This window comes from Misgurnus anguillicaudatus, unplaced genomic scaffold, assembly GCF_027580225.2.
Source record: "Misgurnus anguillicaudatus unplaced genomic scaffold, ASM2758022v2 HiC_scaffold_33, whole genome shotgun sequence".
NCBI lineage: Eukaryota > Metazoa > Chordata > Actinopteri > Cypriniformes > Cobitidae > Misgurnus > Misgurnus anguillicaudatus.
The window spans coordinates 2,924,470-3,198,971 of record NW_027395283.1 but is presented as its reverse complement, the minus strand read 5'-3'; the positions used below and the strand labels follow the sequence as shown (position 1 = coordinate 3,198,971).

Below are 274,502 nucleotides of genomic sequence, written 5' to 3'. Positions count from 1 at the left end.
CACTGTAGTTTTACAAGCACCTAAACCTGTTAACCTGCACAAGGTTGCTGGCATCCTGAAGAGTTCTTTATTTGCATTAAATCAATGTTACTGTTAGTTTAAATGTACTTACCTAAAAAAACCCTATACATCATTAAAAAGGGTTAAGACATAAGTTTCAGTTTTGAGCTTTATTTTTTACAGAAAATTCTATTGTGACAGTAATGTCTTCATTTTTGTTAGGCGTTATGAATTTGTATTTAATTTGAGTATTTAATTTGAAATATATGTCATGGTTTACAGAGAGATGGGACCCAAGTGCAGGTAATGTGAAACTCAATGGGGTTTATTTAACCAAAAAGCCCACGAGGGGGCAAAAGACAAATTTTAACAGCAACTTGACAAAACAGAAGACACAACACGAGACTTAACTTGACTTGATTCTTTGACAAACGGTCATCAGAACAAGGGTTCATGATACACAGGACAATACAAAACGATTCAGCACAGGACAAGACACACTGGGGCCTTAAATAGGGAAAACTGAACAAGATAACAATGGAAGCTCAGGTGCAGGGAGTTAACTAATAATGAATATACTAACAAGGAAACAAGGGGGCGGGGTCAGAGACAAGACACTGCAGCACACTACACAAAAGGCCATGTGCTACAACACAAAACATGGGTACTGCCACAATCCTGCCACATGACCATGAATTACTATGAATAACTATAACAGACTGGCAGGACCATGACAGTAGCCCCCCTATAAGGGGACGCCACCTGGCGTTCCCCAAGGGGTACACAAGACAATGGACAAGACAAGACAAGACTGACCAAACATGACCACAGATACGATGAATATAAACTAGAATAAACAGAGTCCAAGGTGACAAACTTAACTAATAATGAAACAAAAGTTCATAAAGGTGAGCATAACAGAGTCCATAAGAAAGTCCAAGGAGGCTTGGGCAAAGGCCTACACAGAAGCTGTGGCTTCGGTGCAGACGGCTGAAGTGGCTGCGGTGCAGACGGCTGAAATGGCTGTGGTTGGGCAGACTGCAGGAGCTCTGGCTGTGGCTGGGTAGACTGCAGGAGCTCTGGCTGTGGCTGGGCAGACTGCAGGAGCTCTGGCTGTGGCTGGGCAGACTGCAGGAGCTCTGGCTGTGGCTGGGCAGACTGCAGGAGCTCTGGCTGTGGCTGGGCAGACTGCAGGAGCTCTGGCTGTGGCTGGGCAGACTGCAGGAGCTCTGGCTGTGGCTGGGCAGACTGCAGGAGCTCTGGCTGTGGCTGGGCAGACTGCAGGAGCTCTGGCTGTGGCTGGGCAGACTGCAGGAGCTCTGGCTGTGGCTGGGCAGACTGCAGGAGCTCTGGCTGTGGCTGGGCAGACTGCAGGAGCTCTGGCTGTGGCTGGGCAGACTGCAGGAGCTCTGGCTGTGGCTGGGCAGACTGCTTTGGCTGAAGGAGGCAGATCTCCAAAAGCAGCCTGTCAATAAATGTCCATGACGAGTCCACCAATACCTGCTGGGTCCCTGTCTGGCTGAATCGTTCTGTCATGGTTTACAGAGAGATGGGACCCAAGTGCAGGTAATGTGAAACTCAATGGGGTTTATTTAACCAAAAAGCCCACGAGGGGGCAAAAGACAAATTTTAACAGCAACTTGACAAAACAGAAGACACAACACGAGACTTAACTTGACTTGATTCTTTGACAAACGGTCATCAGAACAAGGGTTCATGATACACAGGACAATACAAAACGATTCAGCACAGGACAAGACACACTGGGGCCTTAAATAGGGAAAACTGAACAAGATAACAATGGAAGCTCAGGTGCAGGGAGTTAACTAATAATGAATATACTAACAAGGAAACAAGGGGGCGGGGTCAGAGACAAGACACTGCAGCACACTACACAAACAAAAGGCCATGTGCTACAACACAAAACATGGGTACTGCCACAATCCTGCCACATGACCATGAATTACTATGAATAACTATAACAGACTGGCAGGACCATGACAACTACTTTATAGTCCACTCGTTTTATGTCTGACAACAGAACAGATAATTAAAAAAACAGGATTATTCTCTCCAACAAATGCATCATTTAAAATTTGTTTATCATATAAATTTATTAACTAACATTGATGAACAATGAATGAGCAATAATATATATATATATATATATATATATATTATACCTTCCCAACCAACCCCCCCCCCCCCCAAAGCTGTAAACCTAGGGGAAACACTGTATATATATATATATATACACTCTAAAAAATTTGCTGTAGTTTTGCAGCTGGTTGCCAGTAACTTACTGTAGAGGATAAAGTCAAAAAAAATTTCATGTTCATTTAACTTTGAACAAAATGTTGCCAGTAAATAACATAAATGTAAAATCTACAGTAAGTTACTGGCAGCTAGTTGCCAGTAATACCCATTAATACTGTAATTTCTACAGACATTTTTTACAGTGTATTATACCTTCCCAACCAACCCCCCCCCCCCCCCCCCCAAAGCTGTAAACCTAGGGGAAACACTGAAAATGGATTAAATATTACCCTTCCCTGAAGAAATTTGACGTAAACATATAAAATGAAAGCAATATTTATCCAAATATGCACATTTTGAATTAAAAGCCCCAAATGAATGTTTTGTTGAGTACTTTCATGACAACCATGCAGGAGTATTTTTCTCAATGACTGCGACTGAGGGTTATATTGTCAGGATTAGCAGAACAGATGAACCCAAATGCAGACGATGTCGGGGAAAACAGAATACACTTTATTTTTACAAACAAGAAACAAAAACCCACGAGGGGGTACACAAAATGAAACACCAAACAGATATACTAAACTTGACAAGATATTACTTCCACACGAAACACGGGAACAGAAACAAAATGAACCAGCACAGGACCAAGGATACAAAGGGATTAAATAGAGACTAAACAAGATAACAAGGGGAGAACAGGTGATTGGAATAAACTAATGATTAACCGTTAACAGGGAGAACAAGAGGGCGGGGTAATGAGACGAGACACCGAAGGCACAAGATCATGAGCCTTCACATTAGACATGGGACTGTCAGAATCCAGCCATCATGACAAGACATAATATTAAACATGATACCATGGCCGGACCCCGACAGTACCCCTCTCTTAAGGGATGCCACCTGGCGTCCCCAAGGGAACACACAAGACCAAAAACATGACAGATAAATGACAGGACTAAACAATGAACACATCAAAATGTAAAATAACCAAGTCAAGTGCTAGAAAAACAATGCAAAATCAAAATCTGACAAACAAGAGTCCACTGGATAAACAAGACAAAACAGTCCAAGGGGGTGCAGGACGAGGGCGAAGATGTGGTCGCGTGGAGTGCACAGGCATCAGCCGCGTGAACTGGGTCAACGGCGCGGATTGCTCGGACTGGGTCGATGGCGCGGGATGCGCGGGCTCCGGCTCTGGCTGCGCGGGCTCCGGCTCTGGCTGCGCGGGCTCCGGCTCTGGCTGCGCGGGCTCCGGCTCTGGCTGCGCGGGCTCCGGCTCTGGCTGCGCGGGCTCCGGCTGCGCGGGCTCCGGCTCTGGCTGCGCGGGCTCCGGCTCTGGCTGCGCGGGCTCCGGCTCTGGCTGCGCGGGCTCCGGCTCTGGCTGCGCGGGCTCCGGCTCTGGCTGCGCGGGCTCCGGCTCTGGCTGCGCGGGCTCCGGCTCTGGCTGCGCGGACTGCGCGGGCTCCGGCTCTGGCTGCGCGGACTGCGCGGGCTCCGGCTCTGGCTGCGCGGACTGCGGCTCTGGCTGCGCGGACTGCGCGGGCTCTGTCGGCTGCACTGGTGGCTCCGGCTGGGCTGCCTGGGTCGACGACAATCTCCTCAACTCAGCAAGCAGCCTATCGATCAGGGCACTCGATTCCCTAACCTCCTGGCTCGTGAACACATTCTGTGTGTTGCTCGGTGGCTGAGGTAACCTCTGATGCGGGTCAGACCCAGCTGACCCCGACACCGTTGCTGGGTTCAGTTCTGGCTGGTTCATTCTGTCAGGATTAGCAGAACAGATGAACCCAAATGCAGACGATGTCGGGGAAAACAGAAAACACTTTATTTTTACAAACAAGAAACAAAAACCCACGAGGGGGTACACAAAATGAAACACCAAACAGATATACTAAACTTGACAAGATATTACTTCCACACGAAACACGGGAACAGAAACAAAATGAACCAGCACAGGACCAAGGATACAAAGGGATTAAATAGAGACTAAACAAGATAACAAGGGGAGAACAGGTGATTGGAATAAACTAATGATTAACCGTTAACAGGGAGAACAAGAGGGCGGGGTAATGAGACGAGACACCGAAGGCACAAGATCATGAGCCTTCACATTAGACATGGGACTGTCAGAATCCAGCCATCATGACAAGACATAATATTAAACATGATACCATGGCCGGACCCCGACAGTAGTGAGTAAACACGATGCAGTCACACCTAAATCTGCTGAAATCCTGATATATAAACTCGATTTATAATTGTCTGACAAAATAATCATACATTTACATTGAAGCCTTACTACTGTTTTCTCATGTCTTTTTGTGTTATGAGCTTTTTTATTTCAAATGTGAGTTTTATTGTTGCGTACAGGGCTTGACAATAACTTTTTTGCTCACCAGCCAAAGTGGCTAGTTGTTTTCCAAAGTTACTACAAACTCAGCATTTTCACCGGCCACAATTTTATACATTTTATATGATTAAACTTGACTATGGCATCCTAAAATGACTTTGAGTAATTGTACTCGATTAGATTAGATGCAGATTGACTTTCAAATGCAGACTGACCACCCAAGTTAAGACTACATTATTTAGCTGTTAATATCAGTATAGATCATATCATATATTTAGGTGCATGAAAAACATGCTAGAAAGGCATAAATAGATTTACTTTAAATTAATATATTAACAGTGGAGCGCGGTGTAGATTAACTAAAAAGATAAACACAAAAACCCTAGACAAACTTTAAATATTTATTAACAACAGCAGTGTAATTTATATGCTTGATCATGGTTTCTGTTAAAAGTTATTTAAGACTTTAAATGGCAAATGTCGAGAGGGTATTATCTTTGCCCAAAGTAGCCTACATTAAAATGATGCGCGACCCTCTCCACCTGTGGGTTTCCTTTGATTTCGGACAAAACTGGGACGTGTGCATTCAGGTATGCGCTATGAATTTCTCTCCGCTCTTGCCCAGAGAGTGTGCACGCACTTTTAATCTCTCCAATCACTTTCATGCGTTTGTTTTATCCTTCCCCAAAGTGTGCGTGCATGCGCTCAGACTGCGTCCCGTGCATACGCAAATCCATCAGCTTTTGCACTCTCTCTGGTAAAAAGTTGGCGCTTGGTCCGCATCCGCAACGCGAGCCTCCGCTGCATCGTGCGCGCGTCTCAGTACGTTGCGCTGGGTACAGGGAGTGCTCATGGGAGTTGTAGTTTCCCAGTGTCATTGCGCATTGTTTATAATTTCGCATAACTTTTAAGAAAACTACAATAAAAAATATTCAACCAGCCAAAGTGGCTAGTGGGATTGGCTGTCTTACCCGCCACAGCCGAAATCTACGTGCATTTGGCGGGTGTAATGTCAAGCCCTGGTCGCGTAGCCTAATAGCGCAGACAAATTGATGCAAATTCAGAAATATGACAGCATACACTGTTACTGTTACACAGACTTATAGCATATAGCTACTGTACAGCATAATAGAGAGGGAGAGAATGCGCGCGTGTGTGTGGGAAAACACCGTCACCTTTTCAGTTATGAGGCGTGCGCTGCACGCAACATGACAGAGCGCGCATTCAGTGAATTAAGCCAGTAAATGTGCGCACTCAATTGGATAATTTTAAACGCGCAGACACAGACAAAAAGACATGCCATTATAGAAATAAGATAAATATTACTTGAGGGCTATTTAGTTTGTTTAATAAAATAACAAATTGTTATCTGGCGCTATAAAGAAAATCAAATAAAATATACTTGACCTTCAAGGGGGGCGGGAGGAGCCGTTAGGAGGGCGGGGCGCCCCCCTTATATAATGGTAGGGGAAACACTGATTATTATTCCAAACAAGACAATGGCTGAATCCGAAATCGCATACTTACTGTGTAGGTACTGAATTTCATTGGGTACCTACTTAACGTGCGCTAAGGCAGTATGTACGTTCGCGTTAAGTATGTACAGCATTCGCCATGTTGACGTTATCATGTGACATATGACGTAGTAGAGTTGTTCGAGTTCATGCGGAACCACAAGAACCGACAGGAGGTTGACATCATAGATATGTATATAAAGGCTAGATGGCTCAAGGCGGAGTCCCTAACGGCATCACCTGGCGGCCATCTTACGACAGGGCGCTCGCTCACTCGTAGCATTGAGTTTAATGGTGCAGGTACTTTTAAATGACCATAACTTGCTCAATTTTCTACCGATTTTCAAACGGTTTGGGTTTTTACAAACGTTATTAATGTGGCTATAATTCTGGATGCTTTAACATGTTTCATGAATTTATTTTTTATTTTTAGTATAGGTATGCAGTGTCATAGGTACATCTTTGACGTTTATAACAAACCAAACCGTTTGAAAATCGGTAAAAAATTAAGCAAGTTATGGTCATTTAAAAGTACCTGCATCATTTAAACTCAATGCTACGAGTGAGCGAGCGCCCTGTCGTAAGATGGCCGCCAAAATGCGGACGTTGCACTCAATTGGCCAGCAGCGCGGACGAGCCATCTAGCCTTTATATACATATCTATGGTTGACATCACAATACCGCGAGAGCAACTCGAAATCAGAGTTCTCCGTGTGATTTCTGGAATCGCTCTCACGGTACTTTGATGTCATCCAGCTGTTGGTTATTACAGCGGTGCATAAACTCGAACAAACCTAATAACAGACATGAAAACGTATGCGTGTGTATGAGGGACAGGTGCACTAACACCTGATTGCATCAGTAACTTGATCTGTAACAGTGTTACAGATATATTACACATTATTTTGTAGGGGACAAAATAAGTAAAACAAGCAGATTGTAATTTAATATCTATTGTCAGATGACAGCTGTGCTTCAATACAAACTAGACAATGCAGCCAATGTGATTATATACATTTTAGTGAAGCAATCTCTTGTATTTACTTAAAACGACAGGAAACATGAATAAAAAATGAATGAATAAACCCATCACAATAAACTTTCCCATATGAAACAAAACTTTATTCAAATGTATTTTTCTAACAAACCATCACATATTTACTGTCAGCTCAACACAGCTGTGACAATTCTACAGCTTTATTTTCATGAATCAGCTGAGCACTTTAATTGTGGTATATCCAGGATCTGTGCGTGAAGTCAGGGTGCTGAGGAACAGTCCTGTGTAACGTATCAAAATCACCCGATTGGTTGGTCTCCGGTCGATTGCTTTGCTTTCCCGTGGCATCATGGGAAAGCTGGGATAGAAGTGTCCATCCGATGCACGCTTCAGAATAGGGGCGAACTCAGTAGGGCATCCGGGGATTTCTCGCCTACTGATTTTATGGATACTGAGGATTCGGACGTACTACTCTGTTCACGTGCTGTTTCCCCTACTACATTTTCAGTAAGTAAGCGGTTTCGGACAATACTTAAGTACACGTGCCTCTGAATCTCGCGAGAAATAGTCCAAAATCCCGCTAATTCTCGCCTACCCTTTTACGTATACTGAGGTTTCGGACATACTATTCGTTCGCCTACTGCTTTTTGCCTACTATATAGTATGGCAGTATGCGATTTCGGATTCAGCCAATATGAGCAGTACTGGAGGCTACAGCCATTTACACTCTGTTCATTTCATTCATACCTGAAGCCAGAGGGCGCTCTTGTGCCACACAGTCTCATATGACACTCATAATTCAGTGAAGACGTAGTGTCAAAGATTAGGGTTGTTTCTCAATATGCGTTCTTGTCTGTACTTGTGTTCTTGTGGACTTGTAAAACGTCATCAGTCGCGGCCCAAGTACTGTTCCAAATCAAAGTTCGCATCAAGCCAAGTTCACATAACATCCTCGGATGTGTTCTTGATCCACCCATTTTATGGAGGATGCATCAGGAGGTGACTTGTGCGGACTTCTGACAGACAAGTTTCCCAGAATGCATTTCGCGTCAATGGCAATGAATTCAAAATATAATATTACTTGTTCTGTGTCATAAAATGTAGTTTTAAGAGCTGTTTAGTCTAGAACATAGATGAATAAACTTTAAATATGTGGTCACGATTGAGATTATACAGCGGGGAAAATAAGTATTTGACAAATCAGCATTTTTGTCAGTAAGAGGATTTCTAAGTGGCATTGACACAAAGTTTTTTACCAGATGTAGCCATCAAGCCAAATATTGAATTCATACAAAGAAATCAGAACCTTTAAGCATACAAGTTAAGTCATAATAAATAAAGTAAAATGAGACAGAGAATAAGTATTGAACACACTTTATTTAATACTTTGTAGAAAAGCCTTTGTTGGTGATTACAGCTTCTGGTAGGGCTGCACGATTAATCATAATTTTATCATTATAACAATATTTGTGCCCTGCGATTAATTAATGACAATCATTATGATTAATGTGTAAAGACCATTGTTATGGGCGGAGTCAGTGTATATGGAATGGGTTATTTGAAAGCGCAGTCTGTGTTATGGTAGAAGTACGTTAGCATCACAAGATTTACAGTCATTCACCTTGAACGAACATTGACTACTTCATTGTTTGTATATTTCGGATTTGAGGAAAGTGATGTTGATCAGGTAAGTTACGAGTCTTGTGCAAACGTGCTCCTGTTCCGTCCAAACGTGCAATATCAAGAGTTTCAAAACCTGAAGACACAAACCGCAGCCATAAAAAATCTCGGACCATCCACGACACAGACAACAATAACGGATCGCCTATTATGTAAGTAAGCCAAGGATATGTGTCCAATAAGCACCGTGAGCAGCAAGGGTTTAAAAATGATTGCCACATAAAATGCATATCATAGGCTAGCAAAAAAGAATTAACTTTTTATTCCAAAAATGTTTTGTTTTTATTTCAGTTTAATTCTAATTTGATATAAATATATATTAGAGCGCTGCATTTCACCCTTTACGCCCCTCGGGTCGGGTTTCGGGACAATTTTAACTTCACAGTTGATACGTTGGCCAGGCCTCTGGATTTTTTAGGCATCTCCATCTTTGTTTATTTTAATTTAATTTAGTGCTGGGCAAAGATTAATCGCGATTAATCGCATACAAAATAAAAGTGATTTTTGGCATAATATATGTGCGTGTACTGTGTCTAATAATTGTGTATATTTAACCACACACACATTCATATATTCATTTCAGAATTGTTTTACTTATATATAATTTTTTTTAATTTATTTTTAATATAGAATATATAAAAATATAAATAAATATATATAAACATGTAAATGTTTCTTAAATACATACATGAATGTGTGTGTATTTATTTATACATAATAATTACACACAGCACATACTCATATATTATGCCAAAAATCACTTTTATTTTGTATGTGATTAATCGCGATTAATCTTTGCCCAGCACTAAAAAAACATTGGTAATTGTAAAAGAAAGATATTTAACCTATTGCACGAGTCCGCAATGCACATTCACAATGCACCTGTTGCAATGATGTTTATCGTCTCCGCCAGCAGCAGGACCTTCAGCGCATCAGGAAAAATGGAGAACTAGATTAAAACCTTAAATACTGCGAATAATCTTTAAAAGACTTCTTCCTGTAACGTTAACGGTTGAGAATAGACTTTTTTTCTTAGTTTAACTGTTTGATACACGAATAGCCATGTTCTATGGTAAAGCTTTAAATTGTATTTGATGCATAGCGAATGTTTAAGATAAGGCAACCTGCATGTTTATTTTGTTTTGTCGCTAAAGGGGTCTGCCAAGTTGGCAACACTGACAAGAATATCTGGACCATGGCCAATCAACGGGAGGGGTCCACCCTTCACTATCTCTGATTGGTTTATACCAGGACATGGACCTAATGTGTGTCTGTTGTTAAACCACAGGAAAACTTTAAGTCATGGAGACTCATGCGCTGTAGTCTGCTCATGAATGTGCTCTGAACAACCAAGGAAGAAACAAATTGTTGAATAAAACCATTCGTTTTGTTTTCATTGCGCACAAAAGTGTTCTCGTCGCTTCATAATATTATTATTGAATGACTGATGGACGTTTTTGGCAATGTCTTTCATTGGGGAAAGGAATTGTGAAATTAACTAAAGTCAATGGGACAAACTGAAGCCTTCCTGCTAGCAATTTTTGGTTTCAAGAAGAGATACCCTAATGTTCCCAGCTGGTTCCCCTGGAAAGTTTTCTTAACGTCAATAGAATGTTCCTTCTAAGTTTAGGGAACGTCCACATAACCTTGTGCGAACATTGTGCTAACTATCTGCTAACGTTGCCTCAACGTTCTGATAACATTCCCTTAAACTCTATATCATGATATTCCTGAATGTAAATAATCACTGCAGTTAGGCACCAAAACAAATATATTTATATATATATATATATATATATATATATATATATATATATATATATATATATATATATATATATATATATATATATATATATATTTGTTCTCTCATATTTAAGTTACTAAATAACAAAAGAGAGAAAAGAAATCGGTAAAATAACGTTTGTTTATAACGTTTTATCAATTATCAAAAATCAGGGGTGGTGGTGGCGCAGTGGATAAGACACTTGCCTTTGGTGTGAGAGACCCGGGTTCGAATCCACTGTACACCATTGTGTCCCTGAGCAAGACACTTAACCCCTAGTTGCCCCAGAGGCGTGCGACCTCTGACATAGTAATAGGGCTTGGGCGTCGCGTTGAAACCTGGTGACCTCCATGTTAGTGACCTCGCGAATGTAAACATACAGCAAGTCGAACGAGGAGAAGCGGCAGAGTTGGGAGAATTAAAAGAAAGAAAAAATATGTTAAAATCCGGAAAAGGATGTGGAATTTACTGGGATACGTTAAACAGGGAAGCAGGGACCGGTATGTGGACAAAATCCGAACAATTAACGGTTTGGACCCATATGAAAAAAGAGTGAATAAAGAGCCTTTTAAGACAACAGCGTGGTTGTTGTGAGAGCACGATTTCACGCCAATCTGTAAGCAAAGTCACGTACGAGTTGTGAAGCTTCACAACTAGCTTAGTTAATGCAGCAGTTTTTGCTGCCAGCAGACGGATAGCAAAAGAAAGATGAATGTTGAAATTTTCCCGTATTTTGGGCGAGTAAACCGGGACCCTTATGTTCAATGTTGACTTGAGCTATATAAATTAATATTCAGATGTTATACTTCATGTATTATAATCTATGTGCTTTCTTAATAAACACGCAGTACACCGTCATGTCCAACTCACATGGTGAACAACTGTTTATTCTTCCGCTCCCTCCCACATACATCATCACACAGCGCTCTCCTGTGCATTATGGGTAATGCAGTCCCTATTGTTACACCTCCCCCTTTAAGCTAAGCAATGCAATTCTTTTATCAGCCACACATAATAACATATGAACATTTCTCTTTTAAACATATTATAACATTTTCCATTTCAACACATTTTTATAACATTTTCCTTCTTTATATTAAATCCTCATAAACATTTCCATCTTATCCTTTTTTTTTTTTTTTTTTTTTTTTTTTTTCCAGTCCACAGACTTAATGGATTGAACTATAGATTAAGTCTTTCTGGGGGCCTGTAAACCCTGCCTACTCTAGAAATGCCTCCAATGGGTCGAAGATGTTTTCTGTTTCTCCGCAACACCCCTTTGTCAGTTTCTACAATGTATGATCTTGGGGTCTGGGCTGGTCTGCGCACTAATCCATGAATCCTCTCCGTGACCAGCCACACCTTTTGATCCGTCTGCAAAGGAGGCACGTGACGTGACTTATGACGACAATTGTAGTACATAGCCTGACGTTGTCTTGTTTCCTCATCCTTTCTTCTGTATTCCTGTAGATCTGGCCACTCAGGATGTAGTTTTCTTGAAATTTGTGGTAGGGTGGTGCGGAGACATCTGCCCATGAGAAGTTGAGAAGGGGAGAACCCGTGCTCCAGAGGTGTTGCTCTGTATGTAAGCAAGGCTTTGTTGAAATCATTTTGTTTAGCCCACAGTCCTTTAATTGTGCGTACAGCTCGTTCAGCCTCTCCATTTGCTTGGGGATAATGAGGGCTGCTTGTGGTGTGTTTGAAATTGTATTCCTGTGCGAACTCTTGGAATGTATGTGATACAAACTGTGGTCCGTTGTCAGAGATTACCTCCTCTGGAATACCATGCCTAGCAAAGACCTCTTTAACAGCTTTGACTGTGACCTCAGCTGATGTGACATTAAGATGTGCAACTTCGATGTATCTGGAAAAATAGTCCACAATGAGTAAGTATGTTTTCTTCTTCCATTCGAACAGATCCATTCCGATTCTCTGCCATGGACGTGCTGGGAGTGAGGAAGGTAAGAGTGGTTCGCAATGAACTATTTTGTGGCGACTGCATGTGTGGCACTGTTCCACCAATTGACGAATGTGTGATGAAATACCTGGCCACCAGACGGAGTGTTTTGCTCTAGCACGGCACTTTGTTATCCCCTGGTGTCCCTCATGTATTCTTGTCAAGATGTCGCCCTGCAGTGTCTCTGGAATGACAAGTCTGTCACCTTTAAGCAAAATGTCATCAGGTACAGTCAATTCTGCTCTAACATGCCAGTACGGCATCAGCTCTTTATCCACTTGATGTTTCTCTGGCCATCCTGCAAGACAGTGTGCTTTTACCTTTTTGCAGGTGACGTCCTCTGCTTGAGCTAGTTTAATCATTTGCAGTTTGTTGTCCGTTACAGGGAAGGAAGACACAACTGTATCCACAAAGACATTTACATCCCTTTCTAGCTGCAAGTCAGTCTGTGATGGACCCACTTCTAGTGGTGCCCGTGAGAGTGTGTCTGCTGTGATTAGGTTCTTTCCTGGAACATGCCGGATATCAAAACTGAAGCGCAGCAAGCGAAGGCGGAATCTGAGAATTCTAGGTGGGAGTTCATCTAGTCCTCTGCTTCCCAGCAGTGGTATGAGAGGTTTATGGTCTGTAAGCATTGTGAAGTGCAGACCTTGTAGAAATGAAACCAGTCTCTCACATGCCCATGTCACTGCTAACGCTTCTTTTTCGATTTGCGCATAGCGCTTCTCTGTGTCGGTTAGACTCCTGGATATGTATGTGACTGGCTTCCATGTTCCATCATTTTGTTTCTGCGACAACACAGCGCCTATGCCGTAAGATGATGCATCTGCAGCAACCTTTGTCTCTCTGTCTGGGGAATAAGCGGCCAGCACTTTTGGTGAACTCAATTCCTGTCTTAATCTGCAAAATGCTTGTCTCTGTGGCTCATCCCAGAGCCATTCATTTCTCTCCTTAAGCAGTTCTTTTAGCGGGACGGTGAATGAAGCAAGTTGAGGTAGGAATTTAGCAAGGTAATTTGCCATTCCAAGGACTCGGCGCACATCTGCCACACACCTAGGCTCTGGCATATGCAGAATAGCATTGACTTTGTTTGGGTCTGCCTCCAACCCTTTTGTTGTGATTTTGTGTCCGACGAAAAGCATTTCAGTCTTTGCAAACTCACATTTTTCATTTAGGGTAAGTCCCACTGATTGTAGTTTTGTCAAGACTTTGATCAGACGCTGGTCATGTTCAAGTTTGTCTCGGCCGAAGACAAGAATGTCATCTGCATGACATATGACACCACTGAAATCCTCCAGCAGCTGTGACATTCGCCTTTGAAAATGTTCCGGCGCCGATGCAATGCCAAATGGAAGTCTATTGAAAAAATATCTGCCAAATGGAGTAATGAATGTGGTGAGAGGTCTTGATTCTTCTGTGAGGGGGATCTGCCAGAAGCCTGATCTGGCATCCAGTTTTGTAAATACTGTAGCCTCTGACAACATGGCTAAAGACTGATCAACCGCTGGAAGAATGTGGCGCTCTCTCTTGACCCATTTGTTTAGATTTGTCAAGTCCACACATATACGTATTTTACCATTTGCTTTAGGAACCACAACCATTCCTGCGCACCATTCTGTGGGGCTGCTCACCTTTGAGATTACACCCATTGACTCCATTCTGTCAATCTCTTCTTTCACTTTCGTTCGGAGGGGTATGGGAACTCTGCGGGGTGTTGACAAAGCGTATGGTATTGCCTCTTGCTGCAGCTCTATGTGATATGGGTCTTTCAGCAATCCTAGGCCATTAAACACTGATGGAAATGCTTTAATGTAGTCGCAGTCCTGTTGCGTGACTGTTTCCATTCTGTGAATGAGATTTAAGGCCTCAATAGCGGGAAGACCGAGAAGAGATTTTGTGAGTTTGTTTACAACATACACTTCCTGAATGCTGTTTTGCCCTTTAGCACTCAGCACACACTGGAAGCATCCTTTAACATCTAGAATGTTGTGTCCTGGGCCATACAGTATTTTTGGGGGTGTTTTCAGCTCACCAAAATTATTAGCTTTGAAGATGTCCTCTGGGATCGCAGACACAGCTGCTCCTGTGTCGAGTTTAAAATGGACAGGAGTTCCATTCACAGTGACAGTCTCGGTCCATTCTGTAACAGTCCCTGTTGACAGTTCTCCGAGAAAAGCATAATCCTCTCTCCCTGAAGATTCTCTATCCTGTTGTGAAACAGAGTCCAATTTGTACGTCCGACACACAACCGCGTAATGACCCTTTTTCTTACATTTTCGGCACTCAGCATCTTTTGCCGGGCAGTCTTTCCATGAATGTTTCTTTCCCAGTCCACATCTACCACAGTCTTTTTGTATTGACTTTTGTTTCTTTTTATCATCCTGATATCTGTCCTGTCTCTTATACTGGACCATTTTATTGCTTGAAGCATTATGTCTGATTGCATCCATATTCAAACTGTGAGTGACTGGTGTGTCTGTTCCGTGTAGCACTGCTTGTTGTTTCTTGACTGTTTCATTTTGGCGCACTGTTTGGATAGCTTTGGCTAACGTTAGCTCCGCGTCCAGCTGTAAACGTTCTGACAGTCTTCTGTCACTGATGCCTACAACTATCCTGTCTCGGATTAACTCCTCTTTTAATGCCCCGAAATTACAGTGTTCTGCCAGCTTGTGTACTGCTGTTATGAAAGCCTCTACATTTTCACCGTTGTTTTGGCATCGCCGATTAAACTGAGCCCGTTCAAATATGACGTTGTGTTTACCGACACAGTGTTGTCTAAATGCTTCCACCACAGAATCATATTTCTTTCGGTCTGACTCACCCAACGGTAATAGAGCGAAGATATCATCTGCTTCGTCTCCCATGGCATATAACAAGGAGTTTATCTGGTATTCCTCTGTCTTTTCATTTAATCCAGACGCTAGACGAAAGCGCTCGAACCGTCTGATCCATCTCGGGTACTCCGCCGAATTTGAGAAATCAAACGGTTCTGGATGCGATATCTGCACTGCTGCAACAGCCATCATGCAGTTTGCTTTATGCCCGCGGTTCTCTGTAACCTAGTCTTTAGGTTCACTTCTGACACCATGTATTATAATCTATGTGCTTTCTTAATAAACACGCAGTACACCGTCATGTCCAACTCACATGGTGAACAACTGTTTATTCTTCCGCTCCCTCCCACATACATCATCACACAGCGCTCTCCTGTGCATTATGGGTAATGCAGTCCCTATTGTTACACTTCACTGTCGATATTTAAATGTCATTTATATGTCATGTATACACATTACTGATGGGTTGAGGTTAATGTTTGGTTTCCGATATTGAATAAAACATAATGAAGTTTTGTCCTTATCTGTCATTTTTAATGTAAATTACTTTTAAGGTGTTACTTGATTATTAATACAGCAACGGTTTACCGTGGTTGACAAAATAACGACAAATTAATCAAATTAAGACACACGAATAAGAGAAAGTATGTCTATAAACAGAGCGCAGCATGGAGCGCAGCAGTAAAGGAGGCTATCAACATGGCCGCCACGACAAGTAATGACGTCACGACGCCCAAGCCCTATAGAGTGCCGAAGTAATGGCGTCACTTTGTAGGCTAAAACGCGTAAGTGAGTTAGCATTTTAGCACTACGGGTTCCTTCGCCCTGAAGTCTATGGGTTTTTTGAATGGGTTTTTGCTAAATCGCCTGAAATAAGGTCTGTGGTTAACAAAACCTCTAAATATTTTAACGTTTTGTTCTATGACATAAAATACACCAGTTATAATCTGCTTGTGATTTTTTTAAACTTTATTGTGCCTTAAAAACGGTGGTTGCTAACAAGTTGCTAATAGGGACTACATCCTTGGCGGGGAGTTTAGACGTCATCATGACAGGAAATCTGTCACTAGCCTTTCAGCCTCACGTTCTCAGAAGTTTACCTTTCAGTTAATATACATAACGTTATATATTAAGTCTTTTCAAATTGTAGTTTTTCCAAATATTGTTGTACTGTGGAGAGACTGTAGTTTGACATGTTTTGTTTTGTCCGGAGATGCAACCACAAGTCGTCGATGAAAGATGCTCGTTTACCGTCCGATGTTCCCCAGCGGAGACTGTTCGTGCCGTAAGGTAAGCTAACACAACGATGATTTCCATGTTGAACACCGTATTTACTGCCTTAATGTGGCCATGCACGACCAAACTTTAATGGTGCATATTGCTTAACACGCGAATGATATGATTCTTTGACGGTCAGCTGGAATTAAAAAGGCTAAGTTAGCAAGAATAAACGTTTTTTTATAACAAAATCAACAGCTAAAATAACTTACCTGTGTCTTTCTCTTAAAATATCTTAAAGCTTGTTTACTTTGCTGTTTAATAGATTAGATCCGCTGCAGTTTTATTAAAGGCTAACATTACTTCGAGAAATGTGTTTAATTAAAATATTCAAAATAATACCTGGTTTATTGACTTTTATTCAACTTTGCTTTACCCACTAATAATAATGATTGTAGTTATTTGTAAACAGCACTAGTTAGGCATTAGATAACAATGATATTAATCTTTGTTATTTTAGTAGTAAAGTGTGATTTTTGTAATTTTAATTTGTAAAGGTGTAACTTCCATAAAACTAACACTGCTTATTTTGAATTTATCCTTAGACGAGCTGACCGGATGCCCAGTGTCCATTCTCGCATCTGCAGCTGTCATTTTCCTGCAGGGGATAAAATGTCCCCGTTTTGTTTATATCCACAAATGATGTTCCCACTGGACAAATTTTGGAAGATCATTCATACTCCCTGAGACAGGATAGGGCTGATGTGCCTAAAAATGTTCCACCACCCATTTATAAAGAGGAGGAAATTGCTGCAATTTATGGCTGACAAAGATGATGAACCATCTCCGGCTGATCAAACCCTCACTATCAATTCTGAGGAACAACCAAATAAAAGCACAACTAAAGAAGAGCTGCAGTCTGGACGAAGAAGAAGAATCCAGCTTATGATTGAGTTAGAGCATTCCATAACAGAGATTCAGCTTCTCAAAGACTAACTCCAAAGGCAAACGAGTAACTGTCATGACAGGTATTCAGCCTTTCAGATGAGTGAAAGTGTGATTCGAATGGGGACAGGATTGCCAGATAGGGATACTTTCAGTGCTGTGTGTGAATATGTTGCTCATTTTGAGGATTCCATTACGTACTTTGCTGGATGGAGGAGACCCAAAGAAATCATCCTTGAGGACCTTGATTAAAATTCGCCACAACTATACACACTTGCACTTGCATTTTCCATGTGGGCATTCACATTGTGTTGCAAAAATACCTTCTTTGCCTGTAGAGACTTGTCATGTGAATTATATAGTATATAGTTTGTTTTCAGTTTACTTATTTTATGAAAATAAAGATGTTTACTACAAAACTTGCTGCAATGTTTCTGTGGATCAGTGATTGGAGCATTTTGTTAACTTTTGTTTAATTCCCAGAGAACACGCTGATATCTATAGCTTGAATGCATTGTAAGTCACTTGTCTAACAAATAGCAAAAATTAAATGTTAAACTATTGTATACTATTGTAACTATACACCAGTCAGCTCACAGTAATGTGAGATAAAATTTACTACACAGGCTCTCACATTGGGGCTTGTGGATTACCAGGTAAAAATATATAGAAAATGTGAACAAAATTAGTATATATGGTTTATTTAGGGAACATATATGGTTTAATTATAATATATTGTATTTAAGCATTGATGCTATTGGACAATTCTCTTTAAATTCAACATATATAATTATATATAACTATTATATTAAATGTTTGGAATTTAACTGTGTTCTGTTTGTTCAGAGATTGTATAGTTATCTTATAAATACATAGAACACTTTATTTTACTCCTCTATCTCTCCATAGTTTTACTTAATGAGACTTGATAAACCTTGTCCCTCATGCTGGCCCTTACAATACCGGTAAGTAAACCAGCATCTAAGCTGCACTGTTATGTGCAGATTTATAGTGGTTCTCTCTCCTCGTTCTATTGTTTTAAAGTACATAAGATTGGAAATTGATACGGCAACAGCTAGGGCTTCTGAGATGTTTTTTTTCTGGCGAATTAGCAAATGGTATGCAAACATACAATTAAACATAATACAGTGAAAGATAATCTTTAAAGTTTATTTGGGGCACAATGATCATGCATAATAACCTTAATCACAAAGAAAATAATATTAAGGTTTATTATATAAACTAACGAAATAATAAACTAATAAATAAATAAAACATTAACAAAAAATCTCAAAGAGGCACGCGTAAACAAAATTTCTAACATTTTTGGAAATAACGAATGGGCAATATTTCTCATGAAAAAGTGGATAAGTGTCCATAAACAGCGCAGATCATAATGAGCGAGCGTGTTTTTTAAATAAAGTTTGAGGAAGCTTGATGATGACGTTGATCCGCGACCGGTGCGCTGTAGTCCGTTTATAGCATACCGTTAGCATTTTATATCTGACGGCTTTATTTAGGCTTCAAAATGTATACATTTTCGATTAACTTATAAAGATTATCTTGATAGACAAAACGTGTAAGGTTCATAACTCTTTGTTGAACACAGATCTTATTTTTTGCGATTTTCCAAAAGTCTATGGGAAAAATGAATGGCTTTTCGATCGAGGGAACCCATGCGCCGCTAACTTCCGGGTTGGCCAACAAAGTGACGTCATGACTTCGGCACTCTATACAAGCAGGACTTGAAAATACAAATTGATTATCTGCCAGACGCTTTCTAAACGGCAAAGTCAAACTGCGCCATCTAGTGGACAAACACAAACATTATAATAAATGACTCTTACATACAGTGGATATAAGTTTAGTTCAACTCAAAGTGTTTTGTGCTCTTTCATGAAGGAGAAAACTTTACACAATACTGAAAGGTAACTAAACTACTATATCGTCCTAACACAGCAGTTAAGGTATGCTGTCATAATGGGTAAAACAGGTCAATCGTGTTTCGTTGATGCCTCTAAAGCCTTTGATCAGGTAAATCATGAGATGTTATTTTACAAATTGTACAACAGAGGGGCTCCCAAATATTTAGTGAGAATCTTGGCCTTTTGGTATGCCCATCAGTCAATGTATGTGAAATGGGGTAACTCTATGTCTGCCTCATTCAATGTAAGTAATGGAGTTAGGCAGGGGAGCATCTTATCTCCCTTTCTTTTTAATATTTATATGGATGATCTATCAAAATTGTTAAACAACTGTGGAACAGGCTGTATGGTTTGGGGCATCATTATCAACCATCTCATGTACGCAGATGACTTGGTCATTCTGTGTCCATATAGTGCTGGCCTTCAACAGTTACTAAGGGTATGTTCTCAATATGGTTCAGCCTTTAATATTTACGTTTAAAGAGTAATATAATGATTGCTAGAAGCAGGGAGGACAATAAACTCTCATTTCCTGCTTTTTATTTGTCTGGTACTTTACTTAAAGTGTGTGATGAAGTTAAATACTTGGGACATTATATAACTGATGACCTGTCTGATGATAGGGACATTCATAGACAGTATTGTATGTTGTATGCCCAAGCTAATATGCTGAATCGTAAGTTCAGTATGTGTTCACTATGTGTGAAGGCCACACTTTTTAAAGCTTTTTGTACTCCGATGTACACAGCCCACTTGTGGCGGCGTTATACAAAAAGCAGTATGCAGAAACTCAATGTGGCATACAATGATTGTAACAGATGGCTAGATAGATTCACAACACGTTGGCTGAATCCGAAATCGCATACTGCCATACTATATAGTAGGCAAAAAGCAGTAGGCGAACGAATAGTATGTCCGAAACCTCAGTATACATAAAAGGGTAGGCGAGAATTAGCGGGATTTTGGACTATTTCTCGCGAGATTCAGAGGCACGTGTACTTAAGTATTGTCCGAAACCGCCTACTTACTGAAAATGTAGTAGGGGAAACAGCACGTGAACAGAGTAGTACGTCCGAATCCTCAGTATCCATAAAATCAGTAGGCGAGAAATCCCCGGATGCCCTACTGAGTCCGCCCCTATTCTGAAGCGTGCATCGGATGGACACTTCTATCCCAGCTTTCCCATGATGCCACGGGAAAACAAAGCAATCGACCGGAGACCAACCAATCGGGTGATTTTGATACGTTACACAGGGCTGTCCCTCAGCACCCTGACTTCACGCACAGACCGGCCAGGATACACTACAAAGTGCTCAGCTGATTCATGAAAATAAAGCTGTAGAATTGTCACAGCTGTGTTGAGCTGACAGTAAATATGTGATGGTTTGTTAGAAAAATACATTTGAATAAACTTTTGTTTCATATGGGAAAGTTTATTGTGATGGTTTTATTCATTCATTTTTTATTCATGTTTCCTGTCGTTTTAAGTAAATACAAGAGATTGCTTCACTAAAATGTATATAATCACATTGGCTGCATTGTCTAGTTTGTATTCAAGCACAGCTGTCATCTGACAATAGATATTAAATTACAATCTGCTTGTTTTACTTATTTTGTCCCCTACAAAATAATGTGTAATATATCTGTAACACTGTTACAGATCAAGTTACTGATGCAATCAGGTGTTAGTGCACCTGTCCCTCATACACACGCATACGTTTTCATTAGGTTTTCATCTGTTATTAGGTTTGTTCGAGTTCATGCACCGCTGTAAGAACCAACAGCTGGATGTCATCAAAGTACCGTGAGAGCGATTCCAAAAATCACACGGAGAACTCTGATTTCGAGTTGCTCTCGCGGTATTGTGATGTCAACCTCCTGTCGGTTCTTCACTGCATGAAAAGAGCTGTATACGGACAAATACGGGATGGGAAATCCCTGCTAAACTTTAGGTTTGCCAGATTTTTGAGGCAGAGTGCTTGGAAAGGTAATACACCAAAGTAAACTTGTGAAACATCCAGAAACTTTACGTTTGTGGATGTATATAGGAACTGGTGGAAGTTTCCAGGAATCCTTACAGCTGGTTGTGAGGAGAGGTGGGTGTGAGGTGTGAAGGGCTTTTTATATGTTAATGACCCACAGGTAGAGGTGTCTTCTTTGTTTTCAGAGCTGAGTGGGGTGGGGTGGGGGGTTAACCATGTCTCTTTAAGACAGCACATACAGTATTGTGGTACATAAAAACTGTTTTCTAAATACTTTTATTATTAATATAATTTAATTAGTCTATTTAAGAAACTTAGCATCCTTCAAAATAACTAAAATTCAATGGACACAATTAAAATTTTAATGTGTGAAAATTATGTCTCTGACTCAAGAGAAATGCAACAAATGTTATTTCAGAATATTTATTTCCAACACTTTGAAAACATGTCTTGAACTGCCCTAGGTCAGAATATTGTGCACGTTTCTCTCAATGCTGCATACATCGTTTAAAAGAAGCCGTTCAAATGACATCATGTAACACATTTTTGCTAGCTAGGATGTTGATAAATTAGTCAGTGAAATGTAAAGCTGCTTGATTTTGCTGATGTCTCATGATTTGAAGTTCACTGTTTCTATTGTTATTATAATTCTACCCTAACATTTCATTAAATCTTTTAAAATAGAAACAAAAATATCAATAGACAGGTCCATAATCTAAAAGACAGTCTTTCACATGTGAATGCAAAACATGTTCGGTGATACTGACTGACAAACTTGGGTAAACATATCTGCAGATACCTGTCTGCTACTGTACTTCTAATCCAGAGGTGCCCAAAGTTGGCCCACAATAGATCTTTAATTTGGCCCATCATGCCACGTGAGATAAGAAAAAAGAAAACAAAAGTCTTGACGCAGATGTTCATATTTTTAATTAAACATTTTCTAAAATGTATCATTTTTTGTTGTATTTTTACATTACAAAAATGTAAATTAATATTAAATGCAAGGGATTAAAGTGAATTTTTTATGTTTCATGCATACTTGAAGGTGTATAAAATGCACCACAAAACTTAATGAACTCTGGTACTACAGGCTAAAAATGAAGAGGTTTTGGCAGTGGCACACAGAGAAAAGGATATTTAAAATTTATTGGCAAAATGATTTCTTTTTTTTTACAAAAAGCCTTGGAAAATAAAACTGCATTAGTTATGCATAAACAAAGTAATGTTTGCTTATTTATTTTTTAAATATTAGAAAATTATAAATTAGGGGTTATCAGAGCAACTTTAATTTTAATATAACACAACACCATTTACTTTTGGCCCACGGCCCTCAGTCAGGTTTGGCCCTTGTAAGGAAAATGTTCGGGCACCAATCAATGTATAGTCTATCTAAGGAGGTAACTGTTAGCATATGATAATGCATGCTTGTACAAAGTCAGACCACATATTATCATGTTTGTCTTCAATCAATCAATTTAAATAAAAGAGATGGGGACTTTATAATATAATAAGGTTCCATATATCACAGTGATAAAAGACATACATGTATTTTTACTTTAACATGAACTAATGCCGAGTTAAGGCATATACTATCATAAACTAATGAAGAGTCATCATTAACATGACATGTTTTTCATTGTTAGTTAATGCATTCATTTACAATAAATTAATTTGAGTTCATGTTGTAATTAAGTAAGTTCAGTAAGTTACATGTCTTAACTCAGCATTAGTTTATATTTACTTATATTTAAGTAAGAATTCATTTAGGTATACGTTCAATGTTTCCAATGATGAGCAGGTAATCCACTAAACCCACAGATAATTCCTGAGGCATGTTTAAAGAGTTTTGTATTTCATCAAGAAAGTGCTGATTCACAAAGATTTTATATTTAAGAAAATCTGAGCATCATTCAAAATAACTGTTAACATGTTTGTCAACTAAACATGTTTTGTCAACGTTGTAAACTTTATAGAAATATTCTTTATTTTTTATTAATGACCAAGTATAAAGAACAATGCATAGTGTGAAAACGCGGATTATATAAAAGTATATAATAAAGTGCGAGCAGAGGATCAATCAAACTTGGGCTGGAATGATTGTAGTGCATCTTGGAAATCGTAGTTTACATCTACAGCAGCATATGCTACAGCAGTGACAACGCCAGAGAAAAGGACTACATTTCCCAGAATGCACCTGCACCCACTCATCTGCCCCCACCCTTCAGGTGCGACTGCTTGACCTATGGGCTTGACGGGAAAATTCAAAATCGCGAACCGTTACAGCCTGGACGGTGTCTTTGTTTGTTTGCTTATCAACAGTAAGGTAAGTTTGATTTAATTAGTTTGTCTGCATCGCGCTGATCGGATGCCTATTTGTTCATATTATGTTATTTACTATGATTCGTTTTTGTCTTTATACTAGAACTGTTTGAATTTAAAGCACAAACAGTAAAACATTAAGGGTATACATGGTACACAGCTGTAAACATGAGGTTAAAAATACGCGAAGTAACATTCAAACCGGGCTGTTAAAAGAATCAATTCGATGTTTAAGTTTTTAAAAACAATAAAAGAAGCCAAGATGAAACGTTCTTTGCTTAAAACAAACAGGACAACAGTAACTTGTGTGTTGGAAATGTTAGCAGCTAGCAAGTGTCTCTCTGCTATTTTAAATGATACACAGACGATCTTTTGTTGTTTAAAAGCTCATTGCTTTAGTGCTGGTAGATGCTGCTTATTTTTCAAGACGGTTTTAATACATTTATATTGATTTGTAACAATACCAGCTTCACTTTGAGAGAACCTAGATGCTAATTGTAAAGAAGCTTGGAGTCATAATATATTTTAACGTAATATGTTTGCTGTTCTTCATCTTTTTAAATATGAAGTCTATCCATGTTTGTGTTTACAGAGGTCATGTACACTGTGGTCAACTTTGTGGACGCTGAAGAGGTTTCTGGGTAAAGATGATGTAAGTTTATTCATTCAATTTTTAAAATCAAACAGGTTAAATAGTAAACAGATGTGTTATGATGTATGTGATTTTGATTTTTAATTCTGTGTTTGACAGAGAAATATAATGAAGTAACAGTGGAAGCTAAAACATCAGACTGATCCAGACACTGAAGAAATTGATGTCACTGCAATCTGGCCAAAATGATGTAAGTTTAATAATGAAATTATTAAATCAAATAGGTTAAATAGTAAATAGAGGTGTTATGATGTATGTGACTCTATTTTTATTCTGTGTTTGATAGACAACTATGTTGAAGTAGCCTACTGTAATGAAGCTGCGGAACGTCACAGAGACTCTGAGGACATCAACACAGAAAATCTAGTAAGAAGATGTACATTATGAAGTTATTTGATCATATATTGTTGTATCTTTGTACAGTTTAATGTAAATTTTCTAAAATGTACAACTTTATGTCATTTGATTTGTCGTGTGTGTGTGTGTGTGTGTATCTGTATATGTATGTGTATTAGTATTATGCCAAATACTTATATGTACTTTTATATTTCCAAAGGGCTCCAAAGAGATGTCTGTCTAGATGAGGGTGCATCAACGTTACCTTTGCTGACAAGTATATGCTTTTAGCAGTTAACTTAACTCAAACCATTTAAGGAAATCGGTTGCCTTAAACCATTAAGTTTTTAAAAACATACATTTGAGTACTGTGAACTTAAGTCTTGTGCAATTATGCACTTATATTTAGGTAGTGTGAACTTAAATATAAGTGCTTAACTGCATGTGACTCAATTTGTTTAAGTTCACAGTACTCAAATCTATGTGTTTTAAAACTTGAATGGTTTAATGCAACCGGTTTTCTTAAATGTGAGAAATTACAGTGTTACAGTGAGAAATGTTTGAATAATTCCAAGACAGAGCTCTGTGATTGATTCTACACTGCAAAACATCACTTTCTAACACTTCTTATCTTGTTTTCAGTAGAAAAACTAAAAATTCTTAAATCAAGATGTATTTTCTTGATGAGCAAAATTACCTTAGAAAATATGTCTAGTTTTTAGACAAAAATATACAATTTAAGATAATTTGTGCCTAAACAAGAAAAAATATCTAACAATGGGGTGAGAAAATTGTGTTTTAATTAAGTTTTTAAGAAAAAAGAAAACTTAAGATTTTTTCTCACACTATTGGCAGATATTTTTGCTTGTTTTAAGCACAAATTCACTTAATGTGTGTGTATTTTATTTATTTATTTTGTCTAAAACTAGACTTATTTTCTTGGGTCATTTTGTTCCTCAAGAAAAAGCATTTTAATTTAAATAATATTTCTACTGAAAACAAGACAAAAATACTATGTAAGAAAGTAATTTTTTGCAGTGTAGGACTGATTTCTTAAAAGCAAGATCAATATAGTTGTTGTTCATTTTATTTAGATATTTACTACATTACAGTGGCAGCTGGTGACTTCTTTTTTTGTTAGCACTCGATGCGAAGTTTGTCACAACATGTATATAGCCCGTCATTTGTGTGGTTCCCAATTTCAAAATATGTGTTTTGCGTGTCGAGTGCGTGTATGTGCATCACGTGTTTTGACTAAACACGTGATGCACGTGGTTTACATGAAGCAACAAACACATATTTTAAAAACACAAGCAACACACATGACACTCCGAACACTTATTTTGAATTTGCAACCCTCGGATGAGCAGTCACGAGCCGCCCCTGCTACATTACATTGTACTACTTTGAATGTAGTTTTCATTGTTGCTTTTATTTTGTTTTATTTTACTCTAATATTGCTTTCTCTGTCTGTATATTTATGAGTTTAAATTGTATTGTTTATGTATGCAACTTTTAATATTTGTGTATTATATTATTTTGTGATTGTGACAATTGTGGATTGTTCAGTTTTTTATTAAATAAACGTTTCAAACTCAATTCAAGTTTTTATTTTTTTAAGGGTTTTGGGGATGTATAGTAGTATATAGTGGGGGGGGGGTTGTAGTCTATCTGCATAGCAGGCAAATAACCAATCAAGTCACTAAGCTATGAGGGCTTGGGTTGGGCTTAAAACAAAGTGTAACCAATCAAATCATCTCAACTGGAAAGTTTCAAAGTTGTGTCCCAATAGTTGTCAGAGTTTTGGGAGGGGGTTTTAAAAGCAACCAATCAGTGTTGAGATTAAACACCAATGGGGACACTAGAATTGTGCAAAGGTGTGAAATTCCAGTACCTCTGTAGGTGTGAAAGTGGCCCCTGCCAAAATCTTCAATGGGATTACTTGCCATGGCAACAAATGGCTGCATATTCCACGGGGATATCCCCTCAGCAAGATACATCCGAATTGGTATCATTACGGGAGTTTCCTAACTTGGTGGAATTAGTAGTTTACCCTCAGTGGAACTAGTAGATACTTCCGAAAATCAGTGGTGTTTACAGGAGTTTCCTAGTACGGATACACCTCTTTTCATGCAGTGCTTGTGGTTCCGCATGAACTCGAACAAGTCTACTACGTCATATGTCACATGATAACGTCAACATGGCGAATGCTGTACATACTTAACGCGAACGTACATACTGCCTTAGCGCACGTTAAGTAGGTACCCAATGAAATTCAGTACCTACACAGTAAGTATGCGATTTCGGATTCAGCCAGTCACAGCTCAGTCACTGAACATCCATTTTATTTCTTATTCACTTACTTTCGATACATTCACTCTATAGATCTTACTGAACTGGTGTGCCCTCTAGTGTCATGGAGGTTCCACTACATCCCCTCCTTTTAGTCTAAACATCTCTTTATATTAATCTGCATACTTATATACATATAGTTGCATTATTTCTTTAGCTAGAACACAATTTCACACATATAACATTGAACTTTCTTTTCCTAAGCTGGAAGCCAGGGTAGACTGCCTGGACATTCCTGACACCGCTGAAGGGATTATTCTGCCCTTTTCATGACCGCAGGTCTTTCCTATTCTAATTTTTAATTATAAGTCCAGTCTTTCTGGTGGACGGGAAATCCTCCCGACCTTGTAACTGTTCCCAGGACATCTTAATAATAATAATAATAATAATACATTTTATTTGGCCGACGCCTTTCTAGACACTCAAGGACATCTTACATATTACAGAGGACATTAAAAAAGGTAAAACATAAAAATGCATTAAATTCATGGTAATACATCTTGATGAGTTGGTCCTGGAAGAACTGTAAGATGAGCTCTGTTTCTTCTTAAAGTTCCCATCTCAGTTTCTACCTGATATGATCTGGGTGTTGATGCTTCACCCTGAACTGTTCCGGTTGTCTTTGAAGTTCTGATCCAGACTTTCTGTCCAGGTATGATGACTGGTAGATATTTCGCTCTGTGTCTAGACTTGAATGTTTCCTGTTGTTTCTCTTTTAACATCCCGTCTTTTCTTCCGAACACTTTCAGATCTGGCCATTTTGGTGTGAGAGATTTAGGTGGAACTGGGACTGTTGACCTTATTCTCCTCCCCATCAGAAGTTCAGCTGGCGAGATTCCATGAGCTAATGGAGTCGATCTGTAGGCCAAAAGAGCTCTCTGAGGGTCTTGGTTCTTTTTCAGCAGCTGTTTCACAGTTCGCACCCTCTCTGCCTCACCATTACTTTGAGGGTAACGTGGACTACTTGTGACATGTTCAAAATCGTAGTCTTGAGCAAACTCTGCAAACTCAGATGATGCAAACTGTGGACCATTATCCGTCACCAGTGTTTTGGGAATTCCAAACCGGGCAAAAATGACTTTCAGCATTTCCATTGTTGTTGCTGTTATGAGTTTTGGTAAGTTTGCAACCTCAATGTATCTCGAGAAGTAATCAATCACAACCAGATAATGGCCTCCTTCCAATTGAAAGATATCTGCAGCCACTCGTTGCCAGGGTCTCGCTGGTAACAGTGTCGGCATCAACTGCTCTGTTTTCTGCAGCGAATGCTGACAGCAGATGTCACATTTCTCCACCAACTCCCTTACGTCTCTTATTACACCAGGCCACCATATAGATTGCTGTGCTCTCGCAATGCATTTTGTCATACCTTGGTGACCGTGATGAATTCTCTCTAGCATCTCAGCCCGCATGGGTTTCGGAATCACAAGCCGTTCACCTTTTAGTAGAATCCCATCGGCAACATGGATATCTGCTCTATGAGACCAATATGGCATGAGATGCTCCGACACTGACTTGCGATGTGCTGGCCAGCCTTTTAATGTATAATGTCTCAATTGATGGCATATTAAATCTTCGTCCTGCTTTTCCTGAATCTGTTTTAGTTTTGTTTTTGTCGTAGGGATTTGTTGAACTATGAGATCCACAAAAACATTGCACTCATCCTCCAGTGTGTCGCTTTCTGTTGATTTTTCCAGCCCAGCTGGTGCTCATGACAACGTGTCTGCAGCGACCAGTTGTTTTCCAGGGACATGCATGATGTTGTACCTGAATCTGAGCAGCCTCAGTCTGAACCGCAGAATTCTTGGAGGTAAGTCATCAATTGGTCTGTTTCCTAACAGAGATATTAGAGGTTTGTGGTCAGTCTCTATCATAAATTCCAATCCCAGCAGGTATGCACTGAGCTGCTCACATGCCCATGTTACCGCCAGAGCCTCTTTTTCAATTTGTGCATATCGTGTCTCTGTGGTTGTCAGACTTCGAGAGATATACACAACAGGCCTCCACTCACCGCTTTTCTGTTTCTGCATGAGCACCCCACCAAGACCGTATGATGAAGCATCGGCTGAAACCACAGTCTCGTTGTTCGGACTATACTGTGCCAGTATAGCTGGTGAGCTGAGTTCTGTCTTTACCTTCGCAAATGCTTCTTTCTGCTGCGCATCCCATATCCAGGTGCTGTCATTCTTAAAACAGGTCTCTCAGTGGTTTTGTGAGAGTCGGCAGATGAGGTGAAAACTTCCCGACATAATTAACCATCACAATGAAACGTCTGACTCTTTCCACATTCTGGGGTTCAGGCATGTTGACGATGGCTTTAATCTTGTCCTGGTCCGCTTCGATGCCTTGGGCGCTTACAGTGTGTCCTAGGAACTTTACTCTGTCAACTGCGAACACACACTTGTTGTTCAGCGTCAGTCCTGCTTTTTCAAACTTTCTCAGCACCTCACACAGTCTCTTATTGTGTTCGTTGTCATCTTTTCCAAACACTAGGATATCGTCTGCATGGCAAAGAGTTCCAGTCATCCCTGCGACGATCTGTGCGATCCTGAGCTGGAAGTGCTCCGGGGCCGAAGATATCCTGAAAGGAAGACGCCGGAAACAATATCTCCCTAAGGGTGTAATAAATGTTGTTAACGGCTCTGAGTCTTCGTTTAAGGGTATCTGCCAGAACCCAGATGTGGCATCTAATTTTGAAAACACAGCTGCTCCCTCTAGCTGCGCTAAAGTCTCATCCACAGCTGGCAGTATCTGTCTTTCTCTGCAAACGTATTTGTTCAGCCTTGTGAAATCCACGCAAATCCTGATATTGCCGTTCGGTTTTGGTACGACTACCATTCATGCGCACCATGGGGTAGGCTCTTCGATTCGTCGAATTACTCCCATCTCTTCCATTCTATGGAGTTCCATTTTCACTCGCTCCATAAGCGGCAGTGGTACTCGTCGTGGGGCTGATAGTGCATATGGAACAGCTCCATCTGACAGTTTGATCTTGCAGCTGCCCTCTTACTTCCCGAGACCCAAGAAGACTTTAGGGAACATTGCTTTGTACTGCTCTCCAGGTTCGTGGATGTTGGCTACCTGCTGTAGTAACTGTAAACCTTGAATTGGAGGTAATCCCAATAATGGCATCACTAAATCCATTACAACGTAAATATCCTGCTGAATCTTCTTTTTGTCCTTTTGCAGACATGCGCTGAATTTACCCATCACCTTCAAAGGAGTATTGTTAGGGCCCAAGATCATCTTTTTAGAATCTTTGAGTTTCCCTTGCTTTTCAGCTGAATACATAGACGCTGGAATCGCTGTGACTGCAGCGCCTGTATCGATTTTGAAGGTGATTTGTTCTTTATTCACCAGGATTTCCTGTTGCCACATATTTTCTTGTTTTTGGGTCTGAATTGCTCCTAAAAAGCAGACTCTTAAGAATTGTCAACTATCGTTTCAAGTCTTGGAGCTGATCGGCAAACTGCAGCAAAATGTCCTTTTTTCCTGCATTTTCTGCATTCTGCTTCTCTGGCTGGACACATTTTCCACGAGTGCTGTGGACTTTTCCCACATCTTTTGCAGGCATCCATCTGTTTAATTTTCTGAGCTGCATCATATGAACTTTGTGTTCTTTGTGCTGTCTCCTCTGCTCTCATTGTTTTCATTCTTGTTTTAGATGTTCTCTTTGTCATGACTGCATCAACGTTTACTTCTTTCACATCAGACTTTTTACTGGCTGCTGGCGTTTTATTTCTTCATTTTGTCTGAATTGGGTTATCGTTTTGTCCAATGTCAAATTTGGATCAAGTTGCAGTTTTTCTGAGAGCTTTGCATCTCTTATGCCCACTACAATACGGTCTCTGATCATTTCCTCATGTAAATCACCATATTTGCAGTGTTCCGCAAGTTTATACACGTCCGTGATAAAACTCTCTACTGCTTCGCCAGGCTGTTGAAATCTGCTATTGAATTTCGCTCTCTCGTAGATTACGTTATGTCTGCCAACAAAGTGCTCACTTAAAGCCTTCTTGACCTCTTCATAACTCTTTTTCTCTTCCTCACTTAGGGGCAACGTATTCAAAATATTGTCACTCTTCTCCCCCATAATGTAAAGAAGCGAGTTTACCTGGTAGTCAGAGGGTTTATGTAACGATAGCAGGTTTGACAATTTAAACTTCAATTGCCAGATCAAAAACAGTTTAAATTTTGTTGTTTGTATTTTGTCGTTTTACTATTGACCCTTGAGGTACCCAAACAACAGACAGAACTCGTTATTAAAACTCGGTTTTATTAACAATAAAAACAACAAAGCAGCACACAATGCAAAACATTAGCATCTATACACAGCTAGACAGGAAAGTTAAAAATTGGCCATATCAATGGTTGCAATCACAGCATTACAAAAATGGACGTTCTAATGCCCCCTAGAGGGTGTAAATGTTCTGAAGTCACAGTTACTTTAACCGGTAAATTTGTTGCTAATAATTTCACACTGTAAAATCACATCGCACCATCACACTAGTATAAGAAAGAGAAGCTAATATTCATAAAATGGGTGGTAACAAGGACACTAGGTCAGCCACATCACACAATAAACCAAACTAAAGTGACACACACAATCACAATCTACCACGTTAAGTCACTGATCATCATTTATCACACCAAATAGTAATAAACTGTGGCGAGCAGCCGGGCACTATAATCAAACCTGTCCAATAAGCATACAGTTGCTGGGCAGACAACAATGAATTTATAGTTCAGCCACCACTCACGGCCCGGCCCGCAGTTTGTAATTGATTACGCAGCACCAGGTAGTCCCTGCAGTCTCTCCCTCTCAGTGTCAGCAGGGTCGTACGCCAACAGCGCTCGCTCACGGCAATCCGAAGCGAAGACTTCACTCGGAAGTGCAAGGAGGGGAAAGCGAATCAGTAACGAATCGCGGTAAAAACCCATTCACTCACCAGGCGATAGCAAAGTTACTTTCCTCTATTACAAGGAGTAGAGTGCGTTGAATAACCCTTTACTGTCTCCGCCGCATCTAGACAGATGGGCGCTGGCTCGCCGTCACTGAGTTCTCACGGACAGCGTAATCCAAACGCTTCCAGTCTCGTCTGTCTCAATAGGGTCGCTCGCGTCTCCTGTCGACGGTGCTCACTCACGGCAATCCGACGGCGAAAACTTCACCCGAACTGCGAGAAGGGGAAAGTGAATCAATACGAATCACAGATTGAAATTCTTCCACTCACCAGGCAATAGCAAAGCTGCTTTCCTTTAGTACAAAGAGTAGAGTGCGTTGAGTAACTTTTTACTGTCTCCGCCGAGTCTGGACAGATGGCAGCTGGCTCGCCTTTACCAAGGTACCGGGGACAGCGTAATCCAACGTTTCGTGTCTCGTTAGTTGCGGTGCATCAAACTTTCGTCGGGCGCCGGTCGAAGGAGAACAAAAGACCCCGTGTAGAGGAACCCATCTGTGTTCTATCCTCTCCCGCCACCAAAGCCACTGATTATTCATCAGTCACACCTGCGAAAACAAGTCTCACTCACAAGCACACAAACATGTATACAGCCCCGCCCACCCAACAGTTCATTCAAATGTCCCAGTGCACAAAAGATCGTTCAACATTTCATAACATGTGTACAACCCTGACTATTCTTTCATAATTTCACTGCATGTTGCCCCGCTACATTTATCTGCGAGTCCTGATGCTACGCGGAATCGTTCAAAACGGCGCATCCACTGTGGCCATGCACTGGGCTCGTCAAAATTGAAGCTTCCCGGAGGCGTCAGCGAAAATATCTGATCCATATTTTTACTGTTGACTCACGCTTAATCCCAGGCGCGTGCTTCTTGTTCCGTCTTTTCAGGATTTGAAAAACACTTCTGACACCATGTAACAGATGGCTAGATAGATTCACAATACATACACAGCTCAGTCACTGAACATCCATTTTATTTCTTATTCACTTACTTTCGATACATTCACTCTATAGATCTTACTGAACTGGTGTGCCCTCCAGTGTCATGGAGGTTCCACTACAATGATGGTTTGAGGCTGCTCTTTAAAATGCCACGATGGGGCAGTTCAAGTCATATGTGTGTAAGTGTAAATGTTTTTACATGTCCTGCTGTACTTAGGAATCTCATGTACAGGTGTATGTGTAGATTAGCAGAGTCAGATAACAGCATCATTGCAACACTAGTGAACCCTGCATTGAGTGCAGTTAGGTTCACTTCGAGATTGTGGAACCATTGGCGTTTTAGTCTATATGTGAATATTTGAACACCTTTTTCCATGTTTGTTTGTTTGTTGTTGTTGTTTTTTGTGTATTTTGGAATTTTGACTGCTGTAGTCATTATTCTTTATTGCATGTGTTGTATCTTGTATTTTTGTGTGTTTGTATAGTGCTATGGACCATTTATTTTAATGTTGTCCTGAATAAAGAATATGATGATGATGATGAATCTGATAAAATAAGTAAAAATAGGTCAAACACATCCAAAATAGGTGAAATTTGTCTCGTTCAGAATATAACAAACTCGTTATTTGTCATATATTGTGTTTCTCTTACTCAAGTATAAAATACTGTTTGTGTTTTGTGATGGTTGTGAGTTTGTGATGTGACTCTGTACAGTTATTTTATCTTGTGAAACATTTTTCTGTTCTGTCACAAACCTTCATTAGACAGTAAACACATCTTAAAGAACTCTATATAATTAATCACTAAATGTGTCTCTATCAGCTCAACTGAAGAAGTGTTTTCATGCAGTTTAATGAGAACTTCCTCACACTATGATAAATACATGAATGTTAATGTAAAAAAAATAATGAAAAATCACTTACATTACACCAAACCCATATGACTTTACTCCTTTAGTGGAAGAAAAGAGGAGAAATTTAGATTTCAGTTTAATCATTGTTGATGTTGATGTGTTTTGTTTCATGAATGAAAGTAAACACACAAATGTTAAAGCAATACATTAATGATTTCTCCTCGTTTAGAAGTTAAATCTGTTAAATTAGTTGTAATAATGTGTGTATAATGTAACGCTGTAATGCTCGTTTGCTACCAGCAGAGGGAGAAAAACATCACGCGATTGGTCGTCTTGTCGGTGACGTCACAGGCTTAAAGAGAAAGTAAAAAGTTTAGCGTTTAACTTTTCCATTCGCCATTTTATAGAGATGGGATGAGTTGATCCTCCCCACACCGATCATCAAACTGGTGAATATAAGGTTTATAAAAACACATTCATGTATTGTCGCGTGTATAGTTGATGTTAAAGCTTGATGATTTTAAGGATGTGAATTCAGTCAGATTCTAAGTTCAGTTGTCGCGAGGACAGTTTCCTAAAACATCTTCATTTTAGCGTTATTATACTCTTAACTTAATTTGTGTTAATATTGTATTAATGTGATGTAAGTTGTGTTGATGACGCAATTGTTTCTTCAACACTCAGGATTTATTTATATGAATTAATGTCTGTCACTTTGATTTTAAGTTTATTTTGTGTCTGAATATTATTTTCATTCAGTATCAGTTGTGGAGATCAGATTGATCAGATTCACCTCTGCAGCTCCATCATGGATCAAACACAAACATCAACACATGAAGATTTTTCTCCAGGATGCAGGTACAAACACTTTATTAAATACCATTTATATCATAGGAAAATACTTAAATGTTATTTTTAATTATGATTATCTTCAAAGGATAACAGTAATGTAATTTTAAAGTATTAAATATGTTGTGTGTTGTAGTTCAGTTTATCAGAAGAGATCAGATTCAGAGTTCAGTTGTGTGTCTATGAAGAGTGATGCGTCTATGAATCCACCAATCCACTTTAAGAATGAATCAACATCTCCTCCTGTCAGGTATAAAACACTCTGAAACATGTGATTATAGCTTTTATTTGATGATGTGTTTTGTTAAAGAGATGATTGCTGAGTCCCAATTCGCATACTATCCGTCCTAAATAGTATTCGAAACTAGAATTAGTACGTCCCAAAACGTAGTATGTTGAAATGAGTATCCCAAAGATACCCGGATGGTCTACTATTTCCGGTTAGATTTCGAAGTGCAGATCGATCCACACTCTAACGGCTAATATTGCCCACAACCCATTGCGTGCGGGAGGGAGGAGCTTTGTGGTGATGTAAATATGGCAGCCAGACGCAGCAGCCGAGATGCGCCCTCAGCTTTTAAGTGTAAGAATTCAAATGTTTAACCGTAATTAAAGTTATCTTTCATTGTGTCGTAATATTCGGTTGATGTTGTGAAAATAAAGTACCATGGCTGTAGTACTGTGTCATGCATGTGTCTTTTTATGTATTTCTTTTTATGTTTCTGTCTTAGATTTATACCTTACTATAAACCCTTATGAAAATAAACACCTTTTACTACACTAATCATAGTTTAACCACACTGACTTATTTGAAGTAATACTGTGGCTGTACAAATGTTAACTTTATTAAGAAATATGGTTACAAAACTTTTACTATAGTAAAAGCATGGTTCATTTTCATCGCGGTATTTTTGATTTGCATACATAAGTATAAAATAAGCATAAAATACGTTAAACAATAGTTATACTATAAACTTTAACTATTTTGACTTTAAAATAAGTAGCTTTCGTTACACACATTGTTGCACATGAACATCATAACCAGCCGCCTCACAAACGACCTGCGTTTGGTGTGCGTACCGTAACTAGGCAACCACGTTGTCGTTCACGTTGCATGACGTCATCGAAGTACGTCCCAGAATGTGCATACTCTTTTGCTACACACTCAAAAGTACGTACATTTTCCTCACAAAAACAGTACATACTTTTAGGTCGTAGTATAAGTAGGCGAATTGGGACTCAGCAGATAAATTATTCTTGTGATTGTGTTTAGTAAATGTTATCTTCATTATTATACAGCACATGTTCACACAGAGACAGTGGCGGAACTAGAATTTTTTTTATGGGGTGGCCAAAGCTACTTTAGGGCAGGGCTGGACTGGGACAAAAAAATTGGCCCTGTCATTTTGGCCCAGACCGGCCCACAACATAGGATCACAAATCTTTGTGCAACCTTGACTATAACTCCATATAATGATTAAGTAGAAAACTATAAGAGCTGAAACGTGACATTACAAAAATGTAAGCGCTGTAAAAGGCTTTGCAGGTTTTAAAAATAATAGTATTAGCCAGTGAGTGCACAATGCACCTTATGATAACACTGAGACCTGATAAATGTTACAATGAAGTCACAGTCTCACGGCTGAACCACAAGTCCCATTACAGTGTGTGCTGAATATTTTTTCTGAACACCTTTACCAATTCCAAACCACAGTAATTTTAATAACCAACATTAATTTTGTATATCTATTTTCCTTTCATCCTATTTTATGCCCTTGCTACCCAAATCAGGATTTCTTGTCTAATGGTCATACCTCAATTTTGCAATTTCCATGCATGGCATCTTTCTTATGGACATCAAATAATGAATGTCCAAGCGTGTGTGTTAAACATTTTTGGCCCATTTTAAATGTAAAAGAAAATGTGACTAATAATTGTGCACACTTGAATATAAGGTGTTTTTTTCTCCAGTCAGCCATCATTAACAATAATGTATTACTTATAAATGCTTTATTTACAACATTAATGGTAATTATTAAGATTAATTTGGTTTGGAATTAGTAAAATATGTTTAGTAAAAACTGTGATCAAAAGTTTGATCATTTTGCAAAAAGCCATTGATCTATCACTTGTGTTTTTGACTGCATTTTATCAAGAGGATATTTAACAACAGTGTTTTAAAAGCAGTTCTGCTTACCGCACGTCAACTCTGTTCTCAGTAGTCTCTGTTTCCATCTGACACAAGAAACAAAAGGGGAGGGGTGGAGCTTGTTAAAAGATGATTGGGCCAGCCAAGTGTCAGTATGGAAAATGAACCAATGGGCCGCATGAGGCCGGTCGTTGGCCAATAAAAAAAAAAAAAAAATATATATATATATATATATATATATATATATATATATATATATATATATATATATATATATATATATATATATATATATATATATATATATATATATATATATAAATCATATTATATTCACCGGCCCCCCAAGGACGTCGGCCCACTGGGCATTTCCCCGGTATGCCAGATTACCAGTCCAGCCCTGCTTTAGGGGGTCCATAGTCCATAAAAGAAAATGACGTGTAACCATGTATCAAGAAAGCATGAATGAATCTTTTGATCGCATTAAATGTAAACATAATAAGGGTGAATTTAAATCTTTCTACTGTATTTCTTACATCTGATTTACTGTCTGTTAAAGGGATTCACCCAAAAATTAAAATTCTGTCATCATTTACTCACCCTTATGTTGTTCTAAACCTGTATTTTATTTTAATAAACACAAAAGATGATATTTTGATAAATGATGGTAAGCACACAATTAATGGTATATATATTTAATTATGATCATCTTCAAAAGATAACAGGAATGTAATTTTAAAGTATTAAATATGTTGTGTGTTGTAGTTCAGTTTATCAGAAGAGATCAGATCCAGAGTTCAGTTGTGTGTCTATGAAGAGTGATGTGTCTATGAATCATCCAATGCACTTTAAGAATGAATCAACATCTCCTCCTGTCAGGTATAAAACACTCTGAAACATGTGATTATAGCTTTTATTTGATGATGTGTTTTGTTAAAGAGATGATAAACGATTCTTGTGATTGTGTTTAGTAAATGTTATCTTCATTATTATACAGCACATGTTCACACAGAGACAGTGGGGGAACTAGAATTTTTTGGGGTGGCCAAAGCTACTTTAGGGGGTCCATAGTCCAAAAAAAAAAAACGTGTAACCATGTATCAAGAAAGCATGAATGAATCTTTTGATCGCATTAGATGTAAACACAATAAGGGTGAATTTTAAATCTTTCTACTGTATTTCTTAAATCTGATTTACTGTCTGTTAAAGGGATTCACCCAAAAATTAAAATTCTGTCATCATTTACTCACCCTTATGTTGTTCTAAACCTGTATTTTATTTTAATAAACACAAAAGAAGTTATTTTGATAAATGATGATAAGCACACAATTAATGGTATATCCATTGAATTCCATTATGTTGTTTTTATTCCTACTATGGTAGTCGATGGTTACAGCTATGTGTGCATACCATCATTTATCAAAATATCTTCTTTTGTGTTTATCATAAGGATGTAAAAATGATGACAGAATTTTCATTTTGTGAACTATCCCTTTAATGAAGCAAAATATCAGGAAATCTAAACTCCATGATAAACCTTAAACTTACTTCAAATAGCAGAGCTCAACACAAAGGATGTTTGGATTAATCTTTATTTACGAAGATACAGAAGATGCTTCTTTTTTCTTTTGATATTTAATAAACTTTAATGACAGAGAGACTTCAACATGTTAGGCTAAGACCGAATGCAATAAAATGTTTATTCGTTTAAGACGTACAGTAACCAAATGTTTAGTATGAAAATCACCAAGACAGCTATTTTGACATATGAGCATTTGTCCGTTTAAGCAAAAAAGACACGAACATGAAGCTCTGGCTGTGCATGCGCACTATCGGATATGCGCGTCGTGCTTTCAAGTTCAATGTGACAATCCAGTCGAAATCATGTCAAGAATGAAAGCATGGTCCTGTCCCAAATGGCACACTCCGGACTTGTGGTCCTCCTCAGAGTCCACACTTTGATGACATCACGTAGTCCAGACTTTAGGGACCCTTAATACGAGTCCACGTGGGTGCAACGGAGTCGTATTTTGGGACAGACTCGAGCGTCACACCGGAAATAGGTAGAGAAGTTGCCCCTCAGTGTGAGCTCCTCCCTTCCGTCGTCTGATTGGTCTGATTGCTCTTTCGCAAGGACTTCTGGGTTGGTAAAGTGCGCGAAGCCTGCTGCAGTGCGGGCTTCACTGAAGACCACATCAAGGGGGCAAAGGAGGCGCTGATGAGCACACTTCAAAGCGTAAAAATGACAGATGGGACACCCTACGGACTCGTGGACTAACTGTGCATTCAGACCGCCACCGGCGAGAGCGTCAATAAAAGCTCTGGCTGCCCTGCCAACGACGCTAAAGAAAAGGCGTAGTGGACGCTCTGACGCTCGAATGCATTCTCTGAACTCCTCTCAGGCGGAGGTTTCCGCCTTCCGATTGGTTGCCGCCGAACATTTCCGCCTTCCGATTGGTTGCCGCCGAACCGCGTCATATCTCATTACCATAAAGTTGAGCTGATTTCAACTCTCCTCGACGCTCACGCTGTACATGACGCGCCGCGCCCCTGCTCGCCGGAGCTCGCCGCCGGCTCTCATTGAAAATGAATGACTTCCGGCCACTTTGACGCTCTCGCCGGTGGCGGTCTGAATGCACAGTAAGCGAGCACGCGCAATTTAAGGCCACGAGACCGAAAGTCCACATGAAGTGCGCCATTTGGGACAGGGCCCATGGTGCTGGGTTTTGTTGTAAAAAGAATTGGCAATCTTATGCCTGGCTCACACTACAGGATTTTTAAAATCCTGGCAGATTATGAAATCTGGTTGCAGCACACACATTAGGAGAATCTTGTCAGATATTCTTTGCTCAAATCTTAAACATGCTCACACTACAGGATTTAAAAATCCCAGTGCATCACACACTACAGGATATTATTAAGATTATCTTGCCAGAGCAAGCACTTCACGTCACCTCAGGAGAAGAGTATATAAAGGAATGAAGATTATGACACATTTATTATGATTTCTTTTTAAATATTTACATTTGCTAGCAGCTTTCTATTTGAAACCAAGGCGATTTCTCCTCCTCAGCTCTTGTTTATGGCAACGATCGTGATATGTTTTAAGGATGTGTTATGCAGGCAGTGTTTGAATGCATACTGTAGCTGTGGGCACAATCTAGCACCAACTCAAGTCTAATCCTCCTGCAAGATTTATTTAAATTTAAATACATTTAAAAACATTTTTGTAAATATTATTGGCTAGCCTATATATCACTATTTGTTTGCACATTTAGGAGTTACTATTAAGTGACGTAGGCTATTTCTATTAATGCTCTGTTTATGTTTCTTCCTAACAGGAATATTATTGTAGGTTTATAAGCGTTGCTGCTAAATGACTGATGCTTGGTTAAACTTGATTTTGCACTGTTGTTTGCATTATTTAATTCCACTGTATATATACTGCTCTGCAGTGATATTATTTTGTAACTATATACTATGTAAATTCTATTTTTGTTGTTTATTCTTCTAAGGCTGCTGGTCTTTAAGAGCTTCTAAACAAATTTCATTATATTTTTTATAATGACAGTAAAGTTTCTATTCTATTCTTGCAGTGTAGTGTCTAGTGTTAAATTCAGTATGTACATTATCAATGGTTTTGAACAAATATGTAATTTAATGTGAAACGTTGTAAGTGTGGATATGAGGCGCATCAGATTCACAAGTGTGTGGTGTTTCAGCAATCAGTTTCTGTGCGTTTGTGGAGCACGTCACAAAAAAAGAACTGAAAATTGTCATATCATTTTAAATTCGTTTTGTTAATATGTTAATTATTTAAGTGCAACATATTTCGTCTATGCCTATTTATTTTATTACATTTCCTCTATACACAGAATCATGGCCGCGGGAAGTGGGGGTGCTGCAGGTGCAGCAGCACCCCCTGTTGGCGAGAAGGAGAATTTTTTTAAGTAAAAATATTTTGCACAATTTATATATTACTTATGAATATTTTAGGAAATTATTTTTGACACACGTAGGTTATTACGTGTATTTTGGATTTTAATTTCATTACTGTCTGTGCCTACCCATTTCCATTGCCCTTATCTGAGCGCACTTTCTCCGCCTTGCGTCTTTTGAGGACATGGGTCAACCCTATATCACGCAATTACATGACTATGGGTACGCAGCACCATGACCCAGAAAAGACTCACACACCTTTCGCTGATGAATTGCCACACATAAATTCTGAACTCCCTGGGCATTCGTCCCCTAGCTCACGAGAGATTTTGACTCTATTATACAACGCGAGTGTCTTTTGTAAAGAGCGCGTTGATAAAATGCGCATACAATATTAACAGGATGACAACCTGGGTTTGCTTATTATCACATACATTGAGGCGCAGCAGCACAAAAACGCCTTTTAATATAAAAAAATTAAAGGATTAAAATGTAAAAGATTATTATTGAGTCATTGGACATAAATGATGACCGATTAGAAGGAGTAAAGAGCTGCTTCATCTGTAGCTAAGTAAATAAATGTTTTGCTTTAAACAAATGCATCTATTTTTAAATGTTTTTTAAATGCTACCCCACGGATTTATTGTATATAATGACTCTGTACCTGTGGATATGGTGATATGAGAACGTTTGTAAATTTTTTATCTCTTGTTTGTAACAAATAAAGTATTTTTAGAGTACAAACCTTATATAAAGCCTAATATATTCTAAAAATGTAATTATACACCATATATTTCTTTATAAAATAGTCTACAATATCAGAACTTAACCCATTATTATTTTTGTTCAATTTATGAATTATTTATAAGTTTAAAAAAGACAGTAATAGTACTATTTAGTAAAAAAATGATATATGTAAAAATATACTGTATGTTACTGTGAGAATATTTTACCACTGTTAATCGACGTGTGATCCTTAAAAACGAAAGTAAAATGTTCGTCCGCATGGCAGGCGCGGAGCTACAGCTGGCCCGCCAATCAGAAATTAAAAAAAAATACTACTCTGTATAGTTAGACATGGATACTACTTTATGTGGTGTATTTTATCTATAGCATGTTATGTTAAAAACAGTAAAATTATAAGTAAGCCTGATAACTATTTAAAAACTATTATAAAGCAGTTGAATGTTGTGTTACAGTATGGTTCTAATGAGAAAAATATTCCCAAGCAGCTTTCAGCCATGATCACTTTGAGAACTTTTCTTGCAAGCAAGTGGAAAACGTATTTTGAATAACAAAACGTTATAAATATGTGCTGCGCGCTTTCCTCTCAATAGCATAAACACACAACAAATATGACAGCGGGGTAAAAAATAGAAAGAAAGCATCTCTGATCACAGTGATGTTGTTTGATATAGCAGCCTACCAGCTCTGTAATTCAGCACTATAAGTCACGCCACGTTTATTGATACACTTTATACAATATAGCCTATTGCTTTAAAGCAATAAATAGCCTATCATAACTTTCTATAAGCCTACTGTGTAATTGAGACATTAATTTAAGAAATGCATTAAAAGCAGAAAGACGTAGGCTGCGGAAATAGTTGGTTCACTTCAATCCACACCACAGCCGAAGTTCTTGGTTTGCTTCTTATTTATTAAAGGAACACGCCCACATTTTGGGAATTTAGCTTATTCACCGTATCCCCCAGAGTTAGATAAGTCCATACATACCTCTCTCATCTCCGTGCGTGCTGTAACTCTGTCTGACGCAGCCACCGCTAGCTTAGCTTAGCACAAAGACTGGAAGTGGGTGGCTATAGCTAGCATACTGCTCCCAATAAGTGACAAAATAACGCGATCATTTTCCTATTTATGTGTTGTGATTTGTATAGTCAAACCGTGTACAAATAACAAGGTGATATGAGACACAGCGATCTTTTAACAGTATACATACTGAGAACTATATTCTCTGAAGACGAAGCACTGCCGCATGGGTGGAGTGATTTGCACAATTCTGACCGAACTCTCTGCTCCTCACCAGGGGCTTCTCGTGTGCTGCGAGCAGATCACTCCGCCCATGCGGCAGTGCTTCGTCTTCAGAGAATATAGTTCTCAGTATGTATACTGTTAAAAGATCGCTGTGTCTCATATCACCTTGTTATTTGTACACGGTTTGACTATACAAATCACAACACATAAATAGGAAAATGATCGCGTTATTTTGTCACTTATTGGGAGCAGTATGCTAGCTATAGCCACCCACTTCCAGTCTTTGTGCTAAGCTAAGCTAGCGGGGGCTGCGTCAGACAGAGTTACAGCACGCACGGAGATGAGAGAGGTATGTATGGACTTATCTAACTCTGGGGGATACGGTGAATAAGCTAAATTCCCAAAATGTGGGCGTGTTCCTTTAAATCGAGGCAATTGTTTGATTAAACATTGATTAATATTAAGATACAATTTATACAAAACAAAATTCACTTTAAAGAAAGTCTTTCTAAAAAAACAAACCTATGCAGGACTCGCAAAATCGCTAGCCCGACGTCCCCGGGAGGCTATGGCGAATTCCTGTCGGGCTACAAAAATGTATCTGCGCCCTGTCCGTCGGGCGGAGGAAAAATATTGTAATGTGTTTGCATTCTCTCAGATTTAGTTAGGTAATAATATTGTATGTAATTCGGCGTCATCTTGTCATTACTATCCTCACTAACAAGTGAAACTGCCAGGAAATGAAGTGAAAGCATAATTAAACCCACTATTCATTTCGTGTTCACGTCTGATATGCGCGCTCCTCAGCTCCGCTCTTCACGAGTAGGCTACCCGCATGCTCTTGTGCTCATCAAAAAGTGAATTAAATGTTTATTTATTTGTCATTTCGTTTAACCCCAGAGTCTAACATTATTCTAGCAATTCCCTTTTTCTTTCTTTCTTTCTTTAGTAAGTTAAAGGTAGGGTAACAGATTTGATCCTGAAACATTTTTTGTTATGCTGGTTAAAAGTCTCCTCACATCCTGATAGCAATTACTGTGTTAAGTTGTTTAAATGTATTTGTAGAAATTTATGTTATCTGTGAAAGGCGTAGGACCAAAAAATGTTCAACAAATCATAGATTTCGGTCCGAACGGACGTTTCCATTTTTGTCCCTCATACGTAAGCGTAATTTGAATACCCACCGCGCAGCGAGTCCACGCAGACACCATACGTCATCGGCGCGTTCACGTGCGCTCACCTCCTGCCTGTAAACGGTGAGAACAGCAAACTTTTCTGCTAAATTGACATCCTACACAGGAGGCACAAAACTAAAGGCATCTTTTATAACAACAACAGCAAAAACTGCCTGGATCAGCAAGAGCAAAAACCCAAATGAACATCGCTAACTTTACTGCTTTACCACGAGATGCAAACAGCTACAGGAGGCAAAGAGTCTGAAAGGGTCGTTTCACTGTTTATTTTGGTAAGGTAGGTACGCGATATGTTTGTATTGAGATGGATTCAGATATTCTACTTTGATGAAACATTGTGTTGCTTATGAAATTTGTGTTCGTTTACGGATTAGCGTAACGATATAGTTACTACGTCTACACAACCGAACATGTGCTTAAACTAATTCTGATGTAAACCAGTTGTTTGGTTATTTTGGAAGTGTTATTCGACTTTGTACTGCAAAGTTTTCTCACTGGTGAATGAGACATGAGATGTGACCATCTGATCTGTGCGTGTTCATGTGTTTTGAAAGAGGCGTGACTTTGGATGGCGATTTGACTTGAGGGTGGGATCGGGATTTCATTGCTAGGCGGCTACCGTTAGCATTTTTCAAAATGTGTTACCCTACCTTAAATTTAAATATGTGAGATCGAAAATATATTTTTAGTTATTTGCATGAAGAGAATATGATGTTAGAAGCTTAATTTTAAGCATTTAGTAGCCTAATTTATTTGTAATAAACACTTTAAGTATGACATCCTAACCCAACCCCCAACTCTAACCATGGCTTAAATATGGACAAAAACATGGAGAAACCTGTATATTAAATAACCTCATTAAGCAAATCTAAAATCTAACCCTAAACCCAAGCGAAAATGGTTTAAAAAAACAGAAAAAAATGAGAAACCAATAAATAAAACGACAAAAAAAGATGCACCTTTAAGTGAATGGGAAGGACTTGCGTATCATACACTCTAAAAAAACAAACGGTGCTATATAGCACCAAAACTGTTGATTTGAATCGTAACCATAGAAGAACCGTTTTTAGTGCCATATAGCACCGGTGAAGCACCTGTGAAGCACCTGTGTAGAACCATATAGGTGCCATATAGCACCACTATAGCACCACATTTGGTTCTACATAGCACTATATGGTTCTACACAGGTGCTTCACCGGTGCTATATGGCACTAAAAACGGTTCTTCTATGGGGCTGTTTACACTTGGTATTAAGATGTGTTTTCATCGATCGGATCACAAGTGGACGAGAGAGACACATTACGTTTACACCTGGTATTTAAATCCGTCTCTTTTGTCCACTTTCGACCGCTTCTGTGCTGAATACTATGAGGGGGTGGTCTGTGAGACGGTGGGTGAGTCTCTCTGCTGTCATTCAAACCCGAGCGGGAGTAATTATGAGTTTATATGGACGCAAACTAATATTTATTCGGAGTTCGCTGCTTGTTTAGCAAGTAAACATGCTGCACAGTGTTTTGTACATGTATATGTTAGAGCTTTCTTTGAATTTTCAGCGCAATTGATGAAATAGGATCGCGCAACTTTCACACGCTTTCAAAACGAAACTACGGAGATCAGCCGCTTAGTTTTATCAATGAAAGGCTAAAAATAGCGCTGTTCACCGAATGTTCACGCCAGAAGTCAAAAAAGACGTAAAACTTGTGTTTAATACCTCAGATTAGATAAATGGGCGGAGAGAAGGCGGTCGCGTGTGGCTGTTCGAACGCATTCAACCACATGTGCGTTCCGCAACTCCAAAGCGATCCGATCGAAAGTGGTTTCGACCACCTCTGGATGTGGTTGAAAGTGGTCGAAAGTGGACGAGCTCAAAACGTTTTGAACACCGTTTACACCTGGCATTAACGTCGTCCACTTGTGATCCGATCGACGAAAACACATGTTAATGCCAAGTGTAAACAGCCTCTATGATTACGAGCAAAGAACCACTTTTGGTGCTATATAGCACCGTTTGTTTTTAGAGTGTATGCACGCCAAAGTGGAATTTGGCGTATGTATTGCACGAGTTTTACACTTCGTGCTATTTATACGCATTTTCAGTATGTTAATATATGTATGAATATAAGAAGTTGTAACGAAAGTAATTCCCCCTGGGATTATTAAAAGTATTTCTACTTCTGATTAATAGCGCATATATTCATCTGAGAACTGATGATGTCTGTGTGTTTCAGACCCTGGCTGTGTGCACTGAAGTGTATATGACAATAAAGTAGTGAAACTCAATGTTTTTTTTTTAAATGTATTTTAAATAGGCCTAGGCTCATAGGTTTTTTGTTAAAAAAAATTCACAGCACCCCCTGTTCAAAATGACTTCCAGCGGCCCTGCACAGAATAGCTGCAGGTGCGTGATGTGACTGACCATCATCATGTTCTGTTGTTTTTAAGATGTTTTAGATAATGTTTATAAAAGAGTGAACAACGTGAATCAAGCAAGGAATTCATTTCGATATTTTAAATCGCCTGTCTGTCCCAACGAGCTGCAGTTGTGGCGGAATGAAAGTAGAATGAAACATTAACTTCCACAAACTATTTCTCCAGCTGCGCTGTCTACCCGTACAGCAGCTTGATTCGCGGTCCCGAAAGCTGTCAATCATCTCCGTCTCTCAATGATTATTGTGAACGTATGACGTAATTATGCGGATTTAAAATCCTAAATATCAGACATGTTTGATAAGATCAGGGCGGCCCCGATTTGCTTGAGAGCATATCGGAAGGTGTAAGTTTAGATTTTTAAACGTCTCACATTACAGGATAATCTGGGCCGAACTTCGGAGCCGATCAAGGTCCATTGCCCGATTTTCCCTCGGATTCTCGGGAGGGGAAAATCGGGGTAAATTCGGCCCGATTATCCTGTGGTGTGAGCCAGGCATAAGTGTGTATCTATACTACACATAAAACTCATTTAGACTTAGTTGTTTTGTACAGCAGTTCAGAGGATTAACTGGAATCTGTTTTGTGTTATAGTTCAGTTCATCAGAAGAGATTAGATTCAGAGTTCAGTTGTGTGTCTATGAAGAGTGATCGGTCTATGAATCCACCATTGAAATTTAAGAATGGATCAACATCTCCTGCTGTCAGGTATAAAACACTCTGAAACACATGATTATAGCTTTTATATGATGATATGTTTTGTTAAAGAGATGATAAATTATTCTTGTGATTGTGTTTAGTAAATGTTATCTTCATTATTATACAGCACATGTTCACACAGAGAGACACATCTGTGCAAACAGTCAGTTAGAGTCTTTGTATTAAAATAGTGTAAATTAAAAGTCATATGAAAGTTTTATTAGTAGGATACATTCACAGTAGAGATGGGCATTTTACAGTAATATTGTTGCAAATTCTTTATGGTTTATCTATTATTGTACACAATTTATCTCGTTAATGTGTTGGGTTACGGGAAATGCGCAGTGCATAGTTTAAAGGAGATACATTTCTAGCGTAAGTGAGGTATTCTCTGTTACGAAAGCATACTAGCTGGAGTTTTCGTAGAGTTCACAGACTTTCCACTCGTGTGCAACATCCTTGAGTGCAAGTTATAGTTTAAGACAAGTAAGTTCATATCATTATACTATGTTTTACGCCAGTTTTGCCGCTTTTTCGTGATCTGTATAATTATCAGTGTAATCGCGCTAACACTCGCGCTAGCATGGGTGCTTATAACACTAATACCTGTGTAACCCATACGTTGGATTCACTTTAAAGAAAATGAGGAAAAATATCTACTAGGTCTGAGATCACCAAACACCTAAATTAACAGATAATCTTAATGTTTGGAGTCCCGGGTTCGGGGTCTCACACAACAAAAAATAGTTTAAGAATAGTGTGTCTGCACTTATATGAAATCAGATCTTATTTAATTTATATATATAACTGCTTGAATAAAGGCACGAACACAAGAATTAACATGAGTGAATAGTAGTGTATTTACTACCCTTTTTCTTCTTTATACCTTTGAACTGTATTGCAAGTTTATGCAACTTTATCTTTCTTTCTTTTCACAATTGACCAATTGAACAATAAAAGATATCATTCAACAATTGAAATAACAAAAAAATATATATACATATCCCAAACAGTATGAATCCAAATATTGTAAAGTACCAAAGTTCTCAATTTGAGGTAGAAATGTGTTTAGCTCAGTTCAGTCTGTGTGTGTGTGTATAAAGGAGAGAAAGCCTACAGATTTCCCAACGAATCCAAACGAATCCAAACGCTGAAGAAAAACGAACTTTAGTAGTCGAGTCCTGTGAGTGTGCAGTCCATCTGTAGCAAATTCCACCGTATCGCGTCCGTATCGACCCGAATCCCAAAACAATCACAGCGTGATGAAACAGTCCAAGTTCATCAAACACATGCTGCAATCCTTACCTAACGCAATGAAACAGTTTTAGCATGTATTTAGATAGAGATTTGCAAGGATGGATTAAGTTGAGCAGCTGCCAAAATGCAGCGCACATCTCTCACCACAAGCTGGCGCACAAGTGACGTCAGCGTCACTCCACTACATTCACATAACGTTGATTACTTTCAACTTAAAACATTATGTAAACATATATTGTTTAAATACAATCTCAAAACTATTTAAACAACAATGACAATAATATGAAGAAAAGGAAAGAAAAGAAAAAAAAAAAAACTCAGTTTGCAAACTTTATGCCCGATTCACAGATGGCATCACTCATCATCATCTTACATCAAAAATTAAAATACACAGAAATTATTCAGAAAATATGAATGATTAAACCTTACCTAACGCAATGAAACAGTTTTAGCATGTATTTAGATAGAGATTTGCAAGGATGGATTAAGTTGAGCAGCTGCCAAAATGCAGCGCACATCTCTCACCACAAGCTGGCGCACAAGTGACGTCAGCATCACTCGACTCAACTTCTCTAATAATCCATTGCAATTCACACAAAAAAAATAATACACACATATATATAAATGTATTTTACATGACTAAACATGTTATATGCATCAGGTAAAAAAATATACAAATAAAAAAAAACAATGATAATAAAAAAACACTTAAGTCTCAGGAATGAGTGACAGAAATATTCAATCCATCAATTCAATTATTTGAGTGGGTTACATCCTCCCCTGCTCAAATTCTGATGTCCTCATCAGGCACTTTATAGATTGCATAACTCTTAAGGATCAAAAACATTCCACTCTGAGTTGTGATACTTAATTTGATACATGACCCATAAGGTTAAACAACAAATCACTTTGAGTTTGTTGCACTCTCATTTGCTGTTGCATCATCTCAATTACTTGACTAACATAATTTGGTATGACACCTGTATTTGCATTTTGCATTCCACACTGTGCTTCCCATACAAAATCTTTCAAGTTACTTGGAGGTCTCTTGTCCCTTTGTGACCTTCTCAAGGCAACAGGAATGTCAGAGCTCACTTCAGCAGGTAACTCTCCAGAATGTTCTAACTGCTCATTGTCATTGTCCACACCTGACAATACTTCCTGCTGAGTTCTCCCTTCACAGCCCTCATTCAATTGGTTCCCCAAATCAACATCATTATTACTTTGGGACAGCTCAATTTCTGCCTGTACATTCAGCAAACTATCAGACGCCAAAGCATCAGAACTCTCTTGTGATGTTACCCCCAACTGAAACTCTGGGGCACAAGGGTTCAGTATCACTTTGGTGCTTTCAGTCTCTGTTACTTCATCACAACTTTCAGCTTTTGAGTTCTTTCCCAACTCACGTTTACTCCTCCTGTGAGTAACTGCACCTTCCACAACTGCAGACTCTTCACTGATCTCATCAGTGCAGGGTGGGAGAAACCCACAGGGGAGTAAAAGCTCTCTGTGCAAGACACGCTCATGACCTTCTCCACTTTCAGGCTGAACAACATACACAGGGATGTCTGCATTAGGCTGCTTTACCACCACATATACCACAGATTCCCAACGATCGGAAATTTTATGCTTTCTTCGGATGTTGACGTTCTTTACAAGAACCCGATCGCCAACTTCTACTGCAGCCGCTGTCACCTTACTATCCCACCTAGCTTTATTCATCAATTGTCGCTTTTCAGCATTTTGAACAGCCAACTGGTAAGCATATTTCAACCGTCGTTTCAGCTCTGTCACATAATGAGTATGAGTTGTGGGGTTATGCCCCTTTGGGTTAATACCAAAACAAAGGTCAATCGGCAAGCGAGCTTGACGACCAAACATCAAGAAGAAAGGAGACTCTCCGGTCGCATCACTCCTAGTGCAATTATACGCATGGACTAGGGGACGAACATATTTCCTCCATTGCTCTTTCTTTTTATCACTCAAGGTTCCCAGGAGATCAAGGAGAGTCCGATTGAACCTCTCTACTGGGTTACCCCTAGGGTGATAGGGTGTAGTGCGTGATTTAACCCCAGCTATTGTGCACAATTCTTTCACCAACTCAGACTCAAAATTGGCACCCTGATCACTGTGAATTCTCTTAGGAAAACCGAAATTGCAAATAAGATTTTCCCACAACACTGAAGCCACCGTTTTGGCTGTTTGATCTTTTGTGGGAAATGCCCACGAGAACTTTGTGAAATGGTCCGTAATGACCAAAATGTTACGGGTGTCACTCGAATCTGGCTCTAAGGACAGATAGTCAATACAGACTAACTCTAAAGGAGCATATGCTTTGATGTTTACTAGCTCTGCAGCTCTTTGTGCCCGAGCTTTTCTCTTCACACACCTCTCACATGTTTTGCATTTTCTTTCCACATATTCTGCCATTTTAGGCCAATAAAATCGAGCTCTTGCTAGTTCCAAAGTCCTTTCATACCCCATGTGCCCAGTTTCATCATGAACTCCCTCAAGAGCCCTTTCCCTGAAACTATGGGGAACTACCAACTGTCCATATTTTTGGCCATACTGATCAGATACCATACGATATAGCACACCTTCAACTAAACTCATTTTGTGTATCTCTCTCAGCATTAGATTCACATCTTTTGATTCTTTGAGCTTTTCTGCTCGAGATAAATTCTCAGCAGACTCGACCAGGTTGATTACTCTCCTGATAGAGACATCCTCTCTTTGTAACTTGTACCAATCTGCCGGAGTCATACTGGGTAAAGCAGTTTGTCCAGGCCAGTGGCAAGGCTCAATCAGGCTATCTGGGACAACATCATCATCGCAAAGAAGCATTTCTACAGCCGGAGACGGACTGATGTTGCCTTCCTGCAGGTCTCCTTCCATACCTGACTGTACCGTATGTGTCTCGCAATAAGCCAAATGCTGTAACTGCACAGTCTTAATAGCTTCCTGATCAAACTTCTCAAACTCAGCCTCTGCACATTCTGCTCTATTAATCAAATTAGCTACTCGCTCATCCATACTGATGGTCTCTGCATCATCAATTAATGGCTCTTGAGGACGCCGGGAGAGCCCATCGGCGTCAGCATTAGTTTTGCCGGCTCTGTATTTGATATCAAAATCATACATTGACAGGGCTGAGAGCCACCTATGACCAGCTGCATCTAATTTTGCTGTAGTGAGCACATACACTAATGGGTTGTTGTCCGTTAATATGGTAAATTTTGTACCATACAGAAAATCGTGAAATTTCTCACACACAGCCCATTTTAGTGCTAAGTATTCCAACTTATGCACAGGGTAGTTTTTCTCGCTCTTTGAAAGGCCACGGCTGGCATAGGCAATTACTCTGGTCTTCCCATTCTGAACTTGATATAAAGCAGCACCTATGCCACTGACGCTGGCATCAGTGTGGAGGATATAAGGTAACCTCCAATCTGCAAAACCCAAAATGGGTGCTGTTGTAAGCTTCAGTATGATAGAGTCAAAAGCAGCTTGGCAATTATCATCCCATCTTCCAGCTAGAGATTGTACTTTACCCTTACCACGGTAAGATGAAGTTGAATGTCTGGTAGAGAACTCACCCTGCAATAAAGCATTGAGGGGCTTAACTATCTGAGAATAACCCTCAACAAAACGACGATAGTACCCTGTGAATCCTAGAAATGACCTCAATTCTCTGACAGTTTTTGGGACTGGCCATTCAGTTATGGCTGAAATTTTGTCCGGGTCAGGGTGTATACCTTGAGCAGAAATAACATGCCCTAGATACTTTACAGAGGTTTGAAAAAATTTGCACTTGGAAGGTGCCAACTTCAGCCCAAAAGCTGAAATCCGTTGGAGTACCTTCATGAGCCTATCCTCATGCTGTTCAAGGGTGTCAGAAAAAATAATCAAGTCATCAAGAAAAGCTATAACCTCCTGCAAATTCAGACCAGCCATGACCTTTTCCATGGTCCTTTGAAAAGTTGCAGGAGAGTTTGTCAGCCCTTGTGGTAAACGTTTGAATTGCCAGTTCCCGAACGGTGTAGTGAATGCCGTTTTATGGCGGTCACTCTCTTCCACTTCCAGCTGATAATACCCACTCTTTAAGTCTAGGACTGAAAACCATTTAGAGCCTGACAACAAGGCAAATGTCTCCTCAATCCTAGGGAGAGGGTATGCATCTTTCTTGGTCAACTTGTTAAGCTTACGGTAGTCTACCACCATTCTCAAGTCACCATTTTTCTTCCTCACCAGTACTACTGGGGAAGCATATGGGCTGTTAGACTCCTCTATAATCTCACTAGCAAGCAGATCTAATAAGTGTTTCCTCAAATCCTCAAAATCAGCTGGAGAGACACGCCGAGTACGCTCTTTAAAGGGGACATGTTCAACTAACTCTATGCGATGTGCCACTCCTGACACCCGCCCCACATCTAAGTCATGCTTTGAAAATGCGCTTGATGTTTCACAATTTATTCTTTCAGTGATGTGGGTTTTAAGCCCTTCAGAAATAGGAGAGTCACCAAAATCCAAAATCACAGGGTCTTCTGACTTGGCTGAAAGCGGTGCCATCAGAGACGTGATCACTTGGGAGGTGCTAGAGTTTTCATGAATGGGGACAGGCTTAATCCAGTCCACCGCTGAACACTCTGCAAGCACTCCCTTTGGCTGCAATGTCACATTGTGGTTCGAAACGTTTCGAATGACTACTTTGACTTTATTTCGAGCTCTCGGCTCTGCTTGTATCAATTTACATTCCACTACTAAACCTCCTGGAACATGTTGCATCAGCGGTTCATCAAGTATCATTGTCCTGCTCTTACCACAATCCTTAGCTCGATAGACTCCAGTTACTTCACACTTTTCTCCTTTGGCTATAGTTACTGCCTTTCTGCCTGACAGTCTAACTGGAGCAGTGTGCTGTGTCCTATTACAATGTGTCAAAATCTTATCACACTCCTGATATGCAGCTATCCAATGGGTGCCGATGGGGAGCTGTTGTAGATATTCACTTCCCCGCAGCATCTTACAATCACTCATTAGCTGGCGGAGGACATTCGTGCCTACCAACAAGGGCAGATGAGCACTGTAGGTTTGATCTGGGCAGACAAGTGCTAATGCACCTACAACTGCATCCGTCCCACAAACAACCTTAGGGAACTGTACTTCTATCTCAATGAACCCCAAATAGGGAACGATTTGCCCTGCAGCTCCTTCTACTCTGAGTAAATTTCTCATGGGAGTTATGGCCCTACTTTGTAAGTATTGGTTGTAGAAAGATTCTGATACACATGTTACCTGTGACCCAGTGTCGATTAGACACTGACATTCAACACCATCTAGCCAAGCTCTGCTTTCCCAAGGTTCTCCGATTAACCCCTTAGGGACCTGGTTGGTATTTTCAATGGAACTTTTTACAATCCCAGCCTCTGTTCGTTCCACAACAGAGGCTACTCTGTGTTTAAATGTGTATTGGGCATTCTATTTAGAGGACTTCTTTGCTCATGCCTCTGAACTAACTTTTGCTGGACCAAAGCTGCGTTCACTGGATTAGGACATTGTTGCAAATAGTGAGAGTCTTCGCCACAACGGTAACAAAACCCACTAATAGGCAGTGACCTAGTTTGTATTTGCGGCACAGGGCGTGATAGTTTTGCTTCTTTGCCTCTTTTCTTCTTAGGCATATTTGCAGGAAGGTGATCAGCTGTACACGTCTCAGCTGAGGTTGGCTTCTGTGCCTTTGCTTTAACCACCTCAGCTTCAAGCTCTTTTATACGGTTTGTCAATGTCAGATGGTCTTTCTCTTTTGCATTACTTGCTCCAAATCCTGGGTCTACAGTTAACTGCACTTGGCTTTGTGCTCTAACCTTAGGCGTACATAAATGGAGATTCATACGGTTCTCTTTGAGCTGCTTCTCATGCTCATAAGACCTCAATTTGAATAGCAAGCTAGAATAGCTCAAGTCAGGTTTTGGCAAATCTGTTAGTAAATCTTTAAGACGCAACTGAGTTATCAGAACTTCATCCCAGCACCCTCTGATGAACTGCTTAAGAAGCAGTGTATCCGAATTTTTGTCAATCACTCCTTTCTTTTCAACTACCTCCTGCATCAGAGAATGGAGCCGCCTCAAATAATCAGAAGACCTCTCACCCTGGTTTTGGTGCGTCTCAATAAACTGTATGTAGAGTTCATCTCCACCAGTTACACTACCATAAGCTTTATCTAGCTCCAGCGCATACACTTCTGGTTTTACATTCATGCCTACGCTTAAAGCGACATTAAGAGCAGGGGGGAGTAGGCTATCCAAGATAAGTCTTGATTTATGTCTTTCCATCACAGCAGTATCTGCTAGTAGCTGCTTCACATACAATTGCCATGTGGTGAAGTCTACTTCACCATTAGGCTTGGGAAAATTCCCTGAGAACATTCTCAATTTATGTGGTGAGGATACTTGTCCTAGATAGTCTTGGTTATGTTTAACTACATGTTCCACCACTACGCGCTTCACCTCCTGTGGTATGGTAAATGTGACAGGAGTCTCATTCATTACATTAGCCTCTATTAGAGGTGGATCGGCTTGCTTTGCAAAGGACACTTTTGATGCAGACTGTAGTCGTGAATTTACCATAACTGCAGGGCGGTCACAGATTTTTCTCGGAGCGGGAGTTGATGTGCTAGGGCCTCTGTCATCTCCGTCAGATTTGCGTGCAAGTTTAGATGCAACCTGTATACTTAAATCGCCTGCATCTACATGGTGTAGTTGGGCTAAACTTTCTATTTGTGCCAACAGCTGATCAGCCATATCATCCAAGGTTTGGCATGTATACGTAGTCTGTGATGCTGTCAGACTGTTAGAGGAATGCTTTTTCTCTTTGATCTGTCCAGCATCTAAGGGTACAATTTTCCATATACTTTTGCCATCAGCACTCAGATACTCTTCTTCTGCTATTAATGGGGTAGCAACCTCCTGAAATTCACAAATCATCTCCCCTGAAAATCTGTCACCTACCCATTCTGTCTTCACTACCTCATCTAGGTGATCGAAAAATCTTCTCACATCCGTGAGAGAAGTATTTGGGTCTACATTGGTAAGTAACACAGACCTTTCAGGATCACAGTTATACTGCTTACACAAGTCCATGTTGAAAGGAAAAAGAAAAAAATATTCAAGACAGTTAGTAGAAAAAAAAATTAGAAAATAACAGAATTAATAAAGATTAATTTTATCACACAAGCGCAGCCCCACGTTGGGCGCCAAATTTTTCTCTCTCTATTCTGTAACCCATACGTTGGATTCACTTTAAAGAAAATGAGGAAAAATATCTACTAGGTCTGAGATCACCAAACACCTAAATTAACAGATAATCTTAATGTTTGGAGTCCCGGGTTCGGGGTCTCACACAACAAAAAATAGTTTAAGAATAGTGTGTCTGCACTTATATGAAATCAGATCTTATTTAATTTATATATATAACTGCTTGAATAAAGGCACGAACACAAGAATTAACATGAGTGAATAGTAGTGTATTTACTACCCTTTTTCTTCTTTATACCTTTGAACTGTATTGCAAGTTTATGCAACTTTATCTTTCTTTCTTTTCACAATTGACCAATTGAACAATAAAAGATATCATTCAACAATTGAAATAACAAAAAAATATATATACATATCCCAAACAGTATGAATCCAAATATTGTAAAGTACCAAAGTTCTCAATTTGAGGTAGAAATGTGTTTAGCTCAGTTCAGTCTGTGTGTGTGTGTATAAAGGAGAGAAAGCCTACAGATTTCCCAACGAATCCAAACGAATCCAAACGCTGAAGAAAAACGAACTTTAGTAGTCGAGTCCTGTGAGTGTGCAGTCCATCTGTAGCAAATTCCACCGTATCGCGTCCGTATCGACCCGAATCCCAAAACAATCACAGCGTGATGAAACAGTCCAAGTTCATCAAACACATGCTGCAATCCTTACCTAACGCAATGAAACAGTTTTAGCATGTATTTAGATAGAGATTTGCAAGGATGGATTAAGTTGAGCAGCTGCCAAAATGCAGCGCACATCTCTCACCACAAGCTGGCGCACAAGTGACGTCAGCGTCACTCCACTACATTCACATAACGTTGATTACTTTCAACTTAAAACATTATGTAAACATATATTGTTTAAATACAATCTCAAAACTATTTAAACAACAATGACAATAATATGAAGAAAAGGAAAGAAAAGAAAAAAAAAAAACTCAGTTTGCAAACTTTATGCCCGATTCACAGATGGCATCACTCATCATCATCTTACATCAAAAATTAAAATACACAGAAATTATTCAGAAAATATGAATGATTAAACCTTACCTAACGCAATGAAACAGTTTTAGCATGTATTTAGATAGAGATTTGCAAGGATGGATTAAGTTGAGCAGCTGCCAAAATGCAGCGCACATCTCTCACCACAAGCTGGCGCACAAGTGACGTCAGCATCACTCGACTCAACTTCTCTAATAATCCATTGCAATTCACACAAAAAAAATAATACACACATATATATAAATGTATTTTACATGACTAAACATGTTATATGCATCAGGTAAAAAAATATACAAATAAAAAAAAACAATGATAATAAAAAAACACTTAAGTCTCAGGAATGAGTGACAGAAATATTCAATCCATCAATTCAATTATTTGAGTGGGTTACACCTGCAATATATGTTTAGTTATTCTCCTTATGGGCATAATCCTGTATTCTACAGTTTGTTATCTGTTGCTATAATAATGCTGCATAACGTGATTTATGCTATTATATTTCTTTCCGTAGTTTATATCCTTGCTTAGAGTATATATGAGAAGTCATGATGTTTCATTCGTAATACTGTTGAATCAGTATGTAGACAGGTTATTTATTCTGTCTTATTTGTTTATTACAGAAACTACCTCAGTTGTATACTGCCAAGTGTACAAGGTTGATACTTGCATAAATAAAAGTGGAAACAAAATCTGATGACTCCCTGATCAGAGTACTGTAATGGTTAACAGCCTTAAAAACTAGCATTCAGTGGGGCAATTCCCAACAAATAATTAAAGCTGCAAGCAGCGATGGAAGGGCCCTCGCACGTATGAGCACCGCCACCCGATGGCCTTAGGAAAAACTGTGAACAGTGGGAATGTGAATTTTAGTGTGCAAATATATCTGGATATTTTAATTAGACCGACCAAATATGATGTTGATATTTTTAAAAACTCTTAGAGCAGTGAAACAGTGTTTCCTGCTGCATCTAGGTGGCGCTATGACTGTATCTGTATTTTGCTATGTTGATGGTTTCAGGCCGGGCCCCTTATTAACCATGTAAAGTATTGGGCAGGTCGGACATTGTATGCCTGAATTAGAACAACTTCCAGTTTCATGCTGAAACATCAAACTTTTCCAGGCCGCCACGGACACGCCTTTCAACGACAAGTCAAGATCTTTACAATTTATAATCGCAAAGTCCTTAAGATCTGTCTGACCAAATAAGATGATCATCTAATTAAATTCCTATGAGCAGTAAATCACATTGTACAACCTGACATTTCCTGCTGCCAGCAGGTGGCGTTATGACTGTATGTGAATAATTCCATGTTGATGTGTTCAGGCCAGGGCACTTATCAATCATGTGAAGTGTGGGTCAGATTAGACATTGTAAGCCTGAGTTAGAACAACATCTTGTTTCATGGCGAAAACGCTGAAATTTGTCAGGCCGCCACGGACACACCCTCCAACGAAAAGTCAAAAGCTCCGCAATTTAACATCGCAAAGGCCTTTAGATGATACTGACCAAATATGATGATGATCAGATTAAATCTCTAGGAGGAGTTTGTTAAAGTACGAAGCCTGGAAATGGCAAAATTTGCACAGAAATCACAGCGAAAATTCAAAATGGCCGACTTCCTGTGGGTTTTAGAGCCTGGTTCCAAGGGACTTTTTTGTAAATCTTGAGGTGATAGATGACCCTACCAAATTTCGTATCTGTACCTTTTTCGTAGCGGGACGGTTGTTCTTTTGAAATTTTGCAGGTGGCGCTATCGAGCCATTTCTACACGGCCACTTCTGTCACCTATACCACATGTACATTTTCGTCACTTCTGACGCATGTGCAAAGTTTCATGAGTTTTTGAGCATGTTTAGGCCCTCAAAAATGCGATTCATTTCGGAGAAGAAAAAGCACAAGAAACTGAGCAAAAACAATAGGGCTTTGCACCTAATAATTAGGGCCCGAGCACCGAGCAGCAGGCCAGAATGTCCTGCACCGTGGGTGCAAAGCCCTATTGTTTTTGCTCCGTTTCTTATTAGGGCCCGAGCACACCGGGGTGTGAGGACCCTATTGTTTTTGCTCCGTTTATTATTATTTTTCTTCTTCTTCTTCTTCTTCTTCTCCGAAATGGATCGCATTTTTGAGGGCCTAAACATACCCGAAAACTCATGAAAATTTGCACACGCATCAGAAGTGGCGAAAATTTACATGTAGTATAGGTGTCAGAAGTGGGCGTGTAAAAATGGCTCGATAGCGCCACCTGTAAAATTTCAAGAGAACAGCCCCCCCACTACGAAAAACGTACAGACACGAAATTTGGTAGGGTCATCTATGACCCTAAGACCTTCAAAATAGTCTCTTGGAGCTAAGCTCTAAACCCCACAGGAAGTCGGCCATTTGCGAACGGGCAAAGGCTGGAACACGGGCGTGGCACTGGGGCTCTGTAGCGCCCCCTGTAATGCAAAAAAAAACATTGACGCACAGATTGTGCAAACATGTACGCACATGTACGAGAGTTGGTACGCATATAGAGCTCATCGACCCGAACAACTTTCGCCCTCTAACATTTAAGCTCCGCCCAACAGGAAGTCGGCCATTTTGGATTGTTTAAAAAATGCATGCGTTGAACTTTTAAATACTCCTCCTAGAGGATACATGCGATTGACACCAAAAGTGGTGAACATGATGTCGAGACATTGGACTTGCTTAATTGCAAAGGGATTTTTGATATCTCGAACGGTTCTGCCATGGCGAGCCGACAAAGTTGTGGCGAAATCAGAGAAACAGGAAGTGTCTAATATCTAAGGCAAAAAATGTCTTATTGTGATGCCATGCGGGGTGTTTGTTCGTCTGAAGATTCCGATCGCATCGATGTGCCTATTGTGAGGCTCGGCTATAGCGCCACCACCAGGCGCCAGGAAGTGTGTCAGTCATGAACTTTTAAATAATTCTCCTAGAAAATTCATACGATTGACACCAAACGTGGTGAACATGATGCTGAGACATTGGACTTGCTAAATTGCGAAGGGATTTTTGATATCTCGAACGGTGTTGCCATGGCGAGCCGTCAAATTTATGGCGAATTCAGAGAAACAGGAAGTGTCTAATATCTAGAGCAAAAAATGTCTTATTGGGATGAAACGCAGTGTGTATGTTCGGCCAAGGATTCCGATCGCATCGATGTGCCTATTGTGAGTCTCCGGTATAACGCCACCAACAGGCACCAGGAAGTGTTGCAGTCACAAAAGGTGGATTTTTTAACAGTTGCATGTGGTGAACTTTTAAATACTCCTCCTAGGATTTTCATGCGATTGACACCAAAAGTGGTCAACATGATGCTGAGACATTGTAGATGATAAATTGCGAAGGGATTTTTGATATCTTAAACGCTGTTCCCATTGCAATACGTCAAACTTTACTTTCATTTTCAGGCATATTTAAGCTCTTGGCATGCACTTTGGGTGCCTTAACATGCTCGGAAACAACAGACATTTGGCACAGACGTCAAAGTCGCGTGCCACTAGGCTCATGCAAAGGCTGGAATATGGGCGTGGCAAGGGAGCTCTGTAGCGCCCCCTTTAATGCTAAAACAAACGTTGGGGCACAGATCGGGCAAACATGTACGCACATGTATGAGAGTTGGTACACATATAGATCTCATCGACCCGAACAACTTTCGCACTCAAACATTTTAGCTCCGCCCAACAGAAAGTCGGTTATTTTGGATTGTTTCAAAAATGCATGGGGTGAACATTTAAATACTCCTCCTAGGGGTTTCATGCGATTGACACCTAACGTGGTGAACATGATGCCGAGACCTTGTAGATGATATATTGCGAAGGGATTTTTGATATATCGAACGGTTCTGGCATGGCGAGGTGACCAATTCATGGCGAATTCGGAGAAACAGGAAGTGTCTAATATCTAAGGCACAAAATGTCTTATTGTGATGACACGTGGGGTGTTTGTTTATCTGAAGATTCCGATCGTATTGATGTGCCGATTGTGACTCCCGGGTATAGCGCCACCACCAGGCGCCAAGAAGTGTGTTGGTCACAAAGGTGGATTCTTTTGTCAGTTCCAAGCGATGTTCTTTTAAGGATCCATTCGTTCTATCATTAACAGCGCGGAGAAATGAGGACGCATTTTGACACAGCTCTCATCAACGCCGGCGAAGGAGGTACGTGACAAACTAAAAAAAAAATATAGCTGCAAGCAGCAATGGCGGGCCCTCGCACGTTTTTTTACCGCTACACGGTGCGTCCGAGAAAACGATGCACGGTGGGCAAGGGCCTCAAGTGAGTAAATATCAATGGGCTATTTAATGTTGTAACTGACCCATTTGGGGACTGTATTTGAAAGAAACGCCACATTTTAGACAAACGGGGGGGCTAGTCAGCCACTAAATAGACAAGCCTTTATCTGACGTTTTTGTCAACACTTAACAGCCGACAACTCTGATGTGTGTTCCAAATTTAAAGTTACTCCAAGCACGCCAAGAGCCTTAAAAAGCCTTTAAAGTAAAGTTTGGCGCGCTGCCATGGAAACAGCTATCGAGATGTCAAAAATTCCTTCGCAATTTAGCATCTATAATGTCTCGGCATCATGTTGACAACTTCTGGAGTCAATCGCATGATTATTCTAGAAGGAGTACTTAAAAGTTAACTGTATGCATCTGAAAGGCTTAAAAATGCCTTTAAAATGAAAGTAAAGTTTGACGTGTTGCAATGGGAACAGCGTTCGAGATATCAAAAATCCCTTCGCAATTTATCATCTACAATGCCTCAGCATCATGTTGACCACTTTTGGTGTCAATCGCATGAAAATCCTAGGAGGAGTATCTAAAAGTTCACCACATGCAACTGTCAAAAATCCACCTTTTGTGACTGCCACACTTCCTGGTGCCTGTTGGTGGCGCTATACCGGAGACTCACAATAGGCACATCGATGCGATCGGAATCCTTGGCCGAACATACAAACAGCGTTTCATCCCAAATAAGACAGTTTTTGCTCTAGATATTAGACACTTCCTGTTTCTCTGAATTTGCCATAAATTTGACGGCTCGCCATGGCAACACCGTTCGAGATATCAAAAATCCCTTCGCAATTTAGCAAGTCCAATGTCTCAGCATCATGTTCACCACGTTTGGTGTCAATCGTATGAATTTTCTAGAAGTATTTAAAAGTTCATGACTGACACACTTCCTGGCACCTGGTGGTGGCGCTATACCCGGGAGTCACAATAGGCACATCGATGCGATTGGAATCTTCAGACGAACAAACATCCCGCATGGCATCACAATAAGACATTTTTTGCCTTAGATATTAGACACTTCCTGTTTCTCTGATTTCGCCACAACTTTGTCGGCTCGCCATGGCAGAACCGTTCGAGATATCAAAAATCCCTTCGCAATTTAGCAAGTCCAATGTCTCGACATCATGTTCACCACTTTTGGTGTCAATCGCATGCATCCTCTAGGAGGAGTATTTAAAAGTTCAACGCATGCATTTTTTAAACAATCCAAAATAGCCGACTTCCTGTTGGGCGGAGCTTAAATGTTAGAGGGCGAAAGTTGTTCGGGTCGATGAGCTCTATATGCGTACCAACTCTCGTACATGTGCGTACATGTTTGCACGATCTGTGCGTCAATGTTTTTTTTTTTGCATTACAGGGGGCGCTACAGAGCCCCCGTGCCATGCCTGTGTTCCAGCCTTTGCCCGTTCGCAATGACGGACGACTCTGACGTCTGTGCCAAATTTCAAGAGTTTTCGAGTATGTTAAGGCACCCAAAATGCCCAAAAGTGTTAAAAAAAAATAAATAAATAAAAAATAAAAAATAATAAATTCGAGCAAAAACAATAGGGCTTCGCACCTTTCGGTGCAGCCCATTCTGGCCTGCTCCTCGGTGCTCGGGCCCTAATTAGAATTAAAAACAAAGGAAAATATAGCTGCAAGCAGCGATGGCGGGCCCTCGCACGTTATTTTACAGCTATACGATGCCTCCGAGAAAACGATGCACGGTGAGCAAGTGCATCAAGTGGGTAAATATCAGTGGGCTATTTCATGTTGTTATTGACCCATTTGGGGACTGTAGGTAAAAGAAACCCCACATTTTAGACAAACGGGGGCGCTGGTGAGCCACTTAAGAGACACGCCTTTATCTGACCTTTTTGTCAACACTTAACAGTCGACAACTCTGATGTGTGTGCCAAATTTTAGGTTAATCTAAGCACGCCAAGAGCCTTAAACATGCCTGAAATTAAAGTAAAATTTGATGCGTTGCCATGGGAACAACGTTCGAGATATTAAAAATCCCTTCGCAATTTATCATCTACAATGTCCCTGCATCATGGTGACCACTTTTGGTGTCAATCGCATGAAAATCCTAGGAGGAGTATTTAAAAGAACATCGCATGGAACTGTCAAAAAAATCCACCTTTGTGACTGACACACTTCCTGGCGCCTGGTGGTGGAGCTATACCCGAGACTCACAATAGGCACATCGATGCGTTCGGAATCTTCAGACGAACAAACGTCCTCCGTATCATTACAATAAGACATTTTTTGCCTTAGATATTAGACACTTCCTGTTTCTCTGATTTCGCCATGACTTTGTCGCTTCGCCTTGGCAGAACCGTTCGAGATATCAAAAATCCCTTCACAATTTAGCAAGTACAATGTCTCGACATCATGTTCACCGCGTTTGGTGTCAATCGCATAAATCCCCTAGGAGGAGTATTTAAAAGTTCATCACATGCGTTTTTGAAACAATCAAAAATGGCCGACTTCCTGTTGGGCGGAGCTTAAATGTTAGAGTGCGAAAGTTGTTCAGGTTGATGAGATCTATATGCGTACCAACTCTCGTACATGTGCGAACATGTTTGCACGATCTGTGCATCAATGTTTTTTTTTGCATTACAGGGGGCGCTACAGAGCCCCTGTGCCACACCCGTGTTCCAGCCTTTGCCCGTTCGCAATGACGGACGACTCTGACGTCTGTGCCAAATTTCAAGAGTTTTCGAGTATGTTAAGGCACCCAAAATGCCCAAAAGTGTTAAAAAAAAAATAATAATAAAAAAATATATAGCTGCAAGCAGCGATGGCGGGCCCTCGCACGTTTTTTTACCGCTACACGGTGCGTCCGAGAAAACGATGCACGGTGGGCAAGGGCATCAAGTGGGTAAAATATCAGTGGGCTATTTAATGTTGTTTCTGAGCCATTTGGGGACTGTAGGTTAAAGAAGCCCCACATTTTAGACAAACAGGGGCACTAGTGAGCCACTTAAGAGACACGCCTATGTCTGACCTTTTTGTCAACACTTAACAACCGAAAACTCTGATGTGTGTGCCAAATTTAAAGTTCAACTAAGCACGCCAAGAGCCTTAAACATGCCTGAAATTAAAGTAAAGTTTGATGCATTGCCATGGGAACAGCGTTCCAGATGTCAAAAATTCCTTCGCAATTTATCATCTACAATGTCTCGGCATCATGTCGACCACTTCTGGTGTCAATCGCATGAATCCCATACGAGAACTATTTAAAGGTTCTCAGCATGTAACTGTCAGCCTTAAATATGTGTAAAAATGAAAGTAAAGTTTGATGCATTGCCATGGCAACAGCGTTCGAGATATCAAAAATCCCTTCGCAATTTATCATCTACAATGTCTCGGCATCATGTTGACCACTTCTTGTGTAAATCGCATGAAAATCCTAGAAGGAGTATTTAAAAGTTAACTGTATGCAACTGAAGACTTAAATATGCCTTTAAAATGAAAGTAAAGTTTGACAGGTTGCCATGGCAACAGCGTTCGAGATATCAAGTCACAATAGGCACATCGATGCGATCGGAATCTTCAGACGAACAAACACCCCGCATGTCATCACAATAAGACATTTTTTGCCTTAGATGTTAGACACTTCCTGTTTCTCTGATTTCGCCATGACTTTGTCGGCTCGCCATGGCAGAACCGTTTGAGATATCAAAAATCCCTTCGCAATTTAGCAAGTCCAATGTCTCGACATCATGTTCACCACTTTTGGTGTCAATCGCATGCATCCTCTAGGAGGAGTATTCAAAAGTTCAACGCATGCATTTTTTAAACAATCCAAAATAGCTGACTTCCTGTTGGGCGGAGCTTAAATGTTAGAGGGCGAAAGTTGTTCGGGTCGATGAGATCTATATGCGTACCAACTCTCGTACATGTGCGTACATGCTTGCCCAATCTGTGTACCAATGTTTGTTTTTGCATTACAGGGGGCGCTACAGAGCCCCAGTGCCACGCCCGTGTTTCAGCCTTTGCATGAACCTAGTGGTACGGGACTCTGACATGTGTGCCAAGTTTCAAGAGTTTTCGAGTATGTTAAGGGACCCAAATTAGGTCAAGTGTTGAAAAAAAAAAAAAAATAATAATAATCCTAAGGAAAACAATAGGGCTTCGCACCTTTCGGTGCAGGCCATTCTGGCCTGCTCCTCGGTGCTCGGGCCCTAATAATAAATTCGAGCAAAACCAATAGGGCTTCGCACCTTTCGGGGCAGGCCATTCTGGCCTGCTCCTCGGTGCTCGGGCCCTAATAAAAGGTCAGAAAAGGGTTGCCTGGAATAAGTTTTACAAAGTGGTAAATCAGGATAACACCAGTGCAGACTATGTAATTTGTGCGTTTAATTTAGGCTATTTATTTTTGTCCCATGTCATGTGCGCCGATCGGAGACTGGTCTTTATGATTTAAAAAGAAAGCATTCAAGTGAACAGTACTAAACGAACTTGAAGCAAAAATAAAATTCAGCAAATGCAAACTTCAATCAAACATAGTAAGAGGTGAAGTATAGCTTTAGCCAACAGAAATGCGTATTGCATTAATTTTTAAATGTGTGCGAGGTCCGTGCACGTCCTCCGCTAGCAACACAGAAATTGCTGAAATTGCTAAAAGCGCAAGCGGCTAAACGAGCATTAAATATTAATGGCGTTGAGTTTATTGTTTTTATTAATTTATATTCACAAAACTTATCAACAAAACATCGATTAAAATTAAGAGACAAATTATCTGAAACGAAGTTCATTTTAAAGTAGAAAACAAAACTTAAATTAAACTCGGAAATAATGTCTGACCCATTACAATTCTCCCTTCATATTGGCCTTTACAACGCCCTATATGGCGTTTAAAATTACAGTCTATCTTTTGTAATAAGTAGAGATGTTCCGATCCCATTTTTCTCTTCCCGATACCGATTCCGATACCTGGGTTCAGGGTATCGGCCGATACCGAGTACCGATCCGATACCTGGGTGTATATCTGTAAAATATACAGCTATACATACTACTAGTCCTGTGTGAATGGATATAACGGTTTTATGGTGTGCTTCAGACTTATTCCTGTATAAAACATGAACAAATACATACAGTGAACTAGGGTATTTTTATTATCTGAAAGACATTTGACAGTAATATTTATTTTTCCTAAGAGAAAACGAGCCACAAATCTAACACTGTACACTGAAAGGGTATTTTAGTTTTAGAATAATTTGAAAAATCTGTGGAATTCTGTGGGATGATTTTAAATGTTTTAGAAGAAATTAGAGAATTTAAGCTATTAAATATTACAAAATTGCATCTAAAATAATTACTTTTTAAAAGGCTTACAATTAAAATGAATACACCAAACCAATGAGTCCTCTGAATTAAACTGGACCAACATGAACCAGATAATGTGCATGTCAAGATAGAATTATAGCTTGTAGCCTATATAAAATGACATATATTATTGTTAATATATATTATAGCAGAATAAAAAAGTTTGTGTAAACGTTCTCATTATGAATTAAGCACGTATGAAGATAATTTCATCATTTTTACAACGCAATGTAAACTTTATATTAAACATAACAAGAGCATTCGTCTTATAAACGGATTTGAAATTATGGATGTGCTGTGCTGACTGTCGCGTCACATAGACGACAGAAACAAGTAAGATCTGCGGTAAAACTCAGTTTTATTTCATCTCAAATATCAAACGGTTCATGCTCTTATCATTAAAAACAATCACAGCAAACAGCACACGCAGGGTTTATGTACTTATCAATGCTGCTCACAAACGCGCGAGGCTATGTATGTGTACTCGTTGTCAATGACAGTACTGGTCACTCACAAACGCGCTCAAGCGCGGGGTATGTGTGCTTGTCAATCACGGGCATTAAATCTGCGGAGTTCTCCGTGGAAATCTGCGGGCGCGGATTCCGTTGAGACATGTCGATGTTTTGTTTTATAAGTCTGAAATACTAACAAACAGCGGACATACGGCTGCATGCTTTCATTTCTTTGCCGCTCTAAGTAAACAGTGGTTGCGTCACGCATGAGGTAACTTCCTGGTGTTTGCATTCAGAGCAGCGAAGAAGAAATGAGTTTCGCTTTGCAGCGTTAGCTATAACGGGCATAACTAGGTTTAGTAAGAAAATGGTATCGGATCGGTACATGGGTTCAAGTACTCGCCGATTCCGATGCCAGAATTTTGTGTGGTATCGGCCGCATTTCCGATACTGGTATCGGAATCGGAACAACTCTAGTAATAAGCTAACTAAATTTAAACAAAACATAAACACATTACAACAATATTCAAACCAAACAATACTCAAACATAACTATAAAATAGACATTATCTATGATGATACAAGTTAAAACAATCCGATATAGCGTGTATAATATAGCTGGTTGGTAGATGTTTACTATTTTTGTCAAAACCTCCGTTGCAAACCTCCATTTACCTGAATAAAATAATTTTTACTTTGAAAATGATGCGCTGTCATGTTAACATCAGCTGTTCGTTTACATTAGACTCTATCTACATTTACACTCAGCGCAACGTCTGAGTTCTCAAACTAAAACAGGGTCTGCAGCGTTGACGAACGAATCCGTTTATGAGGGTCGAAAACGGTGATGTAGTGTAAATGAAAGGCTTAAACGTAGCAAAAGTAACGCGTTTTAAAGGATAAACGCATTAACCCTCTGGGGTCGGACCCTTTTTGGACACTGTCAGAGGTTCTGACATGCTCTCACATTTGGTCTTTTTTCAGTTGCTTTAAAACACATTAATGGCTAATATCACATAACACTGTATTCAGCACAAACTGTGCTATAATAATATGTAAGTTAAATGTATGTACATGTTTGTATTTTTAAGTTAATGATGTTTATGCGTGGTTAGTAAAAAAATCAAAACAAAAAGTTGCTGAAATAAGGCCAAGGAACACATCCTAAACATTTGTGAACAAGCAAAAAAGTTATCTACTCTTGTAGAGTAGAGAATTTGCTACAAAAAGATGTAAAAACCATTTTACCCACTCATTCACATGAAACATTACATTGATTTAACTTTTGTAAGACACTTTTTGCTGTGTAAAGGCAATATGCAAGGGAGGGTCAATGGTCATGAATATTGATGTGTTTCACACCTGAGGAGACCCAACCCCCTAATGGCTCAGTGAGGAATGTTGTGACAAAAGAATGAATGTGGGGAGACTTAAATAGAAAATCTTTTGCTTGTAGTTTAAAAAAAACAGGTTACAATAAAATACAAAAAACTTGAAGACTTTATTTTTATCTGAAATTAGTAATAAAAGAGTCTTATAGGGTTGCAAAAAAATGCTAAAAACATGAACAATACAATAGAGTTAAGAAGCTTTATTGTAATTATAAATAAAAGAAGCTTCATTGTAATTATAAACAATAAAGTAACAATATGTATACATGTAACAATATTTTATATGACCAGTACAATATGGCTCTAATTAAAAGAAAATTATTCTAAATGTCAGCTGTGAATGTACAGTTTGGTGTGCTTCTAAAAATACTTATATAAAAATACAATATAACAATATAAAAAATAAGATATACATTTGTAAACCATCTGTAAATCTTTGAGAATGGAGTTAAATGTTGTCGTGCCATTGTTCAAAACAGTTCCTATTTAACTGAACACACAATGGAACATTACATGTTTTGCATTTCCAAGGTGTGTCCTATCTTTTACCATGCACTGTCTTGCAGCGCACACAGTTCCGGCGACCAACAGTGGCAGTATTGCTTACATCTGAGGTCAGCTGAGCTACTGGAACTGGCACATGGGTACTCATTGTCTGTTTTGGTTCTGCTCTATGTGTTATGCCACAGAGCTCTACAACGAGCTGTTCCATGAACTGTTTGTGGGTCATGTTACCACATAGCTCCTTGTGCACAATGAAGGCATTGGTGGCAGCAATGTCCAAGAAGTGTAAAAAGATCTTTCTGTACCACTTCATTGTCTTGTGCTGTGCAGTGTAGTACTGTATCATCTGATCTGAAAGGTCAACACCCCCCATGTGTTGATTGTAGGCAGTCACAGGTGCAGGACATGGAAATGTCTTTGTGCTCCATGCATCTTGTGATTTTACCCTCCTCTGCACTGTCTCTTCTGTATAAGCAGGGTGTATTGTTGAACAGACAGACACCTCTCGTGTGTCCATCCACTTAACAAACAGTAGAGGTCCATTCCGAATCCATTTGATTGAGCCCCTGGGAGATTGCTTTGAGAGTGCATTTGTTGCATCCCGTGGGCATTCCTTTCTAAAGTCTCTGTAAGTCCCACAAGCACCAAACTTCATGGCAAACATGTCTGTCAGGAGTTTTGGGCTTGTGTAAAAATTGTCCATGTACACATGGTACCCAGAGCCTAGAGTTTTACAGTCCAAAAGAGACGTCACAGCATCATATGAAAGTCCATGGCCTGTGGGAAAGTTATTTTTCCCGGTGTACACTGAAAAGTCCACAGTATATCCATTTGAAGAATCTGCAAGTACAAACAACTTGAAGCCCCACTTGGTTGGTTTAGCTTTCATGTACTGTGTCATTCCTGTGTTTGCTTTGCATGCCACCATTCTTTCATCCACAGCCAAGTTTCTTTTAGGATGATAGAGGTTTATACAAGCTTGACGAATAGTGTCCATAAGAGGCTTGACCCTGAAAAGACGGTCATGTTCGGCTGTGCCCCTTTTCCTGTCATTTACTTTGTCGTCCTGTCTCCAGTAGTCCCTGATGGAGATCAACTTTACCATGGCCATATAAAATAGTAGTCCAATGTAGCGGTACATCTCAGTGACGCTGACATCTTTCCATTTATACTTGGAACCCTTTGCTTTTGCCCTGGCAGCCTGAGCGTTGGTGTTATGGCAAAGAGTTGAAACTGCATCCTCAGGAAAAAACATTTTGAAGAGACTCAGGGGTGTGTGTGCGTCTGCAGGACTCAGCTGTGGTCCAGGTTCCCGTGCAGGAAAGAAACGCAAAGTGTGTGGAACCACATCAATATCAGTCTCTGTTTTCCATGACAGAACGGACCTGCTGCTGCTTGCCTGGATGTTGGTCTTGACTCTCTTTGCAACAGGGGCCTTATCACTGTCAGTGGTAGATCTGTAAATAAATAAATAAATGGTTTGGGTTAGAAAATTTAAAATTTAAAACAAAATATAAAATAAAAATATTACTCAGTATTTTACTGTAGTAGTGACACTTTAATAAACTGTACACATTAGTCTCAGTTGCTTTGAGAACTGAAGCAGACCTATGGCGTTTATGAGTACCGGGTAAAAGTGAAAGTGATGCAGCAACATTCCTAACAAAAAAAAAAAAAAATCATCATCATGTATTTTCATGTAAGCACTAAAGCAACACATTACTAATACTAATATAGTGCACGCATAACAGAAACATTGGTAAATGTTGCTTACATTGGATGAATATCGGTCGCGTTGCTGTGTGATCTCGTGCGAGGAAATGAAAGCGAAAGTGTTGCAGCCATATTCCTAAAAAAAAATCATCATAATTAGTATCATCGTGTATTTTCCAAAGTACTAAACAACAAATCAGTAATACTAATATAGTGCAGGCATAACCAAAAAATGGGTACATGTTGACGTACTCTTTATTGTTCCCAGTTGCGCAGCTGCGTGCCCTCGTGCGAGTACCAGACGAAGTTGGTGTTGCAGACACATTCCTGAAAACATATCTTAATTAATATAATGTATTTTCAAAGTACAAAGCAACACATCAGTATTACTAATATTGAGAACTTTTTTTAATAATGTATTCTGCACAGTAACAAAAGCAATAACTAAGGCAGTAAAGAGCTGAGATAAGATTGGGTACAGAGATGCGCTGTATATGTTTGTTAACGGGCCATTACCGGACATATTTATGGCTAAACATTAACACATTACATATCTCCGGGCACATTCACAGCACATCAATACTAGGCATCGAAACATTTACACCTGAACAGATACATGAATATTTGCGCATGATGAACATTTACTGTTATCATATAAGCAACATGTCAGTAATACAAATATTGTGAATGCATAAAAGAAAAAAAAATGGTTACATATGGACGTACCCTTTCTTGTTCTCAATTGCGCTTCTGTGTGCCCTCCAGAGCATGTGAGCGGTGCGGAGCGGGAGCGGAGCGTTGAGCGGTGCGGTAATATTTCCATCAGAGCGCAGAGCGCATTTCCGAAAATTCCGCTCCGCTCGCTCAATACGCTCAGCACCGCTCGCTCATCCCAGAATGCCCTTTGGTAATTTGCTAGTTCGAGAATCTGTAAAAATGGCTAGCAATAAGTTATGGAGTTCAAATATTGTTTTAATGAAGTCGCCAGCCTTATATATAAATGAAAGAAATGAAACTAAGATGACAGAATAACTGTAGCGTCGTCTGCATCTAGATGCAGTTTTAAAGATTAAAATAACTTTAATCCAACTGATCAACACAAATACAAATATATTTGTACATAATATAACTGATTGCTTACCAGCATTAAAACCACTTAAAATAAAAACATTTATAGTTCTTTGTGTATGTACAGCGGCCACTCCGTGGATGAGGAAGCTGTAGCCAAAAACGCCGGTGCCTTTAGTATTAACTGACTGAACACTTGACTTACCTGGACATTTAGATATTAAATTTTTTCATCAACAGTATCTGCGTGGAACATTATAAACATTGATGATAATCTGCCGACTCGACTGATTCAGCACGTCCTCTATTTGCAACCCTATTTTACAGAGAGTCCGCTTAATTAACGGCTTTTCGTTCGGTCCGCGTGACCTAAACATTTTTGTTCTGTAATTTGTTCTCGTATAGGCTATATTTCTACATATTTTCGACCATGTAACATTTGGGATAAAATGTACGTTGTTATAGATAGCATTTAAGCTTGTTCTTGTTCTGAAATGATGAAATGTTTAGTCTGACTGAAATGATCTATCCAGATTAATTTAGCCAAAATAATGATTTATTCGTTTTCATAGATACATGTTAATTTATCTACTAATATACTATTGAAAATGCCATAAATAAATATTCTGTATTGCATTCGTTTTGTACATTTACAGGTTCATAAATTAAACTGATCAACACAAATACAAATATATTTGTACATAATATAACTGATTGCTTACCAGCATTAAAACCACTTAAAATAAAAACATTTATAGTTCTTTGTGTATGTACAGCGGCCACTCCGTGGATGAGGAAGCTGTAGCCAAAAACGCCGGTGCATTAAGTATTAACTGACTGAACACTTGACTTACCTGGACATTTAGATATTAATTTTTTTCATCAACAGTATCTGTGGAACATTATAAACATTGATGATAATCTGCCGACTCGACTGATTCAGCACGTCCTCTATTTTACAGAGAGTCCGCTTAATTAACGGCTTTTCGTTCGGTCCGTGTGACCTAAACATTTTTGTTCTGTAATTTGTTCTCGTATAGGCTATATTTCTACATATTTTCGACCATGTAACATTTGGAATAAAATGTAAGTTGTTATAGATAGCATTAAGTTTGTTCTTGTACTGAAATGATGAAATGTTTAGTCTGACTAAAATGATCTATCCAGATTAATTTAGCCAAAATAATGATTTATTCGTTTTCATAGATACATGTTAATTTATCTACTAATATACTATTGAAAATGCCATAAATAAATATTCTGTATTGCATTCGTTTTGTACATTTACAGGTTCATAAATACTGTCTAATTTTAATTTCTTTAAGACACTGTGTTCTGTTTTTACCGATGCACTGTAAATTCGCACTTAAAAACCTTCTTGTTAAGAAATTGTTCTTCAATTTATTTTAGTTTTTTCAAATAATATATTTATATAATATTATAGTTTGTTAATCTTTTTCTCGTAAGGGGAACGAATTGTTATAATATTTCGTAATTACTTATTACATTTATTATAACTTAAAATTGTGAATTAGTAAAACATGTCGATGTCGTGGAAACAAATTGTTAATTTGAATTATATCCGTATCAGTTAAACTAGGTCTAATAGCCAACACACAACTGTACATAACTGCTATTTATCAGCTAATACTTTAATTAAATGCAATTATCCAAGAACGTCAGTACAGAAAACAATTAGGCTTACTAAATATTTTTTTTTATGTCGGAGCGGGATCTGAGCGGGAATTGGTTTATTTGCGAGCGTGAACGGAAAGTTAACGGAGCGCTTGCTTGGGCGGTGAGCGACTGAGTGGAGCGCTTGAACAGTAGAGCGGAATATTTAGCGGAGCGTCACACCGCTCCGCACCGCTCACATGCTCTGGTGCCCTCCCAATGCGAGTATCAAACGAAGGTGAAAGTGATGCAGCAACATTCCTAAAAAATCAATCATAGTTTTATGCATTAAAAAAATTAAACAACACATCAGTAATACTAATATTGAGAACACAAAAGCCGGTAAATGTAACTTACACTTTATGAATTTCGGGTTCGTTTCTGGATGCCCCCGTGCGAGTAAATGACGGCGAAGCCACATTACTAAAAAAAAAAACATTATTTGTATCATGTATTTTCGGAAAATAAAGATATGTTTACTTTATATATATACATAAAAACATTATTACCATCTTGTACTTTCCAAAATACTAAGCAAAACATCAGTAATAGTCTACTAATGAAACAGAAAATCCAGCAAATGTGACTTACCCTGTATGAATGTCCGTCGCATTTCTGCAGATGCCCGCTGAAGAGGACAATGATGCAGCATTCCTACAAAAGTTTTTAATAATTAATATCATGTATTCTCCACAGGAACAAACTTATAAAGCAATACAAAGGAAAGCATAGTTGAGATAACATAATTTGGCACAGAGATGCGCTGTATATCTTTGTTAATGGGCCATTACCGGACATATTTATGGCTAAACATTAACACATTACATATCTCCGGACACATTTACAGCACATCGATACTACATCGATACATTTACACCCGAACAGATAGTCGCGTAAACAAGACTTGTTGAGGCATAAACACTAGTCAAAATATATTTTAAGTAGTGATATTGTTTTATGATATATTGTATATTTACATTACACCATACAATCATACTGTTTAACGCATGATATCTCCGGGCTCATTTACAGCACAATGTTACACCCGAGCAAATAATCGTGTAAAGAAGTCTTATTGATAAGTCGGCATGAACACTGTAGTTATATTAGTGATATTGCTTTATAACATATTCACATTACACTAATCAGCATACGGTTTAATGTAAGAACTATCATTTTAATGTAGCCTAAATACAAGTTGCCATTTACGAGACGTTTCTATAAAGTCATTATGAATATCTGCGTGCAAATAGTCAGTATACAGTATATAAACAAGTTTACATCACACAACATTTCAACAAATGTATGTAGAACTTACTCTTCAGAAATTATATCCTCAGCTGGATCAAGTTGCTCTTCAAAATACAAACGTTCATCGTCGGAGTCCTGCTCTTCGTCTGAAGAAACGGTGAACTCTTCCTCGCTGTCCAGGAGCATCTGTAGAGCTTCCTCACCTGTAAAGCGTGTCATCTTCCCAGCGCGTTGATAAGTGAATGAAACTGTCAAAACTCGCTGGTTCTTAAAGCATTTTTTGGGGGCGTTGACCTTGTTTGCATAGCCCGCATCAGGTAATTTCCATATGAATGGCACCCAGGGGGTTAATGTAAACATAGCCTGAGTTCACTGCTTATATTTCTAGGGCTTTCTAGTCTCGCGGCTGTCATCAGCAGCGGCTGTCATCAGCAGCGCCTTGCATCGCCCAGTCAGCGGATGGCGGGCGGGTGCGGTTTTGAAAACTGGTCAGAAACGTTGGTGCGGATAGATGGCGGACGGATGATGAGTTTTGTGATGCGGTTGCGGATGAAATAATAGCCCATCCGCGCATCTCTACTGTACATCAAACTCAACCCCATACTCAGAGCATATATTTAACAGCTACTGGAACCCAACAGTGCTAGGGGACATAATAGCCAAATCATCTGCATACATCAGATGGTTTAACAGAGTGTTCCCTATCAGACAACCTGTCTTACACTTCCCTAACTGATTCGACAGGCTGTCCATGTATAGGTTGAACAAGGCTGGAGACAGAAGCCCCCCCTGCCTTACTCCATTGCCTACATTGAAGGATGAGGATAGGCTGTTTCCCCATTTAACTTGCATACGTTGTTTGGCATACCAGTAAACCAGGATACGTATGATGCATCCAGGCACACCCCTAAGCTTGAGTTTAGTAAAAAGCTTATGGTGATTTACCCTGTCAAATGCCTTGGAGGCATCAATAAACCCTAGAAATATTGTAGATCCCTGCCTTCTGTAGGATTCAACAGCTTCTTTCAAGGCATAGATACATAGATCTGTACTGTGCTTGGCCTTAAAACCAAATTGATTTTCTGTCGTGTAAATGAACTCTCTCAGTCTATCTAGTAGCATCTTTTCTAACACCTTTGAAAGAATGCTGGCTAAGGCAATGGGTCTATAGTTGTCCAAACTCCCTATTTTACCTCCCTTATCCTTAATAACCGGCACTAATATGACTGTCAACATGTTGTCTGGCAATATACCATGTGTCATCAGCCCTGTAAAGCAGATGGACAGTAGAGCTGCTACCCTGGTGCTGGCTAACTTAAGGTGCTCCGCAGTGATATTATCCTTGCCACTAGCTTTGTTATCAGCTAGTTGCTCTATAACATGATAAACCTCACTGGGAGTAAAATTAATTACTTCCTCATTTAACTTGCCCACACAATAAGGCTCACTTTTAATACAATTAAACAGAGCTGCGTAGTGCTGCCTCCACTGCTCTGCTATATTGTCTCCACCAGATACCCCTTCAATGTGGCATGGCAGTACTGCTTTGGCCCTATTTGTAACTTTTACCTCTTTCCAGAAGTCAGTGACATTGTTACCAAGCAAGTTTTCAGCCATAGAATGAGCTCTTAAGGCTTGCTCATGCTTCCCAACAAAGCGCACTGCATATTTATATCTAGCATTTGTAAGTTTCTTATGCTCTAATTCTGGCCCCTGTCTGGGTCGACCGGCTATAACCCAGGCTCTATGAGCTGTCTTAGCGGCTTCCTGATGGGCAGCTACATACTTTGTCCAACCAGGCTTGGTTTTCTTAGCCTTTCTGGGGTGAGTGTGTAGAGGTCTACTGGCCTCATATATGTGACCAGTCACGGAAAGTAGGGACACATGTCGGATCTGGGGCATTTTGAGTTATTCATAGATTCTGAAAGTGCAGATTCTAAGCTTTCCAACGATGTGTAACACATGGAAATCTGAGAAGATTTGGAGAAGTTGTGGCCATTTGAATGTAACACATTCGAGAAAGAGAATGCTGAGAAATTTGAGAAAGAAAAAAGTTAACACTTTCCCTTTTCCCTGGCTGGAGAGACAATAGGGCTCATTTACATCTCATTTAGCTAAGCCATACCCCCTGTAAAGCCGTTTTGAGATACAGAGGTTCTACCATCATATGTAGTATTTTATTACAGAAGTCCGAATGACAAAATGCAAAAATAAACAGGACTTTTAACGTTACCTTTGCGGGGATCACAAGTCGAATCCAGTCCGTTTCAGATGTGTGAATCATCCAATGATTTTTGTCCACAAATGCGTATAATCCGTGAAATATAGATATATAGTCTATTTCGCATGAACTTCTGGTAATACAATATAATATACAATCTGAGGACTATTTACATCGTAACATGTAAGGGTATATCAGATTACACTTCGGTATTTACGTTCCGTTAAACACATGAACCCGCCTTCAAAGTTTGTATTTAAAATAATAGATAATCCAAAAACAGCACCGTCGAAAACGTGAAGTCCTTAAGAGATGTTACCAATCGCTCGCTCGTTCCTCCATCAGCCAATGACTTCATGGAAAATATTGATAGACAAAACATGTAGCCAATTATATAAAGAATACAACGATCTCTGTGTAACTTCTGTGTGTTTGGCCAAATAACAGTCAGCCGCATCACTGACTTTATGGGGCGCCGCAGTCGGATGACGTCAAAGTACCGCGAGAGCTCTTTAAGAAATCTTACGGAGTAGTTTAATTTCGACTCGCTCTCGCGGTACTCTGACGTCATCCGACTGCGGCGCCCCATAAAGTCAGTGATGCGGCTGACTGTTATTTGTCCAAACACACAGAAGTTACACAAAGAGATCGTTGTATTCTTTATATAATTGGCTACATGTTTTGTCTATCAATATTTTCCATGAAGTCATTGGCTGATGGAGGAACGAGCGAGCGATTGGTAGCATCTCTTAAGGACTTCACGTTTTCGACGGTGCTGTTTTTGGATTATCTATTATTTTAAATACAAACTTTTAAGGCGGGTTCATGTGTTTAACGGAACGTAAATACCGAAGTGTAATCTGATATACCCTTACATGTTACGATGTAAATAGTCCTCAGATTGTATATTATATTGTATTACCAGAAGTTCATGCGAAATAGACTATATATCTATATTTCACGGATTATACGCATTTGTGGACAAAAATCATTGGATGATTCACACATCTGAAACAGACTGGATTCGACTTGTGATCCCCGCAAAGGTAACGTTAAAAGTCCTGTTTATTTTTGCGTTTTGTCATTCGGACTTCTGTAATAAAATACTACATATGATGGTAGAATCTCTGTATCTCAAAACGGCTTTACAGGGGGTATGGCTTAGCTAAATGAGATGTAAATGAGCCCTATTGTCTCTCCAGCCAGGGAAAAGGGAAAGTGTTAACTTTTTTCTTTCTCAAATTTCTCAGCATTCTCTTTCTTGAATGTGTTACATTCAAATGGCCACAACTTCTCCAAATCTTATCAGATTTCCATGTTACACATCGTTGGAAAGCTTAGAATCTGCACTTTCAGAATCTATGAATAACTCAAAATGCCCCAGATCCGACTTGTGTCCCTACTTTCCGTGACTGGTCACATTTGTTCCGCCCCAGCTTCTTTTATATTTCTTTTGTTTTGTGCGCCCGAGCTTCATTTACAGTCTGTGGAGACGCACGCTATAAGTTTGAAAAAAAAACTCAGCAAACATGTCTAAGGGACAGAGCAGCCACGTCACTACAGTCACGTGACTTCACGCTCGAGCCGGAAGAGAAGACAGTAGGTGTGTTCGACTTCATGCGGCGCTGCGCAGACCGATCGGCGGCTGACTTGAAGCAGTGCATTTTGGTTAGTACTTTTGTCCGACTTCAGCTGGCGCTGCAGGCACGTGACTGTGTCATATGGTTTTTAAGTACCGCGAGAGCGTTTCGAGAGTAGCCGGCTGGCTCAGCCGGTGCAGCTTCTCCAGAGCGGCTGCCCGGAGTTGTGATGACGTAACAGCTTTACTTGATTGGTCGCCTCATTGATGACAACTATCACGTGCGTTTCAAGTTTGATCCAACCTTTAGTTTCACTAATAAACATTATAAATTCATGTTTTAAAACAGCAAAAACACTTTAATACCCTAAAATATTTTATATTGTGTCGTGTAATAAAATAAAAATGAAAATAACAAACTCTTGGTATTTTAATAATATAGGCTTGTTTCCCGTTATTTTCGGGTATACAGTTTAAGCAGCAATTAAAATATTCGATATAAAATGTTTCTGGTTGCAACTTTCTATTGAAAGGTTTGTTTTTATCAAATTCAGCATCTAATTCACTTCATTTGCGATTATAAACAAGGAAACACGGCGCACACGTCACTACGGCAAGCAGCAGGTGTCCGGCTTGACGGCTCCGTCTTCAGTTCCTCCCTCGACTGCAAGCGGCAAACCTCGCCGATCGGTCTGCGCAGCGCCGGATGATCTCGAACACACCTAATAGGTGTGTTCGACTTCATGCGGCGCTGCGCAGACCGATCGGTGGCTGACTTGAAGCAGTGCATTCCGGTTAGTAATTTTGTCCGACTTAAGCTGGCGCTGCAGGCACGTGACTGTGTCATGTGGTTTTTAAGTACCGCGAGAGCGATTCGAGATCAGCCGCCGGAGTCAGCCAGCGCAGCTTGCGAAGAGGAGCTGCACGGGCTGTAATGACGACACAGATGTTTCACGATTGGTCGGATTTACCACATGACAACAATCACGTGTGTTTCGTGTTTCTTTTCACGCCCTCAGTTCCACAAATGCTCACAAATCTGTATTTTTTATAACAGTTAAAGCTATTTTCATGTAGTCGCGATGTTATATTGTGTCATGTTCATCTAAATAAAATGGATAAAAAACGTAGACCCCACAACATTGGTATTTAAATAATACATGCTTATGTTAAACTTTATTCTTGTAAAAACAGATGCTGTAAGCCTCTTCAGTTCCCCTCATTCTCATACACGGACATTCAAAACAGTATAATTCACTTTTTATGTAGTTTACATCTTACAAATCATGTTTAATGCGATTAAGCAAGCAAACGGCACGTGATCAGCCATGCCTGACGTAAATGCAGCAAACTACGGGAAGCACAGCGCGTCCGACTTCACGTCTCCGTTTTCAGCTTCTCCCCACCTGCACGCGGCTAATCTCGCCGATCGGTTACATCCAGCCACAGCCGATGTCGAACACACCTAATGCTGAATAAAGTCGTAATTCTTGCTATTTTTGGACCAAACTGTATTTTCGATGCATCAACACAATTTTACTGACCCACTGATGTCACATGGACTACTTTGATAATGTTTTTATTACCTTTCTGGACATGGAAACCGTACATAGATTTTCAATGGAGGAGACAGAAAGCTCTCGGACTAAATCTAATGTTAAAACATCTTAAACTGTGTTCCGAAGATGAACGGAGGTCTTCCGAGTTTAGAACGACATAATGGTAAGTCATTAAGGACATTATTTTCAGTTTTGGGCGAACTTTCCTTATTCAGTAGTCACGCTGTTCCCTTTGGGGGCGGAGGCGAAAACACAAGCTTATACAGTATGTAAATATACACACAGACAATGACGCCCCCCGCTGCACGCTAGAATCTCCGGAAAACAAGCCTATTTTAACCGCAAAATGTACGCTTTTAAATATACATAAACTGCTATCTCAAACATGGAGAGGCTTCTTCGTGATCTCAACTAACAGATTCTGCAGTAAAACGAAAATCACAAATTTTGAAAAAAAAACGTTGTTTCTCATTTTCTCGAAACTTGTGCTGCCGACTTGTGTCCCTGGTTTCCGTGACGGGTCACATATAGCACTCACTATACTATTGTACATTTCACATAGATCATTACAGTGAGTATCATCATTACAGTTAATATTTGTACAGAGACAGCACTAGTCAGAGTCACAAACGACCTGCTGATGGCTGCGGACGACGGCTTTCCATCTATTCTGGTACTTCTGGACTTGACTGCAGCATTTGACACTGTAGACCACAACATGCTCCTTTACCGCCTAAACTCTGTGATCGTTGTCTCTGACTCTGCCCTTGAGTGCTTCTCTTCATACCTCACAGGGAGAACAGAGTATGTCGCCCTAGGAAAGGTGAAATCTCTGCCCCACAATGTCACCTGTGGTGTCCCCCAAGGCTCCATGCTCAGCCCCACCCTGTTTATTCTTTACATACTCCCCCTTGGTCATATCATAAACCGACATGGCATTTCCTTCCACTGTTATGCCGATGATACCCAATTATACATCAGGACAAATCAAACTTCCCCCACTGCCGCCACAACATCCACTCTGACAACCTGCCTGGAGGAGATAGAGGCTTGGATGAGGCAAAATTTTCTTCAGCTTAACAGCTCGAAAACTGAAGCCATCTTTGTGGGCACTCCACATCAGGTGCGACTATCAGGCATAAACAGCATCACTTTCTCTGGACAAAACATTCGACTTCAAACATCTGTTACTAATCTTGGTGTTAAAATGGACCCCCATTTGTCATTTGATTCTCACATCAAGCATCTATACAAGACCTCCTTTTTCCATCTTAGGATGATGCCAAACTACGCCCTATTCTCAATTTCTCTGATGCTGAAAAACTTGTCCATGCCTTTATCTCCTCCAGGCTGGATTACTGCAATGCACTGCTCATTGGGATCTCTGGAAAAAACTTTCAAAAGTTGCAGTACATCCAGAACAGTGCCGCCAGGATCCTGATGAGGGTGCGGAAGCACGAACACATCACCCCCATTCTCAAATCACTACACTGGCTTCCTGTGTCTCAGAGGATTGACTACAAAATCTCCCTCCTTACCCACCAATGCATCTATGGTGAAGCCCCCCCCCCCTACCTCAAAGAACTACTTACCTTGCAGACCTCCACTCGTGCCCTCAGATCTGGTACAGTCAGCCCAAGACAAAGCTTCGGACTATGGGAGATCGGGCCTTTTCTTCAGTAGCTCCTAGGCTGTGGAATGCTCTCCCCGACCACCTGAGGACACCACAGTCTGTGGATGTTTTTAAACGTGGCCTCAAAACTCACCTCTTTAATAGAGCTTTTAACTGACTCGCTATGTTCTTCTTGTTTTATTGTCTCTTATTTATTATTATCCTGTAGCACTTTGAGATTTTTCTAAATATAAAGTGCATTATAAATTAAATTTATTTATTATTATTATTATTATTATTATTATTATTATTATAAAATAGCATTCATGGGTAGCTGTACTTCCCTTAAGAGAACATCTGTTCTCTCACAATACAACATGACATCCTCTTTAGATTGTTTAGCCCAATTCACTTTGACCCCATTGGCGCCATCTACTGTCGATCTGCTGCAACCAGGTAGGTTATCAACATTTATTGTCATAGAGACAGGTAAGTGATCAGTAGTAGTCAACCCATACATAATTTCCACTGTCTCCAGACTATCATGGGCATCAGCTGTACAGATTACATGATCCAGCCAAGATGTTGTGTGCCATGCTTCACTGATGTAAGTATAACTATCTACAGGCAGAAATTTCTTGCTGGAAAAAAACAGTTTACTGTCATGACAGAACTGCATCAAATGCTGACCAAAGAGAGATTTGTCATCAGAGATGTCTGCATTTAAATCACCCATCACAAATATATTTGCATATGTACATTCCTTAATATAAGAGTTTAAAAATGCCAATCTGTTCATATATTCATCTTCATTTTTATAGCAGTCATATGGAGTATAAACGTTTAAAATAATAAAAACATTCATATCATGCATAACTTTAATTGCAATACACCAGTCCACCTCTAATCTGATAATACTGATAATTGGGTCATATTTCTTGCGCCAAAGAATGGCCACACCTCCAGGTATTCTACCACGTACCATTCTAGTGCTTAAATCCGTTGTGGACTCTCCTGCTCCATGGAAATCAATGTGTATAGAATTGAGTTTATCAAGGTCCTGTTTAGCTAAAAATGTCTCTTGCAAGCAGAGAATATCTGTGGTCTCCAGTAGCTGGTCAACAATAACACGACGTGCTCTGTCCCCAGCAGTCTGTCCTAGGCGCAAGCCTTGTGAGTTGTATGACATCACTCTGACCACCATCACTGTGGCTAGCACTAGGCATCATGTACCCCAGCCCCCATTAAAGGCACATTCATCACACATTCATTATATAGTGGGCGAAAAGCACTACTTCCATACTATATAGTAGGCAAAGAGTATGAGAAGTAGGCGGTATGGGACGCAGCATATGTCTGTTTCCACGTGCTGTATGCAACATGTTCATTTTTACTTTAACTTTGTATTTGAAATGCGATTTGGACGCGGTGCGCGTCAAATATAGACATGTGGAAGTCCGCGGCTGTAATCATTGACTAAAGTGGTCGCAATCAGGTCCGGTAGCGCCGCACACGCATCATTTTGCGAATAAGAGCACTAAGTAAAAGCAACAGAAAGTTTTTCTATCGGTCTCCTGTGCTGCTTGAACCTCAGAAGTAAAGAGACTTTTACAAATGTTGCCAGTAAAATCCATATCACACCAGCAATGACAAGGTAAGCTTTGCTATGATTACAGTCCATATACATAATAGATTGCTATTCCTATGCTATCTACAGTTTTATTACAAACAGCAACCTAAACTACAACATAACCTTGTTTAAGTCTTCACTAATGTTATCTAAATATAATTTAGTACATTTAAACATCACTGTTTAAAGTTTTTACCAGCCTTTGTATAGGAGCATATTCATTGTTTGGCAAAAAGCAGTGTTCCTCTGTTTGTCTGTTTTATTAAGCAATGATATATTAGCCTACATGTAATCCTTATATTGGACTGAAATGAGCTGTATTCCTTGAGGTCTGATCCTCCAATAGCAATTTTTGATAAGTTGTGTTAACCCAGTGCATGCCAGGTTTGTGCTGTGAATCTGAATTAAAAGTGAATTATAGAATAGAAATGAAAAGAGGTTGCGTGTCTTGCCATGTTATAGGTTGCATTATAGTGTGCTCTAGCTCTATTGTGTTTGGTATGTGTACCATAATTTACCAGACTTTTACCAGATCATTTGTCTATGTTTATGATTCTGACAGTGATAGTTATTGTATTTTGCCATAAGTCTTCACTGTGCCTATTCAAAGCTCGAGGGCCAACACATAACTTCTAGATTTATAAGCAGCAACAAACTACATTTTAACATTTTATAATGCCTAGTCATACTTCTGTTCTTTTGATGAAAGTAACTCAAAAGTAACGCAAAAGTAGTGTAACTCATTACAGTTCAGAGACAGTAATATTGTAATGTAACTAATTACTTTCAAATGACAGTAATTTGTAATATATAATGTATTACACTTTGGAAGGAACTTGCCCAACACTGTACATGAATCATTCTCAGGTCCCACCCTGCAAGCACATCTCCCATTAAAGGATTAGTCCATTTTCTTAAAAGAAAAATCCAGATAATTTACTCACCACCATGTCATCCAAAATGTTGATGTCTTTCTTTGTTCAGTCAGGAAGAAATTATGTTTTTTGAGGAAAACATTGCAGGATTTTTCTAATTTTAATGGACTTTAATAGAACCCAACATTTAACACTTAACTCAACACTTAACAGTTTTTTTCAACAGAGTTTCAAAGGACTATAAATAATCCCAAACGAGGCATAAGGGTCTTATCTAGGGAAATGATTGTCATTTTTGACAAGAAAAATAAAAATATGTACTTTTAAACCACAACTTTTGTCTTGGTCCGGTCCAGCACAACCTAACGTAAATGCGTAGTGACGTAGGGAGGTCACGTGTTACATATATAAAACGCACATTTGCGGACCATTGTAAACAACAAACTGCCACAAAGACATTAATTAGTATCAGTTGACATACAACAACGTCGGAACGGTCCTCTTTCTCAACACATGTAAACACTGGGGCGGAGTTTCGCGTTCGTCCTCTGTGACCTCTTGACGTCATGACGTATTGCGTCGGGTCACGCTAGCACATCACGACCAGATCTAGACGAGAAGTTGTGCTTTAAAAGTGTATATTTGTCATTTTTATTGTCAAAAATGACAATCGTTGTGCTAGATAAGACCCTTATGCCTCGTTTGGGATTGTTTATAGTCTTTTGAAACTCCGTTGAAAAAAACTGTTATGTGTTGAGTTAAGTATTAAATGTTGGGTTCTATTACAGTCCATTAAAATTAGAAAAATCCTGCAATGTTTTCCTCAAAAAACATAATTTCTTCTTGACTAAACAAAGAAAGACATCAACATTTTGGATGACATGGTGGTGAGTAAATTATCTGGATTTTTCTTTTAAGAAAATGGACTAATCCTTTAAGTTTGTTTTTTATAGTTCACAACCTTTGCGTGGAACTGGCGTACGCACAAAACGGGGCGGGAAATGAACACCAGTTCCCACGCAAAGGTTGTGATCTATAAAAAAATAAAACTTAATGGGAGATAGGCTTGCAGGGTGGGACCTGAGGATGATTCATGTATGAACACTTGCAGGTGATCTGTGATTCATAAAGGGAACAGTGCTTTGTTTTATAAGTCTTAATATTTTTTTTTGGCTTATGCCATTTTTGCCTTTTGTGCGTACGTAGACTTTTATGGCGCTTTTCCATTGCATAGTACCCCACGGTTTAGTTTAGTTTGGGTCGGGTCAGCTCACCTCAGTTTGGCTTGGTTAGCTTTTCCATCGAGTTTATTAACACTTCACAGTGGGTTATAGGCGTGTCGTTATATTTGCGCTGTCTGAGAGCGTTGTTTGAATGCTAAACATCCCCATACATTCATTTATTTCTCAGTCCACCACAAAATCAAAATTGACCACCACAAATATGTTTGCAGATCATGTTTATCACTTCCTCTGTATCACATGACAACTTCTGTAGAAACACCGGTGGCGTCGTCAGTCGACGCGCTCTGCTGAGCCTCATTTAAGTTGAATATACACATATTATGCGCACGTGCGTTGCGTGTTCGCAACATGTGGATGTTTTGGATCTCTTGGAACCCCAACCGAGGTGGTACGAAATAAAGTATCTGGTACCACGTTCTGCACCTAATGGAAAAGCTCCCAAAAGTAAGCTGCCCGACCCAAACTAAACCAAACTGTGGGGTACTATGCAATGGAAAAGCACCATTAGTAAGGATCCTACGCACAGTTTTATAAACGAGACCCCTAAACGATGTGAAACTGGTTTATCACCCATCTTAAGGGAACAGGTGGAACCAATATATGAAGAGTTTCGTTGCAAAACGAGATAAATCCATTTTTTAACATTTTTGTCAAAACATGTTTATTATTATGTTATCGTGTTATTATTTTGTTATTTTGTTTTATGGTGCTACTTAGCTGTATTTTTTAAGTTATGAAGGTTTAAATCAATACAAACCAACTGCAGTTGCATTGAAATTAATTGGAATGCACAACCAAAAAACGAGATTTTAAAAAGAATTTAAAAAACGGTGGTTATCTCGTTTTGCAACAAAACTCTTCATATGTAGCATGAGTTTTTCACAGCTGAAAGTTACAAATCATCTTTCTTCAATCAGTGATGTGCAGAATCTAAACCTATTGTTTTGCATATTTTTAGTCGTAGAGGCAGAGGATGGCGAGGCAACTCCAGTAAACACACATGCTCTGAGGTCTTAAGCCCATGGTCTTTACACATCCAAGCAGGCCCCACACCTGCTTCCAGTACAATGCATTATCTGCAAACATGAGAAGTATAAGGTTCAGAAAAACATCAGGAAAGGGGTTAAAATAAAATTAACAGTATAAATCAAGGTATCACTTCACCTGCCCTTACGAAAATTAACCATTGTTTTTCTACAGTTAAAAAAATGGTTACTGTAGTAAAACCATGGTAACCACAAAATAACTATTGTTTTGAAAACTATGGTTTTCAAAAACCATAGTTAAGCTGATAGTAATCAATACAACAAAAAAACTTGGTTACTACACTTTTACAAAATAACTATTGTTTTGAAAACTATGGTTTTCAAAAACCATAGTTTTGCTGATAGTAATCAATACAACAAAAAACCTTGGTTACTACACTTTTACCACAATAAAACCATGATTAATTTTCGTAAGGGTGCTATCGAGATTATGGGGCCCTATTTTAACGATCTGAAACGCAAGTCCGAAGCGCAAAGCGCAAGTGACTTTGTGGGCGGATCTTGGGCGCTGTTGCTATTTTCCCAGCGGGAGAAATAAGTCTTGCGCCGGGCGCAAATCAATAAGGGGTTGGTCTGAAGTAGGTTCATTATTCATAGGTGTGGTTTGGGCGTAACGTCAAATAAACCAATCAGAACGCTATCCAACATTCCCTTTAAACGCAAGGGCGCAAGTTCCATGGCGGGTTGCTATTTTTATGACGGATTTGACAGGCGCACGCCAGGAGCGGTTCACAGCCGAGGAGACCCACGTTCTTGTAAGAGCAGTCAAAGACAGAGAAGTTGTTTTGTATGGGGATGGGAGAAACCCACCCAAATCAGCGTCGGTTAAACAGGCGTGAGAGGAAATAGCCACAATTGTCTCATCAGCTGCACCAAGCACTACAATGATGTCAGGAGACGGGGGGATCCCAAGCTTGCCAGCATAAATCGGGCACGTTGGGCACACAGGAGGACATCGCTGCGTCCACCCTCACCGCTGAAAGGGTTTGGGGGCTTTGAAATCGGACACAAGAAGGTCCAACCCCAAAGTACACTTACAAATCAAGTTCACATACATGAAGGTTTCTTATGAAAACATTTTAATTATTATTTAGATAAAATAAACGTAATACAGCCACACAACAAACTTATGAAAATATTTTAATCGTTATTTGCATGATAATTGTTTAACGCTGCCATACAAAATAAATAAAAACGATCACCACAATGCTCACCACAATGATTTCCCTTATCTCATGTATTAATATTTTTTATTGTAACAATTTATGATTTCCCTTATCTTATATTTTTTATTGTAACAATTTATGATTTGCAAAAATAACTGTTGCATCTGTGCAGATTAGATAAGCAATGCGCGTTGTGCACGCTATACATTATGGTCAAGCATGCGCCCTTAAAATAGCATAATGAACCATGCGCAACACGCCACTGACTTTAGACTAGTTTTTTTTGGTTAGTAGCGCAATTGTTTTTTGAAACTGCAAAATAGCATAAGAGATGGTTTGCGCCGGAGCACGCCTCCTTTTTTGCGCTGAACCGCCGAGGGAGCGCAAGTTCATTCCCTAGTTTGCCGACGTGCGTCTGTGGAGGGAAAAACCCGCTGTGCGCCAGTGCAAAATACTAAATGATACATGCGTCACTGACAAAGTCAATTGCGCTGGGTGCAAGATAGGGCCCTATACCTGGTACATCAACACACAAAAACACGAGAACATTAACTAACATATGCAAATGGCTACAAGCACTTCTGCAAAACAGTCAATTTTTAAGCGCAGTGGGCGCAAACTTTATGAAATATTACCAGAACAACCGGCTGGGACGTGTCTCTCTTAAACGGAGATGGAGGAGAAATGAAGACGACACACATATGTAGCGAATTTCAGCGGGAGGAGGGAAATAACATTATTTGAAACACTATGAACCTCCGACCGAAACACTACGGGGATTCCCAAGGGAATCTTAGATTTTAGCTCAAAAGGGAATATTATGTATAATTAACTGTAATTAATTATACAAGTTTATCAGGTTTTACCTGGCGTAGCAGAATTAATAATAACAATTAATTAATATGTTCGTCCACCGAAGACATATATCCATAATCGTATATTAACGTCTAAGAAATGTTAATTTCATGGCCTTTAAAATTAACCTTCTCACTGATATACAGTGCTACTCGCAGCGTGTACCTGGATCAAAAGGCAGAAATAGTGACTTTACTTTCATGAGCATTGAACACAGAAACAATTCAATTGTGAAAATGCAAACCGGTTTATTAACTATAAAATGAAGTACACATAACGACTAACTAAACATACACACATACAATAACATAAAACATAGATGAGAAAGAAAAGATTGAAAAAGCTAGAGAGAGAGAGTAAAAGATTGGCAAAGCACTATTGCTTAACATCTGCACAAACCATCGGATAATCTCTAAGGATCGCCTTAATTTTCATAAGGGGTAAAGCTTGAACATCAGCGAGTAAAACGAGTTTATACTTGCGTTTGGCTCTTTGTGATGCGGTGCGAAGTTTCTTATGCTCGCGGTGCGAGCAAGGAGAGAGAGAGAGAATCCAGGTGTGTTCGTTTAAGATGGAAGTCCGTTAAGTTGTTTCGTAGGGCGGATTGGTCCGCGGGGTTTTCCGAACTCTAGCGCAAAGCCAGGAAAGACTGTCCCGAAGAGACAGGACAGGGCTCAGAGAAAAGATGATGAATCCGAGGGACTCCGGGTGAGTCTCAGCGAGTTTCCAAACTGCGCTGGCAGGTTACCTGAGTAACCGGGGCGATTGAGCGCTCATGGGTGAACTAAGCCACTGACTGAGATACTGAGCGAATCAGCGATTGAGAGATTGAGCGAACTGAGCAATTGAGCAATGACCGATGATGGCTTGGCGATAGGCCGTTATGACCTTTCACGCGCCCAGCCCATTTTAGGTGAATGACCAATGTGCGAAGTGTTCGATCGCGCGGGGAAACAAGCCTTTGTTCTTTCAGACATCACATTTGCGTAATTGCATAATGATAAAAGTTTGTTTCCATAACTCTTCAAATCGATATTAAATGACATTGATGCGGCTTATGGTAATATGATACATAGAAATGATTAGGAAATAAAGAGTAAATTAATTTGATACTAGACAAGACATGGGTTTAAGATCACGTTGAATAATAATTTCATACCTAAGATATGAACCATGCTACAGTGAACAAAATCTAACTAAAGTGTTAACACACAGTTACATCACACATACAAGATCATGCAGTAAAGGGATATAACATATATATATATACATTGGAGATCGACCGATACTCATTTTTTTAAACCGATGCCAATAACAAATATTTGGATGCTTATGTGCCCGATAAACGATATGCTAAACCGATTTTTATTTACTGTTATACTTCTGTTTTTGACATAATAATTACTACAACACTACTGAACTGAACAAACCCTTATAATAATAATCATCATCACAATCACTCCCTCTTTGCATACAAAGTAATAAATAGAGGGGTCTGAAAGAGTGAAGAATAATATTAATTTAATGAATAATGTAGAAACTATATTCCCAATACATGGACTATTCCAAACACCCCTATCATTTCGTCAGAAATGGACTGATCCAAAGTTTGCCTGCGGTTGGGAGCGGGAGAGAGAGAAAACTATAGCGGAGTTGGCTGCTTGTTATACATAGTTTATAGAGTAAAACAGGTGGATTAAATGCCTTTTTTGGAATAATATGGTTGTTTTGACCAGCAACATGTAGCCTTCAGCAGTCCAACAAGTAGTTGGCAAAGAGGTTTTACAAATAATATCACTGACTGAAATACTACATTCAGGAAAGTAACAAACAAAACGGCTTAGGCATAAGAAAAAAATTTGTTTGGTTCCGGTTTCCGACTGACCCTGCCAATTTATGTGCGACCCAAATTTATTTTATGAGCTTGGGGAAGAAATAATACACATTAAATAAATACACAAAAACTTTGAGGCGAACTATAATTTACCTTTTAGTACAGCACCGTTTTTGTAAAGCACGCGATGCAACGTCCTCTACCAATGCTAAAAACAAGGCAGCTATACGGTCGTTAACACAATCGTTCACACATCGTTGTCGTCACTTACAAAAGCACTGGTAACTTTTGGTGTGCATTCGAGATGCTTTTTCGTGCACAGCAACGTAATCTTTTGCGCCCGCCGAAAGTTGTAACTTACAGACCAAAAACGATGAGCTGAACAACGATATGCAAGTGGGCTTTTCTCTTCCAGAGAGGACAAACCAAGGCTCATTTTTGCGGTCAGAAAGTGAATTATAATATTTGAATTTATGGTGTTATGACCAGGGCTTGACATTAACACACGCCAAATGCGGGTAGATTTCGGCCGTGGCGGGTAAGACAGCCAATCCCACTAGCCACTTTGCCAGGTTGAATATAATTTTTTAATTGTAGTTTTCTTAAAAGTTATGCGAAATGATAAACAATACGCAATGCGACAACTTCCATGAGCACTCTGCACCCAGCGCAACGCAAAGAGACCGTTTGTTGAGAGACGCGCACGCGATCAGCGGGGCGTTGCGGACCAAAGCGTCACCTTCCAGAGACCGCGCAAGAGCTGATGGATTTGCGAATGCACAAGAGGACGCAGTCTGAGCGCATACACACTTCGGGAAAGATAAAACAATTGCATGGAAGTGATTGATTAGATATAAATTGCGTGCAAACTCTCAGGGCATGAGCGAAGAGAAATTCAGCGCATACCTAAATGCACACGAAATCAAAGAAAACCCGCAGAGAGGTTTGCGCATCATTTTAATGTTACAATAATGCCCTCTCAACATTTGTCATTAAAAAGTCTTAAATCACTTTTATCAGTAACCATGATCAAGCTTATAAAATACAAATGCATAAACTAGCTGACAGTAAAATTAATGTACATTTCTTGACAGTATTTACTGCTGTTGTTAATAAATATTTAAAGTGGTTGTCGATGGTTTTTGTGTTTATCTTTTCAGTTTAGAATTAGTGTTTCTTCTACACCCCTGCTCTACTTTTAATATATTCATTCAAAGTTAATCTATTTATGCCTTACTTACTAGCATGTTTTTCATGCACCTAAATATATGATATGATCTATACTGATATACCAGCTATATACCAGCTAATAAATGTTGTCTTAATTTGGGTAGTCAGACTGCATTTGAAATTCAGTCTGCATTTAATTTAGCAAGTAAATTTGCTCGAATTAAAGTCATTTTAGGATGCCAAAGTCAAGTTAAATCATATAAAATTGATTTTACCAGCAACAAAAATTTGGCCAGTGAAAATGCTGAGTGGCTAGTAACTTTGAAAAACTAGCCACTTTGGCTGGTGAGCAAAAAAGTTAATGCAAAAAACTTCAAAAAACTTCGCACCGCATCACAAAGAGCCAAACGCAAGTATAAACTCGTTTTACTCGCTGATGTGCTGCGCTGCGTGAGACAAACACGCAATATAGCCAAAGTCACCTCATATATCCGCTATTCAATTTAAAAATGTAACAATTTCCTACCTATCCCTTGCTGCCACTGAAAAAAAATAAAAAATAAAATAAAATCCCTACCGACCCATCACCTAAACTGACAACCAACCAGAACCAAACTTTTTTTTTTATGCCTTATATATCACTGAATTTCTTAACTGGTAATGTTATTTGATGTCAGAATAATTAATATTTTGTTGTTATAGCTTATGAAATGGCTGTTGACAGCGCTGTTATCTATGCATTTACTCACGCATTAACTGTATCAAACTGTGACCGCTTGCGGAGGTAATAAATAATTAATTAATATCCACAGACATATATATAGTTATTTTAGCAAAATAATGTTTATCTGGTAAATTTTAATATAACTTAGGGTAAATCTTGTTAAAAGCTTCAGCCTTCAACCCCGGTAAGTGAACAGCACGTGATTTTGTGAGTTTGTCTCTATTCTTGGACAAACTGCATACATTGCTTTAAATATATATACTTATTTAAAATAACATACATTAATGCACAAATAAGATGTGATATAAATGCCTCAGATGCAAAGTGAGTCTACTCAAAGTCCTTTTAATGAAGTACGTCGCGTCACTCCGCCGTCATATCTGCTGTGCACGCTGCTGCTGCTGTGAGCTCTTCTCCTCAGATGCGTCCAGCGCGCAATTCTCAATTCTCTCGTTTATCGGTCAATCTGATATTACAAACCCGATATTCGATCATCGGAAAATGCTCAAATATCGGGGAAAATATCGGAAAACAGATATATCGGTCGATCTCTAATATACATTTAAACAGCTCATTGTGATCTTTAAATGTGGTTTCATCACAGACATATAGTCTGTGCCCCCCTGCTGTGTCTCTGGCAATCTTCGTTCGAACGGCTCTGATGGAATTCCTTTGAACCTCCTTTTACGACGGCATTTGTTTTAATTGTCGCCCACTTTACAGCCTTGATAGGTGATAGAGGAGACAGGGTTATCTAATTATCACAATTTTAGGGCTGTTGAAATCCAGATGCCCAATGGCCTCTATTTGACTCCGAGCCATTTGCTACATATCCCCCCTTCATGGCCACCAGGGTCTTGAGAGACTTTGGTGGGCGATGGTTCAATAGGCGATGGTTGGACAGGTCATTTGGTCTGGATGGCAGGTGTATCTTAATTTTCTGCAGCGCTTCGGCGTGCAGACAGAGGGGTGATTTCAATGAGGTTGGGCTCTTGCTTGGCTTGTGTGTCTTGCTTCCCACGGTTCCGCTTGAAGGCTCGAGGGACGGCAGCTGTGCACTTGTTCACTGTTTCCTGCATCCCGCTGACTCTTCGGTACAGGATGAAAGTGAAGCCAAGAGTAAGGGCGTATCCTACTCCTGTGGAGAGGCACAGTACCGTGTCAGCGGCGGTCCAGGCGTGACATCAATTAGTTGGGTCCCCCCTTCTGCAATCCTCATCTCCAATTCAGGGTCTAAAGTGAAGTTGTGGTCCCTGAAGGAAGTTGAAAATCCCAGTTCGGTGTGGTACTCCTCACTGGGAAGGTGATAGAGTGCGAGTTCATCGATGTGAAGAATCGCACCTTTTGGAACTTGGATCCACATTGTCTGGTTTGGTAGACTGATGCGGGTGGCTGTGTCGTGTTGGTCGTAGGTCAAAGTGGCCATGCTGGCTGGGGTGTTGACCAGCCATTGGTCGCCTACGATCTCAGCTTGGGTGTTAGTGACCTCGGCTCGTGGTTTAGCTGAGGCAGGACAACGAGAGTCAATCTTCATGGGCCGCAGCCCACAGATGCCGTCAGTGTTGTCCTGAAGGAAAGGTTTGCTGGGGCAGAGATAATGAATGTCTTTAGTGAGGCTGCACATGTGCAGGTTTGGTGCAAGGTACAGCTGTTTATTGCTGTCATGGTAAGCCACAACGTCGGGGGTGCGTATTCTGATGTGGGTGTTTCCCTGCCAGAAGCCAACATTGACAATGTCTTTGAGTCTGTAGATGTTGTGTGACTCGATGATTGGCAGGTTTATCAGAAAAGCAAGTTCGCCTTGTTCAGGGGCTATGCTTAGTGGGATTGCGCTACCTAGGGAGTAGGCCAGATGCGCCTTGCAGGGTTTTTGTTAGGCCTGCAGTGGCAGAGGATAAAATGGTCTGTACCAGGCTTAGGGGTACCAGGCAGGGTGGAATGGCTGCTGCGGCGGCTCCGAGTAGGGTTCCCAGGAACCGCTTGTGACGCTTGGTTTGTCCGCCAAGACCTGCCTGTGTGACAGTCATCTTCTGAAGTTGGTACAGCATGTGTTTGATGTCAGCCTCTGCGCGAATCATAGTGTTCTGTGCCAATCGTTCCCCTGCCCAACTGGTTTCTGGTGCTGATGCTGTGTAGTGTGCTCTGTAGACATCACGGGGGTCGAGTCGGACATAGACTTTTTGGCTATGTGTTCTGCAGTTCGTGATCAGGAGTCCAGGTTGCTCTTTAAGGGCGATGCCTGAGGCGGGACCCGGCGACACGATTTCAGGTTGCGACCATCCCCCAGAGAGGGAGAGAGAGAAAGAACAATAGGCGAGCGCTACAGGTCCTTGTTTGGTCAGGACAGTTCTTTTTCTTTTCATTGGTGGCTGTTCCCTAGGTGGCAGAGTTCTAGTGATGAGGCAGTGTGGAGGAAGTTTGGCCTGGTTAGTGCTCGTCCCCCCTTTACTATCATGCCACAATGTTGAGTGTCTCTTGACTTGGTTCTGGTGGACCCATCTAGAAATTGGTTCCTTCTGACTCCTGCCCATCTTGATCTGGTATGCAATGGGGGAGAGTTTGTCCACAATCTCATGAGGTCCTGTCCAGTGTGGCAGAAATTTCTTTGACAGCTGACGGTGAGCTGTCTGAATTGGCTGAGCGAAACTGCAGTACCAGATCTTAGTCGTTCGAAAAGCGAAGGTCGTTCCCAGATGAAGTTCATCCAGGTACTGGTGAGTGGTGTGTGCTGTGGTCTCGATGGTGTCATTGGGTGCTGGAAGGCATTCTACCAACTTTGTGAATTTGCAGATGACCGTGAGAAAGTATTTGCTGCCCCTCGTTGACCTGGGTAATGGTCCAACCCAGTCTATCTGGAGGTCTGACCATGGGAAGTTGACACCTCTTTTTTGCAGTGGTACTCCGTGGTTTGGGTTAGCCGGATGGAACAGGCAGCAAACCAGACATCCCTTGATGTATTCTGCTACATCCTGCTGCATTCCAGGCCAGTATGCCACCTGTTTCAGTGTTTCATACGTGGCTTTTGTGCGGTGGTGTCCGGCACATGCTGTGTCATGCGCATACATCAATATGACCCCCCTATGGGCCTGAGGAACCACAAGCGCAGGTGTAGTGCGGTCATCAGGGACATACCCGAGGATGTTGTGTTGTATGCGCAGCAGGTGCCTGACATCGTTGAGACGTTTGCGGGTTGGAGCAGCAGACAGGTCAGAGTTTGTGATAGGGTAGGTGGAGGGGTCTGAGAGGTGGTTTAACATAGCTTGGGTAGCAATGTTAAAGGCTTGTAGTTTCTGATGATCTGCATCATCCTGCATGGCATCTGCATCTTTTAAATTTAGTTGAACTTGTGCGTCAAGTCCTGGGTATGGCTCTGAGTCTTTGGCTGGATGCAGAGTGCAGAGCAGTGAACTTTTGGAGTTTAGGTCTGAGACGAAATTCCCGCGGCTGGCTGGGGGGTCGTCCATGACCTGTGTGACCTGGCAGTTTACCTCAGATGATCTGGCTGATTTAAAGGGTAAAGGTTCTCGCACTTGAGCCCAAATTTTTAACTGTTTAAAGTCCATTAAGGGTTCAAAGCGGTCTAGCAGGTCTTTGCCAATGAGGAGAGGGTATGAGTTTCAGTTTCAGTTTCATTTTATTTAAGCAGGGACAATGCACAAAATTAACATTAACCTTGTATAAGAACAAGGAGAGATGCCTTGTGCCAGGTTGTAGCACAAGTGCTATTTTCCGCCTGTAGTCCCTTGGCAGGTCAATAACACAATAATATAAAATTCCATATAAATAAAAAACATTAAGATATAAAATTTACATCACAATCACTCTTAATTTACAATGAATACTTTCATTTTCTCAATGTACCCCCCCTCCAAAAATGTATCCCACCCAAACACAAATTATACAATAAATCCTTACCTATCCCAATTTCAATCACACACACACACACACACACACACACACACACACACACACACACACACACACACACACACACACACACACACACACATCACAATTGTGTACAGTGTTGTTGTGACAGTAACCAAGCTTTTATCAAACCCGAGAAGATGAATGGATTTGTAGAAGTAATAAGGTGTGTGGGGAGAGTATTCCACTGAGTTGTAGCCACAAAAGAGAAAGATGATTTACCAAAAGAAGTTCTACGATTGGGAATATTGCACTCTCCTCTAGTGGCTGATCGAGTAGCTCTTTTCTTTTCTGAGTTGAGTGCAATACTTTTTTTTAGTGGAGGAGCGACACCGGTATGAATTATTTTAAAAAGTAGACAAACATTTGAATACATTATTAAATTTTCAAAACTTAAGATATTGTATTTAGTCATTATTTTACAGTGGTGATATTGACGTGTTTTTTTATCATGGATCTTAAGGGCTGTTTTATATAACGTTTCAAGTGGTCTCAATGCTGTCTTACTTGCTTGAGACCAACTTGTCATACAATACAAAAAGTGCGGAACAATCATTGCATTTAAATAAGTGGTTGATGCCTCAATAGTAAGAGAGTTTCTTATATGTCTGAAATTAAAAAGATTAAATTTAAGTGTACTACTCAATTTTTTTACATGTTTTTTAAAAGTAAGAGTTGAGTCCAGGATAACACCCAGATATTTAAATTGGTCCACATTTTTAATTATATGCCCATTTGCTAAGACCTCAGGGCATTCTTTAAGTTTACATCTATTTTTAAAAAACATGGTTACAGTCTTTTCAATATTCAAAGTGAGACATGAGCTATGTAACCATTCCACAACCTTATGCATTACATTCGTTAATTTTAAAGCAACCTCTGTAGCATTCTTCCCATGAGTGTACAGCACGGTATCATCTGCATACATCACCAAATCAATATCATTACATACTAATGGAAGGTCATTTATATATATACAAAAAAGCAGCGGCCCTAAAATCGACCCTTGCGGGACCCCCATAGTACATCTTTTTAATGGAGATAATGCATTGTTCATTCGGACACACTGATGTCGTCCACTCAAGTAAGATTTAAACCAACTTTGTGTATTTAATGAAAGATTATAATGTGCCAATTTGCTTAATAATATCTCATGGTTGACCGTATCAAAAGCCTTGCTTAGATCCAAAAAAACTGCACCCACCACTCCACCTTGATCTAAATTTGTTTTAATTTGTTCAAGGAAGTAGCAGCAGGCCGTTTCAGTTGAATGTTTTTTTCTAAAACCAAATTGCATAGGATGCAATGAGGCCTTAGAGTCAAGGTGAGCAATTAATTGTTCTGCTACCTCTCTTTCAATAACCTTTGAAATGACTGGTAGAATGCTAATAGGCCGATAATTGCAAACCTCTTGTTTGTCACCAGATTTATACACCGGGGTCACAATAGCAGGCTTTAAGATACTTGGAAAGATACTTTCATTAATAGATTTATTTAATAAATTAGTTAAAGGAGCAGCTAAAAAATCTTTATGAGTTTTTAAGAGAGCAGTATCAAGACCATAAATGTCCTTAGCTTTACTATTAGTTAATGTAGATAGTATTTTATTAACCTTTATATCATTTGTGGGTGTCATATTAAAACCCTCATTATTAATAACTGCAGAGAAATTAAAAGTCTTATTAATAAAATTTTTACCCAATGTTTCCACTGAGTCTAAAAAATAATTGTTGAATTCTGTTGCAATTTCTAGGCTGTCACTTATAATATCATTATTTATTTTGAGCTGTACACTTTCATACTTGGACTTGTCCTTGCCAGTTAATTTATCAATAGTCTTCCATAGTTGTTTACTATTCCCTTTTGCTTCTTTGATGATTTCAAGAAAAAAGGATGCTTTAGCCTTCCTAAGCTGCATTGTAACCTTATTTCTTAAACCTTTATAGATTAAATGATCAGTGGGTAAATCCGATTTTAAAAAGCGTTTTAGAGAGGCATCTCTTTTTTTCATTAGTTGCCAGAGATGACTATTGAACCAAGGCAATCTATGTTTAGCTCTAGGTTTTCTAGGTATTATTTTTGTATATCTTGCTATTATGTCTTTAAGAGCTGACATTATTTCATTGCATGCTTGCTCACAGGATTTATTTTCAACTGTGTCCCTCCAATTTGTGTATTTTATATCATTCTCAATTTGTATTAGCTCCCTCTTTGGAATAAATGATATAGTATGATTACCTTTGACTGTGTTTTGGTCCCTATACCGTAATTTAGTCAGTTTTCTAGCAACTAATGTAAGATTATGGTCTGACAGGCCAGTAACAAGATTGTATGTTTTAGTTATCCTTTCTGGTATATTTGTAAAAACTAAATCTAATAATGTTTGGGAAGATTTAGTTATTCGTGTAGGTTTGTTTATCATTTGTACCATGTTAAATGTCTTTGCAATGTCCTTAAGCTTTCTCCTACGTGATTTATCAAGCCAGTTTAAATTAAAGTCACCCATAAGTATAACTTCTTTCCTTTCATGTTGTTTAAGGATTTCAGATAAACTGCTAAAAAAAGTCCATTGGTGAGATGTACACAGGGTGTATCATGCTCATAGGACAGATCGTCAGGTGGATGGGAATCACCTGTTGCAGTTGAACTTCAGTCTGGCTGTAAGACTGCACATTCACCATACACCTTTGGGGTTTAAGGGTCAGATTTTGGGCCTTAGCTCTGTTCTGGAGTCTGGTGAAAAGCTGGGATGACATCAGCGTTAGGTCAGCTCCGGTGTCGACGAGGGCTTCTAGTTCAACCTCATTTTCCAAGGTGATGGATAGATATAGCTTTTTGGCTACTCCTCTTTCAATCAGGTTTCCCAGGAGGCTTGGTACTGGGGCTGTGGTATTAATGGGAAGGCAGTTGAGGCTGGTTTCTTGTGACTCTGTAGGGAAGGAGACACTTAACACAGCACTCTCTGGTACTTGCAGGCTTTGGTTGGTTGGTGTTTGAGATATTGTTTGTATGCCAAAGTCTTTGGTTTGTGGGATGAATAAGGAGTCGGGTTTGTCTTCATGGTCCTCCTTGTGGGGCCTCTTTTGGATTAACTCCTTCAATATTCTCAGAATCTCTGCTGTCTCAAACGTGTCTGTGTCCCTCTGTTTCGGGGGTAGCTCAGACTTAGCCTTGCTCTGTGTGTATCGAGACTGATCTCTCTGTTGACTGTTACCAGTATTTGATCTGCCAGGTGCAGGACGGTTACCTCTAGGTCGTCGGCCAGGTTCCCATGAGCCACCACCCTTTTGGTTGTCTGATGAGTTTGGCCGGCTCCATGACCTCTCGGCGTGTCCCATTTGGTGCTTGGGACAAGCCCCTTCATGGCCGTACCATTCCTGGCTGGCTGTAAAGTCTCTTGACCCTCTTGGCCCTCTGTTGAAAGGTCTTTCACTGTGGCGTTGTCGTGCGCCCTCCAGTGGTAGTTCAGGGTACAGTTCAGAGACAGGGAGAATGACAGGGTTTTTAACAGTCTTTTCAGAGGCCGCTCTTTGTTTACCATAAGCTTTCTGGGCCAAGTCCCGCAGCTGCCTGGTTGTCATCGTGCGAGGGCAGGCCATAACCCCTAAGTGTTGGCTTACTGTGAAGTGAAGATTTCGCAGGAAGAGGGTCCTGAAGTTAAAGTCCTCTTCCATTCCTGGCTCATTCCGTGAGCCAAAGTAAGCTCGCCTGAGTCTGTTGTAGTAGGCCTGTGGAGTTTCGTTTCGGCTCTGTTTGAGGTCCATCGCTGTAACAAGTCCTTGTTCTGCCTCTGGATCCGAAAACTCTTCTATTAAAGCCTTTTGCAGCTGCTCGTAATCCATCTTGACGTTTTCTGGCTGCCGGTCAAGGAAACTCCTCACTTCATGACTGGAAGTAACCCGTAGCAGATACAGTTTGTCTCTTGTGGTTACATTTGGCAGTGTTTGCAAATAAAAGTCAATTCAAGGGTTTGGGGTAAATGTTGGGATATTTCTAGCCAGCTTGTCGAGGTCTTTGGGTGCCACGCCTGGCATGTCTGCAGGTGACCTTGGGAAATTTGTCTGTCCCCACCCCCATGTGGTAGTGAGAGGTTCGGGGATGCTGGCTGATGTCTTTAACAGTGGGCTCCCGCTCCCCTTTTCAACAGAAAAGCTTTAGTGGGGGGGTGCAGGCTCACTGGTTGAATGAAAGGGAAAGGTTGCTTTTTCCCTTACTTGTTCAGCTTGCAGTTTATATGCATAAATGAGTTCTCTTTGGGCAGAGTCAAGGTCGTCCCTAGCCTGGTCTCGTTGCTGAGCCAGAGCTCGACCTTCATCTCGAGACGCTCGCAGGTGATTCTCACAGGCCTTCAGCTTGGCATCACGTTCCTTCAGTTCTGCCTTTGCTCTCACCAGAAGATGTTCAGCCTGCTGGAGCTTTCCAGACAGCTCTTCTCTGGCTGTCTTTTCCTGTTGCTCCTTGTGCTCTGTGTCTGTGCGGAGTTTTGACAAGGCCTCTTGGAGTTGTCTAATCTTGTCCTTTAGCCTCCAGTGCTCCTCCTCCGTTGATGGTTGTTGAATCTCTAATCCCTGTGTCAGCTGATCTAGACGATTCTGCGCGTCCTCCTGATTCCTCCGTGCCTCTGCCGCTTGGAGCTGTAGAGCTGCTGCATCCTGTTCCAGTTGGGCGATGTTCCTTTCGCCCAGCTTTAGCTGGATGATGAGGTTGTGAGCGATGGCACCTGTGATCTTGGCTATATCCTTGTGACTGTAGCTCCTCGTTGGGTCGTGGGCTATGAACTTGTCCAGGGTGCCATCGAGTTGCTCTCTTTCCAGGTGTTGCAGTTCATTGGCGAGGTTGGGCAGGAGTTCAGATGTCACAGCGCTGAGCCAGGCCTCTAGCTGGTCCCAGTGGTTGACAGGGCTTGGTAATCTGGACATGTTGACGCACTGATAGAAGAGAAAACACAAAGAGCCAATGCGAGTCCGCACAGTTCAGCGAGCTACGGCAATAATATATATATATATGGGCTATGAGCTTATTATCAGGGCCTTTCTCCGGCGGCACAGATAATCAGTGTGGGGAAATAAGGGAAACATTTTAGTAATTTGTCGCTTTGTTAAAACCTATAGGTCGCCTTGGACATTTGGTTATTCGAGCGTATTACTAATGAATCCTCCTAATGGTTTGTGCAGTTTTGCTCTTTCAGCCCACTAGCGTAGCCAGGATTCACAATGTGGGTGGCCCCAGAGAAAATCAGGTGGGCCTTAACCCAAAATGCATCTGTTATCAAAATATACAAACACACAACTACACCAGCTTCAATATATCACCGTTTATTAAGAACAAAAGCCTGTATGGGCCCTATTTTAACAATCTAAGCGCAATGTGCAATAAACCAATAAGAGTCTCATCTCCTTTAAAAGCCAGTTGGTGGTGCCATCCCGATTCCATATTTTGGCAGAATTTGTAAACTAAAAAAAACTAAGCAGAGAAAGAAGACCACCAGTTTAAGATTGATATTAAAAAATTGAGTTGTTTGTATTTGTAATTAAATTGTTAGTTTTTGGTATTAAAACCTTTAAAAGTCGTTTTCTTTCAGTCATGGAAGTAAACATAGCAGGCTTTTCATTGCTGTAAATGTATTGATAGCCCAGATGATCAGTCTTATCTCAAATAATATTTTACAAATATGCAAGAAAAGCTTTGTATTTTAAAAATACTTTAAATAGTAGCCTAATTTGTTGGTATTTGAAGAGTTTGGTTGCAAAAAGAGATAATTCCGCTTTTTTCAGAAATCTCGTTTTTTGGTTGTGCATTCCAATTAATATCTATTCAACTGCAGTTGGTTTGTTTTGATTTAAACCTTCATAACTTAAAAAATACAGCTAAGTATCACTATAAAACAAAAAAAATAACCTGATAACATAATAATAATTTGACAAAAATTTTAAAAATGTAGTTATATTGTTTTTCAACGAAATTCTTCATTTAAACTTTTTAAAGTCATTTTCTTTCAGTCATGGAAGTAAAAATAGCAGGATTTTCATTGCTGTAAATGTATTGATAGCCCAGATGATCAGTCTTACCTCAAAGAATATTTTACAAATATGCAAGAAAAGCTTTGTACTTTAAAAATACTTTAAATAGAAGCCTAATTTGTTGGTATTTAAAAAGTTTCGTTGCAAAAAGATATAATTCCGCTTTTTTCAGAAATCTCGTTTTTTGGTTGTGCATTCCAAATTAATATCAATTCAACTGCAGTTGGTTTGTTTTGATTTAAACCTTCATAACTTAAAAAATACAGCTAAGTATCACTATAAAACAAAATAATAACCTGATAACATAATAATTGACAAAAATGTTAAAAATGTAGTTATATTGTTTTGCAACGAAATTCTTCATTTAAACTTGTTAAAGTTGTTTTCTTTCAGTCATGGAAGTAAAAATAGCAGTCTTTTCGTTGCTGTAAATGTATTGATAGCCCAGATGATCAGTCTTATCTCAAAGAATATTTTACAAATATGCAAGAAAAGCTTTGTACTTTAAAAATACTTTAAATAGAAGCCTAATTTGTTGGTATTTGAAGAGTTTCGTTGCAAAAATAGACAATTCCGCTTTTTTTCAGAAATATCGTTTTTTGGTTGTGCATTCCAATTAATATCAATTCAACTGCAGTTGGTTTGTTTTGATTTAAACCTTCATAACTTAAAAAATACAGCTAAGTATCAAAATATCAAAAAACAAAATAATAACCAGATAACATAATAATAATTTGACAAAAATGTTAAAAACGTAGTTATATTGTTTTGCAACGAAATTCTTCATTTAAACTTTTTAAATTCGTTTTTTTTTTCAGTCATGGAAGTAAAAATAGCAGGCTTTTAATTGTTGTAAATGTATGGAGAGCATGATCGGTGTAATCTCAAAGAATAATTTACAAATATGCAAGAAAAGGTTTGTACTTTAAAAATAGTTTATTTGTAACGAACAGGAGATCAATAATTTACAAACGTGCCGTTTCAGCACTAGAACAGCGCCGGGTGTTTTAAAATTTAAGCATAACATAAAAACGGTTCTCAGCTCATCATATTCACAGGTACAAAGTCATCATATATAATAATTATGTGGGGTAGCATTAATTTTTTTTAAATATTACTAACGCACTCATTAAATAACAAAAGCAATATTGCTCCATTGACTTAAGAGCAGGTTTTAGTTGGTCAGTGACGTAGTCTATTTTATTTGCTTCAAAATAGCAACTCACCAACAATGCTTTCAGACCAGAAGGCTCATGGGCGCAAATGTTATCGGCAAAGACTTTTCTTTTTTAGCTGCTGAATCAACACCTCATGTTCAGAATCCTCAACGGTAATGTTAAAGGGTACACCATCAAGCTGTAATAAAGTCTTCTCAGTTCTCACCGAAGGTCTTCGTGACCTTCATTCTAAGACAATGAAGCAGCGCAGCTCTCATTATTCCTTACGTGTCAGCCAACCTGGTGTTCATTTCTATGATCTGGGGTGTAGGAGGGGCGAGGAGGCTGTTCGAAATGTGCTACTTATTGCACTACTATTTACAAAATTAACTTATTCCTTATTATAATAGCAAACAAGAGTTTACTTTTTTTATTTTATAGGTCAAGTATAATTGCAACATAATTTACTCATTAGGATAACTAATAGGCTTTACTGGATAGGCAGGTGGGTGGGCCTACATGACAGGTGGCCCACCCAGGCCCACCCATAGCTACGCGCCTGTTTCAGCCCAAAATAAAATGAATCAAAATAATTAAAATTAATTAATTATAATGATAAAAAATAAAATAAAACACACAAAATAAAGAATGAGGAGGATAGGTTGCTGGAAATGTAATGAAACAGGAAAGGGAAAAGAGAGGAAAAACCCAAATAAATAATAAAAAAAATAATAATATAAAAAATAATAATAATAAAATAAAACTGAAAATGGGAATTGAGACAGCCAACAGACGAAGTCCTAAGGCTGGGAAAATGAAGAGGATAGGAGGTGGAAAAAGGGGTTTCCTGTTTCAGCTTAGCAGGTTCTCTACCCTAAATTTGATGACAGGGCCTTACAGGGAGAGGGCACAATGGAGTCATGCGAGTTAGGGGAGTGGCTTAGCTAGATTGGCTGGGTTAGACCCAACCTGATAGGGATCTGGTGCCTCTAGTGGCTACAGAGGGGAGAAAAGTGCATCTCTTTTACACCAACACTCGTTGACTATTTAAGGAAACCCAGGGTGGAACACAGAGACAAGGCACTTCCCTGAGCACGCAGCCAAGAGTGCCGGGCCTTCTGCCCTCCCCACCTCGACCGCTCAACAGTCACACCCTTCACACCGCCGGGCCGCACTCAAAGGTGTCACCCACCAACTGGCACTGCCGCTAGGGCTTTTGTGTGTCAGCTGGCAAGGTTAGCGATTGGAGTGCCCGGTGGCAGAGGTTGCACTGTGTCTTGCTGCCTAAGGTGCTAAAAGGAGGGAGCTACCGCAGCACCCCGACTGTACACACTCGAGTCAGTTCAGCGGGACCGGTCTCTTGTAGAACTCACCGCTGGCGAAACCTCTGATTCATCTATCAAGTGTTAGCTTTCAAGAGATGCACAGGGGCTTATCATATTGCACCAGTTAAAACATAAATGAATTCACTGAGAATGGGACTTATGGGGCTGAATTCTATTCACAGTAAAGAATTAATTCAATTAAAATTTACAAAAATCAAACTGCATTGAATTTAAATTTAAACTTAATTAAAATACAATTTCTACAATAGAAAAGAGAACAGGAGAGTAAGGAGTGAGAGAGACCAGCAAAAAAATTTAATAAAATCAAAATAAAATAAATAAAAAAAAAAAAAATTAAAGAAAGAAATAATAAATTAATAAAGCCACAGCAATACTAATTATTATTTATAATTTAAGACCATAACATTCAATATGTAGGAAATAAAACTACAAAGTAGTAGAATAACCTAGTTATTGAAGTAAGGTCAAAAATCCAATTCCTGTCATACACTCCCAAAAGAGTTTATGAGAGGACCAAACAAGCTTTTCCCACTAGATGGCGATATTTCGCCCAACAAATAAAGAAAGCGGAAGTCAGACGTAGAGTAATGGAGAAGGAGAAGTGTTAGACACTCAAGACTGATATCTAGTGTTAGAACTAGGTAGTACGCTTTAAACTGACAAAGATTCGCTTCTATACAGTAATTACATCGGCGGCCACTGCGTTGCTAAGACGACGGATGTAATTCGCTCGTGTTCAGCCGGTGCCTCTTTTGGCTTACGTTACCGGGACACGAAATAAACAAGAATCCAACGTGCTTTATCATACGTTGTGACTATAAATACTTGATCAAGTTTTTCATCTCCTTTAACAGTTAAAATTGAAAAGTCTTACCCTCGGTGCTTACAATTTTAAAAATCCACGTACGTTAATAAAAATGGAAACATACAAATAAACAGCTTCTCTAATTGTAATAATTTCCTGGAGATTTAACAAAAAGGCCTTATCAGATGGGAGTATTCACTCGACCACCGCTTCGCTCTAAATAAAGGATTTCTACTCTTTATTAGGCGGAATCAGACGGTAATGCAGCGTATCAAAGGTTTTTTTTAATACGGTTACCTTAAAGACTGCAGTTAACTATACATAACAGGGGCGCGAGTCTGTTACGTCCTGAAAATGATACAGGAAAATACATTTTCATTCATACAAAGAAAGAACGAAATCATTTATAGCTGATAGTTCTTTTTCATTCACACAATGCAAAAACACATTTGATTTGTAACTGGTTTGCTCAGAAAATAATGTTTAAATCTGCCCACGCGTTCTCCACCATTATATGTAGCGAATTTCAGCGGGAGGAGGGAAATAACGTTATTTGAAACACTATGAACCTCCGACCGAAACACTACGGGGATTCCCAAGGGAATCTTAGATTTTAGCTCAAAAGGGAATATTATGTATAATTAACTGTAATTAATTATACAAGTTTATCAGGTTTTACCTGGCGTAGCAGAATTAATAATAACAATTAATTAATATGTTCGTCCACCGAAGACATATATCCATAATCGTATATTAACGTCTAAGAAATGTTAATTTCATGGCCTTTAAAATTAACCTTCTCACTGATTTACAGTGCTACTCGCAGCGTGTAGCTGGATCAAAAGGCAGAAATAGTGACTTTACTTTCATGAGCATTGAACACAGAAACAATTCAATTGTGAAAATGCAAACCGGTTTATTAACTATAAAATGAAGTACACATAACGACTAACTAAACATACACGCATACAATAACATAAAACATAGATGAGAAAGAAAAGATTGAAAAGAGAGAGAGAGTAAAAGATTGGCAAAGCACTATTGCTTAACATCTGCACAAACCATCGGATAATCTCTAAGGATCGCCTTAATTTTCATAAGGGGTAAAGCTTGAACATCAGCAAGTAAAACGAGTTTATACTTGCGTTTGGCTCTTTGTGATGTGGTGCGAAGTTTCTTATGCTCGCGGTGCGAGCAAGGAGAGAGAGAGAGAATCCAGGTGTGTTCGTTTAAGATGGAAGTCCGTTAAGTTGTTTCATAGGGCGGATTGGTCCGCGGGGTTTTCCGAACTCTAGCGCAAAGCCAGGAAAGACTGTCCCGAAGAGACAGGACAGGGCTCAGAGAAAAGATGATGAATCCGAGGGACTCTGGGTGAGTCTCAGCGAGTTTCCAAACTGCGCTGGCAGGTTACCTGAGTAACCGGGCGATTGAGCGCTCATGGGTGAACTAAGCCACTGACTGAGATACTGAGCGAATCAGCGATTGAGAGATTGAGCGAACTGAGCAATTGAGCAATGAGCGATGATGGCTTGGCGATAGGCCGTTTTGACCTTTCACGCGCCCAGCCCATTTTAGGTGAATGACCAATGTGCGAAGTGTTCGATCGCGCGGGGAAACAAGCCTTTGTTCTTTCAGACATCACATTTGCGTAATTGCATAATGATAAAAGTTTGTTTCCATAACTCTTCAAATCGATATTAAATGACATTGATGCGGCTTATGGTAATATGATACATAGAAATGATTAGGAAATAAAGAGTAAATTAATTTGATACTAGACAAGACATGGGTTTAAGATCACGTTGAATAATAATTTCATACCTAAGATATGAACCATGCTACAGTGAACAAAATCTAACTAAAGTGTTAACACACAGTTACATCACACATACAAGATCATGCAGTAAAGGGATATAACATATATATACATTTAAACAGCTCATTGTGATCTTTAAATGTGGTTTCATCACAGACATATAGTCTGTGCCCCCCTGCTGTGTCTCTGGCGATCTTCGTTCGAACGGCTCTGATGGAATTCCTTTGAACCTCCTTTTACGACAGCATTTGTTTTAATTGTCGCCCACTTTACAGCCTTGATAGGTGATAGAGGAGACAGGGTTATCTAATTATCACAATTTTAGGGCTGTTGAAATCCAGATGCCCAATGGCCTTTATTTGACTCCGAGCCATTTGCTACACATACATATTTTGTGTATGACCTTACGTTATTAGTATTTATTCAGCGATCGGCGGTAAAAGTTAATCTGCACGGAACATCGTTGTTGTACGGAACTATGGTACGGAACGGTTAGTCTACGCCTACGTAAAACAACACTACTGAGACGCATACATACGTTTGAACAAACCAGTGTACATAACAAACATTTTATATAGATATCAATTAAATAAAATTAATACTTACAATCACACAAAGAATGTCCTTGGCCATGGTCAATGCTTCCGCTGCAACTCGTGTCTGAATCCGTGTAACAGCTGTTCTACTAACCTACATCTGATTGGTTAATAAAAATCCTATGTCAGTATCTTGCCGCTCTATTGGTTCGACTAATATAGTAGGCAACCGCGTTTGCTTGCATATTTACGGGGGAAATTTTATCATTTCGGGGGAAAATGTGCAATAAATGCGAGTGGCAACACGTTTCATATTGTTGAGAATAAAACAACCGTTCAAACTTTACAAATTCAGGTTCTCCCTCCATGGGGATCATCCATTTCGAAAAGTAAAGCAGATACGAACCCTCTGCCCACCGTCTACAAGCAGAGGATGTCCCATTGGATTGTGTACACAACCCTTGTTTATGAAATGTTTAGTGTTGAGAGCACATTTTACAAGAAGTGTGGCTTCATCTTGGGCATTGGCTCGTGGTTCTTTACTAACAGACATCTGTAGAGCTGCTGGCTGGGCAACACCTAACACGTTCACTAGATTCTACAGTGTTCATATCGAACCTTTAGCTAAGGTTAATAATAATAATAAGGTTAGCTAAGCTCCTTAATATTATAAAGCTTGTGCTTTGATTGGACGTGTCTTAAGGCACGCTGTTATGGTGAACATAACAGTTACAGGAATTACACTATCTGGTCAGTACATAACTTAGTTTAAGTCAGACATATGTGCAGATATATGTGGATTTTGTGCAGATATATGCACGTTGTATAATACATTAATGTTGTATCAAGGCTTAAGTAGAGTGCGTCATATAGAAAGCGCATCAGTTTTGGTTTATTAACCCTTTAGTTTCACGTCATCACATAGCTATTACTGTTAGAGGTTTCTGTAAAAAAACATTTAATTTATTAATAATCTAGTATGTGTTTATTTTTCTGGCATAGTTTCTTCAAAATTAAGTTTTATTTCATTGTTTTTAATAAAATATTTACATTTTTACCATGATGCGTACGCCCCGTCTCTTTTAATTGGCTAACCCCTAATTAATCTTGTACTAGTTTTTTAGGGATATGGATTAATCTAAATGAAAAAATGCACATCCCTACAATCTATCAGGTACAAAATGTACAGCGCTGTTAATGTTCAATGCATTATCATATTTAAACCTCAAATTTCTAGAGAAACCAGAGAGCAATATGAACATTGCATCTTGACTGAGAAGAGGGGAGAGCATGACACAGCTAATCCATAAATGATAGCAAAAGACTTAAAGCTGCTTATTAATGTTATGAATCCTTGTGATTTGACTGGACATGTTTTAAAGTGTCCAGTTGATTGTGCGCATCCACAACAGGAGTTAAAAGTAAACTTAGTTTAAGTCTTGCATGATGTGCAAATACATGCATGTTGTATAATATATTTATGTTGTATCAAGAGTGATAGGTGAGACCTTTTGAAAATCAGTAGAAAATTGAGCAAGTTATGGTCATTTAAAAGTACCTGCACCATTAAACTCAATGCTACGAGTGAGCGAGCGCCCTGTGGTAAGATGGCCGCCAGGTGATGCCGTTAGGAACTCGGCGGTAAGACATCTAGCCTTTATACATATCTATGGTCCGGACCACGTCTTTCTCATTTCGGCCATGTGGCGCGATGCGTGTATGTGATATACTCTGAAATGAACTTAATGGCCTTTTGTGCAGCGAATTTTTTATTTTTTTATTTTTGGACAAGTTAAGGCGGTAGGGTTTCCAAGCTTAGGCGGGCCGCCTTAACTGAAATATGCTGCCGGAAACCCTGCAATGGATAGATAGGGTTGAGTACCTAATTACAATATACACAATTATTCACAGAATAAAAACTAGTTACCGCATACACAATCTCTAAAACGTGACTCAAAAATTAGTTTTGTCCCTATTCAACATTTTAATTGCAGAGGGAACAAATGATTCTTTAAGACCGTTAGACTTACACAGTGGGACTCTATAATGTTTCCCAGAGGGCAATAGGTGAAAGTTTGTATGTAAAATGTGTGTCTCATCAGCAACAATTTTCCTAGCGTGATTTAAAATTGATACATCATGCAGCTCTTGTACAGTTTGTTTCTCCTTCCACCCAATAATTTTATGGGCGGTATGTACCAATCTCCCATTCCTAGACTTTAACTGAACAGTCAGGTTACCATACCATGCTGTAATATCGTATCCATATCATATTAAGCTCTCAAACACTGATAGAAAAGGTACATAATCTTCTGATTCACTCCAAACAAGCCTCTGCTGCAATCTGGAACACAGACTATTGACATGAGAAGACCAACTCAGTAGATTATCCATATAAATTCCCAAGTATTTATACAAGGAAAGCTGTTCGACATACCATGTGCTCATAAATCATAAAATGAAATATCATAAATATCAATGCTGAAATTGTATTACCAAGTTACATTCAGAGCAGTGTAAAGGTAATAAAGTTACATACAAATCTCACTCATATTAAAGTGTAAAGTGATTATTGATTTTCATTCTTGCCATCCAGACAAAATATATCAGAAACTTACTGTCAGAGGAGAAAGCTACAAGACTTCACTGACAACATAAGTCCTTGTTTCAGGTAAATCATAGGATTTGATTTTATTTAGTAATAGATGCTAGAAAATGTTGACCTTTTCTATTTTGCCTAAATGAAACATTTTATAAACCATAATATGTTATGTGTCTCATGGTGCAAACATTTTGTTCTAAACATTTTTAATTATAAAGGTACTTATGTAATAATCTGCTGTATTCTTTTTTATTTTCAGCCACAGGTCTAACCTTGCTGAAGTTCTGAACACATTCAGATCAAATCTGAGGAAGAAGTTTCAGTGTTTGAATGAGGTAACATCAAATGAGAGAAACCCAACACTACTGAATGAGATCTACACAGAGCTCTACATCACAGAGAGTGAAAGTGGAGAGATCAGTAATGAACATGAGGTGAGACAGATTGAGACACAATCCAGAAGAACAACAACAGAGGAGACACCAATCAAATGTAATGACATCTTTAAACCTTTACCTGAACAAGACAAACACATCAGAAGTGTGCTGACAAAGGGAGTCGCTGGCATTGGAAAAACAGTCTCTGTACAGAAGTTCATTCTGGACTGGGCTGAAGAGAAAGAGAATCAGGACGTCCACCTCATATTTCCACTTCCTTTCAGAGAGATCAATTTGATGAAGAACAAAACACTCAGTCTTTTAGATCTTCTTAATCTTTTCTTCCCAGAGACAAAAGAAATGGAAATCGTCAGTGATAAACATAAAGTGTTGTTCATCTTTGATGGTTTGGATGAGTGTCGTCTGTCTCTGGATTTTCACAGCAGTGTGAGGTTGTGTGATGTAAGTGAATCAACCTCAGTGGATGTGATGCTGACAAACCTCATCAAGGGGAATCTGTTTCCCTCTGCTCTCATCTGGATCACCTCCAGACCAGCAGCAGCTGATCTCATCCCCTCTAAGTGTGTTGATCGAGTCACAGAGGTACGAGGCTTCACTGATCCACAGAAGGAGGAATACTTCAGGAAGAAAATCAGTGATGAGAGTCTGTCTGATCAAATCATCTCACACCTGAAGTCATCCAGGAGTCTCTACATCATGTGTCACATCCCAGTCTTCTGCTGGATCTCAGTCACTGTTCTAGAGAGAATGTTGAGTGAAGCAGAGAGAAGAGAGATCCCCAAGACTCTCACTCAAATGTACACACACTTCCTGATCATTCAGACAAACATCAAACATCAGAAGGACTATAAGAAGATAGTGAAGAAAGATAAATACATGATCTTCAAACTGGGGAAACTGGCTTTGAAGCAGCTTGTGAAAGGCAATCTGATCTTCTATGATGAAGACCTGAGAGAGTGTGGCATTGATGTAGCAGAAGCATCAGTGTACTCAGGATTGTGTACTCAGATCTTCAGAGAGGAGTTTGGTTTGTATCAGGGTAAAGTTTACTGCTTTGTTCATCTCAGCATCCAGGAACATCTAGCAGCTCTTTATGCTCACATCTCCTTCACAAACAACAACAGGAATGTGTTTAAATCAGCTTGGTTTTCTATAACTTTAAAACAGCCTTCATTATCTAAGTTGCATCAGCGAGCTGTAGATGAATCTTTACAGAGTAAGAATGGACATCTGGATCTTTTCCTGCGTTTTCTTCTGGGTCTTTCACTGGAGTCCAATCAGATTCTCTTACAGGATCTACTGACAAAGATGAGAAGATGCTCCTACAAGAAAGAGAAAACTGTTGAGTACATTAAACAGAAGATGATTAAGAATCTGTCTCCAGAGAAATCCATCAATCTGATTCACTCTCTGAATGAAATGGGTGATGATTCACTGCTGCAGGATATTCAACATTATGTGAGATCAGTAGGAAAGACCAAACTCTCCTCTTCACAGTGGGCAGCTTTAAATTTTGTGTTGTTGACGTCTGAGCAGCATTTGGATGAACTTAATCTAAATAAGTTTATTGGAGATAAAAATAAAGCAGATGAAGTTCTTGTGAAACTGCAGCCTGTGATTAAAGAAACCAAAAAACTACAGTAAGTAAAACTAACAACAATCACATGACTGTTTAAATATTACAGTTTTTCTCCATTGTATTGGCTCATTTCTTGAAACAGAAATTACATTCTCAAAGCAGCATGGACAAACCTCCAAACCATTTGGCAATTGTTCACAAGACAATTGAATTTCTCATTCATTTAATCAAATTGCAAATGTCGAGGTACATGTCTCAATATATCATGACATCTTTGTAAATTATTAAATACAGGTAGCCTACATTTAGCACAATTTCCAAGTGAATAGATCTTGTTGATCTAAACCAGGGGTGTCAAACTCATTTTAGGCTGAGGGCCGGATGGTAAATAACGCCACAAAGTGAGGGCCGGATAATTTTTTTAAACCTTACTGTGCTGATAATTGTCATAAAATTAACTAAACAAACCAATTAATTAGTTTGTTTAGCAAGAAAACCAGAGAAACACAGCTCTGTGAAAACTACATTTCATAAGTCACACTCATTTTGTACATATTATACACACAAATTTACATCTGTACAAAACCCACTGGCCTTAGGTTGAAAAGCTTTAATTTAACTTCTTTTGCCTTAATGCCAAAATTATTTATAAACCATTCACTTTTCTTTGTAATGAGAACAGTCATATAGAAAATGAAAATGCTAGATGGGGCAGTGGCCCAAAAGCAAAAAGGGCACTATGGGGGGTGGTACTATTATTATGGTTTTAATGAAGTGTTATAAATATGATGTGTTATATTACTAGCATCAACTTAGACAAGTGATTATAATGGGAAATATAATAACAAGAATTAAAGTCTGCTAAACATTAAATATGATTTACCTGTTGGCTTGATGGAGCTTTGAATCCATGTTTGCAATGTTGAACTGCCTTTAGCAGCCTCTCTTTCCGTTCTCTGTCGTTATTTTGTGAAGGCATTGGTGTTTTTTGTATTTTTTTTCTACAAAGTGTGCCAGCAACAGCAAATTTAGTGTTTATATTAACTTAGATCTGATCGGGAACATTAAATCGATTAGACAAGCATTGTAACGTTAATACTAAGAATGTGGATATTTTGTTGTTGTTTGCTTGCTAAGTTGCTAGCACTTTTAGAACACCGACAGCAAATAATTACCGGAAGAAATACATAAACATACTTACAAATTACTAATTCTGCGGTTTAACAACTGATATAATGTAATGAATCTACCTGTTAATGCAACGAACTTCGGAAACTGTCGTCTTCGCTCTCCAGGCAGAGAGTGAACACCGTCACAGAGATGCTGCGGAGCGGTCGGGAAAACACGAAGTGGATCGCCGGAATCAGTGGATCTTTAGCGGAGCGGTAACAATAAAACGGCAAGATTTTTGGGCACCGTGTTAAGTCTATGTTCCGCGTTTTGAGCTTTCCGCAAGTCTCTCATATTAAAAACGAACTAGACACCCGCCTGAAAGGGTTTTTAAAATATGTATTTAATATTTAATAAAACTGTATAATTCATCATGCGGGCCGGATTGAACACCTTTGCGGGCCGTATCCGGCCCGCGGGCCGCATGTTTGACACCCCTGATCTAAACTGATTGGTTGATTCTCAGTCTAATGGATGTTCGCTCCAAAACGTGTCAGTGTCATTTCATTGTTCTAAGTCATCAAATGCACAATAGTCTGTTCAATTGTCAAAATTGAAGAGGTATGAGCTTTTGCAGGTGAACCATGGTGTTGTGCCGAACCATCCACATTATTTTGACAAAAGCACCAAAAGTGTTGAGAACGTCCGGTCTGTTTCAAGAAATGAGCCAAAGCAATTGAGGATGTTTGCCATTTTTGTGGCACTGACACTTTATATGGGAAAGGAATTTAGTTTTGAAGCATGAGTGCACAGTTTTTGGAAATATATGAGCTTTTGAAAGTGAGCTATAGCGTGGAGCTGAACTGTAAGACTGTTTTGCCAAATAATCTTAGAGTTTTGAGAAAGTAATTTCTGTTTCAAGAAATTAGTCAAACCAATGGAGAAAAAGTATAAAGCAACACTATGTAGGTTTCCATGTAAGATTGGCTTTCTCAGGGCTTAAAGTTTTCCGGCACCGTGCCGGATTTCCGGCGTGCGGCGTTGGGGACGAATGTAAAAAAAAATCAGTTTAATTACATGCGTTCGCCTACAAATAGTATGAGAGCCACACATATTTCACTCTAACAAACTAGCCAATCAGAAGTAGGATGGGGCGGGTCTTTGAAGTGTGGTTGAGAGCCAGCTGCAGATGCCGAGTGGAGACTGAAGACATTTGCTTGCTGCTTTGACCATAGATATGGCTTTGACTATGTAAATATAAGGAGTGTATAAAAGCGTTACAGGAATTCTCGTCGAGCTGAAATGCTGTCTCGCGATTTTAGTATAAAGTTACGTTTGTGTCAAAATGTTTGCTTGTATTATATTATTCTGTAACGCGTTAACGTACGCAGCCACGCAAACCATCACCCTGACGAACACACGCATACATTCGCGCCTCTTGATGGTTCGTTATTATGGTGCGTGCGTGCATGCGTTAGTGCATGTGATTACAGAATAATATGATGACAAGAAGCACGCGGAGCTCTTGATGCAAAAGACAAGTGCACTTGACTGGCTTTCCAGAAACCTTGGAATGTTTAAGTCAGCATCATTTGAATTAAGTAACTTTAATGTTACATTATCCACTTCAAATGAAGGGTGCAAAGATTGTGTAATAAATATTAGATCAATAATAAATATTAGGGGTGTGACGAGATCTCGCGAAATTAATTATTTCACAAGATTTTTCGTGGAGGTGAAATGCTGGCCGTTTTTCAAATTAATTAGTAGACTGCATATACGTCATAAAGACTGTCTTATTAGGGAATATTAAGAATTATAAAGTTTACTAAAAGTATTTAGTTGATCACGTTGTTGTAATATGTTATGACTTGCGAATGCAATGCTCAGTTAACCAGTTAACATAAATAAACCTTGATGACGTATGCATGCATATGCGACGTCTGGAGAATGCAGCTTTCTATTGAACATTTCACAGTGCCTGTATTATATATGTCTTTTACTGCATGTGCTTTTGTGTTTGGGTTTCCAATAATGTTCGTTTGGGAAATCAAATCGTATAAAGTCTGAGACGCGTTGTGATTGTCTGTTGATCATATGTTGTCTCAGTCAGGAGATTAAACCCTTATCTGAGTTTATATGATTTAATGTCTGCATGCTCTTGCTCAAGAATGACAGTGAGTGTATCATTTCTAGTGTAAAGAATTTGACAAATATTAAAAATTCAAATGAATTTAAACGTTGGCTAAAAATAAACATTTCTCCTTCTAAAGTGAAAGTGTAAATAACATCCGCGAGACGAGTCCTCTAGCGCCCTCTGCAGGCATTTGTTATAATACATAAAGCTGGTTTATTACATAGGCTACATAAATGTAATGTGTTTGTTATTGTAATGTTGTTTAATGTAACTTGGTTTTGATACTTTATTTACAATTATTATTGGATCATAATTATTATGTAATTTTAAAGGTTATTGCTCATAAACCCAATCTTGTGTCTCGTCACACCCCTAATAAATATTTATTAAATGCTCACTCTAATTATTATACAAACATTAAACATGTTTTGACCAACAATGAATCTCATTTAACATGTTGTGTATGTGGTTTGTGTGCCCTTGTCACGATGTGCACACAGATGAGAAGAGGACAGATCCAAATGCAGTTTAAACAAATATTTATTTCCTCAGGTAGCAAAACAAACACGAAAACTCAGGGCACAAACACCGTAACATCAAACAATGGACCGTGCCAAAGGGGTAAACAGAAAGTGGATATATACACAACCTTGACCAATGAATTAACCAGAACAATGAAACACTATGACAACAAACAAGGGGAGGAGCATGAAGACAATGAGTAACCAGGGTAACAAAGGACTAGGCGGAGACAATAAATCAACATGAGGAGAAACAGGCAAGACTCAAATACAAACATAAACACTAGAAATAATACTTAAACCACAGGGACAATATTAATCAAATACAAAGACAGGATAAGAAACAAAACAAGATATAATGCAAATCAAAACCACAATCAAAGACAAGACCCTAATAAAAAAAAACAGTACATAATATAAACAAGGAACACAGGAAACAATAAGCCAAATAAACCCAAACATGACAAGGAAATAATAATATCAAAAACACACAAACAGAATCCCAACAGTACCCCCCCCTACGGAAACGGATACTAGACGTTTACATGAAACAAATAACAAATCAGGTGGGAGGTGGAGCGGAGGCGGAACGGGGGAGGGATGGAGGGCCAACAAAAGTCCAATAAGCAAAATCCAAGGCGGAGCCGGCAGAGCAGGGGGCCAAGGCGGAACCGGCAGAGCAGGGGGCCAAGGCGGCGGCGCGGGCAAGGCAGGACGCCAGGGCGGCGCGGGCAAGGCAGGACGCCAGGGCGGCGCGGGCAAGGCAGGACGCCAGGTCGGCGCGGGCAAGGCAGGACGCCAGGTCGGCGCGGGCAAGGCAGGACGCCAGGTCGGCGCGGGCAAGGCAGGACGCCAGGTCGGCGCGGGCAAGGCAGGACGCCAGGTCGGCGCGGGCAAGGCAGGACGCCAGGTCGGCGCGGGCAAGGCAGGACGCCAGGGCGGCGCAGGCAGGACCAGAGACCAGAAAGTGGAAAGCCAAGGTGGTGCTTCAGGCAGATCTAGTGACCATAATGGAACTGGTGACCAGGGGGGCGCAGTGGACAACAGTGATACAGGTGGAACTGGAGTCCAAGGTGGCGCCCGCAACACTCTGGAGCTGTAAGAGAGGACAGGGAGAAGAGAGGGTGGCAAAGCCAGAGAAACAGGACACAACACAGGCAAAGAGGCACTTAACAGCTTAGACTCTTTGGACCTAAACATGGTAACGAGTTCATGGTGAGATATCTGTGACAGTTCACTAGGCAGTTCACTGGGCAGCGCACAGGGCAGTTCACTGGGCAGCGCACAGGGCAGTTCACTGGGCAGGACATTAGACAGAGCACAGAGCTCAAAAATAGTCATTTTAGGTGGGGAAAACAGTTCTGAGTCAAATGAGACCGTGTAGATGGGTGCAAAAAGTCTATGTAAGTCAACAGCCATTTTGGCTAGGGCTGAAAGCTTATGAAACTTAGGTGAACACATGAAAACTGGCCTACATGACGCAGAGAGTACAGGATTAACCATCTTATCCTTGACAGGAAGCACAGGGGGCTCGGTGACAGGCTTTATGGTAAAATCAATACACTTGGAAACAGTAGGCTCAGCAAACTTAGTCAAGGCACTTAACTCAAAAAACTCAACTTCAGTCCTTACATTAACCATAGAAATTGTCTCAGACTCACATGACTTTAGTGACTCAGGTGGATTAATGGTGACAAAAGACTCAGTGATGTGCTGGGTAGGAGGTTCAGGTTCGGACCCTCTAGTCGTAGAAAAAGGTGAAGACACAGGTCCAGAACCTCCAACCGTGACAGGTAGCACATCAGTATCCTCCAACGATTCAGTCTCAGGGGCTTGGGAGACATCTCAGGAGAAAGACGAACAGAAGACAGACCACACACACCCCAGGGCTACGGCAAATGTAGACAGAGCAGAGTTCAAAGGACATACCTCTGTTGCCTCTTTGAGAACAGGCGGAGGCTTGACAACAGCTCTTCTGAGAGGTATAGTCCTAGCAACGGCCCGCTGGAGAATGGGTGCTGGAAAGGGTACAGCTGTCTGGAACACTGGTGCAGGAATGGCAACTGCCATACTGAGGACTGGTGTAGATCTGACAAGTGCCCTTCTAAAAACAGGTGCAGGTGTAGCCAAAGCTCTCTGAAGAGTGGGTGCCGGTATATCGGTGGCCATTTCAACCACTGGTGCAGACTTAACCATAATGCTGGGGACAACTGAAGACTTAACGGCAGCCATCCTCACAATAGGTGTAGATTTAACTGGCTCTGTGGAAAAAGGTGTTCTTCTGATAGCCATTCTAGAGCCTCTTCCAGGTCTTGCTGGTGAGATGGATTCAGAGAAGGCTGATCTAGGAGCAAACGTGACAACAGCTGTTCGTACAGACATCAATGGAGTATCAGCTAAACTACACCGTAACCGCTGCGTCTGAGCACCAACTGGAAGAACTGGAGAAGCGGCCTTCTTGAGCGATGACTCGGGTGTGGTGGCTGCCCTCTTGTGGAGAGACTCGGACATCATTGCCGAACAGATGGGGAAAGAGTGAACAACATCTATGCTGTTATTGGACCGCTCGTGTGTGGATATCCTCCCTCTCCGTTGACTGCGCGAACAGCGCGAGGAAGACGCGCTCACCGGCTCAGCAGTCTTTGACGAGGAGATTGAAGATCTCGCCTCGGGGATCTCCGGCGTGAAAGAAACACGCCCTTTGCGACGCCAATCTACATAACGAGCGAAGGCGAAAAAGTCCATCACATCAAGTCCATCGATTTCACGCATAGGAATCGGCTCACCCAAACAATGGTTAAACCACACCTTCATTTCGGTGTCGTTCAGTCGAAGACCACGAGAATCCGCCCAGAATCTTCGAGCGAATTCCTCCACTGATTCATCCCGCGGACGTAGTGAAGCCAGTTTGGTGCGTCTCTTCCTGAACTCCTTATCCGACATGGCATGAGACAAACAGACATCGGAACAAACAACTCCTTTAGCGGAGTTCACAAAAACTGCTGGATCCTGTGTGTGACGGTCCATTTTGTCACGATGTGCACACAGATGAGAAGAGGACAGATCCAAATGCAGTTTAAACAAATATTTATTTCCTCAGGTAGCAAAACAAACACGAAAACTCAGGGCACAAACACCGTAACATCAAACAATGGACCGTGCCAAAGGGGTGAACAGAAAGTGGATATATACACAACCTTGACCAATGAATTATCCAGAACAATGAAACACTATGACAACAAACAAGGGGAGGAGCATGAAGACAATGAGTAACCAGGGTAACAAAGGACTAGGCGGAGACAATAAATCAACATGAGGAGAAACAGGCAAGACTCAAATACAAACATAAACACTAGAAATAATACTTAAACCACAGGGACAATATTAATCAAATACAAAGACAGGATAAGAAACAAAACAAGATATAATGCAAATCAAAACCACAATCAAAGACAAGACCCTAATAAAAAAAAACAGTACATAATATAAACAAGGAACACAGGAAACAATAAGCCAAATAAACCCAAACATGACAAGGAAATAATAATATCAAAAACACACAAACAGAATCCCAACAGCCCTATTATTACCATATATGCAACCAAAGATTTTACTAATAGAGCACAAAATTGTTAATTCAATTCAATTCAATTTTATTTATATAGCGCTTTTCACAATACTCAATTGTTTCAAAGCAGCTTTGCATTAAAGGAATAGTCTACTCATTTTCAATATTAAAATATGTTATTACCTTAACTAAGAATTGTTGATACATCCCTCTATCATCTGTGTGCGTGCACGTAAGCGCTGGAGCGCGCTGCGGCGCTTCGATAGCATTTAGCTTAGCCCCATTCATTCAATGGTACCATTTAGAGATAAAGTTAGAAGTGACCAAACACATCAACGTTTTTCCTATTTAAGACGAGTAGTTATACGAGCAAGTTTGGTGGTACAAAATAAAACGTAGCGCTTTTCTAAGCGGATTTAAAAGAGGAACTATATTGTATGGGGTAATAGCACTTATGGGAGTGCACCCTCCCTCTCCCATTATGAGAGGGAGAAGGGGAGCGGACTTTTCAGGCGAGTCAAAGTACTCCCAAAAGTGCTATTACGCCATAAAATATAGTTCCTCTTTTAAATCCGCTTAGAAAAGCGCTACGTTTTATTTTGTACCACCAAACTTGCTCGTATAACTACTCGTCTTAAATAGGAAAAACGTTGATGTGTTTGGTCACTTCTAACTTTATCTCTAAATGGTACCATTGAATGAATGGGGCTAAGCTAAATGCTATCGAAGCGTCGCAGCGCGCTCCAGCGCTTAAGTGCACGCACACAGATGATAGAGGGATGTATCAACAATTCTTAGTTAAGGTAATAACATATTTTAATATTGAAAATGAGTAGACTATTCCTTTAATAGAAGCAGTAAAAGCACAGAAAAATTACAGATAGTACAACATAATACACAATAGCATAAGCAGTCAAATTTGCTGCGGCTATGACTCGACATTATGAGCGAGCGTATTACTAATGTAACGTCTAGGAGAAGAAGCTAAATTAAGCCCAAGCAGGCTACCTCCCCGGGGTAAAAAACCCCCTAGGAGAAAAAAAACAAAAACCCCGGGTTGTTTAGCCGAGGAAATAAAAAATAAAAAGTCCTAGGAGGGAAAAACCCTTGGGAGATATATATGTATATACACACATATAAACGGATAAGGAGATTAAGCGGAGATTAAGCGGAGATTAAGCGGAGATTAAGCGGAGATTAAGCGGGTTCTGCCGGTGGTCGTTGGTCAGGCATCAGCTGGGCATCACATTGATGGACGACCAGTAGATGAGAGGTGTGCCGACTTTCACATCTACCGGAACTGGGTCTGTTTGTCCCATTGTCCTCAGGGTCGAGGACAAGACAATAATAAGAACATAAAATCCCTCATAGATCTAGCGACTTATTTTTACTCTCATAATGCACCACATTGATGTATTTACCTTTAAATGCACAAAGTGACTGATTTTGTTCAGTCTGATGGCTTACTTTGGGGCATATAGTAAATGATGACAAAAAAGTTAAAAAATGTTGTGTTTGCACCATATTTTAGTGAAATATATTTTGAGTAACCTTTCTTTTGTATTGGTGTTTCAAATAGCCCATCATAATCTGTAGTTTAAGCTTGTCAAGTGTTAATGGCAGATACGTTACTAGTTAGTTTCAACAATGTTTTCAACAATGTGTCCACCCCGGCCCCCGGCAAAAGTTCAGGCTCAGGATTTTTTTTTGCTTTAACCCCTGCTTTCTGCTCCCCCATGAGGTTGAAAAGCGCAACAGTGCCTGGTATCAGACACTCTTCTGCAGGTAGGCGAGGGGCGGGGCTGTGTTTTCCGACCCGATCACGTCTTGCGGACTTACGATTGTGGTTGTAGCAGCTAGGTTGCAGTAGAATTCATAGAGGAGTTGTTCTACCCCTGAAATAATTCTAGAGACATTATTTGAAGGTCGAAAACATACATAGTGTTGCTTTAATACAATTAATTTAATTATTTTATGATTTTATTTTGAATTCTTACTTTGGGAAAATCTTTTCTAACAGCAGTCATTTTTCTAATGTTGTAAATAAATCAACAGTCAATCTCAAAAGCAAAATTTTAGGGGTGATCTCTTAGACAGGACTTAAGGCAAGATGTCGTAACATAAAACAGCTGCAATGATGTTAGGCGTGCGTGCAAAAGGAGATGACTGAGACTCAAAGAATAAATCAAAACTTTAATTATAAAACTAGAAATCAACAGACAGGCAACAAAACAAACTAAATACAACAGATAACAGACATAAATGGGGAAAACAGAGAGAGCTTATATGGTGTAGAGATGATGATGATGATGATGGCTGGCAGGTGAAGATAATGACAAACATGAAACAGATGAGGGAGCATTGAGGATGAATGGTAATGTAGTCCAGAGGTAACTGCTGAAAACGGGCAAAGTGCAGGAGAATGGGCAGGGAGTGACAACTGACAGATCTTTAAATATATCAGTACCATTGTTTTGTCACAAGATGCCAGTAATGATTTAGTGAAGTGTGTATGTAAAAACTACTTTAATCTCCTAAATAACTAAAGTCTAATCATGGCTTTATCTAACCTTTGTATGGGGAAAAAAACCCATACTGTCAATACACAAAAGCTTTATTTAATGTAAAACCAATAAAAGATTTTTGATTCACTTTTAAAAACTCTTACCTTTAACTTTTATATTTAATACCATATATATATATATATATATATCAAACAAACTCTGTGGGGTAGTTTCCCGGACAGGGTTTAGATTAATCCAGGACTAGGCCTTAGTTATATTAGGACATTCAAGTAGTTTTTACAAACAAACCTTAGAAAAAACAATACTGGTGTACATCTTGAGACAAAACAATGGCACTAATATATGATCAGATATGACAGGGCAAGTTTTTACATTAAGGGGTTGTGCACACCAAAACTTTTACACGCGGCTGAAAATGCCTGGAGGACGCCGAATGCCAGCTGTTTTTCAGCTGTGATACTATACTTTAGCTGTGAGCCTGTTGTTGCTGTGGTAATGTCCCGCCCCTCTTCCACTGTGATTGGACGGCCATGTGAGAACTGACATTGACGAGAGGAGCTTTTCACCCAAAGGTGAATGCGCCGGTTTTTCAGCGCGGAAGAAAACCACTAGATGCTGGCTTATTTGAAAAACGAGCTTCCATTGGAAACAATTGAAAACATGCGCCGGCCAAGGGTGAAAAGCTTTGGTGTGCATGCCCTCTAAGGCAGCTCAAACATTCATATTGGTCTGGGACTAGGATTAACCCTGTCCAGGAAACCGACCCTACATGACGAGTTTGAAATCATCGTTTCTTTGATGCTTAACCTCTGATTACAGCTATTAAACTGAGATGTTTATATGAGTAAAGAGTCAATGAGAAATTCATTATTTGTTTCTTAATTACAGTTTTCAGTTCATGTTCTGTGACCGTGTTTATCATTTACATTATTACAGGTTGAGAAGGTGTGGTATCACAGATGAAGGTTGTGTTGCTCTGACTTTAGCTCTGAGATCAAATCCATCACGCCTGAGAGATCTTGATCTGTCTGATAATAATCTAAGAGATTCAGGAGTGAAGCTGATCTCTGATCTACTGAAGAATACTGACTGTAAACTGAAGATACTGTGGTAAGATCATCTCTCTGATAGTCACACATGTACTGAGGTTTAGTTAAACATAAACTGTATGAAAAAGAAACAAACACTAAATGTAAAGGATATATAAAGTTAATGAGAGATCTGATCAGTAAGCAGATTCATCAGCAGTCTCATGAATAATTATGAGACATCGAAACATCATCAAAGTACTGCAATGTTTCACCACAACACAACCTGAGGACATTTATCCTCACCGGGTGTCCACAGAAGACAAACACTTAGCCAGCTAACAGAGAAAAGTTCCAAGAACGTTCCCTGAAAGTTCTCAAAAACGTTCTGCCAACATAAAAAGTGTCCAGTTTTCTTGATTTTCTAAGAACATTTCTGGGTTGTCTAAACGTTAGAGGAATGTTAGATTCTACCATTTTCAAACGTTATAACAATGTCATGTTTTAATGTTCACACAATATTTAAAACAACAACTGTTTTCTTTATTGACTTTTTTGCTTGTTATGTAAATGGTAGGGAAACATTGCATTTAATAATATTATAAAACATTATTTTTGAATGTTCTGTAAAAAATATTGCTGTAGAAAACATGATTCACTTATTAGGTTTAGATGTTGATGATTTGTTTCATTTAAAGTCACCATTATTGTGATTAGTGTTTGTTTAAGTTGGTATCTTGACCCTTGACTTTTTTGTTAGTTTTTCTCTGGTTGCATTACTTTGTGTGTATAAAGCGGAGAGTAGGGACACAAGTCTGATCTGGGGCATTTTGCGTTATTCTGAAATGCAGTTTCTAAGCTTTCCAATGCTGTGTAACACATGGAAATCTGATAAGATTTGGAGAAGTTGTGGACAGTTGAATATTACACATTCAAGAAAGAGAATGCTGTGAAAATAGAGAAAGAAAAGTTAAGAGACAATAGGGCTCATTTACATCTCATTTAGCTAAGCCATACCCCATGTAAAGCCGTTTTGAGATACAGATGTTCTATCATCATATGTAGTATTTTGTGACAGAAGTCCGGATGACAACATGCAAAAATAAACAGAACTTTTTACCTCTGCGTTGATCACAAGTCGAATCCAGTCTGTTTCAGATGTGTGAATCATCCAATGACCATTTCTGTCCACAAATGGTATAATCCGTGAAATATAGATATATAGTCTATTGTTTACATCAGATTTCGCATGAACTTCTGGTAATACAATATAATATACAATCTGAGGACTATTTACATCGTAACATGTAAGGGTATATCAGATTACACTCCGGTATTTACGTTCCGTTAAACACATGAACCCGCCTTCAAAGTTTGTATTTAAAATAGGGAGGTGGTATAATAGATATTCCAAACTGTGCCGTCGAAAATGTGATGTCCTTTAGTTAATGATCTGAAATAAACCTTAATGACGTATGCAGCCTGCATATGCGAGTATGCAGCTTTCTGTTTGACCCTTTTAGGCGCCAGTTACACCAAAAGCGTTTATGGCAGTTGCAGCCGCCTTTTTTAAATTCTATGGGCATGGAGCGTTTGCGCGCTGTTTATGCGCGCTGAGTGCCTTGCGGTTTTTGCCGGCGGCCGCGGGCCTTACGTTGTGGTGAGGGAAGTTTACAGTTGCTTTGAAGAACCGGACTCCACTCGCTCACTCTCTCCTGCGTGTTTGTGCAACTCTCACCCTCAAACAAGGTCAGAGCAAGCGTCATCTTTTTAAAGTTTCTGCTAATATGACAGTTAACAGCAAAAGAGAGCACGCTTCAATTTTTAATTGACAAGACAGCTGACTAGGTGGTTGCCTAGCAATATTAAAAGCCACATCGACTCGCACTGCTCTTTTTTAAAAAGGCAGTGCGTCGCGCCTTGCGTTTCCAAGCGTTTAAAGCGTGGTTGGTGTAATTAGCCTCTTACAGTGCATGCATTATATTCTGTCTTTTACTGCATTTGCTTTTTTGTTTGGGTTTCCAATAATGTTCGTTTGGGAGCTCGTATGAAGTCTGAGACGTGTTGTGTTTGTCTGTTGATCAGTGTCAGATGTGAAGTCTCAGCAGATTAAACCATCACAGAGTTTACATGATTTAATGTCTGCATGTTAATTTCTATTGTAAAGAAATGGACGTATATTAAATATTCAAATGGATTTAAACATTGTTTGGCTAAAAAATAAGCGTTTCTCTCCGTCTAAAGTGAAAGTGAAGATAGCGTCCGCGTGACGAGTCAACTATCTCCCCCTGCAGGCATTTGTTATAATATATACATAATGCTTTTTATTTATAGACCACAAATGTAATTTGTTTGTTAATGTAATGTTGTTTAATGTAACTTGGTTTTAATACTTTATTTGAACCAATTATTATTGCATCTTCGTTTAATTTTATAGGCTACTGCTCACTTGGGTCTATTTTTATTACCCAAAAATAACAAATTACTTCATTATCAGTTAGTAAAATAATTGCTAGGGGCAGTCCTTGATTAGTTAAAACATTTAAAAATAACATGATTTCAGTTTCTTATTCATTTATTTTATCATCGAGGGTTTCTTAAAAAGTGTAAAAATATTGTCTCGTTCTCGTGAACCCAATCTCGTGTCTCGTCTCGTCTCGTCTCGTGGATTAAGTGTCTCGTCACACCCCTACACCTTTGTAAAAGCGACGAAGCAGTCGCATTGACGCGTGCACGCACGTATCCATGTCCGCGCGCGTCTTTGCGTTCATCTGCGGCACATTCAAAAGGTGACGCCACGCGAGTGAGTTAGCTTATGAAAACATGACGAGATATATAATAAATAATAATGCTAATCTTATTTTGACTCGATCAGTATTGGCTTCTGCAGATGTACATCAGAAATGTTTTGTGCAAAGCAGGGAAAGGAAAGAAGAAAGGAGAAAGGTCTCAAACAGTAGAGGAAAAATCTCAGGAAAACCTTTTATCAAGTTTATAGAATTGCATTGTTGCTGAGAAAATCAACAGATGTATGTGTTATACTGTTCTGTATTTTCAGATATGAAACTAATATTTAGTTTATTAATATTTAACTATAGGACACTAACTTACATAACAGTTAGCAGTAAGAGTTAGCAGTTTTTTTTATTTTGTTTTGTGCCCCTGAGCTTCGTTAACAGTCCGGGGAGGCGCACGCTGTAACTTTGAAAAAAAAACTTAGCAAACATGTCTGAGGGACAGGTCAGCCGCGTCACTACAGTCACGTGACTTCACAACAGAACCGAAAGAGAAGACAATGCTGAATAAAGTCGTAATTCTTGCTATTTTTGTACCAAAATGTATTTTCGATTTCAACACATTCTAACTGACCCACTGATGTCACATGGGCTACTTTGATTATGTTTTTATTACCTTTCTGGGCATGGAAACTGTACAAAGATTTTCAATGGCGGGGACAGAAAGCTCTCGGACTACATCTAACGTTAAAACATCTTAAACTGTGTTCCGAAGATGAACCGAGGTCTTCCGAGTTTAGAACGACATAAGGGTAAGTCATTAATTACATTATTTTCATTTTTGGGTGAACTATCCCTATTAAGGAGGTGCCACGCTGTTCCCTTTGGGGGCGGGGGCAAAAACAACCGCTTATCCAGTATGTAAATATACACAGACAATGACGCCCCCCGCTGCACGCTAGAATCTCCGAAAAAACAAGCCGTTTTCAACCGCAAAATGTACACTTTTAAATATACAAAAACTGCTATCTAAAACATGGAGAGGCTTCTTCGTGATCTCAACTAACAGATTCTGCAATAAAACGAAAATCACAAATTTTGAAAAAAAACTCTGTTTCTCATTATCTCGAAACTTGTGCTGCCGACTTGCGTCACTGGTTTCCATGATGGGTTACATTTGGTACAGTAATGTAAAGGTAGTGCAATTCTGTAGCAGTTGGTACACAGTGGTAAAGATTGTCATCTAATTAATTGATTAACTCATAAAAAGTTTATTTTCTGTCAATAATGTAAATGAGATCCAGCACTCACAACAGTTTGTCATTTAAGGATTTTTAGAAGCTATGGACAAAAGATAACCGCTGTACATTTGGGATGTACAAACATCAAGAATCAGAGTATGAATGATCACCACCATGGTGACTTTAAATTAAACAAATCATCAACATCTAAACCTAATAAGTGAATTGTGTTTTCTACAGCAATATTTTTAGAGAATATTCAGAAATAATGTTTTATAAGTTTTAAAATAATAAAATGCAATGTTTCTCTATCATTTACATAACAAGCAAATAAAAAAGTCTATTAAAAAGTTGTTGTTTGTGTGAACATTTATTATGACTGATATTATTGTGTATGAAGAGTTTTTCTCCTCGTTGTGTTGTTTTTATAAAGATGATTAAAACATTGATCCATCATTGACACTGACACACACATAAATAATGTTTTTATAGATTGAGTGAAATTGATCTTTAAACACTGTTACATCTTTAAATGTAACATCAGAGTTATGTTATCTCCAGCTGATATTCCTCCTGTAATAGAGGAAGATTTTTACATCAAATACCTGATGAGAATGACAAGTGTGAGTCATGAACTCAATACAGATTTATGAAGAAATGTTCATGTGGTTTAGGACATCTAACACTAATAGTCAGCTGTGTGATGGATTTATTTTAGATTTAAACACACAGTGTCTCAGTTACTGAGGAATTGAAAGGGGAACATTATATGAAGAGATGGAGGTTAGAGATTTGTGGACAAACTTTGTAGTTTAGCATCATTTACATGAAGTCTCTGTTCCCTACAGGTTGAGTTTGTGTAATATCACAGATGAAGGTTGTGTTGCTCTGACTTCAGCTTTGAGATCAAACCCATCACACCTGAGAGATCTCAATCTGTCTGATAATAAACTAAGAAATTCAGGAGTGAAGCTGATCTCTGATGTACTGAAGAATCCTGACTGTAAACTGAAGATACTGAAGTAAGATTGTGATCTGATGTTCAGACAGAAGCTATTGGGTATGTTCATGGTTAATTAAGCAATTCATGGGTACCAAAGACATCACATCCGCCATGCCCACTGCCATATTTGTGCCGGTCTTGGCAGCGAACATATCATATCTAATGCACTAAATGGTCACATTTATTAGTTTAATTGAGGGCTTAGCAGAGACAAAATACTGTTGTAAAATCTTGAGTTAGATGTTTGCTGCCAGTCAGTCCCTCCAGTTGTTTGCGATCGAGGAAGAGTGCAAAATCAACAAAATGTTAAATTTTGGGGATTCTGCATTATTTGTCATACTGTATTAAATATTTCCAGAAATTAAAAATGTCTCATAATAATAAATATAATATCTGTAATATGTTATAAATAGAGTGGACAACTTGGTGAATATTTTTGGCTGTAATTTACTAAGGCGAATAAACAATCCCTTTCATAGCATGCTGTATCCTGTTACCATAACAGCCCTGCACCCCACAGTTAACAATGAATCACATCTGAGTACACATAAAACCATTATCTCTACTATATTTCTGAAGTTTCATCATGGCAAGATATAATGCATTATTTTCATTATGATACACACATGAAATGTCCTCGTAAAACCTGCTTGGCGCACCTGCTGTCTCATATGCAAGGATCTGGTGAAGCAATATCAAAATGTATTACAATGTATTGTTTTGTAGTCAGGGCCTGAAGTTAACTTTTTTGACCATTTAGAAATCCACCTGCCACATTGACTTTTTACCAGCCTTTTTTTTTTTGCCTGAATAGTGAATGATAACACTGTCTTTATTGTATGAATTAAATATAATTAGTTTTAGAGCTACAAAAGTGATTTTGTCTTTGTCTTAGGTTGTTTGATTAACATTAATGACACCAGACTTAAAGGTGTAGCGGAGGATTTTCTCGAATTTAAGAAAAGAACCGCCTTCTCCACTTGCAATTCAAAAAATACAATTGTGCAACACTCCTGATTGACAACTAGGAGGATCAATAGTCTTGATGATCCACCCGGAAAAAGAAAATCCTCCGCTATACCTTTAAGTATGTTAATTGAGGTTACTGTCTCTTTAAGACCAAATAAGCACAGACTGGTTTTTGACTCTCTATACATACACTTAAGACATAAAGAAATGTTTTTATTAGAAAAAGAACACTGTGAAGATCATTTTGTTTATATGTGCCCTGTCAAGAACAGAAAGATTTGTATGCTTGCTTTTAGGAATGCGTCTCTCCGATGTGCACTATTAAGTGCCCTTAAACCCGCTCGCGCGCACACAGATGGAGGGGGAATTCCAAACTGCACACATAAACAGTCGCCCCACATACTTTGTTTTTCATTACTCTATTCGCAAAATGTATGTTAATGCCAATGTGGCCGATAGATTGACAGTGGTCGGGTGTTAATTTCAGGCCCTGTTTGTAGTCCTTAAAATAAGCAGTGGCGTATTAAGATCTTGTGATGCCTCTGGGCAACAGCTCCATACAGGGAGATGGTCCTCACTGTGGAACACATCCAGGGGGCGGGGTTGGATCTAGATCCAACTCCTCCCACTTTATATACTTTGTTCCGCCAAATGAAGCAGTATATTTGCGTTGTTGCAGCCCGCAATTAGTTGCATTCTGTGGTCGCCAACGTTTGCTCTTATCAGTTTAAGTGTACGTTTGATTAATAATATAGTCGAGAATGATTCATAATTTAGTAAGGAATGATCACAGTTAGTGTAAGGGGAGGGGAGAGGTTCCCGAGAGGGTGATATCACTGAAGGATATATTTACACATAAAAACACAAATTTATTTTATATCTTTTATTAGCACTTTTTTTTTAAACTGTAAACCATGTTTAAGAATGGCTGTGAGCAAAGACGAGTTAAAAAAGAAGTTCAAGAAAAACATTCAATTTATAATTTCTAAATAACTTGCCATATATATGTTAATAATTATGCATATTTATACTGTATACATCCATAGGTATTAAACTGCATGTGGTAAGATTACTCGTAGTGCCCGAAATGTTTTACTCTAAAACATTATGGCAAAAACACTTACATTTCACCTTAAAGTCACTACTTTTATTGTAGTAATAAAGTTAGTTTTTCTGTCAAAAGAATAACTTTTTAATTACAAATTAATGCGGAAATGGTAACTCAACAACACGTGCATGACGTGTCTTGTGGTAAAACTGCCGACCAATCAAAATGCAGTGGGAAGAGATCTCTGGATTAGGATCCAGCTCCGCCCCTGGATCTGAATCCAACCCCGCCCCCTGGATGTCGTGTTCTGCAGTGAGGCGCTACTGCACTATATGGGGAGGCTGCAGACCTGGAGCCGGTAGATCTACGCCCCTGGCAGTTTTACGCCCCTGACAGTTTTGCGCCCCTGTTGCTCCTCATGCACCCATTAAGGGTGCATGATGACGTCACACTTAACTATTTATATTTATTTATAAACTTTTTATATACAAGAGACTGACTGATATATGATGTTGTGAATTTATATTACGTTACATTTAGATATTAACCAAATTTAGGTCATTAGACATAAAGTACTGTGTAATAATCACATGGATCCTAAATGAAATATCTGCTGTACAATTCACAATAGGTCGTCATACAGCTACAAAACATGTCATACATAGCATTTTATGAAGACAAACACAATGTAACTTTTCTAAAATTCCAAGGGTTATTTAAAAGAAAGAGACAATATTGTGGTTCACAAAAAAAATTATCAACACCATGACTTGGTTATTTCTTAACAGCATGACTCCTGTAGATGACTCTCCTATGGTTTGCCACTCTTCTTTGAATGTTTTTTTATCCTGCTATCAAAGTGCTCTCGCTCACTGATAAAAAATAAATAAAGCAAGGTTGAATAGTGTTAGAAACAATGGTTACTTATAATTAATGGCAGTATATCGCATCAATCATTTATAAATAATACGTGTATCATTATAATACAATCAACAACAATAACTTTAGCAGATTATTTAACATACCTCAATTCGTATCGCTTCAAGAAGGTCTGCTGCTATCATACGGTCTGCTGTTCTGATATATGACTAGGCTCATATACTAAAATACAATCTCCCCCTACTGGACGAACGAGGAACAACAGGGGCGTAAAACTGCCAGGGGCGTAGATCTACCGGCTCCAGGTCTGCAGCCTCCCCCTACTCCTACTGCATACAGGTTCCCCTGTTACACCTCACAAATGATCATGCAAGAAAAAACAATAATAATTTAAATAATTTATAAATATTATGTTGCTTACTAATGTATGTATATAAAAACTATTTTTGTAACACATAGAGCAACACTCACACGCTGTTTGCTGATTCACTCACTTCTTCTACTACTTTATTCAGTACAGAACTCACCCAAATATAAAACACTGCTGCCCCCCAGTGGTAACTCTTCATAAAGCTCAACATTTAGCTACATATATAACATTTCCTCCCCACTAAGATAGGATGTCCATTCACAAAATATTTTCTTTAACACAACCAAAAGGATACATGTTTCCATGCACAACAATAGAGGTACATTTTTTACAGTTTTTTTTTACATCCAACAACAAATGAGGAGTTATCTTACTTGCTGTACAACTTGTATGTTGAAACAATATGTCCCACACTCTAACTGAACTATAACCTTCTATTAAAGGACAAGTTCTGTATTTTACACTTAAAGCCCTGTTTTCAGATTGTTTATGATGAAATAGAACTGTTTTGACTGAAATTTGGACATATGCGGCTGCCCCGAGAATTTTTGGGTGTTTCTTGTATCACCTCCCACCTCTAAAATGCCTCTATAGGTGTACAGGAACAATCCTTCCTAAAATGCATTAAAGGCAGGATAGGCAGGAATTATCTAAAAAAAAACTTTTTACAAATTTGTTTAAACTGTCTTTATATACCAATACATAAGTAAAATGTAGGTACTCTGAAAAAGAGAGTATAAAAATCAAGTGTCTGTACTGCCCTACAAAGGCAAAGTGCAGTAACTACGCAAACACTGAAACTGAGAAAAATGCCTTTAAAGTTTTTCACACCAGCCAGTCAAACATGTTACTGCAATTTTGGCACACACGTTTCTCTGAAATGGGACAAAATTGGACCAGGAGACTTTGTCACAAGACACAACAGATCTCACAAAGCCTATTTCAAACCTTAACTCAATTTTGACCATGTGCGTAGTTACTGTGCTTTGGCTTTGTAGGGGGGTGTAGACCTCTTACCACTGTTTTAAACACAGCTCATTTTTGCATTCACTCCACCCCCTCCCTTCTGGGTTTCTTCTAAAGCCACGCCCACAAAACACATGAACGCACAACTCTGACCGGATCTACTGGGAGCGCGGTGCATGTAGTAACATCATGTCACAATCACATGTAATAATACACCTAACTTTATCACTATGAATATAAACAAATGGGATGGCTTCTAGTACTCACTATTAAGCCAGTGTTTTGTATGGAAGAGTTTCCGTGATGAAAGCATTGTTGACTCTGATGAGGACTACACTCCGGAGACAATACCGCTACTGCATTGTCGACTCGAGGAAAACCCACGCGATATTTACTCTCGTTTGATTTCTTGATTTATTCCTTTTTTGCCTTGTTTGCCTTCGCTGACTGGATATGCAGGTGAGTTCTGAATGCTCTTTCTCTGCCGTACTTTTGCTCTTCAGAGTGCCTCGCGCACGTTCAAATCAATCGAGTGTGCGCATGTGTGGACAGATCCCATAGCAACAGGGGTGGTGCCATGGTTGCGAGAGAGGGGGATAGTCACGCAAGCCAAAAACTTGTTTCATCCCGAATGGAAATAATGAGCTGTGTTTAAAACAGTCATGAGAGGTCTACACAGAGGTGTAAAGAGTAGCTGAAAGCCATACTTGAGTAAAAGTACAGATACCTTACTGTAAAAATTACTCCACTACAAGTTACAAGTCATCAATTTAAATACGACTTGAGTAAAAGTATTAGAGTAACCCAATTTAAAAGTACTTAAGTATTTTTACTCGTACTGAATGTTGGCTCAAAGATGCACTAGTCCTCAACACAATGAGACATTGTAGGTCAGTGAAAACCAAGAAAGTTTATTTATGAGGTTTTACTTCCTAATATAGAAAAGAAATCAAACACCTCAAAATTTTGACCTGGCAGAACAAACACAGATTAAACATAGTCATAGTCTTTTGACTAACATTTAATTTAGTTTTAGTCATATTTTTGTCATCTGATTTGATTTAGTTTTAGTCTAATTTTATTCAACTAAATCCATTTAATTTTAGTCTAGTGTCATTGTGTACTTGAATGTGCCATGCTGACAAATATATAGCCGAACTTTGTGATATATAAATATGGTAACACTTTACAATAAGGTTCATTAGTTAACATTAGTTAGCTACATTAGTTAACATGAACTAATAATGAACTGCCCTTATACAGCATTTATTAATCTTTGTTAATGTTAATTTCAACAATTACTAATACTTTATTAAAATCTTGTTAACATTAGTTAATAGACTCTGAACTAACATGAACAAACAATTAAATCTTAAATTTTTATTTACTAACATTAACAAAGATTAATAAATTAATGTAACAAATGTATTGCTCATGGTTTGTTCAAGTTAGTTAATACATTAACTAATGTTAACTAATGAACCTTATTGTAAAGTGTTACCAAATATTCTTATATAGGCCAATCCTAAAAAGTTATAATCTAAATATTTCAAAAATTCCAGTATTAGAGTCCAGTAGGTTGTTACAGTTAATATACAGTAACAGAAATTTGATAATGCATATTAAAAATGTGAAGTTGTTCATTTGAAAGATTACTTGAAAACACATGTAGTAGACGTAACACCACTATCTCACATTAAGTGCAGTACATTTCTTCACTCATGCATCCCTCATTACTGTAAATACACTACAGCATACTTGATTAAATGTGAGGACAGTGAAATTGTACACTTATTATCAATCTTATAACGTACTTAAGTTACTCAGGAAATCAGTACAGGACATCGCTGGTTTATTAAGGCTTATATAGTAAGTTATGTAGCTGATAAACATCAGTATATAAAACATTTGTGCTTGCCTTTGAGTTGCGAGATGACCCGATCCTGCAATCGCGCTTCCCTTTTGTTTTGATTGTAGCATCAAAAGTTTAACAAAGGGTCCCTTGACAGAATCAAATGTGATATGCATTCATATGTCTGCTCTTTATCTCTTCTCTCAGACCAGACGCGAACTTCTCTACAGTTTGACATACGCAGCACGCAGATGTCCCGCTACGGTGGCTCAACGCAAGCCATTCAGCGTTTGACATCAAAATACCGCGAGACCAGACTTCTCCATATGCATTTGATTCGCTCTCGCATTACTTTGATTTCATACGATTTCCCTGCGTAGCACCACATGAAGTCCCTCAGTTGTGTGTGTGCGTCTAACCTCGCGACCACAGATTCTATCCATTACCCTCTGACACTTTCGTCTCGTTTTTATTCGTTGACGAATAAACAATGTAGCGAGTAACGGTAAGTGTCATTTCAAATGTAGTGGACAAATGCCCAATCAAAAATGTAATTGAGTAGAGAGTAAAAGTTGCTTATATTTTTATTACTCAGTACAAGTACAAAGTAGCCCAAAAAATACTTAAGTACAGTAACAAAGTACATTTACTTAAGTACTTTACACCTCTGGGTCTACAGACACTCAAGCTTTATACTCTTTTTCAGAGTACTTACATTTTACTAATGTATTGGTATATAAAGATAGTTTAAACAAATTTGTAAAAAAGTTTTTTAGATAATTCCTGCCTATCCTGCCTTTAAACTTTCTTTTACAAAGACGTGAAACTCACCGAGTGGCCAGGGGTGTTCACTGATATGCTCACACAAAAATCGCTGCAAAAGACGCATTCCAACAGGTTTTATCGTAGTTTTGTCCAACTCCATTGACTTGTATTAGATGTGCTGTGAGGTACGGTATTACTCCACGCCGGGAACGTTGTTTGTATTCTTGCAATTGGAAAAGTTAGATTATCGCCACCAACTGGGCTGGAGTGTGTATGTGAGGCGTTTGGAAAAATAGGTCCACAAGTTTACAACGAATGGTAAAACACCTGTTGGAAAGCATCTTTTGCAGCGATTTTTGTCTGAGCATATCAGTGAACACCCCTGACCACTCGGTGAGTTTCACGTCTTTGTAAACGAAACTTTAATGCATTTTAGGAAGGATTGTTCCTGTGCACCTATACACCCATTGTAAAGGTGGGAGGTGAAACAACAAACACCCAAAAATTCTCGGGGCAGCCACATATGTCGAAATTTCAGTCAATACCGTTCTATTTCATCATAAACAATCTGAAAACAGGGCTTTAAGTGTAAAATACAGAACTTGTCCTTTAACTAATCACTGTTTACTCATCACGAAAACGTGCTGGTGGTTTTGTGATCCTCATGGGATAGCGTTTCACAGTCTCTGTTTTCTGTGTAGGTTCCGTAGATAGTGGTTCGTTGGACTGGTGTGTTTTTAATGGTTCTATGATTTCCGGAACTTGATCATCATTTTTTCTGGTGAAGGATATTTGGGTGCCGAGTGGCACAACTATCACTGAGGTAATAACACCTGTGGGCTTACAGGATGGTTCACTGCAGTTTGCTGTGTCCAGGCGTGTCAGCATCTGATCCACATGGCGTTTCCATACCCCTGGTGATCCCACATTTACCTTGTACGACCCTGGTCCTGTCTTTTCCCTAACAACATCTGGTGCCCACTTTTCCTCCCCCTTTCTATAATCACGCACAAGAACTGACTCCCCTACCTCAAACTGTCTGGCCTTAGAGTGATGCTGGCGCTGTTGTTGTTGGGCATCCTGTGACCTGTGTACTGCTCCAGCAACACTCGGTTTTAAACAATCCAGTCGAGAGCGCAGCCTTCGTCCGAGAAACATCATAGCCGGCGCTTCTTTCGTTGTTGCGTGCGGGGTGTTTCGGTATGTCAGTAGAAACGCCTCAAGTCGCTGACGCACATGTTCTGTGCCTTTGGATGCTTTTAAAGGGAAACTTCACCCATTTGCATTAAGCTTTGTATCGTTAGAACCCCAGTCATGTTTTTGAATGGTTGTGCATCATTCCCTCGTTTTCCCCTGAGACGGGAAAAAATGCTGATTTCAGTGAGGCACTTCCTTCTTTCAATGATGTAAAAATCGTCATTTTGCGTAATTGAAAGAAGGAAATCCTGTATCTTTGTCGAGGGTGAAAGACTACAGACACTCATTCCTAATTTTTCCAAGGTGGGGGCTATGGGTGGGACCCACTCACGCTACAGACCTATTACAGATCAGTGGGTGGGACTTACGAAAATATACGAACACAGACGGAGAAAAATGATCAGCCGCCATCTTTATGCTAAGCTAAGCTAAACAGAAGTTGTGGAGTTAGTCAGACTTCATGTTACAATAACAGTGGAAGTTAATCAATATGATATAGAAGAAGGTGATTTCGCAAGCGTGCCGCTCTAATCCGCTGTTCATTGCACCTTTATGAGCCACAATACAGCAAAGAGTTGAGGCAGATGGAGGAACAGAAGCCGGAGGAGTAGGCCGGAGCTTGGGCTTCGGCTAAGTAGAGGAGCCCAGGGAAAACACCGCGTGTTTGGACGTGTTTATTTTACAGACGTGTTTCGGCTTACGAGCAGACGCGCTGCGGAGTAGGAGCTTGGACGGACTCTCGCTGTGTGCTTTCTGTTTAACATTTCTGGATCAGATAAGGATATGAATGTTTGTTTTGTGAATGTTTCCGGGCGTGGCTTATTTCAAAGACGTGTTTTGGCTTACGAGCACAAGCTCCAAGAGCTGAGGCAGCGCATCTGTGGAGATATTGTGCAGGGGACGCGTTTGTGTGCAGTATGCAGGGATAAACGGATGTCTGACTAAAGTGAGTGTTTCTATTTTCTTTGTTATACTAACGTGGCATTTATGTACACAATAGCATATCTGAGCTGTTTTTTATTTGTCTATATTGTGAAAGCAATGAGGCCAATATAACACAGATGTAATTACAGTAAACAAGAGACAAAAAGAAAATTGGTAAAACTAAATAAACATTTAAAATGCATACCCTTTTTTAAGTACTTGAAAAGACATTTGTACTGCAGATCTGACACCTCACGTTACTGTTTGAATAAGACTTTGCTACACACCAGGCCAGAGTGTTATTGTGTGTAACACAATGTAACATCACGTTTAAAAGTAAGTCATGATTGGTGTCTGTCAGCCACAATGGTGGTGGCTATTTTCTTTGTTTTACTAACATGGCATTTTTGTACACAATAGCACATCTTAGCGGTGTTCCGATTAATGGGAGTGGCTTGCAGAGCTGTGCATTGTGGTGCATAGTGGGAGTTGTAGTTTTTCATACAAATGTGCTCTAAACTCACGTTCTGTCTTTTCTCGGTCAAATAGGCACAAAATTCTAAATTTGTTACATTTCGACTACAAATATGACCCACTTTCCATAAAGATTAATGTTCCTATCAAAGAAATGGCCCTTGAACCCCCAGGGGTCCAAAAACGCGGGGACTCGTTTTGACGTGTTTTCTCCTTATCATAGCAGAATCAACTTAAAATACTCCATCATTAATAATCACTTACGTGTTTGACATAATTTGAAACACTGAAGGGTCCTTTTGAATTTGTGTACATTCACAATAACAATAGATCTTTGTGTTTTTGTCAAATAAAGAAAATAAACAGGGTGCGCATTCAGACATTTCTGTCTCCGCCAGCTGTCTCTCAAATCACGTTACAAAAATCAGTTGAAACTCCGCGAATACTCGTCACACAAACATGATACACATATCCAAAGAAAGCCTGAAATGTCTACTTTTAAACAAGCTAATTATAATCAAAAACATATATTTCCTGTTTATATAATCTGCATTGAAGTAAAGAGAGTACCGTTTTTCCTGGCTGAGCTTATTATCTCTAATGCGGTCACGCCCACAGGCTGTTGACATGACAATAATAAACAAAGCGTAAAGTTTTATCAGATTTAAAGACTTTACCGCATGTTTGGATTATAAACTTTATACACACACCTGAGGAATATCTTAATTTATGTCTGGACATTGAGGAAGAGAAGCGTTTATCTTTAACGTTACCTAAGAAGAAGAAGAACAATGGAAGACGCAATGGAGGAGGATGTATTCCTGAAGAAACTGTAAGTCATTTGTCTTCATTTATATTTGCTTTCATGTAATATGTTATGGCTTGTGCAGTTCAGCCTACATAAGCAACATCAGATTTAAAAACTTTCGCATTGTTTACAAACAAGGGCGCGTGATCACGTAATGGCGGATTTCATTGTTACATGCTGTACAGTGTTAGACACAGTTATTCACTTTCGTATCCTTCATGGCAACTTTGAGTAATGCTGCACTGGGGGATCTGCTGTAATATGATATTGTTTACATGCAACGCATTCCATACATTGCGCTTTACACGCGACACTGTTTTATTATGAGCTCCGCGTTGTTTACACGGAGACGCAAGCTCGCATGGACTCCATATGCGATGTGTTTTTAAAGTTCATACTCGCTTACAGAAACGTGTTTAAAACAGAAGCTAGACGATAAGGGGATGGGCATCTGAAAACAGTCATCTGAAAACAGCTTTTTATATAACTAATCATTGCAGATGTTTATCTGAGATACTAGTTTAGTTTATATGATAGTTTATCTGAATGTAGTGCTATCATTTACCCATCAGTTATGTATGTAAGGGTATTTCTGTGGACAATTTATGCTAACAGCTATTCATAACTCTCTTACAGGTCTGCATCCCTCTCATCAGTACAAAACTATGAAGTGGAAAAACACATTGACACTTTTTGGACATAAAGTTATATAGTAACATGAGCCACATGAAGTTTACAGCTCTGTTGTTTATCAATTTCTTATACAAGTTAAGTTTTTGAATAGGGTTCGTTTCCAAATAAACTGAAAATGTCCTACTGACCTTCATTTCTATTTTGATTATATTGTTAACTTCTTAATAAACCTCAAACAAACATGTACATTTGTCCTCACATTCTTTACTGTAGTTCCCTCCTGCCTCATTATGCAGCTCATTATGCGAGCCTTTGTTTGCTAGCTGTCAATCAATCCTTCTCACATACGGCCACTCTAAACAAAAAGTGTCTTACAATTTCTAAATCAAATTATTGGTTTATGTGAATGAGTAGGCAGGATGATTTTCACATCATTTCAAAGAAAACACTCTAGACTACTAGATTCTGTTTAGAAAAGTCTTGTTAAAACATGTTTAGTATGGGTTTTGTGAACTTATATCAGTGACTTAAAATTTTTGCTTTTTTAAAAAACACGCATAAACCTTTTTCTCTCAAAAATACAAACATGTACATACATGTAGCTATCATAATATTTTAGCCCAGTTTGTGCTGAACACAGTGGTATGAGACACTTGCCATTATTATGTTTTAAAGCAACTGAAAAAAGACCAAATGTAAGAGCATGTCAGAACCTCTGACAGTGTCCCAAAATGGTTGGACCCCAGAGGGTTAAGGCATGTTTGAATGTCTGCACGAACCGGCAGGATGGTATGGCGCTGAGCGGATGTGTTTGACACCATTGGACTTCAGGAATGTACTGAATTCTTCAGCACAGAACTGTGGTCTGTTATCACACAAGGATGTGTGGAATGCCATGGCGACTTAACAGGCCCTTGAGCACTTGAATGGTCGTGCTGGCAGTGGTGCTGTCCATGATATGCACCTCAGGACACTAAGAATGTGCATCCACTGTGACCAAGTACATATGTCCTTCAAATGGACCTGCAAAGTAGAGATGTATCCTTTCCCAAGGACTGGAGGACCACGTCCAGGGGTATAAAGGTGCTAGCCCAGGCTCTTTTTTTACGCTCTGAAATGAGTGGCGAGATTTGGCCTGGAGCTTAATTTTACCGGGCCACCAAACCTAACTGCGTGCCAAACTCTTCATCCTCACTACACCTGGATGTGTTGAGTGGAGCTCTTCCAGAACTCGGGGGCGCAGTTTAGGTGGCACAACCACTCTCACACCCCACATTAGGCATCCCTGTTGGGTTGTGAGGTCATGCCGGCGCAACAGATAGGGCGATAGCTCTTTACCTGCATCCTTTGCAGCTGGAAAACAACCAGTTAAGACCATTTCAAAGACACGAGCCAAGGTGGGGTCAGACAAGGTGTCACCTCTGATCTCGGTGCTACTGACTGGTAGTGTGTCCAACTGAGATGTGTAAAATACCTCTACTGCACTCTGCTTTTCTTTATGAGTGTAGGGGAGTGGCAGCCATGACAGTCCATCTGCATTTTCATGTAATGCACCTTTCCGGTATTGAATAGTATAATCATGCGCTGACAGGAGGAGCGCCCAACGCTGCTTTCAGGCTGCAGCCATTGACGGTGTACTTTTTAATGGGCTCAGAATGGAGGTCAGAGGCCGATGGTCAGTCATTAGAATGAACTTGTTAGCATAGAGGTACTGTGGAACTTGCATACTCCAAAATATATTGCTAGCGCCTCCTTAATTTGAGCATAGTTTTGCTCCGCCTTGCTGAGCGTTCGTGATGCATAGGCTATCGGGCTTTCCTCATCATTGGGCATGACTTGCGAGAGCACAGCTCTGACTCCATAAGGCGAAGCATCACATGCGAGCTGGAGAGGCAGTTTTGGATTGTAATGAGTCAACATTTCCTGTGATACAAGTAGTTCCTTAGATATCTGGAACACTGACTTACAGGATTTCTTCCCCTTATTTAGCAGATCATTCAGTGGTTTCATGACGGTGGCTAAGTCGGGAATAAAATGTCCGTAATAGTTTAGAATGCCTAAGAACGAACGTAGCTGACTAACATCTCCTGGTGCTGGTGCTTCTACAATGGCACTTACCTTCTCTGGTGAGTTGTGGAGTCCAGCTGCGTCAATGATATGGCCCAAGTATTCCACAGACTCCTGGAAAAACAGCCACTTTTCTGATTTGAGATGCAGGCCCCGTTCCTCTAGCCTGCCCAGGACTTTATCCAGTGTTTTTAGATGTGTCAGCTTGTCAGGACCACTGATAAGGATGTCGTCCAAGTAGCAGTGCATGTACAGCAGCCCGAGAAGCACTTGCCCCATAGCCTTCTGAAATAAGGCGGCGATGAAGCTACTCCTAATAGTAAGCGATTAAAACAAAATAGCCCTTTTTGTATAGAAATAGTCAGCAGCTCCCTAAACTTCTCTTCTACCTCCATCTGTAGGCATTTAATAAGTCTAACTTACTAAAGCGTTGGCCTCCTGCTAGAGAGGCAAAAAGGTCCTCAATGCGTGGGATTGGATACCTATCCACTTACAGAGCTGGGTTGATGGTGATCTTGAAATCTTCACAGAGCCTCAATGTGCCATACTTTTTGCTGACTGGCACCAGGGGTGTGGCCCAATCACTATGCTCCACTGGTGAGATCACCCCAAGCTCCGTCAGTCGCTTTAGTTTGACCGCATAAATAGGAAAATGCTTGCGTTATTTTGTCACTTATTGGGAGCAGTATGCCAGCTGAAGCCATTCACTTCCAGTCTTTGTGCTAAGCTAAGCTAGTGGGGGCTGCGTCAGACAGTGTTACAGCACGCACGGAGATGAGAAAAGTATGTATGGACTTATCTAACTCTGGGGGATATGGTGAATAAACTGAATTCCCAAAATCTGGGCATGTTCCTTTAAAAACATAATAATGGCGAAAGTCTCATAACACTGTGTTCAACACAAACTGGGCTACAATATTTTATGATCAACATGTATGTACATGTTAGTATTTTTGAGAGAAAAATGTTTATGCATGGTTTTTGAAAAAACTAAATTTTTAAGTGACTGATATAAGTCCACAAAACTCATTCTAAACATGTTTTCCCAAGATTTTTCAACAGGATCTTGTAGTCTAGAGTTTTTTCTTGAAAATTATGTGAAAATCATTCTGCCTACAATATATTGATTTACAATTTCAAAGTCACTTTTTGGTTAGGAAGGCAATATGCAAGGAGGCTGGGAAGCTCTTAAATAATCTGTGATTGACAGCTGAGGGAACAAAAGGCTTGCATAATGAGCCTTTAGGCATGAATGTAAGATGACGCCATTATTCCATCACGTGTTTGTTTGTGAAAGCAACACAAAATAAATGCGTTCCCATGCGTAATCCTATGTTAAATAAACTTACTGTATACGCTGTTTGCAATAGTCTTTTATCAGAATACCACAAAAGCATCAAATATGAGGCATTGTGTGTTTGTGTGTGTGTTTGGCCATCAATTGCGTCACACTGTCTGATGAAGCACAAACACGTCTGGGGAGAACTTTTAGTTACAGCCGCTAGTAAATAAGTATTAAGGTGAGATGTTTGCAGTTGTCTTTAATAAGAATCCCACAAAACGTGTCAAATATGAGGCATCGTGTGTTTGTGTGTGCATTTGGCCGTCGAAAGCGTCACACTGTCTGATGGAAGCGCAAATAGGAGTTTTAGGAAAACATTCATGTCTGGAGAAAACTTTTAGTTACAGGCTGGAGTAAACAACGGTTTAAATGTGATGTTTTTAGCACTCGGATTAACACAGCACTGAATGCAGAGATCAGATTGAGTGTCCATTGACTGTGGGGTTGAATGAATATGGATGATCTCTGCTCTTCTTTTCAATTGAGCGGGGTGTGGCTCATTATAGATAATGCAGTCACAGGAGAAAGACAGTACGTTTCCCTCTTTTTATACAGTTCCCAGCGAATGTCAATATTTGAAGAGTTTCGTTGCAAAACGAGATAATCACCATTTTTTTAATTGTTCAGAAATCTCATTTTTTGGTTGTGCATTCCAATTAATTTCAATGCAACTGCAGTTGGTTTGTTATGATTTAAACCTTCATAACTTAAAAAATACAGCTAAGTAGCACCATAAAACAAAATAATAACATGAAAACATAATAATAAACATGTTTTGAGAAAAATTAAAAAAAAATGGATTTATCTCGTTTTGCAACAAAACTCTTCATTTGTTTTTGATTAACATTCCAAGCATTATGTAGATATTTATCTGGTAGTTGGTCCAGCGTGCTTCTATACCATTCCCAAGGGATCAAAGACAAAGCAGCCCCTGTATTCAATTCCATCTCCATTTTCTTTCCATTTACAAGAGGCAGCACTGAGATTTGTGAATATTTCCGTTTTTGTCACATAGCATACAGTCCCAGCTCACAGTCAGTTAAGGGTGTCACGTTTCAATTTTAAATCGAACCTCGAACCTCGAAAAAATGGGATCGTCGATGCTGCCACGCCCCCATGTCACGTCCGGTCGGCTTGCCAAGCGGGGGAAAAAAGCTCTCAGATATTAATATTTTAAACATGAGGGATGTATTGCTACAACTCCTTGAAATGCATATCATAAACAGGATAACCACCTACTGATCTGACTTCGGACAGAGCACAGCTCTCTGCACGTGCGCGAGAGTGAGGCGCCAAGATGCAGCAAATTATATTTTAAACAAAAGGGATGGTTTGCCTCAGCTCGCATGAAATGCATAAAACTGAACAAATACCTAAGGATTACTACTTTAATTTATTTTTTAGACTTCTGACAGATGCAAGAGCGTGTGCACGTGAGATGGATAGAAGCGCAGCTGCTTATGATGCGTCGGATTTATTTCAGATGCCAGTCCAAGACGCACGCATTAAGTCCATGTGCGTGCAAGAAGGAATCCTCTTTCTACAAGCTCTCTCACGTCTAAAGTGAAGCCGACAAACCCCCATGCGAGGAAAAGCATGCAATGTGCATGTTAATGTGAAACTATAATAATAATGATAAATATTAACGGCATAGCATTTTTTGTCTTTAAAAAAAAGTAAAAATCGAGAATCGAATCGAATCGTGACCTTAGAATCGAAAATGTAATCGAATCGAGGATTTGGAGAATCGTGGCACCCCTACAGTCAGTATCAGATTTATTTTCCTCACTTTCACTTTGATCTTCTCTTGTCTCAACGTGAAAAATTTTCTTCTTTCTACCTTCTTTTACATTGCTCTTACTTGCATTACCTCTCTTTTCAGGTTTTTCCACTTTCTGTTTCCATTCTCGGTCACGATCGTTCTTGCCTTTGCTCTTACACACATGCTTTGTGTGGCCTTTCCTCCCACACTGATGACAGTCACGTTGTTTGTACCAGCAGGCTTCATCATTATGATTAGTTTTCCCGCAACGACAGCATTTTTGAGAAAACATCACGTTCACTTTGAGCGAGCCACTTAACTGCTGCACGTCATGCACTGCTGTCTCCGCCGATACAGCGTAATTGAATGCTTTCTGAAACGTGAGATCTTTCTCCTTCAAAAGGCACTTCTGCACGTTTTCACTTTTAAGCCCACAAACAAATCTGTCCGTCAGTGCATCTTCCAAGTAAGCACCAAACTCACAATGGTCCGAAAGTCTTTTCAATACCGCAACATACTGTGACACGGTCTCCCCTTCTCCCTGATTTCGCTTGTGAAACCGTAATCTCTCCGCAATTAGGAACGGCTTTGGAGCGAAATGAGCTTGCAACGCTCTCACAATATTGTCAAAGTCCATATCCCCAGGCTTGTCGGGAGCAACCAAACTTCGAAGTAGTCCATACTTTTCGATCCCCTCAACAGCACCGGCACTTTCTTTGCATCCCTAATCTCATTAGCTAGGATTTAGGGGCAGTTTCCCGGACCAGGATTAGCTTAATCCAGGACTAGGCCTTAGTTTAATTAGGAAATATAACTAGTTTTAACAAACATGCCTTACTAAAAACATTACCTGTGTGCATTTTGAGGTAAAACAAAGAGCCCTGATGTATTTTAAGATATGTAAGTGCAAGTTGTTTTTAGTTTGAAGAGCTCTTAAAAGTGTTTAAGTCTAGGACTAGTCTAATCCCTGTCCGGGAAACCGCCCCTTAATGTTCAAAATGGGCCGATAATTTGGCTGATTTTTGGCATATTTAAAAAATTGGCTTTGGCCGATTTTGCTGCAAATTAGGCCGATTAATAGGCAGGCGCATCTGTGGGCATCTAAGCGTTGTTGTAGGACTCGTGACGCTGCCTCTTGCTGCAAGCAGATCGCTCCCATGTGTGTGAGACTCTACAGCCGTGCCTTGTTGACAAACAGCTTTAGTGAACGATGGCGGGATCACGTAAAGTAAGCAGCCAGTACAACAGCGCGGCGAGCTTATGTCTCGCGGTGCACCGTCCATGCAAAGATTGGGCTCATTTCATGTAATTAATGAGTGATTATCTTTGTTTGTGTGGCAGAGAGAGCAGAGCCGCGCGCGCACCCTTCCTGTCTTTAAACCGTCTCTCTGGTTACTTCTTCGCGCATATTACTCAAAACAAAACTGACACAATGGCGAAAGGTCGGAAGACCGAATCTACCAATGAAATGTTTTTTGTGTTGTTACAGTAACACTTTGTTTACAGTTTTCCTTTGCTAAGCCTGGATTAGCATACAACGCATCCGATTCGCGAACTGACTCCTTTGAAGGGATTCGTTTGAATGAATGGTTGAAACAACAGATCTGTCCCAACACTTAACTCACAAGATATCACTGTTAGCACAATCAGTCACTTATAGTGCCTCAGAAATGAGAATGTAAATGTGTTTAGAAAGATTTGCCCTAAATAACAGTCTCGACTAAAAACAGAGACATTTACTATGTTAACTTTATGATGAATAAATAATTTATGAGGTCTACCAAATAAGGATTTTATCCTACAAAGCAATAAAAGCCATGGTAAAAAACTGATCAAAGATGATGACAGCAGAGTGTCAGGTAATATCTGTGTCTGATAAATGCATGGTGCAGAGGAGGTTGTACAACTCTTCAGAAAGACCATTCATAATTTTTTAAAATACTTTGGCTTAAATAGTGTCATTTTTACATTTAAAATATCTGCTAATGATAAGAACTTTTTGATTATTATGTACAAAGAAAATTTGCCAAACATATCGGCCATCGGCTGCCCTGATTTCTAAATATCGGAATCTGCATCGGCCAGAGAAAAAGCCATATCGGTTGACCTCTACTCAAAATCACTCTTGATGAGCTAGGCCTTCTCCATACATTAATTTTTAGGAAGCCCATGGATAGGAACACTCTTTTGCAGGATCATAGTTTTCATCCTAGCACACTTATTTCAAATATCCCTTATGGGCAATTTCAAAGACTACGCAGAATCTGTGACTCTGTTGTGGACTTTGAAGTGCAGGCCGAAGATATGAACAAATGTTTTCAGCGCAGAGGATAAAAGAAGAAAGATCTTAATTCAGCTTTGGATAAAGCAAGACCATTAAACAGGAAAGATTTGTTTAAAAAATCTCAACGACAACGTGCACCCATCTGATCCTGGTTTTAATCAAAGTTAACTACCCTTAACTCAAACCCTAAACGTTTTTACCCCTCAAATTCGTTTGAAACACTGCATGGCCAGAAATTTTAAACAGAATAGGAGTAAAATAGGGTGGACCTCAATGCCTACTCTCAAATTACATAATTTTACTATATAGTATTAGTTAAATGGATTACATTGCGTTTTTAAATCATAGATCAAATCATTTTCGGATCAGCAAAACTGGGGCTGGGAAAATAAAATAAGATCAAATTAAGAAATTATTAGCATAGACAAATAGAAAAGAACAAAGTTCCAAATAAAGTAAGATCTAACAGTAGTATTTAGGTACATAAATAGAATCAAATAAACATTAACACGGTTGTAATGGTTTTGTTCTGTGTTCTGAGTATTTTTGTTATTTGTACTTGTATTTTGCTATCCTGCTCTGTTCGGACTTTTATTTTGAAATGCATCATGGCATGTCACAGTTCACACTTCCTGTCTGTTTTGTATTTAAGTCACTTCCTGTTCACCTGTTCCTGGCTGATTATTACATCGCCAACACCTAGTCTGTTTATCTGCCTGTATTCTGTTTATCCTGTTTGATCTGTTGTTATCTGTATCTGTTCCTGTGTTTTGACCTGTGCCTGTTTCTGGATTTTGATTGTTATTCTGCCTGCCCTGAACCCTAGCCTGTATTTGGATTTATGCTTTGGATTTGCCCTACTGGATTTGTTTGCTGGCCCTTATTGGGATTTTACACAATAAACACCTTTTGCACATGGATTCCCCTTCACATCGCTTTCATTAAAGCAACCCGTTACAGAGGTCTTCTTTATTATATAAGGGCCATTCTACCGAATTCGTGCAAATTGCTGTCCCGGAACCAAAAAACTAATTTAAAAAGCATTAATGTAGGAAAATGTTTGATAATAAAAAAAATAAGCAAATACCAATCAAAACCCAAAGTAATATTTGAGGTAGCGGCAGGCTTTATATATAAAATATCATCATTTATATGGTGCTTTCAATTGAGAGGTGGTTGTCCCAAACCCCAAGGTCTGAATTTCAACATAGGAAAAAAAATATGAAATAATTTTTGTAATTTTTTTTATCATTGTTTTAAGAAGTATCATTTTGAATACTTTTGTTAATTAAAACCAAAAATATATTTATTGGATATTTTCAGTAAAAATCATGTAAAATCATGTAAAAAAAACACTGTCCCGCATTTTCACGTCACTACCGAAACATTGCATAGTTTGGTCAATAATACAATAATGCTTTAAGCCACTCCCCTCCATTTTGAACCAGAAACTTTGTCTGTGCCTCTCTCCCTTGTGGTGACATGGTGAGTAGATCAGTCCCATGGTTTTGAAGTAAATGTGATCAAAAGTTTGGAAATCAGTGTGTGACATTTATGAATGTCACTACCGATCACACGTTTTCAATGATTAATTAAGTTTTTTTTATTTTTTCTACTGGTCATTTAGGTTTTACTCATGTTTCAATGTTGAGAACTGTGCTAGCTAACTACGTACTGATTAGTATCTTAGCAGTAGGATCAAAGTTAGCTTAAATCGTCACTACCGAAACAGTCACAACCGAAACATTTGTTGACATTTCGGTTGTGACGCGATTGTTTCGGTAGTGACAAAATGACACTTATTTCTTTATTTTAATAAATAAATAGAAACTTTCATGTGCACATATATTCTTTTTCAGTACAAATAATTTGTTAGTCATATTTCTGTAATGTTGTACGTGATTTGACTAGGACTACAAACTAAGATAAAATGAACTAGGCCAGATTAATTTAATTAATTCATACAGTAGAAGCTTGACTCATTATTGATATAAATGAAGGCTATATGATTCTACCTCTGGTCTCTAGGAAAACTTTCTGCGCTAATTTAGCGGGACTTTGACTGATTGCTTTATATAAATGACATAACAGATAGCACTTATCAGTATCATTGTAAATTGACATGTTATTGTTAAGTGTAGACAGGGCAGGCTCACACTAATAATGTAAATGTAAATATCTTTGGTTAATTTGTAGAGATAGCTACAGAGAGAGAGGAATCACCAACATGCATAGACGGAAAGATGAAAGTAGAGCGGACAGACTGAGAGAGCCTATTTTCTTGAGCCGATACTTCTTTTGCTCACTTAGTTTACTTGTAACATTTGGCATCATCGTGTCATTTTTATAAGTCTCAATTTAAAAAACTATATTTCTGTCTGTAAATAATGCCGGAAAAACTCTGTGAACACAGCAGCCACAAATCGGCCAATGCAAATACACATAAAACTCGCAAAAATCGGCCGATATATCGGTCTATCACTAGTTCTTTTATATGAAAATTTATTCAACCTACCTCAAATCAAATAAAAAATTAAGTTGATTTCAAACTCAAAAAAGTCAAACTCAGCAACAAGAGAATCAGTTAAGGAGGTTTAGAGAAGTTAGAATGTGTAATGGAAAAACAGACACACATGTGTACACCAACATTACAGATGGACATGGGTGCACACACACCAAATTCTGTAGTTTATACTGTGGGCCTGAAGTTTTATATGGACATACATTGTCATCTTTTTCTCAAGAGATGTGAAAATCAACACAGCATCTTGCATCCCTTCAAGGTCTGAACTATCTGCCATCTCTTCAGCGTAATTTCAGTGCAAAGTGCTTTTATGTGGTGTTGCGTTAGATATTCTTTGTGCTGTATGTTTTGACTGCATAATGCCAACCATTTTTGACTAACTAATTACTATTTTTTACACAAAATATGGACAATCCAATATGGTCGTCACTACCGAACATTTGATGTCACGACCGAAACAAATAATGTTCTGGAAAAATAAAATAGGTTTTGTTATCAGAAAAGATGACATAATTTTATTTAGTTAGATAAAAATTTAAACTAATGAATCCTTGAATTTGAAAACTGTATCAGTGCATGTATGGCAATTACAGAGAAATATTGCTTTCAAAATGCATTTAATTTGATGAACCACTCTTATATTTTTGTTAAAATAATATTTCTAATCAATATATACATGACACTGTCTTTAAAAAAATGTAAAAAATATATTTAGAAGGTTAATGTAAAGAAAATTAGAATAGGCTATTTAAAACCTAATTTTTATATCAAATGTTGTTGTGTTTCGGTAGTGACAAATTTTGGGAGAGAGAAAACATTTCGAAACGGTATAAAAACATGCTAGGAAACTAAAGTGTCCAATCAGTAGATTAGTGTTCCTTAGATGTTATACTATGTTTATGACTACAAAGCTTGCAGGAAAAAACACAATTTTTTCAAGAAGTTTTGAAGTGTCAATTTGCACCAATTCGGTAGAATGGCCCATAAATTAAATATAATTAATCTTGCAATGCGTGGCAGCCCGCCAATCCCGTGAAGCCGACCACACCCAGTGCCGGTCTTTCCTATACGCAAATTACGCAATTTGCATAGGGCCCCGCACCACTAGGGGGCCCCCTTGATCTCAAGATAATTTAAAACCATTATACCAAATCAAAATTATTATTATGTTTAATGAAAACAAGACTAAAAAAAAATACTACTGATTTCTTTATTCATTGATATGTACTCGGACAAAATGCAGGCCGTTTCTTAATCTGAAGTCACATTTGTAGGCTGCATGCGTCATAAATAAGTAGGCTATTTCAGAATATTAACAATTATAAAGTTGACTATTATTCTTAGTTAACGGTTAATTGTTATATTATGCTTATAACTTGCAAATTAAATGCTTATTTAAGTTAAAGGAACAGTATGTAGGATTGTGGCCAAAACTGGTATTGCAATCACAAAACTTGTGGCTAAAACTGGTACTGCAATCACACAACTGGTGGCCAATAGGGTTGGGCGATGTCCCCATAAATTGGCAGTTGACGATGGTTACGTAAACCATCGCGATGGACGATGATATCGTTAGGTGGGGGGGTATTTTAATTTTTCGTTATTATTCGTTATTATATAATTATTATTCGTTATTTTACTTTATTACTTCCACTTAAGAAGAGTTGTGCACTTTTTATTTTAATATATATTTTACATAAATACTATTCTGTACTTAAAATCTATAATTTTGTTATTTTACTATCCCAACTAATGTCTCTTTCCTATAGGTTGCACATAAGGGGAAAAAGTAGCTTTAATCCACTGAAGAAGAGTTGTGCACTTTTAAGCACTTTTTAATCTCTTTACATAAATATTTTTTTCTATTTAAAAGCTATAATTTCGTTATTTTACTAACCCAACGACTCCTCCGCGCTTTCCAAATTTTGCACGTAAATATCTGTGCATATGTGCCACCAGTACTCCGTCAGAGAGCGGGTCTTCAGCACCGCGGGGAGCAGCCAGCACTTCAATCCGCAGCTTATTAAAACTAGACAAAATGAACAGGGCCAGACACATCGAAATTTAAACATGGTCTGTGTATGTAAATCCCGCGTTTCGGTCGGAGTGTTGTTCCCGTTTTCTTGTTCTTGACGTTCGCTGAATTCTGGGTTTATATCCTAATCTGCCGCTTCAGTGCAGTATAGCCTCAATGTAACAATGAGCACGATCTCCCGAGACACTACAATAGGCTACTAATAAATGATTAATATGGGCTGTTTTCTTGTACAAAATTAATTATTTTAAGATAAATGTACAACATGTAAAAAGACAAGATTCTAGCAATGTCAAGATTAGGGATGGGCATTTTCCAGTAACTTACACTTACCAGTAATTTACTATTACTTTTAATATTTAATTTTTCGAATATTTAAGCTCTTAAAGAACGAATATTCGTTTATTTAAATTATGTTTATTAAGACATGCGTGTTTTGTATTTTTCATTTTGTCATAATTTCACAGAAGGCTTAATTAGGAAATATCCACAACAAGCTAAACTTATATTCTGTATGTATATATATATATATATATATATATATATATATATATATATATATATATATATATGTATTTTTAAGTTGAAAACATTGTAAAAAAATATATTTTATTTATATATATTTTAAATTCTTTAAAAAAAATATCCTACAGAAAAAAATGCGTTAAAACTTAATGTGGAGCGAAGTCTTGTCAAATCCTTAGTTTCAAGTCGGTCGTTAGTATTAATTCATTACTGTTTGATCTTACATACATTATATTATACCAAATATTATACACTAACCCCAAATCTAAGCGAAGTTTGAGGACTTGCGAAGTTTAAAGTTTGAGGACTTGACAAAGTAGGCTATCATCATTTAAACAGACTCAAAACACCAAGAGCCCGGAGCAAATGAAAAAACACATCTACATAACCGACTGCTCAGTCGCCATATAAATATCTTCTCAGTTTAGTTTGACATGTATTTGTGAATAAAGAAAACCGTATTTATCCTATCTCCGTGTCTGTCTCCTTATTAACAAAACAAAGTAGACTTTATAACAGAAAGCTTACAAATCTCTCATGATGTGTTGATTCGGGCGGCGGAGAAGCACGTTTAATAACACGTGAGCCCTCACTGAGCCAGTGGCCAAATACGGCGCGGCGCGGACAAACCCGGAGATAAAAGGAAAAACTTAAATTCGTCTGCAATCTGCATTGCCAAACAATCAGAAATACATACAAATTAATGTTCATGTATATTTTACATTTAAGTCTGTAAAAGACAGTATAGATGAAGTGAAAAAGCATTAAATAAGTTGTTACCCTTTGGTGGCACAGTAAAAACAAACAAACATTCGAATAGCATTTTTTAAATTCGAATTATTATTGCCATTCGAATATCCGTGCCCATCCCTAGTCAAGATCAAATGCCTGACAGGATATTTTCACAGACTAACACACGTCACGTCTCAGGCATAGACTACAGTATTTAAAATAGCATATATGCATTAGTTATATTTTCTATTTAATTTATAGAGCAATTCACGCAAAGATATTAGGTTAACTATAGTCTATATAGAAGAGAGTAAGTGTATGTCGACTCGCAGCGGAGTGGGGAGGGGGCGTGGCATCACGATGGTGTCTCTCCATCGTGATGTCAGTCAACCATCACGATGGACGATGATATCGTCTATCGGCACAACCCTAGTGGCCAATAGACAAAATGACAACATAAACATCAGTTGAGGGCTGCAACTCAACTTTTTAAATGACAATATCCTGGCCATTCTTACTTCCTGCTTCGCTACTGTTCGGACGCTCTTGCTTACTGCTCTGCGCTTTGCTCTATCGCTTTTTATACTTTATCTTATAATTTTAACTTCAGCAAATCAGCAAATCAGCACAGTGCTCAAACAACAAAGCTTGGCATCAACGTTAAACTTTCGGGACTGGAGGATTACAAAAAAGTGGCATTTTTCATCTGTCTAGCCTCCCACCGCCATCAGCTTACATTCCAGAAGGAAAAACACAGCTGCCTTCATTCAAAAGGATAAGAAAAAGGAATGCCTCATCAAAAATCTACTTGCTGCACAAACTGCCACAGACTTTTACAAAGGATTGCTGTTCTTGAAACAAAGTTACTTACAGGACTACAAAACCAGACGGAACACACAACAGAGCTTCGTCATCATGGACGCCCTCAGCAAACAGCCGGTGAGTCCCATGAATCTAATGATCAACACACCAATCAATGGTACAAACAGGGAGCAAGACCCAAAATCACTCAAGAAATCAGACTGTCACGAGCATCACATTTTGCTGCAGTAGCTTCCTCTACCCCAGATACAGCTATGACAAGGATTGCAAACACTGACTTTCTACCACCACCTATACATCTTGAGAACAGATTTGAAATATTAATGAATATGAGTGAGGAATCCCCAAATGTGATTAATGTGATTGAACACCGATCTAATCAGCCAGCAGCTTACACTGATGCTAACCGCCGCTCAAGATCGAGCAGACAGCGGCACTCAGCGCAGAGCGCATCCGAGCCCAGAACTCTGATATTGGGCGACTCACTTATCAGAAACATTATCAACAGGGACTCAACTACGTGCTGCCTTCCACAAGCAACTGTTTCTGATGTAAACAGGGAACTTCAAAACATTCTGATGAAACATAAGACTGTAAATCGAGTTGTCATTCATGTGGGGAAGAATGATATTCACAAAGAGCAATCTGAACTCCTTAAGAGTGATTTCAACAAACTTTTTGAAACACTCAGAACAGTGAAAGTTCAGCCGTTCATCAGTGGACCACTTCCAGCAAGAGGGACAAATAGGTTTTCACGTTTGCTTGGACTTAATACATGGCTGCAAAAAACCTGCAACATAAAGGGACTGAACTTTATCAACAACTTCAATCTTTTCTGGAGTCAGAGACAACTATTTAAACAGGATGGCATCCACCCAAACAGACTGGGTGCAAGAGTGCTAAAGGACAATATCTATTTCTCCCTTCATCATCCTTCAGCAGTGTGTGCCAATCCACTCAACCTGAATGGCACACACACACCTGGACAGAGTATGAATGACCACAGGACTTCTCTTCAGCACCTAAATGGACATGACGTCGACATATCCCACAAGGACAGAGATAACACCACGCAGCCACAACAACCACTGCTCATGGACAAAATCTCAGCTGAGTCCTGCCCACAGAGCTCACCACAGTCAGACTGTGTCAGATTAGAACTGCTCCAAGATTCAGCACCCAAGGACGACTTTCTGGAAAACAGCCAGGGAAACCAGGACTACATATCACAGCCTCCGGTTACATCAGAGCAACAGGACTCCTCCTCACTAGATATGTCATTCCTGTCTCCAGCATCCCCACTTTTGACCTTCTCCGGAAAAATGGAGGAACTGGTTTATGCTGGAACTAAACTATCCCACTCTATTGCTGCGAGCCCCCAGCTTTCGACCAGAAAACGGCAAGCCTCACAACCACCAAAACCAGTGGGCCCAGCTCCCCCTCCTCATCCTGTGAGAGCTGTTCGGTCTCAGACACAACGCCAAGACACACACCCTCCTCCATCTACTGTAGGTGAACCAAAAACAACTGATAACGGCTCTCAGTGATGTGTGTCGAGTTTCTGCTATGAAAATACTAATACTTTCAATTGTATACATAAAAAGCAGGAACTCAGTGTACCTATATCTTTTTCTATTTCTGTTTTAGTACATGATAGAAAGCCTAAGGCTGTATCAAACCGTGTGGCAAATCAATCGAATCTGCTGCCTGTGATATATCAAACTAAGATCTCTGTTAGGGAAAAAATTAGTACTGTTAAGTTAGCGCTTTTAAACATCTGTTCACTTAAAAATAAATCACTTCTAGTCAGCGACTTAATAACCACAAACAACCTGGATTTTATGTTTCTAAATGAAACATGGCTAGAAGAAAGCTACAGTGCAACAGTCCTTAATGAAACAGCCCCTCCTAACTTTACTTTTATGAATGTCTGCAGAACTGCTAGGAGAGGGGGAGGTGTAGCTTCTCTTTTTAAAGATGTCTATCAATGTAAGCAAGTGTCATTTGGGAATTACCCGTCTTTTGAATATCTAGGTATTGTGTTGAAAGGTACCCCACGCATTCTACTGATCATTATTTACAGGCCCCCAAAATACTCTCCAGCATTTGTTGAGGACTTTACAGAACTGTTATCAATGATTTCCTCAGAGTTTGACTGTTTTGCTCTTGCTGGAGATTTTAACATTCACATAGATAAGCCAGACAGTATTATGGCAAAAGATGTCACAGCTGTTTTAAATACTTTTGATCTGACTCAACATGTACATGGACCCACACACAATCGTGGACACACTCTAGATTTAATTATCAGTAAGGGTTTAAACATCTCATCAATTGTTATTAAGGATGTAGCACTGTCTGATCATTTCTGTATTTTCTTTGATATATTAATCTCTCCTACTATTGAAACTAAATCTGTGTCTGTCAAAAAGAGATGCTTAAATGAGAACACCAGTGTGCTGTTTATGAAGGCTATATCTTTAACACCAAGCATATCTGCAGACTCTGTTGATTTTCTCCTTGATTCCTTTAATTCGAAAGTTAAGAGTGCAATCGATGATATTGCTCCTGTGAAAGTCAGGAAGAAGAATGGCAGGCAAAAATCACCTTGGAGAAACTCAACAGAGGTGCAGAATATGAAGAGACAATGCAGAAAAGCTGAGCGCATGTGGCGGAAGACAAAACTTGTAGTCCATTATCATATCTATAAAGACAGCCTTCGTGCTTTCAGTGTGGAACTAGGCAAAGCTAGACAGACTTTCTTTTCAAATATTATAAACAACAACATAAATAACACTCTTTTTGCTACTATAGAGAGACTAACAACCCCCCCAAGTCACATTCCTAGTGAAATGCTCTCAGACAGCAAATGCAGTGAGTTTGCTAACTTCTTCTCTGAGAAAATCAATAATATCAGAAAGGTGATCAGCACATCATTGAGCTGCGCCGGGGTCGGACAAGTCAGATCACAACATCAGAAAGTAGTTACGATGTCTGATTTCGCAGCAGTTGATGGTAAAATTCTGGAAGAAACAGTACAGCATCTTAAAACATCAACCTGCGCCCTTGACACAATCCCAATATCTTTTTTCAAAAGTGTCTTTAACTGTTTAGAACCAGATCTCCTAGAAGTGGTAAATTCATCACTTATCTCTGGGACTTTTCCAAAGTCCCTTAAAACTGCAGTTGTTAAGCCCCTCCTGAAAAAGAGCAACCTAGACAACACTGTATTGAGCAACTACAGACCAATCTCAAATCTTCCTTTCATAGGCAAGATCATTGAAAAAGTTGTTTTCAATCAGCTGAACAAATTCTTAATTTCTAATGGTTACTTTGACATTTTTCAATCTGGTTTCAGACCACACCACAGTACAGAGACAGCGCTCATAAAGATAATAAATGATATTCGCCTCAATACAGACACAGGCAAACTATCAGTGCTGGTGTTACTCGACCTCAGTGCTGCTTTTGACACTGTTGATCACAACATACTTCTTGACAGGCTGGAAAACTGGGTCGGGCTTTCTGGGATGGTCCTAAAATGGTTCAGGTCATACTTAGAAGGGAGAGGTTATTATGTAAGTATAGGTGGCCATAAATCTGAGTGGACATCCATGACATGCGGAGTCCCGCAAGGCTCAATTCTAGCGCCACTCCTGTTCAACCTGTATATGCTCCCACTAAGCCAAATAATGAGAGAGAACAAAATTGCCTATCACAGTTATGCAGACGACACTCAGATCTACTTAGATCTATCCCCTAATGACTACAGCCCTATTGACTCCCTGTGCAAATGCATTAATGAAGTTAACAGTTGGATGTGCCAAAACTTTCTTCAGTTAAACAAAGAGAAAACTGAAGTCATTGCGTTTGGAAACAAAGATGAAGTTCTCAAGGTGAATGCATACCTTGACGCTAGGGGTCAAACAACTAAAAATCAAGTCAGGAATCTTGGTGTGATTCTGGAGTCGGACCTTAGTTTCAGTAGTCATGTCAAAGCAATAACTAAATCAGCATATTATCATCTCAAAAATATCGCAAGAATTAGATGCTTTGTTTCCAGACAAGACTTAGAGAAACTTGTGCATGCTTTTATCACCAGCAGGGTGGATTATTGTAATGGCCTCCTCACTGGCCTTCCCAAAAAGACCATTAGACAGCTCCAGCTCATTCAGAACGCTGCTGCCAGGATTCTGAGCAGAACCAGAAAATATGAACATATCACACCAGTCCTCAGGTCTCTACACTGGCTACCAGTTACATTTAGGATTGATTTTAAAGTATTATTAATGGTATATAAATCACTCAATGGACTAGGACCATTCAAATCCAGACTCAAAACACATCTGTTTAGCTATGCATTTACTGAATGAGCACTATGCTGCGTCCGAACTGATTGCACTATATTTTATATGCACTATTTTAATTATTTTTATTTCTCTTGTTTTTATTCTTATTTTATTTTTAACAGTTTTATACTTGTATTCCTGTTTTATTCTTTTTCATACATTTAAACAGTTTTTATTAAAATCACATTTATTTTCTTTTAATTGATATTTAAAATTCATATATATTTGATTTTTTGTTTTCTCATTTCTATGTAAAGCACTTTGAATGACCTCTGTGTATGAAATGTGCTATACAAATAAACTTGCCTTGCCTTGCCTTGCCTTGCCAGACCACTAGTGTCAGTGATATAAATATTTGAAATGAAAAGGATTTCCTAATGTCTAGTGACATATCAGGGCCATTTTATGATTAATTGATATAAATTTCTTACATACTGTTCCTTTGAATAAACGAAGCTAGATGACGTGCAGCGCGCATATGCGACCTCCGGAGGTTGCAGGATTCGTATTTAGAAACGGCCGCGTGCATGACGCAGGAGAGTGATGTGCTAACGATGCGCATATAATTATGCCAACCATTGCTTTAAAACGAAACTATCCGTCTGGAGCAGAATAAAGGAAAAAACGTAAAGCAAGGGAACAAGAGGAAGGTATGTGTTTGTAATATTTTAAAGTATTTTTAGTATTGCCAAACAAAGCAGTGTAATCTTTTTAAAATAATAGCCTACTCCATTACAGATTACCAAATTCAAATTTCCAAATTGTTTTGTTTGCACTTTATAGGTAATTTTCAGTAATAATAATTTGTCAGTAAATAAAGTTAACCACATTTATGCACTTTAATGTGTTTGTCTTTCAGTTTGTTGAGGTTTGGTAAATGTGAAACGTTTTAAATGGTTATTTTTTACTGTATTAACAGCATGTATTTATATTTAATTTAATTCATTAAATTAACTTAAATTTAAATCAGATTTATGTTTTGTGCTTCTCATAACACATTTTAAAGTAAAACAGCTTTACATCAAATACATGTTTCATGTTATAATCAGCAAGTTTATCAGTCAGGGTTTCAAAGTAATGTGTATATGGAAAAATATACAGCTGTAAGATAATACACTATGTGGTTAGTTAACAAATAACTAACAGCAACATTGAATGGTTTTTAAAAATGCACCGACAAAGACGGCTAGTCAAAAAAGGTTTGCTTAGGGCCCCCCAGCATCTAGGACCGGCACTGGCCACACCTCACATCACTGAGGCACTATGGTTTAAAAGGATGCCGTGATTTTCTGAAAAACAGTCAGTCAGGTGCAAAATGTACAGCGCCATCAAAAGTTCAATGGGATATTATCTCATATTTAAACATCAAATGTCAAGAGATACCAGAGAGCTATACAAGCATTAACATTACATCTTGACTGAGAACAGGTAAGGGGACGACACAACACAGCTAATCGCTAAAATGATAGCAAAAGACTTAAAGCTGCTTAATGTTATGAAGCTTGTGCTTTGACTGGACGTGTTTCAAAGCGCACTGTTTATGATGCACATCCACAAAGGGAGTTAAACTTTCTTTTTTTTACATAACTTAGTTAAAAACTTAGTTGAAGTATTTAATTTGATGCAGATAGATGCACGTTGTACATTTATGTTGTATATAAGGCTTAAAGCTCACGTAACACACGCTGTTTCTGCATTTCTGATGTTAATCTGGAGTACCTATAGAGTAGTATGACATCCTTTATATCTCTGAAGAGTCTTTAGTTTAATCAGATTTATAAAAGAAAGATTAGCTTTACTGAATCTTTCCGATAACGTACGAAAAAATGAAGGAGGAGTTACTACCGCAGGAGGAGCGAATACGAGTCATGCAACACTATACAACACTGTTTTAACTTATGATTCACTACATGTTCGTGTCATTTATATAATATACACGCGCCTATTTCCAACATAAGACAGAAGTCTTACTTACCACGTGTAACTCGTCATGACCCGGTTCTGAAAATTCACCGCATCAAACACACACGCAAAACTCCGCTGCTAATCCGGATAATAAACTATATCCATTGTTTCCATAAGGCTGGATGTCTTCTCCTTACATCCAAAAACACACTTCTTGTTGTGCCATTGTTGACTTTTGAAATTAAACAAAGCTGAGTGGCGTGATAAGCTGTTAGCAAGCTCTAGCGTCTCCCGCTGACTGACGGCTGGGCGGGGTTTTCCGGGGGAAGTTTTCCGGCGGAAGCCCATATAAAGAAGTGATACGTATCGAAAACCCCTGAAACGTCAGTTAGAACTGTAATCGAAAAAAACTAGCCGAAACTTGTACGAACCCTGGCGAAGTGCATTCCGCACAGAAATACTCTGAAACACGCCCAACTGCTGTTTGACACTTTGCCTACGTTTAGCATGAGGAAACAACTCTATAACTGTGTTAATAAGTCAGAATGCTTGAAATACCATTAAACCCCCCCTTTAATATTATGCAGAGTGCGTCATATAGAAAGCGCTTCTGTTTGTGTTTATTAACCCTTTAGTTTCACTTCATCACACATCTTTTCCTGTTAGAGGTTTCTGTTAAAACATTTAATTCATTAATAGTCTAGTATGTGTTCATTGTTCTGTCATAGTTTCTTCAAAATTAAGTTTTATTTGAGTGTTTTTAATAAAAATTATTTTCATTTTCACCATGACGTGTACGCCCCGCCCCTTTGATTGGGGTGTGGGTAGTTTCCTGAGTACCTCTGGCACAACTTAACCCAGGCCCTTTGGCACAAATCACCCCAGACCTACAAGTCTGAACAAAAAGCATGATCCAGCAGTTAAGAGCTAACATTATGCTAACTGTATAGACTCATTGTGTAGCCTGCTAAAGCACTAAAACATGTGTAAAATATTTTCAAACCTATGTATAATTTTTTAGATACTACAATCAAAAAACCTTAATCATAGAAATTTTACTTTGAAAGGAAAAAACCCGTTTTTGGAGCTAAAAACTCATTAGTGCTGCTAACAGACTGCTCAGCACCAGCGAGACTAAAAAAACTTCATTTATGGGATTTTGTGTAAAGGCACTTTCCGCTGTCTGCTGTAACGGGTTGTGTGAGTCACTTGAGTCAGTATTGCTAAATCGCCAAGGAAACTCAGTACAGACCCACTTGTAACCGTCTGATCCGCGCGACTCGAGATTCTCAGAGCCGGAAACATTGCACACTCGCAGACCATAGAACTAAAACACTGCAGAAAACTGCTGTCATAGTAAAGCCGGTAATATGGCAGACTACAAAATACCACATCTGAAATATATTTCTTATTTTTCTTTATCAGTTCAATTAATTACGTTAAATCAGTTAAATATTGCATACATTTTGACGCTGATTTACCCTTTAATCCAGAAATACAATCTATAAAAATGTTTAAGTCAAGTTTAAAAACATTGAAAAGGGGTTTATTTTTCATAAACTTCGAAACCACATCTGAAATGGTGAGTCTTCCTACTATGTTATGGTTAAAGACAATGGGTCAGAACCGGAGAGTCTCGAGTCTGCAATGTTTCCGGCAGATATGCGAATCTGCAGTGTTTCCGGCTCTGACTCGAGAGAGTCCGCAATGTGAGTGAGAATCTCGGGTCAGTTCTCGCGCATATCCGCCGGTTAAGAGTGGATATGTAGAGCGAGCGAAGTCTCATCAATAATGTTGAAAGAGGTTTGTGTGTGTGGTGGCGCTGTTTATGGTTTTACATTGAATTGTAGCAGGACTCAACTGATCCGGGTTAATGATACTAGAGACTCGCGACTCATGAGTTAATTTAAAGATCCGGGTTAAAGATCCGAGTGAGTCACGACTCAAACAGGTCTACTTGTGACTATGGCAACACATCAAGATTAGAGTTTTATGACCACAAAAGAATGTGGGAGATTTTGAGACAGACAAAGAAACTTTCTATTTAGTCATGCATGTATTCACTCATAAATGTATAATGGAAATGTCTTAATCAACTATTTCTAATCTCATCATGGATTATGTTCTTGGTGTTTATGTTATACCAGTATATTAGCCCAAACTAGTTTAAATGAACGTTGAATGTGTAGTATTACTTACTTAATTCAAATCATATCTAGACCTTGTTTGGTATCTGTGTGATCCATTTTTGATTTTCTGAATGATAGTATGCTTTATGTTTAGGAAACTCTTCTTCATAATAATATTATGAAACTCTTTATAATTTCCACCTCAACATCCAACTAAATTCCTTATGCAAAACAGCATGTTGGAAGACAAAGAGAGTTAACTTTCCCTCTAAAAGTATGACCTCTGATTGGGTCCGACACCTCTTTAAGGTGTGACCTCTTCATGGCTAAAAACCCCTGCCTAAGAACACATCCCGAATTCTGTTGAGTCTCCCTGAGTTTCTGAGTTCTTAGGAGTTGGAAGATGTTCTGAGGTTTTCTTATGCGAGATGTTGTTCTGAGTTGGGAGTTGTTAACGGAGTTCTTATATGAGTTGTGTATGTGGAACACACACATCTCTTAAGTTCTTCTTTCTGGATACATTTGAGTCCTTTCAGGACTATCATAAGTATTTTCATGTTAAATTGTTAGTACACTCAAAAAAATATTTAGGCCTAATTCATAAGATTTATGTATTTTGATTACATGTAACATTTCCATCCATTTGGATTACATACTTCTAATCTAAAAAAAACAAATAAACTTTATATGATAGATATTTTTTAGATATATGTAAATGAAACCAGTAAAATGTATGTAATAGTTTTACTTAATCCAATGTGTTTTAAATGCATTAAAAAAATGGATTATGTATTCTTTATTAATAAACCCAATTCACTTAAAATGCATTACATTTAGGTATCTTACTAATAAACCATTTATACATTTATATATTCCTCCCCCATTCACCCTCCTAAATCACAATATGCTATAACAAAAAAACACAAAAAATAAAAGAAGAGCCAGACCACTTGGTTTTACATTTTATCAATTTATTTAATACTTCAAGGCATTACTCATAAGGCAGCAAAAAAAGAGCAGCTAACAACTAGCATGACAGCCATGGCTTATACACCTCGTATTGTGTGCAAAAATAAATAAATAAGTGTGTTTCAGACATTTCAGCCACAATCAACCTCATTCCACAAATAAGTGCAAACATTTTGAGCAAACAGGCTGCAGAAATACAAAAAAACCCTGTAAAACTCGAGGTAGACATAAATCAGGGACAACAACATTACTTTAACATTTTCAGAAATCTGTGACATGATGTAATAATAATAATTTAGAATGATTGGGTGGTAAGAAAAAAAACACACATTGGCACATTGCTTAGTGTTTTGAGTGGCTGTGTGCCATTAACAATTTTCATGCATCTCTAATTACATGTTAGATATTCATCAAATACATTTTTCAAAAACTTTTCAACTTTTAAAATTGTTAAAGCAATATTCCAATTTAATAAAACAAAAATCCCGATAATTTTCTAACCCCATTTGTTTATGTTTTACTTTGTTCAGTCAAGAAGAAATAAAGTTTGAGTTAAAGATTCCAGGATTTTTCTCAATTTAAGACTATTTGACCTCAAGTTTACAGTTTCAATGCAGATTTTAAAGGGCTCTAAATTATACCGAATACGGCATAAGGGTCTTATCTAGCTAAACGATTGTCATTTTCAAAAATAAAAATAAAAGAGGACTTTTAAATCACAACGTTTTGCACTAGCTGTGTGACACGCTAGCATGACATAATTGAAACTACCGCTCCAGCGTTTACAAGCGAGGAGAAAGAGGAGCGTTCAGATGTTGTTGTATGCGAAATGATACTACTTAATGTCTTTGGGTCCGTTTATTATTACGTTATTATTACGTACTACGTTATTACGTAGTACACAATGTCGCACTGTGTATCACATGGATAATGCAAGACAAGTTGTTGTGTTTTATAAGTTTTCTTGCCAAAAATAATAATCTTTTGAATAGATAAAACCCTTATGCCTCGATTGGGATCGTTTAGGGCCCTTTAAAGCTGCTTTGAAACTTAACTGTTGAGGTCCAATAAGGTCTATTAAATTAAGAGAAATCCTGGAATGTTTTTCTCAAAAAACAATTTCTTCTCGACTGAACAAAAAAAGACAAGCATTTCGATGACAGACAGTAAATTATCAGGATTTTTGTTTAATGAAAGTGCAATATTCCTTTAATGTTAAAAAGTTCACTTGTAAATGTACAAAAATGTACCCACTTTGAGGGGGATGCATCAGCATGACTGTCAGGTATTCACTGAAGCATCTTTCAGTGATTGCTTGGTTGTATCAAGTCCAGTTCCATTAGGATTTTTTGAAAGGTCAAAGGTGCACCTGATGTTCTTCTGGTAGTTCAGTTTAAGTGCATAAATGAGTCCAAAAAGTAATTTCACACCCATGTGTGACACCAAGTAGGTTTTGCAAAACTTCCACTGTCTGTGCAATCCCCAACTCACCAATTTCACAATTCTGGAGAAGAACAACAAAAAAATCAGTCCCAATAGCAGTCAAAGTGAAATTTTCAAAAATGTGCAGGCAAATTGTTTTACAAACTCTGATATTTAAAATATGTAGACTGATTCAAACGTGTAAAATAATAGAACATTAGTCACAAAACCATCAAAAGACCTGAAAACAGATAATCACCTTGTTTAAACATCTAGTTATCCATAATATATTTATATACACACACATACATACATACACGTACACATACATACATATATATAAATAGATAGATATAAAAATAGAGTAGGTTGACATACACTTACCACATATTCTTTAATGTGTCTCTCCATGCCTTCTTTGAGGTAGATACAGATGTCTTCAACTAGAACAAGACAAAAAACCCACATTATTTAATGATTTTCTTTAACAATATTTTATGTAGATAATAGTTTTTATAGAGACAGATAAAGATTTTGTGAGACGAAGAGTATGTATTTTTCTGTTTCAGAAATATTGTGTCCCAGCATGTGTGTACACTACCGGTGTCAGAAATCAATATCTTTGTAGCATAACTTACATACCCTGTCTAGCAGGTTGTACCACCATATAGACGATAAAATGATGCTGTATCTGTAAAAAAAAAAGTTTTAGTTAGACACACAATGCACTCAACAACATAGTATAATTGTAACATTCTTTTGTTAATAAAGTCACAGAGATTATGATTATTTTATTCTGATAAGCCTACAGTAGCCTATGACTTTATTTATTTCTTAGGTTTCAAACATTAAACCACAAAAATTAACCAATAAAAGCAACAGACACTGCAAGTATAACTTACATTCCATAGTGAGGTGTATTTTACTCTGAAACATGCAACGCGTCACACATGTAATTAAACAACAGACAATTATATTTAAGATAATCACATCAAACTTGTTAACTGTACTCACCTACAATTTGGCGTTTGTAGACTAGTGAGATGACGATCCAGTCCAATGCAAAATGGCGAAGTCCATGTGCTGTAGCGTCTTTTTTTTGATTTTGGCGCCACCTCCTGACTGGAGTGTGAATAGACGTCATTTCCGCTTCTACTAAAGTCAGTTTCCTGAAATTTGTATGTAAACCAATCTCATAGAATTTATCCGGTTTGTTTCACGGCTAGATTTATTTAATTCATATTCATACATTTTAACTGATTAAATCTAATACTTTTTAAATTGAACAGATTTATATATATTCTAATAAATCGGATTACATATATTTTAAAAAACAAGTATTTAAATAAAATCTAAATGATCCAAATACTTAAAAGTAAATATTGCCAGGAATCGTTTTTTTGAGTGTATGATCATATACTTTTAATATAATGAACTACACATTTAATTACAGATTTTTAACTGTACATTTAGATGAATTTGTATATAATTCAAGAAAGCAGAAAAAACATTACTGTATAAATAATATAGACTATTCGTAAGTATTAATCATTTGTAAATAAACACATTTTTATAGGCCTAATCATGTAATATAGACATAGGCCTGTCATAGACGTCCAAATGACGTCCAAAGAATCACCCAGTTCAAACGTCAAATGTTGCCGTAAATATGACGTCCAAAAAATTACCCAGTTCAAACCTCAAATGTTGCCGTAAATATGACGTCCAAAAAATTACCCAGTTCAAACGTCAAATTTTGCCCGTAAATATGACATCCAAAAAATTACCCAGTTCAAACGTCAAATGTTGCCGTAAATATGACGTCCAAAAAATTACCCAGTTCAAACGTCAAATGTTGCCCGTAAATATGACGTCCAAGTAGGGTCATGGTTGGAGGTCCAAATAGTGGACCTAGTTTGGACGTCAAATAGATGTCCAGAATTGGTCATGGACCGATGGACCCAATATAGACATGATCTGCATGTCTATCCGACGTCCTGTGTTTAGTGGGATGTGTTTCGTTAGTCAATAAAGTCTGATTTGTATTACACATGATGTTGTTTGTAGTTCATGCTTATAATCTGGAGTCACTAATCATTAAAGGTATCGCTACCTGCTCTTACAGCTGTTTGAAAAATTTTGGGATATATATATCTACTTATCCTAATATAGTCTTAAGTGTCTTATTAAACATTCGCTGGACGAGTGTTGGCCAGACACCCAAGAACTTTATTTGATTCCATTGTAAGTACTTTACATTTGAGCTTATGTTTGTTTCCCTTAAAGAGCACCTATTATGCTAATAATTAGCACGTTAGCACGTTATTGTTATATCCCATAGTACATGCATGTTGTTAAAAGTTGAACTAATGCATTATGAGTCTTATAAATTGCTTACATACCTCACAGATTTTTCCCTGTCTGGGAAACGCTCGGATTTAGTTCCTGTCTCCGCCTCCCAAAATGCCTAGTGTACTCGGATTGGTCAGATGACCTACTCAACTGTTATTGGTCAACTGGGTTCAGAGTGTGTTTGAAAGGTTACGCCCCTGACTACGCGTGGGTTTTCCGGTTCTGACTGAGATTCACAGGCATGAATGTAAACAAGCAGTTATATTTCTCTATAAACGATGGTGTCTGTACTGCCGAAGTGGTAATTACCACTTCGAGCTCGATCCAGAGAGTTTAGACGGCCGTTACAATATAAACAATGTCCGTCAATGAACGCGATTTGATTTAACTTTTTTAGGTGTCTTTAGCTCTGCCAGAATGCTAAACGAAGAAGAAAATGTGTTGCAAAGACATCCAAAAGGTCATTATAATGTACTACATTACTGTGCAAACTATATGGAAACACCAAATGTAGCACATAGAAAGTATTTGTTGAAATGTTTATAAAATGATTTCATTTGTTATTTTATTTGTTAACATTATTTTACTATAGTAAACTTTATTATAAAAGACTGCTTACATACTATATTACTGTGCAAACTATATGGAAACACCAAATGTAGCACATAGAAAGTATTCATTGAAATGATTATAAAACTATTTCATTTGTTAACATTATTTTATTATAGTAAAATTTATTATAAAAGACTGCTTACATACTATATTACTGTGCAAGCTATATGGAAACACCAAATGTAGCACATAGAAAGTATTAATTGAAATGAATGTTAGTTCTACATTATTTCACTATGGTAAACTTTATTATGAAAGACTGCTTACTTATTAGTGCTATGTTATTACTTATTAGGTTTTAAGGAGAATGCAACAAGTTTCAGGACCTCTTACCTGCGTGATTCATCATCCAGGTTTTGCACAAATTGTGTAAATCCCTACACACAGAACATTTATTGTACCGACTATAAGCCTTTGAGGCGCAGGACACTAGAGTAAGTGTTTAAAAGTTTTATTACATTTTTAAACTAATAACACTAAAGTAGCATTATAATAACAAAGTACCCAAAAGAACAAAAGATGTAACAAAGAAAATATAGTACTCAGTCAAAAGTTTATTTATTTATTACAAATATATATTTAAATGTTAAACAATATACAAATAAACATACTTTAGTAACCATATTGTGCTCTTCTTTTAAAAATTGTTCAATTCACTTCTTACAGCTATCTATACAGATAAATGGCATATCAAAGCTTTGTCAGCTGGTGCTATCTAAGACGACACTATACAGTAGGGTTATCATCCTGTCATGTGTTGTTCTCCAGATACGCTTGGAGCTTCCTGATCTTCCCGTCCATTGGAATCGGGGTTTCCTTCAGCTTATCTTCAAATACGTCATCAAACACAAGTCTGATCACATCATCCACATAACTGTAGAAATATTGCAGTCAATAAATCTTTTCTTTTGATCATATATTTCCCTGCTTCATACATGAAGTTTTTATTTATAAATATATTTGAAATAAAAACATTACTGCTTACAGTATGTCGCTTGTGTTTTTTGGGAACATAACCTTGTACTTTCCCTCTCCTGCTTTTGTTACGGCTTGGTGATATTGTAATAGATGGCTGCAACCTGTAAAAATATAAACAAGCAATACATTTATTGTAAAAGTAAATACTACTTTATTTAACACAGTTACTAAAATACTTAAATACCTGCACAGCATTCCAATAAATGGGAAAATCAAATTTTTTGATGCAAATCTGAAATCTCAGGCTACGAATAGCAAAGGCATCCACTGATGATGGTGATGGAAACATTGTGAAACAATGCTACTGCCTGGGTTTCTAAGATTATGCAGAAGAAACCTTGTCATCATCAATTATACATTTAAGACTGGTAGTGGGATCACTAGCTAAATACATCATATGTGTTACACACCTTTGCTTCCTCATATGCCAGTACTGTACTGTATGCCCACTGTCATGTTGCATGTTTGGCATTGTACATCACGTCTACTGCTGCATACAGTGTAAAGCTGCGATTCTAGGATATAGACAAATAAAACAAACATGTATTCAGTCAAAAAGTCATATTATAACAATAGGGTTAGACTATTCATTAAAACGTTCATCTATTACACATTACATGCCCCAACATTAGCAACACACATGACGTGTTTACTTTGTTTCAAAATCTAAGAATGCTTCAAGTAAAAACAACAGTAAAATATATATAAACAAATCATCTGTACTTAGAGTTTCTTAACTTTGATCATGAGAACAAACTTTACCAATAACAGTTTAGCTGGTAACTTAGCAAGTTAGTAAACACGTCTAAATCAACATCTTAAAACGAGTTAAAACACAAAGAAACGATAGTCTGCATAATTCAACATACACGTGGGTAAATATGGTATGTGGTTTATGAAATACAGTATTACAATACAAAAACATTAGCTTGCCAGCTCGCTCTACACGCACACAGGGTTAAGCTCCGGTAACGTAAAAGGCACATAATAAACATGAATACTTACAGCCTGTGATCCAGAAGTGCACGGTAATCCAACTTTCAGAAGGAGACGTCGCAAATCCAGCTTCAAAAATTTGTTACGGTTCATGAAGCAGTCATTGTGAAACAGTCGCGTAGCTATGGGTGGGCCTGGGTGGGCCTAGGTCCACCCACCTGTCAGCTAGGCCCACCCACCTGCCTATCCAGTAAAGCCTATTAGTTATCCTAAAGAGTAAATTATGTTGCATTTATCACTATACTTGACCTATAAAATAAATATTTTTTTAAACTCTTGTTTGCTATTATAATAAGGAATAAGTTAATTTTGTAAATAGTAGTGCAATAAATAGCGCATTTCGAACAGCCTCCTGGCCCCTCCTACACCCCACATCATAGAAATGAACACCCGGTTTAAGGCTGAATAATGAGAGCTGCGCTGCTTCATAATCTTAGAATGAAGGTCACAAAGACCGTCGGTGAGAAGACTTTATTACAGCTTGATGGTGCACCCCAGAGGCGATTCTAGGGTTAGAGCTTTAGGGGTGCTGAGCACCCAATGAGCTCCGCTGCCACCACCCGCTCTTTTTTCCTACAGAAACCAATAATATGTATATTGTAAAATAGCTTTCATTTTAACATTGGTTCAACTAACTCCAAAATAAAGATTTTTGGAGACCTTTCAGGCATGAAAATGGGTCAGGGGTGAAAAAGATGAGAAGAATATTACCCCTAGGGTCCGGGAGCATGCTCCCCCTTAGAATTTTTTTAAAATTACATATTTTAAAGCATCAATCTGGTGAGTTTTCAGATGCATTTTTTGCCAACCTTTTTATTTCTAATTAATGGTGAGCTAGCACATTTTTGCCATTAATGCCATATTAAAGTCTCAGGACAAAAGGTGGGCTACACCAGCAGTGTGGGTATGGCTTTATGTGAATATACAGTGTATCGTTTGCTTTTGTCAAAATGACAAATCTCCTAATTTATAACTTTTATGCCTACAACATATGGTAGGTTTATTAATAGTTTGTTAATTTGCAGCTTTTCTTTTAACAGTCCTTTAATTGAACCATTACCTTTACTATATGTCTAAACAAAACACTTGTGACTCCTGCACTAAGGGTTAAAGACGTTATCACCTTCATATTAGTCTACATGTGACAAACTAAAAAAATATTTATTGTCTAGTTTGATAGTCAGACAGTTAGTGATTTCACACATAACTTACCGGTAGCCTACTGGTGGTATACAGTGATATGTAGTTTGTTTTCACTCTGTTCCAAACGCCATGTTTTCATGACGACTGACCAGAAAAGACGCCCGTGATGTCATGTTTACATGACTCCCGATTGTTAAAATAAGTCTCAAATTAACGATAAATCATAATAAACTTTAACAACGGAGACACACGTATGCAACTACCCACTGAGACGCACTGCATGCGTCTTGCGGAAGAACATTGTAACCGGCGCTACTTCTCTCCGTTTAAGTCTATGGACGAGTCACCCAGGTACTGTGCTACTCCGCAGCGCGCGGGTACCCGCCGGACTTAAATAATCCGAAAATAAACACTTATTATACGTGTACCATGGTGATTCATTATAAGACAAAAACACGACTTGAAAGATTGATTCGTGATGTACTCGCTCATTATAAACATAACGTAAACATTTTGTAAGATTTAAACAAAAAAGTTGCATCACAACACTATCTGATTCTCACTCTGCGTGTGTTTCACGCTGAATGACGGACGGGCTAAGCGATGCAGGTACAGAGAAGTAGAAGAGGCTGACACCATTTGCTAAGCGGGGAGGTTTTCATTTTCTACCTTATTATATATTTTAAACCACAAACTACGGAGTATGTTTTGGACATTATTTAACCTGGTCAAAGACGAACGAACATTTTAGAATAATTAAATTTCTTGCCCCAAGTTTTAGGGGTGCTGAGCTCCTTTTTAGGGGTGCTGAAGCACCCCTAAAAAGGGGCTAGCCTCGCCCATGGTGCACCCTTTAACATTACCGTTGAGTTTTCTGAACATGAGGTTCAGCAGCTAAAAAAAAGAAAAGTCTTTGCAAATAACATTTGTGCCCACTTTTGCGCCCATGAGCCTTCTGGTCTGAAAACGAGGTGTGTTCAGGCGCAGTGTTGGTGCGTTGGTATTTTGAGGCAAATAAAATAGACTACGCCACTGACCAACTAAAACCTGCCAATGGAGAAATATTGCTTTTCTTATTTAATGACCGCATACGCGCCTTATCACATGGATGCGCAGCAGCACAAAAACGTTTAAAATATGAAAAATCAAAGGATTAAAATGTTAAAATGTTTTAAAAGATTATTATTGAGTGTCTTGGACATAAATGAGGACCGATTATGAGACGTTAGAAGGCATAAAAAGCTGCTTCACCTGTAGCCTGGTAAGAAATTAAATGTTTTGCTTTAAACAAATGCAAATATTGCATTAATTTAGAAGTTTTTTAATGCTACAGCAAAGATTTATTATATATGATGACTTTGTACCTGTGGATATGATGAGATGAGAACCGTTTTTATGTTATGCTTAAATTTCAAAACACCCACAGCGCTGTTCTAGTGCTGAAATTGCGTTTATAAATTATTTATTGTTACAAATAAACAATTTTTAAAGTACAAACCTTTTCTTGCATATTTGTAAATTATTCTTTGAGACTACTGATCATGTAGGCTATCCATACATTTACAACAATTAAAAGCCTGCTATTTTTACTTCATGACTGAAAGAAAACGACTTTTAAAGGTTTAAATGAAGAATTTTGTTGCAAAACAAGAGAACTCCGTTTTTAACATTTTTGTCAAATTATTATTATGTTATCATGTTATTATTTTGTTTTATAGTGCTACTTAGCTGTATTTTTTAAGTTATGAAGGTTTAAATCAAAACAAACCAACCGCAGTTGAATTGATATTAATTGGAATGCACAACCAAAAAACGAGATTTCTTTTGCAACGAAACTTTTCAAATAAAAACAAATTAGGCTACTATTTAAAGTACTTTTTAAAGTAGGCCTACAAAGTTTTTCTTGCATATTTGAAAACTATTCTTTGAGATAACACGGATCATCTGGGCTATCAATACATTTACAGCAATTAAAAGCCTGCTATTTTTACTTGAATGATCATGACTGAAAACGACTTTTAAAGGTTTTAATACCAAAGAATAACAATTTCATTACAAATAAAAACAACGCAATTTTTTAATATCAATCTTAAACTGGTGGTGGTCTTCCTCTTCTCAGTTTTTTAGTTTACAAATTCTGCCAAAATATGGAATCGGGATGGCGCAAGCGCAACTGGCTTGTGAAGGAGATGAGACTCTTATTGGTTTATTGCACATTGCGCTTAGATTGTTAAAATAGGGCCCATACAGGCTTTTGTTCTTATTAAACGGTAATATATTGAAACTGGTGTAATTGTGTGTTTGTATATTTTGATAACAGATGCTTTTTTGGTTAAGGCCCACCTGATTTTCTCTGGGCCCACCCACATTGTGAATCCTGGCTACGCTAGTGTTGTGAAAACTCCGTGAACATATAAACAACGTCTGACTGGATTCTCACGGAACCGTATTAAACATGATGTCCTCTGTGGAAGGCCATAAAGTGCTATTTTGCCCTTGCATCTAAAGAGACAGCGTCTACTCAAGAGATTTAATCGCTTAAACGATGAAACAATAGTTTACAAACACACTTGAAACAAATTGACTCCCAACCTCCGCCATTTCAGCTCTCTCCGGAGCTCTCCACCCCCGTCTTTGAGGGCGTATCCAAGCAAAGCACTGAGGGCTGAACTATGATAATGTTGGTCTTGTCTACATCACCAATCCCAGGAAGTAAACTGTTGCCTACAATCCGAGTGTTTTTTGTAGTCCTTGAACGTTAGAGACGATAACTCGCGTCATCGTTTTCTTTGATGTACTTTTTGAATATCATTAGGATGTACTAATACACACTTACACACAAAAGGATGTTTAAAAACGTGTATCTCATAATAGGTGCTCTTTAATTGGGATGGTGGAGAATGTTTTTAAAATATGAATAATTAATATTATTAATTATTGATTATCACACTTACTTAGTAGATGAGCAACTTACGTCTTAAAGAGCAAGTACTAATTTGATAAAATAATTTTTTTATTGCTGGTTTCAGTTGGTGCCCCTGGGCACTCGCCCAGTTTGCCCATATGGTTAATCTGACCCTGAAAATAAGTTGCTGGGACACAAAAAGAAAGTCTGCTGTCCATAACATCTCAGCAGGAACAAACATGCACATGCAGAACTGTGATCTTTCAGGCTTTGACGGTCACATACGCTCATAATTAAGTCAAAATGTCCATTGGCGTATATAAATGTATATAAAAAGGTTCTGTGTAAAGTGAAAAGTTTAGGAAAAAAGTGGTTTAGGTCGTATGAATCCATAACTATAGGCTTGTAAGTATAAGTGACAGCTGTAACTTAATAAAAAAAAAACAATCTGCTACTAATGTTGTATTTATTTGTCCGTTTTTTTTTTTTATTTGTTTCTCTGTTCTTATTTTATCAATTACTATTTACTTGATTATTTAATTACTTGAGAACTTTTTACTATTAATTTAATATTAGGCCAGCATTTATGTTATCCTTAGTGGTCACTTCTGTTTGAAGGCAATCCTTTATTCCGCTCATTTAACTCCTTTGGAATAGAAAACAATTGTAGTTCAGGGTTCCTCTAACGACTGTTGTTACCTGTTACGACCCAAGGCTGTCTAGGGTGAGGGATGTAACATTTTATTTGAAAAACTTTTCCTTTTTGGGTGTGTGTGGTTAGATGGCAGGAGACAGACACGGGAATAAACTGAAAATTATTTATTAAATGTGAACAAGTGAACAAAGTGACAAAAGGGTGAATAATAATAATGATAATAATGATAATAATAATAATAATAATAATAATAATAGAAATAAGAAGAAAACAAAAATGAGAATAGCAAAATAATATTTACAATATTTACAGGGGTGGAACACAGAACACAGAACCAAAGGAAAGGGGACGAGAGTGGTGCTAAATCAACGAAAGAAACAAAACGAAGCGAACTATTTTTAAAGACCTCTAAACTAACTAAAGAAAAGAAAAATAAAACAAAAAGGTCTTCAGCGTATACACGCCCTAACTAAACTACACTAGCTAGCTAAAAGTCGGGGAAAAACATACAAGGGTGGCACTCCTAAACTAGTGTGTGCTAATACAAAATTAATATTTCCCTACGTGTGCACAATGTATGTCGCGCGACAATCATACCTGTACGCCTTTCCCCGGCACGGGGAAACGAAACGCCAGAACGTTCAAGACAAAACAATGGGGTAAATGAGATAACGAAACAACAGCACAACATATCCCGGGCATATTATAATCTTGTAGTGAACCTCCTGGGAGTGTTTTATTGATCTTCATCTGGTAGCTGTGGCTGCTGTGACCATAGACTAAAGCAGTCCACCCCTGCCGTGTGTTCACATATTAATAAACAAACTGAACCGAGGAGAAAAAGCACCAGGTTCTGAAACATAGACTCATGTCTGAAAACACCCTAAGATGTCCTCAGACAAGTATTGTTCAAAATTTGAAGACATCATTTTTAAAAAGTTTTGGTTCTCTTTAAATGTTGAATGGTGAATTTTAATTTAATCTCAGTAATGTATTTGATAACTGAAGCTGATTTTATTCAACATTCATCACAACACTCATCACATACATAAAACATTAAAATTGAATTATTGAAGTAAAAAATAAAAATCATTCAGAAATAAAAACATAGGATAAAACGTTGTTATGTCTGATGAGAGAAACCTGATTTCATTACTGTATAAAAAATAATCACACAGTTAATATAAACATAAACTGATGACGTTTATTTCCTTGTAAATCTCTCTGATGTGTTTCAGTAAAACACAAACACACATAAATGAAACTAAAATGAAAATGTTCATAAACACTAAATGATGACAAGAAGAGAAACAAATAAAACTCACTGTAGATTTGATCTGTGTGTGAACAAACTGTGTGTCTCTGTTCTCTACAGGTTGTGTAAGTGTAATTTTACAGATGAAGGTTGTGTTGCTCTGACTTCAGCTTTGAGATCAAACCCATCACACCTGAGAAATCTGGATCTGTCTGATAATTATCTAAGAGATTCAGGAGTGAAGCTGATCTCTGATGTACTGAAGAATCCTGACTGTAAACTGGAGATACTGTGGTAAGATCATCTTTCTGATAGTCACACATGTACTGAGGTTTAGTTAAACATAAACTGTATGAAAGTAACACACTAAACTGTAAAGGATCTGATCAGTAAGCAGATACATCAGCAGTCTCATGAATAATTATGAATAATCTATACGTCATCAAAGTACTGCAGTGTTTCACCACAACACAACCTGTGAAGATAAAAACAGTGATAAAGCTTAAAATTAAAATTGTATTATACTACAATTAAAATGAATGATGTTGTGTTGTTAGATTTCCCCTACACACCTGGCTGATTTAAGTTACATAACCGGTGTGTCTATAGACAACACACAAAGACATTTATCCTCACCGGGTGTCCACAGAATACAAACACTCAAGAGTCACACAATATTTTGTCAATTATGAACAGTTAATTATTCGATGCATCGTGATGCGGACGTGGACGATTCTGAATCAATTCACAAATGTCAAGAATTGATTCTTAAAAGTTATTTTACAAAATAATAACGTGACGTTATCAGAACCAAAAGGGATGGGGTGCTGCAAATGGACCGCTTCAGAGCGCGCACCGCACGAGCACCCACAGCGAAGCTTACACGAGCAGTAGAGAAAGAAGCCCTATTTGACTAATTCCAAACTGCAAGAAAACAAAATACATGTTGGGATGGTCTTCCTCTGCTTTTCTCTGTTCAGTGAGCGGCAGGAAGAAACAGCGCCTTTCATTTACGGACTCATCTGATGTGCTAATAGCGTTTCCAAAAACCTGCCGATAAATGTTTAGATATAGATAAGAACATAAATATATTCCTGTAAAAATATGCACATAATTTGTTATTCAGACGGAGGCGCTGGGTGCGCTGCATTAGATAAATACAGTAATACTGCCAAAATCACTGTGTACAGTATAATGATGATGATTAGACGAAATGTCAGTTACAGTTACATATCGATATGCCGGTTAACATATTAATTATATATGTCGATTCATGAATATGATTTAATCGAATTCTCCTCATCAGAAAGAATACAAGAGTTTATATAGGATAGATACTTGACAAAGTCACATCATTTATCTCTAATATGATGGGACAAGATGGTGGCGCGCACAGACGCAGGGGCTCAGAGCTCTCCCTATTTGTGCCTTATATTATGTTTTTCGTGTATTGTGTGTTCGTCTACCTACACTACTAAACATTACAGTCGTTTGGACTTACTGGACATCGGTTTCTACCGGAAGATGACCATCTCCAGCGACTACCATTGCTCTCACAACATTCCGGACGAGATCGCGAGACCGGCGGGATCTCCGTGGATTGTTATCGGATCTGGCAAGCGACGAAGACGGCGACGCGAGAGGAAACAAAAGAGAGGATGCAGGGCTGGGCTACTGGCTAAGCTAAGGAAACAGCCACTCAAACCTCCGCTGCCGAGTCTCTATCTTACAAACGCCAGATCCATGGTACACAAAATGGACGACCTGGAAATACAGCTTGCTGGAAATCGCTATGTTCGTAACTGCTGCGTATTTATTATCACAGAAACATGGCTACACACACACATCCCTGATGCCACGATGCAATTGGAAGGTCGCACGCTACACAGATGGGACAGAAACAGTGACTGCGGGAAAAAGAGAAGAGGAGGACTCTGCATCTACGTGCATGAAGGTTGGTGTAACAACAGCAGTATTTTGGATAGACACTGTTCCCCTGACCTGGAGTTCATGTCGGTGAGATGCAGACCCTTTTATCTGCCTAGAGAGCTAACCGTTGTTGTCATTATTGCAGTCTACATACCACCAGACGCTAATGTAAACACTGCTCTTTCTGTGCTGCTAAACACCATTAATACTTACCAGCTTGCCCACCCCAATGGTTTCCAAATTATCACGGGGGACTTCAATAAAGCAAATCTCAAGGCTGTATTACCAAAATTCCACCAACATGTAAAATGTTTAACAAGAGGGGAAAAAATTCTGGATCATGTGTATACCAACATCAAGCATGCTTATAGAGCCATAGCGCTCCCTCACCTGGGCCAGTCAGACCCCCTTTCCCTACTTCTCACTCCAGCATACATCCCTCTCAATCGACAAACAAAGCCCATAAAGAGGACCATCACCACCTGGCCTGAGAATGCCATCCACTGTCTGCAGGACTGCTTTGAACACACAAGGTGGAATGCCTTATACCATGATGACCTGGCTACATTCAAAGACACAGTACTGTCTTACATCAAGTATTGTATGGGGAATGTTACTGTGGAAAAATGCATCCGGGTGTTCCCAAACCAGAAACCCTGGATGACAAACCAGGTCTGCACGCTCCTCCGAGCACGTGACTCAGCCTTCAGATCGGGTGACAGAGCATTGTACAGCGGCGCGCGGTCGGACCTAAGGAGAGCCATCAGGTTTTCAAAGGCAGAATATAAAAGGAGATTAGAGGAACATCTCAACAACCCTAGACAGGTATGGCAGGGTATAAAGATCATCACCAACTATAAAGGCTGTGCTGTGACACCCGAGGACTCAGATGCGGAGTTGGCAGAGGAGCTAAACAGTTTTTTTTGCCCGCTTTGACTCTCAATCGCAGCACTCAGCCACGCAGCTCCAACGACCATTACAACCCCCACCAGCCCCCAGCACCCCCCCCCTCCCTCCCTCACTCTGGATGTGGAGGATGTAAGGCGGGTGTTTTCTGCAGTGAACGCTAGGAAAGCTGCAGGCCCAGATGGGGTACCTGGGAAAGTTCTCAAGGCATGTGCTAACCAGCTATCACATGTCTTCACTGACATTTTTAACCTGTCTTTGGAACGAGCCATCATTCCACCCTGCCTGAAATCTGCCATAATCATTCCAATCCCAAAAAAGTCACCCACAACCTGCCTCAATGATTTTCGCCCCGTAGCACTCACCCCAGTTGTCACTAAATGCTTTGAAAAACTGGTTTTAAGACACATCAAAGCCTGCCTCCCCCCCACCCTGGACCCGTATCAGTTTGCATACCGAACGAACAGATCAACTGAAGACGCCATAGCCATTGCTCTTAATTCAGCGGTGACTCATCTAGAACAACAGGAAAACTATGTAAGGATGCTCTTCATTGACTTCAGTTCAGCCTTTAATACAATAATACCGGACATTCTGATCCCCAAGCTAGTCAACCTGGGGCTGCCACCATCCACCTGCCCCTGGATAAAAGACTTTCTGATCAATCGCCCCCAGCAGGTGAAACTTGGTCATCACCTCTCATCACCCCGCACCCTCAGCACTGGCTCTCCTCAGGGATGTGTAATAAGCCCACTTCTTTATTCCCTCTACACTTTTGACTGCAGACCCGTCCACCCAGATAACATCATTGTCAAATTTGCTGATGACACAACCGTGGTGGGGCTGATCACAAGGGGAAATGAGGCGGCCTACAGAGATGAGGTCCTGAAACTGGGGCAGTGGTCCGCATCAAACAACTTGGCATTAAACATCACCAAGACTAAGGAACTAATCATGGACTTTAGGCGGAAAAAAAAACCCTTCCTGCACCCCTGTACATCAATGGCGAATGTGTAGAGCAAGTGAAGTCCTTCAAATTTCTCGGTGTCCACATCTCTGCAGACCTCTCCTGGTCGATCAATACCTCAGAGTTGGTGAAAAAGGCCCAGCATCGGTTACACTTCTTGAGGGTGCTCAGGAGGGAGCATCTCAACACTCAGCTACTGGTTACCTTCTACCGCTCCTCCATTGAGAACCTGCTGACTTACGCTGTGACAGTGTGGCACTCCAGTTGCACGGAGGCTGATAGGAAGAGACTGCAGAGGGTGGTTAACAATGCACAAAAGATCATCGGTTGCTTTCTGCCTTCCATGTCTGCCATCTATAATTCTCGCTGTATCAGCAGGGCCAGAAACATCTTGAAGGACACAACCCACCCTGGTTTCCACCTCTTTAACCTGTTGCCCTCTGGCAGACGTTTCAGGTCCATATGGGCCAGAACAAACAGACTCAGGGATAGCTTTTTCCCTAAAGCTGTGACCATATTAAATACAACTTTGCACTAAAGAAGGATGAATATGATAATAACTTGCACTGATCCCTGCACTATTATACACAACTACCTCATTATTTGGCTAATTTACACTGTGATTATTATGTGTGCACTTTATATGGAGTAGCTCTTTAAAAATCTCATTGTACTGAGTATAATGACAATAAAGGCTTTCTATTCTATTCTATTCTATCTATTTATTCTTCATATCTGCAATTCAGAAACTCCTCTCTGTTACCATGCAGACAAAAGCTAATTTAACTTTTTTGATGACCTCAGCTTTAACAAGTCATGGGGTTTTAAATTAAAAATAATTTAACCACACGTACTTAATCTATTTCAACACATTTTGTTGTCAAAAGCATACAGTACAAATGTTCAAACCTGTAAGGAAAAGACATGTTAGTTATAATTAGTTATGATTCATTTCAATTTCCTTCACAACGTGCAACAAAACTCCTCTGTTAAAATGTCAGAAAATGTAGTTTAGTGTTTCTTTGATGAAATCTTTGCTGATATTATTGTGTATGAAGAGTTTTTTGTCGTGTTGTTTTTATAAAGATGATTAAAAACATTGATCCATCATTGACACTGACACACACATTAATAATGTTTTTATAGATTGAGTGAAATTGATCTTTAAACACTGTAACATCTTTAAATGTAAGATCAGAGTTATGTTATCTCCAGCTGATATTCCTCCTGTAATAGAGGAAGATTTTTACATCAAATACCTGATGAGAATTACAAGTGTGAGTCATGAACTCAATACAGATTTATGAAGAAATGTTCATGTGGTTTCGGACATCTAACACTAATAGTCAGCTGTGTGATGGATTTATTTGACATTTAAACACACAGTGTCTCAGTTACTGAGGGATTGAAAGAGGAGCATTACATGAAGAGATGGAGGTTAGAGATGTGAGGACAAACTTGGTAGTTTAGCATAATTCACATGAAGTCTCTGTTCTCTGCAGGTTGTATGGTTGTGATATCACAGATGAAGGTTGTGTTGCTCTGACTTCAGCTCTGAGATCAAACCCATCACACCTGAGAGATCTGGATCTGTCTCTGAATAAACTCACATATTTAGGAGTGAAGCTGATCTCTGATGTACTGAAGAATCCTGACTGTAAACTGGAGATACTGGGGTAAGATCATCTCTCTGTTAGTCGCACATGTACTGAGGTTAGTTAAACATAAACTGTATGAAAAAGAAACAAACACTAAAATGTAAAGGATCTGATCAGTAAGCAGATACATCAGCAGTCTCATGAATAATTATGAGACATCAATACATCATCAAAGTACTGCAGTGTTTCACCACAACACAACCTGTGAAGATAAAAACAGAGATAAAGATTAAAATTAAAATTGTATTATACTACAATAAAAGTGAATGATGTCGTGTTGTTAGATTTCCCCTACACACCTGACTGACTTAAGTTACATAACGTCTCGGTTACGTATGTAACCCTCATTCCCTGAAGGAAGGGAACGGAGACGTCACGTCGTGACCGACGAATTGGGAACCGCTTCGCGGGTGACCTATCTACTTCGAGAACTATAAGAAACACCAATGAACTTGGCATGCATGTATTTGCATAATGCCGGCGCCGCCCCGCCAGGTGCGTATATAAGGCGCAGGTGCATAATACCAAATCAGCTATATTATTGCTGAGAAGCTGAGCAACAGTGCCCGGCCTGAAAACAGCAATGGAACAGCAAACTGTGGCGACGGGACGTGACGTCTCCGTTCCCTTCCTTCAGGGAACGAGGGTTACATACGTAACCGAGACGTTCCCTTTCAGTCGGTCACTACGACGTCACGTCGTGACCGACGAATTGGGAATCCCTACCAAAACGCCACTGCAGCTGAACCCTTCCAGTGCCTGCAAAGCCCTCCGCCCTCCACATAAAGGGGCGGAACCTAAGGCGAAATGCAGAAGGCCGGTCACTACCTGTTCCTTAACCCACGATAGTGAAGCAGCGAACTGGGGAAGCGTCTAAACTGAGCGGAGCTAGAACACTGCGGAAGCCATCCCCTAAGAAGGTTAAATTGATGACATAAAAATATATGAAACAACCGACAGGTTGCTCACAAAAAAAGTCTCTGAACAATACATGGTATGCCGAGAGATGCAGAGCAGGCTCTGCTAAGGAAAAACGTGGAGGATTAGAACCCCACGGACTATACACACAAATGAACCCCACGTAGGGGACAAATGTGGACGCCTAGCCTACACAGGTTTACAGAGAATACATCAGTAATAGGTTGACAGCGGATGCTCCGCAACATCAGCTATCAGGGCGGTGGAGGTGAGGCAAAAACAGTTTTTGTGACGTTTTTGCCTCGATGGCCTTCCATAATGGGCAAATGTGCAGCACCAAAAAAGAGGCTCCAAGCCGACACACGAGCCGACCCTCTGCATTCTTAACTAGTTGGTAGAAAGAACCCGAGTGAAAACTGGCTAGACACGAACACTATAGAATCTTGTGAACGTATTAGGTGTCGCCCAGCCTGCAGCTCTACAAATATCTGCTAGCGAGGAACCGCGAGCCAGTGCCCAAGATGATGCCACACTGCGTGTAGAGTGAGCACGTAAATTAAATGGACAAGGCACGTCCTGCTTTTGATATGCAAGGGCTATAGTATCCACAATCCAATGGGACATCCTCTGCTTGGTGACAGCTTTTCCTTTCTGCTGACCACCATAACAAACAAAGAGCTGATCTGAGATCCAAAACTTTGCGTCCTGTCTATATACAAACGTAGTGCACGAACAGGGCATAACAAAGCCATGGCTGGGTCTGCCTCCTCCAAAGGCAGCGCTTGCAGATTCACCACTTGATCTCTAAAAGGAGTGGTGGGAACTTTGGGCACAAAGCCGGGCCGGGGTCTCAGTGTTACGCTGGATGCAGCCGGCCCGAACTGAAGGCACGAATCATCGACCGAAAAATGCATGAATATCCCCTATCCTCTTAACAGAAGCCAAAGCAAGGAGAGTTAATGTTTTTATAGTAAGAAATTTAACACTCACACTATGCAGAGGCTCAAATGGGGCTTCCTGGAGTGATTTCAGCACCAAGGACGGGTCCCAAGGAGGAATAGAGGGAGGACGCGAAGGATTCAGTCTTCGAGCGCCTCTGAGAAATCTAATGACCAGGTCGTGCTGACCCACTGTCCTACCGTTTACGAGTGAATGGTGAGCTGATATCGCAGCGATATCGACCTTGTTGTGTTGTCTGTGCGAACTAATACGTCTTTGCCCCGTAACTCGTTGCTGAAACGGACGAGCGCAAGATATACAGCCCACATTTCCCGGCAGTTTATGTGCCAATGCAGCTGGGGTGTCGTCCAGACCCCCGAAGCCGCAAGCCCATCGTACGTGGCCCCCCACCCCGTGTCTGAAGCATCTGTGCATACTATTGCATGCCTGGAGACCTGTCTCAGAGGCACACCGGCTCGGAGAAACGCACGGTCTAACCACGGAGTGAAAGTGCGACGACACGCAGGTGTAATGATAACACATATGAAGTAGTCCGAGCGGAGTCACAGCTGCGGCTGCTGCCATATGCCCCAGGAGCTTCTGAAATTGTTTCAGCGGGACCGCGCTCTTGCTCTTGAATGTATTCAGGCAAGTCAAAATCGACTGTACACGCGCTTCTGTTAGACGAGCTGTCAAATCGATCGAGTCCAGTTCCATCCCGAGAAAAGAGATTCTCTGCACGGGGCAAAGCTTGCTCTTTTCCCAGTTGACCCGAAGACCCAAACGAGCGAGGTGTTTTAAAGTTAAATCTCTGTGATCGCACAGCGTCTGACGTGTTTGAGCTATTATTAGCCAATCGTCCAGATATGCAAGAATGCGCACACCTTTCTCTCTCAGGGGTTTTAAAGCCCCCTCCACTACTTTGGTGAATACACGGGGCGACAGAGAGAGCCCGAATGGGAGGACTTTGTACTGGTATGCTCGCCCCTCGAACGCAAAGCGGAGAAACGGCCTGTGCCGGGGGAGAATCGATACGTGGAAGTACGCGTCCTTCAGGTCGATAAATGCGAACCAATCATTTGGACAAATGCATGGAAATATGCGTTTTGGCGTCAGCATCTTGAACGGCATTCTATGAAGTGCACGGTTCAGAAAACGCAGGTCCAGGATCGGTCGCAAGCCGCCGCTTTTCTTGGGTACAATAAAGTAAGGGCTGTAAAACCCCGACCTCATCTCGGCTGGAGGGACCGGCTCGATCGCGTCCTTCGCCAATAAGACAGCGATCTCCGCACGGAGGACGTGCGCATCGGCAGCTCTCACCGCAGTGAAACGAACGCCGGAGAATTTGGGGGGACGCCGGGCAAATTGGATCGCATAGCCAAGACGAATCGTGCGTAAAAGCCAACGCAACAGGCTGGGAAGCTGTGAGTAAGGGAGGCTCTGCTGAAGACACCTCACACCACTCGATGCACCCTCTGGCGAAGGAGGAGGAAGACGATGGGTTATGAGCCCGTAACTGTCTCCTACCGCCTGAGAAGTTGGAGAGCGCGGTGGGGTTATGAGCCCGTGCGTCGCTCTCGTACTCCTCTGATGAATCGGAGAACGACGGGGGGTTATGAGCCCGCTCATGTCTCCGGTGCTCATCTGAAGACCTAGAGATGGAAGTGGAATTCGCTCTTTCTGTGAAATTGTGGGTGCCGACTGAAAAGTCGGCAGAACAGAAAAATGAAACAAAGGATTCCCCAACCGGCCCTCCTTAGGTGGGGGGAGTGGTGCCTTCACCATCTCCCGAAGAGCGATCCCCTCCATCTCTAGGTCGCCCGTCTCAGGGCCGCTTCGATCTCCTCTTTCCACCCTTCGAAGCGGGCTGAGCGGGCGGGGCGCGCTGCTGACGACCGGTTCCTCGCTTCTTAGATGAGCCCCGGGGAGGAACGGAGGGGGCCGCCGCAGGACGCCCTCGGCGAGGAGCAGGCTGAGGCGCCGACGTGGATGGGGCAGGCGCAGGACGCTTCCGACGTGGCATGATCTGAGCGATGGCCTCAGTCTGCTTCTTGGCCATGGAGAATTGCTGGGCAAACTCCTCGACCGTCTCGCCGAACAGGCCAGTCTGGGAAACCGGTGCATTCAGGAGCTGGGTCTTATCAGCATCCTTCATGTCCACCAGACACAGCCAGAGATGGCGTTCCTGAACTACCAGGGTAGACATCGCACGCCCGACGAAGAACTCCGCCGAGTCGTGACCTCCCGCGTGCAGGTCCCTCAGAGCCTTAGCCTGGTGAACCTGCAGCAATGCCATGGCATGCAGGGCAGAGGCTGCCTCCCCACAAGCCTTGTAAGCAGCACCGGTCAGCGCCGAAGACTGCTTACAGGCCCGTGAGGGGAGAGTAGGCTGGTCCCGCCAGGAGGAAGTGACACCGGCCGGACACAACTGCATCGCGACCGGCCGCTCCACTGATGGGATACCAGTGTACCCCTTGGCATCTCCACCCTCGAGAGAGGTGAGGGGTTAAGGCTGAAACGGCCGGTTCCGGGCAGAAAACGGGGTTTTCCACGACCGCGTCAGCTCTTCATGCACCTCGGTGAAAAAAGAAAGGCACCGGGGGCGAGGACTGAGAAGCCCTGGCACCCCCGAAGAACCAATCATCGAGGCGGGACGGTTCGGGTGGGGGAGGTTTAGTCCACTCCAAGCCGACCGCCTCCGCCGCCCGAGCGAGCATGGCTGCCATCTCGGGGTCGAACGCAGAACCCGCAACCTGGCCCGAAGACGGGAGCGGATCCGGATCGATGTTCGGGCTGACAACCCCCCCTCCGACGTTACGGTGGACATCGCGTCGGGTGGAGGCTCGACAGAGCGCGAGGACACCGTAGAACACGGGCCGCTCGTCTCCATCGGGACCTCCGCTGGCAACGGATCAGGGCGCTGGGAGCTACTGGACGAACCAGCAGACCGAACCAGCAGACCGACCCAGCACAGTTATACGGAGGTCATCCTTCGCAAGTCTGGTAGCTGCGCCCTTAGTAGCACCAGACTTGGAAGGCGGGGGCCGTTGCCGGAGGAACGACACCCGTCTCCGCAAATCCGTCATAGTCATGCCCTCGCAGACGGAGCATGAACTATCACACAACGCTGCCTCTGCGTGCTGGAGCCCCAGACACAAAAGACAACGCTCGTGGCCATCCCGGGGGGCGATGAACACACCACATCCAGAAACAGAGCACGGACGGAAATCCATCTTTAAAAAGACGACCCCGACCGTGACACGAATGAGTGGCTGTCTTTAAAAAGACACAAAGCTCAAACGTGCTGCTCTTTTAGGGAAATCACTCCTGTGCAAGCTGGTGAAACACACAGGGAGAGGCAACGCACTCACTCAAACTCAAGTCCTAAATTAAAGAGACAGAGACAGAGAGAGAGAGAGACAAAGGGTGGAGAAAAACACTGCGAGCCTCCGCTGAGGTGTCTTCGCCCAACCAACTTTGGCAAGCTGAGATCTTTTTCCCACTAGAGACAGGATCTACGAATATCAGTTCAAATAGCTTCTCGTGAGCAGATGTCTGCCGGCTTCGAAGCAATAAAGCTGATTTGGTATTATGCACCTGCGCTGATTTGGTCGTAGCACCTGGTGGGGCGGCGCCGGCATTATGCAAATACCTGCATGCCAAGTTCATTGCCGTTTCTTATAGTTCTCGAAGTAGATAGGTCACCCGCGAAGCGGTTCCCAATTCGTCGGTCACGACGTGACGTCGTAGTGACCGACTGAAAGGGAACCGGTGCGTCTATAGACAACACACACAAGACATTTGTCCTCACCAGGTGTCCACAGAAGACAAACACAGGAGCCACTGCCAGAGGTGGAAAGTAACGAATTACATTTACTCACGCTACTGTAATTGAGTAGTTTTTTTGTGTATTTGTGACCAGTCACGGAAAGTAGGGACACAAGTCGGATCTGGGGCATTTTGAGTTATTCATAGATTCTGAAAGTGCAGATTCTAAGCTTTCCAACGATGTGTAACACATGGACATCTGATAAGATTTGGAGAATTTGTGGCCATTTGAATGTAACACATTCAAGAAAGAGAATGCTGAGAAATTTGAGGAAGAAAAAAGTTAACACTTTCCCTTTTCCCTGGCTGGAGAGAAAATAGGGCTCATTTACATCTCATTTAGCTAAGCCATACCCCCTGTAAAGCCGTTTTGAGATACAGAGGTTCTACCATCATATGTAGTATTTTATTACAGAAGTCCGAATGACAAAATGCAAAAATAAACAGGACTTTTAACGTTACCTTTGCGGGGATCACAAGTCGAATCCAGTCTGTTTCAGATGTGTGAATCATCCAATGATTTTTGTCCACAAATGCGTATAATCCGTGAAATATAGATATATAGTCTATTTCGCATGAACTTCTGGTAATACAATATAATATACAATCTGAGGACTATTTACATCGTAACATGTAAGGGTATATCAGATTACACTTCGGTATTTACGTTCCGTTAAACACATGAACCCGCCTTCAAAGTTTGTATTTAAAATAATAGATAATCCAAAAACAGCACCGTCGAAAACGTGAAGTCCTTAAGAGATGTTACCAATCGCTCGCTCGTTCCTCCATCAGCCAATGACTTCATGGAAAATATTGATAGACAAAACATGTAGCCAATTATATAAAGAATACAACGATCTCTGTGTAACTTCTGTGTGTTTGGACAAATAACAGTCAGCCGCATCACTGACTTTATGGGGCGCCGCAGTCGGATGACGTCAGAGTACCGCGAGTCGAAATTAAACTACTCCGTAAGATTTCTTAAAGAGCTCTCGCGGTACTTTGACGTCATCCGACTGCGGCGCCCCATAAAGTCAGTGACGTGGCTGACGTATATGCGGTTGACTGTTATTTGTTCCGCCCCAGCTTCTTTTATATTTCTTTTGTTTTGTGCGCCCGATTTTCATTTACAGTCTGGGGAGACGCACGCTATAAGTTTGAAAAAAAAAAATAAAACTCAGCAAACATGTCTTAAGGGACAGAGCAGCCACGTCACTACAGTCACGTGACTTCACGCTCGAGCCGGAAGAGAAGACAATGCTGAATAAAGTCGTAATTCTTGCTATTTTTGGACCAAACTGTATTTTCGATGCATCAACACAATTTTATTGACCCACTGATGTCACATGGACTACTTTGATAATGTTTTTATTACCTTTCTGGACATGGAAACCGTACATAGATTTTCAATGGAGGAGACAGAAAGCTCTCGGACTAAATCTAATGTTAAAACATCTTAAACTGTGTTCCAACGATGAATGGAGGTCTTCCGAGTTTAGAACGACATAATGGTAAGTCATTAATGACATTATTTTCAGTTTTGGGCGAACTATCCTTATTCAGTAGTCACGCTGTTCCCTTTGGGGGCGGAGGCGAAAACACAAGCTTATACAGTATGTAAATATACACACAGACAATGACGCCCCCTGCTGCACACTAGAATCTCCGGAAAACAAGCCTATTTTAACCGCAAAATGTACGCTTTTAAATATACATAAACTGCTATCTCAAACATGGAGAGGCTTCTTCGTGATCTCAACTAACAGATTCTGCAATAAAACGAAAATCACAAATTTTGAAAAAAAAAACTTTGTTTCTCATTTTCTCGAAACTTGTGCTACCGACTTGTGTCCCTGGTTTCCGTGACGGGTCACATTTTTACTTTTTTGAGTAGTTTTTGAAAATCTGTACTTTTACTTTTACTTAAGTATGTTTTATTTAAAGTATTGTACTTCGCTACATTTTAAATCATATCCGTTACTGAGTAAAAAAATATTTTAAAAAGCAAGGTGATAAAGACGCGCAACGGATGTAAATGGGCGGGGCTCGGGGGAACGCGCAATAAGAACCATGGAGACGGACGAGACAGGCGCGCGCTAATGCAGACCCGCCTCAGTTCAAATCTTATGAAAGAAACCCCTGGTCATATTTAAGCGACCACTTTCCACTGACACAAAGCGAGTGTTTCATTTCTTTGAAAGGTAGGATTCATGCTCTTAAGTACGAAATTGCACGATGCGTTTTTAATACCATGCGCATTATCTTCCGAGGTCTAGCAGCTTCGCGTCAAGTCAAACACAACTTCAAAACCTCCTCGAGAATGCGCAGGTCATTAGACATTGCAGAGAGAGAGAGAGAGAGAGAGAGAGAGAGAGAGAGAGAGCGTGAGAGAGAGAGAGAGAGAGAGAGAGAGAGAGAGAGAGAGAAGAATAAAGGTCATCAGGTCCCCAGCTCAGGGAAGTAAGAAGATAATAAACGTGTCAAATGTATATAGACATGGCACTCATCTCATTATATGCTCATTTAAACTATATATAGTTTAATAAAATAATGTATGTTACCAGCAATACATCAATTACAACCTTACTATAGTGATTGTATTTACAAGCTGCTGACCACCTTCAAAAGTGCATAACTCACATGTAAAAATCATTAAACAATTCCATAAATGTTTCTTACTTTAAAAAGCTTTTTATTTTATTAACTTTTTGTTATTGCACTTTCATTGTAAAGATGTTCCTACAATTAAACACAACTAGTTTGAGATGTATATTCCCTTGTCGTTTTTTAACTATACTAGAATCCTCCACCTCTTCCCGCTGTAAAAAAAGAAACTTTTACTCTGAGTAAAGTTAAAATGACTTACTTTTTACTTTTACTTGAGTAGATTTTTAGACAAGTAACTTTACTTTTACTTAAGTAAAATATTATTAAAGTAACTTTACTTTTACTTGAGTACAATATTTTATTTCTTTTTCCACCTCTGGCCACTGCTTATATTAAATGTCCTGTTTGGACTTCAATTTATTGTCTGGTTTTTAGATCAAAAAGATTCCCACAAACCAGAAAAACAGGGAAATCTGTCAACACTCAGAACCTGGTTGCAATGCTCTCCCAGGATCTAACAAACAATTACCATAATGGTCTGCAGCTTATGCGTTTGCTAATTGGCCAACCAAACCATTCCAAATAGGGTGAACACAAAATTCAAAAACTAAGAAAATAAATCAACACCAAATATTAATCAAATGAAAATAATAAAAAAAAGGAAATATAATTATTGAAAACGACATCTCTCAAACCTTCAAAGAAAACCCTTTAAATTTCCAACCTCCGACTCGCGCTGCAGTCATGCACCATGTCACAACTATAAAAATAAAATAAAATATGAAAACATATGAAACTAAGACCCAGATCTCAAGCTTATTGTTTTCTTTCAATTACTTGCGTGCACTCTAGCAAGAGAATAATATAAACAATATATCGTGATAATGTATTAATGGTAAAAATAAACTAAAATACACAGCTTCCTTTTAAGTAAAGCAAATTCATAAACAAAATCGTCCCAATACAAATACAAAACACTCTACAAAATAAAACAATTTCCAAGAGAAAAACAAAAATAAATTTACTAGTGTGGCCTTAGCCATCACAATGATTTAATCACGAACAAATCCTTCCCATCGGAAAGAATACATTTTATCTAACAGGGCTCCAAACTGCGACTAAAATGGTCGCATTTGCGACCAAATATATTTATTTGCGAGTGAAATTTCTGTCAAGGTCGCCATTGGCGACAATACAAATTTACTCCCTTTGATTGTAAAATTTGCATCCTACGTGCATGTTTTATAACCAGTAGCCTATCGCTTCATTTGTTTTATTAACGTCATGAAATGAGATGCGTTGTGTGAACTTCACTGAGTGAAAGCGCCAAAATATGAACGGGTAAAAGCGGATGACACTCCTGCTAACAAAAAGCAGGCTACAGCAGCTGTGCCAGAACGAGCGCGAGAGAAAACGCCAGAGACACAGGGATTCATCTTTCCGCATCAGTCAATGAACACCGTGCCAAAAGACATTTCAAAACGTCCTGGATTTTAGACTATTTGAAGGACAAAGATGTTAAACGGAGCGGTTTTCTGTGTGCATACGTGCACACACTCAAGCCCAACGCGCGTTTTAAAAATCACGCAAACACATAATTTCTTTGGGCTTGACAGGAGATATACGCGCAAATTATCTTGTAATGCCACAGTCTCTGCAAGTATACTCATAAAAACAGACATTTATAAGTGAGCAGTTGATCAGATGTGTCAGTGTATAGATCAGCGCTTCTCCGTTGTTAAAGGGACAGTTCATCTTATAAGAAAAGCTTATGTTTGAGTCGTTATGTAAATCAGACTACAGAAGACAAAAGGAAAATCACTTTTATAGCTTCAAAAAGATCAATTATGTTTAATTTATAGAATGAAAACAGTGTTATATTAATTTGATACTGTTTCTCTACCTAATCAATCTTAGATCTTACTTTATTTGTAACTTAAGTTCTTTTCTATTTTATATGCTTGTAATTTCTTGATTTGTTCTTATTTTATTTTCCCACATAACTTTTTTGCTGATCTGAAAATTATTCAACCCATGACTCAAAAACCATAATTCAATTCATTTAACCAGTACTATATTGTAAAATTAAGTAATTTTAAAATACATGTACTGTAGGCATTCAGGTCCACCCTATTCCAAGGTCAACTTAAAATTGTATGGCCTTGAGACTGATGGTCAGATTATGGCAAAATAAAATGATTGCAGATGTCAAATGGTAAGGGAATGCTACTTGTTACAGCTTTCCACATGTATTCACCCATTTAATTAAACATGGTTTTGGATAACCTACTAGTCAAATGTTTACATTTTAAATTTACAATCTAAATTGTCCGTCAGAATTAAATAATTGAAATAATGGTCAATTAATGGTTTTTGCGTTTGTTATGGTGTGCATTTTGTTTCTGCGCACATGCAGGGGTGTGAGGGGATGTTGGGTTCCTTTCTCCTTTTTTGTCCTTGTGTAACCCAGTTAAAAACATGGAGTAATAAGTGATGCTTGTAGTATCATTTAATAAGAGTATATAAATAGTGTGTTTTAAAAAGGTTTAAGTTAATTTAATAAGTTATGATTAAAAATGTTAAAAGCAGTTTAAAAATGATTGTATGTTTATTGTTTTAAGTAAAAGTTAAAGTATCTCTGAAAACTGTCTAAACCAGCATTTATGGAGTTAATGACGATCGGTAGTAGAGTGAGGGGTGTGGTTTTGCAGCGGGAGAGACGAGAGAAAAAAAAGAGTGGAGCAGCAGAGTGAGTGTTACACAGAGATTTTCTGAGTTTAAAATGTAAAATTATTAGTGCACAAATCAAGATGTAACTTGTTTCTGATGATTGTTTGCACGTCAACCATATGAAAAGAGTGACAAGGTGCATATTGAGAAACGGGAGGAATTTCTACACGAAGTTCAAAGACTGTTTACTTTTGTGCTATTGCTAATGCTAACACTGCGTTACTTGAGAAACATATGCTGAAGTCAGTTCATCACAAGTGAACAATATTTTCTAGTTAAAGTTTGACTCTCAGTTGAACAGTTTGAAGAGTTTATCTGCTGTTTTCGATCTGAAGACAGAGAAGAGGACTCACACAGAGTTTAAAGCAACCAGGACTTCACTCGTGAGTTTTACTAAACGTGGTGTTAAAAAGGAGATCGAGTTCGTGTTGTAATGCTGATCGGATGATGAGACTGCACCCGTGACTGTTGGTGAAAGGCTGGGACAGAAACATTATCTCAAGGTACCTTTTAGTTTGTTTGCTCGGTGACGAGTGAAGCGGCCATTACGTTTTTGGGCCACTACGAACACGAGCAACGCATCAGGCCTGCTACGGTATTTTAGTTTGATAATAACTTTGGTTGCCGGCTTTAGATTGCATTAAGGTGTGTTGTGGGCCCACAAAAAGTCTGGTTTAAGTGATATTTAACTGTTAAAGGTATATTGAGGTTTTCTGAATTAATCCATTTGAGGGTTAATAGAGTTTAAATTGTTTTCTGTGCATTTATACATGATACAGTATTGACTGTGTTTACATTTGTTGTTTTAAAAAGAGGGTTCATAGTTTACATTGAATTCTGTGCTTTTGTATGGTACAGTATTGACATTGTTTACATTTTTGTGTAAGTAAGAGAGACTATTCAATTACAGTATTTTTATTTGAAAAAAGAGGAACATTTTATGTTGAAGGTTTAAAAAGAACAATTATATTTTTTATTTAATTTGTTTATTTCTTTTAAGATAATAACTTATTTTTTGAGTAAATAACTAAGAGATATTTTCTTAAACTTTGTGTTGTGTTATTTCATTATTTACTTGGAAAGAGGTTATTGTTTTATTTGAGGAAAGACATACATAGACACACGGTTAAAATCTTTATTAATACTTTAACTTGAGAAAGGTAAATTCATAGTCAGGTATAGAAAACATTTCATGTGTGTATTTTAAAAGAGAAATCCAAGATAATATCTAAATTGAGTTAATAAGGGTTAACACATTTTATTAATACATTAACAGAACCCAAAAGCCCTGCCCTAGCTAATATATATACTGAGGGGAGCGCTACACTTGGCCAATCACATGCCTGAAGAATAAACAAGTTAAGTTACCCCTAATGAGCCCGTAATATTTATTCTGGGGGAGTCCCCCCACCTCCCGGCCCCATCAGAGGCCACGTCGCCCCTCGAGCACACTTCTCACCCTTTTCACCCAGTACCATTTTCATGCCTGCTAAAAGTAAGTGCATTGTTATGTGGCTCTTAAAAAATTATTTGGCGCCTGTTTTTTTCCCCTATAGGAGCCAATGGCTCCTTAATTGATTTTTTTGTTTGGAGCCCTGTGTAAGGAATATAAGAAAATAATACACACCCAAGGTGCAATGCAGCACGACGCAAAGCTTTAACAAGTCATGGGGTTTTAAATTGAAATCATTTAACCATACGTACTTCCTCTTTTTTAACACATTTAGTTGTCAAAAGCATATACAGTACAACTTTTCAAACCTGTAAGAAAAAGACATGTTAGTTATAATTAGTTATGATTCATTTCAATTTCCTTCACAACGTGCAACAAAACTCCTCTGTTAATATGTCAGAAAATGTAGTTTGGTGTTTCTTTGATGAAATCTTTACTGATATTATTGTGTATGAAGAGTTTTTCTCCTCGTCGTGTTGTTTTTATAAAGATGATTAAAAACATTGATCCATCATTGACACTGACACACACATTAATAATGTTTTTATAGATTGAGTGAAATTGATCTTTAAACACTGTAACATCTTTAAATGTAAGATCAGAGTTATGTTATCTCCAGCTGATATTCCTCCTGTAATAGAGGAAGATTTTTACATCAAATACCTGATGAGAGTTACAAGTGTGAGTCATGAACTCAATACAGATTTATGAAGAAATGTTAATGTGGTTTAGGACATCTAACACTAATAGTCAGCTGTGTGATGGATTTATTTGACATTTAAACACACAGTGTCTCAGTTACTGAGGAATTGAAAGAGGAACATTACATGAAGAGATGGAGGTTACAGATTTGTGCACAAACTTTGTAGTTTAGTATAATTCACATAAAGTCTCTGTTCTCTACAGGTTGAGGAGTTGTGATATCACAGATGAAGGTTGTGTTGCTCTGACTGCAGCTCTGAGATCAAACCCATCACACCTGAGAGAACTGAATCTGCTTTATAATAAACTCACAGATTCAGGAGTGAAGCTGATCTATGATCTAAAAGATGATCCACATTATAAACTAGAGACATTATGGTGAGTAAAGCTCATTTAAATAAATGTTACATGCAGTGTAATTTAAATCCTAGAATATAAATATTAGAAATAAATGTAAATTGATCTGCTGCTGTTATAGGCTGTGTATCCTTTAAACCCAACAAACAGAAAATATGAAGTGTACACAGGGCCGCCTTAACCTAATGTGAGGCCCCGGGGCTAAGAGGTTTTGTAGGCCCCCCTTCCCCTCGATTTATAGTCTCTTTTTTTAAGTGCAATATCTAGGTAATCTACATCACAAAATGCATTAGTTTCTTTCGAGACATACAACAGTGAGTTTTCCCTCTTTGAGCCAGAAAACACCATAATATTGTTATTAACATTATCACTGAGCCCACTTGAGCATAAACATAAGACACTTTATTTAACAACCACACACAGCGACATGTGGTGATAATAAAACCAAAATGTGTGAAAGTATATATGTTTATAAGCTTTATGTTTATATCGTTTTTGGAATATACAAATTTGCAGAAAATTGCCACTCACTAACTAAATGCTCACAACAGTTTTAAAAATATAAGAAGTTAAAGTTAGTTTTAAAGTGAAAATGCATTAATGATAACAAAAGATAAATCTTTATAGACAGAATCTTGTTAAATGCATTAATGATAACAAAAGATAAGTCTTTATAGACAGAATCTTGTTAAATGCATTAATGATAACAAAAGATAAGTCTTTATAGACAGAATCTTGTTTTTTAATCAGTTATTTATTTTGTAGGCTATTGAAGATATAGTATGCATTGTATTTAGTATTTATGCATACATAAGTATGTAAAACGACAAAGTATGAATATGCACAAGACATGGAACAGGGAACATACCTGTATATAAGATCTTTAGATAATGAGATTATAATGGTGCTATCAGGGGATGATCATTTGAGATGGTCTTGTCGCTCTTTACTTTCTTGCACCTTTACCGTTGCGTCTCTTTCTCGTCTTTCTTTCTTTAAACCAACAGATGTGTGTGCTTTGAGCTAACGTCGCGTCAAACTACATCGCTCCAGCTGCGCACGCGTCACTGATATAAACGCGAGTAAACTTAAACTTTATAACAACTAACAGCATTATGTGCGGGAACTCCTTTCTTAATTTAGCGGCACAGTTTCTTTTGCACGTTTGGAGAGACTTCTGCATGCCAGAGACTCAGACAGCTGAACGAGCACAGAGAGAGAGAGCGAACGAGCGAGCGCGCGCACGAAAGAGAGAGAGACCTGCACCTCACTGGTGCTTATTATGAAATTTCAGAAACTACTCTTTCATTTGTTGGTGGATTATTTCCCGTTTCTCTGTCACACTCAATCTAACGTGCAGGAATGTCAAGTTGACAACGCGCACTTAATTACATTACGCGGAATAAAAAATATGTTACGTCTGACATTTTATTTCATGTTAAGTTACAACGGACCAATCAGCAGTCGTGTAACGTGCAATTAGAGTGATTGACAGAAAACCTGACAAGTTACAAAACAATATGACCTTTTCAGCTCATCATGAACGCAAACTCGAGGCGGCGGAGGCCCTTGAACTTGGGAGGCCCCTGGGCTTCAGCCCAGGTAAGCCCGTGCATTAAGGCGGCCTTGAGTGTACATGAACAACACTTGATGCTTTGTCAGATCAACACAATAAGAATTCAATCTAATGTCTGAGTCTGTTTACTAACTGTGATGTTGAGTTTCTTCACTCCAGGATTTAATACTGTGATCTTACTCTTCTTACACATTATATAGTTTCAAGTTTGTTTCAAGTTTGTGTTTATTTATATAGCACGTTTAAACACAGCAACCAGGGCTGACCAAAGTGCTGAACAATATAGACAATAAAAGAAAAACAGAAATAAAAAGCAATTCAATAGCAAGCAATCACATAGTGTTAAAAGCTAGAGAGAAAAAATATGTTTTAAGAGAGGATTTAAAAGCATTTAAAGATTGAGCTGTTCTAATGTAAATGGGGAGACTGTTCCACAGCCTAGGCCCAGCAACCGCAAAAGATCTATCTCCTCTTTTCTTTAACCATGCCCTAGGGGCAAACAGAAGTCCCTGATCACCAGACCTCAGGTTTCGTGAGGGATTATGAGGACGGAGAAGGTCGGACAAATACGTCGGTGCCAGATTGTGAATAGATTTAAAAACAAATACAAGAATTTTAAACTCAATTCTAAAATGTACCGGTAACCAATGCAGTGATTTTAAGATCGGTGAAACATGGTCAAACTTACGTTTTCCTTTAAGGAACTTTGCAGCAGCATTCTGTACTAATTGAAGACGGGCAATAGAATGTTTGGATATGCCATAGTAAAGTGAGTTGCAATAATCCAACCTCGATGTAATGAGCGCATGGACAGCAATCTCTAAGGTTTTCTCAGAGAGAGAGGATCTGACCTTAGAGAGAAGACGTAGCTGGAAAAAACAGGAGCTAATCAGCGCATTTATTTGTTTGTCAAATTTGAGATTGTGGTCCCAGAGAACACCTAAATTCTTAACGCAAGAAGAAGTCGGGAGAAGATAGTCCAAATCAATGCCACTCCAATTAAAATTATCATGGGGACCAAAGACAATAACCTCGGTTTTGGATTCATTTAAAAATAGAAAATTTTGAGAGAACCACATTTTTACTTCCTCTAGGCATGCGAAAAGAGAGTTAACAGCCGAGTCTTTGTTGCGTTTCAGAGGAAAATAAATTTGAGTATCATCTGCATAACAGTGAAATGATACACCATGTTTTCTGAAAATGGAGCCGAGAGGAAGTAAATATAGAGAGAAGAGAATAGGAGCTAGAATAGATCCCTGCGGCACTCCACAGGAGAGTTGGATTGGAGAGGAAGAAGAATTACAGAGTTTAACGGAAAAACTTCTATTTGTTAAATAGGACCTAAACCAGCTAAGGACAGTTCCCATGGATGCCCACATTAAATTCTAGTCGTGATAAGAGAGATTTATGATCAACTGTATCAAAAGCCGAGGTTAAGTCTAAGAGTATTAGGATCACAGGGTCACCAGCATCAGTCGCTAACAGAATATCATTAGACACTTTTAATAAAGCAGATTCCGTGCTGTGCAGAGGTTTAAAACCAGACTGAAAAGTTTAAAAAATTTGATTAGAGTTAAGAAAAGTGTGAAGTTGATTAAGAACCGTTTTCTCCAACATTTTTGTAATAAAAGGAAGTGTTGAAATAGGTCAAAAACTATTAAAATCTTTATCATCAAGTGAAGTTTTCTTAAGGAGAGGTGTAACAGTAGCTTGTTTTAGTACATCAGGGATAGTCCCTGTACTCAGACATTTATTAAAAAAGGACACCAAACACATTCCAACAGATTCAAAGGTTTGCTTCAAAATATGGGGAGAGAGAACATCAAGAGAGCAGAAGGAGGGCTTTAGATGATCAACAATTTCTCTGAGTGATAGAAGAGAAACTGGGTCAAAAGCACTCCATGTAGCTGACGAACAGCACAGTTCAAGTGATACATCAGCAAATGGTTGTATCTGAGATCTTAGAAAATTGATCTTCTCACAAAAAAACCTTGAGAAGCCATCACATAGTGATACTGAGGGATTGACAAACACATTTACAGGTGGATTTAAAACAGAGTTTAAAACAGGGAATAAGGCTTTTGAGCTGTGATGATTTTTCAAAATTAGATTGGAAAAATACTTTGATTTAGCAGATGACATAGCTTTCTGAAAAACACTGAGAGAGTTTGACAGCATTTCATAGGATATTTGTAGCTTATCGCTTTTCCATTTGCGTTCTGCTCTTCTACATGCTCGCCTTAAAGAGCGGATTGTATCATTTAGCCATGGTTCATTCTTAGGTTTAGCCTTTTTCATTTTTAAAGGAGCAGTGATATTTAAACCTCAGAGCACACAGTATTAAAAAGACTAAGATGTTCTTCAGCATCCAAGTCAGGTAAAAGTGACTCTAATGAGTGGGACAGAGACAACTCATTAAAGGTGTTTGTAAATTCATCTTGAAAACAGGGAGGAAAAGCACGAGTATATCGTAATTCATCTCTTACATTGACATCAAATATTCAGAGGAAATAGATGAAATGTGTTTTTGTATTGTTGTAGCTCATGTGTATGTGATAAACAGATTGTTGACAAATGTTGAAGATTTCATTTCTATCACTGACTGACAGCACTAATAGTTTGTTTTTCTATCTCTTGATCTGACACTGATGATGATCTCATATCTGATTGTCTTTCTCTTTCATTTTTATTCAGGACGCATGATCAGATAAGGATGTAAAGATGTCTGTCTGATCTTCAAGAAGAAAATATGATATACCATGTGTAAAAAAAAAATTTTATTGCAACTTGATTAATGATTTACCACTTAGGGTGTGAATATTTGTCACTTTTGAGTTGTTTGCTTCCTGTATAATATTTTATGAACCCATTTGTTGTTTTTACTCCGGAAATGATGTTTTTCCAGGTGTCCTACAGTATAGTCTCTGTTGTTTCTTTCTTGTCTTCTGTAGATGTGTCATCTCTGTCCCTGTTTGATGTTTTAAATATTGCTTCCTTCCAGTCCCTGTCATCTTCAGCCAATATGGTGCCATGGTTTTACAATAGAGCAGATCAATAGATCAATGTTTAGGAACACTGCTAGGTGGCTACACTTGCCAATTTTGTGGGGCATGGCCTCCTAAGTCTGGCAAGCCCCACCTTCGTACTTCAAGAGGTCGGAATCTCATTTGGGCCCTTACAGCAGTAACTGATTTTTGCAAGTACATCTCTCCCAGTTATATTAAAGCAGTCTTGTTTTGTTTTTTCAAACAATGGACTCAAGACGTACTGAGGGCTATTTCATAAAACTCTATTACAAAATAAGCCAGTCTGGCTTATTGCCGGTGGATTTTGTTTCATAAAACAATTCAACCCCGGTTACTATGGAAACTTATGCTTGGAAACTAGCCTGGCCGGGGCAGGCTAACTGTCAGGCTAAGCCTCAGTTGTTGTTTAACTAGACTTTCACTAACACTGAAATGTAAATGCAATGATATTACAGCTGACTCTTTGACATTTTATTTGACTTTATTAACCAGTATTAATCTAACAACTAAAGAAAATCAACTTATATGTTAAATTAGATATATTCTGTTACAATAATAATACAATATAGAAACGTGTTGCATAATATGGTATGTTATAGGCCTATCAAATGTTGAATATAAATTATAATCTTAACTACCCCAATATAAGAAATATTGCCACAGCAGTAAAATTTATCTAAATTTAAGATATATCTAAATTCATATAATTGCAATGTATTGATGAAATATATATATATATATATATATATATATATATATATATATATATATATATATATTCAGATTGTCTGTCATACAGAAAAGAGATTAAATTGAAATATACAACATACACAAGTCAAGTACAGTCATTGAATTTTTTATGCTTGGTGTTCATAAAAATGCACATTACTTTAAAGACCTACAGTATTTGTATCTTTCTCTAGTTGTTACATTTTCTTGAAATGTAAAAAAATATTTATGGTGTCTGCATGTCTGAAGGAACCGAATATAATTATGTAATGGTATGCTCTTTTTTTGCCTACGGTCCCAGAGAAGATTGTTAGTATCCTGCAGACAATAATTGTTCACCACACAAGTAGGCTTCAGACTTACAGTATAATGTGCTTATACCTCAGGCCTCTCTTCAACTGATCCTCAACCTGAAACCATTCATGAAACTCTGTTTATCTATCAACACCTAACACTACACTGTTAAAAAATTATGAAATGACAGTATTACTGTCAGCTGTTTGCAAGTAACTTACTGTAGATTTAAATGTGTTATTTACTGGCAACAGTTTGTTCAAAGTTAAATGAACATTAAACATTAACAAGTCTTTTTATTTACAGAAAAAAACTATAAAATTACAGCCTCATGCAAAGCATTCTGGGAACCAAAATATGAAGGAAACAACAGAAAAAGGTTAATGAGGATTTCTGGTTCACAAAATGCTTTGCATGAGGCTGTTATTTTATAGTTTTATTCTGTAAAAAACAAAGACTTGTTAATGTTTAATGTTGATTTAACTTTGAACAAACTGTTGTCAGTAAATAATAAACGTTTAAATCTACATAAGTTACTGACAAACAGCTGCATAACTACAGCTAATTTTTTTAACAGTGTGATAATAAACCAGTGGTTTAATATCTCTCATACTCCCAGGGTTTAACATGATGACTTGTGGCTCTATAACGCACACATAACAAAAATGTTTTGAGTAACATGTCATGTAATAATGATTGGTCAAGAATATGTGTAACATAGATCATTTTACACAATCATTCCTTGTACTCCTGTTAATTCAGAAATGCAGATGCTGTCTACCCACCATTCTCTCAGTGGCCCTCATTTATCAAAAGTGCGTACACCAAATTTCCAGCGTACACCTTGCGTACAACCAAAACCACGGTGACTTTGAGATTTATCAATATGGACGTTGGCGTACGGCACGCTCAAATCCTACGCCTGCTCAGGAGGTGGTGTACGCACATTTTGAGTTAGTGCAGAAATGCGCAAACACTTCCTAACACCACAAAACGCACTGACAAACTAAAATATATGATATATTATGACCCACTGTAAAAAAACATAGTAATTATAAACTTCAGTGTTTATTTTTATGCAACAATGTTTAATTTGTGAGACTTTACCAAAGCATTTGATTTGTATGCATATGTATTCCTTCAGTTGAGAGCCTGCATGTGCGCTTTACCTGATGTTTCAGAGCGAGCATGTGAACGGAGCTTAGTGGGAGCGGAGCGTTGAGCGGTGCCCAGAACCGAACCCAGAACCCAGAACGCCCTTTGATAATTTGCTAGTTCGAGAATCTGTAAAAACGTCTAGCAATAAGTTATGGAATTCAAGCCTTATACATAAATGTAAGGTAAAAATCAAAGTTAAGATTGAGCAGGAAGAAACAATTGAAAGGGACTGCGGAGAGACTGTAAAGAGTTAGCAAATATTCTTCCTGGAATCTGAAGCGGCACATTGCAAGAAAGCACAAGGATGTGCTACGAAAACATGGTAATGCAATAAAAGGTAAGCTAGTTACGTACCATTCGATGATAAATAAATACAGATGAGATAAGGTAAAATGCTTGTGTTGAATGGAGCCGTAAATCCGATCATGATGACATGCGGACAAAATTATGGCCACAAATTATTTTTTATGCTACATTATGGACACTTCTTTTTCTTATTTAGTCTAAAGTATGGCCATAAATTTAGAATTTGTTCCCAATATTCAACAGTTTGTTCCTTGGAATTAATTATTATAATATTTCGTAATTACTATTACAATTATTATTACTTCAAATTATGAATTAGCTTAGCTAAAACATGTGGATGTCGTGGAAACAAATTGTTAATTTGAATTATATCCGGAGCTCCGTATCAAACTGGATCTAAGATACAGCTAACAAACAACTTTATGTAAATACAGAACAACACACTACAAAAGTTACTACATCATTTTAAAATATTATTTAAAAAAAAATTAACTGAACCATTAAGCAGACATAGAATTTAGATGTAGGCAACAGTAAATAATAATAATAAATAATTATTCTTCTAAATATCAATTAATAATAAAAATAATAATAAGAATATTACAAATTGTCATTCAATTATTAATGTGTCTTTGCACTCTTTAAACTCCCAAATAAAACAATTTTGTTTCTTTTCACTTCCCCGGATTTTCTTCTTTGCCGTCTTTCGTGTGTCAATGGCGTAAAATGAGGGCGTTGGGGAGGCGGAGACTTGAATTTATATGGGCTTGTTATTCTAATGACGATCGTTTTCGGCCGCGGCATTTATGAAGGGCAGATATTGCGTACACCTGAATATCAACGGTACGCACAGTTTCATAAATCAGGCGGTGAGAGGAGTGTAAGCATAATCTTACGCCAACATATACGCACGTTTCTACGCAAGAATGATAAATGAGGGCCACTGTCCGCACGGTCTCAAATTTTGGGCTTGCAGCCGGCCGGCCGCGGACCCTCTTGATGACGAAAATGACGTCATGCGGACGGCGCGCATACGCGGACGTCCAGTATACTTTCGGTTACGGGAGCGGTAATTACCATCAAAGCGCCTTTCTGAAAATTCAGCTCCCTCAGCACCGCTCGTTGAACCCAGAACGCCCTTTGATAATTTGTTAGTTCGAGAATCTGTAAAAACGTCTAGCAATAAGTTATGGAATTCAAGCCTTATACATAAATGTAAAGTAAAAATGAAAGTTAAGATTGAGCAGGAAGAAAAAATTGAAAGGGGCTGCGGAGAGACTGTAAAGAGTTAGCAAATATTCTTCCTGGAATCTGAAGCGGCACATTGCAAGAAAGCACAAGGATGTGCTACGAAAACATGGTAATGCAATAAAAGTTAAGCTAGTTACGTACCATTCGATGATAAATAAATACAGATGAGGTAAGGTAAAATGCTTGTGTTGAATGGAGCCGTAAATCCGATCATGATGACATGCGGACAAAATGATGGCCACAAATTATTTTTTATGCTACATTATGGACAATTATTTTTCTTATTTAGTCTAAAGTATGGCCATAAATTTAGAATTTGTTCCCAATATTCAACAGTTTGTTCCTTGGAGTTAATTATTATAATATTTCGTAATTACTATTACAATTATTATTACTTCAAATTATGAATTAGCTTAGTAAAACATGTGGATGTCGTGGAAACAAATTGTTAATTTGAATTATATCCGGAGCTCCGTATCAAACTGGATCTAAGATACAGCTAACAAACAACTGTATGTAAATACAGAACAACACACTACAAAAGTTACTACATCATTTTAAAATAATATTTAAAAAAAATTAACTGAACCATTAAGCAGACATAGAATTTAGATGTAGGCAACAGTAAATAATAATAATAATAAAAATATTTATTCTTCTTAATATCAATTAATAATAAAAATAATAATAAGAATATTACAAATTGTCATCCAATTATTAATGTGTCTTTAATCCCACTCTTTAAACTCCCAAATAAAACAATTTTGTTTCTTTTCACTTCCCCGGATTCTCTTCTTTGCCGTCTTTCGTGTGTCAATGGCATAAAATGAGGGCGTGGGGGAGGCGGAGACTTGAATTTATATGGGCTTGTTATTCTAATGACGATCGTTTTCAGCCGCGGCATTTATGAAGGGCAGATATTGCGTACACCTGAATATTAACGGTACGCACAGCTTCATAAATCAGGCGGTGAGAGGAGTGTAAGCATAATCTTACGCCAACATATACGCCCGTTTCTACGCAAGAATGATAAATGAGGGCCAGTGCGCGTACAGTCCGCGTACGACAGCGCATGCGCGTGAACATATTTAGACAGGGCACTCCACTATAAACAATTATACAAAGGAAAAAGACAGCATTTGCACACACACTATCGTTTTTCTTCTTTAACTTTTACTTCTTCCAAGAACAGAAAGCCCCGGAACATGTTTGTTTGATTCCTGTTCTTTGTTGTCTTATTGTTTGTTCTAAACTGTGTTTGCAATGGTGGATCAGTTACTTTTCTTCACCTATCCTAATGTTTTAATGTACTGTAAATGTCGCCAAATCAGTGCTGCCCTGACAGCCTGTTAGACTAATAATTTGAATAAGAAATCATTTGAATTGCGTATAGTGTCGAACGCGGCCATCCGCGTGTAGCCGCGGGGACTATACTCGGAAAGCTCAGCCGGACGCGGAAAAAAGTATACCCGGGCCAAGCTTGTTATACTCGCGCTTTGGTCCGCAACGCAAGCCTCCGCGGATCACGCGCGCGTCTCCCCAATCGGACGAGGCGTTTTTAGTTAACGCGCTCGCTGTTGCACTATTTTTTTTAACCACCAGGCGGCGACGCGAGCAATAAAGTCAAAAACAAACACAAAGAAGAGGATAGAAGAAGTCGTCCGCTGGAACAACCCTAGTGCTTTTAACATTAGAGTTTGATATATATAAATATGAGAACATGAATAAAACAACAATCTTTTAAATATGTCTTTATTAAACATTATCATTTCATTAACGTTTTTACTAAACAAACAGTACAGACATCTTAAGGTTTGTATTTTATTCCTCATCCAGTGGTTCATTCAATACAAATATAAGCCAAACATTTTGAATCATGTAAAATAATTCGTGTTTTAAACTGCAAAGTTTCCATACTTTACTTCCAGAGTGTCAGATAAATATATACATTGTTTTGCTTGGATTGATCAAAGAGATACGTCACAGGCTTGCCTGCTCGGACAGAATCGCCTCGAGTTCGGTCATTTTCGGATGCGGAGCCGCGCGGAAAGTTACAAAAAATGCCGTGCACAGCGCCACGCGAAATGGGGTCTCGCGCACCCAGCGTGCGCGACTGCCCACTCCGCGTTGACGTCATTTTTGCCGCGCGCACCAACGCGCTCTTGCAGACGCGGCGACCATAAACTAGTAAGCTCCGTTCACATGCTCGCTCTGAAACATCAGCTAAAGCGCAGAGGCTCTCAACTGAAGGAATACATATACAAATCAAATGCTTTGGTAAAGTCTCACAAATTAAACATTGAACATTGTTGCATAAAAATAAACACTGAAGTTTATAATTACTATGTTTTTTTTACAGTGGGTCATAATATATAATATATTTTAGTTTGTCAGTGCGTTTTGTGGTGTTAGGAAGTGTTTGCGCATTTCTGCACTAACTCAAAATGTGCGTACACCACCTCCTGAGCTGGCGTAGGATTTGAGCGTGCCGTACGCCAACGTCCATATTGATAAATCTCAAAGTCACCGTGGTTTTGGGTGTACGCAAGGTGTACGCTGGAAATTTGGTGTACGCACTTTTGATAAATGAGGGCCAATGTCTTTTAAAAGTTAAGATCTGTGTTATATTTAAAAAGTACAGTATATATAAAAAATACAGAAAAAGTAGAAGCAAAATGGAGCCACATGAGCATTGACGGGGATTGAATCCGGGTCGCTGAATGCGCTGTTGAGAGCACTGACCACTAGGCTGTCATTTCTGGCGTTGTTCTAGGCATTTTATGTGATCCTTTTAAAATATGACAATAGTTTTTAATGTAGTTGCTGCATGAAAGGATTTAATCCATAAGGACTTTCCAGCTATTTTATGGGTTTGTTTATTGTAGCAGTATTATAATTTTCAGTCAGTAGTAAATTCTTCATACATTTTTATCACAAATTACCGCTTTCTCTTTAACTTTGATCGATTTGATCTACGCTCGACCTCTAGGGCTGCTTAAGAATAGCGTGCACGCGCAATTATCTTGACTAGGGAAATCTGGATCAAATTAGTTGGATTGCGTAAACTTAATTTAACTTTTTTGAAACCGCTTTAGCCTTGCCCCATTTGTTAGGTTAGTTCAAGTCAAGTTTGTAACTTTAATGCTCGCTTTTCCAAGCAAGTTTAGTTTTATATTTTTATTTATCAAGTTTGATTTATCAGTGTAAGGGTTTTGTCTTGTGTTCTGTTTGTATTCTGTTGTTTGATCTTTTATTTTGAAGTCATGTCTCTGATCTTTTATTTTGAAATCATTCCATGTCACACTTCAGTATTCACTTTCTGTTTGTTTTGTATAAAGCCACTTCCTATCTGATCACTCCCCGTGAAGTATTGTATGTATGTAAGTCTGCTGTATTACCAAGCATTATCCTGTTTCCTGTTTTTGACCTGTTGCCTGTTACTTTGTATTTTGATTGTTTGCTGCCTGCCTTGACCTCTTGCCTGAATATGTGGATTACTCTTTTGGATTGCCCTTTATTGGATTTGTTTGCCTGCCCTTCTGGGATTTCACAATAAAACCTCCTTGCATATGGATTCATCTCTCTCTTGCTTTGTGCAAGCAGCCCACGTTACAGAATACTTCGTCCTACCATGAATCCAGAGTTTGCTTTGTTTAAACTGCACCAGGGCAACCGCCCAATTGAGAATTATGTTGAAGATTTCCTGGAATTAAGTGATAAGGTTGGATTTAATAATGTGGCGCTCAAGGACGTATTTTGTAATGGCCTGAATGAGGATTTAAGTCAGCGTATGCCACATAATGCCTCAACCTTGTCCTTAGAGCGATATATTGATTTTGCTTTGATAATGAGTGTGTCTCCCTTCACTGTGGGTGTTGTGGATGGAAAACCAGAGACTGTTCACAATACACCTAACCTAACCTTCTTCTACTTCTTCTAATTTTTTATTGGCGGTTGACACTACTAGGTGTATTACCGCCACCGCTGGACTGGAGTATGGAACAGGAATTGCAATTTAGCTACACACTAGATTCTTTTTAAAAGCCCCATATCGCTTAAAAAAGAAAACAAACAAAAAAACAAATCTTTTCTGTATTTCTCTGTTTTCTAATGTTTTTTTAATTCAAAGACTACTTCATTTGCCTCTACCTGAGTTTTAAATTTTTGCCTCTCTACTTCGGACAATGAAACAGTGCATGTTCCACTGTTTCCAGACTACGCCCTATGCACTGCTCACAATTACCATCTGCATGTTTGTTCATAAGAAACAGGGTATTATTTAATTTAGTGTGACCAAGCCTAAGCCTAGTCAACACCACTTTCTCATGTCTGGATCTGTTAGTGCTTATACTTACATTTTTTCTCACACTAGGTTGAAGTTAATAAAGATATCTCCAAGCAGTATCATTCTCCCAAATATACTGCCATTTCTCATAAGATCTTTCTTTAATTATACTTATAACCTCTGCTTTGCTTAGTTTGATCTCCACCTCCATATTGTCATTTTATGCAGCTTTCTTGGCATATTTGTCAGCCAACTCATTCCCCTCCACTCCCTTGTGCGCTGGAACCCACAAGAAAGAAAACTTAAAACCTGCCTTTTTCATTCCACTAGCCAATTGTAAAATTTCTAATAAAATATATTTTCTGGATGCTGAATAGGAATACTGTATACTTAAAAGAGCAGAGCTAGAATCAGATGCTATAACTGACTGACTGTTGCACCCACAGCTTTCTACCCATAGCAAGGCTAACCATATAGCTATTAGTTCTCCTGTATAAACTGCCAAACCGTCTGTTAGCCTTTTAGCTATAGCCAAATCCAAATCTGGTACTACGTGAGCCACCCCCACCCTACTATCAGTTCTTTTGGACGCATCTGTATATATAATCATACTCTGACTACTTTTCTGCAATATAACTGTTAACTCTCCATTTGTCTGTTTCCTCTTCCTGGTTTCCTCAAGCAGTTCTAAATCCACTTTAAGTTCTTCATATGTCCAAGGGGGGACTACAGATAGCACCACTGTATTACTAATATTCAGTGAACTTAATCTCATGTTCACTACCTTGTGGTTTATTGTCCATCCAAAGCTTCTCCCTCCCTCATGCAGACGCTCTTGGCAATTCCTAATGACTGGCTGGGCAATATGGTCCTTGCTATGTCCCTTATTATTAGCCCAGTATACTAGGGCAAGCTGGTCCCTTCTCAGGTACAAAGGCATCTCTCCCATCTCCACCTGTAAGGCTACTATTGGATAAGTTTTCACTGCCCCACTACAAATCCTTAGGGCTTGGTTATGCATAACATCCAATTTTTTTGTACTGTTTTAGATGCAGATCCATAAACTACACTTCCATATTCAAATACTGATCTCATTAGGCCAGTATAAATTGTTCTTAATGCTCTCTTCAACAAATGACAACCACTCTTCACTTAGTTCTGTAAACTTCTTCCAATCAGCTTTATCTAATATCCACCTCCCTCCTCTTATCTCACAGTCATTTTTCAAATACATCCCTACCTGAATCCTAATGGGGTAATGGTCACTCCCAATTATATTTTCATCTAGGACTTCCCATTCACATTTATCATTCCTAGATACTATGTTCAAGTCTATTGCTGATTCCATTCCTTTGGAAATATTTATTCTGGTAGCAGCTCCATCATTAAGACATTCTAAGCCTTCTTCACCCATGAACTCTTCTAAAATAATACCAATACCATCATCCCTATCTCCCCACATTGTTATGCGCATTAAAATCCCCACACCAAATTATTTTCCCAGACAGATCCTTCCAAATTTCTTCTAGTTGTTTCATTTCTAATTGCCTACATGGATTGTGAAAATTATTGATTAAAATTTTCCTTCATCTGACCATACCTCAACAATAATAAATTCCAAGTCAACTCCTTTCCTCACCTCTCTGAACTGGAGCCCATTCTGAATGAAGGTAATGACTCCTCCACCCCTACCAGTAATTCTATACCTTCTAACTGAACTATACCCCTTTATCACAAAGTCCAGACAAGGGACCAGCCAGGATTCCTGTACACATATTACATTTGGCCTTACTTCAAGCTCTTAGATATATTTCTTAAATTCTTGACCATTAGAAATCAAACTCGGAGCATTCCATTAAAGGATAGTTCTTCTGCCCTCGGTTAAGTGTGTGGCTACTCAGCCTATGCAGCGAGCTAAACATTAGTAAGAGAAGGTGGTTCCAATAATGACCAGACACAGTTTTTTCCTTCTTTTGTGTCTTTACTGTAGACCTCTCTTTTTCTTGGTTGTAAAACTGTGAACATTACAAACAAATTGTATTAAAAATACATTATTTAACAAAACAAGACACATTGCTATGAATTTAAATGCTGGAATAGATCAAAATTCAAGATATAAGAATCACAAGATTACATCTTTAAATTACTCAGTTTATATAATTTGTAACATACTAAACAGAAGCTCGCTACATTAGGTTGAATTAGGTCACACATAACTTTCTGCTTGTAAGAGTTAAAATAACCTCATAAGTAACAGAACATTTAGAAAAACAAAATTGATCAGTAATTACTTACAGATTATGGCATATCAAAGCTTCCCGAATATATAAGGGGTCTGAGATGAGAATAGCATGTCAAAGCCTCTGAACATTTTCTCACACTGCATGTAACAAACTTTTTAACAACACATCATCAGGAGCACACTCAATATATAATAGAAGAAACAACCCTTAAAGGAGATACTGACCCCTAGCGGTAAGAATGAAGAAGATTTTTTAATTCAGACCTTAATTCAGAACTATATCTTTGGTGAACATGGTATTCAGATTCAAATGTGTTTTGCAATTATGTATGTCTCAAGCGTGTAAGCTGAAGACTAGCAGTCATAAAGACTGCAGTGTATGCAGGGTTTAAAATATGAGTAACTGAGAGCAGAGCTAAAAATGCATAGGCTGACATTTGAAAGGAATAAAGTCACAACACCTGTCAAACATAAAAACATGCTAAAACAACTACATGGGAGGAGTTTCAACTTTTAGAGAACTGTATATTAGATTGAATTCTGAAAAAGACTCTTTAGTTGCTTGGCCACCAACTCGGCCTTATTGTTGTATCCAATAAAGTCATCTTTTGGCAATGGAACCCTCTGTTGAAAATTATTTTTCATAATCACTAAAAAAATCCACAACATTTGGCGACGAGGATGGGATTGGAAAAGAGCATGGAGGTGCTTATTTACTGGTGTACAAATGTGTTGCTCATCTGGGTTGGCTCATGGTGGAAAGACTTTCACAATGCTCTTCCAATGTAAGAACTAAGATTAATACAAGGTAAAAAGGGTTCCATTTCCAAGGATTTTGATGCATGGTGTGATACTTTTATGATGAAGGGATTAAACAGCCTGAGCTCGGGTGTAATCTGTGGTTTTGCTAAGTAAGCCTTGTTTTGGCATTAACCTGGAACAGATTGTAAAATTGCTAAGGGGCAATAAAGAAGTTAAATTGCTGAGGGGCAATGAAATATATAATCTGTGTTTATATAAAAAATATAAAAGGCCTTTGACGAAGGGCCTTTGACGAATAAAATAGACTGTAACAGATTATAAAAAAATGCTTATTGCAAGAGGGCTATTGATTAGATGTAATAAGCTGATTCACTGTAAATAAATAATTGTATTAAGAGAAAGTAACTTGGTTTTGGAAGCCAATTCATGTTTCACTTTGTTAGGTTAAGTAATTAAGCATATGTTGATTTGACATCAATACTGAATTTTATTTACAGTGTATGAAAAAATAAGATAAAATTAAATAATCTGTGTTTATTCTGTAAGAGGGCCTTGACGGATACAGGTAGACTGGAACAGACTATTAAAAATGCTTATGGAATAAGTGAATATACTGTAAAAGAATGATAGCATAAAGGAAAAGTAATTTGGTTTTGCAAGCCATTAAGGTTTTACTTTGTTAACCCACATTCCCTGAAGGAAGGGAACGGAGACGTCACGTCGTGACAGACGAATTGGGAACTCGCTTAGAGAGACCAATCTGCTTCGTACTCTACTAAAACGCCAATGAACTTGGCATTGAGATATTTGCATAATGCTGGGGCCGCCCCGCCAGGTGTGCATATAAGCCGCAGGTGCAAATGTGCAAATTACCTTTGTTTCGCTGAGAAAGCCGGAAAGTGTGACCGGCCGATAAACAGCAGGGAGCAGCCCTGTGGCGACGGGACGTGACGTCTCCGTTCCCTTCCTTCAGGGAACGTGGGTTACATACGTAACCAAGACGTTCCCTTTCAGTCGGTCACTACGACGTCACGTCGTGACCGATGAATTGGGAATCCCTACCAAAACGCCACTGAGGGCTGACCTCTTCCAGTGTCTGCGTAAAGCCCTCCGGTTCCACTTAAGGATAAGGAGAATTAGGTTTTAAGGCAGAAGGCCGGGCACTAGATGTTCCTTTATCCCCACAGTATTGCCAGCGACTGGGAAGCGCCCTATCTGAGCGGTATAGGGACGCTGCGGAAGCCACCGCCCCGTTAAGGGCTATTGGTGGGCGAAAGTCAACCGTAGTTGAGGTATAAATGACAGCCGTGGCTGTGTAAGCAAAGCAGTGCTCTGCTGAGGGAAACATGGGCTAGTAGGATTAACCCCACGGAAAAATACTCACAAAGGAACTCGGTGGGACGCAATGTGGATGCCCGAGCCAAACACAGGTTCGCGAGGATGCAGCTAGTGAGAGGCTGGCAGCGGATGCTCCGCAACATCAGGCTGCCAAGGCAGCGGAGGAAGGCAAAACAAATTATTACGCATTTTTGCCCCGATGGCCTTCCATACTGAGCTCAGTTTGGAGCACCAGTCGGAGGCTGCAAGCCGACCTGCGAGCCTGTTCTCTGTGCTTCCCCTAGCGAGGAAAGGACACGAGAGGAGAAAGGCTCGACACGAACACTAAAATCTAATGAACGTATTAGGTGTCGCCCAACCAGCAGCTTTGCAGATGTCTGTTAGCGAGGAACCACGAGCGAGTGCCCAAAATGAGGCAACACTTCTAGTAAAGTGAGCTCTCAAATTAAATTGACAAGGAGTGCCCTGCAGATTATAAGCAAGGGCGATAGTATCAACTATCCAATGAGACATCCTCTGCTTAGTGACAGCTTTCCCTCTCTGCTGACCACCGTAACAAACAAAGAGCTGATCTGAAGTCCTGAGGCTTTGTGTGCAATCCACGTAGATGCGTAACGCTCGTACGGGGCATAATAAATCCATGGTTGGGTCTGCCTCCTCCGGGGCAACGCTTGCAAGCTCACCACCTGATCTCTGAAGGGAGTGGTGGGAACTTTGGGCACGTAGCCTGGTCTGGTTCTCAGTGAGACAGCAGGACCAAACTGAAGGCACGAATCGTCAAAAGAGAATGCATATAAATCCCTTACTCTCTTCACGGAGGCCAATGCTAGCAGGGTCAGAGTTTTCATTGACAAAAACTTCAGACTCGCAGACTGCAAAGGCTCGAACGCGGGATCTGTAGGGCTTCAGCACCATGGACAGGTCTCAGGGAGGAATAGAGGGAGGACGCGAGGGGTTTAGCCTGCGAGCGCCTCTTAAAATCTAATAACCAAATCATGCTGGCCAACTGATCTGCCGTTAATAAGTGAGTGATGAGCAGAAATAGCAGCGATATCAACTTTAATGGTGGAGGGTGACAGCCTACCATCTAACCGGTGTTGAAGGTATAAAAGCACGATATTAATGGGGCATTCTCGGGGGTCCTCGCGTTGCGAAGAACACCAATCGACGAAAAGGTTCCATTTAAGCGCGTAAGCCCGTCTTGCGATAAATCACCTAAACCTTGTGTAACCCTACAGTGGTAGTTCTGCTTATGGCAGGCTAAAATAACCTAATGTAGGAGTTATCTTAAATCTGGATTCGATGAGGAGATTGGTTATGTGCTGATCATATGGCCAAAAGACTCACAAATTTCACTCCAAAAAAAGCACAGGACGATAGATTAAAGTTTAAATGTAGTTCTTGTTCTAATTATTTTTCTTATTTTCTTACTTAAAATTCAATAATTAGTTCAGTTCACACAAAATTAGTAACACTGATGTTACAAATTGGCCACAACTTTTGAGATCTCATAAAACAAAAACAAAGGGGAAATATTTTTAAAAAAATGAATTACCCTTGAGTGCACTCAAATAATTTAACTATCCAACTACCCCTTCAATACTTAGCGTCCATATCAAACCACCCAATGGAACCGTTGCAGCGCTGTTATTGAAGCAGTGGACCCGGAAAACGAACACCAGGGCGAACAGAGAAGAATCCAGCTTCAGTGGAAAGGACACAAAGGATCCAGGACGAGAAGAAGCCTAAAAAAAACAGTCTACACAAAAAAAATGTGCAGACATTAACTAATGTTCAACTAAATGTCTTTTTTCATCCATTCATCACTTAAAAGTCCATATTCTCGATAATACATCTTAAAATGAAAATCAATAAAATGGAATTGGACAAACAAAAGTACAATATTGGATAGTAACTCAAAATTGCCTCCCCAGACAGCAGACGACTCTGGGCCGGATCCGCTCCGGATCTGTGCCGAAGTCAACAGCTCTGGCGCTGATCCAGTGCGGATCCGGCCCAGAGTCGTCTGCTGTCTGGGTCCAAACAAAATGATTTCCTTCCAAAATGCATTTTTCATTGTACCAAGATTAGAAATATACAACAAAATGTACCTGTAAGGTAACATCCACTGCTATTGTAGATAGCCAGACTGGTTTTTTATCCACTGTAACATTGAAATGTAACTTTTTAGTCACTTCACCATTTTAGCTTCAGGCTAATCAACACAAAAAGATAGTTTTCACTCACCGATATAACTTTGTTTACAACAGGTGTTGTCTAATTTCCAATGTGGTTCAACCTCAAGGATATATTTCACTCTCTAAATCAATTTAAATCTTAATATTTACTTCTGCTCTGGCTCACGTTTTTTCAGGCTTTCCCCAAGGCAAAACAAATGCCAGAATCAGCAGAAGAACATTTCATTGTGCACTGCCATCTAGTGGCGGACTAGGTATTGCACTTTACTCAAGTTTTAGTGTTGGTTGGGCAAAATTGACAGGGTTACACCTGTGTGCGCTCAACGACCATACGTGGAGATCCCACAGGTCGGGGCGCGGGTGCCATAATGTGCCCCCTCCTTGAGAAAGAAGGTCCTTCCTCAGGGGAATCCGCCAGGGAGGGGCTGTCGCGAGGAGCATCAGTTCTGGAAACCAATTCCTGGTCGTCCAGTAAGGTGCGACCAGTAGAAGGCTCTCCTCGTCCTGCCTGACTTTGCACAGTGTCTGTGCGATTAAACTCACCGGTGGAAACGCGTATTTGCGCATCCCCCGCGGCCAGCTGTGTGTCAGCGCATCCACGCTGAGGCTGCCCTCGGTTAGTGAATAAAACAGGCGACAGTGGGTATCGTCCGATGACGCAAATAGATCTATCTGTGCACGACCGAACTTCTTCCAAATTAGCTGGACCGTCTGGGGGTGGAGTCGCCATTCGCCTGGGCATGCAGCTCGGGAAAGCGCGTCTGCCGCTGTATTGAGCGAACCCGGAATGTGAATGGCACGAAGGGACCTCAGATGCTTCTGACTCCAAAGGAGGAGATGACGAGCGAGATGCGACAGGTGACGAGAGCGCAAAAACCGCCTTAACGGTAAAAAACGCAACAGTCGCAATGTTGTCGGCGTCGGCTAATACATCCTTCCCTCGCATCTCCATAGCGGAGCGTACAAGTCCCAGATATACAGCGCACCGCTCGCGGCAGTTGGGGTGCTATGCACACCCCTGAGACTGCAAGCCTGTCATACGTGGCTGCTCATCCCGTGCTGGGAGCATCGTATGTGCTACAGAATGCCAGGAGACCCGACTCAGGGGCATATCTTGCTATCAAAAAATGCTGGGTCTGCCACAGGGTAAAATTGAAATGACACGCAGGTGTAATGGTTACACAGTGTATGCCGTTGCGCCACGCTCTCCTCGAGACTCGATCGTAAAACCAATGCTGAAGCGGTCTCATATGAAGCAGCTCGAGCAGTGTCACAGCCGCAGCTGAATCCATATGTCCAGGAGCTTCTGAAATTGTTTCAGAGGGACCGCGGACTTCCCTCGAATTAAACCGAGGCAAGTCAGAACTGACTGGTTGCGCGCTCTTGTAAAACACGCCAATAAATCGATCAAGTCTATTTCCATACTGAGAAAAGGATCCTCTGCACGGGGCAAAGTTGCTCTTTTCCCAGTTGACCTGATGACTTAAACGAGCGAGATGCTGGAGCATTAAATCTCTGTGTTCGCGCACGTCTGCCAAGAACGAGCTATTATAAGTTGACGTAAATATAAGCAGAATGCGAACAACGCTCTCTCTCTCTCTGAGATTTTAATGCCGTGACTAGCACTTTCATGGAGACACAGGGGGAGAGAGACAGCTCGAATGGTGTACTTAGTATTAATATACCCACCCGCAGAGTGAAAAACGGTCTAAAGCGAGGGGAGATGGACACATGAAGTACACGTCTACAGGTCTAAGGCTGCAACCGATCTGAATATAGAAATACGAGCCTCGGCGTATCATCCTAAAGGATCACATTTGTAGAGCCGGTGCGTAAATAAATCGGTCGTAACCCGCCGCGTATTTTGGGTACTATGAGATAAAGGCTGGAAAAACCCTATCATCATCTCGGTAAGAGGGACCGGCTCGATACATCCTTCGCCAGCAGGATATCGACTTTTGCACACAGTACATGTGCATCGGACGCTTTCACTATAGTGAAACGAATGCCCGAGAAATTGGGGGAGTGCCGGTAATTGTATTTCCTAACCGAGGCGGACAGTGCGTAAAACTCAACGACACGGGCTGGGAACTGAAGCGAAGCATCCAGGGACCGTATGAGGAGAATAAACGACACTACCGAAGTACCCGCGGTGGGGCAGCGAGACAGGTAGGACTGCCGGTGCGTCTGCTGTGACAGCATAAACATCTACAGTATGTGTGTGTGTGACACTGACCTGAGCCCGCTGAGGTCGTCTGGTCTCCTGCGCGGAGAGCGCAGACTCCGGAAAACACCCGCTGGCGATAGAGGAGAGGTAGGGTGAGCTGGTGTGTGCCCGCTCACGGCTCTCTCGATCCTCCGGAGACCTGGAGAGGAATGCACTCTTATGTGTGTTTAAGTGGGTACCGGCTGGACAGCCGGTGGAACAGATGCAGACCAAGGATTTTCCACCCGACCCTCTACCGGGGGAAGGAGCAAATCACCGTCTCCTGAAGAGTGATGGGACCAGAAGGAGGTCCAATGGATTCGGCAGAAATCGCAGAACACGACTCTGCAGTCTCCACCGGAGCCTCAACCGGCTGAGGATAAGAAGGCCGGTAGGTGAAGGACGCATCCTCCGTCCTATTCAGCGTACTTCTCGCATCCAAGATCGCACGGAGGAAAAACTATCCTGAAAAGGACGCTGATCTCCGAATATACGCGAGAGTTGCTGTCTTTAAAAAGACACAGAGCTCTCACGTATCACTCTTTAAGGAAATCACTCTTTAGGTGCTCAGCTGATGATGCGCACAGGGAGAGGCAACGCACACACTAAACTCAAAACAAAAAATATGCAGAACAGTGGAATACTGCAAGCGTCCGCTGTGTCAGTACTGCTTGTCAATCAACTTCAGCAACCGTTCCCAGAAGAGCAGAGAGTAGCTTCTCAGTAGCAGATAATGCCGGCTTTCAAAGCGAAAAAGCTAATTTCCACATTTGCACCTGCGGCTTATATGCGCACCTGGCAGGGCGGCGCCAGCATTATGCAAATATCTCAATGCTAAGTTCATTGGCGTTTTAGTAGAGTACGAAGCAGATTGGTCTCTCTAAGCGAGTTCCCAATTCGTCGGTCACGACGTGACGTCGTAGTGACCGACTGAAAGGGAACAAAAGTGTTAAAAAGTGGACAGGGGTCTGCACGGGAAGAATAAATTTTTATGAAAACAACTCTTTATATATGTTTATATAATAGAAGTCTGAACGGATAAAATATTATTCTGTGGATACCGCCCTAATGCATGATAAAAAGTTTGACTTGTGAGTAAAAGTGGAAAGGATCCTCAACAGTGAAAAACAAGTGGTGTCATGTTTAAAGTGTGAATGACTGGGTGTATGTTATAAATAGAGTGAGTGCAGGCCTGACTGAGTGCTGTGGATGAAAGAGCTAGCAGTAAAGTGAAATAACGGTTAATATAAGTAAAATAATAATAATAATAATATATTATTTATATAATAAAGTAATAAGAGATTATAGGTAAAATTATAGGTAAATGGTATATATAAGTTGAAAGGAGGTTTTTACATCTATATATTATATATATCTTAATCCAATGAAAAAATATTTGTGTTTAATACTATTGTAAAGGGAAAAAATTGTATTACTTGACTAATAGACCAAATTAAATTGAAAGAGAAATATTAATGAAGTAAGGAACTGTTTTAAAAAGTTTTGCAGTGTAGAACAAGTAATATTGGAGAAAAAATTGTAAGCTTGACGTTTACATAGCTTGAAAGTTAACTGGAATAACAGTGTTTTTATTTGTTAATTTTCTAATGTTAAAAAGTTAAAAAATTGTGTAAAGAAATGGATATTGTAAATAAATCTTTATTAAATCAAAAGAAAGAAAAGAAGGATGGATTTGAAGAAAAAAAGCATTGGCATTATTCATGAATAAAGGGGAACATATATAGAATAGAAAAATGTTAAAGGAAGTTGATAATGGAACAAAAAGAAAGTGTGTTAAATGTTAATCTATATTTATCATTAGGGATGCACCGAATCCAGGATTCGGTTTCGGATTCGGCCGAATACTGGGCTTTTTGGCGGGGTTCGGGTTCGGCCGAATCCTAGATTTTTTTTTCCACCGAACCGAACCCTAGGCTTGCGCTACGCTGGTCGACGTCACGCGGCCGTTGATTACACACATCGGGTGCTGATGTGGAGATGAGCTTTTTCTTTCGGTGAGCCTTAGGGGCTGGACACACCAAAACTTTTAAACACCGCTGAAAACGCCTTGAGGACCCCAAATGCCAGCTGTTTTTCAGCCGAGCGCTTGGTAGCTGTGATGCTTCAGCTGTGAGCCGGTTGGTTGCTGTGGTAATGTCCTGCCCCTCCTCCACTGTAATTGGACGGCCGTGTGAAGACTGTGACATTGACGAGCGGAGCTTCTCACTCAAAGTTAAATATAGTTTTCAGCGCGGAGCTGCTTGCTTATTGGAAAACCGAGCGTGTCGCAACGCATCGCTTTCATTATGCATAGGCTTATGGTAATTGTCAAAATAGTTTTTCCAACTTGTCATCCTGGCATAATGTACAGTTAAAATTAAATAAAATGAAAAATACACTGCTGTGGACGTTTTTTACTTCATTAATGTGTTTTACTGTGTTGGAATAAGGATGCGAGTAGGATTCGGTATTCGGTTTCGGATTCGGCCGAATCTTAAACGGTGGATTCGGGATTCGGCCGAACCTAAAAAATCTGGATTCGGTGCATCCCTATTTATCATGCATACTGTAGAAGGTTGATTTCCAGTACTCAAGGGTACTGTGGAAATTAAAGGTAAAATGTAAATGAAAGGATCAGTAGATATAGGAAAATTAAACAGGTTTGGGAGTAAATCTTACAAATGAGGAAATATACTAAATGAAAGAAATTTAAATTATTATCAGAAAGAGTATAAGTGTAAAGAGTGTAGAGTAAAAAGCCAAGAGGCATTGTTTACACAAAGAGGTGAAAAGAAGATGAGGTAGGAAGATATAAATAAAAAAATAATAAATAAAAATAAGAAAAACATTAGAAAGAATTAATGAAGTAAAATAAGAAAAGAGTTGCTAGGGAGAGTAAAGAGGAGGTGTCATCTGATGGAGAAATGTGAATATGGGGAAAAAAAAGGTTGGCTTAGGCCATTGGCCTTACAATTTCTTAGTTTAATAAAGCTATTAAGGACCTTGGGAGGCTGATCACTTACCCTCAGGCATTCATGGGACTGGGAAAAGGACTAAGTTGTGGCAATGGAGAAATGAAAGAAATCCTCCAAACCTTTGACCTGTGGCCTAACGTTACATGAGGAGGGACTATTTTTGAACATATCATCTAGCAGTGTGGCAGCCACTGCTTGGACTCTAAAAGCACAGAGAGAAAACTGGGAGACACAGAGAATCCAGTTATGTTCAGAGACAATAAAAAAGAGACTGAGGGAAATCCAGAAGGAGACCCTGGAATGACCACACTGTTTTGAAATGCAAAGTGAATAACAGTGATGACTCTTGTGTTCAGCTACTTTCAGCAATTGCAAATTTCAAACAACAAATAAATGGGAAAATGTATTGAAGAACAGATTTCTAAAGTTATCAAGGTTGGATTTGTTATGGTACTATGGTATGATCATGATAAAGATATTCAACTTTAAAAAAGTGGCAAAATATTATATAGGACAAGAAATTGATATAACATCACAGGAAGGTAAACAAGAAGTAGCTAAGAGTATAGTTGAAAATGAATTAACAGAATAATGGCTTAATGTAACTGATTTATTTCCACAGGTCTCTTGTATCCCTCGTGTGGTGTTCATATTTCTGTTACTTAGACAATGTTTGTGGGTCTAGTGGACCCACTGTATTATTCGTATCTTAAACCAATGCAGTCATACAAATTTATGTATAACTGTTTACAGATGATTACTTTAGCCTTATTGCAAGTAATATAGACATAATTTATGGTTAATATTTGTCATTTACCACTGGTACAGGACTATTTATAGATTAAAGTGCCATTCGTTTTTGTGATAATATGAAATAAGAGAAGAAAATTCTATTCTCCCCCAGATGTTTATATAAAATAAGTATTTTCATCACTTTTTCATCTCAAATAAGTTTTTCATCACTTTGATATTTAATTATTTGAACTTAGTTTGAAATTGTACACATTTGTGTCCGTCTACACAGCACAAGCCTCATCTGAAAAGATGCGGTATTATAACACATTATCTACAGTACTTGGTGGATTGGGAAGGTTACGGTCTGGAGGAGAGAAGATGGGTTCCTGCTCGAGACATACTGGATCATCGCCTTATTGATGATTACAATCGAAAGGTAAAGCAGGCTGGGAATGTCAAGGGGCATTCCTAGGGGAGGGGGTACTGTCACGGTAGGAAATCCACTGTTTCCTCCGTGTCGTGTGTGTGTGTTTGTTTGTCACTTACCTCTGCCATGTGCTCGTTAGAGTGATTCAGTTCACCTGTGTGTTAATTGTCTCGCTCCAGCTGTTCATCATTACATCTCCTCCATATATACTCACATGACTTTCTGTTCCCTGCCAGATTCTTTCATTGTGTTCGGTCCCGTGTTGTTTGGTTGTCTCGTGTCGTTTGGATTACAGTTCTCAGTTGGATGTGTATTGTCGTCGTTTTCGTGTGGATGTTCCCGTGTTCAGCCTGGATTTCACCACTGCTCACCACTCCACCAACGTCGCACTCAAACACCAACTTCCACCGTAGTCTTCGCCACCATTGTCAGCAACATGAACACCGGACTGTGTCTTCCGCATTGACTCTTAATACTCTCTCTCTGTTTATATTTAATAAACATTGTTGAATTTTCCCCTGCAGTTGTTTCCACTCCTTACGTATCATTACAAAATCATTCTATAGTATAGTAAAATGTTACCCTTCCAGATGGGTGGTTTTAAGTTCAAATTAAAAACGGAGATATAAAAGAACTAATTAAAATTAAAACTGCAATCAGTGATGGAAGGGCCCTCGCACACATGACACCGCCACGCCGTGGCATAAGAATTAAAGGGAACAGTAGTAAATAGGCATTTAAGCATGTAAACATAGGTGAACTATTTAAAAGTGTAGTATAATATGCCACATTTCCTGTTGCTAATTACAAATGACAGCGAGGTAGCATCGTGTAAGATAGCATGAGAGAGAGAGAGAGAGAGAGAGAGTGAGCGAGTGTGTGTGAGTATGAGTGACTACATGTAAATATTGGCACGTAGATGTGTTCAGTCCAGGACTCTTATCAATCATGTGAAGTTTGGGACAAATCCGACATTGCATTATCATTGTAAACATGTTACTTCCTGTTACCAGCTGCTGGCGCTATGACCATAACTGACTATTGGCATCATAAGTGACTATCAGTGATGGGAGTAACGCGTTACAAAGTAACTGTAACTGTAACTCCACTTTTAGCAGTAACGAGCATGTAACGAAGTATTTTTTTAAATTAAGTAACGCAATTACAATTACTGAAATTTAAATGAGTTCGTTACTCGCGTTACTCTATTTTGTAAAAAATAGACAAGACATATCTGACGTCGCAGGACCGTAGTTGGCGGCGCAATGATTAATTACACTTCATCATAGCTGACAGTGCATATAGAATGAACATGAAAAATCTAAACGGGACAACATAGCCTACCTTTGTTTAAAAATTGTGCGCAAGTCATAATCCATCCGTTCTCATGTTTGTAAATTATCTTCACCAAGCAATCCCAGTATGATATCAACTTGCATTTGTAGTCCACAAAGGTAATAAATCTAAGAAATGTTCATATATTCTTAGATGTTTACATCGGCTTCATGAAAGAGAACGATCCGCGATTGTTGTTTCCACTAAAATATTCACACTGCGCTGTACACCCGTGTTAAAACTCCATAGTATGTGTGAGCTCGCTTTTAGTTTAAGTTTCAGTCTCTCCGTATCCGAACAAACAATCCACTCGCTCTGTGTCCGTCTGACAAAACAATCCACTCGCTCTGTGTCCGTCTGACAAAACAATCCACTCGCTCTGTGTCCGTCTGACAAAACAATCCACTCGCTCTGTGTCCGTCCGACAAAACAATCCACGTAGCCTACTCCGTTTTCTGATTAAATATCTTCCTTTAATCCTGTGTATCATTTAAATCCAACAGAAAACAAACAATATATGACCGAAGAGCGCAGTCCCTGTGTTCCAATGCAAGGGCTGCACCCTACTAAGCATGCGATAAAAGGTGAACACTCGGCCTTTCAAGGCGCTCAGAAGTTTGCGAAGAGAACTGAAATGAGACGGTCTAACCTTCGGAGGACCCATAATTTGCCTCATCTGCTGCACGCGCATCGCGCCTGTCAGCAGGACACAGCGGAGACGTTTCTAACTTAATAAATATGAAATCAGAAAAATTATAATTTATTTTAGAAAATATGACATGTTGACACAATTGTCTCCAAGTTTTTAAAGAGACACTACACAATTTTAATACATTATATATTTTTGTAAACATGCAGAATATTTGTCTAAATGGTCTAAATGATATACATAAATAAACTAAGTTTACATATTAAGATAATTTCTAACAAAAATATTCAAAGGTTGAATCTAAAGCAAAGTAGGCTCCTACAGTATGTGATATATTAGAGTCTTACGTGTAAAATAGCCCATCCATATCATTTTATTGTTTGACTGTTCAGTACTGTTCATATTTACATTTAAAAAGCAGACATAAAAGTAACTTAAACGTTACTTTTCTAAGTAACTAATTACTTTTGATATACAGTAACTGGTACAGTAATTCAGTTACTTTAAAAGAAGTAACTAGTAACTGTAACTAATTACTAATTTTTAGTAACTTGCCCAACACTGGTGACTATTGACATGTAGATGTGTTCAGTCCAGGACTATATTAATCATGTGAAGTTAGGGAAAGATCAGACATTGCATAATCATTGTAAACATGTCACTTCCTGTTGCCAGCTGATGGCGCTATAACCATAAGTGACTATTGACATGTAGATGGGTTCAGTCCAGGACTCTTATTAATCATGTGAAGTTTGGGACAGATCAGACATTGCATAATCATTGTAAACATGTCACTTCCTGTTGCCAGCTGGTGGTGCTATAACCATAAGTGACTATTGACATGTAGATGTGTTCAGTCCAGGACTCTTATTAATCATGTGAAGTTAGGGAAAGATCGGACATTGCATAATCAGTGTAAACATGTCACTTCCTGTTGCCAGCTGGTGGCGCTATAACCATAAGTGACTATTGACATGTAGATGCGTTCAGTCCAGGACTCTTATTAATCATGGTAAGTTTGGGACAGATCAGACATTGCATAATCATTGTAAACATGTCACTTCCTGTTGCCAGCTGGTGGCGCTATAACCATAAGTGACTATTGACATGTAGATGTGTTCAGTCCAGGACTCTTATTAATCATGTAAAGTTAGGGAAAGATCGGACACTGTATGCCTGAGTTCCAGCAACCTGTTTCATAGCGAAACATCTAACTTTGGCTGGCCGAAACAGACACAAATTTTAATATAGAATCAAATCCTTCGCAATTTAGCATCACAAAGGCCTTAAGATGAGACTCGCCAAATATGATGATGATCCGACGAAAACTGTAGGAGGAGTTAGTTAAAGTATGACTGCTGGAAATGAGAAAAACTGAGCCAAAATCTGAGAAATAATTCAAAATAGCTGACTTCCTGTTTGGTGTAGGGCGTTGCTCCAAGATACTTTTTTGTAGGGCTTGTAATAATACATGAGCATACCGAAATTCGGACATGTAAGTTAAACACAGTCCAAGGGCTGCTTCATTCAATATTTGAAACATGTTCCTTCAGGTTGCCAGCTGGTGGTGCTATGGCTATAAATGAAAATTGTTATGTAGATGTGTTCAGGTCAGGACTCTTAGCAATTATGTGAAATTTGGGACAGATCGGACATTGTATGCATGAGTTCCAGCAACTTCCTGTTTCATTGGAAAACATCAAACTTTGTCGGGCCAGAACCGACACAAATTTTTACGATTTAGCATCACAAAGGCCTTAAGATGACACTCACCAAATATGAAGATGATCCGACGAAAACTGTCACTGCATGAAAAGAGCTGTATACGGACAAATACGGGATGGGAAATCCCTGCTAAACTTTAGGTTTGCCAGATTTTTGAGGCAGAGTGCTTGGAAAGGTAATACACCAAAGTAAACTTGTGAAACATCCAGAAACTTTACGTTTGTGGATGTATATAGGAACTGGTGGAAGTTTCCAGGAATCCTTACAGCTGGTTGTGAGGAGAGGTGGGTGTGAGGTGTGAAGGGCTTTTTATATGTTAATGACCCACAGGTAGAGGTGTCTTCTTTGTGTCAGAGCTGAGTGGAGTGGGGTGGGGTGGTGTGGGGTGGGGGGGTTAACCATGTCTCTTTAAGACAGCACATACAGTATTGTGGTACATAAAAACTGTTTTTTAAATACGTTTATTATTAATATAATTTAATTAGTCTATTTAAGAAACTTAGCATCATTCAAAATAACTAAAATTCAATGGACACAATTACAATTTTAATGTGTGAAAATTATGTCTCTGACTCAAGAGAAATGCAACAAATGTTATTTCAGAATATTTATTTCCAACACTTTGAAAACATGTCTCCAAGTGCCCTAGGTCAGAATATTGTGCACGTTTCTCTCAATGCTGCATACATCGTTTAAAATAAGCCGCTCAAATGACATCATGTAACACATTTTTGCTAGCTAGGATGTTGATAAATTAGTCAGTGAAATGTAAAGCTGCTTGATTTTGCTGATGTCTCATGATTTGAAGTTCACTGTTTCTATTGTTATTATAATTCTACCTTAACATTTCATTAAATCTTTTAAAATAGAATCAAAAATATCAATAGACAGGTCCATAATCTAAAAGACAGTCTTTCACATGTGAATGCAAAACATGTGATACTGACTGACAAACTTGGGTAAACATATCTGCAGATACCTGTCAGCTACTGTGCTTATTTATTTTTAAAATATTAGAAAATTATAAATTAGGGGTTATCAGAGCAACTTTAATTTTAATATAAAAAACATTTACTTTTGGCCCACAGCCCTCAGTCAGGTTTGGCCCTTGTAAGGAAAATGTTCGGGCACCAATCAATGTGTAGTCTATCTGAGGAGGTAACTGTTAGTATATGATAATGCATGCTTGTACAAAGTCAGACCACATATTATCATGTTTGTCATCAATCAATCAATTTAAATAAAAGAGATGGGGACTTTATAATATAATAAGGGTCCATATATCACAGTGATAAAAGAAATACATCTATTTTTACTTTAACATGAACTAATGCTGAGTTAATATACTATCATAAACTAATGAAGAGTCATCATTAACATGACATGTTTTTCATTGTTAGTTAATGCATTCATTTACAATAAATTAATTTGAGTTCATGTTGTAATTAAGTAAGTTCAGTAAGTTACATGTCTTAACTCAGCATTAGTTTATATTTACTTATATTTAAGTAAGAATTAATTTAGGTATACGTTCAATGTTTCCAATGATGAGCAGTTAATCCACTAAACCCAGAGATAATTCCTGAGGCATGTTTAAAGAGTTTTGTATTTCATCAAAGATTTTATATTTAAGAAAATCTGAGCATCATTCAAAATAACTGTTAACATGTTTGTCAACTAAATATGTTTTGTCAACGTTATAAACTTTATAGAAATATTTTTTATTTTTTATTAATGACCAAGTATAAAGAACAATGCATAGTGTGAAAACGCGGATTATATAAAAGTATATAAAGTGCGAGCAGAGGATCAATCAAACTTGGGCTGGAACGATGTAGTGCATCCAATCTTGGAAATCGTAGTTTACATCTACAGCAGCATATGCTACAGCAGTGACAACGCCAAAGCAAAGGACTACATTTCCCAGAATGCACCTGCACCCACTCATCTGCCCCCACCCTTCAGGTGCGACTGCTTGACCTATGGGCTTGACGGGAAAATTCAAAATCGCGAACCGTTACAGCCTGGACGGTGTCTTTGTTTGCTTGCTCATCAACAGTAAGGTAAGTTTGATTTAATTAGTTTGTCTGCATCGCGCTGATCGGTTGCCTATTTGCTCATATTATGTTATTTACTATGATTCGTTTTTGTCTTTTTACTAGAACTGTTTGAATTTAAAGCACAAACAGTAAAACATTAAAGGTATACATGGTACACAGCGGTAAACGTGAGGTTAAAAATACGCGAAGTAACATTCAAACCGGGCTGTTAAAAGAATCAATTCGATGTTTTAATTTTTAAAAACAAAACTTTAGAGAAGCCAACTTGAGACGTTCTTTGCTTAAAACAAACATAACAACAGTAACTTGTGTGTTGGAAATGTTAGCAGCTAGCAAGTGTCTCTCTGCTATTTTAAATGATACACAGACGATCTTTTGTTGTTTAAAAGCTCATTGCTTTAGTGCTGGTAGATGCTGCTTATTTTTCAAGACGGTTTTAATAGCTTTATATTGATTTGTAACAAAGCCAGCTTCACTTTGAGAGAACCTAACGTTAGATGCTAATTGTAAAGAAGCTTGGAGTCATAATATATTTTAACGTAATATGTTTGCTGTTCTTCAACTTTTTAAATATGAAGTCTATCCATGTTTGTGTTTACAGAGGTCATGTACACTGTGGTCAACTTTGTGGATGCTGAAGAGGTTTTTGGGTAAAGATGATGTAAGTTTATTCATTCAATTTCAAAAATCAAACAGGTTAAATAGTAAACAGATGTGTTATAATGTATGTGATTTTTGATTTTTAATTCTGTGTTTGACAGAGAAATATAATGAAGTAACAGTGGAAGCTAAAACATCAGACTGATCCAGACACTGAAGAAATTGATGTCACTGCAATCTGGCCAAAATGATGTAAGTTTAATAATGAAATTATTAAATCAAAGAGGTTATATAGTAAATAGATGTGTTATGATGTATGTGATTTCTATTTTTATTCTGTGTTTGATAGACAACTATATTGAAGTAGCCTACAGTAATGAAGCTGCAGAACGTCACAGAGACTCTGAGGACATCAACACAGAAAATCAAGTAAGATGTACATTATGAAGTTCTTTGATCATATATTATTGTATCTTTGTACAGTTTAATGTAAACTTTCTAAAATGTACAACTTTGTCATTTGATTTGTCGTGTGTGTGTGTGTATATCTGTATGTGTATAGACCCCTTCACGGTTCACGTCACAGGCTGTTCCCACTGCGCATGTCAGGGTCAGAAAAGTCATTACAGCAGATAGAGTTGCGTATTATTCGGTATTGTCAAAAATGCCTACTTACGTCGTGGGCTGTGAAAATCGCACGAGGTCTTCCGTTAAGTTTTCGCGATTCATGCAGAATCTCAAAAACAAAAAATACAACATCTGCGCCTGCAAGCAATTAACGTGCAGACTGGGACAATGCAAAGATCAAAGAGGCTTGTGTTTGTAGTGCTCACTTCATATGAGGTAAGTCATCATTTTTCAGCACTGTTAGATTAAATTATAAAGCCTAAATGGTATGAACAGTTCGACCCCGTGCTGCGCGCGCACCCGATAATCATTCAATGTTTACAAACCTTGAAGGGGTCTATTAGTATTATGCCAAATACTTATATGTACTTTTATATTTCCAAAGGGCTCCAAAGAGATGTCTGTCCAGATGAGGGTGCATCAACGTTACCTTTGCTGAAAAGTATATGCTTTACAATGTAAAACCTAAGGGCTCAGTCACACCAAAAGCGTTTATGGCAGTTGCCTTTTTTGAATGATATTCTATGGGCAGGGCGCGTTTGCGCGCTGTTTATGCGCACCGAGCGCCTTGCGGTTTTCTGCCGCCTGCCGCGCACGCGTTTTGAAGGAGCGCTGAGAGCGGAGGAGCGCCTGACGTCATTCGCGTCTTCCATTGTCCAATCGAATGAGGGGAGAGGCGGGCCTTATGTTGTGGCGAGGGAAGTTTACAGTTGCTTTGAAGAACCGGACTCCACTCGCTCACTCTCTCTTGCGTGTTTGTGCTCCTCTTATCCTCAAACAAGGTCAGAGCAAGCGCCCTCTTTTTAAAGTTTTTGCTAATATGACAGTTAACAGCAAAAGAGCGCTCACGCTTCAATATTTGATTGACAAGACAGCTGACTCGGTGGTTGCTTAGCAATATGAAAAGCCGCGCTGCACTGCTCTTTTTTAAAAAAGGCAGTGCGTCGCGCCTTGCGTTTGCAAGCGTTTAAAGCGCTTTTGGTGTGACTGAGCCCTAACAGTTAACTCAAACCATTTAAGGAAATCGGTTGCCTTAAACCATTAAGTTTTTAAAAACATACATTTAGGTAGTGTGAAATTAAATATAAGTGCATAACTGCATGTGACTCAATTTGTTTAAGTTCACAGTACTCAAATCTATGTGTTTTAAAACTTGAATGGTTTAATGCAACCGGTTTTCTTAAATGTGAGAAATTACAGTGTTACAGTGAGAAATGTTTGAATAATTCCAAGACAGAGCTCTGTGATTGATTCTACACTGCAAAAAATCACTTTCTAACACTTTTTATCTTGTTTTCAGTAGAAAAACAAAAAATTCTTAAATCAAGATGTATTTTCTTGATGAGCAAAATTACCTTAGTAAATATGTCTAGTTTTTTGACAAAAATATACAATTTAAGATAATTTGTGCCTAAACAAGCAAAAATATCTAACAATGGGGTGAGAAAATTGTGTTTTAATTAAGTTTTTAACTTTTCTCTCACCATTGGCAGATATTTTTGCTTGTTTTAAGCACAAATTCACTTGATGTGTGTGTATTTTATTTATTTATTTTGTCTAAAACTAGACTTATTTTCTTGGGTCATTTTGTTCCTCAAGAAAAAGCATTTTAATTTAAATAATATTTCTACTGAAAACAAGAAAAAATACTATGTAAGAAAGTCGTTTTTTGCAGTGTAGGACTGATTTCTTAAGAGCAAGTTCAATATAGTTGTTGTTCATTTTATTTAGATATTTACTACATTACAGTGGCAGCTGGTGACGACTTTTTTTGTGAGCACTCGATGCGAAGTTTGTCACAACATGTATATAGCCCGTCATTTGTGTGGTTCCCAATTTCAAAATGTGTGTTCTGCGTGTATGTGCATCACGTGTTTTGACTAAACACGTGATGCACGTGGTTTACATGAAGCAACAAACACATTTTAAAAACACAAGCAACACACATGACACTCCGAACACTTATTTTGAATTTGCAGCCCTCGGATGAGCAATCACGAGCCGCCACTGCTACATTACATTGTTTGAATGTAGTTTTCATTGTTGCTTTTATTTTGTTTTATTTTACTCTAATATTGCTTTCTCTGTCTGTATATTTATGAGTTTAAATGGTATTGTTTATGTATGCAACTTTTAATATTTGTGTATAATATTATTTTGTGAATGTGACAATTGTGGATTGTTCAGTTTTTTTATTAAATAAACATTTCAAACTCAATTCAAGTTTTTATTTTTTTAAGGGTTTTGGGATGTATAGTAGTATATTGTTGGGGGGGGTTGTAGTCTATCTGCATAGCAGGCAAATAACCAATCAAGTCACTAAGCTATGAGGGCTTGGGTTGGGCTTAAAACAAAGTGTAACCAATCAAATCATCTCAACTGGAAAGTTTCAAAGTTGTGTCCCAATAGTTGTCAGAGTTTTGGGAGGGGGTTTTAAAAGCAACCAATCAGTGTTGAGGTTAAACACCAATGGGGACACTAGAATTGTGCAAAGGTGTGAAATTCCAGTACCTCTGTAGGTGTGAAAGTGGCCCCTGCCAAAATCTTCAATGGGATTACTTGCCATGGCAACAAATGGCTGCATATACCACGGGGATATCCCCTCAGCAAGATACATCCGAATTGGTATCATTACGGGAGTTTCCTAACTTGGTGGAATTAGTAGTTTACCCTCAGTGGAACTAGTAGATACTTCCGAAAATCAGTGGTGTTTACAGGAGTTTCCTAGTACGGATACACCTCTTTTCATGCAGTGTGTAGGAGGAGTTAGTTAAAGTATGACTGCTGGAAATTACAAAAACTGCGCCCAAATCACAAAAATAACTCCAAATAGCTGACTTCCTGTTTGGTTTACGGCTTCGCTCCAAGAGACTTTTTTGTAGGTCTTGTCATATTTCAGAAGCATACTGAATTTCGTAATTGTACGTCAAACACAGTCCGAGGGCTGCTTCGTTGAAAATTTGTAGGTGGCGCTATAGAGCCATTTTCCCACGCCTAATTCTAAAGCCTACACCACATGTAAATTTTCATCACTCTTGACATCTGTGCAAAATTTCATGAGTTTTCAAATATGTTTAGGCCCTCTAAAGTCCCGCTGAAGTCGGAGAAGAAAAAGAATAATAATAATTTCAATTCAATTCAATTTTATTTTATTTATATATAGCGCTTTTCACAATACTCAATTGTTTCAAAGCAGCTTTACATTAATAGAAGCAGTAAAAGCACAGAAAAACGACAGATAGCATAACATAATACACAATAGCATAAGCAGTCAAATTTGCTGCGGCTATGACGCGACATTATGAGCGAGCATATTACTAATGTAACGTCGAGAAGAAGAAGCTAAGTTAAGCCCAAGCAGGCTACCTCCCCGGGGTAAAAAACCCCCTAGGAGAAAAAAAACAAAAACCCCGGGTTGTTTAGCCGAGGAAATAAAAATAAAAGTCCTAGGAAGGAAAAACCCTTGGGAGATATACATGTATATACACACATATTAACGGATAAGGAGCTTAAGCGGAGATTAAGCAGAGATTAAGCAGAGATTAAGCGGATATTAAGCGGGTCCTGCCGGTGGTCGTTGGTCAGGCATCAGCTGGGCATCACATTGAAGGACGACCAGTAGATCAGAGGTGTGCCGACTTCCACATCCACCGGAACTGGGTCTGTTTGTCCCATTGTCCTCAGGGTCAATGGGACCCAGGGACGAGACAGGGAGAGAAAAACAAAATCATATTAGCGTAGGGGCCGTTCACATGTAATGCAAGTGTCACACAGTGATGTGGTTGAATCAGCTTAGTTTCAGACAGACTAACTATTGCGGCATAATTATATTATCCACAGTTGAGGATTTTGCAAATTGGGGGCCCACTGCGACGGTATATATGGTAACTAAGGGTCACCTTCCGATTTTTAAGAGAAAATGAAACCTGTCGACCCGTTTGACTAAGGCCTGTAACCCCCCTGTCGTCGTTAATGCAGGTTCAGTGGCAAACGGGTCTATATTGCATACTATTTACAAGATCACGAAAAAACGCCAACATCGCAACCTGACCATACGTGTCAACCCGTTTGACTAAGGCTGGAGGCCCCACTGTCGTCGTTAATGCAGGTTCAGTGGCAAACGGGTCTGTATGGCATACTATTCACAAGACACAAGAAAGCGCCAAAATCGCAACCCGACCATACGTGCCAACCCGTTTGACTAAGGCCAAAAGCCCCACTGTCGTCGTTAATGCAGGTTCAGTGGCAAACGGGTTTGTATGGCATACTATTCACAAGAACACGAAAGTTCCAAAATCGCAATCCGACTATAGGTTAAGATAAGATTTTTATTTATTTATTTGGTTGATCTGTGTTATGACCGCGAGTGCTTTGTTCCGTACAGATAACTATTTCGAGTTAAGTACTTTTACTAGACAAATTATGCGAATGCTTTGTTGAAGAGAAAAGTTTTAAGTCTAGATTTAAAATTATCGACTGTGTCTGATTCTCGGACATCGGTTGGTAAATCATTCCAGAGCTTAGGGGCTAAGTAGGAAAATGACCTTCCACTTTTAGACACTTTTGATAGTCTAGGGATAATCAAGAGACCAGAGTTTTGCGACCGTAGTGTGCGTGATGGATTGTATTCTGATAGTAATTCTCTAAGATATGAGGGTGCTAGGCCATTTAAAGCTTTGTAGGTGATTAGTGATATTTTAAATTGTATGCGATATTTAACTGGTAGCCAGTGTAAAGATGCCAGAATTGGGCTTATGTGGTCATACTTTTTAGATCGAGTAAGTACCCTTGCGGAAGCGTTTTGAACTAGCTGAAGCTTGTTTACTTGATTTGCATGGCATCCCCCGAGTAGTGAGTTACAATAGTCTATTCTAGAGGTCATAAAAGCATGGATAAGCTTCTCTGCGTCAGATGTAGACAGTATATGGCGTATTTTCGAGATATTTCTAAGATGGAAGAATGCTGTGCGGCAGACGTTGGCGATATGACTATCGAAGGATAAGTTGCTGTCGAACATCACACCTAAGTTCCTAACCGTGGAAGATGGCACCACAGTGCAGCCATCTATGTGCAACTTGTAATCTGACATATTATGTTTGTAGCGATTCGGTTCAATAATAAGTATCTCTGTCTTATTGGAGTTCAGCTTAAGAAAGTTATGTGCCATCCAGTCACTAACATCGCTAAGGCAGTCTGTTAGCTTAGAAAACGTGTGTGTTTCGCTGGGATGTGAGGAGATGTAAAGCTGGGTATCATCCGCATAGCAGTGAAAACTTATGTTATGTTTCCTGATAATGTCTCCTAGAGGTAACATGTATAACGAGAACAGGATAGGACCTAAAACCGATCCCTGCGGTACACCGTATTTAACCAGGGAGTGATATGACTCTTCCTCGTTTACATAAACAAAGTGATAGCGATTGGTTAGATACGACCTAAACCAGGCTAGCGTCTGACCACTGATACCAACATAGTTTTCTAGTCTATTGAGTAAGATTGTATGATCTATTGTGTCAAAGGCTGCACTAAGGTCTAATAATATAAGAATTGAGATTTCACCACGATCGGATGTTAATAGGAGGTCGTTTGTAACTCTAAGCAACGCTGTCTCTGTGCTATGGTGGGGCCTGAATCCTGATTGGAACTTTTCATATGTACTATTATTTGTCAAGAATGTGCGTAACTGGCTTGCCACTACCTTTTCTAATATTTTCGAAAGAAAAGATTTGAGATTGGTCTAAAGTTATTAAGCTCTCCCTGATCAAGCTGCGGTTTTTTAATCAGCGGTTTAATAACTGCTAGTTTGAAAGCTGTTGGAACGTATCCTATTTCTAGCGATGAGTTAAAGATATTTAGAACCGGGGTTGACACTACAGGGAATACCTCTTTAAGCAGTTTTGTGGGAACGGGGTCTAATATACAGGATGATGATTTGGATGATGTAACTAGTCTAGAGAGCTCATCTATTGTAGTAGGTTTAAATGAATCAAGATGTTCGTATGGTAGTCTAGTGTTAAGTGAACTAACGGGTTGAGTGGTGGCTGCCTGGGTAGCTACGATGTTTTCCCTTATAGCCGTAATTTTGTTAGAAAAGAAGTTCATGAAGTCGTTACTATTGTGTTGAAGTTTACTATTGGTTTCTGTTTGTTCTTTATTTCTAGTCAGTTTTGCAACCGTGCTGAAGAGGAAACGAGGGTTATTATGATTCTCATTTATAAGCTTGCTAAGATAGGTAGATCTGGCGGTTTTAATAGCCTGTCTGTATTGTTTAACACTCTCTTTCCATGCTGCACGCCATACCTCTAACTTTGTGCTTCTATAATTTCTTTCCATTTTCCTAGTTGCCTTTTTGAGTGCTGCGGTGTGATGATCATACCATGGAGCTGGCGGTTTTTCTTTGATTCTCTTTTTTCGAATGGGAGCAACGGCATCCAATGTGTTAGAACAGACATTGTTTAGGTTTTCTATTACAATATCTAGATCGTCAGAGTTATCTGCTACATGTTTAATTTGGGACAGGTCTGGAAGAGTGCTAATAAATCTATCTTTAGTGGTGGAAATTATTGTTCTGGCTAATCTGTAGCATGTTGTGGATTGACTGATCCTATCTAGAAGTACAGTGTATGACACAAGGTAATGGTCAGAAACTGCATCACTCTGAGGTGATATTTTGATGTCATTAATATTGAGCCCGAGTGACAGAATTAAGTCTAATGTGTGCTTACGAGTATGCGTTGGCCCTGTCACGTTTTGTCTAATATTGAGAGAATTTAGAACATCCATAAATGCACGTCCTAGTGCATCTTTTGGGTTATCCACATGAATATTAAAATCACCAACGATAAGAGCTTTATCTACAGTGACTACAAGCTCAGACAGGAAATCTGCTATTTCTTTAAGGAAATCTGCATGGTGGCCCGGAGGTCTATAGATTGTAGCTAAGGCAAAAGAGAGCTGTTTGTGGTTACGATCGGTTATTTCCATATTTAACAACATTAGTTCGAATGATTTAAATTTTACTTCAGATTTTTGGTTTACTTTAAAAATTTTGTTGTATATTGTAGCTACACCACCCCCTCTCCCCTTTAATCGAGGTTCGTGTTTATAATAATAGTCTTGTGGGGTGGATTCGTTTAAACTAATGTAGTCGTCTGCTTTAAGCCAGGTTTCTGTTAAACAGAGTGCATCTAAGTTTTGGTCTGTAACTATTTCATTAACAATAGGTTCTTTATTGGTAAGCGATCTAATGTTAAGAAGGCCGAATTTTAACATTCGAGGTTCATCTGTTAAAGTATTGTTTTCTAATTTTATATTAATCAGATTTGTACCAGATGTGGCAAGCGGTGCTCTGTATTTATTTGTTCGGGGAACAGATACAGTTGCAAGCAGCGATGGCGGGCCCTCGCACGGTTTTTTACCGCTACACGGTGCCTCCGAGAAAATGATGCACGGTGGGCAAGTGCATCAAGTGGGTAAATATCGGTGGACTATTTATGTTGTTACTGACCCATTTGGGGACTGTACGTAAAAGAAACCCCACATTTTAGAGAAATGCGGGCGCTAGTGAGCCACTAAATAGACACGCCTTTATCTGACGTTTTTGTCAACACTTAACAGCCGACAACTCTGATGTGTGTGCCAAATTTAAAGTTAATCTACCCACGCCAAGAGCCTTATGCCAGAAATAAAAGTAAAGTTTGACGCGTTGCCATGGGAATAGTGTTCGAGATGTCAAAAATTCCTTCACAATTTAGCGTCCACAATATCTCAGCATCATGTTGACCGCTTCTGGTGTCAATCGCATGAATCCTATACGAGGAGTATTTAAAGGTTCACAGCATGTAACTGTCAGTCTTAAATATGTGTAAAAATGAAAGTAAAGTTTGACACGTTGCCATGGCAACACAGTTTGAGATATCAAAAATCCCTTCGCAATTTAGCATTTACAATGTCTCGCCATTGTGTTGACCACTTCTGGTGTCAATCACATTATTTCCCTAGAAGGAGTATTTAAAAGTTCACTGCATGCAACTGAAAGGCTTAAATATGCCTTTAAAATGAAAGTAAAGTTTGATGTGTTGCCATGGGAACAGCGTTCGAGATATCAAAAATCCCTTTGCAATTTATCATCTACAATGTCTCAGCATTATGTTGACCACTTTTGGTGTCAATCGCATGAATATCCTAGAAGGAGTATTTAAAAGAACATTGCATGGAACTGTCAAAAAAATCAACCTTTGTGACTGCAACACTTCCTGGCGCCTGGTGGTGGCGCTATACCCGAGACTTACAATAGGCACATTGATGCGATCGGAATCTTCAGACGAACAAACACCTTGCGTGTCATTACAATAAGAAATTTTTTGCCTTAGATATTAGACACTTCCTGTTTCTCTGATTTTGCCATGAATTTGCCGCTTCGCCATGGCAACACCGTTCGAGATATCAAAAATCTCTTCGCAATTTAGCAAGTCCACTGTCTTGACATCATGATCACCACGTTTGGTGTCATTTGCATGAATCCCCTAGGAGGAGTATTCAAAAGTTCACTGCATGCATTTTTTAAACAATCCAAAATGGCCGACTTCCTGTTGGGCGGAGCTAATAGGTTAGAGTGCGAAAGTTGTTCGGGTCGATGAGATCTATATGTGTACCAAAGTTCGTACATGTGCGTACATGTTTGCCCGATCTGCGCACTCCTGTTTGTTTTTGCATTACAGGGGGCGCTACAGAGCCCCCGTGCCACACACGTGTTCCAGCCTTTGGCTTTCGGCGATCACGGACGACTCTGATGTCTGGGCCAAATTTCAAGAGTTTTCGAGTATGTTAAGGCCCCCAAAATGCCCAAAAGTGTTGAAAAATAATAATAATAATAACTAGAAAATGCATTTCGGGACGAACTGCAAAAGTGTGCTTGCTCTGGTGCCGCCGATTTAGTTTGTGCATCCTCACATTGGAGTCCCAAGTTCATGTACAAAGTTTGGTTTCAATACGTAAAAGCGTTCCTGAGATATAAACTACTTCCTGTTTGGCAGCGTAAAATTTTAGGAAAAAAATTGTTCTTTTGATGTTGTGCATCCTCACATTGGAGACCGAAATTCATGTACAAAGTTTGGTTTCAATACGTGAAATCATTCCTGAGATATAAACTACTTCCTGTTTTGGCGGCGTCCACGCACATTTAGTTTGGCCTGTGACGGGCAAACGCTTCCGAAAATCAAAAATCCTTCTAGTAACTTTTGTGAGGCTTGGTCCAAGGATCGTGTACGTGGAATTTCGTGAAGTTTGGACAAAATTTGTGACCTGTGAAACTTTAAGGTTTCCAATATGGCGGACGAACGACATGGATCTGTGACTTCATCTTCTCAAGCAACTTACACCGGAACTGCCCGAACATTTTAAAAACACACACACACACACACACACACACACACACACACACACACACACACACACACACACACACACAGAAATGTATACAGACTTGTAACAACTGTTTCTCTAAAATTTACCATAAAAAAAAATATTTCACTCAGTGATTGACAGCATAATGCAATCAATCGTGTTCCCGTTCAACAGTAACTAAGCATCAGGGACGTGCACAGGAATTTTAAGGGGCAGTTGCTCTAACCTAAAAAAAAGGGCACCTCCCTCCACAAAAAAATGCTACATCCAGACATGTTCGTATTTTGAATTTTAAAACTGCATAACAACATAAGTTATGCGTTACTGGAGAGCAGGGAGACAGTTCTGTCTTTAAACTGTCTCCCTGCTTTTATTACTCAAAACAAAACTGACTGGATGGCGAAAGGTCGGAAGACCAAATCATATCCACCGAGGAAATGTTTTTCGTGTTGTTACAGTAACACTTTGTTTACAGTTTTGCGCTGCTCAGCCTGGATTACAACACAATGCGTCCGATTCGCGAACTGACTCCTTTGAACGGATTCGTTTGAATGAACGGTTGAAACAACAGATCTGTCCCAACACTAAACTCACAAGACGTCACTGTCAGCACAATCAGTCACTTATAGCGCCTCAGAAAGGAGAATGTAAATCTGTTTAGAAAGATTTGCCCTAAATAACAGTCTCAACTAAAAAACATAGACATTTATTACTATGTTAACTTTATGATGAATAAATATTTTATCAGGTCTACCAAATAAGGATTTTATCCTACAAAGCAATAAAAGCCATGGTAAAAAACTGATCAAAGATGATGACAGAAGAGTGTCAGGTAATATCTGTGTCTGATAAATGCATGGTGCAGAGGAGGTTGTAAAACTCTTCAGAAAGACCAGTCATAATTTTTTTAAAAGACTTTGACTTAAATAGTGACATTTTTACATTTAAAATATCTGCTAATGATGAGAACATTTTGATAATTATGTACATATAGAAAATCGGCCTAACATATCGGCCATCAGCTGCCCTGATTTCTAAATATCGGCATTGGCCAGAGAAAAAGCCATATCGGTCGACCTCTACGTGAAAGCATTCCTGACACACACACACGCACGCACGCACGCACACACGCACACAGAAATGTATACAGGATTGTAACCAGGGGTGTTTCCAGCATTGAAGGACATCCGGGGTTTAGCACAGACCATTTTATGTAAATACAGGGATCACAAGCCTAGATAACCCGCTCTAGCTAGCCTAGAACCAACTATAACAGCTATGCTGCACATGTTCAGTGTTTTCTTATTAAATTTTTTTAGAATTGTAATTTAAATAATTTTAATTTTTGGGTGAACAATCCCTTTAAAGTGTCCTATTTTCACACACTAGTTTTGTACATAATATACCAAAAATTCTTCTTTAGTACTTAAGATAATCTTAAAAACATGAGACTTAATGTAGGCCAGAGTTCACGTCACCAAAAGCAGCAGATGTAAGCTGCATTTTATTGATCATAAGCTCATTTTTAAAATAAGCGATAGGAAAGAGCGACAGCAGCACTGATAGCCTAATATCATTTCATTTCTTTACTATTTATGAATATGATTGTGTGTTGAGCGTCTACGACAGGGCTATTCAATTAGTTTGTCATGGGGGCCAGAGATACATCAGTGATGATGACTACATATACATTTAAACATTCTCATGTTGTATTTTGAAACTGCATAACAACAAAATCAGTGCATTGTACAATATACTTTTTCTACAAACATGTATTTTCAAACTGCATACAACAAAACTTGTGCATTGTAATATGACCAAGTAGGCTTTATCTACATCCAGACGTTCGTATTTTGTATTTTAAAACTGCATAACAACATAAGTGCATTGTAAGATACCCGAGTAAGCTTTATTCTTCATTTAAAGGGGTAAATAAGAGCCATATCACACTCATTGAGAATTTAACTTATTTACTCACTTAAGTACACATAACCAAAAGTTTATAATATGGAACATAACATTGTTTTATGCACTTTTTGGCAATGCTAATTATTTCACGACCTCTATTTAAACTACAACCGCCATCTTAATAACTGGCAAACATTAAGCTAGCTTCTAATAAGAGAAATTATACTTTTAGATTTCATCAGGGCAGTAAAAGCACGTGTATGTTTGTCAGCGCGATACGCATGCAGTGGTGCAGGTGCTGGGCTGTGAGCGATGGGCGATTAACTTACACGTTTAAATTGCATTCTTGTGTGAGAACGATGACTCGCATAATATTTGAGCCTTTGTCTGCTTTGAACTTCGGAGAAACGCCAGGATCTTTTATCTAGTTCACAAAAATCGTTTCCTTTATTAAGACATCTAATGTCATTGTGATCGTTGAGCCGACATATCAGACAACAACTGTCGGAAGAGGAGTTGTTGTAAGCTGGAAATACAATAAATAAAGTTAAAACAGCCATAGAGTCCGTGGTCTCTGCATCTTGACGCGGGCAGACCAAAGCGCGAATACACGTGAAGGGGTGACTCGCGCTCTGCATCTCATGCAACATATGCACGCGCATCAAGATTGCGACCCTGTCCTCTTGCTTTCCATGTGAAATCAATGCTTCGCTGAGTGATTGACAGCATAATGATTGACAGCATAATGCAATCGATCGTGTTCCCGTTAGTCAAGCATACGATGATATATAACTTTCTTATCTGAAGATTATGTAAATATACGCAGTCTTCTAGCTGTGGCAAGCTGTGTTTTAATGTGTCATACATTTCTCAAAGTCATGACTGTTAAATACACTTGGCATAACATGCATGATTTAAGGTAAAGTGACACTTTTTCGCGTCAATTCACAATCATTTAAACCATGCAGCTGTTATAGAGCCGATGAAAAACGATCACTGCTAACGTTACGCGAGGACGCGAAACTGACGTCTTTACAAACTAATACGTTTACAATGTATTACATTGATGAAAAAGGGAATTAAACTTGTCGTGCCATATATCACTGAAATAAAAGAAAGGGATTAAAATATGTCTGAATCATATAATTCCTACCTGTATGTAAAAATGCACGTTCTCCAGAGAGCTCGCGTTGATTCAAGCATTCAGAATATAAAATCCATTTGCAGTTTTGCGTCCGAAACCGCATACTGTATAGTGAATAAGATGAAGTTTACGATTCTAAAAATATGTATCCAGGAATCTGTCCATATACGATACGAAGCTTGGGTGGCAGCCGAGGTTACCGAGTCCTCCATGGGCTCGCAGCAGAGTCTGAGGCTGCCGCCTCTTCTCCGGGCTTCTCTGCTATCTCTTCCTCAGCTCTTCGCTGTATTATGGCTCTTAAAGGAACACTCGATTCTCTCAACAGCTCTTCTCTATTCCATTTTGCCATTTAAACCTTAAAACTACATCCCGCCATTGTTATTCAAACTTTTCCACGGAGCAATAGCCTGTTAGCTTAGCTTCTAAAGATGGCTGCCGCTATCTTTACATTCTGTCTAAAAAACACGTTTGAACGTAAAGGCTGCCCTCTACTGGTAAAGGCTAATGACATTTTTTATTTTTTACACAGGTTTTAATTGGACATTTTAAAGTGAAAATAACATAATATAGACATGTTACTGCAATGTTTTTTTATCTTGGGCATCTTCACATTGGAGTAAAGAGTTCATATAAAATTTTTGGTTAATAAATGTTACAGACATATTGAGATTTGAACTACTTCCTGTTTTGGCGGCGTTGACGCACATTTAGTTTGGGCTGTGGCGCGCAAACGCTTCTGAAAATCAAAAATCCTTCTAGTAACTTTTGTGAGGCTCGGTCCAAGGATCGCGTACGTGGAATTTCATGAAGTTTGGACAAAATTTGTGACCTGTGAAACTTTTTTAAGGTTTTGTGTTCTTTCCAATATGGCGGCCGAACGACATGGATCTGTGACTTCATCCTCTCAAGCAACTTACACCGGTACTGCCCGAACATTTTAAAGTTTGAACGGTGTCTCTGCGTCAAACGGTCTGGTCGCTAGAGCTGACACAAAAAATCTACCCGGGAATAATAATAATAATAATAATAAGAATAATAAAACTTAAGAAGAACAATAAGTGTGCTTTTGCAAGCACACTTAATTAAAGCTGCAAGCAGCGATGGAAGGGCCCTCGCACACATGTGCACCGCTACCCTATGGCATTAGTAATGCAGTGAACCAGGGGTATATGAATTAAAGTGGGTAAATATAAGTGGATTTTCAAAGAAAAATGTATATGCCACACCGCCTGTGTGCAGCAGGTGGCGCTATGACTGTACCTGATTATTATTATATTGACGTGTTCAGGCCGGGACCCTTAACAAACGTGTGAAGTCTGGGGCAGATCGAACAATGTCTGTCTGAATTACAACAGCTTCCTCTTTCATGGTGAAACATCACACTTTGCCAGGCCGCCACGTACAGGCCCTTAAACAAAAAGTCAAGATCTTCACAATTTATCACCGCAAAGGGCATAACATCAATCTGACCAAATATGATGATGACTTGATTAAATTTTTAAGAGCAGTAAATCATAGCGTAAAACATGGAATTTCCTGCCACCTCTAGGTGGCGCTATGACTGAAGCTGAATATTGGCATTGAAATGTGTTCAGGCCAAGACCCTTATCAAACATGTGAAGCGTGGGGCAGATTGGACATTGTATGCCTGAGTTAGAGCCACTTCCTGTTTCATGGCGAAAACGCCGAAATTTGGCAGGCCGCCACGGACACACCCTCCAACAAAAAGTCAAGATCTCCGCAATTTAGCATCGCAAAGGCCTTTAGATGAGACTGACCAAATATGATGATGATCGGATTAAATCTGTAGGAGGAGTTTGTTAAAGTACGAAGCCTGGAAATGCCAAAATTTGCTCAGAAATCACAGTGAAAATTCAAAATGGCCGACTTCCTGTGGGGTTTAGAGCTTCGCTCCAAGAGACTTTTTTGTAGGTCTTGGGGTGATAGATGATCCTACCAAATTTCGTGTCTGTATGTTTTTCGCAGCGGGGGGGCTGTTCTCTTGAAATTTTGCAGGTGGCGCTATCGAGCCACTTTTACACGCCCACTTCTGACGCCTATACCACATTTAAATTTTCGCCACTTCTGACGCGTGTGCAAATTTTCAAGAGTTTTCGCGTATGTTTAGCACCTCAAAAATGCGATCCATTTCGGAGAAGAAAAAGAATAATAAGAATAAGAATAAGAATAATAATAAACGGAGCAAAAACAATAGGGTCCTCACACTGGTGTGCTCGGGCCCTAATAATAAAAAATATAGCTGCAAGCAGCAATGGCGGGCCCTCGCACGTTTTTTTACCGCTACACGGGGCGTCCGAGAAAACGATGCACGGTGGGCAAGGGCATCAAGTGGGTAAAATATCAGTGGGCTATTTAATGTTGTTTCTGAGCCATTTGGGGACTGTAGGTAAAAGAAACCCCACATTTTAGACAAACAGGGGCACTAGTGAGCCACTTAAGAGACACGCCTATGTCTGACCTTTTTGTCAACACTTAACAGCTGAAAACTCTGATGTGTGTTCCAAATTTAAAGTTCAACTAAGTACGCCAAGAGCCTTAAATATGCCTGAAATTAAAGTAAAGTTTGACGCGTTGCCATGGGAACAGCGTTCGAGAAGTCAAAAATTCCTTCGCAATTTATCATCTACAATGTCTCGGCATCATGTTGACCACTTCTGGTGTCAATCGCATGAATCCCTTACGAGGAGTATTTAAAGGTTCACAGCATGTAACTGTCAGCCTTAAATATGTGTAAAAATGAAAGTAAAGTCTGAGGCATTGCCATGGGAACAGCGTTCGAGATATCAAAAATCCCTTCGCAATTTATCATCTACAATGTCTTTGCATTATGTTGACCACTTCTCGTGTCAATCGCATGAAAATCCTAGAAGGAGTATTTAAAAGTTAACTGTATGCAACTGAAAGGCTTAAATATGCCTTTAAAATGAAAGTAAAGTTTGACAGGTTGCCATGGGAACAGCGTTTGAGATATCAAAAATCCCTTCGCAATTTATCATCTACAATGTCTCGGCATCATGTTGACCACTTCTCGTGTCAATCGCATGAAAATCCTAGAAGGAGTATTTAAAAGTTAACTGTACGCAACTGAAAGGCTTAAATATGCCTTTAAAATGAAAGTAAAGTTTGACAGGTTGCCATGGGAACAGTGTTTGAGATATCAAAAATCCCTTCGCAATTTATGATCTACAATGTCTCGGCATCATGTTGACCACTTCTCGTGTCAATCGCATGAAAATCCTAAAAGGAGTATTTAAAAGAACATTGCATGGAACTTTCAAAAAAATCCAGCTTTGTGACTGACACACTTCCTGGCGCCTGCTGGTGGCGCTATACCCGGGAGTCACAATAGGCACATCTTTGCGATCGGAATCTTCAGACGAACAAACACCCCGCGTGTCATCACAATAAGACATTTTTTGCCTTAGATATTAGACACTTCCTGTTTCTCTGATTTCGCCACAACTTTGTCGGCTCGCCATGGCAGAACCGTTCGAGATATCAAAAATCCCTTCGCAATTTAGCAAGTCCAATGTCTCGACATCATGTTCACCACTTTTGGTGTCAATCGCATGCATCCTCTAGGAGGAGTATTCAAAAGTTCAACGCATGCATTTTTTAAACAATCCAAAATAGCTGACTTCCTGTTGGGCGGAGCTTAAATGTTAGAGGGCGAAAGTTGTTCGGGTCGATGAGATCTATATGCGTACCAACTCTCGTACATGTGCGAACATGTTTGCACCATCTGTGCATCAATGTTTTTTTTGCATTACAGGGGGCGCTACAGAGCCCCCGTGCCACGCCCGTGTTCCAGCCTTTGCCCGTTCGCAATGACGGACGACTCTGACGTGTGTGCCAAATTTCAAGAGTTTTCGAGTATGTTAAGGCACCCAAAATGCCCAAAAGTGTTAAAAAAATAATAATAAAAAAATAATAATAAATATAGCTGCAAGCAGCAATGGCGGGCCCTCGCACGTTTTTTTTCCGCTACACGGTGCCTCCAAGAAAATGACGCAAAGTGGGCACGTGCATCAAGTGGGTAAATATCAGTGGACTATTTCATGTTGCTACTGACCAATTTGGGTACTGTAAATAAAAGAAACCCCACATTTAGACAAACGGGGGCGCTAGTGAGCCACTAAATAGACATGCCTTTATCTGACCTTTTTGTCGACACTTAACAGCTGACAACTCTGATGTGTTTGCCAAATTTAAATTTAATCTAAGCACGCCAAGAGCCTTAAATATGCCTGAAATTAAAGTAAAGTTTGAAGCGTTGCCATGGAAACAGCGTTCGAGATGTCAAAAATTCCTTCGCAATTTAGCATCTACAATGTCTCAGCATCATGTTGACCACTTTTGGTGTAAATCGCATAAACATTCTAGGAGGAGTATTTTAAAGAACATCACATGGAACTGTCAAAAAAATCAACCTTTGTGACTGCAACACTTCCTGGCGCCTGGTGGTGGCGCTATACCCGAGACTCACAAAATAGGCACATCGATGCAATTAGAATCTTCAGACGAACAAACACCCCGTGTGTCATCATAATAAGACATTTTTTACCTTAGATATTAGACACTTCCTGTTTCTCTGATTTCGCCATGAATTTGTCGCCTCGTCATGGCAGAACCGTTCGAGATATCAAAAATCCCTTCGCAATTTACCAAGTACAATGTCTCGGCATCATGATCACCACGTTTGGTGTCAACCCCATGAATTCCCTAGAAGGAGTATTCAAAAGTTCACAGTATGCTTTTTTGAAACCATCCAAAATGGCCGACTTCCTGTTGGGCGGAGCTAATAGGTTTGATTGTGAAAGTTGTTCGGGTCGATGGGATCTATATACGTACCAACTCTGGTACATGTGCGTACATGTTTGCCCGATTTGTGCACCAATATTTTTTTTGCATTACAGGGGGCGCTACAGAGCCCTACTGCCACGCCCGTGTTCCAGCATTTGCCCGGTCCTAATGGCCGACGACTTTGAGGTCTGTGCCAAATTCCCGGTGTTTTCGAGCATGTTAAGGCACCCAAAGTGCATGCCAAGTGCTTAAATATGCCTGAAAATGAAAGTAAAGTTTGACGTGTTGCCATGGGAGCAGCATTCGAGATATCAAAAATCCCTTCGCAATTTATCATCTACAATGTCTCAGCATCATGTTGACCACTTTTGGTGTCAATCGCATGAAAATCCTAGAAGGAGTATTTAAAAGAACATCGGATGGAACTGTCAAAAAAATTCACCTTTGTGACTGACACACTTCCTGGTGTCTGTTGGTGGCGCTATACCCGAGACTCACAATAGGCACATCGATGCAATCGGAATCCTTGACCGAACATACACACTGCGTTTCATCCCAATAAGACATTTTTTGCTTTAGATATTAGACACTTCCTGTTTCTCTGAATTCGCCATGAATTTGTCACCTCGCCATGGCAACACCGTTCGAGATATCAAAAATCCCTTCGCAATTTAGCAAGTCCAATGTCTCAGCATCATGTTCACCACGTTTGGTGTCAATCGTATGAATTCCCTAGGAGAGGTATTTAAAAGTTCATGACTGACACACTTCCTGGCGCCTGGTGGTGGCGCTATACCCGGGAGTCACAATAGGCACATCGATGCGATCGGAATCTTCAGACGAACAAACACCCCGCATGGCATCACAATAAGACATTTTTTGGCTTAGATATTAGACACTTCCTGTTTCTCTGATTTCGCCATAAATTTGTCGGCTCGCCATGGCAGAACCGTTCGAGATATCAAAAATCCCATCGCAATTTAGCAAGTCCAATGTCTCGACATCATGTTCACCACTTTTGGTGTCAATCGCATGCATCCTCTAGGAGGAGTATTTAAAAGTTCAACGCATGCATATTTTAAACAATCCAAAATAGCTGACTTCCTGTTGGGGGGAGCTTAAATGTTAGAGGGCGAAAGTTGTTCGGGTCGATGAGATCTATATGCATACCAACTCTCGTACATGTGCGTACATTTTTGCACGATCTGTGCGTCAATGGGTTTTTTTGCATTACAGGGGGCGCTACAGAGCCCCCGTGCCACGCCCGTATTCCAGCCTTTGCCTGGTCGCAATGACGGACGACTTTGATGTCGGTGCCAAATTTCAAGAGTTTTAGAGTATGTTTAGGCACCCAAAATGCCCAAAAGTGTTAAAAAAATAAAAATAATAATAATAAATATAGCTGCAAGCAGCGATGGCGGGCCCTCGCACGTTTTTTTACCGCTACACGGTGCCTCCGAGAAAACGATGCACGGTGGGCATGTGCATCAAGTGGGTAAATATCAGTGGAATATTTCATGTTGCTACTGATCCATTTAGGTACTGTAGGTAAAAGAAACCCCATATTTTAGACAAATGGAGGCGCTAGTGAGACACTAAATAGACACGCCTTTATCTGACGTTTTTGTCAACACTTAACAGCCGACAACTCTGATGTGTTTGCCAAATTTAAATTTAATCTAAGCACGCCAAGAGCCTTAAATATGCCTGAAATAAAAGTAAAGTTTGACGTGTTGCCATGGGAACAGCGTTCGAGATGTCAAAAATTCCTTCGCATTTTAGCATCTACAATGTCTCAGCATCATGTTGACTACTTCTGGTGTCAATAACATTATTTACCTAGAAGGAGTATTTAAAAGAACATCGCATGCAACTGTAATGCTTAAATAAGCCTTTAAAATGAAAGTAAAATGTGTTGCGTTGCCATAGGAACAACATTCGAGATATCAAAAATCCCTTCTCAATTTATCATCTACAATGTCTCGGCATCATGTTGACCACTTTTGGTGTCAATCGCATGAATATCCTAGAAGGAGTATTTAAAAGTTCACTGCATGAAACTGTAAGGCTTAAATATGCCTTTAAAATGAAAGTAAAGTTTGACACATTGCCATGGGAACAGCGTTCGAGATATCAAAAATCCCTTCGCAATTTATCATCTACAATGTCTCGTCATCATGTTGACCACTTTTGGTGTCAATTGCATGATTTTTCTAGAAGGAGTATTTAAAAGAACATTGCATGGAACTGTCAAAAAAATCCAGCTTTGTAACTGACACACTTCCTGGCGCCTGGTGGTGGCGCTATACCCGGGAGTCACAATAGGCGCATCGATGCGATCGGAATCTTCAGATGAACAAACACCCCGCTTGTCATTACAATAAGACATTTTTTGCCTTAGATATTAGACACTTCCTGTTTCTCTGATTTCGCCATGACTTTGCCGCTTCGCCATGGCAACACCGTTCGAGATATCAAAAATCCCTTCGCAATTTAGCAAGTCCAATGTCTTGACATCATGATCACCACTTTTGGTGTCATTTGCTTGAATCCCCTAGGAGGAGTATTCAAAAGTTCACCGCATGCATTTTTTAAACAATCCAAAATGGCGGACTTCCTGTTGGGCGGAGCTAAAATGTTAGAGGGCGAAAGTTGTTCGGGTCGATGAGATCTATATGTGTACCAACTTTCGTAAATGTGCGTACATGTTTGCCCGATCTGCGCACTACTGTTTGTTTTTGCATTACAGGGGGCGCTACAGAGCCCCCGTGCCACGCCCGTGTTCCAGCCTTTGTCTGTTCGCAATGACGGACGACTCTAACGTCTGTGCCAAATTTCAAGAGTTTTCAAGTATGTTAAGGCACCCAAAATGCCCAAAAGTGTTAAAAAAAATAAAAATAAAAATAAAAATAAAAAAAATAATAAATTCGAGCAAAAACAATAGGGCTTCGCACCTTTCGGTGCAGGCCATTCTGGCCTGCTCCTCGGTGCTCGGGCCCTAAATATAGCTGCAAGCAGCAATGGCGGGCCCTCGCACGTTTTTTTACCGCTACACGGTGCGTCCGAGAAAACGATGCACGGTGGGCAAGGGCATCAAGTGGGTAAAATATCAGTGGGCTATTTAATGTTGTTTCTGAGCCATTTGGGGACTGTAGGTAAAAGAAACCCCACATTTTAGACAAACAGGTGCACTTGTGAGCCACTTAAGAGACACGCCTATGTCTGACCTTTTTGTCAACACTTAACAGCCGAAAACTCTGATGTGTGCAGAGATGTATAGTAACGAAGTAGAACTACTTCACTACTGTACTTAAGTACTAATAGGCAGTATCTGTACTCTACTGAAGTATTATTTTTTTCTCCTACTTCCACTTTTACTTCAGTACATATTTTCGATGAGTTTAATACTTTTAATCCAATACATTTTTTTATGTGCTGCATAGTTACTCGTTACACTCAAATGTTACGAATCATTCCAAACCTACATTATCACTGCCGGAGCGGTGATACACATTAGAAACACACACAGATTGTGGTCTAAACCAATAGGAGATAGTGAAGAGCGGACCCCTCCCTCCCTCTCACTCACAAATATGAGCCGCGGTTGTGGACAAATTGGAAGTGAAGAGAGAACCAAAGTGCACGAGACAGACCGATAGAGAGAGAGAATTCGCGAGAAAGGGCGAGTGTGCGCGAAAGAAGGAAACCTAAATACATTGAAACATCTTGTACCTTTACCTATTACCATTACATCGACTAATATTTTATTAATTCTGAATTTTCTATTGCCATATTAGTTAAATTAATCTGAACATTCCTGTCCTTGTACTCCTGCTACAGCCAAAGCAATTGTGAGTGTCCTTTAGCTTAAACATTTGAAATAATATAAACAATATTATATTCAAACTTTTGACTGTTTTCTTTAATAACTACATTACACAATACTCATACTTTTACTTTCAGTACTTGAGTAGTATATTTTAAAATAAACTACTTGCAATACTTAAGTACAAAACATGTTTAATACTTCAGTACTTCCACTTAAGTGGTGTGCTCACTTTTTTGATAGAGCACTTGTACTTTTACTCAAGTCTGGGTCCCTAGTACTTTATACATCTCTGGATGTGTGTGCCAAATTTAAAGTTCAACTAAGCACGCCAAGAGCCTTAAACATGCCTGAAATTAAAGTAAAGTTTGATTTCACAAAGGTTCACAGCATGTAACTGTCAGCCTTAAATATGTGTAAAAATGAAAGTAAAGTTTGATGCATTGCCATGGGAACAGCGTTTGAGATATCATAATCCCTTCGCAATTTATCATCTACAATGTCTCGGCATCATGTTGACCACTTCTCGTGTCAATCGCATGAAAATCCTAGAAGGAGTATTTAAAAGTTAACTGTATAAAACTGAAAGGCTTAAATATGCCTTTAAAATGAAAGTAAAGTTTGACAGGTTGCCATGGGAACAGCGTTTGAGATATCAAAAATCCCTTCGCAATTTATCATCTACAATGTCTCGGCATCATGTTGACCACTTCTCGTGTAAATCGCATGAAAATCCTAGAAGGAGTATTTAAAAGTTAACTGTATAAAACTGAAAGGCTTAAATATGCCTTTAAAATGAAAGTAAAGTTTGACAGGTTGCCATGGGAACAGCGTTTGAGATATCAAAAATCCCTTCGCAATTTATCATCTACAATGTCTCGGCATCATGTTGACCACTTCTCGTGTCAATCGCATGAAAATCCTAGAAGGAGTATTTAAAAGTTAACTGTATGAAAGGCTTAAATATGCCTTTAAAATGAAAGTAAAGTTTGACAGGTTGCCATGGGAACAGCGTTTGAGATATCAAAAATCCCTTCGCAATTTATCATCTACAATGTCTCGGCATCATGTTGACCACTTCTCGTGTAAATCGCATGAAAATCCTAGAAGGAGTATTTAAAAGTTAACTGTATAAAACTGAAAGGCTTAAATATGCCTTTAAAATGAAAGTAAAGTTTGACAGGTTGCCATGGGAACAGCGTTTGAGATATCAAAAATCCCTTCGCAATTTATCATCTACAGTGTCTCGGCATCATGTTGACCACTTCTCGTGTCGATTGCATGAAAATCCTAGAAGGAGTATTTAAAAGTTAACTGTATAAAACTGAAAGGCTTAAATATGCCTTTAAAATGAAAGTAAAGTTTGACGCGTTGCCATGGGAATACCGTTTGAGATATCAAAAATCCCTTCGCAATTTATCCTCTACAATGTCTCGGCATCATGGTGACCACTTTTGGTGTCAATCGTATGAAAATCCTAGAAGGAGTATTTAAAAGAACATTGCATGGAACTTTCAAAAAAATCCAGCTTTGTGACTGACACACTTCCTGGCGCCTGCTGGTGGCGCTATACCCGGGAGTCACAATAGGCACATCGATGCGATCGGAATCTTCAGATGAACAAACACCCCGCGTGTCATTACAATAAGACATTTTTTGCCTTAGATATTAGACACTTCCTGTTTCTCTGATTTCGCCACAACTTTGTCGGCTCGCCATGGCAGAACCATTCGAGATATCAAAAATCCCTTCGCAATTTAGCAAGTCCCATGTCTCGACATCATGTTCACCACGTTTGGTGTCAATCGCATGATTCCTCTAGGAGGAGTATTCAAAAGTTCAACGCATGCATTTTTTAAACGATCCAAAATAGCTGACTTCCTGTTGGGCGGAGCTTAAATGTTAGAGGGCGAAAGTTGTTCGGGTCGATGAGATCTATATGCGTACCAACTCTCGTACATGTGCGTACATGTTTGCACGATCTGTGCTTCAATGTTTTTTTTTGCATTACAGGGGGCGCTACAGAGCCCCCGTGCCACGCCCGTGTTCCAGCCTTTGTCCGTTCGCAATGACGGACGACTCTGACGTCTGTGCCAAATTTCAAGAGTTTTCGAGTATGTTAAGGCACCCAAAATGCCCAAAAGTGTTAAAAAAAATAAAAAAAAAAATAAAATAAAAAATAATAAATTCGAGCAAAACCAATAGGGCTTCGCACCTTCGGTGCAGGCCATTCTGGCCTGCTCCTCGGTGCTCGGGCCCTAAATATAGCTGCAAGCAGCGATGGCGGGCCCTCGCACATATTTTTTCCGCTACACTGTGCCTCCGAGAAAACGATGCACGGTGGGCAAGTGCATCAAGTGGGTAAATATCGGTGGACTATTTATGTTGTTATTGACCCATTTGGGGACTGTAGGTAAAAGAAACCCCACATTTAGGACGAACGGAGGCACTAGTGAGCGACTTAAGAGGCACACCTATGTCTGACCTGTTTGTCAACACTTAACAGTTGACAACTCTGCTGTGTGTGCCAAATTTGAAGTTAATCTAAGCATGCCAAGAGGCTTAAATATTCCTGAAATAATAGTAAACTTTGATGCGTTGCCATGGCAACAGCGTTCGAGATGTAAAAAATCCCTTCACATTTTATCATCTCCAATGTCTCAGCATCATGTTGACCACTTTTGGTGTCAATCGCATGAATATCCTAGAAGGAGTATTTAAAAGAACATTGGATGGAACTGTCATCCTTGAATATGCCGGAAAATGAAAGCAAAGTTTGACGCGTTGCCATGGGAACAACGTTCGAGATATCAAAAATCCCTTCGCAATTTTTCATCTACAATGTCTCCGCATCATGTTGACCACTTTTGGTGTCAATCGCATAAACATTCTAGGAGGAGTATTTAAAAGAACATCACATGGAACTGTAAAAAAATCAACCTTTGTGACTGCAACACTTCCTGGCGCCTGGTGGTGGCGCTATACCCGAGCCTCACAATAGGCACATCGATGCGATCGGAATCTTCAGACAAACAAACACCCCATGTGTCATCACAATAAGAAATTTTTTGCCTTAGATATTAGACACTTCCTGTTTCTCTGATTTCGCCATAAGTTTGTCGCCTCGCCATGACAGAACCGTTCGAGATATCAAAAATCCCTTCGCAATTTAGCAAGTACAATGTCTCGGCATCATGATCACCATGTTTGGTGTCAATCCCATGTATCCCCTCGGAGGAGTATTCAAAAGTTCACCGCATGCATTTTTTAAACAATCCAAAATGGCCGACTTCCTGTTGGGCGGAGCTAATAGGTTAGAGTGCGAAAGTTGTTCGGGTTGATGAGATCTATATGTGTACCAACTTTCATACATGTGCATACATTTTTGCCCGATCTGTGCACTACTGTTTGTTTTTCCATTACAGGGGGCGCTACAGAGCCCCCGTGCCACGCCTGTGTTCCAGCCTTTGGCTTTCGGCGATGACGGACGACTCTGGCGTCTGTGCCAAATTTCAAGAGTTTTTGAGTATGTTAAGGCCCCCAAAATGTCCAAAAGTGTTAAAAAAAATAAAAAAAATAATAAAAAATATAGCTGCAAGCAGCGATGGCGGGCCCTCGCACGTTTATTTACCGCTACACGGTGCCTCCGAGAAAACGATGCACGGTGGGCAAGTGCATCAAGTGGGTAAATATCGGTGGACTATTTTATGTTGTTACTGACCCATTTGGGGACTGTAGGTAAAAGAAACCCCACATTTTAGACAAACGGGGGCGCTAGTGAGCCACTTAAGAGACACGCCTTTATCTCACCTTTTTGTCCACACTTAACAGCCGACAACTCTGATGTGTGTGCCAACTTTTAGATTAATCTAAGCACGCCAAGAGCCCTAAATATGCCTGAAATAAAAGTAAAGTTTGCGGCATTGCCATGGGAACAGCGTTCGAGATATCAAAAATCCCTTCGCAATTTATCATCTACAATGTTTCAGCATCATGTTGACCACTTATGGTGTCAATCGCATGAATCCCATACGAGGAGTATTTAAAGGTTCACAGCATGTAACTGTCAGCCTTGAATATGCTGGAAAAGGAAAGCAAAGTTTGATGCATTGCCATGGGAACAGCGTTCGAGATATCAAAAATCCCTTCGCAATTTATCATCTACAATGTCTCGGCATCATGTTGACCACTTTTGGTGTCAATCGCATGAAAATCCTAGAAGGAGTATTTAAAAGTTAACTGCATGCAACTGAAAGGCTTAAATATGCCTTTAAAATGAAAGTAAATTTTGACACGTTGCCATGGGAACAGCGTTCGAGATATCAAAAATCCCTTCGCAATTTATCATCTACAATGTCTCGGCATCCTGTTGACCACTTTTGGTGTCAATCGCATGAATATCCTAAAAGGAGTATTTAAAAGAACATTGCATGCAACTGTCAAAAAAATCCACCTTTGTGAATGACACACTTCCTGGTGCCTGGTGGTGGCGCTATACCCGAGACTCACAATAGGCACATCGATGCGATCGGAATCTTCAGACGAACAAACACCCCGCATGTCATCACAATAAGACATTTTTTGCCTTAGATATTACACACTTCCTGTTTCTCTGATTTCGCAATGACTTTGTCGCTTCGCCATGGCAGAACCGTTCGAGATATCAAAAATCCCTTCGCAATTTAGCAAGTACAATGTCTCGACATCATGATCACCACGTTTGGTGTCAATCCCATGTATTCCCTCGGAGGAGTATTCAAAAGTTCACCGCATGCATTTTTTAAACAATCCAAAATGGCCGACTTCCTGTTGGGCGGAGGTAATAGGTTAGAGTCTAAAAGTTGTTCGGGTCGATGAGATCTATATGTGTACTAACTTTCGTACATGTGCGTACATGTTTGCCCGATCTGCGCACTCCTGTTTGTTTTTGCATTACAGGGGGCGCTACAGAGCCCCCGTACCACGCCCGTGTTCCAGCCTTTGGCTTTCGGCGATCACGGACGACTCTGATGTCTGTGCCAAATTTCAAGAGTTTTCGAGTATGTTAAGGCCCCCAAAATGCCCAAAAGTGTTGAAAAAAATTAAAAAAATAAAAAAAAAATAATAAAAAATATAGCTGCAAGCAGCGATGGCGGGCCCTCGCACGTTATTTTTCCGCTACACGGTGCGTCCGAGAAAACGATGCACGGTGGGCAAGGGCCTCAAGTGGGTAAATATCAGTGGGCTATTTAATGTTGTTACTGACCCATTTGGGGACTGTAGGTAAAAGAAACCCCACATTTTAGACAAACGGGGGGGGGGGGGGCTAGTCAGCCACTAAATAGACACGCCTTTATCTGACCTTTTTGTCAACACTTAACTGCCAACAACTCTGATGTGTGTGCCAAATTTAAAGTTAATCCAAACACGCCAAGAGCCTTAAAAAAGCCTTAAAAAAAAGTAAAGTTTGACGCGTTGCCATGGGAACAGCGTTCGAGATGTCAAAAATTCCTTCGCAATTTAGCATCTCCAATGTCTCAGCATCATGTTGACCACTTCTGGTGTCAATCGAATGAATATTCTAGAAGGAGTATTTAAAAGTTCACTGCATGGAACTGAAAGGCTTCAATATGCCTTTAAAATGAAAGTAAAGTTTGACACGTTGCCATGGGAACAGCATTCGAGATATCAAAAATCCCTTCGCAATTTATCATCTACAATGTCTCAGCATCATGTTGACCACTTTTGGTGTCAATCGAATGAATATCCTAGAAGGAGTATTTAAAAGAACATCGGATGGAACTGTCAAAAAAATCCACCTTTGTGACTGACACACTTCCTGGCGCCTGGTGGTGGCGCTATACCCGAGACTCACAATAGGCACATCGATGCGATCGGAATCTTCAGACGAACAAACACCCCGCGTGTCATCACAATAAGACATTTTTTGCCTTAGATATTAGACACTTCCTGTTTCTCTGATTTCGCCATGACTTTGTCGCTTCGCCATGGCAGAACCGTTCGAGATATCAAAAATCCCTTCGCAATTTAGCAAGTACAATGTCTCGACATCATGATCACCACGTTTGGTGTCAATCCCATGAATCCCCTAGAAGGAGTATTCAAAAGTTCACCGCATGCATTTTTTAAACAATCCGTAATAGCCGACTTCCTGTTGGGCGGAGCTTAAATGTTAGAGGGCGAAAGTTGTTCGGGTCGATGAGATCTATATGTGTACCAACTCTCATACATGTGCGTACATTTTTGCCCGATCTGTGCCCCAATGTTTGTTTTTGAATTACAGGGGGCGCTACAGAGCTCCCTTGCCACGCCCGTATTCCAGCCTTTGCATGAGCCTAGTGGCACGCGACTCTGACGTGTGTGCCAAATTTCAAGACTTTTCGAGTATGTTAAGGCTCCCAAATTAGCACAAGTGTTGAAAAAAATAAAAAAAATAAAAATAATAAATTCGAGCAAAAACAATAGGGCTTCGCACCTTTCGGTGCAGGCCATTCTGGCCTGCTCCTCGGTGCTCGGGCCCTAATAATAATCCGAGCAAAAACAATAGGGCTTCGCACCTTTCGGTGCAGGCCATTCTGGCCTGCTCCTCGGTGCTCGGGCCCTAATAATAATCCGAGCAAAAACAATAGGGCTTCGCACCTTTCGGTGCAGGCCATTCTGGCCTGCTCCTCGGTGCTCGGGCCCTAATAAAAAAAAAGAATAAATCCGAGCAAAAACAATAGGGCTTCGCACCTTTCGGTGCAGGCCATTCTGGCCTGCTCCTCGGTGCTCGGGCCCTAATAAATTCGAGCAAAACCAATAGGGCTTCGCACCTTTCGGTGCAGGCCAGAATGGCCTGCTCCTCGGTGCTCGGGCCCTAAATATAGCTGCAAGCAGCGATGGCGGGCCCTCGCACGTTTTTTTACCGCTACACAGTGCCTCCGAGAAAACGATGCACGGTGGGCAAGGGCATCAAGTGGGTAAAATATCAGTGGGCTATTTAATGTTGTTACTGACCCAATTAGGGACTGTAGGTAAAAGAAACCCCACATTTTGGACAAACGGGGCACTAGTGAGCAACTTAAGAGGCACACCTATGTCTGACCTGTTTGTCAACACTTAACAGTTGACAACTCTGATGTGTGTGCCAAATTTGAAGTTAATCTAAGCATGCCAAGAGCCTTAAATATTCCTGAAATAATAGTAAACTTTGATGCATTGCCATGGCAACAGCGTTCGAGATGTAAAAAATCCCTTCGCAATTTATCATCTACAATGTCTCAGCACCATGTTGACCACGTTTGGTGTCACTCGCATGAATATCCTAGAAGGAGTATTGAAAAGTTCACTGCATGCAACTGAAGGGCTTAAAAATGCCTTTAAAATGAAAGTAAAGTTTGACGCGTTGCCATGGGAACAACGTTCGAGATATCAAAAATCCCTTCGCAATTTATCATCTACTATGTCTTGGCATCATGTTGACCACTTTTGGGGTCAATCGCATAAACATTCTAGGAGGAGTATTTAAAAGAACATCACATGGAACTGTCAAAAAATCAACCTTTGAGACAGCAACACTTCCTGGCGCCTGGTGGTGGCGCTATACCCGAGACTCACAATAGGCACATCGATGCGATCGGAATCTTCAGACGAACAAACACCTTGCGTGTCATTACAATAAGACATTTTTTGCCTTAGATATTAGACACTTCCTGTTTCTCTGATTTCGCCATGAATTTGCCGCTTCGCCATGGCAACACCGTTCGAGATATCAAAAATCTCTTCGCAATTTAGTAAGTCCACTGTCTTGACATCATGATCACCACGTTTGGTGTCATTTGCATGAATCCCCTAGGAGGAGTATTCAAAAGTTCACTGCATGCATTTTTTAAACAATTCAAAATGGCGGACTTCCTGTTGGGCGGAGCCAAAATGTTAGAGGGCGAAAGTTGTTCGGGTCGATGAGATCTATATGTGTACCAACTCTCGTACATGTGCGTACATGTTTGCACGATCTGTGCATCAATGTTTTTTTTCATTACAGGGGGCGCTACAGAGCCCCTGTGCCACGCCTGTGTCCCAGCCTTTGTCTGTTCGCAATGACGGACGACTCTAACGTCTGTGCCAAATTTCAAGAGTTTTCGAGTATGTTAAGGCACCCAAAATGCCCAAAAGTGTTAAAAAAATTAAAAAAAATATAGCTGCAAGCAGCGATGGCGGGCCCTCGCACGTTATTTTACCGCTATACGATGCCTCCGAGAAAACGATGCACGGTGAGCAAGTGCATCAAGTGGGTAAATATCAGTGGGCTATTTCATGTTGTTATTGACCCATTTGGGGACTGTAGGTAAAAGAAACCCCACATTTTAGACAAACGGGGGAGCTGGTGAGCCACTTAAGAGACACACCTATGTCTGACCTTTTTGTGCACACTTAACAGTCGACAACTCTGATGTGTGTGCCAAGTTTTAGGTTAATCTAAGCACGCCAAGAGCCTTAAACATGCCTAAAATTAAAGTAAAATTTTACGCGTTGCAATGGGGACAGCGTTGGAGATATCAAAAATCCCTTCGCAATTTATCATCTACAATGTCTCTGCATTATGTGGACCACTTCTCGTGTCAATCGCATGAAAATCCTAGAAGGAGTATTTAAAAGTTAACTGTATGCAACTGAAAGGCCTAAATATGCCTTTAAAATGAAAGTAAAGTTTGACAGGTTGCCATGGTAACAGCGTTTGAGATATCAAAAATCCCTTCGCAATTTATCATCTACAATGTCTCGGCATCATGGTGACCACTTTTGGTGTCAATCACATGAAAATCCTAGAAGGAGTATTTAAAAGAACATTGCATGGAACTTTCAAAAAAATCCAGCTTTGTGACTGACACACTTCCTGGCGCCTGCTGGTGGCGCTATACCCGGGAGTCACAATAGGCACATCGATGCGATCGGAATCTTCAGATGAACAAACACCCCGCGTGTCATCACAATAAGACATTTTTTGCCTTAGATATTAGACACTTCCTGTTTCTCTGATTTCGCCACAACTTTGTCGGCTCGCCATGGCAGAACCGTTCGAGATATCAAAAATCCCTTCGCAATTTAGCAAGTCCAATGTCTCGACATCATGTTCACCACTTTTGGTGTCAATCGCATGCATTCTCTAGGAGGAGTATTCAAAAGTTCAACGCATGCATTTTTTAAACAATCCAAAATAGCTGACTTCCTGTTGGGCGGAGCTTAAATGTTAGAGGGCGAAAGTTGTTCGGGTCGATGAGATCTATAAGCATACCAACTCTCGTACATGTGCGTACATGTTTGCACGATCTGTGCCCCAATGTTTGTTTTTGCATTGCAGGGGGCGCTACAGAGCTCCCTTGCCACGCCCGTGGTCCAGCCTTTGCCCGGACCTGATGGCCGACGACTCTGACGTGTGTGCCAAATTTCAAGAGTTTTCGAGTATGTTAAGGCACCCAAAGTGGCCAAAAGTGTTAAAAAAAAATAAAAATAAAAAAAAAAACAATAATTAAAGCTGCAAGCAGCGATGGAAGGGCCCTCGCACGCATGTGCACCGCTACCCTATGGCATTAGTAAAGCAGTGAACCAGGGGGATATGAATTAAAGTGGGTAAATACAGGTGGATATTCAAAGGGAAACTGATGTGCCACACCGCCTGTGTGCAGCAGGTGGTGCTATGACTGAAGCTGAATATTGGCATTGAAATGTGTTCAGGCCAAGAACCTTATCAAACATTTGAAGTCTGGGGCAGATCGAACAATGCATGTCTGAATTACAACAGCTTCCTGTTTCATGGCGAAACATCACACTTTGCCAGGCCGCCACGGACACGCCCTTCAACGAAAAGTCAAGATATTCACAATTTATCACCGCAGAGGGCTTTAAATCAATCTAACCAAATATGATGATGATTTGATTAAATCTCTAAGGGGCGGTTTCCCGGACAGGGATTAGCTTAATCCAGTACTAGGCCTTAGTTTAATTAGGAAATATAACTAGTTTTAACAAACATACCTTACTAAAAACATTACCTGTGTGCATTTTGAGGCAAAACAAAGGGCCCTGATGTATTTTAAGATATGTCAGCGCAAGTTCTATTCAGTTTGGACAGCTCTTAAAAATGTTTTAGTCTAGGACTAGTCTAATCCCTGTCCGGGAAACCGCCCCTATGAGCAGTAAATCATAGCGTAAAACATGGTATTTCCTGCTACCTCTAGGTGGCGCTATGACTGAAGCTGAATATTGGCATTGAAATGTGTTCAGGCCAAGACCCTAATCAAACATGTGAAGCGTGGGGCAGATTGGACATTGTATATCTGAGTTAGAGCCACTTCCTGTTTCATGGCGAAAACGCCGAAATTTGGCAGCCCGCCACGGACACACCCTCCAACGAAAAGTCAAGATCTCTGCAATTTAGCATCGCAAAGGCCTTTAGATAAGACCGACCAAATATGACGATGATCGGATTAAATCTCTAGGAGGAGTTTGTTGCAGTATGAAGCCTGGAAATGACCAAATTTGCACAAAAATCAAGGCAAAAATTCAAAATGGCCGACTTCCTGTGGGGTTTAGAGCTTCGCTCCAAGAGACTTTTTGTAGGTGTTGGGGTGATAGATGATCCTACCAAATTTCGTATCTGTACATTTTTCGTAGCGGGGGGGCTGTTCGCTTGAAATTTTGCAGGTGGCGCTATCGAGCCATTTCTACACGCCCACTTCTGGCGCCTATGCCACATGTAAATTTTCGCCACTTCTGACATGTGTGCAACGTTTTATGACTTTTTGGGCTTGTTTAGCCTGTCAAAAATGCGATTCATTTACCGATACTTTGCGAGGCCGCCACGGACACGCCCTTTAATGAAAAGTCAAGGTCGTTGCTTTTTATCATCACACAAGGTCTTGAGATTACACAGGTGAAATATGATGTTGATATGGTTAAATATCTAAGAGCAGTAAATCACAGCGTAAAACATGTTATTTCCTGCTGCCTCTAGGTGGCGCTATGAGTGTTACTGAATTATGCCATGTTGATGTGTTCAGGCCTGGACCCTTATCAAACGTGTGAAGTCAGGGGCAGATTGGACATTGTATGCCTGAGTTATAACAACTTCCTGTTTCATGGCGAAACATCACACTTTGCCAGGCCGCCACGGACACGCCCTTCAACGAAAAGTCAAGATCTTCGCAATTTATCAAGGAAAAGGGCTTAGCATCAGTCAGACCAAATATGATGATGATTTGATTAAATCTCTAAGAGCAGTAAATCAGAGCATAAAACATGGTATTTCCTCCTACCTCTAGGTGGCGCTATGAGTGAAGTTGAATATTGGCATTGAAATGTGTTCAGGCCAAGACCCTTATCAAACGTATGAAGCGTGGGGCAGATTGGACATTGTATGCCTGAGTTAGAGCCACTTCCTGTTTCATGGCGAAAATGCCGAAATTTGTCAGGCCGCCACGGACACACCCTCTGACGAAAAGTCAAGATCTCCGCAATTTAACATCGCAAAGGCCTTTAGATGAGATTGACCAAATATGACGATGATCGGATTAAATCTGTAGGAGGAGTTCGTTAAAGTATGAAGGCTGGAAATGACCAAATTTGCAAAAAAATCAAGGCAAAAATTCAAAATGGCGGACTTCCTGTTGGGTTTAGAGCTTCGCTCCAAGAGACTTTTTTGTAGGTCTTGGGGTAATAGATGATCCTACCAAATTTCGTATCTGTACGTTTTTCGTAGTGGGGGGGCTGTTCTCTTGAAATTTTGCAGGTGGCGCTATCGAGCCATTTCTACACGCCCACTTCTGGTGCCTATGCCACATGTAAATTTTCGCCACTTCTGACATGTCTGCAAAATTTCCTGAGTTTTCGAGCATGTTTCGCCCCTCAAAAATGCGATTCACTTTGGAGAAGAAGAAGAATAAATAATAATAAATATAGCTGCAAGCAGCAATGGCGGGCCCTCGCACGTTTTTTTACCGCTACACGGTGCGTCCGAGAAAACGATGCACGGTGGGCAAGGGCATCAAGTGGGTAAAATATCAGTGGGCTATTTAATGTTGTTTCTGAGCCATTTGGGGACTGTAGGTAAAAAACAACCCCACATTTTAGACAAACAGGGGCACTAGTGAGCCACTTAAGAGACACGCCTTTATCTGACCTTTTTGTGCACACTTAACAGCCGAAAACTCTTATGTGTGTGCCAAATTTAAAGTTCAACTAAGCACGCCAAGAGCCTTAAACATGCCTGAAATTAAAGTAAAGTTTGACGCGTTGCCATGGGAACAGCGTTCGAGATGTCAAAAATTCCTTCGCAATTTATCATCTACAATGTCTCGGCATCATGTTGGCCACTTTTGTTGTCAATCGCATGAATCCCATACGAGGAGTATTTAAAGGTTCACAGCATGTAACTATCAGCCTTAAATATGTGTAAAAATGAAAGTAAAGTTTGATGCATTGCCATGGGAACAGCGTTCGAGATATCAAAAATCCCTTCGCAATTTATCATCTACAATGTCTTTGCATTATGTAGACCACTTCTCGTGTCAATCGCATGAAAATCCTAGAAGGAGTATTTAAAAGTTAACTGTATGCAACTGAAAGGCTTAAATATGCCTTTAAAATGAAAGTAAAGTTTGACAGGTTGCCATGGGAACAGCGTTTGAGATATCAAAAATCCCTTCGCAATTTATCATCTACAATGTCTTGGCATCATGGTGACCACTTCTCATGTCAATCGCATGAAAATCCTAGAAGGAGTATTTAAAAGAACATTGCATGGAACTTTCAAAAAAATCCAGCTTTGTGACTGACACACTTCCTGGCGCCTGGTGGTGGCGCTATACCCGGGAGCCACAAAAGGCACATCGATGCGATCGGAATCTTCAGATGAACAAACACCCCGCGTGTCATTACAATAAGACATTTTTTGCCTTAGATATTAGACACTTCCTGTTTCTCTGATTTCGCCACAACTTTGTCGGCTCGCCATGGCAGAACCGTTTGAGATATCAAAAATCCCTTCGCAATTTAGCAAGTCCAATGTCTCGACATCATGTTCACTACTTTTGGTGTCAATCGCATGCATCCTCTAGGAGGAGTATTCAAAAGTTCAACGCATGCATTTTTTAAACAATCCAAAATAGCTGACTTCCTGTTGGGCGGAGCTTAAATATTAGAGGGCGAAAGTTGTTTGGGTCAATGAGATCTATATGCGTACCAACTCTCGTACATGTGCATACATGTTTGCACGATCTGTGCCCCAATGTTTGTTTTTGCATTGCAGGGGGCGCTACAGAGCTCCCTTGCCACGCCCGTGGTCCAGCCTTTGCCCGGACCTGATGGCCGACGACTCTGACGTGTGTGCCAAATTTCAAGAGTTTTCGAATATGTTAAGGCACCCAAAGTGGCCAAAAGTGTTAAAAAAAAATAAAAATAAAAAAAAAAATAATAATCCTAAGGAAAACAATAGGGCTTCGCACCTTTCGGTGCAGGCCATTCTGGCCTGCTCCTCGGTGCTCGGGCCCTAATAATAATAATAATAATAAACGGAGCAAAAACAATAGGGTCCTCACACTTGTGTGCTCGGGCCCTAATAATCCTAAGGAAAACAATAGGGCTTCGCACCTTTCGGTGCAGGCCATTCTGGCCTGCTCCTCGGTGCTCGGGCCCTAATAAATAAATAAAAATAAAAAAATAATAATAAATTCGAGCAAAAACAATAGGGCTTCGCACCTTTCGGTGCAGGCCATTCTGGCCTGCCCCTCGGTGCTCGGGCCCTAATAATTAAAGCTGCAAGCAGCGATGGAAGGGCCCTCGCACGCATGTGTACCGCTACCCTATGGCATTAGTAAAGCAGTGAACCAGGGGCATACGAATTAAAGTGGGAAAATATAGGTGGATATTCAAAGGAAAATTGATGTGCCACACCGCCTGTGTGCAGCAGGTGGCGCTATGACTGTACCTGATTATTGTTATATTGATGTCTTCAGGCCAGGAACCTTAACAAACGTGTGAAGTCTGAGGCAGATTGAACAATATATGCCTGAATTACAACAGCTTCATGTTTCATGGGGAAACATCACAATTTGCCAGGCCGCCACAGACACGCCCTTCAACGAAAAGTCAAGATCTTCGCAATATATCATCTTAAAGTCCTTAAGAGAAGTATGACCAAATATGATAATAATTTGATTAAATCTCTAAGAGCAGTAAGTCACAGCTTAAACCATGACATTTCCTGCTGCCTCTAGGTGGCGCTATGACTGAATGCTGAATATTGGCTTTGAAATGTGTTCAGGCCAAGACCCTTATCAAACATGTGAAGTGTGGGGCAGATTGGACATTAGCCGCTTTTGCACTATCGGGCCTGTGCGTGCCAGGGCTTCAAACGGGCCTCACGGAGCCAATAGCCTCAGACCTCCAGCTGTGTAGCCAAAATCACGACGCGTTTGCATTGTCAAGCCAATAGCGCCGCAGCGCTTCAGAAAACCCCGCCCTTAATACGCCTACCTGGATGTAACGTCACACAACTCCGCCTGTTTTGCCGTGAGGAAGTCACTTCAATCTGACAGGAGACGGGAGTGAGATCGCATCATCATACAACAAACATAAAGAACATAACTGAGGCGGCTGTTTGCACGGTGAAAGCCAAGATGAGAAGATAGAGATGTTTGCTCCATCCGCGGTGTTACTCTTGAAGTTTATGTTGGCTGCACACGAGCGATCTCATGACGAGACAGTATCAGATCAATAAGCAATAGTAAACTTTATGAAGTAGGATAATTACAAATAAAGTGTTCATCTACCTAATGTGCCATTATACTATATAGACAATATTTTAAAGAATACAACGAGTCCTAGTTTTACATTTATGTAAAATAATCTTATTTTAAAATACAGGTATGCACGTGTGTCTAAATATGTAACGTTAAGTTTGTAATTATAGTTCTATGGCGATGTAAACATACTTACACATTACAAGAGGTGTGATATCTTTAATCATGAAAACGTTAGTTGAGCATCACATGAAACACAAGGTAACTGTCTAATAGCTATTTCAATAATGTGTCAATCAATAAATACTTTTGTCTATAAAGAACTGCCTCGAATAGCTGAATAGGACTGAAAATCACTTTACTTGCATCTCAAAAATCAAAACATTTGAGAAATCATTAGAAAATGTACTCGTTAAGAATCAACTCTGAATATACACAAGTATTTAAAAAGCTATGTTACAGTGGTTAAGTTAATGATGGTTACCATTTTGTGGCATCTTACCATTTCTGTGTTTCAGATGTGATCCTTATTAAGCAATAATTTTCAATAAACTGACAAGCAGCCGTAGTAATAATAGCGCGGTAACGTTACTTTATTTACATATGAAGTTTATATCAGTGCACAGACAGGTGTATTTAAAGACATCTCCTCCGGACGGATTTCAACATCCATGGCTCCTGTCGTCTCATCATCATCATCTTCGTTTCATGTCCTGCTCTTTCATCTGTTGCTGTGTCATCTCTCATATATACAAAATAAAAACTCCTGGATGACAAACTGAAAGCTTTACGTTGGCATTTTTTCTGTAAAACGGACACAAAAGAAAGCAGCACATGTGACGTTTTGTATAAAGGGTTTATAAATACACATACAGTATATAAAGTTTGCTACATTCATATAAGAGTTTAATTTATCTCCAAAATAACAGAAAGCATGGCTATGACTAATATAATAAATCCATGGTTACTATTTCTAAGGGCTGACTAAAAAATTATACATATAACTATAACACAACAAACACCCATTTAAGACACTTATGCAATCGTTATTTGTATTTTAAGTGTTTTGTATGCAAACGTAATGTAGCATTTGTATTTGTATTTTAAGTGTTTTGTACGCAAACGTTATGTAGCATGTTAACTCACCGACTGTAGATACCATCGTGACTCGAGTGATCGCTTCTTTAATACATGGAGTGATGGACGATGAAATGATGATCCAACACACATCTTTAATTTCTCAGCACTGTTGCACTTTAAACACTTTGTTTTGTGCCTGAAACTTTATAGACTTCTCCCGAACCGATAGCGTTGTGCGCCGGATCCTTAGCGTGGCGAGTTCGGCGTTGTAACGCGTATTTGTTTTTTACATATGCAGATCATTTTCTACAGTCCGAAGTACAAACATAGCAGGCATCTTCCGTGAAACAGTAAATTACTGGTGATCCCGGTTATTTTTAAAGTTTTAAATCTGCAGACAGATGGATGCGCATCTTGCCAGAGACTCAGATAAACTCCGCCTTTGACCTTTACCACTCCCCTAGCCCCGAGAAGCCCGATCTGGCCCAACGATTTCGGCGGGCCAGAAAAGCCGGGCCTTAAGCACCAACGAAGCACCAGTGAAGCACGATCATGCCCCGGAAGTGACAATGCAAACGCCACAGTCCTCGGCAGGCACTGGCACGCCCGCTTGAAGCCCGATAGTGCAAACACGGCTATTGTATACCTGAGTTAGAGCCACTTCCTGTTTCATGGCGAAAACGCCGAAATTTGGCAGGCCGCCACGGACACACCCTCCAACAAAAAGTCAAGATCTCCGCAATTTAACATCGCAAAGGCCTTTAGATAAGACTGACCAAATATGATGATGATCGGATTAAATCTGTAGGAGGAGTTCGTTAAAGTACGAAGCCTGGAAATGCCAAAATTTGCTCAGAAATCACATTGAAAATTCAAAATGGCCGACTTCCTGTGGGGTTTAGAGCTTCGCTCCAAGAGACTTTTTTGTAGGTCTTGGGGTGATAGATGATTCTACCAAATTTCGTGTCTGTATGTTTTTCGTAGCGGGGGGGGGGGGCTGTTCTCTTGAAATTTTGCAGGTGGCGCTATCGAGCCATTTCTACACGCCCACTTCTGACGCCTATACCACATGTAAATTTATGGCGAAACATCACACTTTGCCAGGCTGCCACGTGCACGCCCTTCAACGAAAAGTAAAGATCTTCGCAATTTATCACCGCAAAGGGCTTAACATCAGTCTGACCAAATATTATGATGAAGAGAGAGACGCAAGAGAGAGACGCAAGAGAGAGACGCAAGAGAGAGACGCAAGAGAGAGATGCAAGAGAGAGACGCAAGAGAGAGACGCAAGAGAGAGTGGAGTGGCAACACTGTTATCGGAGCTCCGTCGAGTTCATCATCCAAATCCTATTTTCTTACTATCTTGTTACTATCTATATAATATAACTTACTAGTTCATCTTAGGAATACTTTAGCGTGACGATTATTCAACAGTATTTATAACTAAATCGATTTATCACTGGTAAACACTTAGTGTTAGCATATAGCCCGCTAGCTTCAACAAACGTGCCGGCTGAAGTTTGTTTACCGTTTCCTCACTGTTTGTTTACTGTAAATCTGCCTTCCTTTTCGATCTAATGGCGGACTCATCCGATGTATGTTTTTCAGACCTTTCCTCACCAGAGCGGGAAGCTGTGGAGGAGTTGTGTCCCGGCATTAGCACCAGGCGGTACAGCATGCCTCACATCACCCTGGCTCCTGACACCCGGAGACGTACGAGGCAGCCAGCGAGCGAGCACCGGTCTCGATGCAGCTTCACGGACCGCGTTCAGGCGAACAGAGACGCCATCGCCCAAAATGAAAACGGTAATACTCCGCTTGTCATTGTAACCTGCACTGTTTGCCACATGTACAGTTTAGCTTCTTCCGTCAGCACAGAGGGGTTTACATGTGTTAAGTGTATTGAAGTAGTAAGGCTGACGGAGAAGGTTGCAGAACTAGAAGCGCACATCCGAACGCTCGTTGAGGACAGTAAGACCGCTAATGCTAATGTTAATGTTTCAAACACTGTTTCGGGTGCGCCTACGGCAACGCGTAGTACACATAGCTCGGTTCCGGCAACTGATTTAACACGGCCGACTAACTGGGTGACTGTCAGGCGGCGTAGTCATATTCGATGGCCATTGAAGTCCCCCCTAGTAATTTCTAACAGATTCGACATTCTAAACAATACACCGGCTGAGACATCTGTTAAAGGTGCCCTTGTTATTGGAGACTCGATACTTAAGAACGTGAACATTGAGGCACCAGCCACCATAGTTGACTGTATACCGGGAGCCAGATCGTCTGACATTAGATCCAAACTTAAAGTACTGGCTAATGCTAAGCGTAAGTTTTCTAAAATTGTTATTCATGCCGGCGCAAATGACACCAGACTCCGCCAGTCAGAGATCACCAAAGATACTATTAAAGAGGTGTGTGAAATTGCAAAAACAATGTCAGATAATGTAATTTGCTCTGGTCCCCTCCCCGCCTACCGGGGTGATGAAACTTATAGCAGATTAGTGTCTCTTCACCACTGGATGTCAAAATGGTGCCCTCAGCATAACGTAGGGTTTATAGATAATTGGAAACACTTCAGGGGGAGACCTGACCTGCTAAAGAGAGATGGCCTTCATCCGTCATCGGAAGGAAATGCTATACTCTCTAGAAATCTGACCAATACTCTAAATTCTAATACAGTTTGACTACCCAGGGCCCAGGTCAGGAAACAGATAGATCGGCCTACCCGTCCATCTGTTAGTAGCTCTGACATGTCAAGATCACATATATCCCAGAACTTAGAGTCTATCTTACCAGAGTATCAACACATTTCAACTGTGTGCGTTCCTCGAACAAACGAATACAGAGCACCGTTTACCTCGTCTCGTACAAATCTTACTAACATAAAATTAGAAAACAATACGTTTACAGATGAACCTCGAATGTTAAAATTCGGCCTTCTTAACATTAGATCGCTTACCAATAAAGAACCTATTGTCAATGAAATAATTACTGACCAAAACTTAGATGCACTCTCTTTAACAGAAACCTGGCTTAAAGCAGACGATTACATTAGTTTAAACGAATCCACCCCACAAGACTACTATTATAAACATGAACCGCGTTTAAAGGGGAGAGGGGGTGGTGTAGCTACAATATACAAAAATGTTTTTAAAGTAAACCATAAATCCAAACTAAAATTTAATTCATTTGAAATAATGCTATTAAATATGGAAATAACTGATCGTAACCATAAACAGCTCTCTTTTGTCCTTGCTACAATCTATAGACCTCCGGGCCATCATGTAGATTTTCTTAAAGAAATATCAAATTTCCTGTCTGACCTCGTAGTCACTGTAGATAAAGCTCTTATCGTTGGTGACTTTAATATACATGTTGATAACCCAACAGATACATTAGGATTAGCATTTATGGATATTCTAAATTCTCTCAATATTAGACAAAACGTGACAGGGCCCACGCATACTCATAGGCACACATTAGACTTAATTCTGTCACTCGGGCTCAATATTAATGAAATCGAGATATTACCCCAGAGCGATGCAGTTTCAGACCATTGCCTTGTCTCATACACGGTACTTCTAGATATGATCACTCGATCCACAATACGCTACCGACTAGCCAGAACAATAATTTCCACCACTAAAGATAGCTTTATTAGCACTCTTCCAGACCTGTCCCAAATGAAACATGTAGCAGATAACCCTGAAGATCTAGATATTGTAATAGAAAACCTGAACAGTATTTGTTCTAACACATTGGATGCCGTAGCTCCAATTCGAAAAAAGAGAATCAAAGAAAAAACGCCAGCTCCATGGTATGATCATCACACAGCAGCACTCAAAAAGGCAACTAGGAAAATGGAAAGAAATTATAGAAGCACAAAGTTAGAGGTATGGCGTGCAGCATGGAAAGAGAGTGTTAAACACTACAGACAGGCTATAAAAATCGCCAGATCTGCGTATCTCAGCAATCTTATTAAAGAAAATCATAATAACCCTCGCTTCCTCTTTAGCACAGTTGCGAAACTGACTAGAAATAAAGAACAAACAGAACCCACTAATAAACTCCCACACAATAGTAACGACTTCATGAACTTCTTTACTAAGAAAATTATGATTATTAGGGAAAACATTGTAGGTACCCAAGCAGCCACCACTCTACCCAGTAATACATTTAACGCTTGCCTACCATACGAACATCTTGAGTCATTTAAACCTACTACAATAGAAGAGCTATCTAAATTAGTAGCGTCATCCAAATCATCGTCCTGTATATTGGACCCTGTTCCCACAAAATTACTCAAAGAGGTATTCCCTATAGTGTCTAACCCAGTACTAAATGTCTTTAACTCATCATTAGAATTAGGCTACGTTCCAACAGCTTTCAAACTAGCAGTTATTAGACCGCTCATTAAAAAAACAAACCTTGACCAGGGAGATCTAAATAACTTTAGACCTATCTCAAATCTCCCTTTTCTTTCCAAAATATTAGAAAAGGTAGTGGCAAGCCAGCTACGCACATTCCTAGCAAATAATAGTGCGTATGAAAAGTTCCAATCAGGATTCAGGCCCCACCATAGCACAGAGACAGCGCTGCTTAGAGTTACAAATGACCTTCTCCTAACATCCGACCGTGGCGAAATATCACTCCTTATATTATTAGACCTTAGTGCAGCCTTTGACACAATAGATCACACAATCTTACTTAATAGGCTAGAAAACTATGTTGGCATCAGTGGTCAGGCGCTAGCTTGGTTCAGATCGTATCTAACTAATCGCTATCACTTTGTTTATGTAAATGAGGAGGAGTCACATCACTCCCTGGTTAAATACGGCGTACCGCAGGGATCAGTTTTAGGTCCTATCCTGTTCTCGTTATATATGTTACCTCTAGGAGACATTATCAGAAATCATAACATAAGTTTTCACTGCTATGCAGATGACACACAGCTTTACATCTCCTCGCATCCTAGCGAAACACAAAATTTTTCTAAGCTATCAGACTGCATCAGCGATATAAGTGACTGGATGTCACATAATTTTCTTATGCTAAACTCCAATAAGACAGAGATACTTGTTATCGAACCGAATCGCTACAAATATAATATGACAGATTACAAGTTGCCCATAGATGGCTGCACTGTGGTGCCAACCTCCACGGTTAAGAATTTAGGTGTGATGTTCGACAGCAGTTTATCCTTCGACAGCCATATCTCCAATGTCTGCCGCACAGCATTCTTCCACCTTAGAAATATCTCAAAAATACGCCATATGTTGTCTGCATCAGATGCAGAGAAGCTTATCCACGCTTTTATGACCTCTAGAATAGACTATTGTAACTCGTTACTCGGAGGATGCCATGCAAAACAGGTCAACAAGCTTCAGCTAGTTCAAAACGCTTCTGCAAGAGTTCTTACTCGAACTAAGAAGTATGACCGCATAAGCCCAATTCTGGCATCTTTACACTGGCTACCAGTTAAATATCGTATACAATTTAAAATATTACTAATCACCTACAAAGCCTTAAATGGCCTAGAACCCTCATATCTTAGAGAATTATTATCAGAATACAATCCATCACGTGCATTGCGGTCACAAAATTCTGGCCTCTTAATTATCCCTAAAATATCAAAAGTGTCTAAAGGTGGCAGATCCTTTTCCTACTTAGCCCCTAAGCTATGGAATGATTTACCAACCGACGTCCGAAAATCAGAGACAGTAGATAACTTTAAATCTAGACTTAAAACTTTTCTCTTTAACAAGGCTTTCAAATAGTTGTTTTAACAATGGTACTTATCTCCTAATAGCTAGCTTGTACAACCTTATAAATAAATAAATTAATGAAAAAATTAAAACCTTTTTTCGTTAACACTCCAAAGCATGGTAAATCTCATTAATACTCTTTAGTAATATGCTGAAACTTTGAATTGGTTTTCGATTGAGTCTTAACTGCCAAATATGGCCGGCTTGCAATTTTGGCCTTTTCCCATGACCTTAAAATAGTATGTCATACAGAACCGTTTGCCACTGTACGTTAGCATTAACGACGGCAGTGGGGCCTCTGGCCTTAGTCAAACGAGTTCTGTTTCCGTTTCTAAAATCATCAACTATATGTAATACACTTAACCAGCAATAGTTAGCCTGTCCGGAACCGAGCTGACTAAAACCACATTACTGTGTGACACTTGTTTTCTATGTGAACGGCCCCTACGCTAATAAGATTTTGTTTCTCTCTCCCTGTCTCGTCCTTGATCCCGAGGACGAGACAAACAGATCCAGTTCCGGTACATGTGAAAGTCGGCACACAACTGATCTACTAGCTGTTCTTCATCGTGATGTCCAGCTGATGCCTGACCAAAGACCACCGGCAGAACCCGCTTAATCTCCGCTTAATCTCCGCTTAATCTTCGCTTAATCTCCGCTTAATCTCCGCTTAATCTCCTTCCGTTTCAATGTGTATATATATATATATATATATATATATATAACTCCCAAGGGTTTTTTCCTCCTATGACTTTTTTTTACTTCCCCGGCTAAAATTCCGGGGTTTTTTTCTCCTAGGGGGTTTTTCAACCCGGGGAGGCAGCCTTTTTGGGCTTAACTTCTATACGTTACATTAGTAATACGTTTGCTTATAATGTTGATTTATAGCCGTAGCAAATTTAACTGCTTGTGCAACCGTTTATTATGTTGTGCTATCTGTCGATTCTCTGTGCTTTTCACTGCATCTATTATGTAAAGCTGCTTTGATACAATTACCAAATTGTGAAAAGCGCTATATAAATAAAATTGAATTGAATTGAATTGAATTGAATTTAATGATTGTTGTGAGATATGTTGCCACTTGTCTTTTCCTCTTTGCCTTTAGGGACCACAATGGAAATAAGTCTTTGGGCTTTATTGTGTTATCCCTGACTATTTATGTATTTTAAAGTATGACTCCGAGTACTGTTTCATATTTTTTTATTTAAGTGGTCAAACAAAATCAATCAATCAACGCTTTAAAAACTCAAACACTACACCAGACACCTGAAGCAAGCACAAAAGTGCAACAGTAAGTAAAACTAGATAGGTACATTTCCTGAAGAAAATGTGAAGTGGTGCTTGCCGTGGCAAAATTCTGGGGACCATATATGATTATACTCCAAATCAAAAGTAAAATGATCCAACTCTCGTGTCTCTACGATGTTCTGATGCAGAGATATAAGGCTTTGTTTACTCTGTTGCTAGGGTACTGTATTTGGTTGCTAGGGGAAAAAATGCCATCCACTAGTGATTACCCTCCGAGTCACGAGTCAAACGGTCCAACCCCCGTGTCTGTATGATGTTCTGATGCGGAGATATAAGGCTTTGTTTACTCTGTTGCTAGGGTACTGTATTTGGTTGCTAGGGGAAAAATGGCATCCACTTGTGATTACCCTCCGAGTCATGAGTCAAACGGTCCAACCCCCGTGTCTGTATGATGTTCTGATGCGGAGATATAAGGCTTTGTTTACTCTGTTGCTAGGGTACTGTATTTGGTTGCTAGGGGAAAAATGGCATCCACTTGTGATTACCCTCCGAGTCATGAGTCAAACGGTCCAACCCCCGTGTCTCTACGATGTTCTGATGCGGAGATATAAGGCTTTGTTTATGCAGTTGCTAGGGTACTGTATTTGGTTGCTAAGGAAAAAAATGCCATCCACTAGTGATTACCCTCCGAGTCATGAGTCAAACGGTCCAACCCCCGTGTCTGTATGATGTTCTGATGCGGAGATACAAGGCTTTGTTTACTCTGTTGCTAGGGTACTGTATTTGGTTGCTAGGGGAAAAATGGCATCAACTAGTGATTACCCTCCGAGTCATGAGTCAAACGGTCCAACCCCCGTGTCTCTACGATGTTCTGATGCGGAGATATAAGGCTTTGTTTACTCTGTTGCTAGGGAGCTGTATTTGGTAGGCTATTTCTGATTTTGTCAGTCATCTCATCTCTTCTGCTGTGTATTAATGATCCTGTCCTGACGCACGCGCACAAAGTGGTAACTTTTATTTTCTTTCACAAGCAGCACACAGAAACTTCCTGATAGTGACCAAAACTGTCTTTCAAGTGATGAACGAAGACAAAACTGACAATGCATTTATATATATATATATATATATATATATATATATATATATATATATATATATATATATATATATATATATATATATATATATATATATATATATATATATATATATATATATATATATATAAATGCATTGTCAGTTTTGTCTTCGTTCATATATATATAATTTTTTTTAAGGTAAAATGTAAGGCAACATTTGTTTAATTATTCCTTTTAACATTTTAAAGCCACGATCTACAGAACATCACACACACAAAAAACATTTTTATAACTAAACTTAAAAAAATAACAAAGGTGATCCTGCCCTTGGAAACCCTGGCTACAATTCAGTGTTTTTATTTTATTTGGAGATTTAGCGCATCAAAGCAGTCATGACAAAAAAAAACGACAAATGAGAAATGACAAATAATTTGTAATTGTTACTGTAAATGATGAAAACTAATCTTTATATACAATTCATTTAACGTTAATTTATAACAAGAAAAACACTGAAATTAATGATTTTATAAACACTACGTGTTATTATTAGCACAGAAATACCTGCTTGCTTGCTTTGACTTTGATCATCTCTGTATTCACTTTAGATACAGAAACATCTGATGATTCTTATATTATTTATTTCAGGAATCTCTTTTCTATCATTTGAAAGTGAACCCTGACCATAATATTAAATCACAAGAAAGACAGTCGTGTCAGGCATAAATATAAGTTCGGTGCAGATATTTTCCGTTTCATCACCGAAATTTAAAGAAACGGCTTACCTGTTTTGTAGTTTAACTTTTGACAAGATAATCACTCTGTTTGAAATACATTTTAAAACTTATACCCGTCGAAAAACATCAGTTTTTTAATGTTTAGTTTGATGAACTCCTAAATATGAGACCCAGAACACCTAGCCCGTTCGGCTAAATTGCATGCGCAAGCATGGCCAGCACGCAATGGCGCAACATCGATACAACGAAAAGCAATCCAAAATTTACAGACTTAAATTAAATCAGAATTTACGTTTATAATAAATATTTCTTTTATATAAAATTAGGTCAGAACAAAGTGCAGAACAAATGGGCATAATGCCTCAAGTGCATGGAAACAAAACACAAGCCAAATAGATAAATCAGATAACCCAGAGTGATTTATAAATAAAATAAAATAAAATAAAATAAAGAAATTATTAAAAGAACGAAAGTATAGCCAGAATTGCCAGCTTTGTCTTTTAAATGTAGAAACAACGAGACAATGGTTTATTAACCTACACTGTAAAAAATAAATTGTTGGCTCAATGAATAATTTTTTAGTAACTAGTTCCACAGAAATTTTACATTCACTCAATTTCTGTCTCCAAAGTGTTACCTGGATTGATGTTTTTTAGTTGGCCCAAATTTGACTCAGATATAAAAAAGTATGTTGGCTCAATTAGCTTTATAGTTCATTCAACTAAAATGTTTTAATCAGTTGAATCTTTAAAAACTTACAGCAAAGACTCTGTCAATTAAAATGTAAGTATTCACTCAATGTTTTATGTGTTACTTCAATTAATATTTATTATTTGGGATTTTTTTTAATAACATTTTTTTATTATTTATCAAATAATTTATGCTGGTGTTGTAAACAAAATAATTAACTTCAGTCACATAAAAACAAAAGCTTTTTATTCACTTATTCACTTATCATACAGAATTAAGCCTTCTTTAAATAGAGGGCATAAAACAGTCCAAAAAGCCTTCAAAGTCAGTCAGAACATCTCCAGGGCCATTATGTATCCTATCGCTATGTATCCTTCTGGTCTGCCTCTTACATCATCTCCGCTCTGGTTTGATAAACAAAGGAATATAAACACACACACATACATAAATAACATGTTTAATATAATAAAGCTTGACGGTGAAAGACTTTATTCCCTAAATAACGTTAATGTTAGGTCAAATTTCCCTCAGACATCACACATAATTAAACACTATTGGGCGGTTTTCTCGGACAGGGCTTTTCACTGACTAAAATAACTTACTGACATCTCTTAACATATGAGTGCTATTGTTTTGTCTCAAAATGCACGCCAGTATTGTATTATATAAGGTTTGTTTGTAAAAATGTCCCAATTATAATAAAGACCGAGTTCTAAACTCTGTCCGGTAAACCAACCCTATATCCAGGCTTTTTATCTTAACTAAAATAGCTCCACTTTACTTCGGTCACGTAACATAACACACTTCTAATATATCTTTACAAAAATATAATTACAAAAACGTCGAGTATTTGCGTCTTTGCCAATTAAAATATTCTAAAATTAACATTTATTTACAACCACTTACCTGACTTGAACTTGAGGAAACGGCTGATGACTTGTGTCATGTGAATCAGTAAGTGATTCCAGCTGTTGCGTGCGGATTGATCTCAGATGAAATGACCTGTGATCCAGATCCTTCCGAGTTAAAACATTTTAAATTCAAAATACACAGACGCACGCGCATACATACATACGCGCAAGCACGCGCGCGCGCACACACGCACACGCACACGGGTACACACACGGGTATATTTAGAAGTTTTAAGATTGTTATTATATTGGGACTATTTCTCCACTCGCACCTTCAGCTCTGAAGTTCAAATTCGCAGGCAGTACGCAGCCCAGTTATAACAAATGTGAAAGATATGAAATATCATTCAACAGCGATATCATTTAAATGCAATCCTAAAATATGATTTAAAACATACCGGTAAACCTTTTATTATTAAGTGTAAGAAATTAAAATGAATTAAATCGCATGTTTAAACGCCACAGAGATATCAGAGCCAGCAGTCGATTTCTGATGGGCTTGCCGAGGCGAGGCTGCGCTGGGCGGGGTGTGAGCGCTTAAGTGTCTGTGATTTTCTGGAGCTCATCTGGAGCTCTTATCCGTCCGAAAGTGTCCGAGCACATTTTTCAATAGACGCTATCTATATTAACCGACCGCATATTTAAACTTAAAGCACATACATTCACGCCTGAACAACTCTTAAAATTACATTTTGTTACCAAATAACAGTAATATTGTGAGCATTTTGTTGTCAGGAAACATAGCTGTCATAAGTCCACATATTGACCAGATTTGTCTTAATTAGTTCAGTCAATATAGCCATTCTGAATGTTGACTGAATTTGGAAATAACCATTCACTTAATGTTTTAAACACAGATTTATCTAGACTTAAAATAATATGTCCACTCAACTAAGCCCAAACAAGAAAATTGGTTTACCTTATATATTTTTGCCCTTCCAACATTTCATTAATTGAATTTTTTACAGTGTAGAAACCTCTTATGGACGTGTAGCCCTGTCAAAGCGGCTGTTGGATTTATTAACGAATTTTAAAAATATTTATTG

General features: G+C 39.4%; 1 protein-coding gene and 4 long non-coding RNA genes across 8 annotated transcripts; 4 read left to right on the top strand and 1 right to left on the bottom strand.

Moving 5' to 3' along the window:
- Positions 1–16,489: 16,489 nt before the first annotated feature.
- Positions 16,490–17,959, top strand: LOC129417121 (uncharacterized). Its single transcript, XR_008635679.2, has 2 exons — positions 16,490–16,667; positions 17,201–17,959. It is a non-coding gene; the product is annotated as an uncharacterized lncRNA (long non-coding RNA).
- Positions 17,960–21,796: 3,837 nt separating this feature from the next.
- LOC129451195 (uncharacterized) lies at positions 21,797–26,356 on the top strand. The gene is made up of 4 exons (XR_012368827.1): positions 21,797–24,421; positions 24,521–24,611; positions 24,708–24,787; positions 24,978–26,356. It is a non-coding gene; the product is annotated as an uncharacterized lncRNA (long non-coding RNA).
- Positions 26,357–34,267: 7,911 nt separating this feature from the next.
- LOC141363262 (protein NLRC3-like) lies at positions 34,268–269,329 on the top strand. Of its 4 annotated transcripts, XM_073865877.1 has the most exons (13): positions 34,268–34,318; positions 34,629–34,727; positions 34,855–34,968; positions 37,633–37,746; positions 47,013–47,126; positions 110,063–110,137; positions 110,328–112,106; positions 122,843–123,016; positions 127,759–127,932; positions 174,682–174,855; positions 179,866–180,039; positions 193,406–193,579; positions 197,829–198,877. In XM_073865877.1, the coding sequence occupies exons 2-13, from the start codon at positions 34,678–34,680 to the stop codon at positions 197,851–197,853; spliced, it is 3,141 nt and encodes a 1,046-aa protein (XP_073721978.1). In that variant the 5' UTR covers positions 34,268–34,318; positions 34,629–34,677; the 3' UTR covers positions 197,854–198,877. The 4 variants fall into 4 exon arrangements, with proteins under 4 accessions (XP_073721978.1, XP_073721980.1, XP_073721979.1 ...); XM_073865879.1 differs by lacking the exons at positions 193,406–193,579; positions 197,829–198,877 and adding an exon at positions 264,635–269,329; XM_073865878.1 differs by lacking the exon at positions 34,855–34,968.
- On the bottom strand, positions 163,137–164,667 carry LOC141363276 (uncharacterized). The gene is made up of 3 exons (XR_012368833.1): positions 164,308–164,667; positions 164,050–164,108; positions 163,137–163,747 (listed from the first exon to the last, which is right to left on the bottom strand). It is a non-coding gene; the product is annotated as an uncharacterized lncRNA (long non-coding RNA).
- On the top strand, positions 224,121–227,321 carry LOC141363274 (uncharacterized). Its single transcript, XR_012368828.1, has 5 exons — positions 224,121–224,838; positions 225,437–225,496; positions 225,597–225,687; positions 225,785–225,864; positions 226,448–227,321. It is a non-coding gene; the product is annotated as an uncharacterized lncRNA (long non-coding RNA).
- Positions 269,330–274,502: the final 5,173 nt, after the last annotated feature.

Excerpts from the sequence above, each read along its gene's own strand:
- LOC141363262 (XM_073865877.1), top strand. The coding sequence starts at position 34,678 with ATGGATCAAACACAAACATCAACACATGAAGATTTTTCTCCAGGATGC. Across the intron at positions 110,138-110,327 it reads AACATAAGTCCTTGTTTCAG|CCACAGGTCTAACCTTGCTG; the intron begins GTAAATCATAGG and ends TTTTATTTTCAG. Across the intron at positions 112,107-122,842 it reads AAAGAAACCAAAAAACTACA|GTTGAGAAGGTGTGGTATCA; the intron begins GTAAGTAAAACT and ends ACATTATTACAG.